General features: G+C 45.6%; 4 protein-coding genes and 1 long non-coding RNA gene across 8 annotated transcripts in view; 4 read left to right on the forward strand and 1 right to left on the reverse strand.

The window, feature by feature from the left end:
* Positions 1–65,300: 65,300 nt before the first annotated feature.
* On the forward strand, positions 65,301–190,160 carry Gnal (G protein subunit alpha L). Its single transcript, XM_028856207.2, is given in 13 exon segments — positions 65,301–65,735; positions 65,738–65,920; positions 100,941–101,013; positions 102,024–102,078; positions 102,234–102,353; positions 153,224–153,321; positions 177,529–177,583; positions 179,191–179,264; positions 180,073–180,131; positions 180,480–180,600; positions 183,174–183,304; positions 187,933–188,000; positions 189,301–190,160. Coding segments are annotated over 13 exon segments (1,350 nt in total). The 5' UTR covers positions 65,301–65,569; the 3' UTR covers positions 189,448–190,160.
* Chmp1b (charged multivesicular body protein 1B) lies at positions 171,888–173,868 on the forward strand. The gene has a single exon (XM_028856211.2). The coding sequence runs from the start codon at positions 172,036–172,038 to the stop codon at positions 172,624–172,626; it is 591 nt and encodes a 196-aa protein (XP_028712044.1). The 5' UTR covers positions 171,888–172,035; the 3' UTR covers positions 172,627–173,868.
* Positions 190,161–191,792: 1,632 nt separating the features above from the next.
* On the reverse strand, positions 191,793–223,645 carry Mppe1 (metallophosphoesterase 1). Of its 3 annotated transcripts, XM_037197183.1 has the most exons (12): positions 223,559–223,645; positions 222,565–222,705; positions 212,809–212,892; positions 208,328–208,700; positions 204,102–204,210; positions 198,133–198,236; positions 197,215–197,289; positions 195,395–195,503; positions 195,176–195,244; positions 194,972–195,094; positions 193,752–193,892; positions 191,793–192,655 (listed from the first exon to the last, which is right to left on the reverse strand). In XM_037197183.1, the coding sequence occupies exons 4-12, from the start codon at positions 208,594–208,596 to the stop codon at positions 192,473–192,475; spliced, it is 1,182 nt and encodes a 393-aa protein (XP_037053078.1). In that variant the 5' UTR covers positions 208,597–208,700; positions 212,809–212,892; positions 222,565–222,705; positions 223,559–223,645; the 3' UTR covers positions 191,793–192,472. The 3 variants fall into 3 exon arrangements, with proteins under 3 accessions (XP_037053078.1, XP_028712042.1, XP_028712041.1); XM_028856209.2 differs by lacking the exons at positions 222,565–222,705; positions 223,559–223,645 and adding an exon at positions 214,321–214,409 and having other exon boundaries at positions 195,176–195,241; XM_028856208.2 differs by lacking the exons at positions 222,565–222,705; positions 223,559–223,645 and adding an exon at positions 214,321–214,409.
* On the forward strand, positions 222,816–234,568 carry LOC119086286. 2 transcript variants are annotated; one of them, XR_005089538.1, is made up of 5 exons: positions 222,816–223,120; positions 223,449–223,652; positions 226,460–226,533; positions 231,379–231,477; positions 234,456–234,568. It is a non-coding gene; the product is annotated as an uncharacterized LOC119086286 (long non-coding RNA). The 2 variants fall into 2 exon arrangements; XR_005089537.1 differs by lacking the exon at positions 234,456–234,568 and adding an exon at positions 232,593–232,922.
* Positions 234,569–259,622: 25,054 nt separating this feature from the next.
* The window catches only part of Impa2 (inositol monophosphatase 2), a 30,938-nt gene continuing 2,202 nt past the window's right edge, over positions 259,623–288,358 (forward strand). Inside the window, exons 1-6 of the mRNA XM_028856192.2 lie at positions 259,623–259,929; positions 270,698–270,831; positions 277,649–277,753; positions 280,519–280,564; positions 282,341–282,449; positions 287,593–287,701. Coding sequence (XP_028712025.1) covers positions 259,825–259,929; positions 270,698–270,831; positions 277,649–277,753; positions 280,519–280,564; positions 282,341–282,449; positions 287,593–287,701 — 608 coding nt within the window. The 5' untranslated portion in view covers positions 259,623–259,824. The remainder of the gene's footprint in view (positions 259,930–270,697; positions 270,832–277,648; positions 277,754–280,518; positions 280,565–282,340; positions 282,450–287,592; positions 287,702–288,358) is intronic.

Genomic DNA, 288,358 nt, shown 5'->3' on the forward strand with positions numbered 1-288,358 from the left:
AAAACAAAAGTTGAAAGATCACAAATTATAAAGACCAGATACTGAGAGATAAGAGCTATTGCCTCTCTGTTCTATGTATTTAGAATATTCAGTTTCGTGGTATTGTTAAAAACAGCTTCTCAAAAATGAAAAGACATTCTCCCAGGAGAGACCAGGGACTTATGAAAACAGGTGAGGGAAAAGCTCATGAAGTAACCATATCAATGTGTCTTCTGAGTGTCTATTGACTTCCTGAATCCTCATGCTTTATAGCCTTAGCTATTCACTCTGACTTCACTTTCTTTCATTTAAACCCAGATATTCTTAAATTATATAGTAAAATGTCTAAGTCTGGCCTAACTTAAAGGAATAGCATAATTCTTATTATTTCATCATTGACTAAGCACCATGTGGATGGGTAAAGAATTGAAATTTGGAGGGGTTGGGGATTTAGCTCAGTGGCAGAGCGCTTGCCTAGCAAATGCAAGTCCCTGGGTTCAGTCCTCAGCTCTGTGAAAAAAAAAAAAGAAACCCCCCAAAAAAACAAATAAACAATACCCAAAACATCTATAAAAAAAGAATTGAAATTTGGGCACCATGGAAATATATAAAGAATTGAACACTTTTTTATATCTTCTAAGTTCATAGACTGTAAGCACCAAAGTATCAAAATAGATTTAAAAATATGGCAATTGTCACATTCTTAAATATTGAATAACATGTTGAAATTCAAGACTATTATATTCCAAAGAATATGTTACCAATTCTTTGGATGAATAAATTTCTGAATGTGGGTAAGGCACACAATCTTTCTCTGCTTCCTTTTCCTTATTTGGAAAATGATGCTACAATAGTACCTACATATGGTATAGATTTGAAGTTTTCCTTAACATGTATCTTCTCACTGGTTTACCAATAATAGCATGCAATTCTTCTTCATCCCTCTTTCTACTCAGCTATAGGAAGTGATGAAAGGAAGACATCCATATAGCTAAGACTGTCATATCCTTCTGCTCCATGAAGTCCTCCAAAGACCTCAGTTCCTTCTATTTTGTGGCTCTGCCATTCTTCACATCAGCACATTCTAATAAACCAAAATTTCTACCCCAGCATTCCACTTTTAGTGGTAGGCTAGCTTACCTTTTCTTCCTTTTCCCCTTATTCACTGATCTAGAGTATCAATTTAATGCTAGAGCTAACTCTGTAGATTCCCATTTCATAGTGATGCTGTAATTCGGTTCTATGCACCTAAAACTGAATTCACTTTTAAGACCTATGTCTATAAAAAGACATCACAACCATGTTACAATACAGTTCAAAGGTGGTGTGGCTTTCTCGTGCTTTAAGGAGAAACACCAAGCTCCCTCAGAAGCCCTTCCATCTACAGGATAATTTCTCCTTGGGGGTTTTCTAGGCTTCGCTACAGTCTGGTTTTCTTGTATTTTCTGAATTGGCATCTCAAGACCTCGTGCACTGAGTAAATTCTTCCTTAAACATTCTTCTGCTTCCTTGACCTCTGGTTATCAATCATAGTTCAGCTCACAGTTCAAACAAAGAGAGAGCATTAGCTCTCTGTGGGATGAACTTAATGACATTTTTCCTTAGGATCCTGTCCCATATCTCTATGAGGATCTGTGAATATATTGTCATTATAAATGCAATTTTTCTGTCAATTACTCCTTTATTTTCTAAGATGCACTTCTTCCAGGGAAGTACTGATTGTGTGTTCATACCTCCACTTTGGCATCCAGGCAGAATTCCTAACAAATGCAGTAGATTGTCAAATAAATAGTGCAAAAACGATGATTCTTTATAAGAAAATATAGAACACTTCAGAATAGTTGCCAAGACTGGTAAGGAAGTAATTATTGGATGGTATGATGTAACTTCAGCCTTCTAAGGTAGATGTTAGGGCAGCACTGTAGAAAATGGCCTCTAGGATCTACTGACTGGGAATGTAATCCTAGATCAGCCATGTGATCACTGGCAAGAGATAAGACCTCCCTGCAACTCAGGTTCTTCATTTATTGTAAGGGTCTAAGAGTTGCTGAAGAAAGACCGCAGACTCAAATAATATCCAAACACAAAGAACATTTATTCCGCAGAAATAGCCAGCATGCAGGGAGGGGTTGATCATCCACACAAAAATCGCAATAGTGACCTGGGACAAAGGCAGGAAGGCCCTTTTAACAAGGAACTTAGGGAATTTTAAGTGTGGTGAGCTAATCTTGTTCTAATGGTAGTCAAGGAGCAGTTACACAGGGTGTGTGTTGATTGGATGAGGCTAGGAATAGTTCTATCCATTGTGGGCATTTTAGTCATATATGCTTACTGACAGCCGTATCCTGTAACTTTGCACACACACACACCCCATCCCACCCCCAGCTTTATAAGGCCAGGTTTGAAACTGTTTAACTGACTGGCTAAACTAGGCTGGGGTGCTTTCTGGACCCAGGCTTAGGTCATTTTCTACAATGGAGTTGCTCTGTGTCTAAGATGGAGTCACAATCCAGCCCCATCACTATGGAGAAAGAAACTGAAACAATCAGTGTTTATGCAAAGGCTGGGAGTATGGCTCATAGAAGAGGGAGTATGATACACAATTCCCTACATAATTAGACTCAGACCCCATGTGACATTTCTGTGTGGCAAATACCACATCAAATCACATAGCCAAAATGTTTAATGCCTTCTTATGTAACAGCTCAGGGTAGGAGTCCATACCTTTCCTGTGACCTAGCTTGTGGTGGTTTGAAAGAAAATGACCCCCAAAAAGAGTGGCACTATTAGGAGATGTGGTCTTGTTGGAGTAGGTGTGGTCTTGTTGGAGGAAGTATCACTATGGAAGTGGGCTTTGAGGTCTCATATATGCTCAAGATACCACCCACAACATAGTAGAGCTAGCTGCTCCTGAAAGTGTAGATGTGGGAGAACCAACCCTGAGGACTGGAAGGTCAGAGAATCAGCCCGCCCCTTGCTCATCACTGCCAGGGGTGAACTGGCCAGGGCAATGCTGGAGAGCCCACTCTGGTGGCGAAGACAGGGGAGAGCCGGCAGGCTGACCAACCCTGCAACTACCCAGGCCCAGAACAAGGTTATATGTAGATGTAACCAACCATCTAATTAAATAAGAAACACAGAACCAATGCAAAGAAGAAAGCCAAGAGGTCAGAGTTAAGAGCTAAAACCTTACCCTTCCTCCTGCAGTGGTCCTACCTCTCTGAAAGAGAGCTACTTCCTATGTTAAAGTCTTTATAAAGACTTTCAGTTCTGCCTTCTCATTGGTTGTAAGCCCAACCACATGACCGCCTCGTCACTGCCTGTCTGTATAGACCTCCAGGTCTTCTATGGTTGGTATTGAGATTAAAGGCATGTGTCTCCAATGCTGGCTGTATCCCTGAACACACAGAGATCTACCTAGCTCTGCCTACCAAGTGCTGGGATTAAAGGCATGCACCACCACCACCCAGCTTTCCTATGGCTTGCTAATAGCTCTGACCCCCAGGCAACTTTATTTATTAACATACAAATAACATTTTAGTGCAAAATAAAGTATCACCATAGTTATGTGTTGTGTTTGGAAGTCTGGTGGAAGATCCACCTCTACTCCCCTCCTCTATCCCTCTCCCCAAACCTGCCCCTTCAAAGCCCGCCAAACACAGCTCCTCCCCTAGAGAGGCTCAAGACCACTCCCACAGGGTATTTAAGCTGCATCCCAGAAAACAGACATGTGGTTCTTCCAGTCTCTCGCCCCATCTCCTCAGTGAGGGGCCAGGAATCACCCGGGAACGCTTTACCCATTGAACCTGAGCTTTTCCATTTGATCTGATTCAGTCTAATTTGGATTGCTGTGTCAGTGGAGAGGCCTTCAGGGTGAAAAAGACTTACCATATTGACCCACCCCAACATCCACCCCACCTGTGATCGGCTGGAGCACGTGAAGAGGCAGATATATAACTAAAACACAAGTTCATTCTCCTTCACCATATTGAGTCATCTTTCTCAAGTATCATCTGGTGCTGTAGAGTCAAGTCTATGCAGCTGGCCTCTAGGCTCCCTCAGTCCTTATTCACAAGTACTTGATACACATTTCACAGTCCACACTGGCATCCTAGCAGTTCTCACCTCCTCCTCTGCCCTAAACTCCCTCCAGCCCATGAGTGTACCCCCCGCAACTACTCATCCTTCTAACCCAGCTACTCTCACCTCTCCCTCTCTCCCTCTCTCCCTCTCTCCCTCTCTCCCTCTCTCCCTCTCTCCCTCTCTCCCTCTCTCTCTCTCTCTCTCTCTCTCTCTCTCTCTCTCTCTCTGCTCTGATCTCTTCCAGATGCCTCTGGATGTTCTCTCATATCTACAATAAAAACCTTAACCATATCATGGAGCAGATACGTCTGCAGCTTCTTTACTGTCTCCCAGGCATACGGTATCCCATATCTGACACTGAAATTTTTACTTAATGACCTATGGCTCCGGCCAAGAGCATAATCTATTCATGCAGGATACCTTTATTCAAATTACTTTTTTTTTGTTTTTTCCTCAAATTACTTTTTTTAACTATGTTTTTAATATTATTTTTAAATTATCTAATCAAACTATATATATATATATATATTTATGGTGTGCAACATGATGTTTGGGTGCATGCACATTACAGGATGGCTAAATCAAGCCAAGCAACACACTCACTGCCTACCAGTTTATCTGTCTTGGTATGAAAATACTCCAGATGTGCAATACATTTTTTTTGTTTGTTTTTCGAGACAGGGTTTCTCTGTGTAGCTTTGAGCCTTTCCTGAAACTCACTCTATAGTCCAGGCTGGCCTTGAACTCACAGAGATCTGCCTGCCTCTGCCTCCCAAGTGCTGGGATTAAAGGCATGCGCCACCACTGCCCGGCATCTGGGTTTCTTACCACTTCTGTTTTATAAGGTTTTACTTTCATGGAGGTTTTCAGAGGCCACTCAACTCCTCGCATCCTGTTAGCCAGTTCCTCCAGTTGGCTCCCTGGAGATTCTAGCAGGCTGTGCTCACATGCCATCTGTCCCCTTCCCAAGGGCTCTCTTGGACAATCAATTTACTCTCTCAGAAACACACCAATTCATGAAGAGAAAAATCATCATTTAGAGCTGGGGGTAAGCTGAAATACATGGAAGAGTCTATATTATGTGCGGTTCTGAACACCAGAGTGACACATCTCTTAAACAAAGAATTTCACACAATGGGCCCCATAGTGGTTCTCAAAAGAATTAGGTCTCTGTAAACACAGCTCTCAAGGTGGGCCAAGTGCCCTTAAGGGGAAAATGTTATACCTAATCTCCACAATTTTTATTTATTTTTTATTAATTTTTAATGTTTTGACAAGATCTGGTGATGAACCAGCCTGCCTCCATCTTGGGCTTATAAGCTATCTTATAATACAAACTAGGCTAATTCCTGATTATGATTAAATCTCTGCTTCTCAAAGATTGAACTATGTTTCCCCTGGAACCTTAACTACAAATGATTCTGTACTGCCTGTTCTAAGAAATGGCAACCAAGTCTTTGTTTCAAAAAGTTGTGAGCACCTTGCACCCATGCCCTTTGTTTTGGGAGGTTGTTATAACAATCTTGCAACCTTACCTTTGTTTCAAAAGGTTATTATGACCACCTGTTATTATGACCACCTTGTTATGTTCTGCTTCTGTAACCCTGTTTCCCTGCCAAATTCCCCATTTGGAAAACCCCTACCCCTGAGCTATATAAACCCTTAGTCTTGCCTTTGTCCAAGGCTGACCTCTTGAACCCTACCTTAAGGAAAGGCAGCCCATTATATGGATAAAAAAGCTTGCTTTAATTGGCCGTGATGATTTGGGTCGGTAGTCTGTCTCCTCGTACCTTTGGGATTAATACCAGAAAATACAGAAATTATAAAACTAGGCAATTTGGTTCATATCCTAGGGAGTTCTGTGGATGAAGTGTGTTCTCTGGCTTGATTATTTTTAGATACTGCCTTGAAAACTGGCTACACAATTTGATTAGGATCTGTTTTGGCTAAAGAAACTCCATTTTTGTCTCTGACTCCAGTCCCTGAAAGATAAGTTCCCAGTAACCCTGATTCAGTGATCCCCACACACCCAAAAAAATATACAGCTGTGACTATCTACTTGTTATATGACTAACAGCTTTTTTTGCTTCTGTAACTTGCTTATGCAGATACCCAAAGATTGCTTTGAGTTGCCTTAATCACTTAAATTGACAGAACATAACAGTTTTTATTTGATTGCATAGATATGGAAAATCTTCATGTGGTTTTCCCCTTAAAAGTCCTTCCCATGACCCTCCTTCATGGCAATCCCAAATTTGGCTCAGAGATTGTTTGTCTTGCTAGCAGTTAAGCAACAAATCTTAATTATAATAGGATTGAGGCTGCAGTCTTTTCCCAGGGGTCACAAACTCTGTAACAGATACCTTTGTGTTTGCAAGCTTTGCAGTGTTCTAATATGTAAACCTATATTGGTTACTTTGCAGTTGCTCTGATAAAACATCATGGCCAGAAGCAACTTATTAAAAGTACAGTTTATTTGGGCTTACAGTTACAGAGGGATAAGTGTCCACTGTGGCCAGGCAGAGGCATGGTTGGGCTTACAGTTACAGAGGGATAAGTGTCTATCGTGTCAGGGCAGAGGCCTGGAGCAAGCAGCAAACCCAGTGACAGGAGCAGGAAGCCAAGAGTCCTTCTCTTCAAAGGCGAACATAAAACAGTGTGTGAACAGTGTATAAAAAGCAAATAAGGGCTGGAGAGATGGCTCAGAGGTTAAGAGCACTGCTTGCTCTTCCAAAGGTCCTGAGTTCAATTCCCAGCAACCACATGGTGGCTCACAACCACCTGTAATGAGATCTGGTGCCCTCTTCTGGCCTGCAGGAATATGTGCAGGTAGAACACTCTATACATAATAAACAAATAAACCTTTAAAAAAAAAAAAAAAGCAAATAAAAGGAGGACATGACTGCTCCTAAAGAGTTACAGTTTTTATTAGAGATATAAGGGAGAAAACAGACAGAGGCAGAGACATAGGCATCTGGCAGAGTCCAGAGTGGACATGACCAGTAGACTGAGCTGGGTCATGTGAAGAGAGGTGGGAGGTGAGAAGGGAGAGAGAGGGAGGGGAACCTGGAGTGATGGCCAAGAGGCTAAAAGGCCAAAAGCACCAGCAAAGTCAAACTGGTTGGGTTATACAGGAATTGGAGAAGCTGGGAGAAGAGCAGCCCAGCCCAGCCCAGCCCAGCCCCTAGACTGAAGAAGTTTAGGGTGGGGCAGGGTATGCCAGTCAGGAGAACCCTGTAACAGGTTGGGACTGAGGGATGCTGGGAGAGCCTGGTGGCCACCTTCAGCACTGGTATGTTAATAGGCACCTCAGTGAGCCAATTGTCTTGTGTTTGAGAACAAGCAGAAAGCAAGGAAATGGTGTGAGACTTAAGCTCTCAAAGGCTGACCCCACTGACATACTTCCTTCAGCAAGGCCCTCCACCTAAACCTCTCTCTCTCTCTCTCTCTCTCTCTCTCTCTCTCTCTCTCTCTCTCTCTCTCTCTCACACACACACACACACACACACACACACACACACACACACACACAAAAAAAAAAAAAAAAGCCACCAACTTAGTATCTGAACCTATGGGGTTTATTCTCACTCAAAATACTACGATACCCCACATCTTCTAAAACAGTGTTAGTTACCACCTCACCAAAAAAGGACAATTCAGGAAAAACTACCAAAAAATCTTGTGTGTGTTGAAACCCAAGCGACTTCCAATATAACTGATACATCCCAAAGATGGGAGGAGAAAGACCACCGACCCAAATCATCATGGCCAAATTAATTAAAGCAAGCTTTTTGTTTGTGCCCATGGGCTGCCTCCCCCAGGGCAGGGCTCAAGAGGTCAGCATTAGATGTGGAGAAGACAAGGCTTCTTTTTTTACAGCTCAGGTGTAGGGGGTTTCCAAATGGAGGATTTGTTGGCAAAACAGGCAGAGTGACAGGAGTGGAACATATAAGCATGACAAGTTAGTCCCTCCTGAAACAAAGACATGGTTGCTAGATGGGCAAAACAAGGGAGTCCCAACAGGTAGTCATGACAACAGGGAGTCATAACAAGGTAGTCATAGGGGGTCATATAACCTTTTGAAACAAAGGTAGGGCTGCAAGATGGTTATAATCAACTTTTTGAAACAAAGACATAATTGCCATCCCTGGGACAGGCAGTACATCACAATTTGTAGCTAAGGTTACAGGTGGGGCATAGCCCAGCCCTTGAGAAGCAAAGGTTTAGTCATAAACAGGAATAAACCTACTTTGCATTTACTATAAATGGCTTTTAAGCCTAAGGTGGAGGTGGGCTAGTTCTTTATTCCTCCCTTGTCTTAGGTGACCCTGTCAGATCCTTGATAGGGTCTTAGCACTCTTTATCTGGAGGGAGAAAAATATTGTAATGCATCAAAATATGCATTGCTCATTCATAAATTACATGGTTGGTTAGCACAAATAGAACAAATATTTTAAGGCCATATAATCTTGGTACTATAGGTAGTCATTTTGTCTCCTTTGCCAGAGAATATCCTTGGACTTAATATTCAAGCCCTTTGCTGAGGACAAGGAGTGATATACTCTCCTCTGTAACTACTTCCCGCTGAAATTGGGACACCATTGTCAGGACCCAGGAAAGCTGGAATATTAGTCAAAGGCTGGGAGGGGATAAGGGCAATGGGGTATTCATCAGGAGCATCTGATTTGTTGACCCAGCTGACGAGACAGGGAGTAATTACATCATCTGGACTGGTTCATATCTGCTTTCAGAAAGGCTTTATGGTTTTGTAGAACTACCTGGGACTGGCATGGTGTAGATCACCTTTGGAGTAGTTTGTGGTCGCAGTTGATTTCTAGATGGTGTCTACCAGCTGAGTGGAACTCTACCAAGACAGATATAGACCAGGGACAGAAGTTAAAGAATTTAAAGGAAACATTTGGAGCTTCCTCCTCAGGAATAGGCAATAGGCAGGGAAGTTTAAGCTATTGATTGGCAAGAGTGTTTATCTGGAGTCCATTTGACCTGTGAGAGGGGAATCTAAGTCTTATGGTTTTTCTAACTCCCTGAAGTTTACATTAAAATCTTGAGCTTGTGACTGAAAACAGTAGTCAGTGCTTTACCAGTTTATCAGAACTCCATTGATTAATGTCAAAACTTGGAATTTTTGAAATCTTAGTATAACAATACATAGAATAATTTGTATTTATTTACCTTAAGTCATTTTTAGATCTTCATAATTTAGACTTCTTATATCCTTAGATGTTTATAATTTAAATTTTTAGACCTTTGTAATTTATATAAACCTTAAAGTTTTTATCCAATTATTTACCATTAGACATACATAAGTTGTTGATTACTGAGAGCAGTCTTTCCAAAGCAAGTTCCTTTAAATGTAAAAGTTGTGATTTAAACCTGTTTATCTTTTAATATAAGCCTGTTAGTAGGCAAATCTGTCTATGAGATTGCCTTTTTTATCAGGTAAACTAATAACTCTAGAAAAGTAAGGCCTGGTTTTTATATGTGCAATGTTTTGACCAGGTTGCTGCTGCTAAATTGATGAAGTGACAATTAGCTGTCTACATCATCAGAGATCTGAGAAAGATAAATTATAGCAGGAAATATAATCCAAGTGGCCTATGAATCACATAAATGACAGAGACTTACCCATCACCGAGACTGTGGCCCTAGGCTCTGGTGGTCTTAATGGCATCATTGGGGGCAGTGGTTGTCTTTAGCTGTCATACAGGACAGCATCAGGCTTTGGCTGCCAGGCCCAGGTCTGAGAGATTTCCCTGTAGGGGAGGAACCTGGGGGACTGTCCTTACTTTGACAAGGCAGAGTAGGGAGGTCAACCCAAGCCTCTCTAATTTTCTCAGCCCCCAGTATCACCAGGGCATCCTCAGGGTCCCAAGGCAAGTCAAAAAAAAAACAAAGAACTGGTAGCTCTGGCTGAACTTCCAATTAACCAGAAATAACCAGCGGACCATGGGGACATCTCCTTTCACCCTGCACACAGAAATGACAGGCCTAATTTGAACTCCCACATCCCCAGATCAATTGGGATTCCACAGGACCAGAACAGAACCAGAAACCAGATGTCACAGAAAAATCAAAAAGTGTCCATAATTTACCAGAGGAGGCCTCCATAGAAGAGGGGGGGAAAGTGCTTGCTGTTTTCCCTTTTTCTTTTCTTTCTTTTTTTTTTTTTTAAAATGCCATTTTCTCAGGCAGTTGGAAGAACTGAAGGTGTGCCTAAGGGTCTTGGAATATCTCCCAAGGAGCACACCTACCAGGGAGTAGCTCTTCAGTCCTGGAGGGCCAGAAGGAAGGGCACCCCACACACACACACACACACACTTCTGAATTTCTGAACTTGGGTTGGGGTCTTGATCTCACTGGGGAATTCCAAAGGTTAACCCCAAAGACGGGAGGAGAAATAACCACAGAGCCTTTGGTCAGCAGTGCAAACCAGGAACCACCACCATACAGACTATTCTATAGTCTCAAGTACAACCTTCAGTTGAGGCTGAGAAGTAAGGCCACAACATGCCAAAGAAACTGTACAGAAACCACCCCTTGCCAAAGGTAGGAATGATGCAGACATCACACCTTCAAATGCAAACCCCTTAAGCTCAGACTATTTCAGCAGTGTCTAGCTTGGAGTGAGTTTTGTTTGGGATGTAAAAATATCCCATATGTGTTTGAACACCTGGTCCCCAGCTGCCAGTGCTGTTTGGGGGATGTTATAGAACCTTTAGGGGGTAAGGCCTAACTAGAAGCAGGCCACGGGGAGGGGCAGGAATTGAGGTTTATACCCCAATCCCACCCACTTTATCTCTTCTACTTTAGAAATGAGCAGCCTCTTACTCCTACCACAGCAACTAAAAGCTGCGCCTGAGCCCTGCGTTCACTACCTTGATAGCAAGCCACAAGTCAAAATAAACCGCACCTTGCTTAAATTGTATTTAAGTGGGTTACAGTGGGGACTGTAGTCAATAGAAATCATCCTAGAGAAACCCACCATTGACAGCTCCGACCCGAGGTCCGCTTCATAAACTACATCAGAGAGCTTCCCTGGTTTCTAAACTCCAAGCCCAGCCTCCCACCTAAAACCACCTTGCCAAACTAATCAAAAAAGAAAAACAAAGTTGCCTCAATATTTCAGCATCTGGGTTCCTAGTTGAGTGCCCCTCACTTGGCAATATTCTGATGAACCAACCATCTTGCTCTTCCAGATATCGAAGCCGATTTTTCTGTGGATCCTCTGACTACAGCCACCTAAGAGAAAGTGAATTACAGAGAGAGAGAGAGAGAGAGAGAGAGAGAGAGAGAGAGAGAGAGAGAGAGAGAGACTGCTTCCTGTCCCCTAGAATGTCTAGCACATGATAGACATGAATCCTGGACTGGAGAAAAATAAGACACAAATACTAAATGAGGTTTTACTGAGGCAAAAATGCCTGCCATTGACCATCCACACCCATGATTACAAATAGGTTAAAGCTCTAAACACAGGGAAACATGGATGAAGGATCTTCAATGGCTGCAATGGCTTCAATGCAGAGTCTTGAGTTCTTCTCATATAAGAAGTTTAGTGATATGGGTGATGTTTTTTCTCCTCAACCTCTCAAGTAAATTACCCATAGAAATTTTTCCTGATAAAGTGGTAATATAAAGAATTGAACGTCACTGATAATCCCACAGGCTCAAGGTTCTCTATGGGGCAGGACTGGCAAGGGCCAGGCTCTGGAAGGCCCTTTCCTAGCCCTCCGGTAGACTACCCTGTCTTCTGTGTGGGAAGAAGCCTGCTGCGATCGTCCGCTCTGAGGACGGTGCAGCTTTCCAATAGTCATCACCAGATGTGGGAGGGGCGACAGGAGTAAGACATTCCACATGCAGGGGAGCAGGGCCAGCCTCTCACCAGCCATAGTGGCAAAACACAAGTCTCGAGTGGGCGACCAGGAAGGGGTTTTGTCTGCCCTAGTGAAACTGCTCTCCACTCTGTTTCAGGAGGAAATGAAGCAGAGTGTGAGGAAGAATGCCTGCTTGGGCGGCAGCCACAACAGACTCAATGGAAGGAAGCCTTAGGGGAAAGAAGTAGTCTTCATGGGAACACTGAGTGGCCATTAAGCATAAAGAAAATGGCTTTAAATGAAGCCAATAGTCCAATGATGGAACATTATTCCAGCATGGACACATTTCTAATAAAAACCATCACATTTTTACCTCTGCTTCTAAAACATGAACTGAATCAATGCCTTCCTTAGCATTAGCACACCTAATTTGCGTCCTAGTTTTCCCTTCCCTACCATTCTACTCAAAAGAAATCATATTTGTTTGCATGATAACTAGCTGTGACTTGCATTTGCATTCTCCAGGTAATCTTTCCCATGTCTCCTAACTACCCCTGGACATAGGGAGTTTCTTCTGGGCATCTTTACCTTTTTTGGTTCCATTTTTTTAACTAGAGGAGTACTTACTCCATCAGTAGAAAAGACCTTCAAGGAAGATTCCTTGTGTTCTCCCAAAGACACAAAAGAGCTAAAGCCAAAGTTTAGGCATGCCTGAAGGATCCGGTGGCCAATGATAGCCACTAAGTAATTTACAAGTGTGATGTAATCTGTTCTCAGGTTGCATACCACCCATGACCACGGCACCAATGTTTTGACTAAGAACTCTGCACATGTGTGGCACTCTGAAGGCCTGGGCATCTCCTAGTAGAGAGTTTGAGATTTAATCAAAACCTGGAGACCTTGAATTCCTCAGCAAGCAAAAGGAGAACCTGGTCAATGGCTACAGCATTCCTACTTTATCATTCCAGGACAGTGTCCACCAGGGTGTATGCTGTGAGCTCTGTGAAGCAGGAGACCCGCCCACTCACTCTTACTTCTTCCTGGGTTCAGAAACACATGAAGGGATTTAAAGCCTATCATAGCGATTCAATTTTCTTGACTTCAGTCCTGTGATTAAACTAGGGCACCCTGACCAAGAGAGTTGGGAGCTACTTTCTCAGACCCAGGGACGATTTAGAACTGCTGCTCTCCCCCGAGGGGCTGACCAGCTGCTGTGTTATCGACAAAATGACATGTTTGAATATGCTGAAATGCATCCCTGGAGATGAGGGAGGAAGAGCCAGGGGAGGAGCAAAGAAAGACTATTCCCCAATCTAAGAAAATACACTTAAAGAGATTCAAACAAAAGCAATGAGCAGCTGTGACTGTGAAGCCACTGGAGAGAAGCACAAAGATGCTCCTGCCGCACATGCACCTGGAAGATGTCCTTTGACAAATAGAGAGCTTCAGGGGGTTCACGATTATTCAGATAAGGAAATCACAGTTCAAGCCAAAGCTTTACATTACATATTCCAGGCAGCTCTGCACCTGCCTCCACATCAAAAAACACTCTTTGCAAAGAGAGGGTTCTCTGATTTTCTCACCCTTTTGTGGTCCCTTCCTTGTTTGCTATTAAGATACAAGTACTGATAACTGCTTCAGCAGCTAGAGACATACTAAAAAAAATGGCATGGGCCATAATATAAAAGGCACATGTCAAATAAGGGAGACACATTAAAACTGGAAACTAGTTAACCCTAAAAACGACAAGCAAATATTTTGCTATCTTCTGGACAATACTGTAGATGGCATCTCTAGTTTTCTGCATCACTATATTGATTCAAAAATCACATAGCTATCAAAATTGGAGGTTTCAAAGCTAATTCCAAGATATAAACAGGGAAGACAAGGTACAAACCATAGGATATTGTGGCTTTGAAAATGAGTATTGTATAAAAAGCAAGTATAACAAGAACAAAAGCCAGAGTTTTTGTACTACACTTTGTTTTTACAATTTTATTCTAGGATTTTTGCAGAAATGGAGATATAGATCCCAGGGGGCTGACTGATGAGCTAAGCTGCCTGGGTCCAGTCAAGGCTCTTCCACTGACTGACTGACTGATTGTCAGTCTATTGTTTCACTTCTGCAAAGTTGTCCCCCACCCACCTGCCCGATATGTGACACAGAATAAAAACAGTTGTGCCCTGTAATGCTCAAACGGGGTTATTCATGTAAATGATTTAGCTCAGTATCTGGCACACGCTAAGTCAATGAGTGTAGCCAATGATATTGAAAGAAAGATGAAGTGACACTATTCTGTGTGAAATGAGCCATTCAAATCCAAGATTTTTCTAAGAAAAGGAAAGGGGACTAATTTGGAGAGCTCTCTTGCTACCTAAATAATGGTACAGTCTTCTTTGAATGTGGCTTCAATTAGTGAGGAATGCAAGTTGCAAACTCCAACTCTAGATTGTAAAGTATACTCGATACATCAAAAAATTAAAAATGGAATTATAGAAACTATGAAAAAGCTTACCTTAAGCCAAAGAAAGGAAGAAATGGCAGAAAGGAGAAATAAAGGACAGAGATAAATAAGTTAAAAGTAACAGAACAGTCTATTTTAATTGTTATATGACTAAATGCCAATGGTCTAAATATGCCAATTAAAAGACAGTAACTATCAAAGTGGATTTAAAAAAAAAAAAAAAAAAGGTTCAATGACCTGAAAAGGTCCACTTTAGGTGGCTCCCACTTTTGAGAAGCCCACACCCATGTCTTAACTGTGTATTATCCTATTCCTAAGTACCTCTCTCTCCCTTAACAACTATTCTTAAATCTATAATACAATACAGTCTTTTAATAAACTCTAACTTTGGTTCCAAAAAAAAAAAAAAAGATGCTGGGAAGATGGCTATGTCGGTAGAACACTCACTACATAAGTGTGAAGCCCCGAGTTGGGTCCCCAACAAAACACCTATGTAAAAAAGCCAAGCAAGATGGGCAGGCAGGCTTGTAACCCCAGCACCGGGAAGGCTGCGATCAAAGGATCACGGGCACTTGCTGGTACCAGTCTAATTGAATCAGTGCGCTCCAGTTTTAGTAAGAGACTGTCTTTAAAAAATAACTACAATAAGGTGGAAAGCAATTGAGAAAGACACCCAATGTCAACCTCTGGCCTCCACATGTGCGTGTGCACATGCACACACATACACACATACACTAAAGTCTACTTTAACAAGGACTAGAAATGTTAAAGCTAAAACAAAGAGATCTACCACAATTACACTGCTCAAGAGATGGCTGGAATAGCTAAATTAACTTCAGACAAAGCTGGCTTCAAAGCTAGGAAAGTTGTCAGGGACAAAGTGGAGCATTATATGATAATAAAAATCATAGTTCTCCAACAAGACATAAACAATCTTTATGTTGAACAGAATTTGCCTGCACAATATAATACAAAAATTCAGCCTAGTAGATAGCTGTTGGGCATTATGGTGCACACCTGTAATCCCAGCATGCAGGAAGGTAAGGGAGGAGGATCTTGAGTTTGAGGCCAGCCTGCGCTACATAGTGAGTTCCAGGTTAGCCTGGGCTACATAGCAAGACCCTGTCTCAAAAACTAAATAAAAAGTAGGTATACCAGAAGACATGGATGAACCCACTCTTACAGTGGGAAACATCAATAGTATTCACACTACTAAATGAACGTAACCATCAGAGAATGAGTAAAGATGCAGAGAAATTAAACTGCACTTTCAATCAACTGGATCCAATTGATATTACAGAAAGTTTTATCTATCAACAGGGGATGCAATGCTCTTAAACTCAGAAGGAACATTCACCAAGCTACTGAGCTAGGCCACTTTCTGAACTATAAAACATACCTTAATGAAGTTAAAAGTCAGAAATCATATGTCTGCCCACAGACTGTAGAGTTACTATAATGATCAAGAACAGAAATGTAGCTGGAAGACTCCAAAATATTTGAAGACAAGAGTCTGAATTCTGAATAATATATGGCACAGGGCTGAGATGTAGCTCAGTGGTAGATTGCCTGTCTAGCATGTGTAAGGCTCTGGGTCTGATCCCCAGTACTACACACGTGGAAATTATAATATGTGGGTTGAAATATAAGTCCCAAAAGAGTGTTTCATATTTTTCAACAAACTGAAAATACAATTATAAAATTATAGGCTACAGTGGCGCCATGCATACATTCAATGCATATGTTGTAAGGAAGAACAAAAATCAGCAGTTTCCTTCTTCCAAAACTAGCAGAGGAAATACAAGTCAGAGCAGAAATTAATGAAGTTGGATAGCATAAACCAGTACTCAAAAAGATGAACATAAAAACCTGAGTTTTTAATAATCAATTTTGAAATCAATAAACCTCTCTTGAGGTAACTTAAGATATAAATTGCTGATATCAGAAATGAATGAGTAGATATCACTACTGATCCTATCAACATTAAAAAGAAAATAAAGGACTAGAATTGTAACTCAAAAGCAGAGCACTCAATTTGGATGTGTGAGGCCCTGCTGGATTCAATCTCCAGCACTACAAAGAGAGAAAAAAAAAAAGGGTGAATAAAGGAATGAACAAGTCTATACCTACAAATTTGATGACCTAAGAGAAATAGACCAGTTCCTTGAAGAACACAATCTAGAGAGATCCATAAATGTAAAAGATATGTCCCTTATCAATTAAATAAGTAGAATCAATAATTAATAGGCCCTTTAAAGCAGAAAGTACCCATACCCACTGGTGAATTCTTCCAAAAATTTAAGGGAAAAAATGACACCAATTTTTCATAATTCCTTCAGTAAATAGAAGCAAAGGGACTCCTTATGAACTCAAAGTGGGAAACCATCATTACCTAATACCCAGACAGCCAAAGACATGGCAAGACAGGGAAAATAGAAGTATTTTGTATGAACAAAACATTGGCAGCAGAACAATCAAGCAGGAATCAAACAACATGAAACAGCCAACCACAAGTACAGAACAACAGACCACCTGAAAGAAGGTGAGGATGAGCCCTGGGGATGCAAATCCAGAGAAAGTAGCACTGAGTGGCAGGTCTGGCCATGGGAAGTAGCAATGTTTGCCAAGAAGCACAAGAAAACCATCACCCATACAAGAAAGCAGGATAAGTAGGAATGTCAGCAATGTCCATTGATTACATGCTGTATAAGAAGGTCAGAACTAAACACTGAAGAACTTCAGCCTTCTGAGCAACACCCTGTGCATAGGATATCCCAGAGACCTAGAACCATTGGCCTCAACTCCAGAGAAAGCTGACAGATGGCCGCAGGGTCACAAAACACCACACTAATAAGAGTACAAAAATAATTGCTCAAATAAAATCAACAGGCTGTGGAGAGAAAAAAAAAAGAAGAATGTGGGATCCCACAGAGGCTTCCTAGTGAGAACTTACTCAGGGTCAGAATTTCTGGGCTTGCTTTACCCAGCAGAGCTGCATAAGGAGATGATTTGGCCACAGGCGTGTTTACCAGGTGTTTGGAAGGATCTACACTTGGCTGCACAGTGTGCTTTGATCTTGTAAAGGGGAGGTCTTTTGCCTCTCCCCTTGACACATTATAAAAAGCCCTTTTCAATAAAGGGCAAGGCTGGTGGGTATTGACCCAGGCCCTCCCGAAGCTATCCCGTGTTTCTGTCTGTCTTCTCATTGGCTAGGTCTCTCTCTCTCTCTCTCTCTCTCTCTCTCTCTCTCTCTCTCTCTCTCTCTCTCTCTCTCTCCCTCTCTCTCTCCCTCTTTCTCTCTCTCATTTTTTAGTTCCTCTCTCCTCCACCTAAGAACCCTTCAAAAGGTGGGAACAGGTCATAGCTGGACTCCCACAGTCCACCACGATGGTACCCTGAACATGGGACCTAGGTACAGAGGACAAAGAGAAAGAACGCTGCAGAGCAGGGGCATGCCCAGTAATTAATCAAAGGCGGTGATGATATTCTAACCTTTGGGAATAAAATTGTAAATATAAAGCAAAGTAGTTAAAGTTGGACTGCAGCAAGTATTTTCTCTCCATTTAAAGTTGTAAAAAAAAAGTTTTGGTGAAGGTTTAACTTAGAGTAGTTTTTCCCCAAACACGGACAGGACCTGGGATGCAGAAACAGCATCCAGGATGGAATAGACACTGCTAACCTGGCCATCCAAGAACAAAAAGCTGCTTCAGAGACTGCCAGCTTCAGAAACCCCCACCACAAGCAGTAGCAGCTAGGCATTGGCAGCTGAGACAGGTGGGTTATCAAGTTCACAGGCAGCAGATTACGAGAGCCAACACAAACAGCAGGGTTCTGCACGCTTTCTGCCGTGGCTGAGCTGTGGTGAGGAGAATGCAGTCAGCTAGCCGGAGGACATGGCTTGAGGCTACATGCAACCTTGACAAGCTGAGATGCCTTGATGCGAGAGGGGTGAATGGCAGGCAGCGGTGGTGGCTTGGAGTGTAGCAGAAACTTCAGACCCCAGGGGCCAGAGCAGGTCTGTTGCCTGGAGCCAGAGTTCCTGGTGGCCAGAGGCCAGCAACGATGCTGTGGGAGAGAGGCTAACAGTGAGCAGCAGTGAAGAGCAGAAGCCCTGTGGAGAGACTGCTGCCTCAGGCAGGCCAGATGAGCAACTGAGACATGCCCCTGCATGGAAAGGCAGGTATGAGAACTGCTGAGGTAAGGCAGAGCTGTACTCCACACTGAACGGTGGAGATGAGACGTGCTGGAAGCCAGGAGCAGCCGAAGCTCCCAGCGGCAGGATGATGGAATTGCACTGGGGGCGGCATTGGGCTGTGCACGCAGGGCAGCAGGCAGAGAAGGACTCCCAGAGGAGCAGGTAATGGAGCTGGTATGAAGCAGCCACCACTGGTCTCAGCTGGATTTCCTCCCAGACCAGTGCTGCTGAATGAGAACCATAGCTCATAGCAATGGAGCAGCATTCAGCCATGCAGTGTGAGAATCAAGAGAGCCCCCTGGGCCTCAGGACACAGTTGTCCTGGGCAGATAGGCAGTTACAGGAGGCGTAGACAAACCGGGACTGTGGAAGCTGAGTGGAGCCAGCAACCAAAGCTGCACAGTTTGTTTGCTGGTGGTTCATCCTGGCTGTACAAAGAGGTCTTCCTCAGCCAGCTAACAGCTTTTGCCCTAAAGCAGTTTTCACCTAGGGGAAAGCTAACTGAAAGTGCCTCTGTAGCTGAGAGCGAGGCTTCAGAGATGCTTGTTTGAATTGGGTTGCAGGCAAGGGAACTGCAAAATTTTTTGGTTATGGGACTCCTCATATTTTCGGAGCTGTTTGCTTCAAACTCATTACGACTTAGACTGCTATACAGGGACTTCAGGGCAGCTGACAAGCCAGGCCCTAATTTCAAGTGCTCAGAGGAACTTTAAGACTGGTACTGGAACTGTCTTTTTGAACTTTTCAGACTTAAGAAATGGGATGGACAGGAGTGATTCAATTGCAAGGGACAATTTTGGCTTTATTTATACATATAGACTCTATCAATTGTGATGACTTATGAATTGTTTTGTGTATGCATATATGTTTTATTAACTGTGGTGATTTATGAACTATTTTGTATAAAAAAAATGAACTGTCTGTTTTGTGTACAAATGGAGAAATTTGTTTTTTCTACCCAGGCTCAAGATGTAGCTTTAAAAAAAATTATAAAGAAAAGGTGAAGTTAATATTCCTCAGTCCAAAAAAAATATTTCCTTGTCCTTTGAGTTGATTAATGTTAACTTGTGTTAACGTACCCTATGTTTTGTTACTAAAAAATGCAAAAAGTTATATTAAGAAATTGCATTTGGATATTTGCTAAAGTTTGTAAAGTGTAAGTAGTTCTATTGAGAGTTTGCTTTTAGATGTAAGTTTGTGAGAATTGTAATTGTGTATAGTAATATTCATTCTAGAATTATGTTAACCTGTTAATGTTAATGGTGATGCTAAGGAGTCTTTAGATTTGATGTGGCTGCATCAGGAGTTTATTGATTTAAAAAAGGGCTTGGTACAGCTAAGACTGCTATAGACATCTTAGACCCATTCAAAAAGGCCATTCTATCTTTACCATCCTCTACTCCTTTACTGGGAGGTGTGGTAGCCACAGGGAGCAGGAGCATTGCTGTAGTAATTCCAGCTATTCCAGCTACTTGCAAGCTCTTAGTGGAAAATCTGATTCAGAGCTGCATGAAGTTAAGCTTTGTACCCTCATTTGAGATTTATATTATTAAGAAGGGGGACCTGCAGGATCCCACAGAGGCTTCCTAGTGAGAACTTACTCAGGGTCAAAGAATCTGGGATTGCTTTACCCAGCAGGGCTGCATAAGGAGATGATTTAGGTCTACACTTGGCTGTACAGTGTGCTTTGATCTTACAAGTGGAGGTCCTTTGCCTCTCCCCTTGGCAAATTGTAAAAGTCCTTTTCAATAAAGGACAAGGCTGGTGGGTATTGGCTCAGGCCCTCCCAAAGCTATCCTGTGTTTCTGTCTTTCTTCTCATTGGCTAGATCTATCACTTCTTAATTCCTCTCTCCTCTACCTAAAAACCCTTCAAAAGGTGGGAGCAGGTCAGAGCTGGACTTACACAGTCTCCCACAGAAGAAGAAAGAAATCAGCTCCATCAAAACTGACACAACATGGCCAAGGGCCATTGACTCTACTAAGAATAGTGAGTGTGCACAGAAAAAAATGGTTAAATGACCCAGAAAAAAAAGTAGAAATCACAGGATTTCAAAATTTTACACACACATCCAAACCCAAAGATATTCTCAAGGGGATTAATCAAGAATAATCATTTATCTAGGTTTTAAACAAACAAACAAAAACAAAACACCAGACTCTACAAGAAAATGTGACAATACAAAATACTCAAAACTATAGTTCCAAATTTTGCAAGTTTTCTGGATGTCCAGACTATCAGTCCAAAGGAAGGAAAGGCCTCCTTTAAGTTATATATGTAAGTTCTCAAATATTTTACCTACTGTGGACCAATTATCACGAAACTATAAAACAGGATTTCCTTTGTACAATGGAGGAAGGACACTAAGAGAAAGATGGTTCAGGTCATCAGTGAACAGGGCATGAAAACATGAGACATGTAATAGAAATTCCAAGGCTAAGGATGAATATTGTCCAGCTGGCCTAGGAAACTGTTCATCTTGAACTAAGATGGGGGACATAACAGGTGTGGGGGAGCCATCTGATAGCCAGGTGTATTTGTCCCATACTGAGAAGTTTACAATTCTATACTAGCATTTCAAGGAAGAAAGTTATTGAAGATATGTTGAAATACAAATGGAAGTTGAGGCAATTTACTCTAAAAAATATATTGAAAAAAATAACAGCATAAAACAAAATCCTATAAGAGATGACAATGTTTCTAATCTTATCATAGCATTATAGACTCCATATTCTTTTTAAAAATAAAAAACATTTCTATTTATAGACTCCATATTCTTTTAAAAATAAAATAGAAAACATTTCAAAAGGAATATAAAATAAGTACCAAAAAAAGGAGTCAAAATATAAAGATGACTTGAACCCTGAAAGAAGCCAAACATGCAGGGTAAGATCCATATTTCCATGACTTGTTACCAGTGTGCACACAGGTCCATGCAACACAAAGAAGCTAAACCTCAAGCAAAAAGCCACAGTATCATGGGCTCCAAATCCTAGAAGATGAAGATTAATACTGTACACTAGTGGGAAAGGAAATCCATGAGGAAGACAAGCAATTCCAAAAGAAGAGTCCAAATAGCCCCCTTGACTGTCTTAGGGGGTTTGCCAAGCAAGCAAGAGCAGAGTGTGCACAGACAGGAAACCTGTAGCTTCCAAAAGGCAATGTTCAAGAGGCTGAGATAAGCTGCACAGGGACAGCATATGTGTGCAAAGAAAGCACCCAACTGCACATCGAAGGCAGAAAGATGAACTTGGATCCCTCTTTCATACAATATGCAAAAATCAACACCAACTGGGCATTAATCCTTCCCAAAGATCAACCTAAATGGAAGATCTAAACATGAGACACCCTGAAAAGCCAACAGAACAGCAAAACTCAGCAACTTCTGGTACAGTATCCAAAGCACACATGACTGGGGGGGGGGGAACAGACTGAATTTTATCAGTACACAAAAATCAAAGCTTAAAATGAAAAGTGTAGTCGAGGGGCAGAGACCGAACAAGCATTTATCTAACAAGGTGCTTGTGTCCAGAATAGTTTAAAGAATTTATACAACTTATTAACAGCCCCATTTTTAAATAGTCCAAGTGTCTGAATGAATGTATCTCCTAAGAAGATCTGCGAATGGCCAATGAGCACACCCAATGGTGTTCAGCACCATTAGCAACAGGAGACAAAGACAAAAACATAGTGTGGTGCCCTCTGCACACTTGATGGAATAGCTCCAATCAAATTAAGGTGAATGCCAAGCAAATTGTAGAAAATTGAAATCTATATACATTCATGGTGGGAATGCAACACAGAAACAGCTTGGTGCTTCCTCATAATGTGCAACCCAACTTCCATAGGGCCCAACACCTTCATTCTTAGAGAAGGACTCAGGAAAAGTGAAAACCTTTTATCCCCTTGAAAAAGTATGCATGGATGGCCCCAGTTTTGGCCTATGACACTTCCTCCCTGTTGCATCCTTTCCAAACCCCCATAACCTCAGTCTGGGTTATGAACACAGCCAAGAGTTAAAGGGCAGTCTACAGGAAGCCTGGGCCAGTGTTCCTCAAGACTGACAATGTCTTTAAAAATAAAATAAAAACTGAAAAGTGCCTACATTTACAGGGCCACAAGGGATGACAAGTAAATGTACTTTGGTGCCATGCATGGAATACTGAAACAGAAAAGGGACATTAATAGAACACCCTAGTAATAGCTAAACAAAGCCTATAATAGGCAGCAAGATATTCAGGTCAGAGTCTAAACTTTGGGAAATATGCCACAGGAATGTAAGACATTAACACATGAGACAATGGAATGAAGGATATATAGAAACTCTATAGGTTCTTTCAAACTTTTATGTAAGCCTAAGATTCTTCCAAAACTCAAGTTGTATTTTTTCCCCCTTTAAGCAAGGTAACTAAATATAACCCTTTCCACAATATTGACTGCTGGAAGTCAGTGGTAAAACCTGTCCAAAATTCTTATCCTTCCATCTTAGAATATTACTCCAAAATATACATGAATTCAACTATGAAAGCCTCAAGGTACTGTTTCATGTATTTTTTTTTTTTTTATAAAACTACTCGACTGTAAGATATGCTTCGGAGAAGTGAAGTAAACCAGGAAGAGACCTCTGCACAGTGCCATCACTTTTACTCTTGTGGCTTAGAGTAATTAAACTTAATTAGTAATTAGAGTGATTAGGCTTAATTCCAGGATTAGACTGGAAATGCCCATTTGGAGAGTTCAGCACAGTTTTTCCACCTAAGAAATGAAGAAGGAAGACAGAGCAGAGCGGAAAATAAGAGGGCGAGAAAGTAAACACTTCCATGTCACCCGACAGAGTGTGGGTAGCCATGGTAAAATCTCCTGAGAAAAGATCACTTCAGAGTACCTGGATTGTATCCTCCTGGCCCAGGAGAGTCAGTAAGACTTGCTATCTCTCAAGTTAAATTTCTGAGTCATATGTTCTAACTCAGGTATTTCAGTGGAGCAAGTCAATCGAATTCTTTGGCAAGTAGCCGAGTGCCCCTTTTTGCATGTGTACATTTTTGTTTTAAGACATATTCTTTGGGGATATTATGTGATGTGTCCCAGTTTCCCAATCTTTTTTTTTTTTTTTTAACAAACTCTAATACTTTTGTACCCCTCTTACACATCCCTCTAAGCCCCATCTGAGGGCTTCGGAACAACACCACAGTGACTGAGCAATTCACAACACCCACCCAGTCTGCCAAACAGATACCAGCTGGCCGCAACTCCCGGCTCCTACAACAGCGCTTCAGGAAACAGTCCCAACATGCCTCCTACCATAGGATAAACATCCAAAAGCTGTTGAAGTGAGCCCCAGGGAACATTGATGAGGTTGCTTCCATTTGTAAATGACTTAGTCTTTCCTCACCAGCCACTTTCCATACCTCCCCACCAGCGCTCAGCGCTGTCTACTTCTCTAGTCCATGCCAGCATTGGGAGTAAATAATTCTTTCTCCTTCACTCCAGTTCCTCTTATTACCATTAATCAGGAATTTTAATTATAAAAGTCAATCAGTAATTGACCAGGATTGAAGAAGAGGGTCCAAAAAATAACCCCACAAAAAAAAAATATTTTCAAAAGATTCATATGGAACTTCTATAGCTGAAAATTGATAATGTCTGAGGTTAAAACATCCTGGGTAGGAGATGGGGATGTAGCTCAGTTGGTAAAGTGTTTGGACAGCGTGTACAAAGCCCTAGGTTTGATTCCCAGTACCAGTACCAAGAAACAAGGCATGATGGTGCATGCCAGTAATCTCAGCACTTGGGAGGTAGAGGCAGAAGGATCGGAAGTTCAAGGTCATCCTCAGCCATATAGCAAGATTGAGGTCAGCCTTGAATACATGAGACCCTCTTTCAAAAGAAAACAAAAACAAAAAACACTGAGTTGCAATTATCTATCCCAGGAGAGTTTCCAGGCAGTTACACTGAGTGAAATGGGCAGTTCTCAAGTACCATGGTGTGAATGTGTTGGCTGCACAAGCAAACCATTCTGAAAGGACAGAATTCCAGAACAGTGGTTTCTAGGGCTTGGGACTGGGAGATCTGAAGCCACATAGTAAAAACAAACAGAGCATACGCAGCACTTGGGGGAGGCGTCTCTCAAGAACACCGGAGGCTATGTCCCTGCCAGTGTCCTAGTTGCGGTGCTAGACGATCACTCTACAAAGATGCTGCCCTTGGTGAGCACTGAACCAAGTATGGGAGTCATCAGCATTGATTCACAATATCATGTGGATCCGTGATCACCAATCACATTTTCAGCGCAAACAGAGACAGCCAATGCGGCATCACTACAAACAACATCAGTGGGCTTTAATAAATAACCGAAGCTGTGAAAGCCGCAGAAAGAAAGAGACTGAAAAGTTAAGCAAAGGGCCAGTTAAGTCAGTATCAGAATGCCTAAAAGAAGAATAGCATGGGAGTCTCATCCCACATGCACACACAAATTAAGGCTTCTGTGGGACACACACACACACACACACACACACACACACACACATCTGAGGAAATAATGGCCAAAATGTTTTCCAATTTTCCTGAAAACTACTCTTAACTCACAGAGCTAACAACTCAATGAACCCACATCCCCAGCACCACATCACATTCAAATTTCTCAAAGCCGGTGACAGACAGTTAGTTCTAAAAGCAGCCGGACTCATGAAGAGCTAAGTGCCAGGCCACTTCCCAGGACAGTCTAAAAGGCGGTTGGATCAAGGTAGAGGGAGAAGATGCAGGTGCAGTCCACCTCTCTCCAAGTGTCTTTCAAGAGCAAGGACAAAAATGAAGATGCTTTAAGACATCCAACAGCTTAAAGAGACAAAAAAAAAAAAAAAAAAAAAAAAACCCTGAAGGAATTGATCATCAGAGCAGTGTTATAGGAAAGACGATGCTCCAGTTGGAGGTGCAAATGGCATGGGGAACCGGCTCTAATAAAGACCGTAGTAAATTGTGAACTTGTAGCTTAACATGACATGATTCCTCAGATTTTTTTCTAGCTTCCTGGAAGATAACTGAGTTTTTAAGGTAAAAAAATAATAATAATACTCATTGTAAAGCTTATGGCATTTCTAAACACCAAATCTACCGTAACGGCACAAAAACTGAAGACAGAAAGTGTCAGTGTGGAGTCGTAAAGTGCCTGCCCCAGCTGTTCATACACCACAGTCAACAAGTACAGACAGGGTGAGTTCCAACAACAGTCTTGTCTGCTTAAAATTCTGGAGGCTAGAAATCTACAGTCAGAGCGCTGGGGGGTTGGACTCTGCTGAGGGCCCTTCCTGGCTTTCAGGCAGCCAACTTCTCCCTGTATGGTGATCCTGTGACTTCTCCTGGGTGTACATGTAAAGTGAGAGAGCAAGCAAACTTTCTGGAGTCTTCTTTCACAGGGACACTAACCCTATCCTGATGGCCCCACCCTCACGAGTTCCTCTATCTCAAAGTACTTCCCATCACGTTTGTGGTTAGTGCTTTTAACCGCATGGACCAGGAGACACCACGTCCATAAGAGCTGCTGTTGGATGCATGATGTTTTCACCTTGTGTGAGGGGGGAAGGGACCACAGCAAGAGCACTAACCAGAGTAAGGTTGATCAGACAGGACTGAAGATGGACGTTCTTTTATTGTTGTTGTTCTCTTTGGCTTTTTAATTCTCAGCTAAACTAAAGGAAGACCAAACGTGGAGAGAAGAGGAAATCTTAACTAGATGAGAAAAAAAGACAATGGTATGCTTAATCCTAAACACATCATCACATTAAACATAAGTAGTCTAAACATCCAATTGATTGCCAGCCGCTGTTGGAATAAGTAAGGGGAGAGTGGGCACAAAGGTAAGTTCTGTCAGTCTGATAGGATTTGAAATCACTATGGAAACAAACATCTGAGTATGGATGTCAACGGGTTTTCAGAGTTAGTTATCTGAGCCAACAACACATCCACAGGCTTGAAGCCAGAATGGGAGAAGAACGAACAAAAGAAAACTAGGTAAAATACTTGAACTTGCATTCCAAAAAAAAAAAAAAAAAAAAGAAAAGAAAGAGGGATAGACAAAAATAAATACATAAAAAAAGATCATCTCCTCACTAAAAAGCAAGAGTAAAAATTAAAGAAACTGTAAGATACCATGTTATATCTCTAAGGAAAAAAAATGACATTGAGCAACAAAAATTATTGTAAGTAGTAGGGAATATAAGTTTGTGTCCATCTTGAAAAATAATTTACATTTCTTTCTAAAACTGAAAACCTATATGCTCTGAGATTCAATATTTCTCTGCTATCATATTTCTTGCCAAGTTCACCAAAAAAAAGGGGGGGGGCATGTGTGATTTCCTGTTTGTCATAGTCAGGGGATTTGTAAGCAAAATATTGTCACAAAACATACATAGCAGTGACAAGGAGCAGTGGCCACTGGCATAAGTGTGAAGTCTCAAGAGTATTCATTAAAAAAATGCTAACACTCAAAACTAAGTAACATACTGTTGAGAGACACAAATACAAGCGGAAAAGCCAAGTGTGACATTAGCTACCTCTGGTGGCCTTGTCCCATCTGCTAGATTGGTGCCCATGTCATACCAGTTGTTAAATATTTTGAAGATTAACCCTCAAAACAAACAATCAAAAAACACACCAAAGGCTAAGGGAATATAACCACAAGATTCAATTCCTACCCATTTCAGGAATGAACAGCAAGCAAAAAGCTTAAACAGCTGAGGTTTTAGGTAATTTCCTGTTGTCATATGTGTTTGAGGCTATGTTTTTTCTTCCTGATGTGTGCACACCACACCATACACCCACAGGTTCCTGTGCTCTGCCATTCCTGTCACTGTGACATCCCATCCTGCAGTAAAGGATAGACCGTGGCTTTAGAAATGACAGTGTATGGTTTCCATGTGGAGCCAAGGTCATACAAGACAAAATCTCATTGCTGTGTTGTAAGGCACTCTGAGAAGCCCTGTGGAGAGATTCATGGCTCAGGGAGCTAAGGATTCCCAGAACAGCTAGGGCTGGCTGGTTTCCAGATGTGAGGCATCTAGAAAATAGAGCTATGTGTCCAACGTTGATGCCTTAAACTTCATGAAGTGTCCACAAACATACAGCACCAGACAGCCCAGAGTTCTCTAATTCCTGACCCACCTAGGACAAGGGAGATAGCACTGAACTTTGGGTAACTGTTGTCAAAATAAGAAACAAATTTCAGAACAAGGAAAACCTAGAGTGGGCGCTCCAGCGTGGTCCTTAAGAGTCTCCCTGTGCTGAGGGCTCAGTCACCAATGTCTTGCACTATTGGGAAACACAAGTGCAGCATCATGGAAGAAGTCAGATCACTGAGGAGCGTGCCACTGAAGGGGACATTGGAACTCAGACCTAACTCTTTCTCTTGCACCTCTTGGAGCAGCTCAACTCTGCCATGAGCACCTTGTTCACGATGTTTTCTGCATTGCCACAGGCCCACAAATGATGGAGCCAGCCAGCCACAGACTGGAGCTTCTGAAACTCGGAGCCAAAAGTATATCTCCCCACCTTGCAGATTTAATACCTCAGGTGTTTTGTCGCAGTGACAGAAAGCTGGCCACACCTACACCCTATGGATTGGACAGTGGGCGGAAGCTAGGCAGACCTCGAAGAGTAGCACTCACGGACTTTGAGGGAATTGTCAGCAAAACCTTAGTGACGAAAAGTCACCTGTAAGGGCACATGGGAGCTGAAGAGAGACTATTCAGGAGGCTGTGTCGTGGCAGAAAGCTTAACAACGATGCCATGTCCAGGATGAAGAAAGCACAAAACACACCTAATGAACTGGACAGCCAGATTTTGGCCTCAGAACCACTGATATCTAACTGGTGGGGCAGAGACCAGCTGAAGGAAGAGCTGCCAAAAGGATTCAGGGACAGTTATGTTTGAAAATCTCCACCCTCTCCAGATGTGCAAAGGAAATTGTGAAATGGTTTTTGAGCAAAGATCTTTCCGGGAGCCCACGGATAAGACTCAGCTCTGAAAAGTCACAGGTAGCACCTGCAAATCCCCTTCACCAGATCTCTGAGAACCTTGCAGCAAGCAGCAGGAAGCTCTGTGGATTGCAAAGGCGCTGCTAGCCTCCACCGCCTCATCAGCAGTCTGGGGTGAGGAGAGGCTTATTTTGAAGAACTCCTAAACATGACATTTGTCCCACAGAACTAGCCCGTTAAGCAGGAGATCCACAGGGCTGGGAGGGAATTTGACAGGAGTAGTCTGGAAAACCATGTGATGGACAAACAAAACCCACCAGTGAGAATCACGCAAAGATAAAGACCAGCGAGCGCAGTAAAAGAGACCGGAAGAGCTGCTTCTGTGTGACCCGGAGAGAAGTCTTCCTCAAGACACTATTTCAAATGTGGCCATGTGGACTTTGGAACTACCATAGCACATGGGCTTCGGGTGACACTAGAAAAAGCCTGTGGCAATTACCTGCTGCATGTCCTCCACAAACACTCAGATGCGAGGAACTGGAACCCAGTAGCCTTAATCACATCCTATCATCCTAGAGTTGCCTGAATGAGGATTTTAGTGAGATGAAATTCATGGAGGGGGAGAACTTGGGGTAGGGCGGGAGATACAAATTTGCCCATGGAAAGCACTAGGAGCTGGAAGGTGAGTTAAGGTACCAGTCCCCAATTTTCCTGGGTTCCTAGCATTCAGACCCTGTGGGCTTCTTCCACAGCATGGGGGTAGACAACAAACATTTCCACCTACTCTCATGCTTTCTTGAATTGCCCATTATTATTTATTCTCCTAAAAAAAAAAAAAAAAAAAGGAACTCGTCACCAATCTTCCAGTGACCCATGTTAGCAAGGAAGTAACAGCACAAGAGGCAAGGACTCTTGCCAATGGCTAGCTGGTTTCAACTTTCCAGGTACATGAGACATTCTGACACTGTTTTGAACATCCACCAAATATATAGGGTTAGTTGTGCCATAACAGATGTGTGATAGAGTTTAGAATGTGGAACTGGGATCACCAAAGAACAAAAGTCTAAAATTGGAGATTTGGCAATGGGCAGAAGCCAAGATGTCTCCCCTACATGCCCTACCCTCGGCCTTGGCCCTCAGCTCCACTCCCTCATTCGCACTGGTACAAAGCCTTCCTCACAGTAGTGGGACCTGGACACATTCATTCCATTACAAATCTTTTCCAGAAGGAGGCGTCGTAAGGCACAGGCTAGAAGGAAACCACTAAGGGATTTGTAACTGAGGGCACCTTAGGATTCTGAGCTAGCTGATTTTTTGACATAAGTGAAATCATAATGAATTCCTACTCAAAAAATCCTGTTTTAAACTTAAAAAGTATACAACTTCTCAGGGCAAGAGTAAGGGATCTGTCCTTTTCATGTTTTTTGTTTTGTTTTGTTTTTTTAAGATCATTTTTAAGGGTTGCTATGGAAATTTTCATGTGTGGTTCCCAAACAAAAACACTACTCTGGTGAGAGGAAAAATGTAAAGCAGATGTCAACACATGAAGGAAAAATGAAAATATTACTCCATTCCTAATCATATATACTGTAATAAAATGGATTTATTCATAATTCCATTTTAGTAACTGTATATAAAGTAAAAGGTTTTTTTAAATTTATTTTTAATTAAAATAAAATTACATCATTCTCCCCTTCTCTCTCCAAGCCTTCCCATGTTCCCTGCTCCCTCTCAAATTCATGACTTCTTTTTCTGTAATTATTTTATATATATGAATAAATATATATAAATACAACCTACTGAGTCCATTTAATGCTGTGTGTGTGTGTGTGTGTGTGTGTGTGTGTGTGTGTGTGTGTGTGTGTGTAGGGCTAACCACTTGGATTTCACAACCAATTAGGGGGTTATCCCTGAGGAAGACTAATTCTCCCTTTCCCAGCAGTTGTTAATGGTCTATCAGACAAAGCCCATTACAGAAAGCCACAACTGGTCAAAATGCAGAGAACAGCTGATCTTGGTCGCCCAGCCCCAGCTTCACCTCCAACACAATCCCTACACCTATGGCTTGGGAAGTCAAGGGAGATCAAGAAGAAAGATTGTAAGAGCCAGAGGACCAGGAAGGCTGTTGTGAGATTGTGTCTTTTAGATGTCACAGGGAAGTGGTGCCCATGGGATTTCAACAATAAGGTTGCCTAAACAAGGCCTAAACAATGACAGCACCAGCTGAAAAGGCTTGGTGTTTCCTCTACCCTTCTACCCACCACAGTGACACTAATAACTCTACTTCATGCCCTTTCCCAATCTTCACTTTTACATTTTATTCTTTGTTCATTTGCTATTACATATGACAGGATTTTGTTTTTTATGTCTCTATTACATATCATCCACAGTCTTTGAGGGTTTCTTAGATAATTTATAATCAGAAGGATAAAGAAAACAAGGGGTTCTATCGTCTATAGGTACTTGAACACTTTTTTTGAGCCTACCCCTCCCTGAGTAATGAGGGGATAAGGTCTGAATGTGACTTTTCACATTGCTACCACACTCAGTGAGTGAGATCTTTTGGATGAACTTATAGGAGTGAACATCTTCCAACTCCTCTGTTCTCCTTGGAGGGGCTGGGGGTGTGAGACCCTCATGGCACAAAAGACCAACTGACCTCTCCAATCTCCATGCCAGGGCAGATCCTGGGTGCACATGAGCTGATTCTCTTGATTAAGTGGTCTGGTCCCACCCCTACAAGTCTTCTCTAGGGGAGCCCAAAGGGCTCTGCCACCTACCCTTGCTGATATTGCTTCCTATCTCCTGTCTCCTTGTTATGGTCCAGCCCTCACCCCATCACTGATCCAAGGAACTAACATGGACACTTAGAAGCTTCTGGGACAAGCTCTCAAGAAGACACAAGGGTTCACCCTGCATCCCAGCACTGGTTCCAACACATACCCAATGATGCTCAGCATGATGTAAACTTGTGTTACATTTCCCTTCATCCCTGACCCTCTCATGGAAATTTCTAATGGCAAGGAGACCACCTCACCTACAGTGGAGAGGTTTTAGCCAGCCTGTATTGAGCGCGTGCGCGCGCATGCGCGCGCGCACACACACACACACACACACACACACACACACACACACACACACACACCATGGCCTTCTGTGTTGAGTTATATAGAACAAAACAGAAAGTTATCTGGGACAGAACCCAAGGGAGCAACTAAGGCAGAAGAATCCTTAATGCTGCACATAAATAATCAAAGGCAGCGGACATAGAGACCAGGAGGATTGGGAAAGGGGAAAGGACATGTGCACAGAAGGCATGAGCTTCCAACGGACCGTAGACCTCGGTCACATGCGGGTTGTGCGGAGCCTTGAATCGGGCCAGCTTCCAGAGTACACACAAGCTAGCCGTCCAGCTGCAGCACAGCATGGGGAGGGCCCTGTAGGGAAGGGAGGCTATGACACTGTTTTCAAGAAACTTGGCTGCCAAAGAGCACGGGTGAGGAAGAGATGAGATGCTGAGTGAGAATCGCAAATCCATCATTCAGAAAGAGGAGCTTGCCTTTGGGGCGAATACTTAAGAGACTCAGTCTCTTATGTGACCCACAGTCTGAGTACATCTGCTCCCCACCCCCATAGCCCTTGTCTCCCTCTGTTCAAGAGGAGGGAGGCAGAGTCACTAGCTCAGACTGTGGCAGCCACATTGATAGAAGTAGGTAGCAGACTGACCTGAGGGTCCAAGGAGATGCATGGCTTCTGGGCCGCGTGGCAGGCGGCACAGAACAGAACATACATGACAACCGCCAAGTAGTACCAGATGCCCAGGGTAACTTTGGCCAAGGCAAATTTAGGGGGACTGTAGCCTAGAAGGTGTGTGTGTGTCCGATGCATTTCTGAACAAACCCAGCCACCGGATCTTACTATAGAGGCAGCCTTCATATCTGGCAACTTGGTCTAACAGTCAGTCCTGGCTGCCTGTCTTTACCACATGAGCTCCAGCAGCTCAGGTAAAGATACCACCTGCATTCTAAGCCCCTGTGAGGCAGGATGGTGCTACCTGCAACAGACAGAGAGCTGGAAGTCCTTAGAAATCATCTAGTCAAACGCCTGATTTTCCCACAGAAAAATTGTGGTGCAGACAAAGAGCCTGAACTCAAAGACAGACTTCCTAAGCTTATCCCTCATGACTCCCCACTGGTAGTCTCAATGTGGTGAACACTACAGCCCTGGGCTTCAGGCTACCCCACCTGCTTCATTAAGCACCTGCCCTAGGTGAAGCTGTCAAGTAGAAATACCTGAATTTTTTAAAGCAACATGCCTCCCTACTTACTGACAAAACTCATAGCCTGGAGGTCACTCAAAAAACAATGACACCTTTGAGTTTTGAGGAAGCTGAATTTCTAGATTTGGGCAAAATAAGTTCTTCCCTAGTGTACAGTAGCAGCAGGATGCTGAACTAAACCAGCAGAGGGTGTGCTACATCACCCTATTTTCCCAGCACATCATGGGTTTAATGTGGTAAAAAACAGGCTTTAACCATCTCCCTAGCCTATAAATATCAACAGTTTCCAATGGTTTATGCGCTTAGCTCCCTTCTTCCTAATAAAGAGGTCAAAAGGAAAACTGGCCTGTCTAAGAAGCACAGCTCAGCACAATATATTTTTTTTTTCAAAAACTGAAGCCAAGCAGGTTGGAAAATATAATTCTGATGCCACAGCAAAAGAAAAAAATGTCCCAACTTTAAGGATGTGAATCGCTAACTCAATGACTAGTTTTGAAAACTAACAAATGCATTATCTGTTAAGTAAGGGATAATTGTGTTACAATTCAGACTCAGAGAAGCTAAGTAACAAGGAAGGCTAAAGGGGGGGGGCATGATCTCCCCGGAAAAGGGAAACAGATTTTGAGGGGTTTGCGGGTAGACTGGGGAATATGAAAAGTGAGGATGGGAATAGGAGGAAACAGGCAGGGGGTGGGAGGGATGGAGGGAGAGAGTACTGGGAGAGATGACTGGAATGGGATGGGGGGCACTTGGGGGGTAGTGCAGAAACCTAGAGCAATGGGAACTCTCTGGAATCTACAAGAGTGACCCTAGTGAAGTCTCCTAGAAATGGGGGATACAGAGCCCAAAGTAGCCATCTTCTATAACCAGGCAAGGCTCCTAGCTGTAGGACTGGGCCACCCACCAAGCCACAAAACCTTCAACCTACAATCTGCCCTGCCTGCAAGATGTGCTAGGGTAATGGTGGCACAGACCTGTGGGAGTGGCAAACTAATGACTGGTCCAACTTGAGGCCCATGCTGAGAGGGAGCCCATGCCTAACACTGCGTGGATAGCCAGGAACCAGAGGCTGGTCAGCCCAGAAACCCAGGATAGAACCAAATATGACTGGCAAAAAAAAAAAAAAGTCAATAAAGTGATTCCTAATGATATTCTGCCATGCTCATAGATCGGGCCTAGCATAATCATCATCAGAGAGGCTTCTTCCAGTAACGGATAGGAGCAAATGCAGAGACCCACAGCCAAATATTAGGCAGAGTTCAGGGAGTCCAGTGGAAGAGGAGGGCAGAAGGATTTAGGATCCAGAATGGTCGAGGACACCACAAGAACACAGCACACAGAATCAACTAAGCAGGGCTCACAGGGGGTCACAGAGGCTGACGCAACAGTCACAGAGCCTGTATTGGTCTGAGCTAGGTCCTCTGCATGTACATTATGGTTGTATAGCTTGGTGTTCTTATGGGACTCCCAACAGAGGGAGTAGGGGTGCCTCGGACTCTTTTGCCTGCTCTTGGGACCCTTTTCCTCCTACTGGGTTACTGCATCCAGCCTTGGTATGAGGGTTTGCGCCTAGTGTTATTGTAACTTATTAGGCCATGTTCAGTGGATATCCCTGGGAGGCCTGCTCTTATTTAAAGGCAAACAGGGGAGGAGTAGATCTGGGGGAGGAGGGATGGGAGAAGTGGAGGGAGGGGAAACTGCAGTGGGGACGTAATTATGAGACTTATAGAAAAAAAGAAGAAAATGAATAAATAATTTTAAAAAAAAAAAAAGAAACCTAACAAACATCAGAGACTACTGACTGTCACTGAAACACTGGGAATGTGGGACACAGGCCATCCCATCTTCCTCAGTGTGTGTGACTCTTTCTCTGAGTGTGGAGACCCAACAGTCCACAGCCACAGTGGTCTCACAGCCAGAGGGTGGAGAGCCAGAAAGCAAGAGAGGCTGGAAAACAACTCACTCCCTAGTCTGTAATCTGAACTTCGGGACGCAAGCCTAGACTTCCGAGGAAGTAATTCACCAAATCCTATGTCACTGACCTACATCTTAATGATCAACATTCTGTCCATCCACCTTGGCCTTCCCAGAAGACGCTCAGCAGGACACAAGAGAAAATTAAAGCAGAGTGGGGCAGCTCTTACTACAGATTCTAAAATCCCTTAAACTTCTTGGGCATTTAAGTATGATCCTAGTATGCAATGTCTGGCAGGCCTCCAGGTGGATTCCTGCAAAGCTGTTCTTTGATTCTACAGCTTAAAATGGCAATGCTAAGTACAAAGGACAGGCACCATTGTAACCTCCAACCTCAGGTATGCAGGGCTGTCTTGTGCCAATGAAATCTATGCCTCCCTATCACTCACCCTCCTTAGCCTCCCCCCTTTTTAACCCCCACCTCAGTCCACCAATACAAGGAACACAACCATGGGCGTGTACTGTGTCCTGATGGAGGTGAGTACTGACCCTTCAACTATGAGGTCACAGGTACTCCCTTCCTCACCATGACAGTTGCAAAAGGTCTTCTGTCCCCCAACCTCTAGCCTCTTCTGCTGCCTCATGGGCAGTACGGCCTCATCTGAAGTGTTTCAGAGAAAACAAGAAGCCAGGAGGCAGGGATTCCAGTCACATCCTGGCCTCACTCCATCCAAAAGTTCCCCCGGGAGTTCTCCCAGCTGCAGCAGCGCTGTTGAAGTGTCTCCTCTCCACTCAGCAGAGCAAGACCTATGGAGAGGCTTGTCATCCCAGCTCCACACTGCTTCTCAGGCATTCCCCACCCCCCAACACACACACACTTCCAGCCTTTTCTCTCTAACCCCAGCTTCTCCATCCAAGGGTTTACCTCAGCATTCACAAGCGCTCCCCACTCCCTCATAAGTTCTCCCAGGTGCCTGGTCACCTCTAGCTCTCTCCTCTTCCCATTCCAGAACCTCCTTTGAGCCATCTGCCCATTGGTCCACCCCCACCTCAGTCCACAAATACAAGAAACACAGCCATGGGCGTGTACTGTGTCCTGATGGAGGTGAGTACTGACCCTTCAACTATGAGGTCACAGGTACTCCCTTCCTCACCATGACAGTTGCAAAATGTCTTCTGTCCCCCAACCTCTAGCCTCTTCTGCTGCCTCATGGGCAGTACGGCCTCATCTGAAGTGTTTCAGAGAAAACAAGAAGCCAGGAGGCAGGGATTCCAGTCACATCCTGGCCTCACTCCATCCAAAAGGTCCCCCGGGGAGTTCTCCCAGCTGCAGCTCTGTTGAAGTGTCTCCTCTCCACTCAGCAGAGCAAGACCTATGGAGAGGCTTGTCATCCCAGCTCCACACTACTTCTCAGGCATTCCCCCCCACACACACACTCTTCCAGCCTTTTCTCTCTAACCCCAGCTTCTCCATCCAAGGGTTTACCTCAGCATTCACAAGCGCTCCTCCCTCCCTCATAAGTTCTCCCCCCCCATCGGCTCCACTCATTTCTCAACCCCTCCAAGTTGGTGCCCCCCCAAGAGGACTCCTCTCTACGTCCCCAGCCACCAGGCCAGTCACATGCCTGCTTGTCTCATTGTTTCCTTCTCTCATTTCAGAAGACTTGAACACTGTGAACTACTTCACCTTTTCTTCAGGATCCTATCCCTCATGGCCTGGGGATATCTCTGCTCACCTTCAGACCCTCCGGGCCAGCTCTCCTGAGCTCCCCTTTAGGGGGTCCCTACTCGAGCACCAGCCTTTACACAAAGGAACTGATCTAAATTCAAACTTCAGTTCGCTTTCATTTTCATACCAGAAACTCCCTTTCAAGGCCTTACCCACTACTATGGTGTGATTATGTTCCCCAGAGTACAGCTATGCTCAGAGTTCCTGTTCCGCTCCACGTCTCCGCAGAAAGGTTTCAGCAGCGCCCCATCTCAGCAGGACCAAGAACCAACCAGAATCTGCCTCTTCAAAGCACACAGCCCTCCTGATGCAGACCCCACCCACCCACCCTCCCCAAGCAGATCCTCCTTCCTGATGGTGTCCTCTTACAAAGTGGCATGTCAACAATGTCAACAAAGAAGTCTTTGGCACCAAAGACTTACCCCCTGCCTCCACCCAACCCAACAAGGGCTGAGTTCTGCCAAATCTGTTTCCTCGACATGCATAAACTCTACCTCCATCTCCACTCCCTCCATCCTAAGCCAAATTAACCACGACTTCGGTCATGTGGGCTCCCAAAAGCACCCTTAGATTTCCTGCATGCCCCACCCAGCAGCCAATCATGAGAACACTGCTGAAAACTCTTGTGTCACTTCACGTCATCCTTGGTGTGGCCCTGACCTCCGTTGGGGTCTCATTTACCTTGGGCCACCCTCTGGTGCCAGGGCATGGCACCCTGGGCTTCTTGGTACTGAGAATGGATTGCCTTGCTATAGGGGGCTTGGCATGATACATCAGGGCCACAACTTCGTGGAAACTTCCTGGAGGCAGGGCTGTTTCCAGAATCTTCAGCGAGAGTGAACATACTTCTGTTGAGGGGAACAGAGAGTCAACAGGGGTTCAGTGTGCTCAGCACTCAAACTGGTGCCAGCAAGGCTTGGGGGAATGGATACTAGATGGAGAAACTGAGGCAGAATCCCACGCAGGCAAGAACTGTCAATAAGAAAAGAAAAACAGACGACGAGTATCTCTACACCTTCAGCAGGTGCCCAGGTCCCTGTCACACCAAGTAGAAAGATCATAACTACAAATCTAGCCCAGGCCAGCTATAAACCGGGGCTGCTGTCAGTCATGGGCCCTAATGCTGATTTGCCAGGGAACAGAGTAGAAGGAAATACACAGAAACCACCAAGAGACCAGCGAACGTTGATAACTATGACACAGCTGAGCACTTTTACCTCCAGGCACAATTGGTATGCCCTTGAATTGCACCTTTTACTCATATGCCCATCTGCTATTCACAGAAAGTTCCTCAATTCACCCAGAAAGTCCAGCTCCCCAAGGGCCCTGAAGCCATCCTTCAGAACGGTGCCTGTCTGTCATCAGCTAGAGCTAATGACCATTCACCAAGCAGCGAGTCACCCTCTATGGGACCACATGGAAAGTATGCAATGTATCTAGGCCACTGCAGATTTGGACCCGTGCACAGCCCTCCTCTCTTCCAGCAGCATGTGTCTCTCAGATCCCTTCACACAAGAGCACTGTGTCGTGCCTTAACCAGTCCTACGCATAGCGAGCCCTCACCCAGACAGCTGGGCACCGCCCAGCATAGAACACCAACTCTCTCACTGCAGGCCCTTCTCTTTCCTACATTTCTCAGCTTCTCACTGAAGCTGCCAGTCCCTTGGGGTCACCCATGTCCCTTCCCGATGCTAGAAAGTTATGACGCTTCTTACAGCATTACCCTGGGCTCACACTGCTAATACACATTCACACCCATTAAAGAAGCCAAAATGGAAATAACACAATGCTGGTGCTAGCCCCAAAGGACCCAGGTCTAGAATCTAGAAGTGAGAGAGGACCCCAAACAGCCCTGGTCTACTTCTTGTGAGAAACAAGAATCGCACCTGTTGAGTGACTTGCTCATCTGGAGAGCACATAAAATATCGGTCCTAAGAGCCCACAGCTAGTTAGCTGCAGTGGAAGGAGAGGAATCCAAATCACAGCTCTCCCCATCACATACCCTCAAGTTTTATATGGCACATAAAAGAAGTTCCATCCCTGGCATGGCTCAGAAATAATTATTCCATGTGTCTTCCTTTCCAGTCACATTCAAACACTTGCCAACAGACATTCACCCAGTTCTCTCTACATACCAGGTACTTTAAAAACCGAACAAAAGTAACACTGAGCCAGCCAGCCACCTGGTGTTAGAGGGTGCACAATCCAGATCAAAAAGCAAGACATTTTATCCAAGGTATCATTCAACAACTACATGCTACACACCACTGTAGGTGTCAGTGAAATGGGAAGCTACGAAGACCAGCCCCAGTCATCGCTGGGCTACCACCCCAGCACGGAAAATAGCACCAAAACAGGCAGATAAACAAAGAAGAGCGCAGGCACAGATCGCCAAAGCCACTGAGACAAAAAGATAGGGTGGGCTGAACCCTGTCTTCTCAGAAGTGTCATCATTGAGCGGTGTCTCTGAAGAGATGACTCTGTAAAGACACGGGAAAAGAGCTTTCCTGGAGCAAGGAGTGGGGTGGCCCTTACACAGCTCTAGGGCCAAAGGAATAGGCAACCCAGGAGAGAAATAGTGTGGGATTGGGAGTTGTGCACCAGAATCATGCAGAGCCTTCTGGGGCCAGACAAGAAGTTTGCATTTTGATTTTTTTTTTTTTTTGGTTTTATGTAGATGAGAGGCATCACCGGGACTACAGTCCCAAAGCCAAGAAAATACAGATGCCATCTCTCTACAGTGACCAGTGAGAGTACCATGTTTATGGGAGGCACAAACGTGGCAAAGAGGGCAGAACAGGGCTGTAGGGACAGTGCCAACTGGTCTATCACTCCTGTGCCGGACATCTGCTGCGAGGTGGCATGAGCAGAGAGTTACCACAAGGGAAACGCCCGCTGATGCTACAAGCCTGTCCCCTTCGGAAGGAGGCTGGTCAGACATTTGCTTATCACTGTCCTTAAATGAAAGACGAATTTTATGTCCCAAGGTCACTTGCTTGTGTTTAATAGATAGGTGGGTTGGAGAATCTTAATGTTCCCGTTGGAGGCAGCAGCAACGTGAATGATCTGGCTCACCTGAGAGAAGCCAAAGTTCCCCCCCCCCCAAGACACAGGAAGAACGTATGTAACACCCCCTAGGGTAGAGGCCTGTGCTGTTCTGGGGAGGGAACCAGAGTTACAGAGCAAAAGGCCTGGCCTAACTCTGGAGAGCCAGAGCAGGAGTTTGTCAGGGGAGGGGCTGGGAGGCCTGGAGGCACAGCAGGGCACTGGGCTGGCTCCCAAGCAATATTCGAGTTCTCACTGTCTCTTGTGGATAAAGTGGATTTCCACTGGGAAGGAAGCTATGGTTGGGATTATAATCAAGGAGACGAGTCTCTGGCGCACCCCACATCATATGTGTGGGTCCCTTACAGAGCCATTCAAAGCAAAATAAGCATGCACTGGGGTACTCAGTGCTTCCTCGCTCAACATCCCCCGGCCTGCCCTGCATGGTAGGCAGATGCTGTCTTTACCTCCAGTTCACAGACACAAGAAAGAAGGCCAGAAGGCAGAGCTCTGCAGGGCAGAGTCTGCAAGACTGGCGCCTTGTTTGGGGTAACTTTACCAAGAGGTAGAGTGCATTCATGGCCCTCTCACCAAAAGATCCAGAGATATGCTGCCCTTTTAAAACAGGGGGCAAGAAGACTGGAAAGTAAATGGATCTCAGGATATCATGGGAAGGCACCAGCACCTTTAGCCAGAGCCTGCCCACTCCATTTAGCTCCCCTTTTCCAGGATCGTCACTAACCACTTTCCAGCTTTTTTATTTTTTCCCAATCCCTGAAAATCAGTAGGGACACTTAACAGTAACTAATGGAAGGCTGCTCTTGCCCATGAGGAGTGCTGCCCAATTGGGCTCTGAGAACCGGACCACACAGAAGCATCTTAAACCATCACCAAGCCCTGCTCCCTGAAAGCCAGGAGAAAATGAGGGTATTCCAGCATTTCTGTGAGTGTCCAATGACACTTTGTCATTCTCTCGGGCCTCCCACCCTGCTACCATCACCTCTATATCCTTGGAGCCATGGAAAATAAACTCTTCAAGTTTCCCTTCAAAAGTGAACGTACACAAAAGCCATTGGCGGACATGGGAACTTTCCAGGTTATGCTCTGGTGACATGGAATAGAGTGCCTGGTCCCCGTCGTAACAGGAAACCTGGGCATCCACGGCACTTCGTCCAAAGTTCCTCCTCACTGCTTTGTCTTTGGGAGAAGATCACCAGCCCACGCTTCTCCTCACCTTGCCTGTCCTCCAGCAACACCCTTTCTACCACCCCAAATTCAGAACAACTCAAGACTTCCCCTTCCTACACCATGTCCCCTTTTTAAAACCATGGGCAGGACCAGTCATTCTATCTTTCCATAGCAAATAGCTATACAGCTGTGTTCATACACGGCAAATGAGGTGCTTTTTCTTTAAGTAATGCTGCTTTTGTTTCTGATTATACCCAAAGCCAGGTTTGGGTTTTAAGTCTATCCCATTGGGTGTGTGTCCCAGAGAGAGAGAGAGACTTAAAAGTTTCAACGTCCAGTCACTCTAGGGCTTTTGTTGGTGAGAGCCAGTGATGAACATCATTTGACAAAATTTGTATCTGCCATTCCACAAGAATGTAGAAAAACTAGTGAGTTTGACCTAGAAGAGAGAAAAGTGACAAAAAGTTGAGGAGAAAGGGTCTGCCCTTCTCCATTCCCCATCAGAATTTCAGTGTGACTTTAGTCCTACAGAAATTCAGTACAGTACAAGGAGTTGTTGGAAGGAAACACACCAGGTCTGCCTGGAGAAAGGGCAGGCGGGCGGCTGTTGTGGTAGAAAAGAGCCAGATGGCTCCCCTCGCAGGGACTGGCCTGAGTGAAACGAAACAAGGCCGAAGGCCAGCTTTGCCTTCCTTCTGTAGTAACATGACCATGCGGAGTCCCCACTGACCGCCTGCTGAACCCAGTTTCAACCATTTAACCCACACAGTCATCCCCCAGCATCCTCCTGAACCTGAGCTGGGGGACTGTTCCCAGAACATAAGACACGCGGTTGCTGGATCAGACTGCCAATGCCTTCCCTTATGTGAGGTTTGGATCAGCCTCATTCCCATTTAAAAAAAAAAAAAAAAACAAAACTCTAAATTTTCCTATCAGAAAAAAAGGCCTTGTCTCCCATCTCCTCAGTTTTTACTTCCTCGGCGTTTTCTTGCTTTTATCTTCTCAGCTCCAGCCTCAACCAAGTGGCTTTTCTGACAAACCAAGAACAGAAACCAATTCTCTTCTTTTCACACAGCAAAGATGAGGGAGGGGCCCAGTGAGGGGATCTCAATCAGAAACAGTGTCAACACAGAGAGTCAAGATTTAGTTAAGAGTCTTGATCATATTCAAGCCCCTGGATCCTAATCAACTTTGAAGGTATAACATTTCAAGGCTTCTGAATTATCTGGTCAGATTCCTAGTTGTTGTTGTTTTTGTTTTTTGTTTTTGCTTTTTTTTTTTTTTTTTTTCTGAAGCAAATCTGACTTGGGTTTTTGTTTCTGGCAACCACAGATCTTGACAGAGATGAGCAGTACCCGAGTCGAAGCAACTGTGGGCTGCCGAGTGTATTGAATTTACTCGTAAAAACGTCACGGAGAAATGCGGACAGAGGCGTCTGAGAGCCTTTTACACGTTTCAGTCATTACTAATGACACTGATCATCAGTTATGGTTTTCTGAAAGAAACCTTTCACTGGTCAAAATTAGGGGGAAGGGCTAATGAGACAGCCTATCTCACGCTTCAAACCACTGGGCCAGCCAAACAGAAATTCCACTCTTGGACATTCTTCTAGCTCCTGAGAGGAAGGGAACAACCCAGGTAGAAGTGAGACATTTTTTTTTTCCATTTGAAATAACAGTGACTAACGGGGAAATCTGCTCTCCTGAATAGGAGACTTAAGGAGCGAAGATCTTGAGAGACGTTCCAGCCTGCTGGTGTATTCCAATAGTAAGGAGCAGTTAGTGCTCTCTAGACATGTGAGGCTTTCTCCTCAGACCCACCAGCATTGGCGGAGGAAATCCCTAGCTGGGGAAATGGCAGAATTCATTTGGACAACGTTTCTTAGGAGTTGGTGTGGGTTGGAGCAATTTTAGCCTTAGGCCCTTCCTAACCCCAGAGAAAAAGTCAGTAAACCAAAGAGGGGAGGGAGGATCACGTCAGGAATTTCTCTATTATTCAGGGATACAAAATTAAATCATGGGTTGCCAAAGCTGAAAGGGAGTCAAGGATCATCTATTTCAACCCTACTGCTCTATAAAAATGAGATTCGGAAATGTTCTAAGTATCTTTGGCAAGCATTTAGCCCAATGCTATGAAATTAATGGTGAAATTGTCACCATCTTAAAAACTAATTTAAGGTACCTTAACTCTTTCAGATTCCTGCCACCTGTTTTTAAAGATGGTTTTAACTATATGGATCATTCTTCACATCATCTCCCCCAAATCACTGGAGGCTAAATCTTTCTGTGCACTGTGATGGATCTCAAGGCCTAAGCTCTGGTCCTCAGCTCTGAAGGCCTCCATGCAACATAGCAAAGGTTAATTCATTTTTTTTTTTATCTGTGCATGATACTTGTAGATCTCTGAGGTTACACTGAAGTTTCTAATGCATTTTCTCACCACCCTCTGGTTGACATTACCTCACCAGGTCTTCTCCCACTTTATCATGGTGACCTTTAAGGAAACTTCTGTGATCAGGAAGTAAATCTCCCAGTATTAAAACTAGAAGAAACCTAACCAAACTCCGTTTATAGACAAGACAAGCCCTGGAGAAGTTCCTGGTCCCAAGTCACACCTCTGGTTAATAGCAGAAGCCAGGAACAAGCTCCTTCCTCTGTTCCTATGCTGTTGCTGTTGCAAATTAGTTTACTTAGATGCTACTCTGCCTCGGGACCATATTTGATGAACGAAAAACAAATAAGACATGACTGCTCCTAGGTATAGTGGAGGAAGAGGTTTATTGTAGCTATGAGGGAGAGCTCATGTAAAGGAAAAGACATGCAGAAGAGTCCAGAGTGGACATGACCAGCAGACTGAGCTAGGCCATGTGAGGAGAAGCGAGAACCAAGAGAGGGGAACCAAGAGCCAGATCATCAAGAGGGCGAGAGGCCAAAGGACCAGTGTAGCAGCAATGGCCGGGTTAAATAGGGAAGGGCAGCCCAGCCCAGTCCCTAGGCTGGAGAAGTTTAGGGTAAGAGGCTGAGTATGCCTGCCAGGGAGATCCTGTAACAGATAGGGACTGAGGAATGCTAAGAAAATGTCCTAGCCTGTGTTTGCTTCAATATGTTAATAGACACCTCAGTTAGCTGTTTGTCCTGGGTTTGAGACCTAACATCCCAGAAATGAAATGCTTGACTATGGTGTCAATCTTAATTTCTATAATCCAAATTATATTTTCCCATTGAGATCAGTGATGAAATGGCAAATCCATCCCATGCTGTTTTGTTATTACTGAAATATCTAAACATGCCATGGATTAATAAAGATTAGCTTATGTCTTAAAAAGATTCATCCATTCAATCTATATTAACATTCCAGGTATGAGCTCAAGGATTTAAGGACACAAGAGTAATCAAAATTGTCAAAAGCATGGCTACATGCAATCCCATGACCTTACATTCTAAGGAATCCACATACTTTACATCTCTTCACCTGCCACTTTAGTACAATTTTATTGAAGTTTTGTTTTGTTTATATTTTTACAAGGCACCGTGGAAAAGTACAAAACCCACAATGTTTACCCCTTGAAGAACATAGTGAGGAAAAAGAGACATGCACATAAAAATTAAAAAAAAAAATTTTTAAAACCACCTCAATTATCCATCAAGTGGAAAAAGCTTAATCCAAACTAAATAATCCTGCAAGTAACTTAGAGGAAGAAAATAGCAGTGGGCAATATTAGGGAGCAGCTGCCTTGTCACGAGGAGGGAGAGAGGTGTGTCCAATGTAGAGAAGGGAAAACCAAGAAACACTGTGTGTATTTTGAGAAACCACACGGGCAGCGTTGTAAAAGTTTCTCCGAGTCCCATAAAATCTGACTGAGAATCTGCAGCTTCAGGCTAGAAACATCGAAGCCGCTGACACTCCGATGGGATCTCCCTCCTGGCAGAAGACAGACTGAGTTGTAAAGGAGAGAAACTTGCAGTGTGCCTCCTGCATCGGCTCCATGTACACAAGTGTACAGCATAAGCTGTATGTCGTGCAGGGTGAAAGCTCTGCCACGTGAACCTGCCGTGGGGAAACCACGCCTCGCTAGAGAAATACTCGTCCTTGTGATAAAGACTATGAACAAAGTGACAGGAGGCATGGACTGTATGTGGCAGGGAAGGCCTGGGATCTTGGAAAACCTAGGAGATGGTACTTCCGTGGAGTCCTAGAGAAGCCCACAAGGGAGGTGAGGAAAACCTCAGCACGAGCTGACTGAGGTGCGGGAGGGTGACTCCGGGTAGCAACCCAGGGCTGGTGGAAGAGTCTCCGAGGACATCAAAGGGACCAACTCTAGATGCTTTGCAGTGTAGCTTGGAGTCAGGCAAACAACCAAGGAAGGCAGTGTGGCTGCTGCCCACTGGGGACAGCACGTGTTGGGAAGGTGGGGTCCTTCTCTAAGCATTTCAGTAAGCCTTTGGGAAACAGGAGCCACAATTATCGCCAAGTCCAACACACTTGGCCAAATGCTGCTCCCGTGCTAGGAACTGTTCTAGAAATGACTTGTCTTCCCCACTTTGCTTCTTGACCTGTTGGCAGCCCAGTGTGGGCATCCCCTGCCTGCAGCTGGTGACAACATGGCTCTAAATCCACAGCAGCAGCCTTGTCATTGGAGGCAACAGAAGGGCACACAGCTTGTCCTCTGAGGCCAGACCCTTCACCAGCCCCTCTCTGCCTCACCCCATTGCTCTCCCTTTGGGTTGGGCTCCTCCTTGCAGCTGTGCCTGCCTGTTCACAGGACTTGATCCCAAACTCATGGACAGATACTGTAAGAGCACCAAAGGGTGTGTGCCTCTTAACACCTTGGCAAGTGCTGTGACCCTTCCTCGGCCCCAGCCTGTGGCCCACAGCGCCTGCCAGACCATCCAAGTCCTAGTTGCTGGCATCATTCCCGGCTGTTGCATGGAACTACCTTCCCCAACTGCCTCGGGTTCTAACTGCTGCCCATCAACTGCCCCTTAGCAACTGCCACTCGGTGTCACTGTGGGGCCTCAGGTCACACAGTACCACATGCCTCCTCCCCTCCTCAGTGCTTCTTTTGGTCACTTCAGTGCTCACTTCAGAACTAGACACGCAGTGAGGTCTGAAACCCAGCACAAATAGCTAAGGTGCCTATTCACATACCAAAGTTGAAGGTGGACACCAGGTTCTCCCAGCATCCCTCAGTCCTACCTGTTACAGGGTCCTCCTAGCTAGTGAATGAGCCCCTTACCCCAAATTCCTCCCTAGGCTTCCCCCCAGCTCCACTGGCCCCTGTATAACCCAGCCATTTTGCCTACACCAATCTCTTGGCCAGTCTCAAAGCACAGGCCAATCCCTCTTCCTCTCCTCACGTGGCCTGGATCAATCTGACCATGTTCACTCTGGACCCTTCCAGATGTCTCTGCCTGTTTCTTCCCTTATATCTATAATAAAAACCCCAACCCCTTAGGAGATGTCATAACCTCCTTTTTATTTCTTTTTAATCATTTAAACACTATTTCCTATTTTCTCAATGGAGCTGGGGGCTAGTGATCATTAAAACCTAAGGGGTCGTGTGCTTTCTCAACATGACTTTTGAGGGCCTGCACAAGGACATTCATCTAAAGCAGCTGGAGATCGTATGAAATCTATTTCTGGAAAGAAAAAAAAAAAACCTAATACACACTCCTGCATCCACTCAACCACTCACAAGAAAGTCTCATCTTGATTCTGTCTGCCCTCCTTCCTCAACACCAAAGTGCTGTGAATCCAAAGAACGTTTGGATTCAAAGCCCAGAAATCTATCATTTCAAATTTTGCACAGTCAAAACTGAGCTGCTGTAGCCAAGCCCTGTCCCTGATACTACCAGAAAACATAAATGTTCTTCTCCTAGCCTGGGTCCTTCTGTCAAGCTACAGATTGTTTCAATGAGAGCATTGCATGTTTTTTTTTTTTCCTTTGCAACCAAGTTTCTTGAAAGTCTTACTCTCTTCCTCCTCCTCACCACTCTTTAGTACATGGTCATTCTAGTTTCTGCAGCCACTGTGCGGCCCAAATCAACTGCTGTGCAAGACACCAGTGAACTGCTGTTGTCGAAAGAGAGGACAGAGTTTTACTGTCCCTGAGGTTGTGTCCCAGAGCTGCTCATTCTGTTGAGCACTATGTCTTACAATGCTATTTGAGCTCCTGGCATTTTCAAGATCCGTAAGGCACAATGTGACTCTGGAGACAAATTTAGACACAGCTTTTTCCAAACATCTAACGTCTGAAGGAGATGAAGCTAACTCTTCTCCAGTAGACAGCAGAGGCCTCAGGCTAAAAGGAGCCAAGGAGGATGGACAAATAACAGAAAAGTCCAAAGGGATGGTCCATGTTGCCAAGATTGTGGTCTTGGTGCCTATACTACAAGGCTTCAAGGCCAAGATCACAGTTAAAAAGCCCCAGTGCTCCCCTCTGAACAGCCATTTCATTTTTTTTTCTGTCTGCAAAGTGATCCCCATTCTCCTGACTACCCTCTTGCCTGCCTTCCATGACATATATCCATACCCAGTTCATCAGGGCCAGCATGATGGTCCTACAGCACAGATGTGCCAGCCAGAGCACAGCCCCTTCAAGATGGGTATTGTGGCCCCCTGATCCAGCAGCCAGTGGACTGGGTTCCAACTGCAGAGGAAGAGGAGTCTGTTACTACCTTGTGTCGATTTGGAACTGGCCCTCATTGTTTATTCGCTATGACCTGTGTCCCATCTCTGCATGGATAGAAAGTCCCCACCCACTTAATCCCTCTTGTTCCTGATCATTTTTTGCCAACAGGTACTTCTGGGAAAGACTTGCACAAAAAAATGTTCTAAGTACCTGCCCTGTTCGCAGACTAGCCCAGCCTCCCTTCCCCGACTCTCTGATGTCTTGACTTCACACTTGGCCTTGCATAGCTGCTCATCCGGTGAGCTGTTGGCCCCACCACTTAAAGTTCATCCAAGCTCTTCCTAATACTGCTGGTTCCTGAAGTAACGGGCGCCACTACCATAAACAATGGCTGGGGTGCTGCCGGCCACAGCCATACCTGACTTCCACAGAGAGCACACACTGCCAAGGACTATTCCCGACAGAGGATGGAAACCCTACCCCTAAACAATGGCTTGTGTTCCTACGAAGCAGAAGCTGAGATTTGCTTCTCATCTCACAGACACACAGATGCTTTTCTAGAACCCCATCCTCTATCCCAGGACCCCGTGAGCGTTGTCAGTACACCTGTCACCTTGATTCACATCTATACATCACAGTAAGCATCCATCCTGACCCAAAAGAAACACTCAAGAAGGGTGAGGGAAATGAAGAAGTAAGAAAGCAAGATGGACTTCCTGTGGATCAATTACATTCTTATTTGGAGACTTCATCCAGATTCTTCAGCAAGTTACAGTTCTGTTGCCACTGGTGTGCTGATCAACAAGGACCTCTGAGAAGTGAAGAAAGGGGCCCTGATGTCCAACATTTGTTAACTTCCCTGATATAAATATTCCCACGACGGCTACTGCTGAGCAAAGTGTGTGATCAGGGAAATGTAGAGTGCGTGTGTCACTGGCTCTCACAAGCGGGGAAACCACCAATGGTATGCCCTCTTCATTACCAGCCCTTGCTATCGCAGCCTGTAAGACCAGCTTCCAGGCTGCTCTAGGGTTAATAAGGAAAATGTTACAGAGTAGCGAGGGCTTTAGGAACTTTTTTTCTTTATCTGGGGGCTTTAGGGGGGAAAAACAAACAAACAAAAACATCACATGAGTGTGCTGATGGTAACTCTTTTTCTCATTTCATTTCTCAACTCGGCTTCTCTCTTTTCTCGTGTAGGCTCCAGCTTTTCTTTGTTCTTACAACTGTATGTATTCAGTAGCCTCTTTCATGATGAATAGAGTTACATTTTAAGGTCACATTTCAGTAAACGATAAGAAACAGAGTCATCCCAATACACACAAGCAATAAATCTCTCGACTTCCTAATTGGCTGTAAAGCGCAAATTGGGCTGCAAAAATAAAGACTCAGTCATAATGTTATCTAACGTTTTGTGATGAGCAGAAATGCTGGGCTTTCTAAAAGTGTTTACAGAAAGAGAACTGGGTGTTAAATGCTTTGGTAGGAACTCAGGTTTGCCTTAATTTTCTTAATATGAGCTCACGAGGGCATTCTCCAATAGCACAGTGACAATAAAAGTGTTTCTAAATCTTGAAATATATTTCCCTATCCTGTGTGTAACTTCTGATTACCTAAGAACACCAGTAGCCCTCACTGGGGGCTAGAGTCAAGTTATTTTCTGCAGCCTTGATGAGTCAGAATATATTTTTACAAATTGAGGTCAGGAGCAGGTGCAAGGACTAAATCATTTGTCAGCTAGCAATAATTAGGCTTTTTTGTATTTATGACCTAGCCAGATAGCTCAGTATGTCCTTGTGAACTAAAATAGCCAGTGTTTATCTAAAAAAACATTAGCAAGGCACCTGGTCTAATGTAAAGTTACTTTGAAGCATTAAATCAGCTGTCTTAGAGCTGGGGGAGATACAACTGTTTTCTTGGGTCAGGCTGAGCTCTGAATTTAAACGTTTCTCGGGGACTATGACTCCTGGCTTGTGCAGTATTTCTTCGTATTCGTATTTGTCCACCAAACTTTGGGTAAGCTAACATTATAGATATCAAATGGACACTACAGTCCACAGAATAAATGCCCATGCAACTGAGATGTAATCATGAGACAGACACACTCCAGCACAGATGGTGGTGAGATTCCACAGCTGTTTTTGCCCATGTGAAATTACAGACAGAAGCAAACAGTTTTGTGCCATCATAAGCCTTGCTTGAAATGAGGTTCCTCCATCAGAGAATTATTCATCTGGTGGGTTGACATCTGAATTTTTGTCATCTGCTGTATTATGCCATGGACCGTGGCACCTTTTCTTGGGGTTTTATCCACATAACTGGGATATAAGTTGGGTAGCTTTCAATGTGGTGGCTATCCAGCCCCAAACCACCTCTTCAGAGATTTTTTTTTTAAACATGGACTGTTGTGTGGCTCTCTTGATCTGATGTCGCTAGCTCCCATTTTTCTGATGTGAGCTATTTGTGAGCCTACTTTCACATCCCTATCTTCACCTCCTCATTTTTACCTCCTCATTTTTACCTCTCGGTCTTACTGCACTGCTGACACCTCGCCCTGGAAGCAGGAAGCTCATTAGCTTAGTAGATTGAAGAATCTACTCTTAGCATGGGAAGTGATATGGGTATGGAGGAAGCACTCTCCATTCTCTGGTTGTCTTCCCCAACCTCTTCTTTCTTGGGGATACCATGTCTAAAAGGTCTTCCATTCATTCATTCATTCATTCATTCATTCATTCATTCATTCATTCATTTACTCAGCTAGAGACTACTGGGAAAACTACAGAGCTTGTATTTCCACAGAGCTTACACTGGAGTCTACTTCCTTGCTGCTAGCCCTTCACTGTGTTTGAAGCTCCTTGGCTTCCTTGGTCTGGAAGCTCCTTGAGAATGTTTCCCGGTCAAGGAAGGGACAGTTTCAAAGGCCCAAAGCCAGAAAGGAATCCAGTATCTGAGGACTAGAAGGAAAGTCTATGTGTGTGACCAACACGTGAGACGGGAGAGTGGCGGGAGCCAATGAGGGAAGCAGAATCTAGGTCATACAGGGGCATCTCACCAAGTCAAGGGGAGCTGATGTTTAACTTCCACTGCAAAAGGAAACACATCTAGATAAGCAACAGAATGGCCCGTCTGGGTTGCTCTTTATAAAAGGTCTATAATATAAGGTGAAACCACATTTGGTGAAACCACATTGCCATGGAAGCAGAGAAACCTTTTGATTGGACTCCTTCAAAGTGCAAGACGGTAATCATGTGAGTGACTACTAAGGTAGTGGAGACAAGAGTACTTGAAATACACACCACGAGCAAAGCGACCGCCTGAGGATGCTCAGCTGATGTGGAGCATGAAAAGGAGAAGGAGGGGAAACTGAAGTTGGGAGCTTGAGGCCCTGAGCATGCTGCTCTCCCCATCTGGCCGCTGAAGAGAGGGGGAGATGGTGTGCAAGGGGAGCGTGAATAGGACTCTGCATGTATGAAAATGAGGCGATCACTAGATGTCCAGGGGAGATGCCAGGGCATTAGTTATAGAAGTCGAGAACTCAGAGGAAGAGGCAAGGACTAGATGGGTAGGATTCCTAAAAGCTCCTAATTCAAACCACAGCTTGGAAACAGAGGGGAGCTCAGAGCTAAGCTGTGGGATTCACTCAGAGACGAAGTAACAAAAAAAAAAAAAAAAAAAAAAAAAAAAAAAACCAGAGACCATCCAGGTTACCAGGAAGGGCCACGAGAAGAAAAGGCTCAAGAGAGAGCATGCCTAAAGAACGTTACAAAGACAAATCCCAAGAATCGAGCAAGCATAGCTGAGCTTGATAATGCTCCAGACATATCCGCTGACTCTGACAGCCAGCAAGGCCTGATGATCATGACCTAAAACTACTTCTGACGATACCTTGAATTCCTGCTGGGAATGGTTCTGTATAAATCAAGGACTGTGTGATGATTGAAGAGGGTAAGAGGACAAAGACAAGTCCCCTGAACAAATGGAAACAGAAGTGCCTGCCACCTGCCAAGCGGAAGACAGACAACAGAGATGAAAAACAGACTGATACTTGGCTATGGCAAAATGACATTTCTGTTCTTGTGGATGCTATTTGCCCGAGGAGAGACAAAGCAAGGCCTTAGACTTAATAGTTTTCTTTGTTTTGTTTTGTTTTTTTTAACAAGGAAGGACAGTCTTGAGAGTATAAACTTTATTTATCCCACCCCTGTTGTTCTAGTTAGCTTTCTATTGCTGTGATAAAGACCATGACCAAAAGCAACTTAGAGAGGAGAGGGTCGGTGTCCTCTGACAGCTTACTTAGTCCATCATTGAGGGAAGCTGGGGCACAGAATCTCAGGGCAGGAACTGAAGAGAGGCTAGAGAGCAACTCTGCTTACTGGCTTGCTCTCCCTGCGGCTTGCTCAGCCCGCTTTCTTGCATACAGAACCAAGGACCACCACTCGCCCAGGCGAGTCACTGCTCACAGCAGAGATGGACCGTTAAAGAAAGCACCATAGACTTGCCTCCAGGCCAATCTGCTTAAGGCATTTTCTCAGTGGAGGTTCCCTTCTCCTTTGCAGTCTGAAAGAACAGCTTCCGGGCTGCTCCAGGGTTAGTAGAGAAAGTGCCACAAAGTAGCGAGGGCTTCAGGGATTTATTTTTTTTTTTTTAATCTGAGGGTCTTAGGAAAGGAACCACAAATTCTGATAGTAATCTTTTTTTATTCTCTCACTTGCTCTCTTTTCTCATCTCGGCTTATCTGTTTTCTCTGTTGGGCTCCAGCTCCTCTTTGTTCTTACAGCTATATATACTCCACAGAAACCTTCAGACAATATAAAAATTACATTTGGGGGTCACCTCACATTTCTTAAGTAAATGATAAGAAACCATGACTAAGTAAACATTCTGACTAACTCCCCACAATTGGAGGGTAGCTGGTGAGCACTGAGTCTTCAGGCAGGGAGTCCATAAATCTTTCAATTAAGGCTTAAGCCAGCATTCCTGAGAAACTGTTTCTCTTTTAGCTCAGGTCTGTATTCTTCAGGATACTATGGCAATATCATGCTTAAATCTCAAAGTGTACTTTTTGTCTTGTGTGTAACTTTTAATTATCTAAGAACAACTGCAGTCCTCATTAGCAGCTACAGAGTCAAGTTATTTACTGTAGCCTTGGCTAGTCAGGATATAGTGTCACAAATTGAGGTCAGGAATGGGTGCAAGGACTTAATCATTAGCCAGCTAGCAATAACTGGGCTTATTGGTATTTACAACCTAGCCAGATAGCTCAGGGTGTCCTTGTGAACTAAACTGCTATTTCTGGAAATGTATATCTTAAAATCTATTAGCAAAGCACCTGGTCTTAATCTAAAGTTATTTTGAAGCATTAAATCAGCTAATGGTATACAGTTGTCTTAGAGGTGGGGGGGGGATCAACTGTTTTCTTATGTCAGTCTGAGCTATGATATAAAGCAGCTTTTAGGTGTGACTCACAAGCCACGTGTGTAATAATAGGCCTAGCTATGAAACATTATTCTTATTCATCAAAATTATATATAGCTTAAGGAGGAGTCATCTTTAAGGAGACAGTCCACAGATATAAGTGCCCAAAGATGGAACATATTCATGAGATAAACACACAGGCAATGAAGGGAATTCCACAGTTGTTTCTGCACATGTGAAATTACAGACAGAAGCAAACAGTATTCAGAGTCTGGGCCTCATAAGCCTTGCTTGAACGAGGTTCCTCTGTCAGAGAATTATTCTTCTGGTGGGTTGACACCTGAATATAAATTAACATCTGCTATATAGTACCATGGCCCGAGATACTTCTCCCCCTCTCCCATGTCTTTAGCTTGCCCCAGTTTGAAAACAGAAAAACTTATGGCTCACTGCCCAGAGCACCGTTTATACTAGTAAACCCAGATCTGAATGCTCATCTCACAGGAAAAAAAAGATGTCCAAGAAAAACATGTTGAAGAGAAATGCTTTCCTTAGTGGCCAGGATGAGAAACAGAAGTATTAATCATTCTGCTAATTTCCATCACTGTGGCAAAATACATAAGAGAAACAATTAAGAGGGAGAAAATGTCTCCACAGTTGAAGCTTTTAATGGGGCAACCACTCCAGATAATACTTAAACTGAGTCACACTCTAATAGATTGAGAATTTAAAAATAAGAATTATATGTATGTCATCCAGGACAGATTTTCAGCTCATGGAAAACTAATGCATGTGTTAGAGATTTTGCCTTAAAAGGAATTCTGTGAATTCCATCCAGCTGGGACACAAAGTTCTGTTGAAAGCCCATGAAGCAGGATCACTGGAAGATGGGTAAGAAGCAGACAGACCCACGGGCAGTGCCTCTGGAGGCACCAACAGCAGCAAAGCTTGCTAGAGTTAAGCCTCACATGCTTGGCACTGGGGTAAAGAAGGTGTCTCAAAATCAGTGGATATCCAAATGGGATTTAAAGCTGACTCTACAAAGGCAAAGATGCTTGTGTTCTTATTAATATTTAGTCCTCTATTCTTCAGAGAGACAAATGTACCACTTAACAGAAATAAAAACAACTGGGTGTACTTGGCAAAAAGCATATTGCATCTTTCTGACTTCTGCCTGCCAGGGAGATGTATAATGAGCACACATTCACATCCCACCTTGAAGAGGTTTTGCTTTGTTTCTCCTCCAGCAGCTAGAAAGAACAACAGAAAGTATCTATAAATAGCCCTTGGAGAGCCTGCTCTGAGGCCACCCCCAAGTTATGTAAAAAAAAAAAAAAAAAAAAATCCATGAAGGTGGCGAGAGCTTAGGAAAACTTATCTGAGGGCTAGAGTTTTTCTATCTGAGGGTATTTAGAAATAAGTATCTAGCTATCTGAGGGGCAAAATAAGGAAACATACACGCTTTCTGGTGGTAATTTACTCTTTCATTTCATCTTAACAGATCTCTTTCTCTCAAAATCTCTGTCTCCACATGATACATTCCATATTGTGACATTTCCCATAAACCCAAGTTACATTACACATTGTTACATTCTCCATAAATTCTCAATGTAGCCATATACCTCTTATGTATAGTTACATCTCATTTTATGTAGCTCCATATCTCTCTCTCCTATACCCATTTCTTCTCTCTGTTACATTCCTGTGAGAGGAGTCAAAACCACCCCCCTTTTCCCCAGGGTACTCTTGAGCAGGAGCAGCAGGAAATATTAGGAGTATCAATGGGAGAGAACAGATAGGAAATACAGAATAGCCTCAAGAGGGCCTCAATCCTAATCCATCAGGCCCCAAATGTCTCTGCCAAAGAGCATTAAAAGGAATGCCAAGGGGTGGAGCATATAACACCTCCCCCCAGCACAGCCAAATGCAGACCATCTCGGACACCTGGTACTCAGGCCTGTGGTCCAATCATCCTCTTTATGCAGACCTGCTGGGTAAAACCATGAGGAAACTTAAATGGGCTCCAACAAGTCCCCGCTTCTTAATCTATTTAAAAAAAGAAAAACTCCCAATTAAGAGCTCACAGCAATTTCCATAGCTGTCACACCTCCCAGTGTAAGAGTAGAGGATGATAAAGATGACATTCCTATTTTTTGTGGGGGGAGAGGTGTGGGTCTAAGGTAACTACAGTAGTCTTAGCTGCATCAAGCCCTTTAAATAAAAAAAAAAAAAAAAAAAGCCGGGCGTTGGTGGCGCACACCTTTAAACCCAGCACTCGGGAGGCAGAGCCAGGAGGATCTCTGTGAATTCGAGGCCAGCCTGGGCTACCATGTGAGCTCCAGGAAAGGCGCAAAGCTACACAGAGAAACCCTGTCTCAAAAAACCAAAAAAAAAAAAAAAAAAAAAAAACCTCTTGATGCAACTACATCAAACTTAGACTTCTTAGCTTCATCATTAATATTAACAGGTTAACATAGTTCTAACATGAATATTACTATACATAATTACAATTCTCTCAAACTTACATCCAAAAGCAAACTCTTAATAGAACCATTTGAATTTCTAGCTAACAAAACACAGGATAAACTTCTAATGTATTCACATCAAACTTAAATACTCCCTTCACTTCACCAAACCAATTATAATTCCTACAAACCTACATTCAAAAGCAATTTTTAATAGAACTATACAAAACACAACATTAATTCACTCAAATAAGAAAATATTTTTTTAAATTAAATAGACTGAGGAATATTAACACACCCCCTTTTTATTTATAATTTTTTAAACTAAATCTTAAGCCTAGTTAGAAAACACCCAAACTTTTCTATTTAAACAGTTCCATTTTTACATAAACAGTTCCATAAATCAGAATCGATAGAGTCTATATGCATAAGTAAGTTCAAAATTGTCCCATTGCAATGAAATCACTCCTGTCCATTTCATTAAGTTCAAAAACCATTCCTAAAAGTTCCTCTGAGTGCTCGAAATCAGGGCCTGGCCTGTCAGCTGCCCTTAAGTCTTTGTATAGCTGTCAGAGTCATAATGACTCTGAAGCAAACAGCTCCAAATATGAAGAGTCCCATAACCAAAACTTTTTTTCAGTTCAAGCAAGCCTCTCTGAAACTTTAGCTCTCAGCTACCACTGTGCTTTGCAGTCTATAGCCTTCCATAACCAGGCCATTCTCAGGACTTCTGTGTCCTGAGGCTAGAGAGCTTTTAATCAACTCATGCCACAGTCCAGCTGCTATGAGCTGAGCCGTGGCTTTCCCATAGCAACCCTGACTTTGAGAGGAAACCCAACCACTACAAACTGCAGCTTCCTTGGGTCCCATTACCTGCTTCACCAGCGGTCCAGTGCTCAGCACCTCAGGTCCCAGAATCCTCCATGTGCTGTCCTGTTGCACTGCCAAATGTAGCCCCAGGGCAACTCCATGGTTCCAGCCACACCTTGCTGCTAGGAGCTTAGCTGTGCCTCAGCAGTTCCCAGAGAGCCCCTGGTCTGGCTGTTCAGCCTGGAGCACTCAGCAGTTCCCACAGAGCCCTGGTCTGGCTATTTAGCCTCAGGGCATAGCTCTCACCTCCACAGCTTCCTTGGCTCAGTGCATCTCAGCTGCTTGTCTGGCACTAACACCACTCTGTTCTCAGCCTCCTCCACAGTGCCTCTGATGAACAATCAGCTTGGCTCTCCAGCTCTCTCGTGGTCTCACAGGCTCTGGCCACAAGGGACTATAGTTCCAGGAGACAGACCTACTCCCGCAGCTGGGTTCAGGAGTCTTTGCTGCACACCACTGCTTGCCATTCACCTTTCTCTTGGCATGCCATCTCTGCTGGACTTTCCAAACTGCCCCCTGCCATTTGCCTCCCTTGCAGCTTAGCATGTCCACTTCTCACCATGGCTTCCTTTCAGTAGAAAGTTTGCACACCTCCATGCGTCTGCCACCTGCACTACACTGATGTTCCACAGGCCTCAGTTGTTCATGCTCTGCTGCTACTTTCTGAAGCTGGCAGTCTCTGAAGCTGTTTTTTGCGGTTGTTGGCAGCTTCTGGAACTGCCAAGTTTTGCAGTCTGCTAGGAACACTACTTCCTGTGTCCTGGATTAGGAAAACCTACTTTACTATAAATTACTTTTTTATTAAACCTTCACCATGTCCCTAGACCTAAAGTGTATATCCTACCTTAATATATTATACCTAAGTTTTAAGCCTACACAATATCTTTATGCCTAAAGCTTATTCTACTCTAAAATATAAACCTACATTTCTATGATTTGCTTTATTTACATTTCTTATTTAAACTTACATTTACAACTAGCATGGCCATTTACTACCTGTATTTACATTTCTTACCAGCATTTTCTAACCAACATTTAAAAGGGATTTCTTAATTGAACTATTATCCCTATACATATTTACATCTTTTTTTTTTGCTAGCTTACATAAGCTTTTAGACTCACATTCAATATTTATTTATACTTCTTGCATGCTTATATTCTTAAACTCTATAGGACTACCTTAGCAAATATACTTCTTATATTCATAAAGAAATTCTATAGCTCTATTTTACAAACTTATATTCATAAGAACTATTAAGCAAACTCTCTATAGGCCTACCATTAGCAAATATCTAACTCAGCAAACACCTAAAAGATTTCTTAACACCTAGAAGAGATTTAGAAAAGATTTCTTAACATTTAAGAGAGTTGTTACATTATCTTCCAACAAGACAGAGAGTAATTTTCTTTGGACTTCATTTAGAAAATAGAAATTGCCGGGCGGTGGCAGCACACGCCTTTAATCCCAGCACTCAGGAGGCAGAGCCAGGCAGATCTCTGTGAGTTTGAGGCCAGCCTGGGCTACCAAATGAGTGCCAGGAAAGGCACAAAGCTACACAGAGAAACCCTGTCTCTAAAAACCAAAAAACACAGAAATAAAAGTAAATTTAGTTATCAAAACCAAAAAAGACGTAAAGAGAATGAGAATAAAAATCTTCTAAGGGGCATAATGTATTTCTAAGTGACTTCACTGCCCATATAGGTAGCTCTTTGTTATCCAGCTGCCATTAAAAACACTCTGTAGCTATTAGGCAATATAAGGCACTTTCTCAAAGGAGCCTGCATAGCCAAAAGCGGCACAGCTCCAAGCTCCATTTCCTTACAGTTTTTCATTGGAGCTGACATTCAACAAACTCTCAATTTTTCCCTTGGTTTCTTAAGGTTTTCAAAGTGACTTGTTGACAAAAGGTACTAGCACTTTCATTATCTCTCTAGGGGCAAGTTGTTTGTTTTTAGTTATCAAGAGGTAAAGATTTCTAAGATTGCTTTGAAAAGAAACTTCACTTTCAGCTGAAAAAAAGTTTTTGCAGGCAGTACAGCCATTTTTAGCTGCAAAACTTCCCAGAAAGTCTTTCTCTACAGCATCATGCTATTACTACATTTCCAAACTACTTTTTTGAAACTACATTCCCATCATGCCTTTCAAGTATGCCAGCAAACCTCCTCTTCCCTTTACAGGGTTAATTTTCATGGTTTTGCTTTTACAATGGGAAATTTCTTTTTCTTCCCTAAGCTTGTTTTAGGATGCTGCACCACCGTTTAATAGGTGTACCTCTCCAGTTAGATCTTTCACCTGACCCAGTCCCTGAGGGGGTTGCCTCCATTTGCCTGCACTGTACCTGGGTAGGTACTTTTGTACCCAAAGCAAAATTCCCTCAGGGCTTGCTCTTCCACAGTACCAGGTCAGTGAGGGAAATGAAAGTACTTGAAACAAAGCTTTCTCAGAAACGTCCTCTCCCTGATAGAAAAGAGAGCTTTTCTCCCAGAATAGTTCTTTGTCTCATCCTTGTCTCCTCCCCAGACACAGAATCCCTGATGCCACAGCACAACTACAGCTGAGAGGCTCAGCTTTACTGCATCCTCCTCATCAGTAGCCCTTCCCCAGGTCCCGTACCACCTCTTTTTGGCTTCACCTTGGGAGAGGCTGTCCCTGTTTCAACTTTCTGCCTGCACTTTCTCTGGACAGGCTCTAACCATAAGGAACTTCTGGCTGCTGTTTGTCCTGGCTTGAAAGAAAGACAGAACTTAGCAGAGAGGTTTTGCCTTGTGCCAAGAGGTTTGCTCTTTTTTCCTAGAGCGAATCACAAGTGATTTCCCATACTAATATCTCCAGGTCAATCTTACTTTGTCCTTACAGAAAGAGAATCTGAGAAAGAAAACTCTGAAAGCTTTTTAGTTTTTTTAGAGAGATTTTACCAAGTTTTTTTTTTCCAAGAAAGATTTGTTTTTGAGAGAGGAAAACCACCAAGTTCCCCCAAAGCTTCTAAACTTTGGTTTATTTCACCTGCATTTTACCTCAGAGAAAATTATTTTCCTCCCGATTGAGACCAAAACCTTCCCACAGGAATCCACCCCACCCCCCAGTTTCTTTCTCTGATTTTTCCCAGTTTGCATTCATAGCCCCGTAGTTAGAAAATTAAGGACATAGTTCTCTGTCTAGTTGCTTGTCTTATCCTACTTTATGCTAAGTTTTTTCTTTACACTATATTCCTGCAGTCTACTTAAGTTTTTTCTACACGTATATTACTACACACTACCTTCCTTATTTTTCCTAGATAGAAATTAAGAGACAGAAAGAAACCTTGATAGAGAAGATTCTATGCTGCAGCCTTATGTTCAGACATCCTTAAAGTCCCTTTTTTCTTTTCTCCTGAGGATAAAACCCCCTGCCTCATTTTACTTTTTTTTTTTTTTCCTCACTACTAAGCAGACTGATCCCACTGCTTTCTGGCAGGGTCTAACTCCCACTTTTGCCAAGTACTCTGGGTTTTGTTTTGGTTGGTGGGTTTTTTTTTTTTTGTTTTGTTTTGTTTTTTTGTTTTTTTTGTCATTTTTGTTTTTGTCTTTGTCTTTGTCCCTGTTCGCTGGTGCCATCTGTGGGGGGCCATCCCACCCTCACTTTTCCCCCAGGGTACTCTTGAGCAGGAGCAGCAGGAAATATGAGAAGTATTGACAGGAGAGAAACAGATAGAAGATACAGGATAGCCTCAAGAGAGCCTGGATCCTTACCCATCGGGCCCCAACTGTCTCTGCCAAAGGGTTTTTAAAGGAATGCCAAGGGGTGGCACATCAGCCCTGCCCCCAGCACAGCCAAGTGCAGACCGTCTCAGACACCTGGTACTCAGGCCCAAGGTCTAATCATCCTCTTTATGCAGACCTCCTGGGTAAAGCCACGAGGAAATCTAAATGGGCCCCAACACATTCTTTCACAGCCAAATATATCACTCCATTTTCACCTATATGCCTGTCTTCCTCTTGGTGGATGGCAAGGCCCACAAAACCACAGCTTACTACGAAACGCCAATAAACCTGTGACCTATTCTGATGTCTGTAACTTGGGATACAATGTAGCTAGAAAAGAACATTTGCTGGAGGTAAGGGAAGAGGCACTAACACTGTGGACCACAGGGATCAGGTGGACTATCTGGCCAGAAGAACAAAACTGAATTCTGGAGTGGCTGACTGCCATGTGCCCTTTTGCTATGTAACCTGCTGTCTGACACGAGATGTCAGTTTTCTGGGGTGTTAACCTGCTGACTTCTTAGCTCACGAGCCTCAGAATAAGTACAGCTCTTCGGCTCCTGTCTCTGCTCACTGACATTTGTGATGACGGCATTACAAACTCCAGTATTCTGGTCACAGAAGGTGTTGTCAACAAAACCACAAAGAAACAACACATGGCCAGCTGTGTGCTCTCCAAAAGCAATGATTAAGTAAGAAAGAGCAGGCAGAACAGAGTCTTATTTAGTTTTTTTTTCATTCCAGTATCACCATTGGCAGGAAAACAATGAATTTCTACACTGTAGGGAAGCAAAGGATGAAGCCTAAAAACGAAAAAGAAAAAGAAAAAGAAAATTAATGCTTAACAGGATGGCTAGCATCATACCCACACCATGGCCTGCAGTATCAAATATCAATGCTTTGAAAGCAAGAAATGAGCCCATAAACAGAGACATATTCCATACAAAATCCAGTAGCAGTGAAAATTTCCAATGCACCAATAAAAGCTAAGTATGGGGCTAGGGAAATGACAGAGAGGCTAAGAGAGGGAACCATTCTTGGAAATGACCCAAGTTGGTTCCCAACATCCACAACAGGTAGCTGATAACTGCCTATGACTCCAGTTCCAGAGGATTTGATGCCCACAGGCACCTGTGCCCGAATGTACAAACCACACACAGATACATGCATACACAATTTTTTTTCAGTAAAATCTTTTTTAAAAACATTGATCTGTGTTCCTTTTGTGTGTATAAGTGTTTTGTCTGCATGTATGTCTGTGCACCACATGCACACCTGGTACCTGCAGAAGCCAGAAGAGGGGATCAGAACCCCTGGAACTAGAGTTACAAATGGTTGTTAGCTGCAGTGTGTGGGCTGGGAACCCAGATCCTCGACAAAAGCAGCAAGTGCTCTCAATTGCTGAGCCGTCTCTCTAGCCCTAAAAATAAAATGATTTTTTTAACAAAGAAAATGTCAGCTGACTATTTGAGTGTGGGGGTCTGCTCTGAAGTGTGGTTGATATACCAGATGTCACACTGTATTAGTTTTCTATTGCTATGATAAAACACCATGACCAACACAACTTTAGAAGAAAGAGTTTAATTGGGCTTACCGTTTCAACAGGTCAGAGTCCATGATAGTGGAGCAGAGTCATGCCAGCAGGAGCAGCTGGGGGCCTCTCATCTCAAACCACAAGCAGGAAGTAGAACTAGCTCAGATTTAGTCTTTTGAAACTTCACTGGGGGCAAGCTTGGGACTTGAAAAGCCTCCCGTCATCCCCAATGTACCTTCTGCCTCCTACTTGTGGATCAAGATGTGAGCGCTCAGCTGCCTGCTACAAAGCCTTCACTTGCCACCATAGACTTTAACCCTCTGGCAATGTAAAACCAATTAGTTCTAAGCTGCCTTGGTCACGGTGTTTTTAATCACATGGTGCTCTTATCACATAAAAGTGGCTTCTTCTAATAGAATAATTAGAATATTGTATAATAATAGACTATCATAATAATTAGAAATTAAATTAGTTGCATTCAAGTTCTTTGTAACTGACGATACATGGTTAAAGGTACAATGTAACATGCTGTATAATATTTTAAGTTGTGTTGCATTTGTTTATGCTGTGGAATATTTGTTTAATGATGCAAAGATGCAGGCAAAAGGTAGACAGGATCATCTAAATTGAGAAAAGCTGGCTAGAAATAAGCCAGGCTAAGGCTGGGCATTCATAAGAAAGAATAAGCCTGTGTGTGTGTGATTTATTTGAGAGCTGGGTGGCGGGCCCCCAAAGAGCAGAGCCAAAAAGTAAAAAAACAACCAACAATAGTAATGTTTGATGTATATTTATGCTGTATATGGGTTAAATAAAACATAGACATGGTCTCACGGCGTCTTTATGTTGAAGGCACTTAACATGTACTCCTTCCGGAATTTTGTGACATAAGATACAGTATGGTGGTTCCTAAAAATAAATAAATAAAATTAGAAACCACCATATGAGGATCAATGAGACGGCTCAAATGGGTAAAGGCACTTGCTGCCAAGTCTGATGGTCTGAGTGATCTCGGACATCACCTGGTGGAAGACCAGAACCAACTTCCAAAAATTGCACTCTGATTTTACACGCAAACCATGGCAAAGAGGTACATGCACATATACTCGTACATACAAAAGGCTTTTTAAAGTGTATTTACAAAGAACTACCATATGTTCCAGCAACCTGTTTTTGGGTGTCTACCCAGTAGGCTAAGAGAAAGCCTAGTCCTAGGAATGGGTTACTACTTTGGGGGTCATTAGTAAGTCCCAAAGGCACCCCAAACTTTGTAAACTATTGTCAGTGTCCTTGGCTCCCTCTCTCAACTTGAAGGGAAGACTCTATTGCTGATGACATTATACACTTGAATCATAGGACATGAAGTCGAGCGGATACTCAGCTGGAAGCTTCGCCTCTATTGGCTAGCTTTCATAGGAAGGTGCTGAGCATGATGCTGGAGGAGAAAAGTGTACTCTCCTGGGGAAGACGTACAAGCAACATTATACGGACTGAGGTGGTTATATTTTGGAGTGTGTGTGTGTGTGTGTGACAAAATGATGTCATGAATTTGAATGAGAGCAAGGGAGGGTTCATGGGGTGGGGTGGGAGGGAGGAAAGAGAAGGGAGGCACAACCATATTATAATCTCAAAAAATGAAATGAACCCTCCCTCTCTCCACATTAAAATAGTCTTTACCCATGACAACATCTCTAGCCTTCTAAATTTGACGTATGGCTCCAGGACTCAGAAGCCAGAGACTTGAGTTGCCCCTCTAGGGTCCAGCTGCTGCCGGCCTGGTACTGTGTGTCCAGTGAAGAAAGTCTCTGCTCTAAAGCAACTAGAAACAGCAACAGTTAGGGCCAGCTAGTACTAGGGCCTTCAAGCACTCGCTTCCATTGAGCCGCTCAGCTCTTGCCCTCCAGTGAGTGGAAAATTCGGATTCTAGCTCTCAAGCAGGCCCTGGGGATCAGGACCCTCAACCCCCCGAGGGGTGGGCATCCCCGGTGACCACAGCCCTGCAGAGCCCCGCTCGCTCTTCACGGCCTCCCTCCTTCCCATCCTGGCTTTCCCCCCCTGCCTTCTGCCGCTGCCCTTCCTCATCTCACGTGCCACTGTGCCCCAGGAGCCGCTGGTGGTCGCTCCCCTAACCCTGCACCTGTCTTCTTCAACCACAGCCGTCGCTGCCATTGTTGTTTCCAACTAAGCTGACTGGAGCCACGACCGGCACGAAAAGACCATTTGGGAGAATCCTTTTTATTAGGCCTCATGTTGCCACACCGCGGGGGCAACATGAAAACTAGCCGAACCATCTATTTGTGTAGCCCAGAGGAGGACACGGTAAGGGGGTGATGGTGATGTGCCCGCATCGCGAGACCCCCAAGGAAGACCACCACAGAGCCGATATCTGATGCAAAACACACAAGGGTTTATTTAGAACAAGTAAGCCCGGGCTTGGCGGTGTCCAACACTCTGACACAGCCCTGAGCTCTCAGAATGAGGGGTTATTAAAGGGAAAAACCACAAGCAGAGTGGTACAAGCCTTTTGTTTGCATCATATGATTGGGTGAGGGAATATAACCTTTGAATTTACTGGTTGGGGGTTACAGTTATCATTTTTTGGGCAGGCCTGGACAAGTTCCAGGCTCTGTCCTTGAGCTGCCATGGAGGCTGGCTGGCCTAGCATGTTCACACTGTCCCATGCACATAGCTTTAAGTTGGTGAGGGGTCCCAGACAGCAAACAATTGGCTGAACCTTGAGCGGTCAGAGAATGGGCAGAAAGGGAGCTACTGCAAGGACTATGTCTTTTGTTCACAGCCCTCCCAGAAACTGCTTGCTCAAGTCTCAGGAAACTGAAACTGAGGCCTGATCTCTTGAGAGAAGACTGAGCAGCCTGTTATGGCATCCGCTCGGTCCTTTCATCGTGTAAATGAATAATTGTATTTGCATCGATCACAACACAGCTTCCAGTTTCGTGGCACTAGCTAGCCTCTTACAGCTTCCCCTCCTGTCAGAAGAGCTTCCAGGTCACCTAATGGTCACCAGGGCCTATCTTGCTGGGGTACTGTCTTCCAAAGCAGGCACGGGTGGTCTGCAGTGGTCATGACTGAGCAAGACCTTCTGGAGCAGGAACCATGGCTTCAGTTGCCATTATCTGTTCAGTTGACGTGTGTCACGGGGCTTTCGAGTGTATACAGCAGGCTGGCTGTCCAAGAGGGGTTGCTCTTTAAAAGCTTCCCAGCTCCAAGCTGCCGGACTTAAGGGAAGGGTCTATCCAAAGGTCTCATCTACCCATTCTTGGGAGTTGCCTTAGGGTTTCTATTGCTACCCTCGAAACACCATGACCAAAAAGCAAGATTGAGGAAGAAAGGGTTTATTTGGCTTACACTTCCACCTTGCTGTTCATCACTGAAAGAAGTCAGGACAGGAACTCAAACAGGGCAGAAACTGATGAAGAGGCCATGGAGGGGTGCCGCTTACTGGCTTGCTCAGCCTGTTTTCTTATAGAACCCAGGACCACCAGCCCATGAATGGGGCACTACCCACCACGGGCTGACCCCTCCCCTGTTGATCACCAATTGAGAAAATGCCTTACAGCTGGATCTCAAGGAGGGATTTCCTCAGCTGAGACTCCTTCCTCTCTGATGATTCTAGCTTCTGTCAAGTTGACACACAACCAGTAGAGGAGTTTTGCTCGGTCATAAAAAAAAAAAAAAAAAAAAAAAAAAAAAAAAAAAAAAAAAAAAAAAAAAGTCCACCAAACCCAACATTTTAACAATGCTCCACCCTGCCCCAGCACCATGGATCGCTCACTCTCTGTCCCAGCTCCAGCTAGTGGTAACCTAATCGCCCCTGCAACAGGGCAAAGAGTTCTGTCTGGTACTTAAGGTAAGCAGCCAGGGTAGCATTAATACTTGCCATAGGAGGCGGTATTTACGGTAACGGGAGCAGACTGCGCGGCTGCATTTACGGTAACGGGGCCGGGCTGGCCAAGGCCGGGCAGCTGGGTCAGCTCCGCCAGCTCGCTGAGCTCTCAGGTGAGAGCACCCGCCCAGGACGTGCAGACGGTGCACAATGTCCCCTCGGGGCAGTGAGGGGCCGTGGCCCTCGGGTTGGACCCACCGCAGCCACGCCCCGCAACCGGCACCCCGGGGTCCGAGTGCAGCGCAGCCTCGCGCGTCCGCTGGAGCCACGGTCTGACCCGGGGGATCTGCCCGCGCCCCGCGCCCCGCGCCCCGCACCCGGTGCCCTGAGCCCCAATGGGCCTGTGCTATAGCCTGCGACCGCTGCTCTTCGGGAGCTCGGGGGATGCACCCTGCACCGCGGACGATCCGCGCGCGGAGGACGCGCAGTCCAGCGCCGCCCCAACCCCAGCCCCGGCCCCGGTGCCAGCCCCGGCTCCAGCGGAGACCCTGCTCCGGCGAGGCGGGGCCGGAACCCGGCGAGCGCTCGGCCGGTAGTAGAACTGCAGAGCCGGCGGCGACAGGAGCAGCTGCGCGCCGAGGAGCGGGAGGCCGCAAAGGAAGCCAGGAAAGTGAGCCGAGGCATCGACCGCATGCTGCGCGAGCAGAAGCGCGACCTGCAGCAGACGCACCGGCTCCTGCTGCTGGGTAAGTCCGCACCTCCGGCGCGGGAGCCGGGGATTCGAGCGAGGATTCGGGGATTCGCACCTGCCTTGGGGAATGTCAGGTGTGGACACTGCAAACAGAATGACTTTCACCCTGACATGTCAACGGCTCTGGCGCTCCTGGGTGGTTTCGCTCTCTTTTGTTGCCTTGCGACTCGGGGCCAGTGGCTCCCTGATTACTAATTAATGAGCCTCTCTGGGAAATTTCCGCCCTTGGTCCATTGATTTCCGTAGCGTGAACTCCACAGGGATGTCTTCATCCTAGTCCTCCATTTCCTGCCACAGTCCAGGCAGCTTAGTTTGTTCTAAGAACACCAATAAAAGGAGACTTAGAAAGCCTTTTAGCTAGACCACAAAGCATTTATCGTAAACAAATCTTAGAGCAGAGCTGGGATAGTTGTATGATGCTGGCTGATGAGAAACAGCACTGTCGTCCTTATCACACGGTGTTATACCCATACGGGTGCCATGCTGCTGTTCGCTCTTCTCAGAACCAGCATGAGAGGGGAAGGTCCTGCCTGTCTGTTCCCACCCTCTGCCCCGCCCCCCAGCCTCAATATTCCCTCACCAGCTGTAATAAAGTGGACATAAACCTGCAAGCATTTGGAGGTTCGCTGATATTTTTCAGAGTTGAGTTTTAGCAAGAATAAGTGTGCTCTTACTAACAACTGGAAAAGACTTTCTGTGCAGTCAACTGTGCAAGGAAAGGGGAACTAAGTCATGAATCCCTGCATGTCTCTGTGCATGGTGTCTCTGCACACGCAGAAACCAGAGGAGGACATTGGGAATCCTGCTCCATCACCCTCCTCCTTGATCCTTTGAGGCAAAGTCTCTCGTCGAACCTGGACCTAGATTTGTAGCCACCAAGCCTTGAGGTTGCATGGTTTCATGATGGTGGGATCCAAACTCAGCCCCTCGTACATGAGCATCAAGCACCATCTCTCCATCCCCTAAATCATCAAGTGTTTTGTTTTGTTTTACAATTTTATTACATGTATTTATTTGTGTGTGCGTTGGCACATACATGCCGCAGAATGCATGTGGAGGTCAGAGGACAACTTATGTCTCTTCTCTCCTACCAACTTGTGGGTCCCAGGGGGAGGGAACTCGGGTTATTCAGGCTTGGCAAGGCCTGGCCCTGAATCAGGGAGAAAACTAAGATGTCAGAATTTGATCCAACTTTGTGAGCTATCAGGAGGAATGGCTGGCGTCTGAACTCAGCTGTGTATACGGGTTACGCCATGAGAAGAAAAAAACTAGTTTACAAATCAATGCCATTCTTAAAAACTGGAGAACAAATAATGAGTTTGAACAGACCCACCCACTTTAAAAATGAATAGTTTAAAACAAAACTAGCTGCTATATCATCGTGAGATGTCTGAATTCTAAAAAAAGAGAACTTTCTCTTGAAACAAAAGACAAAATATAAGCATGAGACTCCTACATTTTCTTCAGGCGACACATTCCCAAACCTCTATGGGTAATGGAAATCATATATAGAAACCTCTCATAGTATGCTTTGCCCATGTATGCATACCTAGGATGAAGTTTAATATGTACATTGGGCACAGTAAGAGAGTAACAACAACTAATAGAATACTTTATGAATAATAACCTGTAATAAATGTCATATGAATGTGGTTTCTCATATTGTGCTCTACTTGCCCTTCTTATGACGCCATGAGGTAATACAGAGTCTCAGCAATGAAACAGAGGTGAATGAAACTGGAGTTGGCATGTGCCTGGAATACTGGGGCATCATATGTGTTATCTGTCTCCACAAAGGTGCATAAGCAGACACATGTACATTGCACTTCACTCAGAGGACCAGCGATCTGAAACAGTCACTGGCAGGTCAGCACCTGGTCAAACCCAGGCCGCAGTCGCTATAGAGAAGAAAACAGACAATTGTTCCTAGGTAGTCTTTAACATTCTTGGAATTAGTATGATAAGCATAACTCCCTTGTTATCACCCTTTCGCTTGTCTTCCATTATAATCTTTATGAACATCTGGGCTCACACTTCTTAAACCTCTAGGTCCGGTTAATGTCAGCTAGTGTCAACTCTCTGCACTCTTTAGAGCAAACAGGTCACTAATAGAGTATATCTGCAGATACCTTCCTATGCTGCAGGATACGGAAAGTACCCTAACCCATCCTCACACGCCCTATCAGTGACATATACTGTTATAAGAGTTACTTGAGGTACAGGTGAGCAACCCCATATGGCATTTGGTGTAATGAATGCTGTTGCATCATGGGAAAAAAAGAGTGAGTTGAAAACACCACCATGGATCAAAACCAGATAACTAAGTGACCAGCCAGCAAGTAGCATATACCGTGTGGATTCTCTCTACAAAGGGATGACATACCTCCTGGGCAGGATGGAGTGGTCAACACAAGGAAGGTTTCGTTGTGTTAATTAGAAGGACCATTGAAAACAGTTTATTTTTGAAATTTTTCATTTAATATTTTCTTTTTTAAAGATTGATTTATTCATGTATTTTATGTATATGAGTGCTCTGTCTTCATGTGCACCAGGAGAAGGAATCGGATCCCATTATAGATAGTTGTAAGCCACCATGAGGTTGCTGGGAATTGAACTCAGGACCTCTGGAAGAGCAGTCGAGTGCTCTTAACCACTGAGCCATCTCTCCAGCCCCCATTTAATATTTTCTAACCACTGTTAACCGTGGGTAACTTAAACTGTAGGCAAACACCAAATTGCAGATAGAGTTAACTACCATATACCAAAACCAAATATGATTGTTGCCTCAAAAGAGGAGACCAAAAAAGCTTCAGACTTCTGCTCTCCAGCTCTCCAGTGCCAACTTCTAAAATATGGCAAGCAAATGTTTCTAGAGTCCTGGGGATATGAAATTATATTTTTAGAATCTCATGCCTATTTTGAATCATAGTTGAGGGCATGGGCATTAAATACATTTTGAATGGCAAAATAAATATCAGCTGCTTCTAATGAATTTTGAAGGACTGTACTCTAAAAAACATTGTCTGATAGCCTAATACAGCTTGCTTATTACCTCATATTTGAAATAACAAGAGCTCAAAGTTCACACATATTTTCAGTTTGTTTAATGGATCAAATTTTAAAAGCTCAAAGTGGGGGAGAATTATGGTCTCAAGAAATAGGTCATGAGTTATGATTAACAAGTTTTTCCTCTTTTAATGTATTTTATCTGTATAGTGTTTTGTCTGCTTGTATGTCTATGCACCATGTGCATCCATTACCCTTGGAGGCAAGAAGATGGATGACATCAGATACTTTGGGACTGGATGACAGACAGCTATGAGCTCCCGTGTGGGTGCTGGGACTCAATCTCAGGTCCTCTAGAGGAACACCAAATTCCTTTAACCACTGAGCTATCTCTCCAGCCCCTAACAGAAGGTTTTTCAGTGTGACTGACTAGTCAAACTCCTAAAATAATAGAGGTGGGGCTTAGTATTTGCAAGGCTTTGGGTTCAGTCCCAGAAGCACCACCATCAGAAATATATGAAGCAGAAAAGGCTTGATTTGTGATTCTGTAAAGAAAAGTGGGAGATGGTCTCTGAACAATTCTGCTGGGCTCTAAAGCATAAATTTCTTTAGCACATTTTTATGATTATTTTCTTTAGAGACTACCTCATAGCCTAATATGGTTTTTATATCAACATCTAATCTGAGTGGCATTAGCTCAAATGACTCACTTTGTGGAGTACATTTCGTCTTCCACCCAATGTTATCAGCAAGAAAACCTGGGTCTAAGATTAGTTCAGTGGTAGCAGGCACTGGTCCTGGGTCCCCAGCACCATCTTGAAAAACTAACAAATCACAATAATAATAATTTTTTTAAAAAGCCTGTTACATCAGACTGAAATGTTTTATATGTTTTAGTACATTTGAGTTAAACACGGAAAGGTTCCTGGCGTTTGTTACCATGTAGAATGGGCTTGACTGGAAGTTTTGGCTCAGACTTGTAGGCCCTTGATCTCAGAGGTCTGCTTCCGTTACTCCTTCGTTTGCTAGTGAGTCTTTGCTCTTACTTGCCCACTGCTTCACTGATCCTAGACAGGTGCATTGAGAGCCCGGCATTGGGGACAGAGTGCACAGACTCAGGGCAGGCCTGCTTGCTCCAGTGCCCCTCTGTCCTGGTCCATTATGTTGAGGATGCTCTCATCCCCACCCACAATAACTGCTCAGGCCAGGATGTCATCCCAAGGTCCAGCTCCACCATAAGGTTGATCAGATTCCTTGACTCTCTTCCATACAGCCCTCAGCAAGGCTCCCCAGCAACAGCACAAACATCAAAGTATCCTTGGAACTGTGAGGACCTCTTGGTTGGAGGGGGTGTGGCCCTGTTTTTAACCTTAGGGGGCACATTTTTCAGGAATACATGGTATTACTGGGTTCAGGGATGGTATGTGGATGTGATGGAGTCAAATTTGTTTTGTTTTGTTTTTTCTTTAAGAAATTTTTTACTCATTTTACATACCAATCAATCCCCCTCTCGTCCCTTCCCTCCTAGTCTCCCCCCCTCCAACCTACCCCCATCCTCTCCTCCAAAAGGGTAAGGCCTGATGGAGTTCAATTTGAAGAGCAAGGTAGGAACTGGGAGGTGTGGCCCTGGAGAAGGGGTCGGTGACTGGATGTGGGACACAGACAGTGGAAAGGGGCCTGAGGTAGCTCAGCTTCATAAGCTGGAAGTCTGTGGTGGAGGCGTTGACAGGGCTGTTTTCCAGAGTGGGGTCCTGGGCTTGTAGACAGCGTCCTTCACATGGTGTTGGCTATTAAAGTCTTTGCTCTGGCCGGGCGGTGGTGGCGGCGGCGGGGCGGCGGCGGTGGCGGCGGCGCGGCGGCGGCGCATGCCTTTAATCCCAGCACTCAGGAGGCAGAGCCAGGCGGATCTCTGTGAGTTCAAAGCCGGCCTGGTCTACAGAGCGAGATCCAGGACAGGCACCAAAAACTACACAGAGAAATCCTGTCTCAGAAATAAAAAAAAAAAAAAAAAAAAAAAAAAAAAAAAAAAAAAAGTCTGCTCTGCATGTAGGTGAGGGGCCGTCTGCCGTCTCCCCTTCTGATGAGGACATCAGCTCTGTCAGATTAGAGTCTTGCCTTGTGACCTTAGTTACCTCCTTAGGCTCTGTGGCAAAATGACATTGAGGATTATAATTCAATATATGAATCTGGGGTAGAAAATACAAAATCGTGTCCCAACTAGCAATTAAAGCAGAGGGTCCATGTCCTGTCTTACCAGAGGCAGCTTCATTCCCCTGATGCGTGTGAGACATACGCTAGTCCCTCACAGTGGTCAGGTGTTATGAATTCCTAGAATAAGATGGAAACATCAGTTTTCCACGGATGACTAATTATTTGGAAGGTCTATTATGTAGCTCTGTCTATCCTCCAACTCAGAGATCCACCTGCCTCTGCTTCCCAAGTGCTGGGATTAAAGGCATGTGCTACCACACCCAGCAAGACTTTTTTTTTTTTTTAAGCATTAGCTCAATTTTTTGTGAGTCACAGTCTACATGACCAATCCATGGTTAGCTAACTCTTGCCTCTGGTTTCCCCCAGGCCACCCTAAGAAGGCCTATTGATGGCAAGCCTGGACCTATACCAGTTAAAAGCATAATTGACTTGACTAGGTGTATTAATGCACTTTGCAATGCTACAATTAAATAACTGAGGCCAAGTAACTTTATAGCAAAGAGAGGTTTACTATGACTTATCCTTCTGAAGATCAATAGCGAAGAGCTTGCATTTGGTGATTGTCTATTTGCTAACCTCTTGGTGGTCTCAAGGTGGTTCAGTCTTTTACATGGGTTCAGTCTTGATATGCTGTGGGGAGGGGGAGAGGGGAGAGGGGAGAGGGAGAGGGAAGGGGAGGGGAGCAGAGGAGAGGAGAGGGAGAGGAAAGGGGAGGAAAGGGGAGCAGAGCAGAGGAGAGGAGAGAAGAGAAGAGGAGAGGAAGAGATGCCCTGGTCTCTCTCCCTCCTCTTATAAAGCCCTTGGTCATGGAATTCCACCCTAATGACCTCATCTAGGTTCTCAACAGCTCCTACAGACCCCACCTCTAGACACCAGATTTGGATTAAGCGACGACTCCCTTAATACCTCAAATTTTCAATTAAATTCAACACATGAGGCTTAAAGTACGAATCAGAGATGTTCATGGTGGCACACACAATACCAGTCCTTGGGGAGGGTGAGGTAGGATTACCGAGAGTTTGAAGCCAGCCTGGGCAATAAAGTGAATTCCAGGCCAGCCAGAACTATGTAGCAAGACCTTGTCGAGAGAGAGAGAGAGAGAGAGAGAGAGAGAGAGAGAAGCAGGGGAGAGGGGAGGAAAACGAAAAGAAGGAAGAAGGAAGGGGGGGAAAGTAAAGAAAAATATGACATATTCAAACCATATCCAAGCCACAGCACTAGTTATGAAAATATTTCATCTACCTGAGCACACAGAGCAAGCAAAGCTGTGCTGGCTGCCAGTGTGTTCTCCTCCAGCGAGTCTGTGGCACTGTAAGAAAGCAGATATCCTGGGTCTTCTCCCTTGTCTTTCACTGATAGATGGACATTAATCAGGAAGAGACCTCGCGTCTCTTTCGATCCTCATTCTGTTTGAAGCAGTCGGCTGTGGATAAGACCCAGGTTTTTAATCTGGCCATTTCTATTACATTTTTTGAGTGCGATACACTCTTTCATGAAGAGCAATCTCTTTGGGACCGTCACTGGTGGTCTCTTACCTGACGTGACTTTAACTCATATCTTTAGCTACTCTAAAAGCACGGAGTGAAGACACACAAGAACTTTTCATCACTCTGTAGGGTTAGTCTACTCTTTTTCAAGTCTATCTTAGATTTGTGTGTTTGTGCTGGCTAGTTTCTATGTCAACTTGACAAGAGCTGGGGTCATCTGGGAAGAAGGGATCTTAATCGAGAAAATGCCTCTAGAGGATTGGCCTGTAGACAGGTCTTGGGGGTATTTTTGTGATTGGTGATTGATGTGGGAGGGCTCAGCTCACTGTGGAAGTGCCCCCCCCAAGGGAGGGGCAGGTAGTCCTGTGATATAAGAAAGGAGATTAGGCAAGCCAGGGCGGGAGTCAAGCCAGTAAGCAGCACTCCTCGGTGCCCTCTGCATCAGTTCCTGGCTCCAGGTTCCTGATCTGACTTCCCTGGATGATGGATTATAAACTTCAAGATAAAAATCCTTTCCTCCTCAAGCTGCTTTTGGTCATGGTGTTTTTATTTCAGCTAGTGCTGAAACCCCAAAACAGAAATTGGTACCAGGTCGTGTACTTGTGTTGTGACAGACCTGACCATGTGCTTAGGGGAGGATTGTGGGAGGGGCTTAGAACATTGGGCTAGAAAAGCCAATAAGCGCTCAGAGCTCAGTGGACTGTTTTCAGGGAGTTTCAAAAATAAGAGAATTGAGAGAAACACAGTCGGTGGAGACCTGGATTGGGAAACTTCAGAGGGAAGTTTGAGAGTCCTTTAAAGATAAGCCAAGCCGTTTGCTGTTTTAAGAATCTGTGGTTTTGGCCGGCTGTGATTAACAAGAGACCAGAACCACTAAAGTGAAACATTTGCTTTGCTGGGACAATCGATGCTGGTCAGCTGGAGCTGAGAATCGGCTGTAACTAAGAAGAGACCAGCATCACTGAGGTGAACTTTTCTGGGAAGCGTTTCCTCCGGGTCAGCACACAGCAGCTGTGGTCCAGAGGGGGCTGAGGCTGTACCTTGTGCTAGCAGCTGAACTTGGTAATGTGTAAGAGTTTTTCTAGCTGGTACTGCTTTTAAAAGCATGAAGGGATTATGGAGAACCACTGAGGCTTGGTACCATGTGCCTTGGTTGGCATTCCTGAAGAGAGGCTGGGAGGGGCCATCGGTGAAGGTATACCCTCAGTTCTGGTAGAAGGGGCCATGGATAGAGGTTGTAACTTGGTATCATGTGACAGGGTCAGAGTCCCTGGAGAGAGCTGAGGAGGGGGTATTGGTGAAGGTGCAGTCCAGTTGCAGAGACCCCAGCATTTTGGAAATGCCAGTACCATGAATGGCTGCCAAGGACAGCAGCAGGTGTGGAGTGGAGCCAGCCTGAGCCTAGAAGACAAGCTGTGTGTGCTGTGAATGGCAGACCTACAAAAATGGAGGCGTCAAAGCCCTTTGGAGCCCAGAAGGTTGTGAGTGAGTCCCAGGCACTGAAACTTTTGTACTGTTGAACTTCGACTTGGTTTAATCTGATTGTAGCTATGCCCTGATTCTTCCTTCTTAGAGTTAGAAAGTCTTTCATTTATTCTGACTTAACAGGTGCCCACAGTTGAGAGGCTTTGAAACTTTTAAAGAGATAGAATTTTAGAGAAACTTTGCAGTTTTAGAGAGACTCGGGAAATTTTAAAAAGACTAAACTTTAAAAATGTTAAAATGTTTAAAAACTGTGGGGCTTTTAAAAGTTGGGATGATTTATATTGTCATATTAACATAGCATCTTAGGGACAACAAAAAATATTCTGGGTTAATGTGGGGGACCTACCCATTTCTCTGTGGGAGGCCTGCTCCCACTTTTTCCCCAGGGTACTCTTGAGGAGGGAGGAGGGAGAAATATTTAGATAGAAGGATAGAGGGGAGAGAAACAAATAGAAACACAGGATAGCCTCGGGAAGGCCCGGATCATTATCCACCAGCCCCTCCTGTATCTTCTAAAGGGCCATTTATAGGAATGCTAAGTGGGGGAGCAAAAGACCTTTCCCAGCACAGCCAAATACAGACCCTTCCAATAACCTGGTAACTACACGCTTGGTCAAGCAATCCTCTAATGCAGCCCTGCTGGGTAAAGCAAGCTCAGATCTCACTAGGAAACCTTTGTGGGCCTCCACAGCTTAATAAGCAATGTGTTTATGTGTTGAGCTGACAGAGTCAAATGTGCTGGCTAGTTTTATATCAACTTGAGATAAGCTGGGATCATATGGAGGAAGGGACCTTAATCAAGAAAATGCTCCCATAGAATTGGCATGTATGCTAGTCTGAAGGCATTTTTCTTGACTGATGGTTGATGTGGGAGGGGCAGTGTCATTCCTGGGCATGTGGTCCAGAAATTGTATAAGAAAGCAGGCGGAGCAAGCCATGATGATCAAACCAGTAAACACCGATTCTCCATGGCCTCTGTCTGCATCAGTTCCTGGCTCCAAGTTCGTGCTCTGGCTTCCCTGGATGATGGACCACAAGCCGTAAAGTGAAATAAACTCTTTCCTCCTCAAGTTGCTTTTGATCATGGTGTTTTACCACAGCAATGGACACCCCAACTATGACCGTGTGTATCTGGTCTGGCTTTATTTGGTTTGGTTTAGTATGGATGATTAACCTTTGACGGGACCTGAACTTGAGTGAGCAGCATCACACACCCTAGAATACGCCATGTGGTCCCATGTTCATGCAGCCACCACGTGACAGAGCAAGGCGTGAAGCCAGGCTATATCTGTGCCACTATACAACCCTGGGAGGTCACAGCACAGCCAGCCGCTGGCCATAAATATGCTCCAACCGAGAGGATTGAGGTAAACAGAGAAGACTCGTGATTGACAGAGAGGAAGGACCAGTCCCTATTGTGAGTGATAGTAGAATGGACAGCTGTGTGGTTCCCTGCCACTCTGGAAAAAGAAAGAATTTGGGGAAGAAGAACCTTCAACAGCTGAGCAAGTTTAAGGACTGAAAAGAATCCCGTGGGGCTTGTGGGTTCCCAGGTGAGTAGACTTCTGGAAGCTTGGAAGGGACAGGAAAACATTTGCCCCAGAGGAGGCAGGAAAGCTCAGCGCCACCCCTCTCGTGCTGTGCTGTCATGGAGGCAGTTTGGAAGGATATGGATGAAACGGGCAGCAGCGGACCAGAGCTTGGGAGAACTCACCATCTTGCACCGGTGGCCTCCGGGTGACCTGTCCCCGCTTGGACGATGCCACTGAGTGAGGACCAAGGTGTGGACCCAGCCGCAGCCCCTCTACCACAGGTAACTCCCCCGCTGGCGCCATCCGACAGGTCAGCAATTTAGAGCAAAATGATTGAGCAAGACAGGACGACCAACCCTGTCTCGAAAAAACCAAAAACCAAAAAAAAAAAAAAAAAAAAAGACAGGACGACCACTCTCCGACCATCTATGAAAACTCTCTCCAAACACGTATGTCTTCCAAGACGAGACCTAAGTACTGAGGCCTGACATGGAAAATGATCATCAGAAGATGCACCCGCTGCAAGAGCTTGTGGTGTGGCTCCACAGTAGAGCATTGGCCTAGCATGCAGGAGGCCCTCATGTCAGTTTCCAGAGCTGGGGATGGTGTGGGGGGGGGGGAAGTTAAACTAGAACCAAAGTACCATGACAGAATCAAATGAGAATAAGAATAGATGTGGTTAAAAAAAAAAAAAAAGACTGGGGCTAGAGAGGTAGTCCAGTGGTTAGGAACACTTCCTCTTGCATAAGACCCAGGTCCAGTTCCCAGCACCCACATGGCTATTCTCAATCATACATAACTCTGGTTCCAGAGATCCGACACTCTTTCTGACCTCTGTGGCATGAATACGGTGTACATATATACATGCAAACAAGACACTCATACACTTAAATAATAAACGAATCTTTAAAAATGTTTAGCAAAGAAAAACCCACAAGGACTGTTATTTGCTTCACAGCACACTTAGCACTAACAGTTTCATGAGGGGAAGGGATGGTCTCAAACTGAAGTCAATTCTTTCTCTGACAAACATGGAAATGAGGTCCTGCCCACCGAGGCGGTGACTCCGTGTGTCCAAGGGCCAGCAAAACCATCCAGGGCTTCAGGTTCCCTGAGGAGGGCTGGGAGGAGCCAGGGCATCTTTAGGGCAGTGAGGCCGATCTGGGCAACGTGGCCAGGGAGGACATGTGTTGTTCCTTTGTCCACAACCACCGAATGACCAGGAAAACAGAGCACTCCGACTGCACGCTCAGAGTGATCTGTCTGGCTGCTTCATCCGTGATACCAGATGCCCCCCTCTGGGGAATGATGAGGAAGCAGGCTGTGTGTGTATGTGGAGGGCAAGGGGCAGATGGGAAAATCTCTGGACCTTCTGTTCCGCTTTGCTGTGAACCAGGACAGCTCTAAAAGGTTAAGTCTGCCAATAAGAAAACAATCTGCCCTCGGTTATGTCCTTAGATCGGGATCCAGAGCAAAGCAGCTAGTGAGAAGAAAGAGGAAACAGAGTGACTAGAGCAGGGAGGTGGGAGTTATTCTGAAAAACCCATCTCAGGGCCACAAGCACAAGTCGGTCCTCTTAAAGAGGCCCCATAAGTTCATTTAAACCAAGCCAGAAGTGACGGTGTCCTGCTGTTGAAGCTGCAGCTCGTAAATAGGAAAAGCATCATTTAAACAACTTTCCTGGGCTGGAGAGGTGGTTCAGTGGTTCAGATCACTGACTGCTCTTGCACAAGGACCCAGGTTTGATTCCCAGCACCCACCCGGCAGGTAACAGCCATGTGTAACTCCAGTTCCAGGGAATCTTATGCCCTCTTCTGGTCCCCATGGGTACTGCACATGACACACATACAGACATTTTTTAAAAAATCCTTGTATCCACAAATAGGTATAGGTATCACCCACCCCCACCAAATAAATGTCTTTGCAACAGACCATGACAAAGAAAACCACAACTGGTCAAAACTGCAGAGAACAAGCCACAAATAGATATAAAGAAAAGGATGAGTTTATCTTTTTTTTTGGGGGGGGGGACTATATATTAATTGCCATCTACTACAGAAATAAGCTCCTCTAATATGGGTTGAGAGGTGAGTAGTCTATGGTTATAAAGATAAGAACAGTCTATTATGTTCATTTAACAGAATAAAGTATTGGGTTTTCTCCTGTGGTCTACGACCTAGCCAGCCAAGGGTTATGTCCCCAGTAACACTGCTGGGAATGAGTTCTGCCTAATGGTGTTGTCTTTAAATACAATCAGAAGATGGCTGTTTACATAATATTTGCACAACTATTTCACTGGAGGCCATATTCTGGCAGGCTAGTCATTATTGTAGCTCATAGGATTCACAACTGCATAAGACTGATGGTTGTTCTTCTCCCCTAGCAGCATGCCCAGAACCTCCAGCACTATGAGAGCTCTCCATCAGAGATGAAGCTTCTGGGCTGTCTAGCTTGATTTCACCATGCCCTATGACCCAAGTGTGTGGTGTCTTCAGCAATAGGGTTTTTACCAAAAAGTTCTGGAGGGTAACCAAAGCAGCATCAATAGACTACAGTATTTGTGGAGGTTGATGGAACCCCACTGACCTGATGTAGAATATTATTTTAAGGTGCGTTGCTTTTGTTTATGTTGCATTTGTCAACTCTGTGAAGCTGTGTTACTGTGCCTGTCTAAAACACCTGATGGTCTAATAAAGAACTGAATGGCCAATAGCAAGGCAGGAGAGAGAGTAGGTGGGGCTGGCAGGCAGAGAGAATATATAGGAGAAATCTTGGGGGCGGGGAGAAAAAAGAAGTAGCCAGAGAAGGAAGAGGACTCCAGGGGCCAGCCACCCAGCTACACAGCAAACCTCGGAATAAGAAACAAAGAAAGGGGGCTGGAGAGATGGCTTAGTGGTTAAGAGCACTGGCTGCTATTCCAGAGGACCTGAGTTCAATTCCCAGCACCAACATGACAGCTCACAACTGTCTGTAACTCCAGTTCCAAGGGATCCAACACCTTCACACAGGCAGACATGCAGGCAAAACACCAATGCACAGTAGATAAATAAGTAAATAAATATTGAAAAGGAAAGAAAGGTATACAGTAATAGAAAAGGAAAAGCCCAGAGGCAAAAGATTGACAGGATAATTTAAGTTAAGGAAAGCTGGCTAGAAACAAGCCAAGCCAAGGCCAGGCATTTATAAGTAAGGATAAGCCTCCATGTGTGACTTATTTGGGAGCTGGGAGGTGGGCCCCCCAAAAGAGTAAAAAACAACCAACAACTCAAAAAGAAGTAACCTCTACCTAGCACAAGGCTTTTTAATTGAATAGCCTATCATTGTCTCAATTATAGGGTAAGTCCATTTAAACTCCTTTTAAATGTGTATGTATTTTACAAGGTGTCTACAGTAGCAATGTTTTCAAAGGTCCTTAGTGTTATCCCTCCCCAAACTTCCTCCACTATTCTGCCTTCAGATCCCTCAACCCATTTAACCCTACTTGTCCCATTATTTCCCCCTTCTCCTTCATCACCTGGGTTCTATTCCCCTTCCTTCAAAATCTCCCCTGTTGCCCCTGTATTAGTCAAGCTTCTCTAAAGGAATAGAAATAAAGGAATATATGATGTGTGTGTGTGTGTGTGTGTGTGTGTGTGTGTGGTTGCGCGCGCGCGCACACACACACACACACACACACACACACACACACACACACACGCACGGCATTATATAGAGACTCTGGTACCTGCCCAGCCCATGAGGCTGATCCCAACAGACCCAATCTGGTACTGAAGGCCTGGAGGACTTCCAGAGAGCTGCTGGTCTTCAGACTGTGTTGGAATCCCAGAGAATTGGTTCTAATGTCAGTGAAGGAATGCCATAGCAACAGGAAGGATGAACTGGCCAGCAGGAATGAAAGCAAGCAGACAGAGTGCAAAGCTTCCCTCTTCCATGTCCTTTGACCTGTGTGGCCATTGGGTGAATCTTCCCACTTCAAATAATCTGATGAAGAAAATCCCTGGAAAGCATGCCCAGAATTATGCATTTTAGTTGATTCCAGATCCAGTAAAGTTGACAAACCATATTAGTCACTACAGCCCCTTCCTAGTTTTCTAATTTCTATGGGTACTGAGTACCCATAGCATGTATTGGAGTATTTATTTCATCTATCAAATCATGATGTTTCTCAAAAGGAAAGAAATGCATTGAGGAATTCAGGAGCTGTTATTTGCCTTTGAAACCTCTGACATGCGTTGAGGGCATGGCTAGCTAATCTGGGGTGCAGGCAGCAGCTACTCTTCCCTGGGCAGCAGCACATATGACATCATCACAAGAGCTCTGATTAACTCTTGTGTGGTGCCTGGAAGGGAATCATTGTAAGAAAGGTGAGCAGGTGCTGTCCACAGTGTGGAAACCTGACTGCTGGAGTAGATGCATTTTATAGGCCCTTCTGGGAGCAGACAGTATGTCCGGAGTCTCCACAGAGAGGCAGCAAGAGAAGCATAGGTCAGAGCTCACATTTACCAAAAGCCCACTGTCCTTTCTCACCTGGCAAGAGAGGTCCCTGGAAGTAGGTGACCTGCAGAAATGTGTAAATGTCCATCTCACCAGCACAGGAGTGAAGCAATACAGCAGGACAGAGCAACCCAGCCAGGCCTGGGCAGGACCCACAGAGCAGATGCATTAAGCAGTGCTTACCCACCCCTGCACCTCCGAGGCCGGAGGAGACAAACCACAAGCTTCCAAGTAGGCTGGGAAGGAAGCCTGGGATGCAGCCAAAACCAGCATGGCCCTAAAGACTGAGTGGCTGTCATGAAGTGATCAGCCATTTGATGTGTGGGACAATGTGTGTGTGGAGACAGACACCTGTACTCACTGTTGACTCAGGCATTATTGGAATTCGTTAGTCCCATGTCCCAGATTCTGAGATCTGCTTACAGACTCGTCCTCGGGGCCTCATGGCCTTCAGCAGGAGACAAATGAAGTAGCCACCTGTGGCACTCAGCGGCTCTCTTTATCCCAGGAGGGACGAGTTCCAAGACTTTCCACAATGCCCAAAAGATAGAGCCACGCCCCATAGACACTATGCTTTACTCTATGCATATGTCGCTATGGCAAACTTTAATCCATATACTAAGTACAATAAGTGAGTAATATCAAGAACTGTAATAATAGTATAATAAAATAATAAAAATCTGGAGTTCTTCATTGAATATTTTCAGATCTCAGTTAACAATAGCTAGCTGAGTAGACAGGAAATGAGCTCGCTAGTGGAGGAGACTACTGTACAGTATAAACCAACACCTGGTGGACATAGAGGACCAGTGGTCAGGGGGTAGCAGAAGGGGCACTTTTAGAGAGATCAGCAGAGCCTGACACCCCTCAGGCATCTTTTGGAGAACTTACTAAAAAAATTAAAATGTAGACTATATTCATGTTCTTAAAGCAATAGCCATTTTGAGGTTCTTTTGGTTTTGGTTTTGGTTTCCTATCCTTGGAAAGTATCACATTAAGGTTTCATCTAGAACAAATACGAAATACCTTGTCCTCGGTTGCACCTAAATTCAACCGATAGGGATAAAGTTCATCTCATTGACTTCTGTGACAGGTAAGGGAGTTCCCCTGCTTTTCAAGAAGTGTAGAAAAATGCATTTGGTCACGATGAATTTTCATTCTACAAAGAACAAGTTGAACAGTGTGGGGTAACAGCCAGGTGATGATCCTTTCGTTCCCGTTGTTGTGGAGGGGGCGGCTACGTAGTTCTCCCCCCCCCCGACAGCATACTGAACATCAGCTGCCTCATGAGTGGCACACTCACATTGCTTACAGAGAGGCAATTCATCTAATCTGCCCTGCTATGCCTAATGGCCAGGCTTATTTAATATTCATGTCCATTTCCCTCTTTTTGCCTGATGATAGTTTCTCAGAAGTGAAGATACCCCACATGTGGTGGTTTGAATGAACACGGCCCCCATAGGCCCATAGGGAGTGATACTCTTAGGAGGTGCGGCCTTGTTAGAGTAGGTGTGGCCTTGTTGGAAGAAGAGGGTCACTGGGGGTGGGCTTTGAGGTTTCAGGGGCTCAAGCCAGGCCTAGTGTTACTCTTCTTGCTGCCTGATGATCCGATGAAGAACCTTCAGCTATTTCTCTAGCATCACGTCTCCCTGTGTGACACCATGCTACCCATCATGACAATAATGGATTAAACCTCTGAATTATAAGCCAACCCCAATTAAGTGTTTCCCTCTGTAAGAGTTGCTGTGGTCATGGTGTCTCTTCACAGCAATAGAACACTGACTAAGACACTGTGTTAGAGCTCCTATAAGGTAACAGCAAGGCCTGGAGGGCAAACTCAGTAATCTGACATGCAGGTGACAAATCATGGAGTTTCCTGTCCATGTAACCTCTGTCCCTTGGAGATCCTTTCCAGGGGTGGCTGCGGGGAGGCAGCCTCACCTGGGGCTGTAGCATCAGAGAAGATATCTTGATTCTGCTGATAGTAACCACCCTTGGCCTCTCTAACCCATCCCTACAAGTCATCCTAAGCGCAAACTTTCCAGACTTTATCCCAGTGTGGCCAAACTTTCCTTTAGGAAAACGGGCAGTGGATCTCCAGAGTAGTCTCGTAATTCTTGTATTCATTTCCTCTCTGCTGCTGTCAGAAAACACCATAGCCAAGGCTACTTAGAGAGGGAGGAGTCCATGATGCCAGGGACACAAGGTGGCACTCGGCAGACATGGTGGCAGGAGTGAGAAACTGAGAGCTCGCAGCCTGAGATGCAAGAGGGGAGCAGAGAGACCTGGAAATGATGCAAGGCTTTTAATGCCAAAGCCCGCCCCCTCCCCGGTGATGTACTACCTCCAACAAGACTGCACCACCCAAACCTGCCCAAACAGTGCTACCAACTGGGGACCAAGTATTCAAGTACCCGGGACTATGGGAAACACGTCTCCTTCAGACCACTGCAACTGAAGACGGACACCAGCTCAGAAAAGGCTAGACAGTGGTACTCCAAGCAAATGCAGCCAGTAAATAAGCAGGCTTAGCTATTCTAATATCTAACAAAGTAGACTTAAAACCCAACTAGACAGAAAAGATAAGAACGCTTCATACTCATCAAGGGAACAGTCCATCAAAATAATACTGTAATTCTAAATACATACACCAAACACAGGTGCATCTAATTTCATAAAGCAAGTACTAGTAGATGTTAAGTCACAGATTAGCCCCAACTCAGTAACAGTAGGTGACTTCGATACCCTACTCTCACCAATGGATAGCTTATCTAGGCAAAAAGTGAACAGAGAAAAATTGGCATTAGAGGACACCAAAGACCAAATGGGCTAACAGATACATAGACTGTTCCACCCAACACTAAAGAACACACATTGTTTACAGCAGTTTGTGGAACTTTCTCCAAATAGATCACATATTAAGACACAAATCAACTCTTAACAAATATGAGGTTAAAATAGCATATTGTAGTCTGTCTACCCAAATTAGAATAAAGCTTGATATTAACAAGAAAAGCTACAAAAAATACACAATTTCCTGGAAACTGAACAACACATTATTGAATGATGACTGAGTCACTGAGGAAATCAGGTAGGAAATTTTAGAAGTTTCTAGAATGGAACAGAAATGAAAACACACCATCCCAAACCTGTGGGGCACAAAAAGGCAACCCTAAGAGGAATGTTTATAGCTCTAAGTGCTTATGTCAAAAGAGCAAAGAGGGCAAGGGAGATGACTCAGCGGATAAAGCACCTGCCATGCAAGTTTGATGACTTGAACATGATCTCTGGAATACACATAAAAGGGGAAGGAGGCCCAGTAGTGATGGCGCACGCCTTTAATCCCAGCACTCGGGAGGCAGAGCCAGGCAGATCTCTGTAAGTTCAAGGCCAGCCTGGGCTACCAAGTGCGTCCCAGGAAAGGCACAAAGCTGCACAGAGAAACCTTGTCTTGAAAAAACAAAAACAAACAAACAAAAAAAAAATTTGTCTTCAACTTTACACATGAATGCCATAACACGTGTAGGCCCCCAAATACCCCCCACACACACACACACACTAATAATAATATTTTTAAATCAGCGAGAACTCAAATAAATAATGATGTAAATGGCATAATGACTTTGAGACTTTGGAAAACCAAGAGAAACAAAATCCAAAAGCAGTCTAAAGAGATAACTAAGATCAAAGTAGAAATTAATGAAATGGAAACAAAAATACAAAGAATCAGTGAAATATGTCAAAAAAAAAAAAAAAAGATCAATTAAATGAAGAGATGGTTCTTTGAAAAAACAAAGTTGGCAAACCCTTAGACAGATTAGCCAAAAAGAAAAGATCCAAATTAGTAAAATCAGAAATTAAAAAGAAGACATTATAACAGATAAGGAAATTCAAAGAGTCACATGAACATACCTTAAAAACCTGTATTTCACTAAATTGGAAAAATCTAAAAGACATGGATGAAATTCTAAATGCATATGACCTATAAAAATTAAAACAATGTGAAATATATAATTCAAAGAAATCTACAGCCATCAATGATACAGAAGCAGTAATCAAAAATCTAACAACAAAACAAAGCCACTGTAGCAGGATTCCAGCAGACTTTGAAAGAACTAATACCAAACTGTTCCATAAAATAGAAAATGAAAGGAAGCTCCCGAGTTCATTTTAATGAATCTAGCATCAGATAGACACAACAAAAAAGGAACAGTAGGCAGTACATGGTGCTGTCCATCTTTAATCCCAAGTACACATTAGGCAGAGGCGAGCAGACCTCTGTGAGTCTCAGGCCAGCCTAGTCTACATAGGAAGTTCCAGGCCAATCATAGCCACTGTCGTAAAAGACAAAAAAAAAAAAAAAAAAAAAAAAGCCTCATGACCATAGATACAAAATACTTTATTCATCAGGGTCAAGTTGACTTCATTCCAGAAATTTGGGATAATTAATCAGTAAATGTAATTTGTCACATAAATGGACTCAAAGACAAAAATCACATGGCCATGTCCACAGAAATAGAAAGATCATTGACCAAATCCAACATCCCTTCATGATGAAAGTCACAGAGAGGCTAGGCATAGAGGGAGCACACACCAACATAAAAGTGTTCTATATGACAAGCATATAGCAATATCATGTGTAATGGAGAAAAACTCACAACATTCCTATTAATATAAGCAAGAAGACAGTATCCGCTTTCCCTATTCCTGTTGAAGTCTTGGGAAGAGCATTAAGAAAAGAAAAGGAAATAAAAGGAATACAGATGGAAAAAGAAGTCCAATATCCCTTTGTGTGGATAATTTCATACGTAGGAGACTCTGAAGATGGCACTGAGGAACTCTTAGAGATGACAACCACTTTCGGCAAAGTGGCAAGATACAAAATCAACATACAAATAATCCATTACCTTCCTATAAACCACAGACAAACGTACTGAAAAAAGGAATCCAGGGAGAAGTCCCATTCACAAGGACCACAATAAAAATAATAATAATAATCAGCTATCTGGAGATACATGGAAGCAAGAAAGTGAAAGACCTCTATAGTGAAAACTTTGAGATACTGAAGAAAGAGAGGAGGATGGGGAGACCTCCTGTGCTCACAGATCAGAAGAATTAATACTGTGAAGATGCCCATCCTACCAAAAGCAATCCCAACCAAAGCTCCAGGACCGTTCTTCACAGACATAGAAAAGGCCATTTTAAATCTTATATGGGAACACAAATACTGATGATAGCCAAAGCAATCCCGAGCAAAAAGAATGCAGTAGAAGGGACCACCATACCTGATTTCAAGTCAAACTACAAAACCATAGTAACAGAAACAGTGTATGTCACAAGAACAAACAGATCAGTGGGACAGAGCAAAGGACATGGATGTAAGTCCATACACCTTCAGCTACCTCATTTTTTAATAAATATGCCAAAATATATGGCAGAGAAAAGTCAGTATCTTCAACATATGGTATGGGGGAGACTGGATATCAGTATGTACAAGAGCTAAACCAGATCTTTATCTCTCACGCTGTGTAAAACAGCCCCGAATGGATCAAGAACCTCAGATAAGACTTGATGCTCTAAAGTGCTAGAGGACAAAGTATGTGCTTCGACATAAAGGCACAGATCAGCACTTTGTGAACAGGACTCCAGTAGCACATTCAGCAAACTGGACCCCAAGAAGCTGAAAAGTTTCTGGACAACGTAGGAAACGGAATTGAGTGAAGAGGAGACCATGGAATAAGAAAAAATAATCTTTGTCAGCTGTACATCTGACAGAGAATTAGGGCTTAAACTATGAAAAGAACTTTTTAAAAATTTCAAGAGAAGGGTTAGAGAGATAGCTCCACAGTTAAGAGCACACTGACTGCTCTTCCAGAGGACCTGGGTTCAAGTCCCAGCACTCACATGGCAGCTCACAGCTGTCTGTAACCTTAGTTTCAGGGGACCTGACACCCTCACAAAGACATACATGCAGCCAAGACACCAATGCTCATAAAATAAAATGTTTAAGAAATAAAGTGATTTTTTTTTTATTTCAAGAGAGCAAACTGCCCTCTTGAAAATTGACTATGTAGTTAAACAGAATTCTCAAAAGAAGGAAGACAAATGGCTAGTGAACACTTCAATGTGTTCACAACATTCTTAGCTATTAGGGAAATGCAGATCAAAACCACCTCACCCCGGGCTGAATGGCCAAGAATACAGATGACAATAGATGCTGGCATGGATGTAGGAAAAGGACCACCCAGTAACTGCTGGTGGGATGTAAAGTAGTGCAACCACTTTGGAAATCAGTTTGGAGGTTTTTCACAAACCTAGAATGATCCAGCTACATTGCTCCTGGGTGTATGCTAAATCTCACTATAGAGACACTTGCTCATTCATCAGTGTTCATTGCTGCTCTACACCCAATGGAATTGGCTTATACGTCCATCAGCTGAAGCATAGATCATGAAAATGTATATTTACAGCACAGGATTTTATTCAGTGTAATGAAGAATGAACTTATAGAAGCTATAAGAAAATGGATGGAAGCCAGGCAGTGGTGGTGCATGCCTTTAATCCCAGCACTCAGGAGGCAGAGGCAGGTGGATCTCTGTGAGTTCAAGGCCAGCCTGGTCTATAGCATGAGTTCCAGGATGGCCAGGGCTGTTACACAGAGAAATCCTGTCTCCAAACCCCTCCCCAAAAAAAGAGAAATAAAGAAAGAGAAAGGAAGGAAGGAAGGAAGGAAGGAAGGAAGGAAGGAAGGAAGGAAGGAGAGAGAGAGAGAAAGAAAGAGAGAGAAGAAAGAAAGAAAGAAAGAAAGAAAGAAAGAAAGAAAGAAAGAAAGAAAGAAAGAAAGAAAGAAAGAAAGAAAGAAAGAAAGAAAGAAAGAAAGAAAAAGAGGAAGGAAGGAAGGAAGGAAGGAAGGAAAGAAGGAAAGAAGGAAAGAAGGAAAGAAGGAAGAAAAGGAAATGAGGAAATGGATGGAACTGGAAAATACCACACTGAATGAGCTAACCCATGCCCAGAAAATCAAATACCACAAGTTCTCTCTTATATGTGGATCATATTATATGTGGGTCATAGCTTCAATTTTTTTAGATTTGTTTGTTTAATTTGGAATGTAGCAACCTGGAAATAACAACAGGGACGTGGCAGTGGAAGAGACCTTAAATGGGGAGGGATGCTGAGGGTGGTACAGTTTAGAGAGGGTGGGTGAGTAACGGAGGGTAGAGTTTAATCAGTGAGATGTTGAAAGGATGAACAGCGCGGGTGGGTCGGCCGAAGAGTCACGGCCACAGCAGAACCCAAATATAGTTTATAGGGCTTTAATGGAGGGGGGGGGGGAGCCAGGCCTGGCGGAGGAAACAAAGCAAGAGAAGCACAGAGAGAGAGCATGGGGGTCCCTGCAGGGACACAGTCGCCCGCTGATGACGTAAGGCACCAGACACCCCCGAGCTGCGCATGTACAGAATCCTAACAGATGTAATCCAAACAAGGATGTACAAAGGAATCACATAGAAGCCCACAACTCCATAAGCTAATTTTAAAACATAACTTTAAAAAGACTTCAAATGGGGCTGGGCATGGTGGTGCACACCTTTAAGCCTAGCACCGGGGAGGCAGATGCAGGCAGATCTCTGAGTCTGAGGCCAGCCAGGGCTACATAGTGATTCCCTGTCTCAAAAAAAAGGGGGAAGAGGGTACTTTAAATAGAGCTATGCTGCATGGGTGAATAATGTCAATCTCAGAAGACATGGGTTATTGAAAATCCTAGTATCAGGCTTAGAACCCAGGAGTTGTCAAGAATGGACTCAGAACCACCACCACCACCACCACCACCACCACCACCACCACCACCACCACCACCACCCGGCCCCAACTATACAGGTTAGGGCCACTGCCTTTAGTTGCCTACCAGAACTGGATGGTAAGACCATATTGTCGAAAACATCAAATTCCTTGGTTGTAGAATAAAACACGACTGTGTTGAAACTGAGCTGGGAGTTGGAACTGATGCTGGTTAGTCTTCCTTATGTTGTAAGTTCATGGGGGGTGGGGGTGATGATCAGCAATGGTCTTTCCTGTCTTTGGACCTTGTAATGCTACAATACCAATTTGCCAGACAAGAGGCAAACCGTTGCAGGGGCAACCAACTGATTTTTTTATTTTTACTTTTTATTCTTTGTGGTTTCAAGGACACTTTATTTAAAACCAAGGGGACAGGTATTGGAGGAGGAACGAGGAGAACAACTTAACACAAAGCATGCAGTAGTCCCCCAAGTTAAAAACAAACGCAGTGAGAGAAGCTTTGTCTCACAAATACACAAACTGCTGGCCTCCACTGTTTACATCTAAACCTTACAAAGTAGCATGCCAAGTCAGCACTTAAGCTGGTGTTATTAGTATTTGTTACCAAAGGTTAAAGCTACAAACTTCACATTTGGAAATTGTACAGAAGCAATAGCATTTAAGATCCCCCCCCAACTCCTCCCCCATTGGCCTGAGTGCAGGCTGAAGGAAGAGCTCCTGCCCCAAACACAAGGAAAAAAATGGATTCCAAAGACAATGAATGTCATTCTAATGAAAAATACAATGTGCTTTTTTTTTAAAGGGTGAGGTGGGTGAGGGGCGTGGTGTGGGCAGGAACAATTTCCTCATAAGTAAAAGGCTGCAGTCATTAGAGTCCTGTGGTCTGCTGGGAGGGACAGTGAGTGTATAAGAATGAGGAATGAGATTCGAATCCAAGCACTGCCGCATTCTCCCGGCGTGACGTTGAGGAACAGACTTTACCCAGGCCTCCATTTCCCGCTCTGTAACGTGAAAAGAAACCTGTATCTCTCAGAGCCGTCAAGTTTGGGTAGAAAGGGGGCTGTTCAGATCAAGCACAGGAAAACAAAGTTTTTCCTGTGAATATTCTGCCGCTGTGAACCAACTGACTTTTAAAAATTGTATCTGAGGGTTGGGGATTTAGCTCAGTGGTAGAGCACTTGCCTGGCAAGTGCAAGGCCCTAGGTTCGGTCCTCAGCTCCGGTAAAGAAAAAAAAAGCATAAAAAAATAAAAAATAAACAATCAAATGGACTGGAGAGATGGCTCAGTGGTTAAGAGCACTGGCTGTTCTTCAGAGGTCCTGAGTTCAATTCCCAGCAACCGCATGGTGGCTCACAACCATCTGTAATGAGATCTGGTGCCCTCTTCTGGCCTGCATGTATCCATGCAGGCAGAACACTGTATATGTAATAAATAAATATTTTTTTAATTGGATCTGAGGTCTGCTCCATAGAAAGGACTTCAGGACTTGTACTGTGGACTTGGTCATGGGCTCATGACTTAGGAACTCATAAGCATGAGGGATGAACCTCTGGCTTTTGTTTTGTTAAAGTGGCATGTCAAACTGTCTCCTAAATGTTTATACTTATACCCACAGACTAGTACTGTCTTCAGTCTTGATCAAAGAAACTTCTCTTTGTAGCAAATGATGCAAATATAGAGGTTAATATAGAGACTCATGGCTGGTCAAGGTGCTAAGAAAAAGTGAATGTTGAATGCTCAGTCCTAAAAGTGACAGCTGGGTCACCTCCTCAGGGAACATTGCAGAAGAGAGCGCGGAAGGACCCGGAATGCTGTCTTACGGACATGGCATAGCTGTGGCACTCGTGAACTCACAAAAGCTGTGGTTTCCTTCGTACGACCTGCACAAAGCTGAGCCCACAAACATGCAGTCATAGATGAGGAGAGGTTTGTGGGTCATGCCAAAGGGTGCTAATGGTAGCCTAGGGCATGGCGGGAGAAGGGGGGTCTTTGTCTTTAAGGAAGTAGCCACTGGTGAGCTACTCATACACCTGTGGATATCTAAGAGGCGCTGGTTAAATCCAGTGTGTCATAAAGAAAAAAAAAAAAACCAATGAGATAGGATTCCCTGGGAGGAGAGGAATTGGTATCGATTGAAGGGGGATGATAAAGGATATGGGAAGAGTGTATTATAAACATACATGAGATTGTCAAGGAATAATTTGATTAATAATTAATTTCTTAGAAGAAAGTAGCAGGAAACAGAGGGAAAAGAGGGTCTGCTGAGGAGTCCTGAAGGGTTCCTGCTCTGCCTTCTGCTCTATCTTGCGTTCCCAGAGATGCTCGACGTCCGGGCTCACAAATGGGTTATCCCTCAAAGCATCCACAAGGTGGTGCTGTCGCACAGAGAAACAACCCTCCGCGCCAAACTTCACAATCTATCACACGCCCCTGGGCCTTTTGTGTGATCCAGAGGCTGCCCCATCCAAGTTCATGCTCGATCTGAGGGGATCATAGGTGCCTAGCACTGTGACAAATAACCTGAGAAAATCAACTTAAGGGACTAAGAGTTTATTTTGGTGGCTAAACAGGCTTTGGTCTGCGGTTAATTAGTTTTGTTTCTAGGCCTTTGATGGGAAAACTTAACGACAGAATCAGAGACCCTTAGCTCATGACAACCACCAGCAAAGACACAGGGAGACCCGAAGGGGCAGGGACAGGATACCCTTTGAGGACCTGCTCCTTGTGACCCACCCCTTCCAGCTGCCCCCGCATCCTAAAGTTCTACAGAAAAAAAAAAATGCCCTCAATGAGGGACTGAGTCTTCAAACACAGGAGTCTATAGGACATTTTGTAATCAAACCATAAGAAGGGTAAGCTAGCACTGTCACACCTTCTTCTGCGTGAAGGGAATTGCTTCACACCCCAAGTTCTCCCTGTGACGAATGCCAAGGCAGGTGGCAGGATTGCTCTGTGGGAGCCCAGCTAGACAGACGGGCCAAAGGCCTGAACTAGACATAACACACCAGCAGCTTCCCATCATCCCATGGCTGTGCTTTCTTTCTCTTGGAAATATGTTTTCTGAAAAAGAAAAAAAAAAAACACTCAAGATACGTGTCCACATGTTTCTGCACATTCCTGGACATTCTGGTCCACCCTACAAACGCCTCTGTCCTAGAAGAGCTTTTCAGCCCCACATACAAGGTGACCTCAGCATCCTCAAGGACTTGTCCAAAGGACATATATCTTTCTAGAAGCTCTGTGGTGACTTGGGGGAAAGAAGCAGTGTGTCTCTGCGTGAATGGGTCAGGTCACAGAGTGTGGGTTAAATCAGTCCAGTCACTCTGGAACTGGAAGCTCTGGTCCAAGTGAGTTCCTCTCAGGGAGCAGCGTGCTCTGGGAGAAGATAGAATAGCTTGCATTATGCATAGCACAGGTACTCTGTGGGCAGCTCAGGACCCTTGTGATCCCATGGCTCCTTCAATGGGTAACGTTTAGGTTCCAAGGGAAGCACACCTGACTCTGAATGGAAGGTGCTGGAGTTCTCTGGTTCACCTGGACTCATCAGGGGTCTGACAGGCTCCTAAGAGGCATATGGGAGAGGGGGGCTCATTCCAGGAGAAAGACCAGGCATTCGAAGTAACCATAGCAATAATGGAGGAAGTAAGAGGGTGCATGGGATGTAGACCAGTGTAGTCATTTAAAAAACTTTTCTTTTTAAGTCTTTAGTTTTGAAGGCTGAAAGTCCAAATACCACAATGTCATCTCTGAATGTGAGGGAAGAAAAAATTACAGGATGAGAAAGAGAGTTGTAAGGGACCAGAGAGAGTCAGGGCGGCTTTCTCTAATTCTCCAGTCTAGTGAAAACTAACTGGAGTCCCGTGAGAACTGCTTAATAATCCTTCAAAAGACTATGCCACCAATGACCCTCCACTAAATTCCACCTCTTAAAGGCCCTACCACCTCTCACAAACCCATACCAAGGAGAATGAGCCTTCCTGGGGGAGACATTCAGACCATGTCTATAAGTAGAGCATCCTTGACTAGCTTTGGACATAGACCAGATGAGAAAACAGAGTCCTGTGGCTACATACGAGACTCTTGTCCTTAGCGAGTGTGATATGGAGAGAGACAGAATGTCACAGCCTCCTCTCAAATAGTTCAGGGGGAATGTGTAATTATGAAAACAGACAAGTAGAGTGTTTCCAAATGCTAACCGTCAGAGCATGTGGATGTAGAGTGCAGAGGGAACCTTCCAGTCTTTTTGCAGCATCCCCATAAGCTGGGCATTATTTCACATTTAAAATGCATATGTGTTGGTTGCTGACTGGTCATCTGGGGGCTTCCATACATACTCACTGTGCGTGGTCTAACAGTCTCTACAGGTGAGAAAAACCGCTTTCTTCCAAACAGTCATGACGAATGCATGCTTTAAATTGGGTGTATTTGTTTGGAGTCAGTTTCTAATAGCCTTGAGTCGTCTGCCATCTCCTTCTCTCCTGACTTCTCAACACTGGGGTCTCGCAAACCAAACGTCTACCCCACCATTCTTCTCTTGGTTGTGTTCCCCTTACCACCGCACTGGCCTTGGGCTCTCTGCAATAGGCTCGGCCGCTTATCTGGCTTTGCATCTTTCCAGTCTACTGGTTCATGTCCCTTCTCGGGCCACCGAGGTTGAAAACGTGCCAGGACTATCTACAGTTGTACAGGTCTGCAGCTAGACAAAGGCATTGACGAATTAGGAGCTGGGGACTGAGAACCAGGTCCTTTCCACAAGCTGTGCCGTTAGCTCAGGAAGGTGCTGTTCGGTGGAGCCCCTGGAGGGAAATAACAAGCTATCTAGTGAAGAGTTATTTATAAAGGTGTGGGGAAGGCTCAGAAAACCACTGCGTGGTAGGGGTGTGTCAGGGGCAGCAGCAGCAGGGAGCCCTTCCGTGCCACATTGATCAGGGATAGTTTTGAGAAAGTGCCCAGGAGCTAGGACAGGGAGTCAGGGAAAGTTTCCTCGGAGACAGGGGCAGATCCCTGGAGATGGGGAGAAGGTAGAGCCTCCAGAACCTGCTGCAGCTCAGGACAGAGAAGCTAGCTGCCTCTGTCAGCCTGGAAGTTCAAATCTCCCAACTGTGCAGCCAAGTCATGCTGCAACCTGAGCATAGGTGCATGGGATGCCCCTTCTCCCTCCTTACCTGTGAGACCCTGCTCAAAAGGAAAGACACTCTCCTGAAACCACAAATCCGGGCTGTCACTCCAAAGAGGATCCTCTCTTCCACACAAGCATGCCTGCAACTACAAGGAAATCTTAACTTCCTGCCTTTCTCAGCAGACAATACACACAGAGGCACACAGGCTTGCAGAGGCCTGAGCCAACCGAGCCATGAGCATGGCCCCATCCTGTTCTATGATCCCCATCCATCCCTGTGTTTTGGTTTTGGTTTTGGTCCTCCCATCCCGTATTTGTCTGCTGTTTCTTCCTGTCAATCACAGGGTCACACACTTCTGCATTTGCTCATCCTATGGCTTACCTACCTTCGTTTAGGACTTTTCTGGAATGAGAGAATCCCTCTTGGATGTCAACCGTGGTTGGTTTATTTTTTCTCCTTTTATTCTCTTTCTCTTTGTTTTTTTTTTTCCAGTGCTGCGGCTTGAACTCCCAGCCTCATACAAGCAAGTCTTCTGTCTCTAAGCCACACCCCCAGCCCTCGTTCTGGTTTAAATTCTCAGAAAGAAGTGCAAAGCATGAAATGTAAAGCATCAATGAGGGAACTCTATAATGCACAGACGAGCATTAAGCTCTCTCCCGCTTGTTCTTTGCCAAGCGCCCCGCAAGTTTTAGGATACTGAGTTTTAGGACACTGAGTGCCCATAGTTGGCAGCTAGGATAAAATACATTTATCCTCTGTTTGATTTCATATTCTATCATGAGGAATATGGTGGCTTTAAACTCTGTAACTAAACCAAATTCTAAAAGAAACCAGTTGCTAAGGCAACTGGGCAGAGAGATAATTAATTCAACACTCATTATATGCAGATTAATCTCCCTAATGAGTGGGAAGGGAGGTAGGCTTATTCAATGTTCATTCTGTATCAGGGGGAAAAAAAATGGTATGGTTCTCTGCAGTCTGTAAGGATGGGGGTTCCAGGTCCTCCTGGGAGTGAGGCTCTCCCCCTTGCCCAGTCCCTCATGTTACTTTCAGAGGAACTGTGGGTGATGATGTGCATCTTGCGAGGCTCAAATAACGTGCGGGAAGTCAGCCCCCTTTTGCTGACTTTTTAAAACTTGAAGTGAACAGTGACTCACATAGGCTAGTGGAAGTTTCTCTAGGAAAGCAAGGACTTTGTTTTCTGTACTTTTAGAATTGACCACACATATCCCTATGTGTTCCCACTGGGATCTGGATAGAAATCATAGAAACTGATGCCAGGTCTAGTCTGCTTAACTAGACTATTATGGTATCGGAAGTCAGGGATATTATTTCACCCAATTTTATAATCTCAAGGCCCAGCCACGCACCAACTGTGTCTCAGTTTTCCTTTCACACAGCTGTGAATGGTTTAGGCCATCAATGTCTCGCTGCACTGAGGGCACCACACGACAACAATAAATCCACAACACACACACACACACACACACACACACACACACACACACACACAGCCAAGATGTGAAAGAGAAGGAAGCTAGAGTCTCACTATCCCCTTTGAGGGCACACCTTCAATGACCAGAAGACACATTCTTTTGCCCACTAGGCCCACTTTTCAATAGTGCCTGGGGCTAGAACAGTCTTTACTAACACACGAGCTTTCAGAAGACACTTATTCAGACGTGACAGAGCCTAGTTGAGTTTGGTGGCTTTCGCAGGATTTCTGGATTGAAAGCATTGATGTTTCCATTCTGTCTGCAAATTCCCTCTTATGGCACATAGGATATTTTTGTTGTATTGTTTGAGTTTGTTTTTTAATGTGTCTGGCGGTCTCCTGCCTCCTGCCTCCTGCCTCCTGCCTCCTGCCTCCTGCCTCCTGCCTCCTGCCATATACAGTTGTTAAACTCTGTGCCATGGCTAATATTTGAACAGGGACATTGAAATCCTGTGCTTTGGACACAAAGAGGAGTTGGTGACATTTAGCATCCTCTCCCTGCTTGATGGGCTGCTTTTTGGTTTTTAAAACCGTCAGTTTCTAATTCTTTGTGGATGGCACCTCTCACGGCTACTTCATGTTACTTTTGTTGCAGGAGTAAGAAAAAGGGGAAGACATGTGATTTCAATAAATTTGAAAATATTTGATCTCAGAGTATGTACAGAAAAGGAAACTTGAAGCTATTTCTCTGCTTTTCTGTTTAAAAAAAATGTTGAAATGTACCATAATACTTTCCATGTGTTATAATTAGGTCATAGTGATCTAATAATCTAGTCTGCTAAAAATGAGTGACAGCCTATTTCCACCAAGACACTGAGTGGTGGGATAAAACAGCAGACGATTGTGCCATTTGTCATGCAAGGACCCCTGCCTGTGACACCCTGTGCTACCACATGGCCCAGTTTGTGTGTGAGCTGCTCTCTGGCTGCAGCTGTGAGTGTCTCCAAACACGGTTCTTGCTCCTCGGCGCTCACAATTGCTCTGTGCTTCTTTTAGGACATTTGATGAACCCACACCAAAGGTCTTGCTGCAGTTTTAGTCTTGAACATCATCAAAAGTACCAACACAACAGAAGAACAAGCTAAATGTTTCCACTCACCTTTAGTGCCTGACATCTCTCGGGATGCGTCACTTGACTCATTTTTTTCAGATTTGTTCCCGTTTCCTGACTCTAGGGCTGCCGCTAATTGAAACAACCCGTCCTGAACGTTTTTCATCTCCTGGTTAATTAAATTTTTTTGAACTGCCTGATAATGGGAAGGTACGATCCCTTCTTGCTACCCTGGACTTCATTTCCAGCTCATGAGGAAGAAGCTGTCATTCTCTTCGGTGTTTGAAGCAAATGGAGACTTTCAAGTCATTATTTTAATTTCTCAAAACTAAAATGTAAGAGATTTAAATCAGAGTTTTGAAACCCTCTGCCTGTCTTTCTCCTCAGTAGTGAGGGAAACTGCCCTTTGTTACACCTTGTCTTCAGACCTCAAACGCCATGCTCTCTTGCTCTTTTCCCTGATCACATCTGCTGTTGCCCTCTGCCGGTGAGGCTCGTGGATCAGCCCTCAGACCCTGCTGGTTTAAGTGCTCTGCCCGGGCAGCCTCCTAGCGCTGCCTTGTTCAGGTTGCCTAGCAACAGATGCTTTCCTTGCCGGGGCTACATACATATCAGTTTTCTGAGTTACCCTACAGTTCTTCCCTGTAACTCCGGATAAGCCAATGAGTATTCTGGGTTCTAATTCAAAATTTGGAAACATGGATGAGGATCGGTTTTTCCAGGCTATAATAGCAAACCGCAGATTATTGATTTTAATTTTTTTGAAGTTTGGGAGCCAGGGATGTAACTCAGTAGTAGAACACTTGCATGTACAAGTCTCTGGGCTTGATTCCAAAGACAAAGAAGGGGGAGGGAGGGAGGGAAGGAGGGAGGAAGGGAGGAAGGAAGGAAGAAAGAAAAAGGAAAGGAGGAAAGAAAAGAGGGAGAGAGAGAGAGAGAGAGAAGAAAGAAAGAAAGAAAGAAAGAAAGAAAGAAAGAAAGAAAGAAAGAAAGAAAGAAAGAAAGAAAGAAAGAAAGAAAGAAAGAAAGAAAGAAAGAAAAGGAAGGAGAGGAACCTTTGAGTTCCTGCCTACTAACAGGCTGAGATGGACTTTGCATTTTTCACATTTTCACTGAAATCACCAAACAAAACAGACACTTTCCGGTTTAGACTATGGAGTCTGTAAATTAGCACAGTGTGCTGGCACACACACATGATAGGTTGTATTGGGCAGATTGTGAGCCAATCACTCACCCTTCTAAGTCGCCACTCTGAGCATGAAAAATGGTGGTGCTAATAATTCCTATATTTTGCACTAAAACTTTTTCCTAGCGACAGGACTTAGGCCAGTATCAGCCATCACTCAAAAGCCAGGAGCTACCTTTCCAATGGATGTGTGATCATTATATTGATCATCTACTAACTTTCTGGGTACAGTGTGGTTTTTCATTACATCAGTGTATTTAATCCTTAAATTTTATAATTCTAATTTATATATCTGATCAGAACCCCGCTTTTACTATATTTTCAGAGTAACTGAGTATTTCAGGGCTTTATAATCTAATTCCCCCTTTATAACTTTTTATGACGTCTGCTTTGTTCCCATCTCTTTTAGTAATGTATGGATATCTTGGCATTTTAGGATTGACAGATCCTTACACATCTACTCACCCTCCCTTTCTGCCTGCCCTAATAGTTGTAGTATCTCCTGGTTTGATACATGTGTTAGCACACTCACAAATGTGGTGACCGCGCTAGACAGTCTTCTGTAGACTCGGGACTTTTAATGGAGTTCAAAATGGAATATGTTTATGTCTACCTATGCAGGGAAGTTGTGGCTTTGGCTCTTTAGAAAAAAGTATTCTTCTTTTCAATAAGATGCTACACTAGAGAAATGTGTTATGAATTTAAAAGTTGGCCGTGAAATCCCTGTCACAGCAGCCCATGCTTTGACTAGGAATTGTCTCTGGTTTTGTCAATTCTTCTCACATTCAGCAGTATTCCCAGTCCTGGTGCAGGAGATACCCAGCTTGGCCCTCAAGGCGTCTACTATCTAATGGAGCTGCAGTGCAGCCGGAAACAAGCCACTGCATGCAGTGTGATAGAGGAGACCAAGGAGAAGCATTGGGCTCTGTGAGACGTGAAAGGGGGTTTCTAGGTGTGTGTGATGGCTAATTTTGGTTGTCAGCTTGACTGGATCTGGAATCACCTAAGACAGCAAGCCATTGGGCACTCCTGTGGGGGGGCTTTCTTGATCACATTGTTTGAAGCGGGAAGACCCACCCTAAATGTGGGCGGCTCCTGCAGGAGGCAGCTCAGATGAAAGGACTGGAAGAGGGGAGCTTCGCTCCCAGCCTGCTTGTCTTCACTCTCACTGACAAGTCTATTAATCCTGTTCCTGAAGCTTTCCTTCGCTGCTATTAGAACAAGCTTTGTCAACCTCCTAAAATAAACCGAAGACCGGCAGCGCTCCAGGAATCCTCCAGGTCTCCAGCACATGAGTGGGACTGCGGAGACCTCCAGTCTCATGGACTGAGCAGCTAATAGATTCTCGGCTTCTCACCATCAGACTACCCATTGTCACACTACCCAGACCATGTGGTGTGAACCATTCTAATAAACCTGCTGTAAAATATATTCACCGTGTCAGTTCTGTTCTTCCAGAGAACCCTTACTAATCCAGTGCAGCTACAAGAGAGACAGTGAGTCAGGCCTGGCCCCGAGAAGGAGCCACAGCTGCTCCCCAGAGCAAAGCAACAATGAACCTGAACCCACCCGGTTAGGAAGGAGGGGTGGGGTGAGGGAACATGGAGAAGTCGGAGGGTCTAGAAGAACCAGGGAAGGAGTTTGTGTGTTGTGGAGTGGGGGTGACTAAGAATAGCAATGTGAAGGTAACACTACTCAGGCAGTGTTGAATAAATAATTATTTGAATAAGACGAGAGACAATGGAAACTGGCCTGTACTGCTGAAACTGTGCTTGGAATGGGTGACCAGAGCCCACCGTGGTGGCGGAAGAGCGGTAGAGGATGGGACATATATTTAATAAACATCCAGCAGGACACAGCAACTTTTCGTGTTTTGCAAGAGAAAAACAAACCGGGGTCACTCCCATGCCTCGTGGTTTGGCAAACCCGTGGAAAGTACAGGGTTTGAAGGAGTAGGTTGGAGGTGTGGGTAGGCACAATGGGCAGTCGTGTTCTGGGGAGAAAGGGTGAGCTGAGATCCAACACTCAGAGGGTGGCGTGCTAAAGGCCAAGATTCAAGGAGAGCACCGGACTGGCTTTGCGAAGAGCACAGAGACCAGAAATGCCCAAATCTACTGGTGATCCTGATAGTCTCAGTGTAGGAGCGCAGGCCACTCACTGTCAGGCTACCTGGGGTTGAAAGTTTCAGGAGGAAGGAGAGACAAGCCCTGGAGGAAGGAAGATTGGTTGAACCAAGGAGAGGGAACAGAAGGTCTTAGTTTGCAATGGGCAGTGTGGGTGCGTGTTTGCATGCTTTAGGAAAACGGGCCCACCAGGAGAGAGGGAGGGAGAGAGAGAAAGAGAGAGAGAGATTGGAGCAAGTGGACAGAGCTGAGGAAACCAGAAGAGATGAGACAGGCCTAAGGGAAGGGGCCAGGAGGGCATGGTCTGACTGTGGGATAAAGTAACACAGTCTGTGTCTACTCTCTGGGACACAGGCCAGGTCACGCTGATAGCAGGGGAAATGTGGGGTCTGGAGACCCCTAAGCAAAGGTTTATGACTTCCTGCTCAGAACCTAGTTGTTGCCAAGTTGGGAACCATCAACTTCCCATTGTCTCTAGGACTCCTTTTCACCTCCGCGTCTTGGTGCTGGAATCCAATACCCGGGCTCGGTCACCTCTTTTGCCCTCCTCATCCCTACTCTTACACTGCGAACACAAAGTGCAGAGGTTAGCAGAGCTAAGTAAGGGCTCTCATTTTTAGTCACAATAAAGGACCAGCAGGTGTCAGTCTCCTGTCCTCATCCGTTCCTCTGCTCTAAGGTCAGATTCAAAACCACCACGGTGTGTTCTAGAAAAGCAGTGGAACTATTCGACAAAACTGCTGAGAAAAAACGGGGGCTGGAGGTGAAGATGGGCTGGAAAGGTGGTAGCGGGGGCGAGCTGGAATAGTCTAGAAGCTGAAGAGAGCAAAAGCGATCCTCCTCCCTGATAGAATATGCATGATCCCAAGTCCCCGCTCGCTTGGGAGCAGGGAGGCGTCGGGGGAGAGCGAGGAGCACGTGCCCAGATGCACTAGGGGGCGCGGGGTGCAAGGAAGTCACCCCGGCCAGCGTGTAAGCACCCCTTGTCCCTTCTCTGACTCACTGAGTTAGGGAAACGCTGCTCTGAGACCCCAAGCCAACTCCTACTGTTGTCCCTCCCCGACTTCCCCCCTTCTCCTCCTCCCCCCGCCCTCCTTCCAGGGGAGCAGGACCCGCAGGGGGCGCACACGTCAGACTTTGAAACAAGTCAGCCACGTGGGTGGCCACAGCCGCTCTGTGGGGACCCTTTGATGCGAGCTCTGGCCCTCCACGCTGCGCTTAGCCACTGCGCAGGCAGGACCCCGCTTTTCGGTTACGCGCCACCCCCTCGGCATCTCGGCGGGGCGGTGCTGAGGCAGGCGGAGGCGGGGCCCGGGCACAGCGCCACCCGGCTGCCTCCAGCAGAGTCCGGCGCCCCGGGCTCCACGCGCTGTTTCCCCAGCAGGTTCCTAAGACGACCTGCCTTTAAGGAGCGTTTCCCTGGGCGCGCCTGCCTCCCGGCGCGCCGTTAGCCGGGAGCGTGCGGTGGGCGCAGGGGAGGGAGAAGCCGGTGCGATCGCACATCCCCCGGAGACTAGGCTGTTTCTTTCAGCATCGGGGAGTGGAGAAGCGGTCGCGGGGAGTGCACATCTCGGGTTCTCGCTGGCTCTCGTGCGTCTTCCTACTTGCCTGACGGGAGTGCGAGCCAGCAGGCATGGGGTGTTTGGGCAACAGCAGCAAGACGGCGGAGGATCAGGGCGTGGATGAAAAAGAACGCCGCGAGGCCAACAAAAAGATCGAGAAGCAGCTGCAGAAGGAGCGCCTGGCTTACAAAGCGACTCACCGCCTGCTGCTTCTGGGTAAGGCCAGGGTGCGTGGTCGCTCTGACCCCCGACAGCTCCCTGTGTCCAGGAGCGCACGTTCTGGGGCTCACAGCCACCGGCCCAGCCAAACCCGGGCGCTGGAACTTAGCCAGGGCGAACTACTTACTGCGAGCCACATCTGGGGTGTACTCGAAAGACCCCATGTAAGGAAAGAACACATTGGGTAATGACAGGTATGGCCCGATAGGAGGACACGGATGACCACCTTCTTTCTGTTTGTTCCAGGGGCTGGTGAGTCAGGGAAAAGCACCATCGTCAAACAGATGAGGATTCTGCACGTCAACGGCTTCAACCCTGAGTAAGGATACCCAATTTGGATTCGGTTTCTAAATTCTATGTCAATCGCATCTTTTCTCAGAAGTACTTTCTCCACGCAGTTCTTTTGATAACGGAGTAGATTGGGGTGGCGGGGAGGTCGAAATCTAGCATAGAATTTCCTCCATTTAGGCAAACCCTTCCTTGGCGATGTCTAGTTTAAAAAGTAAACAGCTTGCCAAAATACAATTTGTTAGGAGTTCTTGGGAGAACTAGTCTCTAATATTGGTATGGCGCTGAATTTTCAGCCAATACATTGATCCTTTACCCATTAGTATCTGAAGGGGAGGTCTCTCAGGAGCCTAACATATTAGAATCTGTTGCATAAAATGGTGTAGTAGTTGCAAAATACCTATGAACATCTTTCAATTTACTTCATATCTCCTCTTCTCTGGATGATTCATAGTGCCTACTGCAACATGTTAATAAAAGCTGTGACTGTATCGTGTTGGATAGTTTAGGAAATAATCACAAGGAAAGAAAATGCCTGAACACATTCAGTGCGATACAGTTTTTTTCTGCCAAATGTTTTTTGATCCTCAGTTTATTGAATTCACCAATGTAGAATCGCCTATATGAAGCCTAACGATATCTTAGTACACCGTCTCTCTACCGTACAGCCCGCTTACATCTACTTCAGTTTATAACTATGAATATAAGTATATACAGTTATGAGTATAACTGTAGTTGTATTTGTGTGCCATATCCATAGTAATTGTGACTATGTGGCCTTGATGTTTGTTTGAGGGTGTAGATTTTAACGCAGGTGCATTCAATTTGTTTCAGGCACAGATTGGAAGGGGTGGGAGCTGGCTGTGTTCTCATTTGTGAGATAAAAGCTTAACAGATGCCTTGGAAGTCGATACTGACCTCTGGTGAACCCAGTCTACCTGACGTTACAGTCACTGGAAATTTAAAATCTCTTTTTTTTATTTAAAATCTTAATTGGGTTCTATCATGAATGAAATTAATAACAACTCTCTTTCAATGCAGGGAAAAGAAGCAGAAAATTCTGGACATCAGGAAAAATGTCAAAGATGCTATCGTGGTAAGCGCCCCCCCCCCATGTTAGTTCACCTGAAGTGTTGAGTAGGCTGGACTTAGATTGTGTAAACAAAGTATGTATTTCTGATTACCTTTCATGGGACCTTTACATGTTATATCTCTCTGTTGGTTTTTCTCCCCGCCTTCATCCAATTTTAGACAATCGTTTCAGCAATGAGTACTATAATACCTCCAGTTCCACTGGCCAACCCTGAAAACCAGTTTCGGTCTGATTATATCAAGAGCATAGCCCCTATCACCGACTTTGAATATTCCCAGGTAAGAACATTTTTCCTCAAACATTTTACATGAGAGGTGGACCCATTCAGTAGGAATGGGTCATTCCTTACTGAAAAGCAGCATGATTGTCTAAAATCTAGCCCTACAGATGCTTCTTTTGTGCTTGTTAAAAATAGTAAAGACAGTGGGATTGTTCGAAATGCCTTTATGGATGCCTGGGTGGCTGATCATCAGGGAGGCAGCTGGTCTTTTAGAAATGTTGGCGCTGCTTTTCCTGGTATGTTTTCAAAGCATTGCCACATATGACGGAAACATAAACTACATGAGCAGTGAGAAAAGCTTGTGGCACATAACTGCCTTTGTGGGAATAACAGAAGAAGAAAAAGAAAAACAGAATTCAGTTTTCTCTTAGACTCTGTGTCCATCTGAGCACAAGACAAGAGAGTGCATGTTGTAAGTAATGGATCGGCATTCTGTGTGTTGTGTCAAGCAAGATACAGTGTGGTTTACATCTGCCTCACTGACAGCTGCCACCCATCATTCCTGTACCAGCATTGCCCATGCTGGAGAGGGAGACCAACCAGTATGAGTTGTTTCTTGTTGGATCTTTAAAATAGGGTTTGGTAGTTTGATGTAGCAGATTTGAATAGAACTGGATACTGTTTCTGAGAAAGTCATGTTTGTCCCATTGTAGCAAAAGAGCATCTTTGTGTGTGTGCATGTGTACATGCATATACCGGTCAGTACTGTATTCCAGAGTTTTCACTGCCTGGCAGGTGGTTTGCAGATACCTCTCCTCCAAGTGCAGAATCCACTGTGTAAACAGAGGCCTTGCCCTGCCCTGGCTTAAAGGCCTGATGCACCTGCTGCTCCCTCTCTACTCCCCATAAAATGCCATCCCTTGGGCGCTGTTGCAGGGTAATGGATAACAATATTTTTGAGAAAGGGTCTTTTACATAGTCCTGGCTGTCCTGGAACTTACTATGTAGATCAGGCTGGCTTCGAACTCACAGAGCTCTGCCTGCCTCTGCCTCCCAAGTGCTAGGGTTAAAGGTGTGCACCACCATGCCTAGCTGACAGTGCCCTTTTAAAGAGCTTATATTTTCATCCTCTAGTATGTTTTTTGCTTCTAATAAGTGTAAGCATCCCAATAAAGCCAGAACTATCTTTACAATTTCTAAAAAAGGAGTTTAGAGTAACACCATAAGGAAAAGAAGTTTGGCATCTGGCACAAGGCATATTGGTTCTGAACTGTGTCTTTACTTATGGATGGCTAGAAATGGGATACGGAGATGGTAAAGTGGGTGAAAAGTAGCCAGATGCTTCTGCCACACCAGGAAGCCTCCTAGCTCCAACTGGAGCTGCGGGGCATCTGCTGTGTTCTCTGTGGTGTTGTGTGCATTAGAGATGTAACGTGAAGTGACAGTCCTGGTCGAAATGAAGAGTGGCATTCTCTCATCCAGCCTCAGATGTTGACGGTCCCGCCATGTTTTCCCAAAGTCATTATAAAAGACCTTATCTATTCCTCAACATTTTCCTTTAAAATGTCGTTGTTAGCCTATGAGAAGTTAAGATGGATCAATCCATTCTGCATCATTTTCTTTCTTCTCATGAACACTCACAGGTGATCTTTCCATCTGAAATTCAGAAACCCAGCTCTCTCCTGGGCTATCTCAGGCATTGTGAATGTGACTTTTGAGTTCAATCTTACCCATTTTAATAAAAACAAAACTTGGAATCATTCTCTACATATGCATGTATTTTCACAAAATTATTATCATAAGCCATATTTAGTTATCCATTAGGTAAAAGAGGATTTGATAGCAACTCAAATGCAGTGTGGAGGCAAACTCTTTTAGGAGCTGTTCTGTGGATTTTTTTTTTTTTTCTTTTTCGAGACAGGGTTTCTCTGTGTAGCTTCGGAACCTGTCCTGGAACTCGCTCTATAGACCAGGCTGGCCTCAAACTCACAGAGATTCACCTGCCTCTACCTCCCGAGTGCTGGGATTAAAGGTGTGTGCCACCACTGCCCAGCTGATTTTTTTTTTTCATTTTTCTCTCCTAGCACTCTGTGGTTTTGCATGTCTGAGCTTGTGTAAAATAACAGTTTTATTTATAAAGAATAATCTAGACTTATATAAATAAGAACTTAACACTAGTAGATAGCATTGTTTCTGAAAATGCTGTTTCTTATTTAATATACACTCTCTTCATAGACTTTATTCAATCGTGCCTGGAAACATCACACATCACACTACTTATATTTTGGCATGCAAGAATTCGAAGGGTGCTAAGTGGAGTTGTGTGTTATGCAGGATTCGAGCTAGCTGTGAAGAATGGATTGTAGGAGGCGGGAGTTGAGATTAGGTGGTCATTTTGGAGCTGACTGGAATTATCTAGACAGGGATGCGAGGGCGATTTGGTGTGGATTGCTGATGGTGGGGGGACAGTGAAAGGGTCCTGGACTGAAATGTATTTTGGAAATAGAGTCATTTGTATGGTCTGATCTTTGCATGTGGATATTGAGCCTGGATTTCTGCACAGAAAATAGAAACAGGTTGGGAAGAGGGAGGAACAAGGAGTCCTGTTTTCCCTGAGATGCTGGAAATCACCATTCAGACACCCTGGTGCGAGCTTGGAGGGCATGAGGTACAAGCTTGGAGTGAGCAGGGTGAGCAGGCATGGTGGGAGGGCTTGCGGTGCAGGCTTGAAGGGAGGAGGTGAACGCTGGAGGTCTCCTGCACAGGGATTGTGTGGTGGGGTGGACCATTAGGAAGACTCTAGGGAAACACTAAGTAGATTGCCAGGTTCCAAGTAGCCAAGAGGCTGTCTGAGATGCCATGGCAGGACACCATGAAGCCGGGGAAGTCAGAGCAGAGATGGGGGGCGGGTGCTTTAGAAGAGCCATTCAAGATTGAAAGAGACCTCCACCTCAGGGCAATGTGGAGAAAGTGAATCTAAGTAGGCATTCGAGGAACATGGCTTTTGTAGCCCGAAGGTCCACAGCAGCCTTGACGGAGATCAGCTGGTATGCTGAGAAGAGGATGTTGACAAGAGAAAATGGAGGCAGCAAGAGCATCCTGGGTCTTCTGTGGGCTCTGCTCTGAAGAAAAGCCAAGAAGCAGAAATGAAGGAGAATAGGAAAGGCCCAGAAGCATCCTGTGGGCTGCTTCTGTGGCTTGCTGTAGGCTCTGCCTCTAAGAAAATCCAGGAAGCTAGGATCCAAAAGGGCAGAAAAGGCTTAGAAAGGTTAAAAAAAAAAAAAAGCTTCATTTTATTTTAGAGAGAGAGAGAGAGAGAGAGAGAGAGAGAGAGAGAGAGAGAGAACAGGAGACAAAGAGAAAGAGATAGGGGAGAGAGTGTTCATACCATGGTGCACATGTAAAGGCCAGAGGGTGATTTTTGTGGAGTCAGTTTCCAGAGAGGTTGCTTTTTAGAATAAAAGATCCACAATCACGTGACCTGTATTCTTTGGCAAAGAAAGAAAAAACGAGAGTGCAAGGAAAAGAGGCTATTGGCAGACCCTCGTCTCTCAGGGAGCACAATGGATGGAAAACCCAGAGAGACTCCGGTGGCAGAGTGTGAGGGAGGGCAAAGGACAGGTGTGGACCATCGCCATCTGATAGTTCCTAAGACAGCAAGTTCATCATAGTTACAGTTACAGTTCCCCCTCCCCCAGTGAGAGCAGGTCAGTGAGGTCTCCGAGGCTAGTGTGCATTTGGTCAGGATATAGGTAGAGGGTGGCCCCGTGGACTGGACAAGGTGACAGGAGGTAGACTTTCCGCAGTATTTAAGCAAATGACCTTAACCAAGTGTCCCTGACTTGTACAGTTTCCCCACTGGGGCTCATGTGTGTGTCCAGATAAACGCTGGAGTGGAGCTGGGATCCTAAGCAGCATGTTGAGTATTAGCTGCACCTGCCTGTATAATTTGTCTTCTGCTTTTGAGACAGGGTCTCTGTGTGTAGCCCCGGCTAGCCCCCAATCACTGTGTAGTCCAGGCTGCCCTCAAACATGGGACTCTTCTGTTTCCTCCTCCTTGGTACAGAGATTACAGGCCCAGACCACTACATCAGGCTTAAACTACACTTTTTTTGTTTGTTTGTTTTGTTTTTTGAGATAGGGTTTCTCTGTGTAGCTTTGCGCCTTTCCTGGAACTCGCTTTGGAGACCAGGCTGGCCTTGAACTCACAGAGATCTGCCTGCCTCTACCTCCCGAGTGCTGGGATTAAAGGCGTGCGCCACCACTGCCCGGCTTAAACTACACTTTTTAAAAAGAGAAGGGCCGGGCTGTGGTAGCATACACCTTCAATCTCAGCACTTGGGAGGCAGAGCCAGATGGATCTCTGTGAGTTCGAGGCCAGCCTGGTCTACCGAGTCAGATCCAGAACTACACACAGAGAAACCCGGGCCCGAGGGGGCGGGGGGGGGGGGGGGAGACTAAGAATCCAACCTAGGACCTCCCAAATGCTAGCTGGGCACTTTCCCAATGAGCCACTCCCAGGCCCTTTTTGGGGGGAGGGGGGAGGAGGAGGGAGCTTGTGATCAAGCAGTCTAAAGCCTTCTATGTTAGCCAGTGACAGCGAGCTCTTCCATGGGAGCCCAAACCACAGTTGTACTGGGATCCCCAGCCCCTTTATCACAGCCTCAAGTCTCCCAACCCCAATCGGACATGGCTGCTTGAGCTCCTTGAAATACAGCTGAGGACAGGGCCTCCCTCCCACAGTGCTCTTCCCCGCCAGCTCACAGCAGCATTCTGCCGTGTGCTGTGTACACTGAAAACATCACAGAATATCTGTCCATCTATACTACGACAGAAGCCCCTGGATCGGCATCATTGGGGACAGTGAGTCTGCGGCGCCAGCGGACAGGCTGATTAGAACGCCACCTCACAGTAGGGAAACATTCTTGTGCATACAGCCGTGGAAATCCATTTTGGCAAGCAGCTCACCCATCCTTTCCTCTTTGAACTGGTGAAGCCAGCCGTGCGCCTGTTTTTAAAGAGACCGAAGAGGGGCAGGGGGTGTAGTTCCGTGGCAGAGCTTGCCTAGCATGCAGGAGTAACCGCGTGGCAAAACCTCTGGACTGGGGGAGCGAAGGGTGGAAAAACCCACTTTCCTCGGGGAACTGAGAGGCCGAAAGATTTTTGTGTATGGCATGGAAAGGAGCTTTCATCTCAGCTTTGGTCAGAGGTGAGGAATACATGGAAAACAGTCTGTGAGATACTCGTAGGGGCTGGCTGTTCCTGTGCTGGACGGGAGCGAGCCGTCGCCTTTACCGGAGCCACACCAGTGAGGGACTATGGGCCTGGGCTGTTTCTATGCTGTCCAGGAGATTGAGCATGATCAGCGAGGAGCATCTTCTGCGTTCTCGCTTGGAAAGAAGGAAGCAGTAGAGAGAGCAGGTTGGGGGGATGGGGAGCATCACACCTGGTCCACTATGCTCAAACCCCAGCCAGACCAAATGCTTGCCATATGACTCAGAGTGAGACCATTAGCCCATTAGCCCTGTAATTTCTCAACAGTGCAGCAGAGGGGACCATACCGGCTATTCCATGTGGCTGTGACAGGATTAAATACAGTGACACCTGGGAGGCAGCCAGCTCTCGAGAGGTACACCTTGAGGACGAGTGTCCTTGCTCCGTGAGAGAGAAGGGCTGGTGGAGTCAGGTGTACCAGGTCCTCCGATTCTAGCTCAGGCTGTGGCCCTCATCCTCGTCCCCTGTCGTCAGCCCAGAGGTCCTGGTGGCCACGTCCATACCAGTTCTCTGTCAACCCTTCCTCCAATCCACAGGGAACTAACAGACCCCAGAGCCGTCCCACCCTGCCTTAAGCAGCGTTCATGAGCAGTCTCTTTTGTCCCATGCCAAGAGCCCGGGTCCCCTAAACATAATTCACCTAAGGGAACTCACCTCCAAGTAGCACAGTGGAGACAAGCTAAGGAACTCCGCCCTCTGACCTCTGTGCCATCTCTGAAGACACATTTCATGGGGAGAGTGCTTCCGCTACCCTGGCTGACGGGCTTCATCTCTGTCTCTGTCGACAGCTGCCCTGAGTGAGACCTCAGGTCCACACCCCCCACTACATTGTTTTCACAGTTTTGTTTTCCGTTTTTTCTTTTCTTTTCTTTTTTTTTTTTTTTTTTTTTTTTTTTTTTTTTTTTTTTTTTTTGGTTTTTCGAGACAGGGTTTCTTTGTGTAGCTTTGCGCCTTTCCTGGAACTCACTTGGAAGCCCAGGCTGGCCTCGAACTCACAGAGATCCGCCTGGCTCTGCCTCCCGAGTGCTGGGATTAAAGGCGTGCGCCACCACTGCCCGGCCATTTTTCCTTAATGTCTTTGTTTGGGGAAGGGATTGTTTTATTTGAGATAAGAGTCTCATACAGCCCAGGCTGGTCTCAGACTCAATAGGTAGCCAAGGATGACCTTGAACTTCTGATTTCCTGTCTCCACCTGCTGAGTCTGGGGATTATAGGTGGTGCCACCAAGCAGATTATGGGATGCTGGGGCTCACACCCAGAAGCTCGTGCACACTAAACAAGCACCCTACAGACCGAGCTCTGTACCAGCCCCTTCACTTGGATTTTTCACAAACCGACCCTGTCGGTCCTTTTTACCTATTCCTGCCCACCTTCATCCTGCTGTCTGGACCTGTGGCTCCATGGAGCTGCTTGGAACTAACTAGGCCTTGATGGGTCTGCTGGGAATTTGTTACTGCTGTTGCTTAAATTTATTTTAATTAAAATAAGTTCAATATTTTAACTAAAATACGGTTCCATGAGACGAAAACACTTGTCCATGTTTTCACACAAGGTTTCACGAGGCCTAGCTTACTCATCCATGTGTCCAGTGAAAGGTGAGCATCTCCTGAACGATGGCCTGCGTAGGGGAGTTAACCCCAAGCACTTTACAGTTTGAGCAACAGGGTCTTTGTTAGTCAAGTGGTCAACATTTAGATTTTTATTTTTATTTATTTATTTATTTGGTTTTTTTTGGTTTTTTGAGACAAGGTTTCTCTGTGTAGTTTTGGTGCCTGTCCTGGATCTCACTTTGTAGACTAGGCTGGCCTCAAACTCACAGAGATCCGCCTGGCCCTGCCTCCCAAGTGCTGGGACTAAAGGTGTGCACCACTGCCGCCCAGCTAGAATTTTTGTAATAAAATATTTTATCTCTCCTAGGGTGTGTTCTCTAACTTTCTAAAAAGTTCTGGAAAAGTTCCTCCTAAAAGAGAATGGGACTCTGGAGGAGAGGCAAAGGGCTCTTGAGTTTGAGGCCAATCTGGATGCTATCACAAATAAAATAAAATAAATTAACAAATTTTCTCTAAATTTGCACCTCTGGATTTTTTTCCTCTTATTTCTGGGGTTTGAAGAAAGTGGCAAACACTTTATAGACCCGGGACAGCCATATTGATTCCATAGAGAATAATAGAAGTCATACTTTACAATGAAAACAGTGATGTGTATTGAGGGTGAGACCTCAGGGACATCTAACTGACAGCCGCAACTGAAAAAGAGCGAGCAGAGATAAAGAATATGGGGACTGAAGAGAGCCCCGACACCCTGGTGTCGTTTCTGTAGCCATCTGTGGAGCCTGTGGCATTTGGCCAGTGTGGAAGAAGTCTGTTTGGCCAGCATTGGGGAATAGTGCTGAGGTCCCATGCTTCCACCCTGGACAGTAGGAAGAAAGGTGAAGGAAGGGGTCACATGAGCCGAGCTTGCTTCTTTGCTGGTGTTTCAACAAGGTCTCGAAGTATCTGGGGGTACGGAGATGAACGGGGCCATGCTTTCCTGTTTCAGATGTTGGGATGAGAAAGCATGGGAGGTTCACAGGTATTAGGAACACGTGGAAAATGCCTTCCTCCTGTGATGAGGAGAAATCCCTGCCGCCTGAAATCTCTGCACTGGTGTGGACAGAGCAGAGGCCCAGAGGCAGAAAGTGGCTCCGTGTCACGGAGGCTGAGGGCATTCACCACATGTGGGAAGAGAGCAAGCACAGGCTAGTTGTGCCAGATACAGGGCTAGGTTTCCTCCTTGGGCTGTGGAGAGCTTCACAGATGTTCTCATCAGAAGGAAGTGTCGGTTCTTTCTGGAGAAATGATTCTGGAATTCAACACACTTCCAGGTCTGCTGTGGAATGGGGTTCTGAGGGGTTGGCATGGGGCAAAGGGCATGTCTCCTACCAGAAAACTTCTCCTGGGCCTCTTAGGACTTATGTCGAATCTAAGGAAGGATGAACCCATGTTCCCTTGGTAATTCAAAAGTAAGTTTTAGAAATGTCTTATAGGACTGCCTGTGTGTGTGTGTGCATGTGCAAGTCCCCGTCCTTATCAAATGTTCACTTGCCAGTTTTAGCACAATGGTACCCTTGAACCACAATAAATACTTAAGGAAGGCGGTTGCTGGAGTCTCTGGACTCTTATAAATCCTACAATGAGCGGCTGTTTATTGTGACTCAGATGGACTGGTGTCCTACAACTATTAGGAACATTTGTGTAAGAACATGACAGCTGGGCATGGTTGTGCACACCTCTAATCCAAGCACTGAGAATGCAGAGGTAGGCGTATCTCTGTGAGTTTGAGGCTAGCCTGGTCTACATAATGATTTCCAGGCCAACCACAGCTATATAGCAAGACTTTGTCTTGAAAAGGAAAGAAAAAAAGAAAAGAAAAGAAAAGAAAGGAAAAGAAAAGAAAAGAGATCAGGATATTTATGCATTTCCAGGAGCATCCTAGACTTAACATACCTACTACTAAGGGAATGAAGAACATTTTGGAAGCCGACTCCCATTTACCTTTCCTAAGTAACATGCCAGAATAAAAAATTTAAAAAATGTAATAATAATAATAAAACTAGGAGTTGAACTATGTGACTCTTATCTAGAGAGCTTCTGCTTAGAGAGATGAATTTTAAGCGACAAACTAAGGCAACGATTTTTTAATTCCTGGAGAGGACGTCATTGAAATCTCAAGTTCTATGAAAAGACTTCTGGTATCCAGCTCACCTCTGGTTAGCATGTCTTGGAAGCTAGCTGCGGGGCTTAGCAGAGGAGAAGCCAAGCCCCAGGAGCCAGCACCTGGGTGCCCATCGCAGTCCTTGTCATCGCTAGCTTTATGTAACTGAGAGGAAATATTTTGAACTTTTCAGCCGTCTCTTTGGGGAATGGCAGAAGGAACAGTAAGTAGGCTATTCTTATGCCAAATTAAGCCTTAAGTGAGTCAACACTTGTGGCTTGTGAGAAACGCACACCAGGGTTTCATGAGGCAGAATAATGGGGATGTTCCTAGGAGGATTCTTCAAGCACTGTGACTTTTTAAAAATTGCCGTTGGTTTTGCGTGGTGTTCTAGTTAGCTTCTCTGGCTGTGACCAAACACTGACCAAGAGCGGCTTGGGGAGGAAAGGAGTTATTTGGCTTCCAGGTTATAGTTCATCATCCGGGGAAGCCGAGGCAGGAACCTGGAGGCGGGAAGTGGAGCAAGATAACATGGAAGAACACTGCTTACTGGCTTATCCCCATGGCTTGCTCACCCTGCTCTCTTATAAAACCCAAGACCACCTTCCCATGGGTGGCACAGCCCACCATGGGCTTGGCCATCCCTCATCATTAATCAGAAAAATGGCTGACAGATCAGTGTGATTGAGGCAATTCCTCAATTGAAGTTCCCTTTTTCTCAAATGACTAAAGTTAGTGTCAAGTTGGCAAGTACTAACTGGTAGACATAGGAATGTTATCCATGAAGGTGTGGGTTTTTTTTTTTTCCTTCACCTCTTAAAATAATTTTGTACTTTTATTATGCTATGGCATGTGGGTTAAACTAGTGCAGTTTTCTGCATGATATTCTCTCTACACAAAACAGTTTCCTTTTTAAATTTTTGTTTGCTTGTTTAGGACATATTTGTGTATGAAATAAAATCTAAAAAATGTAAGAATTCCCTTATGTGGCTCCTCCCAGTTCCCCATCAGTATGCAGGATGTGACCTGTCAGTCAACACAGTGGTCAACACAGCACCAACTCTGAGTGTCTGAGGAGCAAGCCTCTTTACAGGCATTTTTTCCCCTCATGTTGGATCTAAACCAGGACTTTGAGCACAACACACTAAAAGTACTCTACCACTGAGCCACACCCTCAACTCATTTCTACCTCCTAGGACAACATGTTATAAACTATAGATACAAATTGCAATTAATTTTCTTAGTATAAAATTTGTCTAGCCTGAATTACTAAGTGAATGTTTTTCAATAAAATTTGATGCTGAACTGTATTGTATAGAAGCTTTCTGGGGGCTGAGACGAAATGCCAGAGCACTTAGTTACGAAAATATAGAACGATGTTATCCGCCACACATTCGCTGTTGCTATTTTAAATATATCTGCTGCAGCCTTCGTCACTCTGAGGGAAATCGTACATCAGACAGTTCCAGGGTGGACACTTGGAGGGCATGTGATCGTGAGGTCCCAGGCAGGTGGCTACCTGTGGAGGACAGCCCCTCAACGTGGTGTCGTCGTCGTCACCTAAAGTGATGCTAAAGCGCTGCAGACTCCTGCTTCCCACCTGAGTGACCCATTCCGTCTGTACCTGCCCTATGGTCTGTGTCGCTAGCTGTAAAACATGCCGTCTCTCCTGAGACGGTTTCTGTTTCACGGCCTAGTCTGACATCTCTGCCCAAGAACGAGTCCCTGCCACTCCCCATCTGCCACCCTTGCTTTCTTCTTGCCGCTGACACTTGACCCTCCTCCCCACGGGTCTTGTTATCCCTTCTTCAAAGTTTGACTCACCTGCTGGGTTTTTTGTTTTTTGTTTTTTTAATTTTTTTTTCTGAAAAAAACAAGGCTTCCACTAATGTCTTTGCATGCCACACAGTTGTCCTTATTCACTCACTGATTTACCAAAGGTCGGTCTTAATGACTTTGACCACTGACAAGTACTTAATGCCAAATGATCAAAAGTCTAAGAAAACAGATTGCCTCCCCCCACCTCCCCCACCATTTTAAATCCCTCCAATTAGCAAGGCTAGTCTTTCTTTCTTTCTTTTTTTTTTTTTTGTTTTGTTTTGTTTTGTTTTGTTTGTTTTATTTTGATTTGTTTTTCGAGACAGGGTTTCTCTGTGTAGCTTTGCGCCTTTCCTGGAACTTACTTGGTAGCCCAGGCTGGCCTCGAACTCACAGAGATTCGCCTGGCTCTGCCTCCCGAGTGCTGGGATTAAAGGCGTGCGCCACCACCGCCCGGCAAGGCTAGTCTTTCTTAGGAAACATATTTATTTGGTGTAATATAAAGTATTTTGTTTGTATACTACCCCTTAATTTTTTCAGGTCAGTCTTCACTGTACCTCCATTGAGGCGTGAGGTAGCTGTCTTTGTTGGGATGTGGTAGTTGGCATATGTTATGCTCAGTTACTAGCCTAAAGCTAAGTGTTTACTTACGCTCTGCTCTGTATCGTGCTTGGGACCAAGAGTTGACACAAGAAAGCATAAGCTTTCTGGAAATGCTTGGCTCAGTGAAGAAGCGCAAGTTGTTAGAAACATATAAGGTGTAACCTACAGTAATGAACAGTAATAATAGTGTGATTCTGTAGTAACGGCCTTACCAGAGACTCCAACTGTTAACGGGGACATGGCCTCAGAGCAAAGGCTTCATGACAGACAGCACCTGATGGAAAGCATTGCCTCGCTAAGAAAATTTCACCAGCAGAGCAGTGAAGAAGTCTGGGCCATGAAGGAAAGAACCCACTTCCACTGAAGTCAGAGATGGGTTATAAAAGCAAAACAAGAATCAGAGATAGGATGTGAACTGCTGAGCCCACCTCAGTTTTGGTTTTTTGTTGTTTGTTTTTTGTTTGGTTGATTTTGGGGATTTGGGGAGGTTTTTTTGGTTTGGTTTTTTTTTTTTTTTTTTTTTTTTTTTTTGTTTTTTGTTTGTTTGTTTGTTTGTTTGGTTGGTTGGTTGGTTGGTTTTGTTTTTTGGTTTGGTTTGATTTGTGTTTTTTTGAGATAGAGTTTCTGTATAACAGCCCTGGCTGTCCTGGAGCTTGCTTTTTAGACCAGGTTGGCCTTGAACTCACAGAGCCACCTACCTCTGCCTCTGCTGGGATTGAAGGCATGTACCACCATACCCAGCCCCACCTGGATTTATTTTTTAATTAAAAAATGGCATGGGCACACCTATAGGTTTGAGATGTGGTCATTTTTTGGGACAGAAAGGCAAAATAGGTTGAGAAAAAAAAAAACTATAGAGACCTGGAATCTCCAGGTCAAGACATTGTTCCTCATCACAAATTAAGACTGTGCCCAGTACAGCAGCTTCATCCTTTGGTCTTGGGGAACAGTGATCTTTGATGAGAACTCAGCCTGAGCCCGAGTCTAAGCACTTCTTCCACAGGGCTTCCATGGTATGTGACTGTCAATGTATTGCACACCATGTGATTACTCAGTGTTTAAAGAAATGTTAGCAAGGCCAGGCATGGTGGTACATGCCTTTAATCCCAGTACTTGGGGAGGCAGAGACAGGAAAATCTCTGTGAGTTCAAGGCCAGCCTGGTCTACAAAGCAAGTTCCAGGATAGCCAGGAATACCTAAGAGACTCTGTCTCAAAAAAAAAAAAAATTATTAGTGAAAAATACATGTTTCGACTCTGTAGAACCAACCCTGTGGCCTTAATCAAGTGAGAACATTTTGGCTAACATAGTCATAGAAAAAAAATGACAATTGTTACTTGAGTTTTTTGTCTTTATCACATGTCATCAACCTACAAAGTACCTCTTAGGGGACTAGAATAAGTCACTTCATTTGAGAACGTACCTGAAGGCTCCCCATCTGTCCTCCCCAAGCCTATACTCCTTACCTAGCCTCCTAAACATCATCTAAATGACCTGTTGCCTCACACACAATGCTGGAGATGGAACCAGGGCCCCGAGCATATTTAGAGGGCACTCTACCACTGAGCTACACCCCCAACCCACGGTATTTATTGTTTAAAACTTCTTATATTTTTTCAATGTTCCTAAATAGTGGATCTTTATTATTCTTATTAAACTACGTTTATATTAACTACCAAAGAAACTAAAATGGCGCTTACCTGGCATTCATAAGTGCCCAGGAGAACCAAGCCAGTAAAATTTATCATCAGTGTTTCGTATTTCTTCACTAAACCTTATACTTGCTGGGGTATACTGTATGGCAGAGTGCTTGCCTAGAGTGTGTGACGTGTGCCCAAGCCTCAACACAGAAAAGAAATAAAGTAATAAGTGGCATGTTACATCATATGTAGGTTTCTGTGAGTGGAGATGAACGTATTTCAGTGAATACCACCTGTGTTTTCTGGGTGGTCATTCAGTTCCATTTTTCAAGAGGATGATGGAATATGTGCTGGATGCTGTAAACCCTGGAAGCACACGCAGAGTTTGAATAATCCCCTTAATCCCAGCACACTGTGGCGGAGACTGAGCCTCTGTGGCGCATTCACTGTCGCTGCCCCAGGGAAAGGCGAGGCTGGCTCTTTGACAAAAGAAAACTCCTGGGGTGGGGGGACACGGGGAAGGGGAATCAGAAATGACAAAGTCAGGGGAGGAGGGGCAGCCAGCACACCTGCTAAGGGACACTTCCAAGGGGAACCTTCTCAGACCCTCTGTCCCAGAAGGAATCCCATGGGAGGTCTAGCCCTGCAGGATGGCCTAAGAATGCCGAGAAGCGTCTGTAGTTATAGCTCCCCTGAAGCGAATTTTCGTATTGTTCAACAGGAGACTCGCTGAGTGGGGAATCCTGCTGTGTGGACACAGTGCGATTATTACAGTAGGGATTTAAACAGAAAAGGTAGAAAAGTGTTACAAGAAATTCAGGGAATGTGTGTGTGCTTCCACTAAAAGGTTTCTTTAAATTGACCCTGTTGACGTTGAGAGCATATTTGAAATGCAGCCGTCATCTCTTACCCAAATAACTGCTCACTCTTACCTGTTTGCTTATCTCCGAATCCCAGGAGGCGAGGGCTTCACAGGGTTTCTCTGCTGGCAACTTCTCCATGGCCATCGGTTTGCCCCAGCACTGTCCTCTTGCTGTGGGCCACACTTAGCTTCTACAATGCATTTGACCAAGCCTCTCCAGCCATCCTTCTGCCGGGGCCTAGCCTTAAACCTGAGCACTCTGCTGGATTTCAGCGTTGACGCCACAATGTACTTTACAGATGAGCAAGGAGTGAGAGCAGGAGTGTGTGAGAGTCTGGGTGGGATCACCCAGCTGTGTTGGCCTTGCAGGTGTAGTCTGGGCTAGAGACAGTCATCTGGTCTACCATTCAGGTCTCTTGCTATCATCATCCTTACTATGTGATCCGGATCTCATCTGAATCCATTAGATTGGACCATAGAAAACTGCCACTATTTAATTATTTTTAGCTATGTTGTGACAGTTTCATATGACTTGACCTTATAAACTGCAGGCCTGTCACATGTCAGTCTTTTGTCATTGTCCCTTATGTCCCTTGATTCTGGAACGTGACCTTACCATGAGTGACAGGCCAAGGGACCATTGGGTAAGGGATACTCTGGTAAGGGCTTTTCCTTCTTATACCTCATCCCTGACCCGCCTTCCTGCTTCTTCAGAGCATCCAGTCACTCTCCTTCATCCTGATTCCCAAGCTTGTCCCTGCCGGAGTTTTATTATAGTCTACCTGTGAGGTAAGATGGGAAAATCTGCCCAAAGCCATATTGACTGCATAGACTTATCCTCCATTGCTAGCCAAGGTATCCCCTCACTGAGTCCTGCATGCCACATCTTCATTCCCCACCCCTAATTACTATTTTGGTGCTAAGCACATATTCATTTATCTACAATTGTAACAACTAGAACTTTTCTGGTCTGTTTAAGGGACTTTGGATAAAATGACCCTGACAGATCTTCAATATGTGCTGGGGCTCTCAGTAGACAAGGTGGTACCCTGGGGACCAGTCTCTGAAGTCATCCCTATAATTACTTTGCTCTTGCATCTTGAGCCTCTTTTAAATAGATAGATAGATGGATGGATGGATAGATAGATAGATAGATAGATAGATAGATAGATAGATAGATAGATAGACAGATAGATAAATATAAAAATATACCCCCAAACTAATAATACTTGTATTTAAAATTGTACCTGAGGTAATTTTGGTAGCTGGAACAGGGGCTTGCCAACATCAGTCAGGAGTACAGGCTTCACAGTTCATCCCATCTCTTAAAACCTGGTCACTGGAATCTCTTGACTCAGTATTCTCATCTGTAAAATGGAAATTCTAAAAATGCCTCTCACATGAAGCTTTTTGGGGATCAAATACAGTAATGTGTCTGAAGTACATGGCTGTGCCTGGCACAGGGTAGACATTCAGTGTGTGTCAGGTCTCTGTTAGCCAATATTGATGTACAATATTGATGCTGTGTATTGATTACAATATTGATGGTGTGTTTGTATACCTTTCAAGATGTTGCGAACGGCTAAGCTTTGAATACCTTATTAGGAGTTTTGCTTTCAAATGTGCTCTATCAGGAATGTGCAGAGAGCCTACCTGCTTCCTGGGGGCTTGTGGGCCTTCTCTCGCTAGAGAATTGAGAATGCTTTTATAGCCCACTAGATTTTCTAAAGCAAGAAGTGTGGTCTGCCATGAAGATTGGACAGCAGCCTGTAATTCCTGCATCAAATACCTCCACCAAGAGGTGGCTAGAAACCACACACAGGTACCCATTCTTCTTGGCACAGCCTGAGAGTAAGGTTTTCTCTGAATACATGTCAGTCTATGATGTTTCAGGGGACCTCTCTACCTTCTGTGGCCTTGCAAGGCTTGGTATGGCATAAAAGTAGTCAAAATGTTCTACATGGCAGAAACCAGTTCAGTCTGAAATAAATTATATAGTTTCAATAAGAATATAAAGAAAAACACAGTTGACTCCTCAGATTTTGTGTGCTTTAGTGATGTTGGTGGCGTGGCCTGATATTGACAGGAAGGGTGGGTACTCACATAGCACTGTATCCGGAGACCTGTCCTGAGTTATAGACTTACAGCAATCCTCACATGAGAAACCAAGGCAGAGGCGGCTGCTGACTACCCCAGGTCATGGAGCTGGGTAGGAGGAGGTTGTCCAGAACTTGAGCCCAGGCAGTCTGACCCCAGAACTTGCCTGGCACACTGCGATGTGGCCTCCCTGGGTCCGTGTGGCACCCTAGCCAAATGGAAGTTTGTTCAACGCACACCACTATCCCTTATTCTGATTTTATTTTCAGAGTTTAGGTTGGTGGGAATTCCTGACTTCTTGTGGTCACCTAGTCTATGAATGAATGCCGTCCTCCATCTCACCTCGGAGCAGGGTAGGTAGGGTGGGCGGGGCTCCCCTAGCCTTGCCCTCTTTCACATCTGCCCCTTCTGAAACACAGAGCTCCCTGCAGCTGGCGGGCCCAGCAGCCATGCCTCAGTGGAGCCCAGTTGACGCCCCCTTGACCAGCTGTGGCTGTTGATTTCAATTTACTCAAACAAGACAAATCTTGAAAGAATCACTGTGCGGCATTTCCCAACCTTTAATCAGAGATTCTAGGGGGATCTGATTAGAATCCTTTATTCTGGGCATTGATAACCCCCCCCAAAGAAATTCAATTTGCAGGATGGAGGGAGGGAAGAAACAGAAGGGTCGGCCCAACGAGTTAGACCTCAAGGCCCATGCCTTGCCTGTGCACATACACGCTTCCATTTATGAGGCTATTTTTAGACTACAGGTTTGAGTCGTCACTGAGTGGGTAGTACTTACTATTCTAAAGCCTTGCATGGGTTACCTAGTGTCACACACATATGTGAACATACACACGCCCCTGTGAAGTGGCCCGTGACAGTCCCTGTAAAACAGATGAGAAAGAGCAGGTAGACTGCCTGCCTTCATGTCATAGAGTTGGTGCCAGTGAGGCTGGCACCAAGGCCTATCTCTTGGCTATGATATCAAAGGCTATGACCACAGTCTCTCCCTGTGTCACGCTGGAAATGAAGAGCAGTGAAGGAAACCATAGTCATGCGTCACTTAAGGGGAGACATCCTTCAGAGGCATCATGCATTGCTAAACTGTTTTCTGGGTGTGCCAGCATCACGGAATGAACTTACAAAAACTGAGATGGTGAGGGCCAGCCACCAAGGTGAACTCTGTGTGAAAAAAAAAGGAACCAATAGCATCACCAACGACTATCCAAAGTGGCGCATACCTCTCTGCACTGTGGCTGGCAGCGCACTTGCTTGTCTGTAACAGCACCACCATGAACACAAGCAGCACATTGTGTTAGGTGGCTTGGTTGCTTCTAGGACATTATTCAGGTCCATTGTAATCATTTGTTTGATGGTTTGTCTTGGTTTGGTTTTGGCTTTTTAAGACAGGGTTTCTCTGTATCTTTGGCTGCCCTAGAACTCACTGTGTAGACCAGGCTGGCCCTTGCCTCAAACTCACAGGTCCTCCTGTCTCTGCCTCTTGGTGCTGGGACTAAAGGTGTATACCACCACGCCCAGCTTTGTTTTTGAGACAGGATCTCACGTAGCCCAGGCAGGCCTCAAACTCACTGTGCAGCCAAAGAAGACCTTGAACTTTTGGTCATTCTGCCTCCATCTTCCAAGTGCTAGGATTACAGATGTGTGCTGCTGCATCTAATTCAGGCTTTGCTGAGGATCAAACCCAGGGCTTTGGGCAAACTAGGTCAACACTCTGCCAGCTGAGCTCTACCCCCAGCACTCCATGGTAACCCCATGGGGCCACCATCATATGCATGGTCACTGTTGACTCAGTTGTCTTTATGCTGAACATGACTTTACCATATACAAGAAAGGTACATCAGAACTCAAAAAAAAAAAAAATCCTTGGAATCATTCAGCCTAGGGACACGTCCAGAAGTCAGAAGAGGACACTGGATCCTCTAGAACTGGAGTTATGGGTGGTTGCGAAGCCACCATGTGGATTCTGGGGATCCAATCTGGGTTCTCTTCAATCACTGAGCATCCTCTCCAGACCTTCACAGTTTTTTTAAGAACTGAAAAATGTATGAAATGCCGCAGAAAGATGGACACTCAAGGTCTGATGGGAAGGGCATTGGTGCCAGAGGGAAGTCCATAATAGTGTAGAAAGCTCTGCGCTGTGTTGGTCAGCTTGGTGGCCTCTCGGCCTCTGAGATGTCTACTGATCTGACAAAGACAATCCCCAGACAGAGGTCCCTTATAATTTGTTCATTCATCAAGTGTCATCAGTGTTATCTCCCACAGTCAGCAGCCTGGTCCTTCTGTAGTTTCTCCAGCTTCTTTTGATGTGGATTCTACATGAAATATAGAGCATTTTTGTAGGTAACAGCTAAATTCTCATTAGATAATTCAGAAAAGAAATCTGTGCTCTGTAAAAGAAACTTTTTGTAAAGAGCAGGTTAATGAAAAGAGAGTTGAAACTTCTGAGAGCATAACACCGGTATGTATAACTGGAGGTGACCATCATCCTAAGGATTTGAAACCAAGAAAGACTGCAAGGTTCTCTTCTTCCTTGACCTTAGTCATACTTGAAAACTTGCTTCTGTTCATGCCAAGATTGGTTACAGATAGTGGGCAATGTTTCCTTTTCTGCTGTCAGATTTCCCTGCCCTTCATACTGTGAGGCACTGTGCATACCAGATCATCCCCAGCATTTTCACTCCAACAGTAAAAATGCAACGAGTGCGTTGATGGAAGGCAAGCAGTTATAAGCAATCATCACAACAGAAGCAGCTTCCTGGGGTGCCAGATCTCTACCTTCCTAACCGTTTATCATCATGCCTAAAACTCCCCTTCTTAGATTCCTCCCCAGAGACTGCAAATATGTGTTGTGTGCATTATAATCCAGGACTACACATCGCTTGCTATCTTAATTAGGGTTTCTGTTGCTGTAGTAAAAACACCATGACCAAAAGCAATTTGGGGAGGAAAGGGTTTGTTTGGCTTATATATGCCAGGTCACAGAACACTGAAGGAAGCCGAGGCAGGAACTGAAGCAGAAATGCTGCTGACTGACTCGATTCCCCTGGCTCAATCATTTTGCTTTCTTAAGTACCGAAGGACCACCTACCCAGGGACATACTACTCATGGTGTGCTGGGCTCTTCCACATCAATCATTAATTGGGAAAATGCCCTACACACTTGTCTACTGGCAGTCTGGTGGGGGCATTTTCTCAGCTGAGGTTCCCTCTTCTCAGATGACCCTCACTTATGACAAGTTGACAAAAAAAAAAAAAAAAAAAAAAACTAGCTAGCACACACGTGTATGGTGACACTGATGGATGAAGCCAGTCAAAGTAATTCTTGTGATGACCTGCTGTGAGGTTGAAGGACAGACTTTCTTACAAACATGGGGCTTGCTGACAGGCACCTGGGTGGCAGGATGAGATATTGGTGAAATTATTAAGGCCCTTCCACGTAGTTAAAAGGGAGGTTTATTTTGTGGGGTAACTCACAAGTAAAGGGATAGTTTACAGAGTCTGGGAAAGGCGTGGAGCAGGTGTTCTCTGGAGAACTCTGCTCAATCTACCTCCAGCGTCCAGGGTCCAGGAACCAAGAGAGCCGGCCCATCTGGATCTGGGTCTTCAGGGTCCTCTCTCGGCCCTGCCTTGTAGGCGTGACAGTTACCAAAGCCTCAATGGGGGTTGGAACTTCCAGGTCAAAGCTGGAATGGCTACCCACTACAGTGAGACTTCACAGGGCAGCCTGAAGAGTGACAATACCCTGATGTAATGGCCTGGTATTCCTGTTTCTGGTGTTTTCAGTTCCAAGAGATTCTTCACTGTCCTGCTGTGTTAGCTCTGGGAGCCATCCTTAGAGGACAGCGAGGCTGCAAACAGATGAGAACAAAATTGTAGAAGTTACTAGATCGTTCATACAGTTGAGGTAGATTTCCTGAATGCCTCGTGCTGGTGGCCATCTGGGCTCTCGGCTGTCACAGCAACCAAGATCTAGTCCCTTCCTTGAAGAACACACCTTTTTTTTTTTTTTTTCAACCACATAGTGGAAGTCAGCCATTTTCCCTTGAGTACTTGGGATCCCGTAGATCCCGTTCATCCCCTTGCATCGTGCTACACAAAATGAAGCAATGCCATCGCTAACAAATACGGGGATGGAAAATAACAACCCCGCTTGGTTTTTCCACTCACCTGAAAAGATCCTTTAACAGTGTTGTTGCCACTGGGTTTGGATCAAGCAGTAGCACCACTGACTTTTATACACACTGCTTCTGCCACTGGCTCGCTGGGGGCTTGTGCCAGATTCCTCAGCTGTCACACAAAAATATCCGTCAGTCCTTTTTATATCTTTTTATTTCTTAACCTCTTTTTGTGTGCTGTGACCTGAAATGATTCCATAGGGACTTGAAACTAGGCTCTGGAGGAAAAGCTGTTTCCACGCAGTCACATCCATGCGCCCTTGCCCAGGAATTCATCCTGTGTGCTGGACTTCCAGGCTCCATTCCTAACGCATAGCCTTCCTTCAGAGCAATAGCTGGCATTTTAAAAATGATTTGTTATGCATTGGTGTTCTGCCTGCATGTATGCATGAGTGAGGATGTTGAATCCCCTGGAGCTAGAGTTAGCAGGCAGTTGTGAGCCACCATGTTGTTACTGGGAATCGAACCCGGGTCCTCTGGAAGAGCAGCCAGTGCTCTTAACCACTGAGCCGTCTCTTCAGCTCCAATATCTGGGTTTTTTTTTTTAATTAAGGATTTTTTTTTATTCATTTTACATACCAACCACAGGTCCCCCTCTCTTTCCTCCTCCCACAAATATCTGGTATTTTGATGATCCCTCTTTTTTTTTTTTTTCAAAGACAGATTTCTGTTTAATTTAAAGTATGCCAATTCTGGGCCTTATAGTTTGTCTTCAAAAAATAAATGTGTATAGTTTTGTAGTGAGAACCCCTTTGGTGCTTTAAATTAAAAACACTGGAGTCGTAAGTGGGATAGTCAGTCTTTGTGGAACCTGCCACGGTGAGATAAACCCAAGACTGGGAAGAATCAAGTCAGCTTAGGACCAATCTCAGCCTCCCACAGCCTGCCTTTGAGTCGTCGTCATCGTCCCTTCGACCGCCGCCATATGTGAGCTTGTGACTACCAGTGCCAAAAGGCTACAGTGAGTAATGATTGAACCCTGGCTTAATAAGCATCCGAAAAATTAAATGTGAATTCTTATTTTCACTGTTTTTTTGCCAACTTCAAATACTAGACCAGAAAGGGACAAGAATTATATTGGAAATTAGCCACAAACAGAGAGGGTTTTGAGACACACACTGCTGACAGTTCCATTCCTAGAAATCAATTTTAAGGCCTGGCCTACGTCACACTAAGGTATAAAATGAGTGACAAAATATTATGTAACCTGTTATTCTATCAGATGTATTTTTGATAAGAGCTTTTTTTTTGGTTTTTCAAGACAGAGTTTCTCTGTGTAGCTTTGCACCTTTCCTGGAACTCACTTGGTAGCCCAGGCTGGGCTCGAACTCACAAAGATCGGCTTGCCTCTGCCTCCCAAGTGCTGGGATTAAAGGCGTGCACCACCACGCCCGGCTTGATAAAAGCTTTTAATTAAAAGATATTCTATAAGAAAAAAAGGTCATCCAGCAAATGAGGGGAGTTATGACAAAAACATGTAGATGTTTTATGAACAGTTTGAAATTAAGACTGTAAGTGTAAGAAGTGTATGCTTCCTTTTTTTTCTTTCATACTTTAACTCTTCTGTGCATCTTTCAATATGCAGCAAGTGTGGTAACTGCCAATGTAGCATTCCTCAGATTATAAATAAAAAATTAATCAGAAGGATGCCTAGTTATTAATTTGTAAGTCTGAAGGACTCTGAATGGTTTTGGGGGGTTATTTAAGCTAGAAGAATAAACTCGGGTTGAGAAAACCTCAGTGTACACCTTTAGCAACGTGGGATTTCTGCATCTTATAATAGATGTGTAGATTTAATTGTGTTTGATTTCTCCTCCCATACACCCACACTCTGAAAAATCTATTATTAAAACAGTGCTGCATCAAGAATAGAGGAAATATAGCATTTTATAGAAAATTAAATACCATATTGCTTTTTTAAAAAAAAAACAGTTGTAGACATTTCCTTGGCTAATTGTATAATTGTTTTCTAAAAAGTCATTTGGTATGAGCTACAAATTAGCAAGCTACTGAAATCTCTGAAGGCGCCACCCCTTTGCTTTCGTGCGGAGTGTAAGCTGCAACAAGCATCTGGTGTGCGCTAAATGGTGCTCCACCTTACAACAGAGAGAAGAAGCTGTACATCTCTCAGGAGTCACCCACCCCACTGGCGAGGCTGCCTCTTCTGCCACTTTTCAGGAAAACTTAGGAGGCAGCTCTTCCGGGGAGGCCAGGGTTACAGTGGATTTCAAGAGCAAGTTTGTGTCCGTCAAGATTGTGGTGAAGAGTGTATCTCAGGAAATCTGTTCTAGAACATTCACAGAGGAGCTATTCATGAGGAGGGGGAAAAAGAAACAGAAACGTCTAAAATGCCTGGTAATGGGACCATGACCACATGATCTGTGGAAGGTACAGCCACCCATAAAAATGGATGAGCTGTCTGTCATAGTGGCAGTCTGGAGAATCTTCATGTCTTTTTCCTTTCCTTTACATAGCCGGACTGACCTCAAACTCAAGATTCCCCTGCCTCTATCTCTCAAGTACTGGGATTTACAGGCATGAGCCACTATGCCTAGCTGGACTAAGGTTCTATCATTATTATTATTATTATTATTATTATTATTATTATTTCTATTTTTGTGGTTACAATATAATTACATCATTTCTCTCCCCTCTTTTCCTAATCCTCCCATAGGATTTTCCACATCCTCCCACAGACCTCTCCTCACTCTTTTTCAGATGTGTGGCCTCTTTTTTTCATTGTGTGGCCTCTCTTTTTCACTAATTGTTACATACATGCATATTCCTAAATGCATAATCCAAGCTGCTCAGTCTATAGAATGTTACTTATATGTATGTTTTCAGGGCTGACGATTTGGTATTGGAAAAGCTGTTGGTGTGCTGTTCCCTGGGGAGGAATACTTCTTCTCTTGGCATTCCTGAGTTGCCTGTAGTTCTTTGTGTAGGGTTGAAGCCTCATAGGCTTTCCTCCATCCGTTTTAGCATATTTATTATTGTCCTTGTTCAGTTCATGTTTAGGCAGTCCTGTTGGTGGTATGTATGGGTGTAGCTTCTGATATTCCTAGAAGACACAATCTAACAGCAAGCTCCCTGCATGGATAGAAAAGATCATACTGAGTGAGGTAACCCAGACACAGAAAGACAAATGTCACAGGTTCTCTCCCATCTGAGTCTCCTAGCTGCAAATCTTCATATGTGAGTCTATAATCTGGAGTAACTGCAGAAGCCAGGGGCTATTGCTGAAGGGGGGGGGTGCAATAGAAGGGGCGGGAAGTCGGGTGCAGGTGATCTGATCAGGAAAATGGGAACGGGGACTCTAGTGAGGGAGGGGAAGAGACATAAATATGGGGGAAGGGTAAAATAACAGAAGGGATATCTGAAAAAAGTCATAAGGAGCCTTGAATCCCAATACTCAGAAGGCAGAGGTAGGCAGATCTCTGAGTTTGAGGCCATCCTGGTCTACAGAGTTCCAGAACAGCCAGAGCTACACAGAGAGACCCTGTCTCAAACAAACAAAAGTCATAAGGAGTCGTACTATTAGCTATCTACCTAAAAATATCAGTAAGACACATAAGCCAGTGTGTAAATATAAATACATAATTAAGAAATATTTGAGCCAGGTGATGGTGGCGCATGCCTTTAATCCCAGCACTCGGGAGGCAGAGCCAGGTGGATCTCTGTGAGTTCGAGGCCAGCCTGGTCTACCACGTGAGTTCCAGGAAAGGCGCAAAGCTACACAAAGAAACCCTGTCTTGAAAAAAAAAAGAAAAAGAAAAAGAAAGAAACCAGAATTTTCTTCCTTTTTCTCGTGTATTTCTTTTATTTCTCTTATCTTTATTTTTTAATTTTGCCCTGCATTGGGGACCAGAGCTTTGTGCATGCCAGACAAGCGCTGCACTGAGCTGTCCTCTAGGCTTTTTTCCAAGTTTGCCATGTGCGTGTTTGTGGAGTCTTAAAGGAAATTTTGAATTTTGCAGGAAATGTTGAACGGGCTATGTGAGCACAACATGCAATATGGATAATAAGGAGAATCCTGGATAGCACTCGAGGCTGGAAAGATAGCTCGTTTGGGAAGGTGTTTGCTGCACATTATAAGGACCTGAGTTCAGCACCCCAGGACCCGTGTAGTAAACTGGGTGCTGTGGAATGTGTCTGTAATCTCAGTGCTGGGGGCTGGGGGGACTTGCTAGCCAGCTGGTCTAGCCTAATCAGCAAGCTCCAGGATCTTTAGAAAGACACTGTTTCAAAAAATAAAGGGAAGAACAATTGAGCAGGACACTTGACTTCTACCTCTGCCCCCTACACACACACACACACACACACACACACACACACACACACACATTCACTTATGTACACATGTGCCCATGTACTCCCCACACATCAAAAAATACATAAACATACACACACAAAAAGTGAATTTGAAGTTTGTATTTATTGTAATGGGTTGGCAGTGCTTTAAGAATTGCTTTTGGGGGGGGGTGGAGAGATGGCTCAGCAGGTAAGAGCACTGGCTGTTCTTCCAAAGGACTCAGGTTCAATTCCCAACACCCACGTGGCAGCTCACAACTGTCCTGTAACTCCAGTTCCAGGGGATACAACACACTCACACAGACATACATGCAGGCAAAACATCAGTGCATATAAAATAAAAATTTAAAGAAAAAGAATCAGTATCACTGTTAATAAGGGAAATACCTCTGTAAGACAGACTCTGACATGCAAGAGGCATGCTAGAAAATCACCCAAGCCAGTTGTGTTAGTACACAAATGTGATCCTAGCACTCTGGAGCTGGAAGCAGGATTATGAGTTCAAGGCTAGCCTAGTGTTGTGAGTAGAGACTCTGTCTGGGGATGGAGGATCTGAGCCAACATTTGCAAAGGTTACTTGCTGTCATTCTGCAAATCTTGAGCAGCCGTTTCTGCAGTGAACCAGACTCTAACTCTAGACATGGTGCATCTCTCTTGGAGCACAGCACCTTGGGTGTCTCCATGCACTCCTCTGAGATGGGCAGCATTTGCCTTGCAGAGCTGCTGTGAGGACTAGAAGGTTAAGCTCACAGTTTGCATATAAATGATGTGTGTTCTCTATGAAGAACGTAGGTGTTTGCAAGCCTGCCAGGGTTGGCGACTATGCTCAGACTTGATCCCATGAATATGTTCCCTTCACTGGCTCTGATAAACACAAAAACCAGAAAACTAACATGGGACATAAGTGTAAACCACGTTTATAATTTTACATTTTCTAACAACCATGTTTTCAAAGTAAAAACAATATGAATATTAAAAAGAATGAATTTTACCTAACTCGATATGCCCAAATATTATTTTGACATTTGATTTTTAGAAATTACTAACGAGTGGTGTGATATTCTTTTTTGTGATATATCATTTAGCCTCATGTGTGCTTTACATATCCAACACGTCTCAATTTGAGCATCTCACATTGCAAGCACTCAGGGGCCAACTTGTTGCTAGAGGCTACAAGATCAGAGCAAGTCTAAAGCAGAGTGCTGGAGGGAGGAGGGAGCCTCTTTTGTCTCCTTGATCTTCACATCCTTGTGTTCAACCAAACACAAGATAGAAAACATTTGCAGAAAAGGCTCCTCCACTGACAAAGTACACTCTTTACCTTGTCATTATTCCCTAAGCAATACGACATCACATCTCTCCACACGGCACTTGACATGATATTGAGCATTATAAGTAATCAGGGCTGATTTAAAGCATACCGGAGAATACGTGAGGGTGCTCTGAAAACATGGTGCCTCATTTACATAAGGCACTCGAGCATGATCAAGTTCTGATACTTGGAAAGAGCCCTCAAACCAGTCCCCTCCAATACCAAGGGTGACCATGATGATTTCCTCTTTACCAACCTCAGCCGTCATGGTGTCGTCAGGAGAGGGGGAGCTCCATCCATGGTGCTCATTGTCCCGACACACTGGAGTGTGGCAGTCCCCACGGGACCCTGCAGCCTGGAAATGCATTCTCCTGCCCACAGGGCCCAGCAGAGGCTTGGCCCCTCTGCCTCTTGGATGGGGGCATTAACAGTGCGCACCACCATTTTCCAGCCACTCGTAGAGACCTTTATGTAACACTTCCTCGCATCCAGGTTAGTGAGTGAAGTGTACACTTGACTGATTGGTCATGGCATCCAAGCAGAGATTCTGTCTCCTACATCAACCACCAGGGCTTCACCATAGAGGCTGAATCTAGCCACACGGCCCTTTTCCATACCTACAGTGTATGGAAAACTGATCTTACTCTCAACCTATTGTCTGTGAGTTGCAGTTACAGTCCAACTGAGGTCGGAGGCCCACCCTAAATGTGGGGGCACCCTCCCCTGGCTAGGGTGCTGGACAGTATGGAAGGGGGAAAACATCAGCAATCATGCTGTCTACTTCCTGACTGTGGACACAGTATGACCAGCAGACTCCTGCTTCTACAGTTGTGGCTTCTCTGTCATGGTGAACTCCCCCCCCCAAAACTGTGAACCAAAATTGGCTCTTCCTTCCTTATGCTCCTTTGGTGAGGTGTTTTGCCATAGCAACAAGGAAAGAAACTGACACACTCATCCCCTCCACTTTGTCACACTTTTGTGACATCCCAGTTCTCTGCAAAGCTTAATGTTGTACCTTTTAATCTTTTCTTGAGTGGTGGAGCTCAAACCCAGGACCTAGAACAGACTGGGAAAATATGTTGCCCAAGCCATTCCCACAGTCTGTAAAAATACTCTTGATGCCTTTCCTGTAAGAGCCATTTGATGATGTGCCACTTGGGCAGGAGCAGATTGTGTGATCCTTGTTCTTTTAGTTTATGCATGCACTTTTTCGGGCGCTTAGTAATTCCCTCAAAATTCAAATTAACATTGCATTTCTGAGCCAAGAAGGCAGCTGTGGTCTGTCTGTGTTAAAAGAACACCGCGCTGTGACTCTGAGCAGGATGCATGAAGAGAGATTCTTGTAGCCTCAGTGGAATTTAGGGGGGCGGGGGACAAATTAGCAAGCCATACTGAGTTCTGTCTTGCAGGAATCTGCTTTGCATGGCCTGTTGGATTCTGGGAAATCTGTACAGACCTGGTTACACTCTACATAAGGAAGTCAGAAAAGTAGGAGGAGATATATGATTCATACTGTACAGAGAATTCAAGTTTAGGAAGAGGGGTATAAACAAGAGAAATTACTCAGTCACTACTATTTAAAACTGGAAAGACAATTAGCACATGGATGTTCAAAGAAAGTTCCAGATCATGTAATGTTTTGGTTTCTCCAGAGACTGGAGTTACTGATTCATGCTTTTATCAGTCCATACTGTGTCCGTCCATCCTTAGTAGCCCATGAAACCAAAGCTTTTCCTCCCTCGATGTAGTAAAGTCGCCCAAACAATTTTACACGAGACTTCACTCCAGTGGGATTTGATGATATGCCTAGGAAGCTCAAAGACCAGAAGGTATGGGAGAGTTGAGGGAGGTAAGAGTCGAGCTTATACTTGTTCTCATGAAGTCACCATTGGGGGAACCCCTACAAATATAGCATGGATGTCTATAGGGCAGAGAGATCAGGAATGTGCTGTAATAAGCCTGTGTACTGGAAGCCTCCAATGAGTAGGACCCCAGGAGGTGCCATTGTCCCTTGATGCCCACAGGAGGTTGTTTCAGTGAACCCCTGAAAATACCAAACTGAAATGTTCAAGTCCTTTATGTAAAATGGCATTATATTGCATAGAATCCATGTGCTCCCATCTTTATATTTTAATCATACCCACAAATACAGAGATGGTTCTGGATAAATATCAGAGACTGTAGCCGTGAGGAATAACCAGGATGCTGGGCAGTACTTGGCCTTGCCAACACTAGCATCCAGAGAGACAGTTCTCCCAGGTCCTGTGTGGTACCCACCACCATCTTCTGAGACCAGAGGCCCTAGAGAACATCCTATCCAATCAAGCAAGATATTTTTTTCTTTCTCTAGCATTTAGTGAAATGTCTTAGGCTAAAGGAATCAGTGAATCAGTGCCTTGCGTGTGTGTGTGTGTGTGTGTGTGTGTGTGTGTGTGTGTGTGTGTGTGTGTTTAGAACATACCTTTCATAATGTGGGTCCTGTTGGTGCATGAGAAGGCAGAAGGCAGCATTTTGATCTGACACCTATTTTTACTCTCCATCCCCTGCTGAGCGGGGCTCTGAAAGAGTTAAGCCAGATCCCAGCTCAGCTGGTGTCAAGCTGTTATTGAAGGTCTTTAAAGACTTCCACCCACTGCCTCCCACTCTCCTGGCAAGTGAAAGACATTTGAATTCCTCTAGCAAGGGAGGAAATTATTAAAATGAAAGAAAATGACTGTTCCCTGTTCTAAAAAGGAGAGCGAAGGGGAGCTGGGCCTGCTCCTCCTTCCTTACCTGTGAAGGGTGTTGTCAGAGGCAGGGAGAGGGATGCTGCCTCTAGAACCAGCAGCGGGAGAAATCATCCCTCCGCCGGTGGGAACCCATCCCTCAGTCTGCATGACTGCACTTGGTTCTAACATGGGACCGGCACATCCTGGGAGCCATGGTCAGTCGGATTGGCTCCTTACAAAGCAACTTTCTTCAAAGACCCTGAAAATTACTAGAACGTAAACAAGAACGGGAAGTGCCAATATTTGATTTCCTTGGAGCAGGGCTTGTATTGAAAATGAATCTATCCTGAGAGGGGGGGATCGGTGTTTGGCAACGATTATTTTTTCATGTGGCAAAAGAAGTGTGTCATGCGATGGACTTTCACAAATTTCCGTTTAAGTCTTTTCATAATTTAGGAGCATCGTTTCGTCATGGCTATTCATTTGAACCATCATCCACACCCCAAGAGATTGAGACTATTGTTTCAACCTGTGTTAACGTCCCATAGCACTGCCCTGGGCACTGGGGCAGACAGAGTTGGGGCTGGACCAGGGTGGGGATGAGTAAGGCTTGCTCAGTAAGCCCTGTGCTGAGGCTTCTTCTCTAACAAGGAAGGCAAGACCAGTACTCGTCAAAAGCTAAATAGATCATAGGACTTAGCCTGGGACACATACAAAGAAAAGCAAGGATCTGAGTGTAACCAAGGTCCGTCCTGTGCACATTTCAGGACAATGCCCTTGGCTTCTCTTTCTAATGTAAAGGTGTTAAAACTCTGATGTCTGCTAATAACACAACCCTTTTATGGCAGCCGCTATTGTAAGTCAATGTGATTGTGAGTGATGTGGGTCGATGCAGTACTCAACATTTGCATTATCACTTAGTGACTTCCTGTAGCTGTCATGTATCGATAAAGGACATTTCAGACTGTGAAATCAAATGATGTGCTGACAGCCATCACTGAGTCCATCGGATGCCTCCCAGGATTTGGGATCTCCCTGCTCTGTGACCTTAGCTGGGACAGTTCCATGAGCTTTGTGGACACTCTCTGTCCAGCAGGATCAGGAGTAGCCTGCACTAGATTGCAGCCTCTCAGGTTCCCTCCACACGCCTGTGTTCTTTCCTCCGAGAACAGCCAACATCATCAGGCTTTCGAGAACTTGAGCTCAGCTGTGGAACGTGTTTCAGTCCCAGGGTTGCCTGTGCATTAGACCACCCGAAGGTCCTTAAAAGCCCGTCCTCTGAGATTTTGGTTCAAGAATTCTTGGGTGAGATCTATTTTAAAATCTCCCCCAGAGGCTCCTAACCACCATCAAGGCTGACACTAATTGACAGTCACCAGTGCGGCTGCCGGCGTGAAGTGGAGTTCGGATGAGGTTAGAAACTTAGAACGAACTTTGCTGCTTCCTGGTTTCTCCATGAGGGGTTAGCAGTAAAGATGCCCCACGTGTTCGTGACCCCCTTGTTCCCTGCCTTCTCTGCACTCCACAGGCGTGCCCCAGGCTTCCTCTAGCCCTTTCTGTATTTCCAGTTGGAGCACATCTTAGGTTTATGAAATGATTTTCCTTAGAAGGAGAAGGTGTGTGACCAGTGCAAAACATGGGTCACAGTGAAGACAGCACCACAGGTGTCTCCTCTGGACCCTCCTTGGTTTGGGCATCTCCCCCAACTCTTACTGTTTCCCCCAGCTGTGCCGCAGCCTGTGGGCTTCAGCCAGCCATGTGCACTCCCAGCTTGCCACCACCACACACACACACAGACACATGACACACAGATACCACACACACACACAGACACCACACAGAGACACACAGATACCACACACACACAGACACACACACAACACACACACACAGACACCACACAGAGACACACAGACACCATACACACACATACACAGACACCACACACACACACAGACTCACAGACACCACACACCACACAGAGACACACAGACACCACACACCACACAGACAGACACCACACACCACACACACACACACAGAGAGACACCACACACCACACAGACACACACACACAGAGAGAGACACACAGACACACACACAGACTCACAGACACCACACACCACACAGACACAGATATACACACACACATACACACAGACTCAAAGACACCACACACCACACAGACACACACACAGACACCACAGACACACACACAGACACCACACAGAGACACACAGACACCACACACCACACACACACACACACACACACACACACACACACACACACAGACTCACAGACACTGTACACGCACATGCACACACACACACACCAACTCACAGGAAAACTGAGGCTCCAAACCACTCTCCTTAGTCACGTAGTGTTGCTTTGCTTCGGCTTGCCTGCAGGTTAGCCTGCTGAAAGCATCCCTCTTGTTTCTTGGTGACTTCCAAGTCCTTTGTATGTTAGCCTAAGTAAACATGGAGTGATAAAAGAAGCTCAGTAGGTTTTAAGCCTGGCCTGGTAGCACAAGCCTCTAATCCTGTCTACCCAGGATGCAAAAAGCCGAGGACCACAAATTCAAGACCTGCCTAGACTTCAAAACAAGTTCGTAACCAGCCTGTGAAACTCAGAGAGACCCTGTCTCAAAATAGAAAGTAAGAAGGCTGTAGACACAGCTGAGTGGTGGAACACTTGCTCACCATGTGTGAGGCCCAGGATTCAGTCCCCAGTACCAGACACAAGAAGTTGTTTTTTTTTTTTTTTTTTTCAATTTTGTAGATCTATGGGCTGAGTGATAGGCTCTTCTCATGTTAGTGCCAGTTGAAGGTGGTTAAAAGCCAGCTTGAAGCATTTTCTCCCAATTTCTTGGCTCTCAGGGTGACCGCACGCGTGTGCGTGCGTGCGTGCGTGCGTGCGTGCGTGCGTGCGTGCGTGCGTGTGTGTGTGTGTGTGTGTGTGTGTGTGTGTGTGTGTAACATGAGGTGGTAGCGTCTTTTGGTGGGCAAAGTTGTGCATAGTTAACCAGACTTCCCACAGACCAAATAATAAATCCATGCATTTTGTACATCGTAGACAAACAGAGCAGCCTTTTAAAATGGCTTGTTTTAATAAAGTACTCAGGGATCTCTTTTTAAATGGTCTCCTTGAGTTTTCCCCACCCCTTTCCTTGTCACTTATTGTCATAGTTTAGAAATGATCATTGGTCAACCCAGAACTTCACATGCTCCTCAGGCTTTCAGAGGGTGAACACATGGACCCAAAGGCTGTCACAGTCCATGTCACTGATGCTACTGCATCCAGACATAGCCCATAACACATCCATTGGCCTGTGCTTCAGAGAAGTCTCAGGCGCAAGCACAGTTTTGTTTTTTTTTTTTATTTTTTTTTTGAAGTAGAATAAATCAGAGATCTGATGCCTTGTAATATGGAACTACTTGAAGGGAAGATCATTAATGAGGAAGAGAAGGACATCCTCAGAAGCTTACAGACTAAGGCAGGAACTCTTTGCAGACTGAGAGCATTGGCAGTAGGAGGCTGGACTACTGCTATGGAGGTCAGTCACTCAAACCGTCCTTCCAAAGCAGAGTTAAAAACCATGTCCTTTGAGGCTATGGCCCTTGTGGGCTACAAGCTTCCCTGGGACCATACACATGAATGTTGCAACAGACACATTCTCCAAGGCCCTTGTCACCTAGTCAACTTGTCCCCAGTCTCCCAGCTATGATTGCTGGCCTCACTGAGTCCTCAGGGAAGGGTTGTTGATGGCAGGGCAGCATTCGCACTAAGATAGACAGTTTCCCGCCTGCATGTATGTTTCCTGCCAGCCACAGGAGCAGGATCCACTGGTGTTTTTCTGTAGCTACAGCAGAGCAGGTTCCCATGGGGCCACAGAGCCACGTAGGCCCACGGCTGAGGTCAGAGAAGCCATGAGGGACACTATTTGCCTTCTAAACAGAAGGTTGATTATCTAGAGATTATGCTTGTTTGTTTGAAACAAATGGGCTGATTTCTCTCCTGGGTGTTTTTCCCTGTAAAACATCATAAACACTTTCAGAAATAAAACAAAGACAGCCGTATAACCAACTCTGCAATAAATAATAATTCCATAATAAAAAGTCACCTCACATATAGTCTATTCGGGTAAGAATTAGTATTGGAGAGTAGTGGGGTTAGCCTGGGGCCATCACCTGAACTAGAGCGCTACAGCCATAAAACACTTGCCAGGATTTCTGCTCCCCTGGAAGCACCTGGCTTTTCCAAGAATACAGAGAAGTCTCAGGGCCTCCTTCCTGCCTGGTTCAGTCATCAATCAGCCCTCATGACTTAGGAGTATATATTTGCTCTGCCCTGGGAAGCTGGTCTTTTCAGTGGTGACTATCACCTTCATAATAACTGTTACAGTTTTCATTTCCTGCTTATTCTTTGGGGTCAAGTCATCTCCTCTGGAGACATCCCCAGTCTGTCCTGAATCCCTTTAATGTGGCTTCCTTTGGTTTTGTGAATGGCACCATGGCTTAGGTTGTCCTGACACTACTTGATACCATGTATCATTTCCTGCTTGTTTGCTCTGTCTTGGCCATGGACTCTATTCACTTAACTCCTTGAGAGCACAATTGTGATTTCTTCCCGTGTTCCATCTCCCCAGCACTCCGCCTAGTTGATGAACACATGCTCTGCAAAGTACAGACTCCTTGAAGATACAGTTCTCCTTTCTCATTCATCACAACATCCCCAGCTCTTCCAGAACTTGAGTTCAATGGGCACCTGGTGAATGATTAGCCAGTTATTAGGAAGAGTTGGGCACTGATAACACGATGGGAGAGAAAAGAAAATCCTTCTTTTCAAATGTCTTGACACATTGCTAGCCCAGGGACGTGGTGATAGAACTCTACTGTGGGATTCCTTGTATTCTGTTTGTAGAATGGGAGGTGGTCCAGAATTCCTAAATAGAATGTGTGTTCACAGACTTGAAAAATGTGTCAGTTTCCAATCTGTATGAATCTGAGAAATAACCTCGATTGAGTTGACTCTAAATTATGTATATAATGATACCCTACATAGTCAACTCAAAATCGATTACCTAAATACAAGAGCTAAAGCTGTAAAGCTCTTAGAAGAAACCACAGGAATAACTCCTTACAGCTTTAGATCTGGTTGTGCTTTCCCGGATATACACTTAAGGCTTGCCACAAGCAAGAACTGATAAGTCAAAGTTCATCTAAGTGTAAAATCCTCATGCATGGGTAACATGACCAAGAAAACAAAAGGACACTCCACAGAATGGGGGACTCTTCACAGAACGTGTGTCATATGGGTCTAATGTTCAGAATTATAAGGATTTACACCTCAACAAAAAGACAAGAAAGGTCTAGAATAAACATTTCCCCAAGAAGATACAGAGCTGGAGAGGAAATGCATGAGGAGATTCTCAGCATCACATGTTTTCTTAGGGAACCAATGTGACTTCATACCCAATAGGATTCCCATAGCAACAACAACAAAACACTGTTGGTGGGGCTCCAGAGAGACTGCCGCACTCTCATGCTGCTGATGGGCCAGGGTGTAAATGGTGCTGACACTAGGAACACTGTGGTGGTCCCTTCACAGGGACAGTGTGGCAGCAGTACCCTATCCGCTAGCAAGTCCAAAGTCTTTGAAAGCAGAAAATCAAATTATTCTTACATTACTCTTGCTAGCGACTCTCCACAGTATACTGTAGTCAGAAGTTTTCGCAGCAGACAAAGGATACAAAATAAAGCAAATGTCCATTAATGAATGAGAAGATAAACATGTAACATGCATACATAATGGGCTAGCACTAGCCATGAAAAAGGAATGATACGCACCTACAGGCCACAGTGTGAACAAACCTTCAAACTGTGTTCACTGAGGGAAGTGAGGTACAAAGGCCACATGTTGTGCGATTCTATTTATATGAAATATCAAGGTTGGGCAGATCCATGGAAACGGGAAGCCAGGCAATGATTGTCACCTGTTGGAAGGAAGAGGGAACCCAGAGACTGGGCACAGGTTTTCTTCTGGACTGATAAAACTGAATGAAAGAGAGACCATGACCATACCATGAACACACCAATGCCATGGAGCTGAATGCTTTCCACTGCTGGTTAATTTTGTGTTTTCTGAATCTCAACCTCATTTTAAAATACACGCAATTAAAAAAATAAAAATATTTCTAGAGGCATACATAAACAGGCATCCAACAATATTTGTTATTTTCACTGGGAAAAAACCGCTGGCCTAATTCTTTGTTTGATGAAACAAAACGAAGTTATTTGTAGAGGAATTTCACCAAGTTCTTCTGTTATAGGGTTCCAAACATGGCAAAAGGGCAGATGTAATAAAAGCTTTGTATTTGAAATAATATGGGCGCCACAATGAGAGTTTATCTCTGACCTCCTTACACATGTTTTTGTGAATCACAAGCCTGTTTGGAGCCTTGGTCATCATGTCAAGACCCTTGGCCACACCCTAGTGAGCAGCAGGATGGCAAATGAGGCTGATACTGGCTTGATCTCGTGTCTGCATCCTCGGCCATGGCGTGGAGAGATGCAAGATGACGATGGATTGTTGTGTTGAGTTTGGGCATATTTTGTTGTTGTTTGCAGTTGTTTCTGTTTTGTTCTGAGATAAGGTCCTACTATGCAGCCCTGGCTGGCCTGGAATCTGCTATATAGCACACACACACACTGGCCCGGAACTCTCAAAGGTCCTCCTCTTTCTACCTGAATGCTAGGCTTGTACCGCCATGCTTGGTTGTTATATGGTTTTTAGATTGACTCTTGGTGTTCAGGGGGGAAAAATTAATGTTTTATTTCTGGTACACAGTTTAAACCCTGGAATTCGAATCCTATGTCACTTGAGGGTGAAGATACGTTCCCAAGAAAGTGGTCATTAGGTGTTTTCTTTGTCACATGAACATCATAAAATATACTTAGACAAACCAAGATGTAACCACAATGTCACTAGCAATGTTAGCTTATGGGACCAGGGCAACCATCATCATATATCAGTTGCCATTGACAAACATGACCACACTTAATTACTTCAAATTCTTTTTTTGGGGGGGGGCAGTATTATCAAAGAAACATCTTCCTGTTGAGTTTCTGAGTGAACCTGGGGCTTCTTGGTGGAGCATGTCTGCAGCTGTGTGATGTTTGAGACCCTAGGTTTCATTTTCAGTACCACAAAAGGAGATGGAGGAGTCCACCAGAATCCATTATGGTTTCATTTTTTTTCACAGACCCATGGGGAGAAATACAAAACTAAGCATTCACAGTCATCCTAGAATGCCAGCGACCTGGGGTCATCTACAGTTGGGGAGAGCCTGGAATGGTAGCACACACCTTTAACCCCGGCACTCAGGGGTAGAAGCAAGGTGGATCTCTGTGAGTTCAAGGCTAGCCTGGTCTATATTTTAGGATAGTTTGGGACAGTTCAGGACAGTCTAAGCTATATTATAGAGAAACCCCGTCTCAAAAATCAAAACAACAGGGGAACCCGTGGCTGATATGTAGAACTGAATGGTATTGTAAAATAAAATAAAAGGGAAAAAATGTCAAAAAAAATCAAAACAAAACACTGTAATTATGGAGAAACAGAAGCTCTTCTCACACATCACACCAGACTGCCGTGAGCAAGCACTATAGTAAATGAGCCAACTGTCTCTTTACAGCAAACATATCCAAGCAAGCACTTCCCTGTGATAGAGATAACCAAACCTAGTCTCCTCCAGCTAGCAGCTAGCGTGACAAATACTCCCATAATATTCATGATCTTTGCTTAGTGTTGCAGTCTCTGAATCCCTAAAAGTCCTTCGCAGGATATAATGCCCTTCTCACTAAGCACATGAGGTAGAGGTTCCGTTTTGTGGTTGACGAAGACACAGACCAACATACTCTTAGCCAAACAGGATCTCTGCTCTATCCTGGTAATTCTCTTTCCTCCCTGTGCCTTTGAATGTTTTTACTTTTTTAATTTCAATTTTTCTATGTATGGGTGTTTTGCTGGCATGTGTATCTAAGCGCCACTTGTTTGCCCATGGAGGCCAGAAAAGGGCATTGGAGTCCCCTGGAACTGGAGTTACAGATGTTTGGGAGCCACCTTGTGGGAGCTGGAAACAAAACCCGTGTCTCTTGTAAAAGCAGCAAGTGCCCCTCACTGTGGAGCCATTGCTCCAGCGCCCTCCTCCCCATGCCTTTAGAGAAACTGCTATTGAACTGCTTCCTGTCTTCTTTTATCCTTAATGGGCTGGAGTGAGTGGCTCCCAGTAAAGAACTTACCTAATAAGCACGTGGCCCTGGGTAAAATCCACCCCCCATCCAGCCCCTGAACCATACAGGAATTGTGTTTATATTTACAGCATAAACATAGGTAATGGTGGACCGACATTTGTCACCTGCAGAACTACACACCTGAGATATCACTGTGATGGTTACTGAATGCCTTGGTGGATAGGAGAGACACTTTTCTCTTATTTATCAACGTCTTATAATATTTACAGCCAAATACAGATGGAGAATCATAAGCTTCCAGCATTTAAGTTGCTTAACTGTTTCAAAGGAATACACTTTCTTAACAACACCTTTGGAAATTAAGCCTCAAACTAATGAGTCCCAAGGTCCCACACCTGGTCCCCCAGACACAGAATTCATTTATTCCCACGAGGTTGCTTCATCTCCGTTTTTTTCCCCTCCAAGTACAGGGTTTTTGTTTTTTGTTTTCGAAGATTATAATGTAATCATATTTCTCCTTTACCCACTCCAAACCCTGCCATATCCCCCTCCTTGCTCCCTTCAGACTCATGGCCTCTTTTTTATTAATTGTTATTGCATGCATATATGTATACACAGTTATATTTCTAAACACAACCTGCTCAATCTGTATGATGTTATCTGTGTGTATGTTTGCAGGGATGTCCATTCGGTATTGGACAACCAATTGGTGTGCTCTTCTCTGGAGAAAGCTATTTCTCCTGCTCTTAGTACTCATTGCCTGTAGTTCTGTAGTGTAGGGTTCCAGACCCCGAGGCCATTTATCAGAGCAGACAACACTTCTAGCCTTAGCAGCACTCTTGCCCAAAATGGCCTGAAACTCATGATGTAGGTTGGTCTCAAACGCACGCTCCTGTCTCAGTGCCCTGAGCACCGGGCTTGCAAACATGGTCAATCTTAACCATGAGCCAGGCGGTGGTGGCGCACACCTTTAATCCCAGCACTCGGGAGGCAGAGCCAGGCGGATTTCTGTGAGTTCGAGGCCACCCTGGGCTACAGAGTGAGTTCCAGGAAAGGTGCAAAGCAACCCAGAGAAACCTTGTCTTGAAAACCAAAAAACAAAAACAAAAAAAAAAATCTTAAACGTGAATGCCATATTATTTCTACAGTGAGAAATTAGGTCGGTGTTTGGGTTTTTGCAATGGCACAGTGGTATAATAGGGTCACGGCTAGCCCCAAGCAGGTTTGCAACCTGTCCTATGTATCAGATAAATCACCCACACGTAGTTAGTACTATTTTCCATATAGTTTTATGGTGGGTTTTTTTTGGTTTGGTGATGGTGTTGGTTTGGTTTGGATTAGTTTGGTTTGGTTTGGTTTGGTTTGGTTTGGTTTGGGTTGGGTTGGGTTGGTTTGGTTTGGTTTGGGTTGAACTAGGATGAACATGTCTATAGATGTCAAACACAAAACATCTGCAGATCCAAACCAACTTCCCATCCGTTCACGGTTTTAACACGTAGTTTGTGTGGCATTTAAGCTTAATTGCACAGAGCTTTTGTGGGGAGGTTAAAGGGTACACGAAGTAGGACAGAGTTAGAGAAGGCACTTCCAACAAAGCCCTGTGCAAGAGGGTGGTCAGGGAATGTACACTGTAAAGGGGATAGTGTGTTAGTCAGGGCTCTCTAAAGGGAATGAACAAAAGGGAGAGAGAGAGAGAGAGAGAGAGAGCCATGTACATATGTGTATGCACTTAAGAACTTACTAAGTCGGTTCTAAAATACAAACACCAGCAGAATCACACCTGAGAGCTGAGCTGAGCCCTAAGTAGTTGCTCAGTCCTTGAAGCTGAATCTCTCGGCAGTTGGAGTAGTTCCACAATGGATTTCTGTCACTGTGGGGCAGCTCGACACCCAGGTGTGGCTCAGTCCACAGGGCTGGATGCCTCAGCAGTCCCAATCTAGCACCAGTAGCCCAAAAGATCCCCGGAGAGCTGTGAATTCTTGGAATGTGAATTCCTGGAAATGCTGGTCCTGCTGTCAACATCAGGATCAGTGGCAGCAGCAACAGGGCAGCTTAACTGGTCCACAGGAGGGAAGGGCCAAAGAGCAAACTTCGAAGTGAGCTTCGTTCTATCTATCACACGCTTTGTATCTGGATGGCTACCAGAAGGTGCTTCCCACAGCCAGAGTGGGCCTTTCCACGTCAGTCACAGTGATCAGGACACTATTTAAGTGGGGCTCCCTACTGAGGTGATGCTAATGTTTGGCAGGTTGACATTAAAACAACCATAATAGGTAGTGAAGGAGGGACCATGGTGAGCAAGTCAGGGGTCCGTGGGAAAGACAGTACTGCAACTCTGGGGCTCAGGGAACATAAGGTTAGTTGGCTAGAGCAGAGAATAATGATGATGGTATGGAAGAAGTGATGGAGCAGGTAGAAGGAGGGTCTTGCAGAGCATTGTGGGAACCCTAAATGAATAAGGCCCCTGTGAGAACTTGGAGGCGAAATGGCCTGAGCTGATCCATGCCTTAAAAGCCTCATCCTAGCTGCTGCTGCTGTCTCAGAGGATGCTCTCAACTGGCCAGAAGAGAAGTAAAGAGACCAAGAGGCAAATGTGGCCATCCAGGTAGGAGACACTGGTGGTTGGAACCAGTGAGAGACTCAAAACTGGATAGTTTCAGATGAGCCTTAGACAGATGGGTTCGGTGGAATGTGGAAGAAAAGGCCCAGGATGATGTCATGGTGTGAGCCCCTGGGAAGAAAATGAGACCTGAGATGCAGAGACCTCAGGCAAAGCAGGTGCATCCCATCAATTCAGCCCTGAGAACATGGAGTATGGTACCCATCAGATGTCCAAGTAAGGTTGTCATGACTGCCTCTCCCCCGATCTGTGAGAATCATATTCTCTGAGGAAGATGCTTTGGGATCAGAGAACTAAGTGATATTTCCCAAGTGAGGAACGGATACCCAAACCAGAATGGTCCCAGGCAATGATCAGTGCATTATGCAGCTGTCATACAGAGTTCTAGTTTTTTCAGATGTCAACTTGATCAACTGTTTCCCTGAATATTCAAGGACATTTTCCTTGTTATAAGAACACATAATTTCAGATAAGCATGACAAGATAAATAGTTCTGCTTCCTGTAACTTCTCAGATGCCTTCAATTATTTGTTCCTGGTAAACTGACAAGCAAGTAGCAGACAGCCATTCTATTTATGGGGCCTCTTCTGTTGTGGAGAGCCAGGGGATTCTTTTAGGTTGTTCTTATAATACCTGAACTGTATAAAAAAGAAGTTGTGTGTCTCACTCATTACCCATGGTGCTTTGCTTTATTCTTGATGATAAGGTTGAATTCCATCTTATACCCACTACCTTTGTGGTCTCTGCTGCAAAATTTGGGGAAGATAGGTTTATTTGGGTTCACAGTCACAGACAATTTAGCCCGTGGCTAGCTGGCTACATTGCTATGGGCCTGTCCCTGGGCATCTCACTTTCTCTTGCTGTGATAAACACCTTGAGCAAAAGCAACTTGAGGAAGAAAGGATTGATTGGGTTTGCATGCCCCAGTCACAGTCCATCACTGAGAGAAGTCAGGGAAGGAACCAAGCAAGAGCAGAGGCAGGCACCATGAAGCAAAGCTGTCTACTAGCTTATTCTCTGTGGCTTGCTCAGCTTGCCTCGTTATACAACCCGGAACTACCTGCCCAGGGGTGGCGCTGCCCACAGTGGGCTGGGTCCTCCACATCGATCATTAATCAAGAAAATACCCCCACAGCCTTGCCTAATCTGATGGAGGCATGTTCTCAATTGAGGTTCTCTCTCTCCAGATGACCCTAGCTCGTGTCAAGTGGACAAAAAAAAAAAAGTAACTAGTACAAGACCTGTAGTGAGGTAGAACATCTTGGTCGCAGGAGGGCCTAGCAGAACGAAGCTGTTCACTGTGCTTCCAGAAAACAAAGACGGGGGTAGAGGAAGAAGGAACAGGGAAGACTCTTCCGGGTCAGATCCACAGTGACCACCAACCAGGCCCACCTCTAATAGCACGCTCATATAAACTCATCAATGGGCCATTGATGAAGTTAGGGCTCTGATCCAACCACCTCTCAACGGCACTATCGGCACATGAGCCTGCAAGGGAAGCCATGCCATGTTCAAACTGTAACGCAGCTGGACATGTCCCTGCCCCGGCATGGTCTTGTCGCATTTCATTTCATTCTACATCAGCAGTTCTCAACCTGTGGGTCATGAACCCTTTGGGGTTCAAACAACCCTTTCACAGGGGTCAAATATCAGATATTATAGATATCAAATCAAATATAATTTGATTATAGAATCAAGTTATAGATATCAAATACCAGATATTATTATAGCATCACAAACTAGTAGGTGATTGCCTAAGAAGGATGTTCTTCTATATACTTGTAGTAATTTGAATCCCCCGATCCCTGCATTCAGAGCAATGTGTGGATTTTCTGAAACTCTTACCTTCTGGTTTCACAGAACCACAGGGTCATGCTTGACCCACAGAAACACAACATGATTTTGTCTTGTCCAGCTGAGAATATCATCGGGTAACTTTAGGGTACATGTGCACACAGCTGTTGACATGAAGTCACCCTAGGCCCACACCCACACTGTCACTCTCAGGTTCCGCCCATGCCTCTGCTAATCCTCTGGCCCTTCCCCATCAGCCATCTGGCAAGTATAAGCTGGTGGTCACAATGGAGCTGAGTATGACCACCTCAGAAGCATCAGCAGAGCCCGCAGAGTTGGGGCATATTGCCATGGACACTGTGATATCCTCCTTGGTAGAGGATATGGAGGTTCAGTGTATAATTCTTCATGAGCATCTCATGGTTCCCACATGTATTCTCTATAGCCTCCCTGCAGCAGACTCTTGGTCCATTTCTAGCCTCACTGCAGCAGACTCTTGGTCCATTTCTAGCCTCGCTGCAGCAGACTCTTGGTCCATTTCTAGCCTCCCTGCAGCAGACTTTTGGTCCATTTCTAGCCTCGCTGCAGCAGACTCTTGGTCCATTTCTAGCCTCCCTGCAGCAGACTCTTGGTCCATTTCTGCCGCTCCTTCAAGTCACCATCACTCCCTTCACAGCTCTCAGTGCCCAAGCCTTGGTTTGAGGACATTCCTGAAAGGTCAAGGGCCTCAGGTCATCCAAGAGGTTTCAAGTAAGATAGGGTAGATCACTGGAGGCTAAAACAATGCTTAAATGCCCCCATCCATCCTCATCCCAACTCCTTTTTACCTTAGCCAGGCTGGCAATACAAATACCACCCTCCTTCAAAGGCTCATGAGTCTGGGCCTCTCTCCTCCATCCTAGAACTCATGTGTCCTGTAGATATTTCTAGACTCAAGTCCTCAAACCCAGGTGGCCTCTCTTTCCCCATGTGCCGCTTCTCTGCTCATTAAAGTCTTGCCATCTTGCCAAATCTGTGTGGCCACATTCCTGGCACCCTCCTGCGCCCAGAGCCACTAAAGGATTCCTGTGGGTCATCCCTGTCCTCCCTCAGCCTTCCAGAGGTTCGCCCTCACAGTCACCCACATACTTCATCCTTTGCCTCTCCTTTCAACCTCTCACCCCACACACTCAAGACCTCCGGGCCTTCTCTGTATTTGAGCTGTGTACTGCTCAGTTCTGGCTACGGCACTGCCCTTGGCTCAGAAATACTATAACCACTGAGCTGTTGAGCTATAATCACTGGGACAGTGGAGGGAACTGAGGTTCAGTAGTCATAGCTAAGAATCCCCCATCTGGGAGAGGAGCTTGGTCCTGCCTCAACTTGATGTGCCATGCTTTGTTGACTCCCATGGGAGGCCTTACCCTTTCTGAAAGGAGATGGAGGAGGAGTGGATGGGGGTTGGGGGGGCAGGTGGGAGGTGGAAGAAGCAACAGGAGGAGAGGAGGGAGGGGAAAATGTGGTCCATATGTAAAATAAATAAAAATTTTTAATATAAATAAATAAGTAAATGAATAGAATCCACCCATCTGGGTTTGAATCCAAGAACTCAGATACTAAAATACCAGTGCACTCACTATGGATATTATCCGACAGGCCTTATTAGAACCCTTAGCATGTCTTACACTACAGTTTTCCCAAAGAAATGTGTATCTAATTCTACCATCCTTGTTAGCTGGAATATGGCAGACCTACCTTTAGACATTCGCTTTAAATTCAGCTTGATTCCTCCAAAGAAGGGGTCTCCTTTCTCTGTGCTGCCCCAGCAGACAGGAAGGCTTGGGTGACTCAGAAGGACAAGGACAAGAAGAATTACATAACTCCAGCTTGATTTTCCTGAGGAGAATTCTTGTCAAGTAACATTGTGCATTGTCTGAGAGAAAAGACTAAAGTCGTGATTCTTGGAGTCTCTCTTCCCCGGTGAAAATACTTAATTATTTTATTTCTGATCCCACACAAATAAGTTTCTGTTCTGAATTTCTCCGGCATGCTGCACTTGCGGTTTCTCAGAGAATTGGGGTTTACTGAGTCTCTTAGGTTTAGGAGTGGGAGTACTGTGAAAAATCTCAAGAGCTAAAAAAAACTATTTTTGTGTGAGGTGGAGGGTAGTTATCGAAAGTTGTGTCCCCGTCCCCAAAGGGTAGATTGAATTAATTCTCCACTACGGGCCATACAGCTGATTACTAGGCTGCTATGCTTAACACAGTTATTTGGTGAAGTGGTGATTTGGAAATAAGAATTAGAATTTTACATATCTTTAAAAATAATTAGAATTTCTGACCTCCTAAGAGCGTCCCAAACCATGAAGATTAACATGGAGGCTGTAGAGGTCTCATGGCTTAGTCCTCCTGTGTTTTCAATCTACACAAAAGTCCAGTTCTGTCCCAGTTAAAAAAAAATGTCTCCTGAGCTTATAAACTAATAGGTAAAGGTAGCAAGCTTATAAAAGACAAAACTAATATAGATACCAATTTGTATGCTACCCAAAATGTCCAAAAATGAAATATTTGACAAAGCTTTTGTGATGGAGAGAGAAGACAAATTAATAATACTAGAGAAGGATGGGAGAGATATCACAACAGACTCTGGAAAAATTCAGAAAATCATAAGGACACAATTTTAAAATCTGCCTTTTATTATAAAAGAAATTATATAAGGAAATTATAAAAGAAATGGATGAATTTCTAGATATATATATTTCTAGATCAATATATAAGCTAAATCAAGATGAAATAATTTCAATAGATTCATGATGTCCAGTGAGATAGAAATGGTGACTAAAAATACCCCAACTGATTCATTAAAGACAGATTCAGTGGAGAATTCTACCAGACCTTCTAAGAACTAACTTCAATACTCCTCAAATTGCTCCACAAAATAGAAAAATGAAGGGATATTTTAAGTTCTTTTTATAAAGCCAGTATTATTCTGATACCAAAACCAGACCCAAAAAACAAAAAATACCCCAACTGATTCATTGAAGACAGATTCAGTGAAGAATTCTACCAGATCTTCTAAGAACTAACATCAATACTCCTCAAATTACTCCACAAAATAGAAAGATGAAGGAATATTTTAAGTTATTTTTATAAAACCAGTATTATCCTGATACCAAAACCAGACCCAAAAAAAACAACCACAAAAAAGATAATACTAGGCCAATAGCTCTGAGGATCATGAACAAAAAAATTTCAATAAAAATACTTGCAAAGTGAATCCGAGAACACATTAAAAAGATCATCCTCCATAATCAAGTTGGCTCCCTAGCAGAGATGCAGAGGTGGTTCAACATATATAATTCAATAAATGTAATCCACCACATAATTAGACTCAAGGACAGAAACCATGTGACCATTTTGTTGACTGCAGAAGAGGCCTTTTGATAAAATACAACATCCCTTCATAATAAAAGTCCTAGACAAGCTAGGAGTAGAGAGGAATATCTCAGCATAATACACATAATATACATAATAGGCTGGGCGGTTGTGGTACACATCTTTAATCCCAGAGGCAGGTGGGTCTCTGTGAGTTTGAGGCCAGCCTGATCTACAGAGTGAGACCCAGGACAGGTGCCAAAGAGAATCCTGTCTTGAAAAAATTAAAAAAATAATAATAATAATAATAATATACAGCAATCCCACAGCCAACATCTTGCTAAATGGGAAAAACTCAAAGCATTTCCACTGAAATCAACAGGAGTGGCTTGTTCCTTTGTCTCTCTGGTCTTTCAGCATTTACCCCAACATCTGGCTCCAGGTTTTTATTATAAGACCAGTTAGGATTTGCGCAACAAAGGAATCACGGTAATTCAGCTGAGAAAGGGTAGTCTTCTCCACGTTGATATTCCGTGGAAAAGAGTGAGCACTGGCCCTTTCTTCATACCATCCCAAAATGAATTCACTGGGTTAAGATGCAAATGTATGAACTAAAACTATAACGTTTATAAGAAAACATGGGGGAAATTTAATCTTGAATTATCCAAAGACTTCTCTGATATATAGAGAGAGAGAGAGAGAGAGAGAGAGAGAGAGAGAGCCATAAAACCTTTATGAAAGATAATGAAACTGATTAATTGAACATCACCAAAAATTTTAAATTGTGGTCATCAACCGACACTTAAGAAATTGAAGTTCGCCGGGCGGTGGTGGCGCACGCCTTTAATCCCAGCACTCGGGAGGCAGAGCCAGGCGGATCTCTGTGAGTTCGAGGCCAGCCTGGGCTACCAAGTGAGTTCCAGGAAAGGCGCAAAGCTATGCAGAGAAACCCTGTCTCGAAAAACAAAAAAAAAAAAAAAAAAAAAAAAAGAAATTGAAGTTCAAGGGAAGATATAAATAAACCCCGTAGCCAAGAAAGGTTTTAACTTCAGACATTTTTTTGAAATCATTTACTCTTTTTTTAAAAAAAACTCAAAAATCAGAAGACAGAAAGACATACAAGAACCCAGGCGTGGCAGTGCGTATGTGCAATCCAAGCACTCTGAAGGCCGAGACAAGAGGATTATGGATTCAAGACCAGGTTGGGTTACATGGCAAATTCTAGGCCAGCCAAAGACTGAAACAGGGAGGGAGGGGGAGGAAGAAGGAGGAAATCGTCAAGACAGTGATCGCCCACATCATTATCCTCGAGGAAATGAAAGTTAAGACCACAGTGAGGTCTTAATTAAGAAGAAAACTGATCAAGTGGTATTGGCGAGGATGTGGAAGCTAGAAAGCCTGGACTTGGCCTCTGCGTGTGCAAGATGGAACCGCGGTATACCACTGTGCCGAGTGAGTCGGCAGTGTTTAACAGCGACACACCCATGACTGTGTAACCCAGCAAAGCTTCCCACCTAAGAGAAATGAAAGCCAAAGTCCATAGAAAAACTAACACAGCACTCTTTATAGCTGTTTAAAACTGGAAATATGGTACAGGCTTAGTGGACAAAGGTGCTTGCCGCACAAGCCCAATAACCTGAGTTCGATCCCCAGAACCCACAGTGGAGAGAACCAACCCCCAAAAGGTGTTCTCTGACTTCTACATACAGCACCCAGTATGCTCATGTCCACACTCACACACACAGTAATAATTAATAATAATAATAATAATAATAATAATAATAAATCAAGTTAAACTAGAAACAACCAAATAGCTATCAACTGGTGAGTGAATGAACAAAATATAGGGCACTTATAAAATGGGTTAGAGCTCTGCAATGTAAAAGAACAAAGGCAGAGGAGTAGCTCGTAGCTCAGTGGTAGACCAGTTTATTAACCTATGTAAGGCCTGGGTTCAGTCACAGCAAAAAGAAGAAAGAAAAAGAAAAAATTAATAAAACACACTAGTAATATGCATAACAAAGTGAGCGGATCTAAAATGTATTATGCTAAGTGAGAAAGAAGCTAAACACAAAACAGTATATGATTTCATTTCTATAAAATTTTCAGGAAAGGCAAAAGCACAGTGACAGCCGAAGTTGGCAGTCGTCTGGCCCTGGGGTAGCGGTGGGTCCCGACCCAGAAGGAAGGTGAATGTCTTCCGAGGTGATAGTGGCTTCATGACGGTATAGAAGGGTGAAGTTTGAGGCATACAAAATATGCCCCAAAAGTTGTTTTTAAATGAATAATGAGAATAATAAGCCTATAATATAGGCAAAAATAGACAGGTGTGTACACGATGTCCCCAATGCCCACACTGCTTTCCTGGGCCCAGGGAGCTGCTGTGGGCCAGAGGAAAGGATGAGAGGTGGACTCCCAGCAAGCTTGGAGTTCAGACTTGGCTTTTTTCCAGTTAGGTGGATGTGAAGAAAATGAAATATACTTGGTGGTTCTTGCTATAACATCTGGAATATGGAGCTGAATCACCTATTTCATACATTATTTGAGACACAGAAAAGACCTGGAGTCTGAGACCCCCAGAATGTTGTCTGGAGCACAAAGGGTATATGCTGAGATTACAGGCGTGTGCCACCATGCCGGGTTTATGCACTGCGCAGGACTGAATGCCAGGCTTCATGCACACTCCAGTGGGTATGAGGTGTGACCTCCTTTTACTGTGTTATTTTTGATACTGTCTTTGGTAGCCCTGGGACTGCTCAGTGGTTTAGATGTTTGGGTTGGTAGGATGTTTCCTAGCATAGATTCTGAAAGCTGTTTCTAAGTAGAATTTTAGATTAACTTACAATCAATAATTGTAAGTTAAGCAACCTACAATTGACTCTCCATATTGATAGATTCTATATCTAAGAAGCCAACCAATCAAGAATCATAAATATTTGAGGGGAATCTGGGAGGGTTCTAAACAGGCACAAACTTTCTTCTGTCCTTACTCCCTAAGGATACAGTATAGCAACTATTTACACAGTCCTACATGATATTAACATTATACATTACCTAGAGGCCAGTTGGGGGCTGTAGCTTAGTTGGTAGAATGTTTTGCCAGTGTGCATGAAGCCTGGCATTCAGTCCTGAGCAGTGCATAAACCTGGCAAGGTGGCGCATGCCTGTAATCCCAGCACTCAAGATTGGAGGCAGGAGGATTGAGAAACACAAGTCAAGGTCACCCCTTGCCACATAGTAAATTCAAGGCTACTGTGGGCTACATGAGATTGTGTCTCAAGAAGAGGAGGAGGAATCACCAGTGTCATCCAGTGAGGGTCTGTAAGATTGAAAATAATAATAGGCATAAGTACCTTGTTTTTGCAGGAGGGCTCCTGACACTAAAGCTAGAGGCATTTTCTGTTTGTCATCTTTGAAAGAATATCACGCAATGACCATAAGGAGTAATATTTTCTCACTACCCAGTGACGAGTTCCACAAGTGCAGGGAGCAGAGCTGGCTGGGAACCACTGCCACTAGGAAGAGCTGGCCAGCCACACCCTCCAGTGTGCAAGGGCCACCTGCACATCCCATGTCTCAGGAAATTAGAGAGATGACTTCAGTGTGCACTTCAAAATGGAAACTATGCCCCAAGTGTGTATAACCCAGAAGTGAGGTGTGTGTATGTTAGCATAGAAATTATATAGGAAATAGTATTCTTATGTTTCTTGTTGTCATCCATTTATTTTCTTTTTAAAAAGAGTTAGGGAGGATCTGATAGCAGAAACAAAAAATGGGTTATCATCTGAGAATTTCAAGCAATTTTTTAATATACTATCAATATCATGGGGGACAGTGGAAGAGAAAGGTTGTGAAAACATCGAGCAGTGGTCAGGTACTTCACTTTTTTTTTTTTTTTTACTTTAAATCTTACTTAAAGTTATGGTCCCTGGGGAGATGGCTCAGCAGATAAAGTGCTTACTTGGCAAGTGTGATAACCTGAGTTCAGATCCCCAGCACCCACATAAATGCCAGGTGGGTATGGCAGCTCTCAGCTCTCAGCCGTCACACCAGCACTCACAAGGCAGAGGACAGGGCTCCCAGATGGAGAAAGCTGGTTAGCCAAAGTATCCATTTCAGTGAGCTCTGGGTTCATTTGAAAGACCCTGCTTCAACAAATAAGGCCGGGAGCCACCAAGGAAGACCCCCAGCGTCAGCCTCAGATGTCTACATGCACTTGGATACATGAACACACACAGATGCCCACGTGTGCAAACATGAGTGCACACACACATGCACACACCACACATACATTTACATGCAAAGAATACAAAAGTATGCTTTCAAGACTTTAGAACCTTGTTTTGAAGAGTAGTTTTAAATGTGGTGCTATGTTTCCCTTACATAAAACAAATCAGCCCCTTTGAAGAGTCAGAAGTATCTGTGCATTTTGGTTGCTTAAATGCACAAAGATCTCAAGATGCTTCTCATTCAGTAATGTAAAAATAAAAACTAAGAAATGTCACAGTCACCTTTCTCCTTAGTTTTCCATTTCTGAATACTTTCCAATAGAGCTGGAGAGCTGGGACACAGATTGATGCAGGAGGGAGCCCTCGGGTGTATCCCACAGGCATCGTGAGGGCTGTGGGTCTGAATGATGCAAGCACCCATGACCCTGTCCTGCTACCCCCACCCCACCCAGCAGGCACCTGACCCGATGTCATTGACCAGACAGCAGTGAGTTCCAATCTGGGTGCCTACCTCTCCCCGCCACCTGGTAGAAGGTCCTGTAGGGCGCCACAGCACTTCTGTACTTCCTCTGGATCCAGTCCCTGTGACGAGTTTTCCATGGCCTGCTCTCCAGGGGGGCCTCATCTCTTCCTGTCCCCTAGCCTCATCCCAGTTAGTTCAGGGTCTGAACTGTGTGGGGTCTCTTCTGTCACCAGCTGCTGTGACCACCACATCGACCCACTCACTATACAGTATGGGAGTGGGGACAGCTCTCCTGACTCTGACATGGACTGGAGAAGCTTGAGAGAGCATCCCAGAGAGAGGAGGAGCCTGCACCTGCTGACGTTTTCCTCCCTGGTTTGTGTTGTCTATTCCTAACCCAAGAAACCAGCTAAAGGGTCTGCTGCCCTTCACACGTACTGACCGGGTTTAGACTTATCCTGGGTACTTCTTAAACCGCCAATGGAAACTATGTGGACTTTTATAGTGTCAACGGTTCCTATATTCAAACCCAGCCCAATCTGTTTGACGTTAAGTCACTCACCTGGAGAGGATCAAGTACCTCAGAGCTATGGTGTGACTGTAGGGTAAGGAAAGTTCTTCCAGTGGGTCCTGCCGCTATAATGGGCAAGTGTGGTAGCCTTATGACTCACAGTTCATATTTAACTCATGGTTTGCTTTAAACACACACACATGCAAATAAAACCCTTATAGTAAAGCTGTCCATCACTGAGCAGGCATGGTACTGAAGGCTGAAGCAGGAGGATCATATGTTCGAGGCTAGGCTGGGCTACCTGAGACCCTATGGAAGATTTTGTATGTTAATGAGTCAATTTAATCTATCTACTTTGGTATGTCCATTTTTTATGTGTATGGGTGTTTTGCCTCATGTGCGTCACATGTGTGTCTAGTGCCCAAGGAGGCCAAAAGAGGGCATTGGATCCCCTTGGATTAGAATTACAGATGGTTGTGAGCTCCCATTTGGATGCTGAGAATCAAACCCAGGATCCTCTGCAAAACACAGCAAATGCTCTTAACCACTGAACCATCTCTCCAGCCCTCCATTTGGATCTTACCTCACATTAAAAAATCAAAAGACGGGCTGGAGAGATGGCTTAGAAGTTAAGAGCACTGGCTGCTCTTCCAGAGGTCTGGAGTTCAATTCCTAGCAACCGCATGGTGGCTCACAACCATCTGTAATGGGATCTGGTGCCCTCTTCTGGCATTTAGGCATACGGGCAGGCAGACTACTGTATTCGTAATAAATAAATCTTTTTAAAAAAAAAAAAAATCAAAAGACAGCTGGTGAGATGAACCTTATACTCTCTGTGTCTTCCATGGTCAAGGCGGCTGCTTAGCTTCCAAACGTACTGAATGCTAAGAACTGCACAGTGGTGTCCTTGTTTTACAATTAATGACTGGCATTAATTTTCGACTTACAGGTTTCGTTCTGGTGAGCTTTGTGAACAGCAGGGAGGTTCTGTAGCTTGCATGGGTGCGGAGAGCCGAGTCGCCTGCCTTGCATCATGCTGAACCATTGGTGCACAGGGCAGACAGCCTAGAGCATGGTCTTCAGCACTAAAAGAATCCCCCCACCCCCACCCTCCTTGCAGCCTCTGCCTGGCAGTTTTCACTTTTCACTTTGTAAGGTATCCTGACAGTGTGCTTTCTTGTCACTCTCCCCAACCTCAGGAGTTCTTTGATCACGTGAAGAAGCTGTGGGACGATGAGGGGGTGAAGGCCTGCTTTGAGAGATCCAACGAGTACCAGCTGATTGACTGTGCACAATAGTAAGTTGCCCCCCTGAAGACAGGCCTCCCTGAAGCATGATTGCATTCTTGGCTGGGCTGCTCTCCCTGTGGCTCTGAGGTTTCCTAAAGCAGGGAACAAGTGTGGCTTTTGGCTCCAAAAGTTAACTTTGTAAAGGAGGTGTGTTCAGTAACATTGTTTCGTGGAAGAATCAGAACAGCTTTCACTCACTTGTCCTGACTTTTCTTTCTTCATTTTTCATTTCCACATAGACTTAAAGGCACATTTGTGAATTAGAATGTACCTAGATACTCATTATTATATTTTAATTTTGAAGCAAGACTTCCCAAATGAATTTTTTTAATATCAAAATTTGTAGTACTATAGAGATGGCTCAGTGCCTAAGAACACTGACTGCTCTTCCAGAAGACCTGAGTTCAGTTCCCAGTAAGCACATGGCAGCTCACAACTGCCTGTTAACTCCAGCTCCAGAGGATCTGATGCCATCTGCTGGCCTCCTCAAGCACCTGCATGCATATGCATGGAGATATACACACACATACGCCTAATTTAAAATAAAGTAAAGCCTGTTTCCTACTGGTTCCCTGAGCCTAGTGCACTTTGGAATTGGGCATAATGAAGCTAATATTGGTCTCAGGCAGGTTCTTTCTTCCTCCTTTTTCTGCTGTCTTGGAATGCTTCTGGGCTTAAACCAGCAGTGACTTCAATGTGTTCTGATTGGCAGATAGTGAAAATGAAAACAGACTGATTAGGTCACAAAAGTGAGAGCTGACCACATACCCCTGATCATACAACTGCCCTGTAATTAGGTACTGAGATTCAGCGATGACTTTCCTCAGTCTCCTGTTTCCTGTGGGATCGATAAATTTGTGTTCCAAGGAAATGACGTTTTCATGTTGTATGAGATCAAGCACAGACCAGTGTTGGCTCTCACCCATAGATTCCAGGTGGTTTGCCTCATGAAGAGGCTTAAACTATCTTCTCTGGAGCCTTTTGGAATAAATGAGTATGGTATGCATACCTTCAGTGATGGCTCTCAAGTAATAGGACAGCAGCCGTCAGTTTCCTTGCAAAGTAAAAAATCCCTGTGTCAAGACACACACACACACACACACACACACACACACACACACACACACACACACACACACACCGCTTTGCTCCCTGAGATACAGAAGCAAATGGTAACAGTAGCCTGGAGTTCAAACATACTGTCATTCTGTTTATTTCATGACCAATAATGACGTCAGTTACCTGTTTAAAAGCATTCTGGGATTTGGAATAACCCAGCTCCATGATGTCATATTTAAATATTTTAACGAGTTGATTCTAAGTACACTCGTCACTGGAATGTTCTCTGTGACGGTCAAGCTCACAATAAAGCTGTGGTTGTATGAGGAAAAATAAAATAAAATAATTGTTTTCAGAAGTGTGACCAAGGCCTGGCTGTTAAAACATGTGGTCATCCTTATGGTTATTACAAAGTTGAGGCAGGGGGATCATGAGTTTGAGGTCTACCTGCATTATATAACTTCTATTAACCTACATGCCAAAGCAGAAAATGGCAGCAGCTGGGATCTCTAGCATAGCTCGTGATTGCAGTGAAATTCACATCTGTTTGCACTGGAAGTTGGTGTGCAATATGTGTTTTGTCTTCCCATGTCAGTGTCCTTGGAGACATGGTATTGCCACGCATTGTTACATAAGGAATTTCTTCTTTCTCTTTTTTTAAATTTTTTTTTTGATTTTTTATTTTTGTTCAGGTTTTTTTGAGACAGGGTTTCTCTGTGTATCCCGACTATCCAGGAACTCACTCTGTAGACCAGGCTGGCCTCAAACTCACAGAGATCTGCCTGCCTCTGCCTCCCAAGTGCTGAGATTAAAGGCGTGCGCCACTACTGTTCACGCAGAATTTAAGATGGAAATCTAACTCTTGTGTCAGTGGAGTGGCGAAGTAATGATTTAGCTTCAAGTAGAATGTGCAAAAATAATTTTTTTTTGAGTGACTTGAGTTTGGCAGTGGGCAGCTGCATGAGACTTGGGGCAAAGTATTTCAGCGGAAAATAAAAAGCAAAACAGTGGCAGCCAGCCCCGTGGAGTTGCAGTCAGACAAATAAGTTAGATACCCAAAGCCCTCAGGATAGTGCCTGGCATACAGTTGGCTCCTTGATAAGTATTATTCTTGCTAGTATGTGACTGATACCCGCTGGCCCAAAGAGGTACACTGAGGCAGCCCAGAATCGATTTCCCACTAATAGACATGACCCCAGGAAGTGATCGCTGATTTCTTTCTTGACTTCTATCCTTGCAAACTACAGAAAGCCATGAGCAAAAAATGTGTCTCGTGAACAAGGCTTCTGGCCTCAGACTGAGTAAGACCCCCCTTTCAGCCTTGTTAGGAATAAAGCCCAACTTTTTAACCTCTGACCTGGACAAGTCACAGGAAGCTGCCATGTTGGAGACTTGTGGACCCAGCTCTTCATAACTCCCCCGCGTCGCTGTCGTATCTGTCTTAACGTGAGAATCATGTTGCTCAATTTTGTCTCCTTACAGTGATCTTGAGGGACTTCTGTTTTGTTTTGTTTTTCCGATACAGGGTTTCTCTGTGTAGTTCTAGCTGTCCTGGAACTCACTCTGTAGACCATGCTGGCTTCAAACTCACAGAGATCCACCTGCCTCTGACTCCCAAGTGCTGGAATTAAAGGCGTGTGCCACCACCACCTGGCCCTAAAAATGATCTTGTTTCACTTCTGTGCTCAGGTTCTAAGACTAAGGAAATAGAGGAGCAGTTCTCAACATGTGGGTCACAACCCTGGGGAGGGGTGATCAAATGACCCTTTTACAGGGTCACCTAAGACCATCAGAAAACACAGATCTTTACATTATGATTCATAATAGTAGCAAATTTACAGTTATGAAGTAGCAACGAAAATAATTTTATGGTTGGGGGTCACCACCACATGAGGAACTATATTAAAGGATTGCAGCATTAGGGACGTTGAGAACCATTGGAATAGAGTTTTCAGATAAAAAGTAGTATTTCCATAAATTTGTTAAACCAATATATAGCTGCCAGAGTTTTGGTGGGTTTTTTTGTTTTGTTTTGTTTTGTTTTTTTGAGACAATTTTCTCCGTGTAGTTTTGGTGCCTGTCCTGGATGTTGCTCTGTAGACCAGGCTGGCCTCAAACTCACAGAGATCTGCCTGTCTCTGCCTCCCAAGTGCTGAGATTGCATGCCACCACCACCACCACCACCACCACCACCACCACCACCTGGTGCTGCCAGAGTTTTTTAAGTTGCTCAGTAAATGTTAGAAAAATGTAAGGTGTAACCATCTCCCATCACTGTCACTTCCTAAAAGAAAGGACACACACACACACACACACACACACACACACACACACACACACACACACACACACACACGCCTCACATTGGCAGAGGGATGGGACCGTGATCCTGTGCTATTTGTCACTCATGAGACTTTGACCTTCAGGGAATGGGTCCTGTTCATATTCATGTGCCTATCTCTCAGTTTGGCCTTCCTGTGCGAAGGGAGCCTTTGGCAGTCTTTTATGTGACAGAGTCATATATTGCTGATGACATGGACATGCTCTGAGAAGTGTGTCCTTAGAGAAGATAGTTCCATCACTATGCACACATCACAGAGCATTCAGGCTATGCAGACCTGGATCGAATAGCTTGTGGACACCCAGGCTACCAGGCAGACAGATAAAGACACATAGAAATGTTTACTAGCCAGACAGATGGAGACACTTATAAATGTTTACTAGCTTACTCTTTCTAGAACTTGAATGAGTAAAACAACATACGATTAAGTCAAACACGAAAAAGAAAAAATGATGTGATCAAGAGACAAAGTAGGGACTGGAATTGGCTCTGAGGTTAAGAGTGCATCCTGCTCTTCCAGAGGACTGGAGTGCAGTTCCCGGCACCTGGGTAGCCCACAACCACCTGAAACTACGATCCAGGAGACCCAATGCCCTCTGTTGGCCTCAGCATGCACCCACACATGTATGGCATACACACGCACACACACACACACACACACACACACACACACACACACACACATTCACACATATACACACATAAAAAAAAATTATCTTATTTTAAAAAAGAGACAAGGTAAACACCAGATGTGTGAGGCAGCTGCTGTGAAAACCCAGCATACTAGTTCACGGTCCACTCTTCTTTCCACAAATAGAGGAACATGCTCTGAAATCACAACAGAAAGTCCAGCATGGTAAATATTTCATGATAACATCATCATTCCCTGACCTTATCAAGTATGGTGTGCTGCCTGTGACTCATGTGCTGTACTTTTATCTGGCCGACAGCCAAGTGTGTGGTACACACCAGCATCCCTACAAATGCTGAGAAATGTGCTGTGCTGCATTCCAACAGCTGCAAAGCCTGGGAAGCAGAATTGTTCTATTCCATATCCTCCTAGAGATCACCAAAGTATATTTCAGTCCAGCGAATATGGAGGTTTGATAGGCAGCACTGGATTGTAACTGAATTAATAAAGCAAGAGTCCCATATTCCCTGTGCTGCTGATTGGAGCTACTGACCCTTGACTCCTTCACAAGTCCATACCACACCCTAGATTCTCATACACTGCAGCTTCCTCTTGCAGGTCCCCAGGATCTTAATGTGGTTTCTTTTTTCCCTCATCTAGACTGCTAGAAGCTCTGACTAATGTCTTGGGTGACTCTGAGTCACTGTGCTGTGCTGCTCAGCAGTTCTGCACTTTGAGCCTTGGTGCTCACTTAGGAATCATCTTTCTGTGTGTAAGCTCTTAGAACCACCTGGGGAAGAGTCTCTCAGCGGCAACACTGAAATTCTCTTCAGGCCTCAGCAAAGAGTGAGTTGACCACTAAGATGTGAAAAGGGGCCCAGTGGTGCCAGCATGTAATCCCAGCTACTCAGGAGGTCGAGACAGGAAGATAGCAAGTTCAAGGCCTTTCCTGGGCTATAGAGTGAACTCAAGGACAGCTTAATGAGAACCTAGCTCAAAACAAAACTATAATGAGGGCTCTGGCTTTAGTTCAGTGATTGCCTAGCGTGCAGGAGACCCTAGGTTTAACTTTCAATACCCATGGGAAAAAGTGATATCATGGGAATCTAGCAGTGCATAAAAGACTCAGTCTATTGTCCCCAGCCATTCACTCTTAGATATATGCCCAAGAGAATTATAAACATGCATCCATACAAATAAGTGTTCATAGCACGCTAAGTGATGGAAGCCAAACCCAAAGGGTCACAGATAAATGGTCCACGCATGTAAAATGCCTATGAATGAGCTGGAGAGATAGTTGCTCTTCAGAGGTCCCAAGTTCAATTCCCAGCAACCACATGGTGGCTCACAACCATCTATAATGAGATCTGGTGCCCTCTTCATATATGCATGCAGGCATACATGCACCAACTCCATATACATGATAGATAGATAGATAGATAGATAGATAGATAGATAGATAGATAGATAGATAGATAGATAGATAGATCTTTTTTAAAAAGGCCTATGAATGACAAATCCGCAGAGACAGGGTAGGTTAATGGTACTGGGGATAGGGAGAGTAAAGAATGGAGTGAGACTACTCAGGGTGGTATCTCTCGGGGATGACGTGTAGATTGGTTACCTCTGTGTTGCTATGACAAAATCCCTGAAAGAAGCAGCTTAAAGAAGGAAGGGTTTGTTCTGGCTCACGGTTTGAGGGGGTCGAGTCATCATGGCCAGGAGGGCATGGCGGTGCAGCTTACTCGCTTCATGTCAGGCCAGGAGCTGGGGAGGAATACCAGGGTTCTATTGGTGTCTCCTCTTCCCATTCTATGCTGCACAGACCTCAGCCTGCGGGTTAATGTTTCCTACTTCTAGGGTGGGTCATCACCCCCTTCAGTTAATTCTCTCTAGAAACACCCAGAAATGTGCCTCACCAATCTCCTAGGTAATCCTGAATATAGTCAAGTTGACAAGGAAGATTAACCATCAGGATGAGCGTTCTGAAACTTGCTAGTGTGCTGGTCATACAACCTTGTGAATATATTAAGACCATTGGATTCTATACTTCAAAGTGGTAACATTTATGTTATATAAGTTATATACATATACATATATACATATGCAATTATATACATATATATTTATATGTCATCTTACAAAGAAAGGCGACAGGAGGATGGAAGAATGCAGGGTAGAAAAAAATGACAGGCACATGGTATTCAGGGCTGCCTGTGTGTGTGGGCAGTCATCAGGACAACAGAACTTCAGCCTGCTCCTTCAGCCCGCCATGAGTCATCAGCTCGGAATGACATAGTAGAGACATGCACCCCATACATGCAAGAGCTGCATCCTCATCCTCAGCCAGCTAACACCCTGGAACACCCTGGAAGCTGAAATCCATGTACAGAGGGAGGGACCTCTGAAGTGTACCACACGGATGTGGTAAACATTTGGAGGCTATGGAGATATGCACTATGCTGTTGACACACAAGGAGTAGAAACTTCCTCAGGCTACTTCTAGGAAAAGTAGGATTTCTCCAAAGCTGTCTGAGAGCTAGTTTGAACCAACAGCACTTGTCTAGGGAAGCCCTCGGGAGGTGGTTTCTCTTTGGGGTGATGGGTATATTGACTACTCTCGAGTAGCTTTCTTCCTGTTTTCGTCTCTTCCACCTTACCCTGTGCAGACCAGATTCCAGATGGAGTAGAGAGATAGGCAATGTCCACGCCAACTCACATCTGCCCTCTAGCCAATTACTGGAGCCCACTCATCCCAATCCATGGTCACGTCTGTGTCCCTGAGCAGCAACTACTGCTTCCAGCAACAAGGCTGGCATGACCTGGGGGAGTGGGAATCAGGATTGCCGCCGAGTTTGAAACTCCCTGCTCTGGTAGAAATATCTTTTCAGCATCAAGCAAACTGCAAATTACCAGAGATTATATTTCATTCCAAGTTCCCTAGTTCCTACAATGGAAATTTAAACACGGTCTACTGAATTATCCCCCCAAATGCATTTCCTCTAAGGCCTCATAATAAGTGATTAAGTAACCATGGAAACAGCTATTTTAGGAGAGAGAAAATTGGTCCTTTAAAGATCTCTATAAAGTCAGCCTTCACCTACTGTAACTTCCACCACTACCCAGTGTGGGCTCCTGCGCTTTGTATCAACACATAAGCTCTCGTAGAAGCATATCCGTTTCAAGAATGGCTTGGGAAGACTCTGAGAATATCAAAGAAAAAGAGTCAGGTACTTCTTGTCCTACAGTCCCAGGTCTGTCTTTCCTCGACTGCCAGGAGTTTCCCCAGCCCCATTTGCCATCTCTAACTCAGACTTCAACTGTATGGCTCGCTGCCAAGCCCTGGGGATGCTAAACTCTTAGAATAGTCTGGAAATTGTCGGCACCTATGTGATCTCAACTTCAAAGATGGCCTTTTGCAGATAATTTTAAAAGAAAGTAGAATTTAAAAGATATGCACTATGCCATTGAATTCATCAAAAATGTAACCGTCACCAAGAATAATCATTATTCTTAACTACTTGCTTCACCTTTATTGTTAGATAAATTTATTTTCAGGAACCACTGTTTATGGGCAGTGGTTGTCTTTTTTTCTTTCTTTCTCTTTTCCGCTGTGGAAGATGATAGAGGGGTGGAGATAATGCAGATGAATACACATCGAGCACATGTCTCTCCGCACCCCTCCCCCAGCCCTTCACTTCCTCCGTCATTGTTTGAAAATATCTGCCTTATCACATAAAGAAGCAATTTTTTTATTAATTGATTTTGTTTTAGCTGTGTGTGGGTGTCGTATGTGCAGTGTGTTCAAGTGTGTTCACATTCATACGTGTAAGTGTGGGCATGCTTGTGCCATGGCACACGTGTGTTCAGAAGACAGCCTTGGGGGTCGGTTCTTGCCTTGTTTTCCCCACTGTGGGTGCCGGGCTAGCAAGCCCTCAGAGCTTCCAAGTCTTCTCCTGTCTCTGCATGCAATCACCAGAATCACAGACAGGTGTGCACACTACAGTGCCTGGCTTGCTGTCAATTCTGAAGACGGAAACTGAACTTTTTGAGGTGTGTTACTACACAGGATTTTGGGTAGAAAGTGTTTTTAAATGTAATGACTCCCTTGCATGAAGAGCTCCAGCGGACTCTTGATTGTCATTCAATTTGATAGTCACTCTTTGTATAAAAAGCAGGATGACAGGACAGGGTGGGTCCCTTAGTCCTGACTCTTCCCAACATGTCACAAGTTTCTAATGCCCTTTGCCATTGGCTTTGCATTCCTGGAGTTTCTCGGTGAAGGCGCTAAATGTAGGAACTTCAAATTATACACAATACAATAAAACAATAGATTATCCCTTTGATCATTTGGAGTGGCATTGTTTAGTATTCATTAGAAATCAAATCCTTTGTCACACAGACCCAGGTGCAGAGTGCCAATAAAAATGTGACTGCTGGGGCTGGAGAGATAGCTCAGGGCTTTGGAGCACTGGTTGCTCTTCTAGAGGACCTGGGTTCAATTCCCAGCACCCACATGGCAGCTCACAACTCTCTGTAACTCCAGTTCCAGGGAATCTGACACCTTTGCACCAATGCACATAAAATAAAGTTAAATAAATTATTTTAAAAAATGTGACTGTTGCTGGGCAGCAGTGGCCTTTAATCCCAGCACTTGGCAGAGACAGGAGAATCTTTGTGAGTTCGAGGCCAGCCTGGTCTACAGAGTTCCAGAAAAGGCGCAAAGCTACACAGAGAAACCCTGTCTTGGGGGGAAAAATGTGACTGCTGTGATACGTACAGCTGGTGGCGAAGACCGAGGGTCCACCCTCCAGCACCCCTGCATGGCCTGGTGTCCCTCTGTTGGCTCCAGTTCATGATTTCAAAGGCAGCATTGGTTTTCAGGATCCATACCCGAGAAAGAACCCAGCTCACACCAGGTGCCAAAGCGAGGTGGTGACATTAGAACAAGTGGTCCTAAGTAATGTGGGGTTTCCTCAGAGCAGCATTGATTATAGATGTTTCCATTCACATCCTTTAATCATTGCAAGTAAGCCAGAAGGTCTCTGTGGCCTTGGGGGTAGGGAGGGTGACAAAGTGGAACCTCAGTGATTAAAGATGACTTGATCCATTCACTGGGTTCAGTACCCAATTCTTTCCTACATATCCTGGCATATGTCCAGGAAGGGTTACAAATGGGAGCAAATATAGTTTGCATTTGCCTTATAATCACATGAAATACTTTATGTAAAAGTATGCAGAAATATGGCACAGAAAACAGTCCAATGTTCTTCCAACTTTAATTCCAAATAGTCTGTAGCAACACTCCACACTCCTTAATATAAATAGAAAATCTGGAAAACAAAATTTCTGTCTCACTGAGCCCCACCCCTCTGTGAGGACATGACAACTGACCTCTAAGGGGAGCCTGGGCCCGAGCCTGACCTCCAGCTCATCTGCAGCTAATGGAGTGTGTTGTGCACAATCTGCTCCTCACCATGTGCTCACATGGGAGCTGACGCATCTTTTTTTTTTTTCTACTTAGGGGCTGAGGAGGAGGCTATTCAGTACTGAACAAGCATGAGGATCTAAGTTCAATCCCCTAAACCCATGCAAAAAGCTGAGTGCAGTGGCACACTCTTGTGATCCCAGCCCTGGGGTGGGAGCAGTGAAGGGAGGATTCTTAGGGTTCACAGGCAGCCAGGCAGCCTGCTTGGCAAGTTGCAGACCAGTGAGAGACTCTATCTTAAAAGGATCCAAGACAGACTGCTGTCCTGAGAATAACACTAGAAACTGACCTCTGGCCTCCACGTGCACACACACACACACACACACACACACACACACACACACACACATATGCGCGCACATGTGCACATAATGTGCACCAGCACAGACATGAACACATACACAGCACATATACACATACACACAAAAGAGCAGAAGATGACAGAATGGCTCTGTGGCTCAGTGGTAGGGTACTTTGTTGGTGACAGTGTGGCTCAGTGGTAGGATATTTAATTGGCGACAGTGTGGCTCAGTGGTAGCGGACTTTGTTGGCATTTGTAAAGATCTTGGTTTGATCTCCAACATGGAAAAAAAATAAAAATCAGATGTAAAGTTTACGCTGAAATGAAAAGCTGCGACTAAGATGGTTTCTAAACAATGATGCATAAGTTTTTAGGAGGAAGTGTGCCATTATCTTTGAGATGCATCCAGGTAAGATGGACTAGTAAATGAGCAGATGAACAGACAAGTGGATTTTAAGTATAATAAAAAACAATCCAGATGGTTGGGTGTGAGTTTGTAGTCCCAGCACTCAGGAGGCAGAGGCAGGTGGATTTCTGTGAGTTTGAGGCTGCCTGATTTATAGAGCGAGTTCCAGGACAGCCAGCCAGGGCTGCACAAAGAAACTCTGTCTCAATCAATCAATCATTACCAAAAGCCAGTTGGGAAGGAAAGGGTTTATTCAGCTTACACTTCCATTATCACTGCTCATCACTGAAGGAAGTCAGGACAGGAACCCAAACAGGGCAGGAACCTGGAGGCAGGAACTGATGCAGAGGCTATGGAGGGGTGATACTTACTGGCTTGCTCAGTTTGCTTTCTTATAGAACCCAGGACCACCAGCCCAGGGATGAACTACCCACAATGAACTGGGTCCTCCCCCACCAATCACATTTTAAAAATGCCCCACAGGCCTGCCTACAGCTTAATCTTATGGAGGCATTTTCTCAGTTGAGACTTCTTCCTCTCTGATGACAGTTCTGAAGAAAATTGATCATAGACCAGTAGCCCCAAATTTGCGTACATACCAAAGAGAACTGAAAGCGTACATCCACTTGGATTTTTCCATTAGTGATGTTCATAACAACCCAAATGCCCATTAGCTGATAAAGGGATCAGCAAATGTTATACAGCCACATGGTGCAAAGTTTAATAGACCTATATAAAAAAAATGAAGTCTCTTGGCATACTGAAACACAGATGAACCCTGAATTCATTCTGCTAATCCAAGGAAGTCAGACATGAAAGGCCACATATTGTATAATATCAGGTATATGAAATGTCCAGGACAGGTTTATCTTTTAAGACAAAATAAATCAGGCATGCATAAGGCTGAGGTGAGCTGGGAGTTAAGTAGCTTTAGTGGGCATATAGTTCTTTTATGAGTGATGAAAATGTTCTGAGTGATTGTGAAGGTGGTTATACAAATTCAAGCTATACAGAAAAGCCACTGAATTATGGGCTTTTAATGCACTTCAAAGTAAGACTCCCAGTCAGATGAGAGGGCATGCACCTAACATCCCAGCTAATCAGGAGGCTGAGGCAGAAGGATCACCTTACCCCAACAGTTGTAACCTGGGTAGTTCAGCAAGACCGTGTTTCAAAAGAAAAATAGGCAGGATGTGGTGGGGCGTGCCTTTATTCCCAGCAGAGGCAGGCAGATGTCTGTGAGCTCCAGACCAGCCTGGTCTACATAGAGTTCCAGGCCAGTTCCAGTTCTCAACATAGTGAGACCCTTTCTCAAAAAAAAAAAAAAAAGAAAAAGAAAAGAAAAAAGGAAGGAAGGAAGGCAGAGAGAGAGAGAGAGGAAGAAAAAAGAAAGAAAGGAAGGAAGAAAAAGAAATTAACATTTCCTATCGGACAGGCTTGTTAAGTTTTTAACTTGGAAATTACAGGCATTTGATCATTTGAGTCTGCCTGTTTGGGGGATCTTCCATTTAATATCAAGGAACACAAGACTCCACTCAAAGGTAGCAACAACCACTGAGTAGACACTAACGTAATTCTCACTCTCTGAACTGTTCCATATGTGAGACCTGTAACATGTCATGCTTGTCCCGTGTTTACTTTATCATTCTTTTATGCATTCCTGGTGGTTAGCTTTTTATCGGCTTAACACAAGCTAGAATCATTTGGAAAGAGAGAACATCAATTGGGAAATTGCCTCCATCAGACTGGCCTGTAGGAAAATCTGTGGGGCATTTTTTGAATGATGTTAAATGTGGGTCTCCAGGGTCTCTGCTTGATTTCCTGATTTCCCTTCCTGATGACCTGTAAGTTGTAAGATGAAATACACCCTTCCCATCCCTCCCCAAGTTGCTCTTGGTCGTGGTGTTTATCACAGCAACAGACAGGAAGCTCAGTCACCATTTAACACAAAAAAAGGAAAGAAATCACAGAAAAGCAAAACTGCAGATTCCAGACATAGTTCCCACGATGAAAATGTGTCTTAAAGTCTCTAAAAGATGTTTGTAGGTAATCCTTCATAACTTCTGTCCCTAAGATTGGCAACTGTTCTCACGCAGTGCCCAGCACAATCACCTCTTGTTAGCCAGAGCCGCTGTGGCTTACAGCTACTCCATCCCTTTTGTATAGTGAATCGATGGATGAATATATCTACATAAGTTCCATAAGCTTCTATCACACAGATGGACTATCGCCTAGGGGTTAGCTGCTCACTTGGAATTACTTTGGGGGAGGGGAGGTGACAATATTTTTTATTTATTCTTTAGAAATTTCATACATATATGCATTATATCATGATCCTATCTATTCCCCACTCCCCCTCACAGTCTCCCTGAACCACTCCCCCATCTCCCTCCCAATGTTTTGTTCTCCATTTTCATTTATTTTTTTTTTCACCCAGACTGAGTCCAAGTAGTGTGTGTAGTCCTGCTGCTTCACTGCGGCCTGGAACACGACTGAACACATTGTGGGCAGTCTGTCCATGTCAACTGAATGGCTGTTTGTATCATCGTCGTCGGGCTTTTCCTGCTTCCTTCAATGTCTTAGTCCACCATGTTCACGTCTACAAAAGTAAAGTTTCTATAAAGCTAACCTAGTTAGAGGCACCGTGTCTGCTTACAGCATCGTTCATAGTTCTTCAAAAAAAAAAAAAATAGAACAACCCCAGCCTTTATCAACTGGTAAATGATTAAACAAAATATGATATGTCCATAGAATGAAATGTTCCTCGGGAAGAAAGAGAATGAGGTCATCTGGGCTGTGGGAGGAGGGATGGCTAGTGTCGGTAAGGGGTAAGGGAGTGAACTCAGCATGGTAAGGCCAGGGTCTGATCCCTAGGACCACAACGTAAGAAAGAATGAGGTTATGCTCCATGGCCGTCTTTACAATAGAAGTATTTACTGCTGCAGGAACAATGGAGAGCTGCAATGATACCTTGTATAAGTACTTTCCCTCTTTTCAGCAATGTAGTTAGAGTTTTAAGAAAGGATTTTACAGTACAAGGAAGCTGCTCTTTGAGAATTTCACATTGAAGAAAGCAGTCTGAGAGAAGGGCTCCCTAGGCTGGCTACATGTACCAGTTATTAGGATGAAATAACTTTCTTATAGAAAATTCCATTGATCACATAATGAGGGTCTCTTATATCGGTGGTTACCATTTGAGAAATAGGTATTATCCTATTATGATAATAAAATGAGATAATGAAATCGAAACACAGCTTCCATTTGCTTGGGAACCACACTGTTCAAATGGGATGCCCTTATTCCACATTCTATTTGATATTAGTAAAAATTTAGTGCTTGGCATTCTCTCTGGGAATAATAAATATAAGATCCCTGAGCTGGCTGCCTTCCACAGGCAGTAATTGCTAAGGAAGAAACGGCTTTGCTGTGACTTTCTAGTAAGATGTGAGCAGCGGCTATATATATATCTTCTAAGATAGAAAAGACCTGAGAGATCATTTTGCCAAAAAAAAAGGTAGTTTTGTATTGTTTTCAACCGAACATATTTAATGGTGCTTCATATCTCTTAAGAAAGTAGTGTGAAGTTAACGTTGACACCAAGGTCAATTCCTTATCCTGGTTCTTTCTAAACTAGGATGTGACCTGAACAAATGACTGTGCGGCTGTCCTTTTGTGTCCTCGGGCAGCTGGTTCTGGGTCACACAGACGCCAGACTCTCTGGCTACTGAAGTTCCTTCTGTATTCATAAAATGACTGAAGTGTTTGCACAGACCATGTACACATCCTCCTACGTGCTAAAGCACGCCCAGGTGACTTGTGATGTCCATGCGAGTGTAAGTGCCACGTGAGTGGATGTGATACGGGCATGTCAGGGGAGGAAGACAAGGGAGAAACCTATGCAGGTTCACCACAAACTCGGTTCCTTTTTTATTGTTACTAAATAAAATAATAACCATCGCTCCACAGTTGACTAAAACACATGTGGAGAATAGAGCAGATGCCTATCTCCCACCAGGAGTACACACTTGATTCTCAGAGTATTCCTGGGACATCTTCCAGCAGATGGGAACTTCTGGGGAAGGAAACTGTAACAGCTACAGTCCTGGGCTGCTAAAGAAAAGAACAGAAACCTTCCAAGGAGCCAGAGCCAATGAAGCATGGCTGTGACTGTTTCCTTATTTTGGTTCATGTAAATGCATTGAAAATTTTGAAGTTTGGGTTAGTGTAGTAGAAATTCAATTGCTTTTCGGTTCTCTTTTTACCCCCCAATGGCTTCTGCAAATCTATTTCCTGTCCTGTGACTTACTGGTTAATGTTGCATTCCACACATTGGTGTAGGCTGGAGGAAGTGAGCTTGCTTTTTTTTCTGGGCCTTGCTCATGCTAGGCAGCACCACACTGAGCTCCACTTCCATTCCCAGCCGGGACCTGGGTTTTATTTATTCCTTCAGAACACTTCCCTGAGCTCCTTCTGCCTCCCTCACCAAGTTCATTGAGAATGCTTGGCCGGCACCCGTGGGCCTTTCCATGAAAAGACACTCCAGAGCAAATAAAATACTCTGCTTAATGAGATATTATAAATTGCTCAGGTTTGTCAACTATTCTTGTCTCTTGTACTGCTCATCTAGCCTGGAGCCCAATCAATATTTGTGGAATACAGGCCTAAAGATTCCAGCACACCTCTACCTATCACCATAGGAAGGTACTCGTTATCTTTTAAACACCCCCTGCCCAGCTGGATATACAGAAAAGAACACATGCCAGTCTAAAACAGACCCTGAAGATCACCTCCACCAGTGAATTTCTACTACACTAACCCAATGGGAATGGGAATGGAATGGAAAGAATGGGAAACGCTTTCAGATGTGTTGGATGCAGATGTAGATAAGAGCATACTTGGAAATAACTCCTGAGGCTCTGACTCGAACTACAGCTGGGAAGTGGCCCAGCTGTAGTTACTGAGTGCAGCTCCTTTAGTGCGTGTTTCACACTTTCCATCAACCTTGCAATTGCTACCACTCCTCAGTCTTCTCAAGGAAGCGACTGTTCAGTCAACTTACTTTTCTAGGATAAGTAACATCATTTGTTTTGTTACTGTTGCGTTTAGGTTTTTGAGACAGGTTCTCACTCAGTAGGCAGGGCTAGCTTGTTACTTTGTATCTTCCTGCCTCAGCCTTCCAGGTGGATGACACCACCACGCCTCGTTTTGTGCAGTGCTGGAGATCTAACCTACAGTCTATGGATGATAGGCAAGCATTGTAACATCCTCAGCCCTCAGATATCTTTGTTCTTCTTATCTGTATTGGATTAACTTGTTACCGCTCCTGGGGGTGTCATGGAATCTGATGTTAACGTTTAACCAGAGTTGTGGTTTCTGCTAAGTTTCTTAGCTCCATAGGCCTAGGTTTCCTCACCTGAAAACTGGAGCTATTAATAGTGTCTACCTACTTTTGTGTGACGATAAAATTAGTTTATTTATGGAAAGTGCGGAACAATCTTAGCAGTTAAGCATTTAATAAGTAGTGGTAGTCGTTAGCTCCGTCTGTCAGAGTGTCTCATGACTGTATTCCAAACCATCCCACCTAATTAGAATTTGTTATGAAGAAAGCTGTAGGGCTAGGATGTAGCTCAGTGGTTGTCTGGTATGTATGCATGGCGACCTAGATTCTATCCCTAGGTCCATGAAAAAAACAAAGAGGAAGGGACAGAGTGAAAGTGAAGAGGCAGGAGTTGGGGATCACTGACAAGGAACTTGTTTGTAAACTGCAAGAAACGCCAGGGATCTACATACAGGGGAGGTGAGTAAGCTGAGGGTGAGCAGGGAGCCTCAAAACGCCCTCCGTTCTCACTTGATACATTTATAGATGACGTTTCTAGAAAAGCTTCCTTGGAGGAAGAGCTTTGCTGAGGATGGGGGCGGGGAGTCCCAGTCCCTCAACCACATTCCCAGTCAATAAAGCTTTCTTAGACACGCCCCCTGTACCCACGGCACAGTGGGAAAGCAGAACAGTGCTCCCTACCGTGGGGTAGTTAATGTCACAACAGATGTGGACGAGGCATAGCTCCTATGCTATGGCAACCTTACAGAATTCAGCTGCACCTCCATGGAAGAGAGCCTGGGAAGGATGGATAGGGGAGGGGACCTCAGTAGGTGCAGGTACGAGGAAGGGGTCCCCTGTCCTGCATCTCTCCTTTGGTCCAGTGACACACCTCTTGAGCAATTTCCATTCTTCAGTCTGGTTTAACTGGCACAGGAACAAAACCTGCCCAGTAGAAGAGGGTAGCCTGTGTGTCCTGTTGCAGAGAACAATCATTTAAGAGAGAGCTGTGTTCTGGGAAACGCCCTTGGCACAGGCACACTTTGATTGACAAGTGATGTAGGACCCTGAGTGATGTAGGACCCTGGGTTAAAATATTCTTGCCGGGCGGTGGTGGCGGCACACGCCTTTAATCCCAGCACTCGGGAGGCAGAGGCAGGCGGATCTCTCTGAGTTCGAGGCCAGCCTGGTCTACAGAGCGAGATCCAGGAAAGGCGCAAAGCTACACAGAGAAACCCTGTCTCAAAAACAAAACAAAACAAAAAATTCTCTAAACAGAATTTGCTCACATATTCAGTATCTTCTAGCTCATGAGGGCAGTGGGCTTTCTGTGATCCTGTTATTGCTGTGTGGGAGGGACGTTTGTAAATGAAAGTTACGGCACACATTGCTGCCATGGAAAGCCTACTTTTTTTAAAGTACCTACTAGGCAGTGACAAGCTTGATGTATGCATGCCAGTGTGTGGGTCTCCACACCTCGCCATTCTCTCCTGTGTAGTCTCAAATGGCAGCTAACCTGTCAGAATCCAATGTGAGCGAAGCTCCTTGGGTATTTATAAAACACCAGGAAGACAAAATCGTACCAGCAAAAGACGGGTCTTCGTCACTGCTCAGAAACAGGAGGCTTTGGGGTGGCAATTGCCAGCAGCTCCCCTATAAACTGAGCTACCAGCCAGGGTGTGGAGTTCGGTGAGGAAGGAGGTGTTATGCCCAGATAGCAGGGACCCCAAAAAGACCACCACGGAGACTGAATCCCATATGTAAAAGCAAAGAGCCTTTATTTCAAGCTCCAAGCCTGATCTCTCTGTCTGTCTGATGAAGCAGTGTGAGCAGAGAGCCCCGAGCCCAGGCAGGGTAGGGTTTTATCATAGCAGAGGTTGGGGTGAGAGGATTTCTAGGGTTCAGGACCCTGATTGGCTGACAATTGTCTAGGGGTATCTGTAAAACAGAAATAGGTGAGTGCTAGACTCAGGGACTTTTGGCCATCCCTTATCTAAATGGTTGGAATGTTTAGAATGTCAGGTATTTCCCCTTAGATGCAGGCCCTCCCTGGGTGGAGTCAGGTATGGCTTTTTCTGGGTCTGGGTGTTACCTGCCAGTGAGCCTGTCACAGAAGCTGTGTGTCTGGGCCTCTAAACCTGTCATGGCAGCTGTGTGGACAAGCTGTTCTGGGCCCCCCACAGAGGCATATGAACTCCTGTGCAGATTCCTGGCAAAGGCCAAGTCACAGGCCCTGGACAGCTTTGATCTTCCAGGAATGGATTCGGGTTCCCTGAGAAAGTGGAGGTTCCCTTTGTGCATAAAGAGGAGAAGGGAGCCGGGCGGTGGTGGTGCACGCCTTAAATCCCAGCACTCGGGAGGCAGAGCCAGGCGGATTTCTGTGAGTTCGAGGCCAGCCTGGGCTACCAAGTGAGTTCCAGGAAAGGCGCAAAGCTACACAGAGAAACCCTGTCTCGAAAAACCAAAAAAAAAAAAAAAAAAAAAAAGAGAGGAGGGAAGGGGTCTTGCTACTTTACAGCATTTTAGCGCAGCGCCCAAACACTCCTCCCTTGCTGGAGCCTGGATTTTTTTGTTTGTTTGTTTTGTTTTGTTTTTCGAGACAGGGTTTCTCTGTGTAGCTTTGGCACCTTTCCTGGAATTCATTCTGTAGCCCAGGCTGGACTCGAACTCACAGAGATCCGCCTGGCTCTGCCTCCTGAGTGCTGGGATTAAAGGTGTGCGCCACCATCGCCCGGCGCCGGGATATTTTTTTTACATGCAGGTCTGGACACATCCCGTCTTCTTCTGTAGCTACACTCCCCCAAAAATAAAGCGCCTGTGAGCGCTGGCTTTATGAGTTTGCTCCTAGTTTTGCTGCTTTAGAAACTAAGCGGAACGTCGGGAAAGACACAGTCAGGTAAACTCCAGCAACGAAGGCACGGGAGCCTGGGTGGGCGGGGCCTGGCGCTGTCCGTCACTCGGGCACCGCCCCCCGGCTCCGCCCTCCCCTAGGCCCGGTCCTTCTCCAGCGGGCCCCACCCGGCGCCGAGTTTGACGTCACTGTCTGCGCCGCCGCGCCGTAGGTACAGGAAGTGGGATCAAAACAAAGGAGCGCCGGCTGGGAGCGGACCTCCTGGAGCCGGTGTCTCTGCTTGCTTCGCCCCGGCCCACTCCGCAGAAGCCGCACAACCTTGTCCAACATGGAGAAACACCTGTTCAACCTGAAGTTCGCGGCCAAAGAACTGAACAGGAGTGCCAAAAAATGCGACAAGGAGGAAAAGGCCGAAAAGGCCAAAATTAAAAAGGCCATTCAGAAGGGCAACATGGAAGTCGCGAGGATACACGCCGAAAACGCCATCCGCCAGAAGAACCAAGGGGTGAATTTCTTGAGAATGAGTGCGCGGGTGGATGCGGTGGCTGCCCGAGTCCAGACCGCGGTAACGATGGGCAAAGTGACCAAGTCCATGGCCGGTGTGGTTAAGTCGATGGATGCGACGTTGAAGACCATGAATCTGGAGAAGATCTCTGCCTTGATGGACAAATTCGAGCACCAGTTTGAGACCCTGGACGTCCAGACGCAGCAAATGGAAGACACGATGAGCAGTACGACGACGCTGACCACTCCCCAGAACCAGGTGGATATGCTGCTCCAGGAAATGGCTGATGAGGCGGGCCTCGACCTCAACATGGAGCTGCCGCAGGGCCAGACCGGTTCCGTGGGAATGAGCGTGGCTTCGGCTGAGCAGGATGAACTGTCCCAGAGACTGGCCCGCCTTCGGGATCAAGTCTGACTGCAGAAGCTGTCCGAGGTTTACTTTTGACGCGCTCTCCTGTGTTTTAGAGGGGTGCCCTAGAATTGTGCCAGAATACCGAACACTCTTCCTTCTAAAAACCTTTGGGTTTACAACCCTCTCCAGATAGGATAAGGAATTCCAGTTTTCCTCCACCTCTAACTGGATTTTAAAGTTCTTTATAGCTTATGATGATGTGTATTTTTTATAGCCGCCTTTTAACGAAACCGGTTAATTTGCTGTATATGAATCTAGAAAAATCGGCAGAACTCTAGTCCTCATGTATTCCGTTTTCACTTAGAATCATCAGATTGAAGTTTATTTTTAGTGTGGTTGATGATACATAGACTGACAAGTGGTACAAAAAATTCAGGAGGAATGGGTACTTAGAAATTTGTAAACACTTTGTTCAACTTATTCAGTGGGAAATACTCTTTCTGTATATCATTTGATTTTCTTTGTTTTTTGCTATCAAAGAAAGACTATAATTGACTATTAATTTATTCTCATAACTTATACTAAAGTTACCTTAGAAGATTTTTGAAAATACTCGTTTTAAATCCTGTTAGTTCATATAATAATGGTGTGTGTATAACTGGGAAAAAAATACCACATAGTTTATTACCAGGAAAAATTAAAATTTGTTCATTTATATTCTAATTTACCAAGAATTCTTAAGGCTTAACATTTATAATTTCTAGTTGTTTGCTAATGAAAGGCAATCTTTATTGACTTCTGATCAAAATAATGTTCATCACCATGGCAGTCCTATTACACGCCTAACATTGCCAAAGAACTGCCAATTTGGTCCAGGTAAATCCTGGAACTATGTCACTATAGGTTTTGTTTTTATTTAATAACCAAAAATATAAATAAAATTAGAACAGCCTTTTTAAGTTCTAGTTATTTGTATGTATTATTTTGTCTTAAAGCAGCAACTCTTTTAAAACCTCAAAAAGCATAAGTTAATGCTGTAGATCTGCAAAGCTTAAATGTACATTTAGCCAGCTTCAAGTCTAGGACCCAGGAGTGAGCTGGGATTAGAAGGAAAGAGAGAGAGACTGGAAGCCTCCACCACCCTCCCCTTCCTGTTTTCCTCTGGTGGAAGCAAAGCACCTCCCGTTTTCTCCCGGCCTCCAAACACAGAACAAGTGTTTGCTTGGCACATACTTAACCTCAGTTAAATGCTTACAAAGTTTGTTTTATTTCATTTCCCCTTTTCCTGGTTTTTTTTTTTCTATTAAGAGAATTCCAATATTTCAGACAAAAATAGAACCTCTACAGAACTCTTTGAAAAATCCATTATAGTGTGATTTCCCATGTGACTGAGTGTTAATGAAAACAAGTGCAAGCCTGCACAGATGAGTACTAAAGCTGTGTGTGTGTGTGTGTGTGTGTGTGTGTGTGTGTGTGTGTGTGTACATACTTAAACTTTTTTTTTGATAAGTGCTCTAAGGGACACCTTAACCGCCTAGTTTCCTCTCAAAGGACCTTTACCAGACATGTTTTCCTCATATACACAGTTGTGCTGAGTCAGGCGTGCGTCAATAAAACCTGTGCCTTCATCCTTTAGACTGGAAAAGCTTAGACTGGAAAACCTTGATTAATTACACAATTTTGAAAAAATAGCTTAGTATTGACTCCTTGGTAAATTGAAGACCCTTTTATACTGCAAATATTTCCATCAAAATATATTTTGTGAGATTGAACAATGCTATATATGCTTAAACTTTCTTAAAATATGTTCATTTCATACTTTATAAATGTACATTTTTATGAATCATAAACATTATTTTCAAACACTACAGGCCCATGAATTATTTCCTCACTTTTAAAATTGATTTTTAAATCATGGAAACTGGATGAATGTATTTTAAAGGATGTATCGTTACATGTGAGTATGGATCTCAGCATAGAGTGTATATGGAGCATCCTGGAGACCCTGGGCCAGATCCTCAGCACCACACGGGCTGGGGGACAGGAGAACTCAGAAGTAGATTTGGTTCAGAGAGCATGCTGTTTTTCAAAAGTTGTCCTCAAACCTAAATTTTTATCTTGGTAGCTTGGCAACTTCTTGAATATTCCTGGGAGCCTTGGTATTCTTACTCTGGATCTTTTCTAAGCTGGGTTTTAGAATTAATGGGGTGGGGGGAGTCTGATGTGCAAACTCAACTTTCCTCTATTAGTTCATTTTAGTGCAGGGCCCCAGATGTGTGTAATTGGAGAACATTCTAACCAGAACTGTTCTTTCTACTGCCTTTAATTGGGGCTACGGGGCGGGGGAACACTAGTCTGGTCTGGTGACCTTGTTAACCCAGTCTATATGTAATCACTAGTGAAGGATTTCTCTGCAATACATACAACATCCTCCTGGGGGCGTTTGCTGTCAAAAAATACCTCAAAACTCTCAGCAAAATCTACAAAGCAGGGGACATTAAGCAAACTGGTGATGGGCCTATTCCTTTCTTTTCTTTCCTCCTTCCACTTCCTGGTCTAATAAACTATCTGCCCAGTTTCCCCAAGTTCATTTTCTACAATAACATTCTGAGGCCAGTGGGGAGCAAACCAGACAGAATCTGGTCATACAGTAGGCTCCTGGGAATGTCTCAGATTCATAACATCGCTTGTAGGTGACAGTACTCAGAGTCCCCGGGTGACCACAGGCAGACTGTTTACGTCGGTACAATGAGCACAGGCCTAAGCCCTGGTACTATTTTTACCATGTGGATATTTTTATTCATCAGTACTTTTATCTTGGAGGTAAGTATGATTCAGAGGAGTATTTCTTACGTCCCTCAACAGTTATAGCTTGCTCTTTTTTTTTTCCACAAAAAAATTATTTCAAATGTGGATTGATGACAGGTAGTCGGTGGGTTTTCTCAGATGCAGCAGTATAATTACAAAAGATCCCCAACAACCTCTCCACGACTGTCCTTGTCCTAGCTTGATCCCACTTCTTGACCATCTTCATGGCCACCAACTTTTGAGTTACTGTAGTTAAAAACCCTCCCGCCACCATTCATAACTTAAGCTGTCGCTGGAAAAACTGAAAAATAACAAAGCCAGTTGGTGGGGCGGGGAGGCCTTGTTTGTTTTATGTGCTGGGGTTTAAACCCAGAGCCTCATACACACTACACGAACATTTACCACTGAGCTGTATCCCCAGTCTTTCCTCTCCCCCTTAACCCCCCACTTTTTAATTTGAGACAGAATCTCACTAAGTTTCCAAGCTGGCCTTGAACCCACTTTGTAGCTCAGGCAAGCCTTGATCTTGGAATGCCTCTGGCACAGCCTCCCTAGCAACTGAGATTACAAACAGCACCAGGCTCAGTCCTCCTTAACACAGTGGTTTTTTTTACAGTTGGAGTTTTCTGTGGTTGTACAGCTCTGTGTGGCCTTCTGAACTACAAAGGGACATTTGTAGGGGACATTCTTGGATGGCCCAGTGTTTTCTGCTTCACACGAAACATCCCCCTTAAGGAGGATGTCACAACTCTGGAAAAGCTTCCTAAGACATCTGTCCAGTTAGGTACAAGCCCCAGCTTGAAGAAGTACTTCTGCAGGCTGCTTGGATCGAGGCTAAGGGTCAGAGCTGGACAGGATTTTGGAAAGCACCTTGGAGAGGAGAGTGAGCAGGGGAGGACCGAGGTGGCTTTGCCTCTCTTCGTTGACACCTCAGTCTCACAGCCTGAAGAGGCTTCAGGAAGGTTCCCACCACTTCCCTCCCACCACTTCCTCTGGAAGGCAGTGTTTAATTACATCCCTCAAGAACCTCATATGTACTTTCTGTCAGCCATATTTCACTCTTGCTCCTTGGAATCATTATCATCCAAGTATATTCACCCACCTGCTCCACCCTGTGTGCACCGTTTTTAAATTGGTCGCTTCCTAAGCTAACTGGCTCCAGCCACCAGCCTCATATTTAATTTCTAGCTCCTTCCAGCCCTTCCCGTCAGGGACCTTACTCTCTCAGCTGAGGGAGGAGTTGGGTGTGTGTTCCTTCCATGGATGTTTCCTAAGGACTGGGCACTGCGCTGAGTGTTGGGGACCCCAGAGTCTCCGAGACAAAGACCTGCACTCTGGGTCCTACGCTTCTTGACAGAAAAGAAATAAATAATGTCAATGTGTGACAAGTGCTCCTGGGACCTGAAAAGCCAGGCCTCATGACAATGGGTGCTGTCTGAAACAGGGTCTTACCTCTGAGAGCAGGAGGAGCAGGTGACCTGCTACCTAGGAACAGGAAAGACTTAAAAGAAGGCCCATGTTGACTCACCTGCCACACCCCGCACAGGTCTGGTGGTCCTGTTCTTGAACTGACTTACACTGAGAGCTGCTGCTGGGCCTGTGCCGATGAAATCTGCACCTACTCTGTCTTGCCTGCACACACTCACGACCATCCTTCCACACCCTCACACCATTGTTCACACGGACATCTTCTCATTCACACACTCTTATTCTCACAAACATGCAAACATAAATACAATATATAGTCATACTCACGCACACTCAGACTTTCATGCACCTATTATATTTTTGTTCCTATTTAGGACAGTTGTTGCTTTCTGGTTTATATTAACATTTTGTCTTAACATGTATTACAATTCTTTTTCCTACCAGCTTGGCCATGGGAAGGGGCTTCATTCCCCCTCCCAGTTTCCAAGCAGCCACTTCTTCCAGCCTTCCAGGACTGGAGAAGAGGGAGAGGAGGAAGGAAAACAGAGACAAAAGAACAGAATGTCAAAGTCAAACCAAATGCAGGCCTTGGCCTCCCCTTGAGACAGACACACAGCAGCACCTGGGCCTGTCCTCACTGTCACTTTGCAAATGCCCCATTAACGCAGCCAGGGCCCTGGGATAAAGGACTGGAGAACTAGTCTGACCTTGTCCTGGCTTTCCTTGCAGCTTCCTGGAAAGGATTGACAGCGTCAGTCTGGTTGACTACACACCCACAGACCAGGTATGTGAAAGTAAAGCCATCGGAAGCTTCTGAGATAGTCTGCCAGGAGCGTCCCGTGGTAATTTAGAAGATTCAGGGAAAACCTACTCATAATCACTGTCTCTTGCACCTTGCCATGCTGCCCCTCACACTGGCCCGGCCACCAAGTTCTGAGTCCTCAGTCCCCTGTCTTGTGCTGTGGCGCCTAGTCAAGTCCTTGCCAGTATGGAAGGAAGATCCCATGCAGAGGAGGAGCATGGATTCCCAGGCTTCCTAGGACCATGAGTGAGAAAGCCAGGCTTTCACTTCCCTGTAGTACACTGAGTCCTTTCTGCTTTGGACTCCAGGCTTGAACCCCAGGTAACCATAGCACATCTCCAGGTGTGCCGCAAGTGTGTCCCTTAGATTGAGCCAGACAGAAAGAAGAAATGAATGGAAAGAAAGTAAAAGGAGAAAAAAGAGCCAGTAAACCCCCACCTAAGTTAGTTCATGCAAACTAGTCCTCCTAATGTACCCCGAGCACTTGCAACCCCTGGGGCCTGGGACTTGAACCACATGGAGGCTCCCTTTCCTCTGTGCCCCCTGGAGATGGAAGGTTCTCTTTATGGCTGACTCAGATAGCTTAAAAAAAATCATCCAGCATGAGGCTCAGGAGGTTTCTGGGGCAGTCAATGATTTCTGGGGAAGGTAGAGCCGTTTTTCTCTACTCCTATAAATAACCCTTCACGCATGCTCCTGCAAGCAACCCTGATTTAAAAAAAAAAAAAAAAAAACAGCTGGGCGGTGGTGGCGCACACCTTTAATCCCAGCACCCGGGAGGCAGAGGCAGGCGGATCTCTGTGAGTTCGAGGCCAGCTTGGTCTACAGAGTGAGTTCCAGGAAAGGCTCCAAAGCTACACAGAGAAACCTGTCTCGAAAAACCAAAAAAAAAAAAAAAAAAAAAACTAGAAGGGACCAGTTGGAGAGAGAAAGTGGCATTGGAAGGAGGGAAAGTAATAGGAGAAAAGGGAACAGGCTCAAAATAAATTCTATACATGTACAAACGTGTCATACTCTATAACTAATATATGCTAATAAAAATACTTCCTACGATGTAACCTGGGCCCTCTGACATTAAGAGAACTCCTCAAAGGTGACCTACGCAGGTGTGATGATGTGATTGTAAAACAGCAGAAACATCGATCATCTTCCAGAGTGGCTGATGGGTAAAGAGCATAATGCTCTCTCCACCTGGAGAGAGCAGAACTGTGCAAGGAAGAGACAACAAACCCACTGAAGTGAAGTGGCTTCCAGCCCTGAGATCCCTGACTTATGAAAGAGAGTTAAGCTTCCTACCGACCCTTCCCAGCAGAGACTTCCAGATGTAGCCACAAGGCACAGGCCAGGCTCTGTGCCTGAACACTGTGCAATGAGGTTTGGCTGCCATGTACCAGCAAGACATGGGCATGAATCACTTCCTAAAAGTCTCGAGAGGCATGCAGACACAGTTACTGTGTGAAGGGCCCAACTGATTAACTGGGGGGTTTCTACGTCTGCATTTTAATTGCTCCTCTTTGTTACAATAGACCTTGTCCTTTCTTGGTTACCACGCTTAGGTCAGGGCACACCTCACTTCTTTCTTCTTCCAGGACCTCCTCAGATGCAGAGTGCTGACTTCAGGAATTTTCGAGACACGATTCCAAGTTGACAAAGTGAACTTTCAGTGAGTACACTGCTAAGAGTGTGTCCCGTGACAGGAATAGTGGAGGGACGCCCAGCCTGGTGCCAGCCTCTGGACAGAATGGCAGCCACAAGGCCTTGAGGCTAAAGGGGTTGGAATGAGGATTCAGGACAGGCCGTGTGAGGCTGGACTCTAGCAAGGGCACTGAGAAGCTCACCCACAGGGAGACACAGCTCCAGGAAAGGGGAGCACTGAGCAGGGCAGAGTGAGAAGGGGGGGGGCCAGGGTCCACCCAATGAGCTGCAGAGAAACTCAGACAGAAAACTGTTTGGGTTCTTGAATCAGAAAATTGAAGAGCCTCACGGAGGGCTGTATCATCTGCCTGAATGCAGGTGACAGACCTCCTGCCTGGTACTGGACAGACGTACATGGTGACTAGAGGGCTGTGGATGTAGCTGGATCCGAAGGAAGCCCTCCCACTTCCCCAGGGGAGACAGTCTTCTAGTGCTGAGACAATTTATCAGAAGGACCTGCCCCAGCACAGACTTAGCATGCACTTTGGTACAAGATGTGGTATGAACTAGAAACCACTGCATTTATTAGACACCTACTATATGCCCCTAGACACCATGCCAGCTGTTAACTCCTACAACCACAGTGTAGCATGAAAGAGGAAGAGCTGAAGCTGGGAGAGGCTGCATAACTTGTAGCTCAAGGTCAAGGGCTAAGACACATGAGGTGCATCATGAGCAGCTGACCATTCTGACCGCAGAGGAGAAGGGTAAAAAACAACATGCGCCCTTTACCCCAGTTTCCCCGAATAATCGGCGTCCCTGTTTCTCTTCCACAGCATGTTTGATGTTGGTGGCCAGAGGGATGAGAGAAGAAAATGGATCCAGTGCTTTAATGGTGATTTGCATGCTCCGTAGAGGGCTGGGTGCTGGCTCCCACCACGGTCTAGCTGTGCTTTAGTCAAACTCTAATCGATATGCAAAGGATAACATGGTAAACATAACATGTAAAGTGAATAACCATGTTCCTTCCTTAAATATGAATCTCATAGAGAATTTAAGCATCCCACATTTCCAGGTACCTTTTAGGTAGACCCTTGGTCAAGTTGCAGCAATGCTCAGCTGTGCATATGACCTATATTCAAGTCATTCTAGATACAATCCCTGGGACCTGAGCCGTCATAATCCCAGAAAAACTGCCATTGTCCATCTAAGACGCTTCCCTTTCCCTCTGTGCCCAACCCAGATGTCACTGCCATCATTTATGTGGCAGCCTGCAGTAGCTACAACATGGTGATCCGAGAGGACAACAACACCAACAGACTGAGGGAATCACTGGACCTGTTCGAAAGCATCTGGAATAACAGGTGATAAGTCAATTCAGACTCGCCACTGGATCCCAGACCTTTTATCAAAAATACATTCAGAAGACTACAGATGTTTTGTTTTGTTGTTGTTACTGTTTTTGCTAAAAGTACCCACTTTAGCCAAGTGTGTCAGCACACATCTGTACACCTAACATTAGGAAGGTTAAATCAAGTGGATCGGAGTTCAAGGCCAGCCTGGGCTACATAGCCTGATATAAATAAAAGAGCTGTACGTCACAATGAGCACCTATAACCTAAAAATAGGGAGCTGGAGACATGCAGATCCCTGGGCCTCACTGGCCATCCAGCCTAGCCAAAACGACAAACTCCCGCTCAAAGGAGAGACCCTGTCTCAAATCTAAGCAGAAAATGTTGGTGGTTTTTTTCTTTTGGGGGCCCGCCACACAGCGCCCAAATAAATCACACATGGAGACTTATTCTTACTTATAAATGCCCAGCCTTAGATTGGCTTATTTCTAGCCAGCTTTTCTTAACTTAAATTATCCCAACTGTCTTTTGCATCTGGGCTTTTACCTTTCTCTATTTCTGTATATCTTTCTTTCTTTCTTACTCCATTGCTGAGTGGCTGGCCTCTGATCTCCTCCTCCTTCTCTGGCTACTTCTTTCTTCCTACATTTCTCTGCCTGCCAAGCCCTGCCTGTCTTTTCTCCTGCCTTGCTATTCATTCAGTTCTTTATTAGACCATCAGGTGTTTTAGACAGGCACAGTAACACAGCTTCACAGAGTTAAACAAATGCAACATGAACAAAAGTAACACATCTTAAAATAATATTCTACAACAGAGAATGATTTTGGAAAATATTTAGATATCATCCTCTGGCTTCCACTGGTTCCTGCTCACACATGTGCACAAACACACACACACACACACACACACACACACACACACACACACACACACACACATGTAAATCCTAAATTTTAATAAGCCTTTCATCCCATCTGATAGACATACTTAACATGGAAAATATTCTTTGGAGATCTTATAGGTGCTTGGTAAGGACTATTTAAATCTGTTATAAAAGTCTCAGGTTATATTTTGAATTCAAAATTTGTTTTATTTGCTTATCTTGGCCTGGTGTCTCCCTACATTACCCAGGCTGGCCTCAAACTCTCAATCCTCTATTCTCAGCCTCGTGAGGTACTTGAATTACAAATATATACCACCATGCCTAGTTGGTAAGAACCCAGTTTAGAATGTTCTCTGGTAACTAGATGGTCTCTTCAATCTGTACCACTCAAAGCTGTAGCACAGACACATGATACTCCCACAATCCCAAGGGAGCAGACGTGATTATGTCAGGAAGGAATGTTCAACACACACACTCTCCTGCAGACTCATGCTGTTAAAAAACCAGGTTCTCATTAATTATTAAGGAAAAAACACCACTAAGGAGTATAGAAAATAAAAGTTGACCTTGAAGATTATTTGTATGAGTCTGGAGAGATGGTTATGTGGTTAAAAGTACTAGCTGCTCTTCCAGGGGACCCTGGAAGATCCCAGTACTCTGTGCACAAATCCCTGGATCTAATCCCCAATACTGAAAAAAAAAAAGATTCTAATTTTGTCTTTATTTATAAATATGCATGAGTATAAAAAAATCTAGGCATAAAATTATAAAAACCTAATAGTAATTGTCATTTGATATAATGCATTTGATTATATGTATATTTTCTATAACTTAAGCTTGTTTGTATAGTATCTAGAAAGTCTACATAATTAAAAAAAAAAAAAAAAAGCAGCACCTGAGGGAGAGATGGGTGGCATTTACATTTGTAGTCAGAGTCCTGTGGGCTGATCCCTGGGACCTCCTAGGATTTCAGAGGGCTTTGTTTATTTGGCAGCTAAGTTCCTTTTGGCTAGACTTCAGCTTTTCTTACCTCACCACCCTATTCCTGGGCCTCATTCCTTTAGCTTCTCATATCACATGAGGGGAGTCTACTTCTGCCCTCCCTCCCCATCCTACCTCTTCCCCCCCCCAACCCCCGTGCTAAGAGGAGGTAAGACCAAGGAAGACTGGCTGCTAATTAAGCTCCTCCTGATTGGCTAATGAGTCATTTGGTGCTTGAGTAACATTTTAACTTCTCCCATTGGAGTTTTCTGGCCCATTAGACCCCAAAATTATATCACAAGAGTCCAAGTGTATTCATTACATGCCTAGATCTCTGCTTTATTACCATAAATGTGTACGTCCCCACAGAAGTTCATCAAGGAAAGAGTGAACTGCCGTGTTGGGGGGTGGGGTGGGGCTTTGTCACTGATGGTATAAGAGTGCAAATAATGGTGTATCAAATGATAGTGAGTCCACTTCCGGAAGATGCCGGTCTTGGCCCACTCCCCCCACACAACTTTTTTTTTTTTTTTTTTTTTTTTTTTTTTTTTGCCGGTCTTGCAGAGCTGAGGGTGGGGGTGAAAGCAGGGCCTCAGACTGGGCAAGCACCGGCCACTGAGCTGCATCCTCTGAGTTTCCCTTTCAGTCTGGCAGCGTGGTTGTGACGGTGCTTTCACACGCCGGCATTGTGAAATCAGCGTGGATTTTTGTTCTCTCTAGGTGGTTGCGGACCATTTCTATCATCCTGTTCTTGAACAAGCAAGATATGCTGGCAGAAAAGGTCTTGGCAGGGAAATCAAAAATTGAAGACTATTTCCCAGAGTATGCCAATTACACTGTCCCGGAAGATGGTAAGGTTTCAAAACACAGTCTCGCTTACGATTGAAAGAGTCAACTGTTCTTTTCCCATAGCCCTGTAACTGTAAGTCTAGTGAATCTAAGAAATGGCCTCAGATTAAACCATCCTCTCTGCCCCACCCCACCCCCAAAGTACTGGGGTACAGAGTGAGTAACCCTGTCCAAATTGCACAGGACCAAAAGTGTCAGGGAGCTTAGGGTTTTTTTGAATTTTGGAATGTTTGCTTATCTGGGAGATGTGACCCATATTTCATTCAAAACAAATCATTGAATGTTAGAATATATTTGTGTGCACCTGTCACGGGCCTGTGACATGAAGTCAGCTATAGAAGTTTCTGTCGGGGCTGGAGAGATGACTCAGTGGTTAAGAGCACTGGCTGCTCTTCCAAAGGACCTGGGTTCAACTCCCAGTATCCACATGGCAGCTCACAACTGTCTATAATTCCAGCTCCAGGGGGTCCAACACTGTCACACAGCCATATGCAGGCAAAACACCAATGCATATAAAATTAAAACTTAAAAAATTCAGACCAAGCATTGGTGGTGCACGCCTTTAATCCCAGCACTTGGAAGGCAGAGCCAAGTGGATCTCTGTGAGTTTCGAGGCCAGCCTGGGCTACAGAGTGAGTTGCAGGAAAGGCACAAAGCTACACAGAGAAACCCTGTCTCAAAAAACAAAAAAAAAAAAAAAAAAAAAAAAAGAAGAAGTTTCTGTCTGTGGTATAATGTCAGTATATAAGAGATTAGCAGATGTGGGATATTTGAGATGTTATGTGTTCAGAATAGGGATGCTTGGTCGGTATTCAAATGCCCTCCTTAGGATTCTACTTGTAAATGGTTCAGAGTTTGATTTTCTAGTAAAGACGGGCCACATAAAGAAGGGCTGTTTGAGTAAGTGACTGTGTCATACCAAGTAACTTCTCTCATACCACCAGCTGGGTCTGTTGTGACCAGCACATCATTCAAACCCCATACAGTAACCATAGGTGGTGGCTTCTATAATTTTTTTTATAGAACAGTGATTCTCAACCTGTGGGTCATGACCCCTTCAGGGTGCATATCAGATATTTATATTGAGAGTCATAACAGTAGCAAACTGACAGCTATGAAGTAGCAGTGAAATAATGTTATGGCTGGGGGTCACCACCGCATGAATGGAACTGTTGAGAACATGCTGAGGGTCACAGCGTGAGGAAGGTTGAGAACCACTGCCGTAGGACAAGAGGTGATGCAGCCTGCTCCAGGCCACATAGGTAGAGCTGGGAAGACAAGACAGGCCTCCATCCCCTGGTGTCCAAGCCTTGCTGTCAGCCACTCCTGTGGCTTACATGACCCTTGGTGGCAACACTGGTGGCCCCCACTGGTGGCCAGCTCCACCAGCCTCCTGAGATGGAGGGCCCAGTGCTAAGGTGAGGAAGGGAAACCGGAGCTTGTCATCCATGTCCGATTTGCCCTCAGTTTTCCGTGTGTGTTAAGCCACTGGGCATTTTTAGGAGCCATTTGCTAAAGGGGAAGTAAGATCACTTCTAAAAAATGTGAGGCCAGGAGCTAAACAAAGCCCAAACGAAAGGGATGCTTCTAGAAACTGGAGTCGGAGTTGGGCCCGCAGTTCTTACCGCTATGGAGGACAGAGAAACCTCAGACTTGTGTCCCCTTTTGTCTCCTCTACCTACCATCCCAAAGTCCTGGCTTTTGTGCACTCCTAGGAAAACCCTGAGCATCACGGGACCATTCCCTGTGAGAATCAGCAGGTGCCGGGAAAGGGCCTGGAGGACAGCTCCCCTGTTCTATGGAACAGCCTCTCCTTTGCTGTGAACTCGAGCGGCCTGGCGGCCAGAGCATGTGCTGTTACATTGTAACCAGCCCGGCCTGCCGCCACTTTGTTTCTGTTTTATGTGCCTGATTGGTTAGTTTGGAGGTTGGTTCTTGTTTTGTTTTTTGAAGACAGTGCCCTACCGTGTAACTTTGACTGACCTGAAATTCACTTTGTAGGCCTTGAACTCAAAGACAAACTCACACACACACATACACACACACACACACACACACACACACACGCACGCACGCACGCACGCACGCACGCACGAGCACACACACCTGCCTGCCCCTGTCTCCCCAGTACTGGGATTAAAGAAGTGCACCACCACACTCAGCTACAGGCTCTTTTGTGGTCAGAGCGTACTCAGATCTCACCTCCCGGTCTGCCTAGTTCCATCCCAGGCTGAGCCAGGGCTCTTGGAAAAGCTGAACAGGCCTGGCTGCAGTTGCCGTGGCTGGCTCTTCCATCTTCCCAGGATACTGCGTGTGTCTCACTGGCCCTAGTCCAGGCAACAGCTGAGTTCTGTGGAGCCTTCTCCAAGCATCACCTCTCCAGGTGTGGTCTTGACCTTACCCCCATCCTTTCAGTGACTCAGTTTCTGGCTTCGCCTCCATGGCGGTGTGTGTGTGTGTGTGTGTGTGTGTGTGTGTGTGTGTGTGTGTGTGTTTACTTGCCTTCCCTGAGCACTTCAGTTCTGGCACAGCCATCTTTCAAAGAGCACCAACCCCAATGGCACCTACCTCTGCATGAGGAGATGGAGCTTCCCAGCAAAGGAACACTGAAGTGATTCATCGAGACAGCTGAAGGGACCTTGGTTCTAGCCACAGTGCCAACTCAATGACTGGTACTCACCTGGTACCATGTGTCCAGTCTGTCTGTGACCCCAGGGCACCCATCCCTCCCTGGCATGGGTAATGACTGCTGGTAGCCTAGACTCACCATCCAGCTTGGTGATCCTCAAGTCTGACTTAGACAGCAAGAAAGTGTAGATCCATGCAGCATGGGTGCAATGCTCAGGAATTACACAGAACGAAAGAATCCAAGCCAAGAAGACTTCAGGTTGTGTAAAGTATAAGAAATGCAGAGACTGTAGTGCCAGAATCATACTTGTTCGATTGGGAATGGGAAGAATGGGGTGCAGAGGGAAATAGGGGCACTTCCGATGGTGTTGGATACATGGTTATTTTGATCACTCATTATTTTGTTGACAGTGATAATTTGATAATTATCAATAGCCAATCCATGTCAAAATGTATCAAAGCATACATTTGAAATATATATAGTTTAGTCTATAATTTATCCCTCAAAAAAACTAGTGCCCAGTTCCCAGCAGATGAATGACCAGAGTATGGCTAGAGGTGGAGACATCACCAGACCCTGAGGTTCCAGGGCATACTTGGGTTGATAGCCAAAGGGTCTGTCTGCTGCAGGGGACTTCCCAGAGCCCCCAACCAGAGTCTGCAGTAGCTAGAAGAGAGTCCTCCTACAAGACTGATGTTTAAAAAGCCGAGAGCATCCCAGTCAGCACAGCCTTCCTCTCTACCATAGCTTGGAAGAGGAAGTGGAAGATGGAGGGGGTCTCAGCTTCTCAGGATTCAGTTAGATGCTTTCTTGAGCAGGTATTACTTGCCCTAACCTGTTAGTGTTGGCTGAGTTTTCCTGTCCCACAGCTGCTCTCAAATAAACACACTGAGGCTTATACCAATTATAAATGCTCGGCCAATAGCTCAGGCTTATTCCTAACTAGCTCTTACATTTTAAGTTAACCCATATTCCTTATTTATGCTCTGCCATATGGCGGTACCTTTATTAACATGGCACGTTCATCTCCTGCTCCCTCTACATCTGACTGGGGACTCCTCACTCCGCCCTTCCTCTCCCAGTGTCAGGCTGTCTCTGCCCAGCTATTGGGCAATCAGCTTTTTATTGACGATGACAGCAATACATATTTACTGTGTACAAAGACTGCTCCACAGTATGTCTGTTTGGGTTGCTATAACAAAATTCCTTAGGCAGGGTGATTTATAAACAACGAAAGTGTTCTGGAGGCTGAGAAATCCAGAAGCAGGACACCAGATTTGGAGTCTGGTGGGGCTAACTCTCTCTTCACTGAGTTCTGTGTCCTTAACCGGTGGAAGACATGAACAATCTCTTTCAGGTTTCTTTTATATGAGTGCTGAATCCCACTTCTCATGGCAGAGCCCTGGTAACGGAGTCATATTGGTTTAAATATCAAGGCAACTCCATGTAGTTAAAAGGGAGGTTTATTTTGTGGGGTAACTTACAAGTGAAGGGATAGGTAACAGGGTCTGGGAAAGGTGAAGCGCAGTCGGGCAGTGTTCTCTGGAGGACTCTGTTCAGTCTACTTCCAGCGTCCAGGATCCAGGAACCAAGAGAGCTGGCCCATCTGGATTTTGGGTCTTCAGGGATCCTCTATTGGCTCTGCCTTGTAGGCTGTGACAGTTACCGAAGCCTCAATGGGGGTTGGAACTTCCAGATGAAAGCTGGACTGGCTACCCACTACAGAGTCATCCCACCTGTTGATGCTTCAATGAGGAAGACAATATGAGAATATACACACACTCAAACCAGAAGATTATGTATCTTTTCTCAGAACTCTATGAGAATTAAAATGCTTTGAGAGAAGGAAAGGAACATTACATTTAATTTTTGCCCTGTCATACATGTATGTTAATAGCATGAGCAGACACAGCCCTATGTAGTTGACTCCTTCTGCTCTGCCAGACTTCTGTATCTTTGCTTCCTGCCAGTTAAATGAAATTTCATTTTTAATTTCAACAGCAACACCAGATGCGGGAGAAGATCCCAAAGTCACCAGAGCCAAGTTCTTTATCCGAGATCTGTTTTTGGTAAGCAGTTCTGTTGCCCTTCTGTGTCCTACCACTGTATGGTTACCTTGCTCTCTGCGGTTTGCTAATTATCCCTTCGAGATTCCACTGTTTCCCCAAATCCTGAGCTGGAGCACACTGGCTTGAGAGAGGATAGCTCTCTCACCCAGTTAGTTCCAGAGAGCTTCCAGGACCCCTGGAAGGGAGTAGCCAGGTGACAGGGCTACACAATGTTTTCGTGTCTTCCAAACAGTAGCAAGTCCTCCTGCAGAGTCTAAAGTGCACACAGTCAAGCCTTGGTGTCTGTTTCCTCCATCCTAGAGCACCAGGAGGCTGACAGGAAAATGAACTTGCCCAAATTCTGCCTCTCCCCCTCCCTCAATTTGTCATGTTTGCCATACATTTTTTTTGTTGTTGTTTTTGTTTATTTAGGTTTTTTTCAGGACCTTATATATATTAGCCAAGCATTATACCACTGAGCTCTATCCCAGTCCTTGATTTTTTTTTTTTTTTTTGAGACAAGAGTATGTGTAGCTCAGGCTGGCCTCAAAATCACAGTGCAGCCCAGGCTGGCCACTAACTTACGTTCCTCCCACCTCTACTTCTGGGATCACAGGCCCATGGCATTAATCTTGTGCTTCCCACAGTTAACAGCAAAGAACTTTTCTCCAAGACACACCACACACATACACACACACACACACACACACACACACACACACACACACCAGGCAACATTCTACTGCCAGCCAAGGTCACCTGTGTGGGGAATGCAGAAGTATAACCAAGACACAGCCCCACCACATGTGGAGACTTAAATACATTAGTTGCTTCAAGTGGCCAGGAGTTGCATGGTGAGGCAGGGGGATGGCTATAGCTGTGGAGTTCAAGGTTGGTGTGGGCAATAGAGCAAGACCCTTGCACAAAACAGATATAAATGAATGAAAACTGAGTCAGAGGTCGGCTCCTGCCCCCCTCCCCCAATGGCCTGCACTTGTTGCAGTAGCTACCACACCTACAGGCAGAATGTATTTCCACTAGCAGAGTTCTGTCCACCAGGGCAACAGAGACATGCTGGAAATTTCCATTCTGCAACTCTTAGCCTGCCTTGCTCTCTCCAAAGCCCGTCTCAGCTCCGATTCGGTGCCCCGGAGCTGAGGGAAGTTTAACTCTCTCCAGGGACCTGCTCGGTACCCGAACAGTTTGTGAAAGCCGGTCAGCCCAAGCCCTCCCTGGTCCCTACATAGCGTGTCCCCTAGGCGGTCCTTCCGTTGGACTGCACTGGGCCCCGCCATCCTGAGCGCAGCCTTTCTTCTTACAGAGGATCAGCACTGCCACGGGCGACGGCAAACATTACTGCTACCCCCACTTCACCTGCGCCGTGGACACAGAGAACATCCGCAGAGTGTTCAACGACTGTCGGGACATCATCCAGAGGATGCACCTCAAGCAGTATGAACTCTTGTGAGGGCTGCCCACCCTCCCCGTCACCGCCGACTCTCCTCCCTCTTGGTCACCCCCAGAGGCGGTGTATCTCCCTAGCCTGCCTGTCTGTCCACCCCGAGCCATGGTAGGGCATAGTGTTTAGTGTCACCGGGCTGCCCTCTGTCCTGTCCTAGGTTATGCCTACGTGTGACCAACAAGCCTTTGGCTACCTCTGACCGCCCCCAGGTTTGGTCTCTGTAGCTTCTGTTTTTCACTGGACTAAAAACTGGCCTCCCACCACCAATGTGTATCACTGCAAAGCTACCAGCTCTCACGCAAGAGATAGATACTGCAGTGAAGTGTCTCTGAGTGGGAACCTATTTATTCTTTGGTAGCCGATGGGCCTAAAGGCAGCGTGGTGAATGGGGGAAAGGCATTGTTTTCAAGTTCTCAAGCATGATCGCAAAAACTGTCCATACAGTGCCATGCACTGCGGCTCTTCCTGGTTTTTCCCTTTATGAAAGGTCAAGGCTAGCAGGTAGCTGCCCCTTCTGACCTGCATTAGCCCAAGGCATAGAGTAGACCCACGCCAGCAACAGAGCAAGAGGAACTCTTTTCAGCCACCGCTGCTGTGAGCCTCGGGCATTTGGGGTAGTGTTTCTCGGAGCCTCTCACATTTAGGCAGAAACCCTGCCAATTGTAGTAGTGACTGCAAATCGTATCCTGTCTATAAACAAAGGTATCCTCTACACCTTCCTGATAGCGGGGCAGAGTCTTTCCTATCTTCCTTTTGTCGTTGCTCTCCTAGACTGTACAGACCACAAAATGTAATACTCTTTTGTATGACGACTCACGAAACCTCTGTGTAGAGTTCTGTGCCTTGGTGATGGCCACACCTGGAAGGAACTATGTCCCAGCTGCGCCAAGCAGCTTGCGGGCCACACAGCCTGCTGCGTGCTTTACAGCGGGGGAACGGGTGGAACCTGTTCATCCTAGGCTATTTTTATCAGGTTGGTGTTTATCGTTGACTTCAGAATCATCCACTTTACCAGCAATGCCATCCCAGCACCAGAACTGTCGCAGCTCCTGCTTCTACTGCTCTGAACCTCAGCTGCTGCTAACACTGGGATGACCCGATTCCAAGGCATAAGTTACCATCTGCTCTTTGAGGGTACCAAGGGTTTCTTCCCCCTGCTGCCCGCCCCCACCCTCTCCAAGATGAAATGTTTCTGATGACTCCTTCAGGTTCCCTAGGTAGGATCAGCAGGCCTACCATCCCTTAGTTAAGTTCTACACACAGTCCCATCGTACAAGAAACAGGTGGTCAGAGGGAAGCAAGGAGGTATCAATGTTAGAGCAGTGAGGACAATAAGGACAGCATCTTCTGAAGATGAAACACTACAAAGCTACTTACTTAGTATCTATCTGCATTGCTAGGGATGGGCCCAGCACCTAGTGCATGCTAGGCAAGCACTCTACTGCTAATCCTTATCTGCAGCCATTACTCCAGCCCCACAAAACCCTTTATTTTAAAGACAAAATATATGGCTGTTCCTCCCACATGCAAGATCTGCAGGTGCAGCCTCGAGTTACAGTAGGACACCTAGAAAATAACGGTTGCTGCATCAATGCACTGTTCTACCCACGGCCGAGGCTTTAGGAATAGTCAGTCCTCTTAGGCTTAGAGTTATCTGTAAAGATGTCCAAAGTTGAATTTTCATCAGTCCAAATGCAGAGGAGTGACAGCCTGCATCACGTGTTCATCTCCTCATTGTTTGGAGTTTATTCCTGAAGTCGGCACTGTGTAACGCTTCATAAATTCATCCTGGTTGAGATGCTCTTCCACGGAAGGATGGCAGCCTTAGTCAGTTCAGCACATTTCCCGGCTTATTGTCACTGCTTCCCCATGCCATTCTCCACCATTGCACAAAACTTCTGAGCCCCCACGTGAAATGAAAGTGACTTTCATAGCCGGGCGGTGGTGGCGCACGCCTTTAATCCCAGCACTCGGGAGGCAGAGCCAGGTGGATCTCCGTGAGTCGAGCAGCCTGGCTACAAGTGAGTTCCAGAAAGCGCAAAGCTACACAAGAGAAACCCTGTCTCGAAAAACCAAAAAAAAAAAAAAGAAAGTGACTTTCAGTTCCCCCTGCACTTTCAAAGCAAAGAAGAAAAACTTGCACGCACACACACACACACACAAGTGAAATTTTCCACTACTCCCTGCATTATTACTCAACAGTTCCCTGTTACTAAAGAACTATTTAAAAGTTTTGTAGGGGCTGAATATATAGCTCTGATAGAGTACATGCTTAGCATGCATAAACCCTGACTCAATCAAAATAAAACATATAAATAAATAAAATGGGATCATTGAAAAAGATCGACTCCTTTAGGAAAAAAGAATATGCTTTAATCTGACAAAATTATTTACACCATTTATTTTTAAATTCAAGCATCCATGTCCTCCTCCATTTTTTCAAGTTTTAGTCATCAACAGGCACTGAATTCAGATGTGACAACATGGTCTTCGAGAGAGAAAATTAAACTAAAAGTCTGGTTCCATTAGCACGGAAACACAAGAGCCTATAACACACATGTTCCTGCACATTGAGTCTGTACTTTTGAGCATACAGCTTCACGATCTATAAGAAACTGAGACCCACTTCATAGAGGGACAGGGAAAATCCAACTTTTAGGTACACACATAGCCTCAAGTGTGCGCCAGAGCTGCTGGGCCCTTCCCTGGGGAAGCAAGGACTGGGTGTTGTGCATGCAAGTGACCAGTGTCCATAACATTTATATACTGTACAGATGCAACCTTTGATGACACATATATTTGATAAAACAAAAGACAAATTTGTTGTAGAGCACATGTTCCATTTTTATAGCATGAGAACAGTACAGTCAACTGTTTATTCTGCAGTCACTGGCACTGATGATTCGGAATTCCCATGATGTGTGTAAGGACAACCAACATTTGCTCTCCTCCGCGGCTCACAGGAGCCCCACCGGAAGTCCTAAGTCTCTGGCTTTGATTTATATTACCATATGCAACAGTCACCGGCTCTTCATCTTCTCGTGTGCATTCTGCACAGTTTCCAACCAAACAGGAAAGATGAAGGCAGGCGTTCAAAGTGCACTAAGATGAGGATCATCAGGAAGCCACCCGCTGCGCCATACGTGATCAGCACCCTGTCCTCAAGTGGGAGGTAGCACTTGGAGAGAGCAAAGTCTCTGGATGTCAGACTGCCCTGGGGAAGAAATCGAGAAAGTTTAAGCTTCAGGGTGAGTCCCAGGCACAGCAGTCTCACTTAGAAGCTGTCTTCTAGGTTCTCTCTGGTGGGACCAGGAGGGAAGAGCCCTCTCCACCCAGAACTAAGGGGCTTCGAGCATAACAAGTCACCACCGGCCACACAGGTGCTGACGGAAGGAAGGCGCCAAAGCTCTGCTGGTTCGGGAAGAAGGTCTGATATGCTGGCCCCTCCATTAAAATGTATCCCTCACACAGTAAGGCAGCCCTGGAGGGAGACCAAGAGGCATCAGTCCCAGAGGAACAAGAGGACAAGAGTTTCCCTGCCACCTGATAGCAGAGCAGTTACTGTCTGTCACCCAGAAGTGCCCCTGCAACTCCATATGCTTCCCATTGTAAGAAGTTTGCAATGCAGAATCAAGGTAGCAAATGTTTTCACTTACTTGAACTTGAAAACACAAGGGGCCCCCACCTTTTTATAGATAGAACCATACATAGAAGAGTAGCATAAGACTGGGCACAAGGACCCATGGTTACAAAGGAGGTGTTTCACTGAGTCAACACCTTTCACCAACTTGGAAATTCTGTAGTACCACGTGCCTGGCACACTTAGAAAATGAGAGATGAAGCCGGGCGGCGGTGGCGCACGCCTTTAATCCCAGCACCCGGGGGGCAGAGCCAGGTGGATCTCTGTGAGTTCAAGGCCAGCCTGGTCTACAGAGTGAGATCCAGGACAGGCACCAAAACTACACAGAGAAACAAAAAGAAAAAAGAAAGAAAATGAGAGATGACCAAGTCTGTTAATGCATTGACAACTCTTTCTTTGTAAACAAACCGGCACTTGCTGGACTCTGCCTCTGCTCTCGAGATAAAGATCTGGCAGATGCTCCTCAGAGTCCCTCTGAAGCCGTGTTCTGCCTATTTGTCCCCAGACAGGTGACTACAGACGGGTGGTGTATACAACTCCAAAGTGCAAAGCGGGCGGTTTATTTCTGGCTTTTGTATGTTTTTACAGATTGCAGCCATTAAATAGTTGATTACTGTGTTGATTTCAATACTCCAGGAAGCTTTCAGATAAAAATAAAGGTTTACGTTACCATGATGAAGCTGGGGTTGTTTCTGTTCCTCCAACTGAAGGATGGGACGCTCACCTCGGGGGCTCCTCCGGGATGGAGCACCTGACAGGCGCTGTGGGTGTGGCCGCTCAGAACCAGGCGAGGCTGGAGCCACCACAGCAACTGGCAGCCAAGGAGATGAAGATGGGCAATTAGTGCTCAGACTAGCAATGACAGCCCCATGGCTTTGCCAGGGCCACTCACTCCACTCAAATAAATGATAATCCTTAATAGGTAGGGCAGGCTTATTTTTCCTCAGATTCCCTATTCCTAGTAAACCTTTCGGACCACTCCTCTACCACAGACTTGTATATATTCCTTGATTTTTATACATTTGTCTCATAAACATTTTCCACAAATACATTTATATTTAAAATGTAAATTTGTATTTACATTTCATATTTATATGTTTTTGCATTTTAATATATTTCTATCAGTATAATACACGGATGCTATCATTTATATGTACTTTTCTTAAATATACATATTTGAGAAAGTGCATTGCTAGTTAAATCCCCCCAAACTGGACTCTAAATTTAATTTACACTCAATTCATTTAAGTCGATTTAAAAGCATTTAATGTAAAGATGAGTGGAGCGGGGGCTGGCCATTAAGAGATTAGGGGAGATGGCTCAGCAGTTAAGAACACACTGACAGCTTCGTCAGAGGACCCGGATTTAATTCCCAGCACGCACATAGCAGCTCACAACTGTCTATATAACTCTAGTTCCAGAGGATCCAATATCCTCACTCAGAAACACATGTAGGCAAAACATCAGTGCACATAAAATCTCTTAATAATAATAACAATAATAATAATAATAATAATAGTAATAAGGGGCCAGATGGTGGTGGCACACGCCTTTAATCCCAGCACTCGGGAGGCCGAGCCAGGAAGATCTCTGTGAGTTCGAGGCCAGCCTGGTCTACAGAGCGAGATCCAGGACAGGCACCAATACTACACAGAGAAACCCTGTCTCGGAGAAAAAAAAAAAAAAAAAAAAAAACTAGCCAAGAATGTAATTTTAATTGAGACTAGGAAATAGTGGATCTACCAAAGAAGAAAAAAGGAACAAAGCGATTGAGCTGAAATCTGAGGGTGTCAAAGCCCTCCCCTCCCTGCAGCTAGTGACCACAAAGGCCCTGGGTGTTCACTCCGCTGTCCCCACGTGACCCTGGCATGAGGTCATGTCACCACACACCTTTTGTGAGGCCTCCCGAGAAAGAACATCATATTTCTCCCTGAAGGGGACGTTCTTCTCCTCTGGGGGTGCCGCATCGTCCCCAGAACAATTAGCATCGCTGGCACGATAGAGCGGGTAGTGCTGTCCAGGATAAAAGTGGCATCAGTGATATTGTCAGAGGCGTGGCTGGCTGGCTGGACAGGGCTTCCTCCCCCAACTCACCTGCAGCAGCACGGGGGCGGAAAAGGGGAGCCGCTGCTCACCTTCACACCGGCTGGATCCCTGCACCTGCTGGTCAGAAGTCACCCTGTTAACCCAGCAAACCCCAGTGCTTACCCACCGGCCAGGGAAGGGGAGCTGGGTGACTAACAGCCAGGGCGCGACTGGGGCACCTTGGGAAGACATGAGCGCAGAGGCCTATGCTGTTCCAAGGTCTCCTACCTCTCGCGAGCAATTCAGTTTCCGAGAAATCTCTCTGAGCTCGGCTTCCGCTTCAGAGCAGATGCTACAGCCATCCCCTTCCATCGCGACGCTGTTGACCATCACAAAACTGAGGCAGACAGGAGCAGGCAGAAGGTCAGGCCACCGGACACACGCGTGAGCCTCTCTTCCCATTGTCCCCATGGAAACAACATTACGCGTCCGTGGGGTGATGAAACAAGCCCCAAGAGCAGCTTAATCCCAGCTAAACTAGTTATGAGTTAATATTGACAAAACAAAAACAGCATTAGATCCCAGATACGATGAAGCTGGGCTGGCTTCTCTTGCCCCACATCAAAGGAAGGACCAATCTGTAACTTGCGGGAAATCCTACATGACAGAAGCCGTGGGGTCTGACTACCCCTCAATCGAGCATCCAGTGGGAAGTGTGTCCTGGGGCAAGCTCCTGAGCCTGTGTCTCACGTGTGCAGGTGGGGGGAAGACCAGGAAGCCTATGGTGAAGGGTTAGTGGAACACAATGGAGCAAGTGCTCGAAACAACAAACTTACTAAAGTGGACCGGGAAGCTCACAGACGCACCCGCAGCAAGGGATGCTCAGGGCCAAGTGCGCATGGGTGCTAAAGTGGGCTTCAATAACCCCTAACCGGGAGAGTAAGGTCAAGGTTGGCTAGCCTCTACCTCTGTCACATTTTTATGGACTCCCATGAAAATACGCTTTTATTTCCTGTACACATAGCACCTGGGCATGGGAAAGGTGCTTGTCAGCAAACTGCTTAAAATATAAACTGTTTTTGGTACAGGGAGCTAAGGTGGCCTGAAATCTGGTGAGTATGCATAAATTCTGAAGCGCTACGGTTAGGCAGACGTCACTCAGTGACATCAGTCCATGGCTATACAGAAGAGGACGGTGTTGCTGGAGAGACCGCCCTCTACCTCCCCCCACCCCCACCCCGCAGGGTTATGAAAGAGGAGTTCTGATGGAAAACCCAAGATACTCCCATTGCCAGCTCCTTACAGTGATGGTCTCACTGCATCACCATCAGCAGAGTTCTGGGGCCACAGAGGGACAGAACTAAAAAAGAAGAGGTTCCCTCCACTGTGTGGACTCACTCGGGCAGGGCACACAGTCTCGGAGGTTGTACTACCAACAACATAGAAAAGGTTCAGAGTGGCCCTGCTTATGGCCTCGTGGGGGTGGGGAGTATCCAATGACCAGACTAAGGCTAGGCTGCTCTTTTAAAGGTCAAGGCTGATGAACTTGGGAGGCAGATAGAGCTACAGAAAGTGGACACACTTGGCACCAAATGCCAGGACATCATCCCTATCAGAGTGGCCCTTGTCAAATGGTACAAATACATTTGGGCCAAACGAGAAAGTGCTTCACAATGTACACAGTGGCGTGCGCCTACAGTCCCAGCTCAGGAGTTTGCCACAGCATGGACAACATAGCAAATCCCTGTCTGCAAAAGCAAAACAAAAAGAGCCACAGAAGCATCTCGACAAAGTGGGCTGCTGGGTGCCTAACACTTGGGACAGTGCAGACAGAATGCCACGCCCACCATAAATAGGCGGAGTCATAGACTGATATGTTCTTTGTGGGTGGGTCCAAGTTTCCCATCTGTCAATTCCCACAGTGACCATCAGCAGGCACCAGGTAACACAGGACATGGGTCTGACCGTATGGCAACCACCTTTGAATAACAATGGATTTGAGCTGGGGGCACAGTTCAGTGGAAGGGTCTCAGGCTCTGGGCTTCACCCCCAGCACCTCATTTAAAAAAAAAAAAAAAGTTCCATAAGAATTCATAGCTAATACTCACTTAACTCCTTTCCAAGAAAACAGCCTTTCCGAGCCGAACACTTTCTCAAATCGTTTTATTCTGTATTTACTCATCCTGTATCCAATTGTAAAAAGAAACACTTTTCAGGTCAAGCTGTCTTAGCACCGTGGAGTTATCGTGAACATGAAAAGTAACTTTGACAATCTGGCATTAGTGGTCTCAGGCAATTGAGGCTCAAAGGTCAGGTCCACTGCTTGTCGTGAGGGGAGGGTGAGCTACTTAATTCCCTGGCACCTCAGTGGAGCAGTAAACAACAGGACATGAAAAAGAGAGACCTTAGTACATAGAAAGTTCTTAAATGACTAGCACATAAGCATCAGAGCACACTACAATGTAAGCTAGTAAGGGTATGTGGACTTATAGTCTGACTTCCAAGACTGACGTTAAGTGTACATTTTCATCTAGAGCTTGAATGCAGAAGGAATACAAGTTTGAGGGCCCCCTGAACTATATAGTAAGACTGAGTCTCAAAACACAGAAACAAAAATAGCCAGGCGTGGTGATGTCTTTAATCCCATCACTTGGAAGCAGAGGCAGGTAGAGTTTGGGGTCAGCCTGGTCTACATAGTGAGTTCCAGGGCAGCCTGAGCTACACAGTGAAACCCTGTCTCAAAAAAATAATAAATAAAATGAATTAATTAATTACATTTTAAGTTAGATTCTTGTCATGGCACATACAACTCATTCATGCCAGATATTTGTGGAGGGTGTAAATATGCCAAGATTTTTTTTTTTTAATATCTTAAGGAGCCTCTATTTCAGAACTCCCATCTTTGAAGGAAAACGAATTTCTTCAGTAAAACACAAATACAGCTTTCCCCAAAGTTTTAGCAACTTTAAAATAACTAATGACTGAGCAAACTTTCTGGGGGCGAGATTCTTCCACACACTACTTACTGATAGTGGAAGCCAATGTCATGATTGCCAATGATCACCTTCAGCTGCACATGGCTGTCATGCCTGAACATCTTCTGAAACCGCTGCACATCGTCTGCCCAGGCCTGAGGAACAAGAGCCACAGCTGAGAGCCTCGACCCCTCTTCCCTCTGACAAAATCAGGATCCTCTTTTGGCTGGAGAAGGCAGCCCCTCCTCCACACCGAGACAAAGTTTTTTTGTTTGGTTTGGTCTTTACAGGCAGGGTGTCTCTGTGTAGCCCTGGCTGTCCTGGAACTTGCTCTGTAGACCAGGCTGATCTTGAAGCCAGAGATCCATCTGCCTCTGCCTCCCAAGTGCTGGCATTAAAGGTGTGCAGTACCACTGAGAGGCCAAGTTTTAATTCTTTTTACAAGACATCTGTTAGCAGCTGTGGTAAATGCAGTAGAATTTGCTACAATTAGCTGAGGAATTTTCCACTTAGAGACTCCACACTCAGGGAAGCCAGGATCGTGACTTATGACACAGAAAAGAATTTTGGGAAGAGTCATGGGAAGCAGAGTTAAGTTTTGTTTTGTTTTCTGATTTTTTTTTCTTTCTTTTGAGATAGGGTTTCTCTGTATAACATTCCTGGCTGTCCTGAAACTTTGCTTTGTAGACCAGGCTGGCCTTGAACTCACTGAGACCCACCTGCCTCTGCCTCCCAAATGCTGGAATTAAAGGCGTGCACCACCATCACCCCCTTGCAGTGTTAGATTTATTAAGTGTCCACATTTTAGATTTCAGAGAAAGCATTGAGGGGACGATTTCCAAGTTCAAGTTCCTGACAGCTTTATGTATGGTTTTGTAACTTTTTTTTTTTTTTTTTTTTGAAGTTTCTCTGTGTACTTTGCGTTTTTGAATATTGTAGTCCAGCTGACTCAACTCACAGAGATCCACATGCCTCTGCCTCCCGAGTGCTGAGATTAAAGGCGTGCGCCACCACCACCCGGCTGGTTTTGTAACTTTTGAAGTCACGTTGCTCAAAAGATGTAATTTGCAACAAGGCTCAAAGATTAAGTTTTAAAATTAGATGTGATAAACACGAGCTAGCTTATGTATTTCGTCATCTTGAAGAATTTCCAGCATCAGGCATGGTGGCCCATGCTTGTAATTCCAACATTCCAGAGGCAGACGCAGGAGGATCACCTGTTAGTTGAAGTTTTAAGCCAACCTGGTCTATAGAGTGAGTTTCAGGCTAGACCCTGTCTCAAAAACAAAAATTAAAAAAAAAAAAAAAAAAAAACAGATTTCCTTTTGTGAGTGAAGTTATATGGTAGTTTATGAGGTCTACTATTCAAAAGTTTCGTGATGATAGGACAGTGTTGGTGGGTGTCCAGGTTTGCTTTGGCTATAAGAAAACACTCACCAAAAGCAACCTGGGAAGGAATGGGCTTATTTTAATTTACAGGGCACAGTCATTCACCAGGGGAAGCTGAAAGAGGAACTCACAGCGGGAAGCTGGAGGCAGACACTGAAGAGAGACCACAGAGGAACAATGATGACTGGCTTGTCCCCAGGCTCAACTACCTTTTCCTTAGACAACCCGGATGGCCTGCCTGATGGGGTGGTACTGCCCACAGCAAACTAGACATTCCTCCCTGGATTAGCAATCAAGAAAATGCTCCCAGGGCCAGTTTCTCAACGGAGGTCCCCTCTTCCCACGCGTCTCTATAGTGTGTGGCAAGTTGACAAACCTAACCAGCACAACAGGATTCATTGCAAAGGTCAAGTGCGTCCTGAACATAAGCAAGGATGATCCGCTCACCGCTTTAACGCTCACATTTGAAAGCTCCGAGGGGTATAAGTCTTATGTCAATTTTCCCTGATTTTGTCAGTTTTAAATGTCTGACAAAGGTTACTGTGTTGTACCCAGGGTCCCCCAAAGACCACTGGGAGACCAAATCTGAGGCAAAAGCAAAGAGTCTTTTTACTGCCAATTAACTTGGGCCCCCGTCTGACGCAGCAGCAGAGCAGGAGAGACCCTGAGGAAGCAAGGGGGCAGAGTTATTTATAGGGAGTAAAGCAAGTGGGGGTCTTGGGGTTTGCAGACTACATAGCAACAGACTCGGGATTGGTTTATGCGAGTGGCAATCATGTTAGTAACTTTTAATTGGCTAGGGTTAGTTGGGGTTGTCAGGCTACAGTTATCCATTCTTGGGCAGGCCTGGACAAGTCCCAGGCTTTGTCCTTGAGCTGCCGTGGAGGCTGCTGGCCTAGCACCTACTGACTGTGGGGGCTGACTCCGTGGCCCAGGCTCTGTCCTTGACCCATGCACATAGCTCTAAGTTGGTGAGGGGTCCCAGACAGCAAACAATTGGCTGAACCTTGAGCGGTCAGAGTACGTGCAGAAAGGAAGCTACTACAAGGACTATGTGTTTTGTTCACAGCCCTCCCAGAAACTGCTTGCTCAAGTTTCAGGGAACTGAAACTGAGGCCTGATCTCTGAGAGAAGACTGAGCAGCCTGTTATGACGTCTGCTGGTCCTTTCAACTGGAGGGATGACTCTGCTGCTCTTGCAGAGGTCCTGGGTTTGATTCCCAGCACCCACATAGCAGCTTAAGATGGCCTGCAGCTGCAGCTCCAGAGGATCTAACGCCCTCTCCTGGCCTCCAAAGGCACTGCATACACATTAAAAAGAAAGAAAAGAAATATACAATAAATACAGTGGGGTTCCCTTCACAGCTCCCCTTAATTCACCTGCCTTTCTTTTTTCATATTTATTTATTCAGTGTGTGAGTGAGAGAGAGAGAGACAGAGAGAGAGACAGAGAGAGAGACACACACATGCCATGGCACACATGTAGTGGTCAGGAACAACTCCCAAGAGTCAGTTTTTTTCCTTCCACCATGTATTTCAGGGATCCATTTCCGGCCCCCCCCTCTTTATAAATTTTTTAAAAATTTATTTATTTTTTATATACATTGGGGGTTTGCCTGCATGTATGTCTGTGTGAGGATGCCAGATCCCCTGGAACTGGAGTTTACAAACATTCATGCACTGCCATGGAGGTGCTAGGAATTGAACCCGGATCCTTTGAAAGAGTGGCCAGTGCTCTTAACCTCTGAGCCATCAGCCCAGCCCTCCCCTCTCCTTCTATTCTGCCCCACTTCAATACTTCTCATGTGGTACTGTCATCCCCCAAATATTTTCTTTCACGACCCCTGGAGATCATGAAGGACCCAGTTTGGGAACTGTCTTTGATCTGGACTGTTACGAGAACAGAGTCAGGCCCAGTGGGAAATTTAAATGAACAGGGCAATAAAGTCAGCCTTCATGACATATTGCCATGCCGTAGCTCAAGCACCACTCAGCCCCCAGCAGAGAAGCTGCTTCTTGCAGTAAGTGGGGATTAACAGAGACACACCACGGGACAGTGTGCAGAAAAAGGTGGGGGGGCGTTGGAAGACTCGGCCCTCAACGGATGTCTTCATCCCACCCCTCCCCTCAAGGTTCACCATGGAAGGAGAGACGGAAAGACTGTAAGAGGCAGGGGTGGTGGACAGATCTCAGGGGAAAGCTCTTTCCAGAGACAACGGGACACATGCGCCTTTGCACTCACAGAGACTGTGACAGTGTAAACACGACTTGCACCAACTGAAGCCAGACAAAACTCCCAGCTCCAAGGAGGGGAAGTCCCACTACTAGCCAAGGCGTCCGTCACAATTGACAGCTGCTAAGAGAGGAAAAATCACTTTTCTTCAATGGAGGGACTGGGAATACCAACCACACTCCAGGGCAGGCCCCACGCTCAGGAGCAGTTGGCCAACACAAACTGGACTCCATGTTTTTTAGTGGCTTTTTCTTTTGGTTTTGTTTTTTGAGAAAACGTGAACTTGGGTCGGGAGGAGTTGGGAGCTGGGAAAGACTGTGATGAAAGTATAATGTATGAAATTCTCAAAATTAAATTTAAAAATAACTTAAAATGTAAATATAGCATTACCTAACGAAATAAGCAGATAGAGTCCATCAATATAGTTATAAAGGTTCATTTAAAAAGATGTTTAAAGTTAGAATGACATAAAATCGGAATAAAAAACTTAAAAATCTTGAGTTATTGCTATTAATGTACAACAGCAACACAAAGCTAAACTCTTGTGTAGCTAGCTGCTTTTGCATATAGCATTTCCACTGGTCCTCAACCCATGGGTCTCAACCCCCTTGGCAACCTTCTATCTCCAAAAAATATTTACACTGCAATTCACAACAGTAGCAAAATTACAGTTATGAAGTAGCAACGAAAATAATTTTATGTTGGGGTCACCACAGCATGAGAACTGTAATCAAGGTCGCAGCGTTAGAAAGGTTGAGAACCATGGCATTTCTGTTCCCTCATGTTTAATTAGAGGTTACCTTATAAGAAACATTACAGCAGTTTAGACAATAGGTTTGTAGCCAATCCAGGACCCCTTTAAAGTTATTTTTCATTTCAGTTATGTGCTTATTTGTGTCAGAGTCATTCTTTGTACCCTGTGGTCGGCAGGCTCGGCAGCAAAGTGCCTTTACTCGCTGAGATCTCTCCAGCCCTTAAGATTTTAACAGTTTTTGGGCTGTTTCGGCAGATGTCAATGCATTTGTGACTACTTCCCAAGAAAACCCCTTCTAAACTGCTGGAGCATGTGAAGGGGCTGGACCTGCAGATCCAAAGCTGCAGGATCTCCATGACACAGGACAACAGGATATCCAAGTGGAGTCCCAGTGAGGGCCCAGCAGAAGCCAGAGGCCTCAAACCAGACCAAAGACTCATTGCAATGAACACTTGCAAGTAAAAAGGGTACACTGTGTGACTGACACAGTCTCCACAACGAGACTTTTTTTTTTCCTTGTATGTTAGTTTAGTTGTTTTTGCTTTGGGGTTTTTGTTTTCAATTTTATTTTACTTGGGGGGGGGGTTGCAGAGGGTGGATATGAAGGGAGGAGGAGATGAATGGGATTGGGATGCATGATGTGAAAGTCACAGAGAATCAAAAAAAAAAAACCCCTCCTCAAAAAATATTAGTAGCTTGCCGGGCGGTGGTGGCGCACGCCTTTAATCCCAGCACTCGGGAGGCAGAGCCAGGCGGATCTCTGTGAGTTCGAGGCCAGCCTGGGCTACCAAGTGAGTTCCGGAAAGAGGCACAAAGCTACACAGAGAAACCCTGTCTCGAAAAACCAAAAAAAAAAAAAAAAAAATGTGTATAAAAAAAAATATTAGTAGCTGAATATTTTTTAATCAACATCGAGAACACTCCTTCTCATTTGTTCTGAGAATCTCATTTAATAAGGAGAGTATTCTGACGGCCACCTGGCAGTGGTCTCGGACCCTGGGTGCCGGGAACCTCACACCAGGTCCCTGTGGCCTCCTTCTGCAACTCTCACTCAGGAGAAAGGCGAGCAGAGGACAATGGTGAGTAACTAATTCCCATGATGTACAGTGACGGGGGATAAAGTTAGGGTCTGGACTATAGCTCAGGGGCAGAGTGCCTGCCTAGCACACACAAGACCCTGGGTTTGACCCCCCATGCCACCAAAGGAAGAAAGGAGTATGAAGGTAAATGTGCATCTCTGCGTGTATCCTGTAATTCCAGCAAAGGGGAAGTAGCATCATCTTGCCTATTTGTACTTTTCTCCAGAAGGTAATAAGACTATGTTCCAACTATATAAATGATGGCAACCTAACCACACATTTCCTACATAGATAAGAAAAAATTAGATGATCTAATGCAGAACCAGCATTGGGCAAAAACCCTGAGCATCTTCAAGATAGACTATATTTGGGGACTAGGGACCAAACTAAGGACGCCACACATGTTAAGCACCCACTCCACTGGTGAGCAACATCCCTGGCCATAGGACCATGCATTCCCATCATCAGAATGAAGAAAAGCTCCCAGCCCCAAGCCACTAGAACTTCATGGACTGTCTGGGCTGCCAAAGTGAATCCTTGAAGCAGAATTAGAACCCAGATCCTACCTGGGCGGTGCTCCACTTCCCTTCATCAAAGATGTCCCCCAAAATGAAGACGACTTCTGGTTGCAGCAACCACAGAGCTGTCTGAAAGGCTCTCTCCATTTGCCACTCCCTTGAGAAAAATTAAAGCATCAGTCCGTGTCTTGGGTGAAGGAAGCTACCTGGGCCTTCTCAGTCATTGAGAAGGTGAGTTAGCCTGGTGTGGCAGTGCCTATCTTTAATCCCAGCACTCGGGGAAACAGGAAAGCAGATCCCTGTGAGTTTAGGGTCAGCCTAGTCTACATAGCAAGTTCCAGACTAGCCATGGCTACATAGTGAGAGAGCCTGCTACAAAATAAGTAAGTTAATTAAATAAATCGCAAAAGCAAATAAAGAGAATGAAATGATCCCGTTGTCTGTCTCCCGTGGCTCTAATCTTGATTTCCAACCCTCAGCTTTGGAACAACCAATTGATGAGCATCTGATCGAATTTAGGGAATTTTAGGCTGCCCTTCCCCCCACCCCCAAATGCCCCGAAGCCACCAGTCCACCAAGAGAACTCCAAAGATTGAAAGGATTTAACATAGCTTGCAGAGAGGCCCGGAAGGTTTACACCATACTTGCAGCCTAAGACTCTTTCTGGTTTTTGTGGTGTTAGGCAATCGGGCTCTACAGAGCTTCAAGCTCAACTCAGGCTTCCCTTCTCAAAACAGACCTCAATCTCAGAGTTCCAGGGAAACAAAGAAAGAGCAACAGTAAATCCAGTCCATCCCGGACATCGGTGATCACCCTCCAGGTGAGTTCGCCGGCACCAGGAACGGCATCTAGGGTGTGCGATCGACAGGCAATGACTTAAAAGCCCGACTCCTAGGGCTGGAGAGATGGCTCAGTGATGAAGAGCACTGGCTGCTGTTCCAGAGGACCTGGGTTCAATTTCCAGCACCCACATGGCAGCTCACAACTGTCTGTAACTCCAGTTCCAGGGGTTCCTGAAGGGACTCTGGCCAACCTGGGTATAGCAGACATAGCCAACATGGCCCTGGCAGGCCTTGCTAAAAACCTTAGATCACATCACCAAGCTCATCACCAAGGTCATTCCTTTATCTGGCCACTGCCTCCTCCTGGGGCTGACTACCAAGGTCCAGCCATCAAAGTACTGAAGTCCAGCAATCAAAAGCCCCTCGGCTCACCTAATTAACATGCCCAATTAAAATTAAACACCTCGCCTGGGCAGTGGTGGTGCATGCCTTTAATCCCTGCACTCGGGAGGCAGAGGCAGGCAGATCTCTGTGAGTTCGAGGCCAGCCTGGTCTACAAATCGAGTTTTAGGACAACTAGGACTGTTTGCACAGAGAAACCCTGTCTCGAAAAATTAGAGAGAGAAAGAGGGGGGGGAAGAATATTCCCACTCGAATTCCCAATTTCTTCCTTAGTAATGTTAAAAAAAAAAAAAAAAAAAAAAAGCATTGCCAGCATGGTAGTGCGCTCTTGTCATCCTGGCACTGGGAGGAAGAGGCAGGAAGATCACAGGTTCAAGGCTAATGTGGACCACATAGAAAGACTGTCTCAAAAAAAATTTTAATTTCTTTATTTAAAATGGAAAGAACCCTTGGGGCTGGAGAGATGGCTCAGTGGTTAAGAGCACGGGCTGCTCTTCCAGAGGACCTGGGTTCGATTCCCAGCATCCACACGGTGGCTCCCAACCATCTACAGTAGGATCTGATGCCCTCTTCTGGAAGAAAGGAGCACATGCAGATAGAGCGCTCATACACATTAAATAAATAAATAAAATCTTTAAAAAAAAAAAATGGAAAGACCCACTCTCCAGGGTCCGTGACAGGATTGACTTAGATGGCACTGGACAGTGACAGTACAGTGCAGACCCTCAGGAAGCGCCAGGCTCCTCGGTCAGCTCCCCCCTTTCCCTCACCAACTCCAGCTCCTGTAGGGACCTCCTAAGTAAGGATTTCCCCACCTTCCCTCATCCTCCTGGCTTGCTCCAGGGTGCTTCCCCCTCCAAAGAGAAACGTTGCGTCCTGCCATACAGAAATAAAAGTTCTGTTTTGTTTTTTTAATCGGAGTAGTTTTTTTAGACCCAAAATTGAGTATGCATCACTCCTCAGAGATTTGTCATTCCAGAGCCAGAGGCAGCTCTGTGGGAGAAGAACATCAGCACAACCGCAGAGGAACGGGAAACTGCCCAGCGGGACTGACCTTTGGAAGCCCCAGACAAAGCCTGGGCACTCTAGCCTCCCTCTGCCTGCTCTAGCTCATGCCTCCATTGGCCAGAGCCCTTCATAGGAAGACCTGGCAGCCCCTCACTCTTCTTCTTTCCTCCTGCCTTTTCACCCTGGCTGGGAACATCACACATCCTGCCCACTCTGCTAACTCCAGGTCACCCACACCTGCAGCCTTCTGAGAATACCGCCTCTTGAAAGAATGCTCCCACTTTAGAAGACAACTAAGCTGTGGTGAGGAGAGTCACAGTTGGGTCTGTAATGTCCCCTGAGGGCTCCCATGTGCCGGGCTTGGTTGCCCATTGACGGGCTTTGGAAGTGACTGGACCCTAAGGGTTTTAACATCACCAATGCACCAAGTCCAGAGTGGATTCACAGTATGACGGCATTATTGGGAGTCGTGACCTAGCTGGAAGAAACAGGTCAGTGAGGACCTTGTTCTTGGCCCCTTCCTGTCTCTCTTTCTGCTTTCTGTCCACAGTGAGCTGAGCAGTTCTGCTCTCTATCTCCACCAGGACACTCTGCCTCACTTCATGGCCAGGAACAGGAGAGAAAAGCACTGCTGAACTGAGCGCCTGCAGCCATTAACCAAATCAAACACTTTCTCCTTTTAACGTGTGCCCGGTATTTGTCTCAGCGAAAGAGCACTAAGATAAGGAACAGCGGCAGGGTCACCAGTGGCCTGCTGGTAAGAGCCCCATCAATGCCCCTGTTGCAGTAGCCAGCTCCATTGTCTGCCCACTGAACGACTTTTTAAAATGTGGTCCAAGCTGAACCTGTAATCCCAACCCTTAAAAGACGGATATGCCCCAAAGACAAGGCCAACCTGGGCTTCATAGTGAGTTTAAGGCCAGCCTGGGCTACGGAGTAAGTCTCTGTCTCAAATAGCAAACAAAAGTATGAGGTCCAAACAAGGGAATATGGTTTGTTTTCTAAAGGAATGAAATCCTGGCAAGTGTTACAACATGGGTACACCCTGAAGGACATTCCGCTAAGTGAAGTAAGCTAGTCAAAGAATGAAATGCCGCGTGGCTCCTCTTTGTATGTGATGTCTGCTGAAGCGAGGTTCACAGGGACAGGAAGCACAATGACGGCTTCCAGAGACAAGAGAAGAGAGGAAAGTGAGGAGTTGGTGCTTCGTGGGTACAGCTGCAGTACAAGGAAAACATCTGGAGGTGGATATCAGGGACGACTGCACAGCAGTCTGAAAGTCAAAAAGCCACTGTGGGCGGGGCAGCGGTGGCACACACCTTTAACCCCAGCACTCGGGAGGCAGAGCCAGGCGGATCTCTGTGAGTTCGAGGCCAGCCTGGTCTACAGAGTGAGATCCAGGACAGGCACCAAAGCTACACAGAGAAACCCTGTCTCGGAAAAAAAAAGAAAAGAAAAAAAGCCACTGTGAGTCTGTGTAAAAGCAGATAGATGTTAGTATGTATTGTGTATTTTACCTCCCTTCAAAATAGAAAACAAGAAAAGCTTACTGGTGGAAAAAAAAAAAAAAAACAGATGAAGCTGGAGCAGGTCAGAGTTGAAGAGGCAAGACCTCACCCATCCTCGGGAAGACAGGCACATACCTGCCTTGTGCCTATGGCTACCCAGAGGAGCCAAAAACCCAATGCTCAGACTCACACACCACCAAGATGAAAGGGAACCCGATGCAGATCTGCACCCTCATGCCCAGGGTCCACTCTCACATCCTGGAGCCTGTGTGGGTGCCTTCTCCACACAGCTGCGAGATTTCCGGTACTACGACCCAGTGATTGACAAGGAGGCAGGACTTAGATAGAGTCTTGCCAAACTCCCAGAACTAGTCAGCAGCCCAGACCACACCCTAATTACAGGGCTCTGCGTATAATACGTGCTTAATAATTAGTAGAAGAAAATTCAAAATCCCCTGTGTGACCTTAGAAGGAAATGCAGCTATCACCAGAAGCTTCCTGGCTGACCCGTGGGGTCAGGGCCATGCCTTTCTGTCTACAGAATTCCAGAAGGATTTCCCCCTTCACCTCTTACCTCCGTAATCTGTCCAGCCAGTGGCCTCGTATTTCCCCAAGCAAATGAGTGTCAGCCAGAAACATGGCCTTCAGCACCGGCTCCTGCCTATCACCATGAGCTAACGTCTTCACCTCAGGCCATCGGCACCGAAAGATGACTATGTAATAGATGATATATTCACAAAACAGAAGCACGGAGATGATAATGACTGTGAGTTTCAGCAGCAATGCTCTGCTCAGTGGGTGGAAGTTCTGTCTTCTCCGTCCCCATCTGATGTCCAGAGCCATGTCTCCTGCCCAGGAGTTGCTGGCAGAAGACGACCAAGTTCATCAAGAACCCACTGTAGAAGCCTGAGGAGGGTGGTGGAGACGGGCCCAGCCCTTCGTTATACCTACAAGGAAGAAGGAAAGAAAAATCCCGGAGACATGATTGGCATGTTTCCACAAAGATGTTTTGCCCTACAAATTAGTCTTCAAAGTCCAGATGTCCTTCTTTCACATGACCCCAATGTGCCAGGGATTTTCTGAAGGACATTTAGAACGTTTCTGTGCTCATCCTGACTCTTGGGTAACCTTGCATCCTGTATAGGAAGCAGGTTTTTGAGACATCCAAGTTGGTGAAAAGATATCCTGAGATATGATTTGAGCTTCATTCTAGATACTTCAGAATTCCTCAGCATGTGCTCATGATTGGGTGAGAAAGACAATGGCCTGCAGGCCACAGAGAGCCTGGGCATCAGAGAAGCCACCATAGGAAGTGAGTCCATGGACAACAGTGACCAGGGATCCCAACTGAACTAACAGAGAAAGGTAACAACAACATGTCTGTGCGGTTGGCTTTTAGACATGAACCCAGGACTGTATTGGTTTGTAGGCACAGAATCATGAACACACACAGTGCTAGAGGAGGATCAACAATTGTCTCTGTGAACTCCAGGCTTTAGGACTACTCACATCCACAGCACAGAAATCAAAGTGCCTGGCTCATTTCACAGTGCACTGAGCCATAATGCAGAGGATGAAGGACTTTGAAAACCTTATCCAGACGGGCGGCGGTGGTGGTGGTGGTGGTGGTGGTGGTGGTGGTGGTGGTGGTGGTGGTGGTGCACACCTTTAATCCCAGCACTCAGGAGGCAAAGCCAGGCAGATCTCTGTGAGTTCAAGGCCAGCCTGGTCTGCTGAGTGAGATCTGGGACAGGAACCAAAACTACACAGAGAAAATCCTGTCTTGAAAAACAAAAATAAATAAATAGATAGATAGATAAAAAAACACTTTATCCAAAGAAAAATAAAGAGAGGCCAGGTGTGGTGGTGCACACCTTTAATCCAAACATTCAGAAGGCAGAAGCAGGTGGATCTCTGTGAGTTTGAGGCCAACCTGGTCTACATAGTATGTTCCAGGCCAGCTGGGGCTACAAAGTGAAATCCTGTCTAAATACAAAAAAGAAAAAGAAAACAAGCGAGCGAATACATACTTGGAACCATTGTCCAAAGTTAACAAATGGTTGCAGAATTGAAAAATGGAGAAATGAGAAGCTTCTGCTATAATCCTTTGTGACTGTTAAAAAAAAAAAAAAAAGGATGGGGAATAAAAAGAGAAGATAAAATGGGTGACCCTGGGGACTTTCTTACTTCTGTTAGGCTTTGTTTGGGTTTTGGTGGTGAGAATTGAACTCAAAAATCTCCCACCTGCTCTATTCATCAAGCACCCAACCACAGAGCCACACCAGGCCCCTCATTCCTCTGTCTTCGTACTTTATATTAAGCACTTGATTGAAGAGGTTATAGCAGGCATGATAAATATTAAGTACATCCTTCCCCCAAAGAATATCTAAGGCAGTCTTGCCTGCAAAGTGGAATCAACTTCTCCTGGAACCTTTCTCAGAAAATCCACAGTATGCCAGGTGGTAGTGGCACAGGCCCTTTGATCCCAGTTCTCAGGAGACAGAGGCAGGTGGATCTCTGTGAATTTGTAGCCAGCCTGGTCTACAGAGCAAGTTCCAGGACAGCCAGGGCTACACAGAGAAACTCAGTCTTGAAAAACCACAAAAAAAAAAAAAAAAAGAAAGAAGAGAGAGAGAACCCACAGCATCGTTATCACCAGGTCGCAGGCCACAGTGGAAGCCTGCTCCTTAACTTGTTTACTGATAACCCTTCACTACTCAGTTTTCTCTACCAAACCACAAGTGCCAAGGGACCAGAATCTCCATAGACTGCCTCTCAACTAGGGACACCTTTAAGTGTCAAACAATGGCATGAATAATAATATAAACTAGGCCAGGGCATGGATGGTGCAAAAAACACAACTGTCACATCAAAAGGAATAAGAGATAGGTCATTCTAGAGCCAAATATGTGTGAGCCCAGCCCAGGAGCTCCACATAGCACACTCCAATATGGTAACAGTTTCACAGAAACACAACAAAGAAATTATAAGTCAAGACACTTTCAAACACATTGGTGGAACCTCAGGGGGTAGGTGGGTTACTAAAAAGACAGGAAACCCCAGCGGCAACATCAGGTGCAGATGTTATCTGATGACATTCTCGGATTTGGGGTTAGCGGAAATCAGGTTGTCTGTTCTTATACTCTGTCTTAGTTACTGTTCTATTGATGTGAAGAGACTCCATGACCAAGGCTACTCTTATAAAAGAAAAAGAAAGCATTTAATTGGAGACTTGCTTATAGTTTTAGAGGATTAATCCTTGATCACCATGGAGGAAATAGACAGGCATGGCACTAGAGCAGTAGCTGAGAGTTTAACATACTGATCAGCAGGGGAGCAGCAGCTGAGAGTTTTACATCCTGATCAGCAGGCAGAGACTGGACCTGGCCTGGGCTTTCAAAACCTCAAATCCTAATCCCAATGACTCACCTCCTCCAATAAGGTCACATCTACTCCAACAAGGCCATCATCTCTGATCCTTCCCAAATGGTTCCACTAACCGGGGACCAAGCATTCAAATGTGGGGGCCGGGCCATTCTCATTCAAACCACCATATACTCCAAAGGGATCTACCTAAGAGTCACTGGGATATTAGGTCAAACATGGAGTTAGGTAAATGTCTATTTAGGGGACTAAGATAATTTGCCTCTAGGTCTGCAATATTCCAACTCTCCACAATTATTAATGAGACTTATAGGATGTTTAATGTAGGGATGGCTTCCCCACCCCCACCCCCAGGAACTTTAACAACGTAAGCCAGGGCTGGCCTAAACAACAGGATGAGGAACCACCCTACTCCCACCTCCTCCCTGTAAAGCCAGTGCTGAGCCGATGCCAACGCCGAGAAAGTATCAGTCTCCATCTGGACATCCCTCTGGCCTGTTTCAGACTCAAGACCAAGGATGCTGATGTAACAGCACCTGTGTGGCCTTGCTGTGGAGTCCCACCTGGCTGACACTCATCAAAAGCTTGCTTTCCGGTGTTTCCCAAGATGATGAAATTCCAGAATGGTAACTAGATCTCTGCTCTCCTACACACACACACTTCCTCTCACCAGAGAACCCTGTTTGAGCAGTTGTGACTCAGGAGCTAATGGGTGTGACCAAGCAAGGAGGAAGAAGGCTGGAGCGCTGGAGGGCAGGTGTCAGGCACAAAGGTGCAGACCTCTAGCTTCCCGGCACCAAAATCAGGGCAAAGGCTCAGACACAGCTCAGCCAATCCTGTGAGCCCACTCAGCAGGTGTGTGTGTGTAGAATATATATCCTCCCTCCCTCTCTCCCTTGCAAAATTACCTGATACTAAAGCCTTAAAAACAAAACTACACAAGCCGGGTGGTGGTGGCGGCGGCAGGCGGACTGGCGGCGCGCGGCGGCGGCGGGCGGCCAGGCGGGCGGCGGCGGGGGCGGGGGGGGGGGGGGGGGGGGGGGGGGGGGCGGCCGGGCGGCGGGCACACGCCTTTAATCCCAGCACTCGGGAGGCAAAGGCAGGCGGATCTCTGTGAGTTCGAGGCCAGCCTGGGCTACCAAGTGAGTTCCAGGAAAGGCGCAAAGCTACACAAAGAAACCCTGTCTCGAAAAAACCAAAAAAAAAAAAAAAAAAAAAAAAAAAACACTACAATCACAGCAACAAGGCAACAAGTGGAGATTTAGAAGTTACTCCTGCTTGGCTTTGACAAAAAGGTTTAAAGGTTAAGTAGGTACACAGAATGACTTTTCATCCATCCCATATGGAACTCTGCAGAGGAAAACCCAGGCTCACTCAGCCTTAGGAGGGAGTAATGGCGTTCCTCCCTTGAGGCTCTCTGGGGGAAGTTTTCAGAGAGAAACAAGCAGAAAACTGAAGTAACTTCTTGGTTGCTCCACTCAGGCGATCCAAGCCTGTGGGAAGTCATCACTCTAACTAAAAAGATCTGAGGATTTGGATTTAAACCGAGAGAGAGAGCGAGAGAGAGCGAGAGAGCGAGAGAGAGAGAGAGAGAGAGAGAGAGAGAGAGAGAGAGAGAGAGAGAGAGAGAGAGCTTGCCCTGTTTGCCCGGAGAGTCAATAAACCCCTCACCTTCTATAGACCGCTGCTCCTAGGCTGAGTTGGGTACCAAGGCCCCAAGTTGGCATCTGCATTCCAAAATCAGACCACAGTCATCTGAAATAAAACAGAAAATGTGTTTTGATGCTGAACTAGATTTTATTTAGTGAACTATCAACAAGTTACCTGACTGTGAAAATAACAAGAAAGCGGAAATATTTTTTATTAATGACTGGCATTATGGATTCCAAGACCTGTTTTTTTTTTTTTTCCTAGGGCTAGGAATATAGTTCAATGGAGAATACTTTTGATTCCCCACACCACAATCAACTTGTCTTAGTTTGCTTTCTATATAAACACTATAACCATAAGCAACTTCGGGGGGAACAGGCTTATTTGGTTTACATTCCCCAGGTTATTGTCCATTGAGGGAAAACAAGACAAGAACTCCAGGCAACCTAGAGGCGACCGAAGCAGAGACCATGGAGGAGTGCTGACTTTCTCACCCTGGCTTGTTCACTTTCTGCCCAGGGGTGCCTCAATGGGCCCTCCCACATCAATCATTAGCCAAGAAAACGCCCCACAAACTTTCCTGCAGACCAATCTGATGGGGGCAATTTCTCCTCCGAGATTTCCTCCTCCCAAATATGTCTAGGTTTGTACCAGGCTGACAAAAAACCACTCACCACACACAGGGTTTGTTTTGTTTTGTTTTGTTTGAATAATGGTATAAAAATGCTTATATAAAACAAATGGAGGTATTGTTATATAAAACAAATAGAGGTATTGTTCTATGCTACCCAACACGCACGAATCATCACAATCTACAACTGAAAGCAAAAGATTTTTTCTTCCCTGACTGATTCATAATTTCAAAACTATCATTAAATATTTAAAACTTCCTCCAAAACAACACAAAAAGTAATACTTAAATGCACCTCTCCTGACTGCTTATAATCTTAACTATATTATTAACACAATCTCATCAATCGCTATTGACTTGTGAATATTTACATCTTAAGTAATCTTTTTAAATGATGATTTGCTTTGTTGTTTTGTTTTGTTTTTCAGTTTGGGGAGTAGCTGAGATAGCCCTACAAGAAGACAGCTTTCTCGGTGAATAATGTTCCCAGAAAGCTGGGTTTTTGTTTTTTTTTTTTTTTTTTTTCCTTCAGATTTAACTTGCTGTAGTACAAGGACCATGAAGTTTCAAACATTTAATAAGAAACGGCAGTTGACCTTGAAGTATAAATGTGGCGGGGCACAGGACCCACTCTTTCACCTTACTTTACCCCTGAGTTCTGCAGGGCGCAAAGCCATGGAAGCAAAGCCACGGGGAAGACCCTGGATCCTAGGACCCTCCCTGGGACCTCGGTCGCAGCCCTGGGGGACCCCGGCTGGCGCTGCAGCCCCAGCGTTGGGCAGTGGAGTCCAGATGTCAATCATCTCAGAAACCCGGAGCCCTCCAATGCCGGCGCCCAGATTGTGGAACGCCGGCTGCGGGAGGCCTCGGAAGAGCCGAGGGAGATAAAGATGGAAACCTACGCGGAGCTGCGGCGGCCTCAGCTCTCCGGTGCCATCCTCCGGGGCCCGGCTGCGCCCTTCCTCCAGCCGGGGGATCGTGGCGCCTCCGGGAAGTCGCTGCACAGGGCGGCGGCAGGAAGAACGCGCCAGACGCTGGTGGTGATGCACGAATGGAGGATGGACCCGTTGGGGACCGAGCCGCTCGCCCGGAGACCTCAAGGCCTGCGCGCTGCACAGTGGTTGCAGTGGAGCCGCCACCCCACGCCCTGCGGTCAAAGTCCCAGTCGGTGGCACCGTCTCGGGAATCAACGCAGGAAGCCGCCAGAGTCCTTCCGGCCGCCCGTCTGGAGCGATTGTTTCTTCGGTCTTCTGTCATCTCCCAAGCCCCGCAAGGGCCTTTTGGAAAAATATTCAAGTGTAAAATACTCATGTGTATATGAGCCGGCCAAAGGTTTGTTGTGGGGTCCCATTTCTTTTCAGCGACAAGAATACTAGCTTGTTCAACTTTGGATACTCGCACATCCACTATTTTAAATAATTCTTAGGTTAAGCCTGTAAAACAGCACCAGGGTCACTTAACCTATGCTTGCGAAACTATGTGCTGGCTTCCAGCCAGCGAATGCCGGTCCAGTTCTGCAAATCTGAGTGTGGTTTGTAGAATAAGCCACAGAGTGACAAACCAGAACAACGTCTGGGGTGCCTTAAGCATGCAGTAAATGCTCGCTATCTACTAAAAAACACTATAAGCCTATAGTCATTTCGACTCTATCCGGGTGAACAACTTTTTTTTTTTTTTTTTTTTTTTTTTTTTTTTTTTTGGACAGGGTTTCTCCGTGTAGTTTAGGTGCCTGTCCTGAATCTTGCACTGTAGAGCAGGCTGGCCTCGATCCACCCGGCTCTGCCTCCAAGTGCACCACCACCACCACCACCACCACCACCACCACCACCACCACCACCACCACCACCACCACCACTGGGCCCAGATGAGCAACTCTTAACATCGCCAAAGTAAGGCATTTCCATACTGATGTAATGGAGGTCGGGAGTGGGGTAGGGGGACTAAATCAGTCAACAAAGAGTTTAAGAAATAACGGAGCCAAAAGAGCATGCTGGGTAGATAACACACCAGGAAGCCATCAGCCAGAGCCAGAAAGCCGAGCTCCTGAAGACTATAAACAATCTTGACTCAAAAGTAGCTGTGGCGGCAGTGGTGGCACGTTTTTCAGACGGAGCAGAGGGGGATCCTGTGAGTCGAGCAGCTGTCTACAGAGCGAGAAGGAAGGAAAAAAAAGAAAAGTCGAAAAAAAAAAAAAAAAGTAGCTGTGGCGGCGCGGGGCCGGGTGGAACACTCTAAAAGTCCTAGCTCTCAGGAGGAGGCTGAGGCAGGAGATCCCCGGTCCAGCACCAACCTGAGTCATATAGCATCCCTGTCTCAAAAAGGTTTTTCCTTAATTTAAATGAAAATGTTAAATAGCTGGCGGCAGGGCAGGGCGGGGTGTGTCAGAGGGAGAGCAGTCAGAGAAGACTGGAGATACAAGTTAGCAAAATGCCGTCTGTGGGCCTTGTTTGATGGTTCAATCTGATACAAAGAACTCTGTTACATTTTATCCCCCCCCCACCCAGTGCACCTGGGCACACCAGTGCTCACTGTTGGTGCAAAAGGGATCAGAGGACACCTTACCAGTGGGTCCCTTCTTCCACCATGTGGTGACCAGGGATCAAACTTCGGGCATCACACTTGGCTACAAGTGCCTTTATCCACAGAGCAATCCCCAGGTCCCCAATCAACCTTTTTTTTTTTTTTAAAAGACATTTGTGAACACATTGGGAAATATAATATAGGCTGGATGTTAAATGACATTGGAGAAATACTAATTAATAAGTAATTAATTATTATTAATTATCTTGCTAGATAATGCTTTTTTTTTTTTTATCATGGGTTTTGTTTTGTTTTTGTTTTTGAGACAATGCCTTGCTTTTTCCAGGCTGGCTTTGAACTGACAATCCTCAGCCTCAGGAAGGGTAGAATCACAGGTGTGTACCACTGTCCTCCGTTTTCAGTCATGTTTACCTAAGGTCCCTATCAGAGTACTTACATGCAAATGGTAGAATTTCTGAGGGTTGGTTTCACAGCAGATTTTAGAATTTGTCTTTAGGGGAGAAAGTTAGAGAAGTAGACACACAGGTGTCACGCTTCACACTGAAGCAAGAAGGCTGGGTGGACATTGTGTAGCAGAATCAAGACCCCAAAAAGATGCCCTGATTCCAGATTCTATGGATTTGCTACCCTTCATGGCAAAGAGACCAGTAAGATGGTCAAGATGAAGGCTGGGGGATGTGGAAATCATTTGTATTAGCTAAGTGGACACAATCTCATCCTTTGGGGCCAATCACGAGTCAAGAACCATCTCCAGCCCTATGTGTGTGGGGTGGGGGGCAGAAGGAGGGCAGAACATCACCAGTGGAAGGAGGGAAGGGAGGTTTGGACTGACCATATTTACTGAAGATGGAAGTAAAAGCTGTATCTAAGTTTCCGTCTAAAACTGGGTCCTTTTTCTCCTTGGAATTATGGAACCAGTAACAAGACCCAGCCCCAACTGCAAAGGACACTCTTTACTCTTGGCCAAGAATAAGGGAAAGGGTCTAGGGAGATGCTCAGTGGATAGCAGTGCTTGCGTGCAAGCATGAAGTAAGTTCAAATGCCCGGCACAGCAGAAAAAGCCAGGCATGGCTGTTGGTACTTATAACCCCAGCACTGGGGGGGCAAGGATAGGCAGATCACAATAGCTCTCTGGCAAGCTGAAATGAGACGTCCTGCCTGTGGAAGAGACACTGCCCAAAAGAACAAGGAGAGTGATAAAGACGCTGGACGTCTTGCTCTGGCTTCTGAATGCACATGCACCTGCACACTCTGCTACATGCACCACACACAACAGAGCAAGAAAAGTGGGCTGTGTGTGTGGCTGTGCACACCTGTAATCCCAGCTCTTGGGAGGTGGCGGCAGGAGGATCAGGAATTCAGGGTCATCTGTGTTAGCTATGACCATGCCATCAGGCAAAGCACCTCCATTTTGATTACAAAACGACAGCTGAAGAAATTTGGTTCTCCGAAGTAAAGGAACTTGTTTCTCTATTATCGATTTCCCCACCCTGCAGACCTCCAGGAATGGCCACCACAAAAGATGTTTATCTGTCACCTGACAGTCTTTAACTGCCGCTCACTGGCTACCACTAGCAACGGCAGGCCAAAAGAGGAAACATTTCTATCTCCTTCCCTCCTTTAAAACCTGTAAGAAGGGCTGGAGAGATGGCTCCGGGGTTCAATTTCCAGCACCCACATGGCAGCTCACAACTGTCTATAACTCCAGTTCTAGATCATCCTACACCCTCACATATAAAATAAATAATTAAAAAAAAACTGTAAGAAGGGACGGACGGGGGGACACACACCCCGTGCCCAAACTCTCCTCAGAGTCCCACCATGCTGCTGTCTGCCTGTCTATGGAGAACAGGAGTGGGAAGCAGGCTGATAAGTCAGCTTCCTAAGCCCCACACACGGGCAGGTTACAATAGAAAGGAAGACCAACTCGGGGTGGAATAGGCTAATAGCGGGAAGGAACATTGTATCTTATCTTTTCTGAGGATGGGCTGAGATACCTTTCTGGGACTCATCACATGTCTGCAGTTTTCTCAGGCTACTGTAATGACAGTTGTCAACCTCCAGGACACTGGCGGGATGTCATTTAGCATACCGATGGAAATACGATAACATCAGAGGTGACCTGATGTCACTCTGGCAACTGGCCCAACTGGTCTCTGTCAACCACCAGAGGAGAGACTTCAGGTCTTCCTACATCATGGCATCAAATGCGGGCAAGTCTAGGGTGAGGTACGAATTTGGCCAGTGAAGATTAGGGCAGGGTAAGAACCGTAGGGTTTGAATGAGATGCACCCCACCGGCTCACATATTTGAATACTTAGTTCCCAGCTGGTGCTGCTGTTTCTGAAGGTCATGGAACTTTTAGGAGGTGGAGCCTTGATGGAGGAAATATATCGCTAGGGGAGGGTTTGGAGGTGTAGTTGTTTTTTTACTATTTTTGGGGGGGCCCACCACCCAGTTCCCAAATAAATTCTCACACAGAGGTTTATTCTTAATTATAAATGCCCGGCCTTAACTTGGCTTAGTTTCTAGCCAGCTTTTCTCAAATTATCCCCTCTATATTTTGCCTCTGGGCTTTTCCCATTCTCTTACTTCCATAAATCTAATTCTTACTCTGTGGCTTACTGTGTAGCTGGGTGTCTGGCCTCTGGAGTCCTTCTTCCTCTCTTGTTCCTAGCTCCCCTTCTCCCAGTTTTCTCCATATATATTATGTCTCTCTTCCTGCTAGCCCCGCCTATCCTTTCTCCTGCCTTGCTATTGGCCGTTCAGTTCTTTATTAGACCACCAGGTGTTTTAGACAGGCACGGTAACACAGCTTCACAGAGTTAAACAAATGCAACACAAACAAAAGTAACACAACTTAAAATAATATTTACTACAGGAGGTTTTATAAGCCTGTCTCTACTTCCTGTTTTCTCTCTGTGTTTCCTGTATGCTGATAAGATGTGATCACTCTGCTTCCTGACTGCCCGGCCAGCCTCATGACCCTGCCTCCATGCCTTCCCCACCATGATGGGCAGGACCCATAAGTCCCTCCCCCTGCCCCCCCCCCAAATTCTCCCCTAAGTTCCTTTTAGTCAGAGTCTTCTATCACAGCAACAGAAAAGTAACTAATACAAGCCGAGAGCCTGGGAGTACAAGCTATATTGTTTCAAGTCACTGCATTGGCAGTTGTGCTAGTTGGCTTTCTGCTACTGTGATTAAAAACCAAAAACACGACCAAGACAATTTATGGAAGCAAAGGTTTATTCTGGTCATGATTCAAGAGGGCTGAGAGTCCAATACAGTGGGCAGGAATGGCTGAGGAGGAGGAGGAAGCTGAGAGATCATATCCTCAACAGCAAGCAAGAGACAGAGAGAGAACAGGAAGTAGAATGAGCACTCAAGCCCGCCCCTAGTGACACACTTCCTCCAGCAAGACCTCACTTCCTAAACAGTGTGCCAACTGGGAACAGAGGCCTAGAGGGGACATTTCTTATTCAAACTGTTGGTTTTAAAGGTTAAGAGCACCAACTGCACTTCCAGAGGTCCTGAGTTCAATTCCCAGCAACCACATGGTGGCTCACAACCATCTGTAATCAGATCTGGCGTCCTCTTCTGTATACATGATAAATAAATAAATCTTTAAAAAAAAAAAACTGTTGGTTTTAAATGCGGCGCTTTTACTCTGCAAGGAAAAGTCATGAGGCACAACAAAACCTATTGTCAGAGCAGAGTTTAATTAGAAGGGAGAGGGAGGGACAAAAGAGAGCATGGCCAGGCCTGTTGGAAAGACACTGAGGAGGAAGGAGAGATGGGGGAGGAAGAGGAGGGAGCAGAAGAGAGGGGAGGAGTCTGTGACCGGCTTTTTAAGGATTCCCCTGCATATGCACATGTGGACTTACAGAGCTGCACCACGCATGTGCACAGGACATAAGACCCCTTACTTAGCTACTGAACTGCGCATGTGCGGTCATATAGCTGGAGGAGTGGCCGGAATCCTAACACAAACCACCTCAGTAAAAGAAGATGGGTACAGCCAGGCATTGGTGGCAAACGCCCTTAATCCCAGCACTCAGAAGGCAGAGGCAGGTGGATCTCTGTGAGTTCAAGGCCAGCCTGGTCTACAAAGCAAGTTCCAGGAAAGGCACAAAGCTACACAGAGAAATCCTGTCAAGAAGGAGGAGGAGGAGGAGGAGAAGGAGGAGGAGGAGGAGGAGGAGGAGGAAGAAGAAGAAGAAGAAGAAGAAGAAGAAGAAGAAGAAGAAGAAGAAGGGTACAAGTATTTGCTGTATTTCTACCTTCACATATGTTTAAGGTGTTCTGTTTTGTTTGTAATAACCTAAGAAATATGCTTGTTGTTGTTGTTGTTTGTTTGTTTTTCAAGGCAGGGTTTCTTTGTTCTTGGCTGTCCTGGAACTAGCTCTGTAGACCAGGCTGGTCTCAAGCTCACAGAAATCTGCCTGCCTCTGCCTCCCGAGTGCTGGAATTAAAGGTGTGCAGAAGAAATACATTTGTCAAAATACTTCATTCTTACCTAAAGTGTATGCCCACCTAGCAGAGGGTATGATATATTTAACTTGAAAGGGAATTTTATGTCATGATATTTTTGTAAAAGAAACCTTAAGTAATAAAGTAACATTTATTTTCAAAGTTGCAAACATTAAAAAACAGAGTGCCTGCTCTGTTAGAGATAGCTTGTCTAGGCCAGTTTCTTTCAAAAATCTTCATACTATACCTTCAAGAATGCTAACAGGAGGCTGGGGAGATGACTTAGTGGTTCAGAGTACTTATTGTTGCAAATGATCCAGGATCAAATACCAACACCCTCAAAAGCAGCTGGGACTCCAGTTCCAGGGAATCCAATGCCCTCCTCTGGCTTCTGTGGCCATATACATACATGCAAGCAAGATATCCATATACATAATAAAAATTAAAAATTTAATTTTAAAAAAAAGCATACGACCATGAGAAGGCATAATCCCCAAAGTCACATGTAGGAACAATTGACTCTAGTCAGTGGTTGTGACCCCTCTGGGGGGAGTCGAATGATCCTTTCACAAGGGTGGCCTAAAACCATTGAAAAACACAAATATTTACATTATAATTTATAACAGTAGCAAAATTACACTTATGAAGTAGCACCAAAAATAATTTTATGGTTGGAGGATCACCACTACATGAGGAACTGTATTAAAAGATCACAGAAAGGTTGAGAACCATTACTCAAGTAAATACATAACTGTAAATAATAATAATGATAATAGTCAATTCTTAAAATACTGCCAGCATTTACAAAAATATGCTTTCTACCAGCATATATAAATGTAAAGAAACAGATTAGACAAGTAAATAAAATGTATAGGAATTTTTAAAGAGAATTATCTCCATGCTTCAGCTAGAGCTCTCTTGGTAGAGTACTTGTCCAGCATCCACCCTGGATTCGACCCCCAGCATCACATAAAGCCAGTTGTGTTTGCTGGAAGTCTACAATCCAGCACTTCTGTAATCCCAAAAGATGGAGGCAGGAAGGTCAGAAGTTCCAGGCCATTCTCAGCTACATAGTAAATTCAAGGCCAGCCTGGGTGCCCTGTAAAAATAATTCTAAAAAGTTTTAAGTCTACCAAACTATGCAAAGGTAGAATAGTTTAAATGGTTCGCAGGGGCTGAGAGCACACCTCAATTGTTAATGGACTAGACATTGTTAATGTAATTCTTGACTGTATATGTTGTATATCCTTGTTGGATATAGTTTTTCTTATATTAGTTATAAGCATTTTTTAATTTTAGACAAAAAGGGGGAAATGTGGTGATATTGTGTGTCCCCCAATATATTGTGCACCCTAATAAACTTATCTGGGGGTCAGAGAACAGAACAGCCTATATTAAACATAGGTTTAGACAGTGGTAGACATGCCTTTAATCCTAGCATTCTGGAGGCAGAAATCAGTCTGGATCTCTTTGAGTTCAAAGCCACACTGAAACAGCCAAGCATGGTGACACACGTCTTTAATCCCAGGAAGTGATGGCAGGAAGCAGAAAGGTATATAAGGCGTGAGGACCAGGAACTAGAGTCCTTTTAAGCTTTGAGGCTTTTAGCAGCAGTTCAGCTGAGATCCATTCAGATGAGGATTCGGCGGCTTCCAGTCTCAGGAAACGAGATCAGCTGAGAAATTGGCAAGGTGAAGTTGGATGTGGCTTGTTCTTTTTCTCTGATCTTTCAGCGTTCACCCCAATACCTGGCTCCGGGTTTGTTTTTTTATTAATAAGAGCTTTTAAGATTCATGCTACACTCAATGGTAGAGCATTATTAACCTAGCATGTTCCAGACCTCAGATCTCATCCCCTGCAACACACACACACACACACACACACACACACACACACACACACACACACACACTATACATTTTGTAGAGTAGCCAATATTTTCAACAGGGGAGTTGACCCAGTTGGTACAATGTTTGATTTCCAAGCATGAGAACCTGAATTTAAACCCTTCAACCCACATCAAAAAGCTCAACACTGGGGCACACACACACACACACACACACTTGTAAACCCAGAGCTGGGGAGAGAGAAATAGAAGGGTTCCTATAACTTGCTGGCCAGCCAGCTTAGCTTACCTGTCAAGTTTCATGCCAGTGAGACCCTACCTCAAACTATCCCACCAGCTCAGGTTTGCCTTCTCAGGTTAGTGCTGTGCCCAGTCTCCATCAGAGGAGGTTTTGACTTCTTCAGGCAGTAGGTAATGCAGAAATCTGTAACTGGCCAAAGAGTGGAGAGTAAGTGATGGTTACGTGTCCAGCCCCAAAAGGAACAGCTGTATCACTGCCTCCTTGGCTCAGGGAACATCCCAGAAGAGGGGGCGGGGAGACTGTAAGAGTGTAACAAAAAAGTATCTGTTTGATACTGCAGCCTTTGTGCTCGGGAACTGACTGCAGCTGTGGTTTCTGAATCTGATTCCCGCAACAAGTCTGGGCGCTCACACTTCCCGGTGGATGAAGGAGGAGCCCTTGAGACTACTGGCAATTAACATTTGCTGAGGGAGAGGAGGGTCATTTTCCTCTGCGGTATAGTCACAGATGAGCTGCCCCTGCGCCCTTGAATAACCCCCACACCCACACTCAGGCAAGTGACTAATTAAACTCAGTGGGCCACGTGCAAAAAGAAGAAACGGAGGTAGGAGGGAGTTGTGGAGAAGTGGAGGAGCCGGGGAGGAAGCGGGCGTGAGAGGGGGTGGGGGAGGTGTGAAATAACTAAAATTCATTTTTAAAAAGTGAGAGCAGAGAGCCCCGAGCCCAAGCAAGGTGAGGTTGTTTGTTTGTTTGTTTGTTTGTTTGTTTGTTTTATCATAGCCGAGGTTGGGGCAAGGGGATTTCCAGGGTTCAGGACCCTGATTGGCCAACATTTGTCTAGGGGTATAGGGAATGTTTGGAATGTCAGGTACTTCCCCTTAGATGCTGGCCCTCCCTAGGTGATGTCAGTTTATGGCTTTTCCTGGGTCCAGGTGTTACCTGCCAGAAGCTGTGTCTGGATCTCTAAGCCTGCGTGGCCAAGCTGTTCTCCCTCCCCCGCCCCCTCCCATCCCCAGTGGCCTTTATCTGCTGAACAACTCACCAGTCCATCTGTGTACATCACTCTTGGCTTTCCTGTCTTCCAAGCTCTCAACAGAATGCCTGTTAAGCTCAATCTCTGCATTCTAGAAGCTTCGGTAAGTGGCAGCTCCAAGCCCTCCCATGTTTCTCTCTCAAACTAGTCTTAAAGGCCTACAAAACTTTATGGTGCTGTTCGTCACAGCGACAGCCCCACTTTTTGGTCCTGATTTTCTTAGTTACTTCTTCTGTTACTGTGATAAACAAGGGGTGGGGGGGGGGCGTGCTCTTTGGTTTGAAATGATACAGTCCATCCTGGCAGGGACCGCATGGTGGCAGGAGAGTCTTGCAGTGTTGCTGTGTGAGTGTGAGGTAGCTGGCTACCTCCTGTCAGCAGTTAGGAAACAGAGCTGTGGCTGATGTTGACCATTGTCTGAGCAAGGAGCTGCTAAATGCTGTGTGCTTCCTTTTCTGGCCAGTGTTTTCTGTAACTGTGTCAATGTCTCGACAGAGGGCCAATTGTCAGACGTTCCCCCAGAGCACTAGAACTTAGTAGAAGAATAAGATTCTAAGAATTCAGCGACATAGCGTTTCCACACAGCACAGAAGGCCGGGCCAGTAAGTGGGCAATAAAGTTAGGTCAGCAACAGCCTCAACTGAGCCTGAGAGTGGATAAACCCTGGGAAGAGACAGCCTGCTTTGGGTTTCAAGGTCAACTGGGGAAGACTTGAAACTGCCCAAGGTTAAAATATAAATAAGGCAGCTCTTCTGCCCAGGTGCCATAGAACAAGCCTTCACACGAGAAACAGTGATCTGATGTCTGCCACCCACTCACTGGCTTCCCAAGCCTTAAGCCTAAGTGTGATGTTCAAATACTCTGCCTCCACATAGGCCAGTGTTCAAACCCCTCTCTGTGCAGTCTTTGTTTCTGGCTAAGAGCATGCATATTCTGTGATGGTCTCTCTGGCCTCTGAGTCCTTCACCCTACTAAAGATCAGGTCATTGGTGAATTCTGGAAAGTGATGGAGAGAATAAATTTTGAAGTAAGCAAATGTGTGCTCCCGATTCATTAAGGAAATTACAGATTTACCAATCATTGTACATGCACGACCACCTGGAAAATGCTCATGAAATTATAACACATAAAATTACACTCCTTAGTACAGTGGACCAAAAGTCACTCTCATTTTACAAGTTACATATATCTGTCCCACTGAAAGACTTTAAAGACTTAATAAGCCTGGCAAACTTCCACTGGAAAGAAAAGACCTCACTGAACTTGAGACCTGTCAGCTTGAAGGTGATGATGTAGAACGTCCTCCTTTCATTTCCTCCTTGCAATCATCTTTTTCCTCCTAACTGTGGTGCTCACTCTAAAGTGAAGACCCTATGAATATGGTCATGAATGGCTTGTTCTAAGTTACCAGGACACCAGCAGCAAAGCGATTCCTCAGCAAAAGAGAACTCATTAAAAAATGAAATTCTGACCCAGGTGGTGGTGGTGGTGGTGGTGGTGGTGGTGGTGGTGGTGGTGGTACACGCCTTTAATCCCAGCACTCAGTGGGCAGAGTTAATCGGATCTCTCCGAGTTCAAGGCCACACTGGTCTACAAAGGGAGTTCCAGGACAATCGGGGCTACACAGAGAAACCCTGTCTCAAACAGGAAAAAAAAGAAATTCTGCAGCCAGGGCTTGTTGCACAAATCCTAAATGGTCTTATAATAAAAACCCCGGAAACAGATATTGGGGTAAATGCTGAAAAATCAGAGAGACAAAGGAGCAAGCCACAGCCACTCCTCACCTCGCCAACAAATCCTCAGCCTGAATACCCCCGAGTCCTCAGCCAACCTAGTTCCCGCCTCCTCACACCTTATATGCCTTTCTCTGCCCAGCCATATCATTTCCTGTTTCAACCTTCCTAGTGCTGGGATTAAAGGAGTGTGCCACCACTGCCTGGCTCTGTTTCTTTTTTAGACTGGATTAATCTCGTGTAGCCCAGTGTGGCCTTGAACTCACAGAAATCCAGACTGATCTCTGCCTCTGCTTCCTGAGTGCTAGGATTAAAGGTGTGTGCCGCCACTGCCTGCCCTCTGTGGCTGGCTCTTTTCTCTGATCTTCAGGCAAGCTTTATTTCCTAGATTACAAATATATTACCACAAGGGCTACTCAGAGAAACCCTGTCTCGAGAACAATAAACAAATAGAAAAAGAAAGAAAGAGAGAGACATTCTGGGGCTGATGGTGAGTTGTTGGATAAAGGGTTGGCTGTGCAAGCACGAAGACCAGAGTTCAGATCTTGAACATCCACACAAAAGCTGGGCAGGGGTGGGGAGGAGGAGGACTCTTATATCCCCAGGGCTGGGAGGGCAGAGACAGAAGGAGCCTAGTGCTTTGCTGGCCGGCCAGCCTAGTGAACAACAGGCTTCTGGTTCAATGAAGAAACCCAGTTTCAAAAAGTAAGGTTAACAGAGAGGAAGACATCCCTACGTCAATCTCTAACTTCCACAGGTGCATGCAGGGGCACACACCCACACATACACACAACATGCACACACATTACACACACACAACACACACACACACACACACATTCATACACACACATTACACACACAACACACACATTCAACACACACAACATACACACATTACATATACACATACAACACACACACATATACACACATATTCACCAAAGCACAAAGAAACGCTGATATTATTAGACATTCTAGCTTAGGAATTGGAAACCTTGACCTGAGGTCCTAGTCAGCTGTGTGACACAGGACAATTCATTTACCTTCCTGAGAGCTTTGGGCCCTGCTCCTTTAAAATGAGAGAGGAAAATAAAGGAAATCAGAGAAATGGACCTTGTGCCCACTAACACACTTTGTAACTTTCCCAATTGTATGTTCTTAATTGTCTTTGCAGATACCCATAAACACGATTTCTCCTCCAGAGTTTAACATTCAAGTCTTGGTTCCTTTTTTCTCAGGGCAATGGGGGTGAGTATGTGTGGAGGCCAGATGCTGATGTCTGGTGTCTTCACTTTCCACTGTCCACCTCAGTTTCAGGAGATGGGGTCTTTCAGTGAACTTGGAGATCTCTGACAGGCAGCAGCCCCAGGATCCAAATTTGTTCACTTCCCTATCACCAGGCCTATGGTTACAGAGATGACTGGTCATGTCTGTCTTTTACTTGTGTGCCAGAGATCCCAATATTTTGTGTGGGAGGTAGTTTACTGACTGAGCTATCACCCCGCTCAAGACCTGGTTTCTGTAGCCAGAAGCTCCAAACAGGCCAGAGATACAGAACTAGAATCATCAACATGGCTAAGTTGAAGGGGTATTAATGGCAGGCATTGAGACTGAATGCAGCTCCATGATGAGGATTGTGGTTTTGACACAGGCACAGAGGCCAGAGAGACCACATGCCTGGTGATTCTCCAAAGGGGGAAAACTGGGTCTGGTAGTGCATATCTATAATCCCAACACTCAGGAGACTGAGTCAGGAACATCAACAAGATCAAGGCCTGTGTGGCTACCAGAGAGCCTGTCTCAAAAAAGTTAAAATAATATCTGGCAATCTAGAGTAATCCAAACGATATAGGTCATGCCATGGTCCGGCTGATTTCCATGTGTATACCCCGTCAGAGTTTCAGAAAAGAATGTATTTCAACCCCAGTTCAGGAGGCAATAGGGACCAGTGGTGAGGGTGGTGAAAGAATTCACCTGTTGTAGATTATTATTTTAAGATGTGTTACATTTATGCGGTGGAACTTTTTTTAAAAAAAGATGTATTTATTATGTATACAGTGTTCTGCCTGCATATATGCCTGGGCACCAGAAGAGGACATTAGATCCCATGATAGATGGTTGTGAGCCACCATGCGGTTGCTGGGAATTGAACTCAGGACCTCTGGAAGAACAGCTAATGCTCTTAACTTCTGCGCCATCTCTCCAGCCCCAGAACATTTGTTTTAATGATGCAAAGATGTGTTGCATTCTTTTATGTTGCATTTGTTCAACTGTGAAGCTGTGTTACTTTGCCTGTCTAAAACACCTGATGATCTAATAAAGAGCTGAACAGCCAATAGTGAGGAGAAAGGATAGGCGGGGCTGGCAGCAGAGAGAATAGATAGAAGGAGAAATCTGGGAGGGAAAGAAGAAAGCAAGAGAACAAGGAGAGGAGGACTCCAGGGGCCAGCCACCCAGCAACCCAGCCACCCAGACACCCAGCCACCCAGCCATACACGGAGTAAGAGCAAAAGTAAGATACACAGAAGTAAGAAAAGGAAAAAGCCCAGAGGCAAAAGGTAGAAAGGATGACTGAAAGTTAAGCTGGCCAGCAACAAGCCAAGCTAAGCCCAGGCATTTATGATTAAGAATAAGCTTCTGGGCCAGGCAGTGGTGGCGCACGCCTTTAGTCCCAGCACTCAGGAGGCAGAGCCAGGAGGATCTCTGTGAGTTCGAGGCCAGCCTGGTCTACAGAGCGACATCCAGGACAGGCACCAAAACTACACAGAGAAACCCTGTCTCAAAAAAACCAAAAAAAAAAAAAAAAAAAAAAAAAAAAATAAGCCTCCGTGTGTGATTTATATGAGAACTGGGTGGTGCTCCCAACAAAGAACAGAGAGCCAAAACAGTAAACAACCAACAACATTCACCCGATCAGGAAAGGGCGGAGATAGAAGGCTTATTAAACACCGCTGGCAGAACAGAGAAACTACATTCTAAAGGACTGCACTTCAGGAAGTGTTTCTAAATGGACAGTCAGGCCATGTTTTAATGCCACAGTGCCCTCAAGCCATTTCAATTAGGGCTCATTACGGTTACCAACAGCCTGGCCTTGAGGCAATGAGACTCAACCATGACCACAGTCCTAGACAGTCATCCACATCAACCCACTAAAGGATTCAGCAGAAAAATGACTAGTTCCAGTATTGAAATACTCTTGTTATGTGTCTATTTTGTGGGTATATGTGTTTGAGTGTGGTGCAGGTGAGTGAGGTGTATATGGGGGAGGGGATCCTGCCCATGTGGCATACGGAGGCCACAAGAGGACACTGGATTTCTACTGTCACTCTTTAACCTAGTTTGAGACCCGGTTTTTCATTTTCCTGTTCCTTTATTGATAATCTCCTTCTGAGCATATTCCTATCTGGACCCCCATCACTAGGAAAGACAATGCTCCTTAAAAGTATGTTTAAAAAAGGGGGGCAGGAGGGGGGAGAACAAGGGAATCCGTGGCTGATATGTAAAATTAAATTAAATTATAAAATAAAATAAAAAATAAAAAAATTTAAAAAAAAAAAAAAAAGCCAGGTGGTGGCACACCTTTAATCCCAGCACTCTGGAGGCCAAGGCAGGCTTGTCTCTGAGTTTGAGGCCAGACTACATACAGAGAGTTCCAGAACAGCCAGAGCCACACAGAGAAACCCTGCGTCAAAAACAAAATAAAACAAAAGGTAAAGAGTGGAGATGGCCTTGGAGCCGTAAGGATGGCTCAGTGGAAAAGAATATCAGGAGCTGGCCACACAGGGCTGGACTCGGGACTCAGGGAACTATGTGGAAGAAGAGGTAGAAAGATTCTAACAGCCAATAAAGACTCCAAGGAAACAGTGCCTTCCAGACCCAGCAGGACTGATGTTCATCTGACCTCACAGAGACTGTGGCAGCATGCGCAGGGCCTGCACAGGTTCAAGCCAGAGTGGGGGTCCCAACACTGCAGGGGGACTGGATACGAACCCCCATCCCTAACTCAGAAGCTATCTCCAGTGGCAACCACTGGCAAAGGAAAAATTAGTTTTCTCCAATGGCGTTGAGTTTACAGACCATCCTAGGGGAGGCTCCATGGCCAGCAGTAAATGTTTTGGGGGATGTTTTGTCCTATAACGCTTTATTTGGGCTTTTTAAACCTTCCTTGTTTTTTGCTTATCTATTATGGTTTCTAATTTTGTGTTTTCTTGGGTTTTGTGCACGTACATGTGTATGTGTCTGAGTGTGCATGTGTTTCTTGTGCTTTTTCTGTGGGTTTTGTTTTGACTTTTTTTTTCTGTTTGCTTGCTTTGTTTTATTCTGTTTTTGGGGGGGTGGGGGACTGGTTTTTTGTTTGTTTGTTTGTTTGTTGCCTGTTGTTTTCTAAAGAGAAAGAAGGCTTGAAATTGGATGGGTGGAGAGGTGGAGAGGGTCTGGGAGATGAGGAAAAGAAAAACTGTGATCAGAATATATTTTATCAAAAAATATTTTCAGACCGGGTGGTGGTGGCACATGCCTTTAATCCCAACATTCAGGAGGCAGAGGCAGGCAGATCTCTGCAAGTTCGAGGCTAGCCTGGGCTACAGAGTGAGTTCCAGGACAGGCTCCAAGCTACACAGAGAAACCCTGTCTCAAAATCAAAAAAAAAAAAAAAAAAAATCAATTAAGAAAGATTCTTATTGCTCTTGCAGAAGACCTGAGTTAGGTTCCCAGCATCCACATTGGGCAGCTCACAATCACCCATAACTCCAACCCCAGAGGGATCTGCCACCTCTGACTTCCACAGTTACCTGTACTCACATGCATGCACACACACACACACACACACACACACACACACACACACACAAAACACACACACATTTTAAAAACTATTAATAATAAATATTTTTCCTAAAAGAGTGAAGATAGCCAGATTGGTTGCAGGCCAAGCCCTGTGGAGTGTGTCACAGGCACTGACCTGGCTCGGTGGGCTTTGATGGTATCTTCTTCCCAAGCAGGCATATCAACCAATATTTATATAAGACTGGGGGGAGGGTGCTGGTCTTCAAGTAAACATTATCACCTTGGCCCTGGCTGGACTATTAGAAATGGGTCTGAGGTCTCAAGAAAAAGACCACACAATCCCAAGTCATTTCAGCAGACAAGAAGTTACTTCTACAGAACAGTGTGCAGCCATGCTCAAGCAAGCAAGCACACCTTCCCATGCCAAACACTGGGTCTGTCTTCCTAAAGGAAGGGGGTTCTGTAAGGTGGTCAGAGCTCAGTTTCACGTTCTGATGTGACTGGTAATACATAGAGGAGCAGAGTCTAGAGGAAAGTGAAACTTGAGTCTACATTTTGATTTCAAGAAGTGCTGACCCTGGGGGCAACAGAGATGGTTAGGTGGTTAGAAGTGCTCACTGCCCTCCCAGAGGATTCAGGCCTGATTCTCAGTCCTCATGTCTGGTGACTCACAATCTCCTGTAACTCCAGCTCCAGGGGAACCTGATGCCCTCTTCTGGACTCCTTGGCACCTGTACACATGTGCACAGACCCACACATACACACATTCAATTTAAGAATATATTAAAGCTGGGGCAGTGGTAGTGCAGGCCTTTAATTCCAGCAGAGGCAGGCAAAGCTCTGAGTTCGAGGCCAGCCTGGTCTGCAGAGAGAGTTCCAGGACAGCCAGAGCTACAAAGAGAAACCCTGTCTTGAAACAACAACAAAAGAATAAAATAAATCCTCTTATACATATGGTTAGCTCAAAGATCAAGTAAAAAAAACAAAACAAAACAAAACCTCAACACATAAACACATTTCTTAGGAATGGAAGGTGCTGTGCGTGGGGAGCTAATTGCCAGGCTCAATCCCTAGCTGCAGCCACACACAGGGACAAAAGGAGAGAGGGATTCCAGCTGGATAAAGATAGCAAACGGCCTCTTGTGGTTTCCCAGATAGACTACAAATGTGCCTACATCTGCCATACCAAGTGTTTGCTCCCTGCAGTGTTGACCGACCTGAAGAGCAGATGGATGAGCCTAATAAAACTAGTTCAGCCAGTTGGCACAACTAATTCAAAGCTGCTGCCTTAAACACTCTCCCCAACAGACAATTCATGGAATCAGCCTCAGCGTCCAAACAACAGAGGATTGGGTCAGGATAAAGAGGAGAGCTGTGTCACCTACAGGAAAATGAATACAGTGAGAGGTGCGTATGGAGTGTATTAACCCAATCTCAAACAAACATCACGTTTTCCCGCCTTTGTGGTTCCTAGATTTCTTTATAGACATACATAAAATCTCATATGAGGGCTGGAGAGATGGCTCAGCGGTTAAGAGCACTGGCTGCTCTTCCAAAGGTCCTGAGTTCAATTCCCAGCAACCACATGGTGGCTCACAACGGTCTATAGTGAGATCTGGTGTCCTCTTCTGGCCTGCAGGCAGACATGCAGGCAGAACACTGTATACATAATAAATAAATCTTTAAAAAAAATCTCATATGAATATATGTCATAAAAGTGAAAGTAAAATCATCTAGGGAAACAAGGGTACTAGTTTCCTTAATTCTAGGAGGCAGAGGGGGAGAGGGGGCAGAAAACTTGAGGGAGTGTGCCCAACATATTATACTTGTAAAAAAAAAAAAAAAAAAAACTTCAAAATCAATACATTTCTCAAACTCTGCTTGGTGTTAACTTTGTAGCTTGTTTTTTAGTCTGTAATTGAAACCTACCCTAGCCAAGCCAGGCCTGGTGGTACCCACCTACAACCCCAGCACTTCAGAGGCAGAAGCCAGAGGCTAACATGTTCAAAGCCAGCCCTGTATCACAGTGAGATTCTGTGTAGAGAGTCCGGGAGAGAAAGAAGGACAAACATAATATGTTGTCTCTGTTTGTTGGAGGTTTTTGTTGGTGGTGGTGGTGGTTGGTTAGTTTCTGTTTGTTTTGTTTTGTTGTCTGTTTTGGTGTGTGTGTGTGTGTGTGTGTGTGTTGTGGTACTGAATTGAATTATGTAACCTAGACAGGCCTTGAATTCTGGAAGCTCCTGCCTCCTCCCCACCCCAGGTGCTGGAATCTAAGAAGTGTATCACCATGCCTAGCAATATTAAATTCTTGATTTACCACTACAGCTGAAATGCGCAGTAAAGTGCCTTAAACAGAACATAACTGATCAACAGGTGACTGGACTTGGATTCATTAAAAAAACAAAAGGTCGGCAGTTTATTTTGATGGGGATTTGAGGGTGTGTTTCTGCGTGTCGAGGAGAACAGGGCATATGGTTCCTGCAGCTGTTCTCACTTAAGAACTTGTGATTTCACTTCTGCAGACAGCTCCACAGTCCGTGTTCCTGACCAAGGAATGTTCTCTGTAAGGCAGAGACGTGACTCCTCAGCCTTGCTCTGCGCCATCCAGAAGGAAATTGTTAAAACACCTCCAGCTTTGTCTTTCTGAATGAGCTGAGGCCCGAACCCAGGGCCTTCTGCTTGCTAGGCAAGCGTTCAACCACTGAGCTAAATCCCCAACCCCATCTTTCTGAATTCTTGACTCTCATCTGTATACGTGTCTTCACTGCAGAGATTTGTAAGTGGGTAGCCATTCCAGCTTTGATCTGGAAGTCCCAACCCCCATTGAGGCTTCGGTAACTGTCACGCCTACAAGGCGGGGCCGAGAGAGGACTCTGAAGACCCGAGATCTGGATGTGCAGGCTCTCTCGGTTCCTGGACCCTGGACGCTGGAGGTAGACTGAGCAGAGTTCTCCAGAGAACACTGCCGGACTGCGCTACACCTTTCCCAGACCTTGCAACCTACCCATCCCTTCATTTGTAAGTTACCCCACAAAATAAACCTCCCTTTTAACTACGTGGAGTTGCCTTAATAATTTCACCAGTAGAGATTAACAAAATGCTTTTGGCATAAGCATATATAGTGGAAATATGATTCAAGACTACAAGAAAAAGCGTAAGATTTCTGCTGTTTTTCCATGAGGAGGTTGAATCCAAGGCCTCATGAATGCTAGGTAAGCCCTCTACCACTGACCTGTACTCCCAACCTTGATTTGATTTTTGAGACAAGGTCTCACTATGTGGTCACGGCTGACCTGGAACTCACTAGATCAGGATGGCCTTGAACTCACAGAGATCCACCTGCCTCTGCCCCTGGAGTGCTTGGATTAAAGAAGTGCAAAATCATACCCAACTGATATTTCTATTATTAAGCTTGTTTGGGTCGAGGATATAGGCCAGCATTAAAATATTTGCCTAGCTGTGTGAGGCTCTCAGTTCAGTTCCCAGGACTGCAAAAATAAAACAAAGAAACACGAGAAGAAGCAGGGTAGAGAGGGAGAGAGAGAAAGGAAGAGAGGAAGAGAGAGGAAGGAAGGAAGGAAGGAAGGAAGGAAGGAAGGAAGGAAGGAAGGAAGGAAGGAAGGAAGGACAGAAGGATGGAAGAAGGGAAAGGAAAGGAAAACAGGACCTAGAAACTCCCATGCACACCTAGTTCCTGCAGAGGTCAGAAGAGGGTGTTGGATCCCCTGAAACTGGAATTACAGATGGTTGCATCATGTAAGTGCTGGGAGCCTAACCCAGGCCACAGAGAGCAGCATGTACTCTTAACCACTGAGCCATCTTCCAAGCCCCATGCATCTTTTTTATTGTATGAATGCGGGGATTTGTATTTCCCTTGAACATTTTAAGAATATAGATGTAACTGCTTAGTTATAAAAGGATTTTTTTTTTTTTTTTTTTTGGACTGGCCTGGAACTCACTATGCAGACAAAGCTCGCCTTAAACTCTTGATTCTCGTACCTCTGGCTTCCAAGGGCTGGAATTACACATAGGCACCACCACAACTGGCTTGCCTGTTTAATTTCAATGTGCTAATAGTTATAATAATAATAATAATAATAATAATATAATAATAATAAATAATAATAATAGTTATAATGCACTCACCATTAAAGCCACCATAACTATGTAAACTTAGGAAGAACAATTTAGAGACGACTTGCAGTGAGTGAGGGCTACAAAGGATTGTTGTTTGTAGGACCAGAGGTCAAACCAAGGTCCTTCCGAATGCTAAGCGCACATTCTTGCACCGAGGCCAGCTCCAGCTCAGATATGTGGTTTGCGAAGCATTCCTTTCAAGTTATTTAAGATTACCAAGCTTGCAATCTTCATCAGAGAACTTGCAGCGATGGGAATTAACCAAGAAATCCACAACTAGACAACGCGCAGAAAGTGAGAGACTTCGGAGCACTCTGGCCTAAATGGGATGTTTTCATCAAAGTCCTTTTCTCAGGGCTCAGGGATCCATAACGGAGAGGAGACAGAAAGGCTGTAAGAGCCAGAGGTGGTAAATGACTCCAAGAAAACAGTGTCTTCTAGACTGATTCACATATGAACTCACAGAGACTGCGACAGCATCAACAACAGGACCTGCACAGGATCAAAACAGACAAAAATGCCAGCACTGAGAAGGAGAGGTGGACACAAAGTCCCACCCTTAACCAGAAGCTGTTTGCAACTGATAGCGGCTGGGAGAGAGAAAATCAGTTTCTTTCAATGGAGTGTCCCGGGTCTATCAGCCACACTCCAGGGCAGGCGCCATGCCCAGGCGTAGTTGGCCAACACAGAATAGACGCTGTTGGTGGGTGCTTTTTGTTTTGTTTTGGTATTTTTCTCTCACTGATTTTCTGTTTGTTTGGTTGTCTGATTTGATTTTCATTTTGTGGGATTTTCACTTGTGGGAGTTACGTTGTTTTTCCCTGTTTTTGTTTTGTGTTTTGTGTTTCTTTTTCTTTTCTTTTTTTTTTTTTTTTTTGTTTTTTGTTTGTTTTTGAGAAAGAACATGAAGTTGGGTGAGTAGGAAGTAGGGAGAATCTGGGAGGAGTTGGGAAAGGGGAAAGAATATGATTAAAATGCATTGTATGAAAACAATTTTAATATTTTTTTTCAAGATTACTGAGCTTGATGAGGAGAAACCCTCTTTTCATCCAAATTAAGGAACTTGAGCACCTGGTTTTTTAGCACAGACAGAGTCTAATTTTATTCATGCACAGCTGTCAGGAGCCACATGGTTGCCAGGGAAACGACACATACCTGGAAGCATTCCACTCAGTGTCAGAGGAACCAGAACTGGAAGGTCATTGACACAGGGCGAAATAAAGTCATTCCAGACCGTGTAAGCCGCAGAACACTAGCCGCCTAACTTTAAGTTATGTTCCCCTAGTTCCCTCTCTTTCCTTCAGCATTGTGGATCAAACCTAGGGCCTCAGACTAGCAATGAGGTTCTCTTTTTAAAAAATATTGTTACATCTATTGAGAGAGAGAGAGACAGACAGAGAGAGAGAGAGAGAGAGAGAGAGAGAGAGAGAGAACACCATTGTCACAGCAGGAATGCATAGGTCAGCCTACCGGTGGGAATCAATTCTCTCCTTTCACCTGTAGGTTCAGGGGATCAAAATCCACTTCCATCACGTGGTTCTCCAAGTCAAACATAGGTCATCAGACTTGCTGACAAGGGCTTTTACCAAATACGCCGTCTCAGTGGCCCTAAGCTCTTTTTTCTTTTTGGTTTTTCGAGACGGGTTTTTCCATGTAGCTTTGGTGCCTGTCTGAAGACCAGGCTGGCCTCGAACTCACAGAGATCCGCCTGGCTCTGCCTCCCCAGTGCTGGGATCAAAGGCGTATGCCACCGCTGCCCGGCCCGGCCCTAAGCTCTTAAGTGAGTCTCACTAAGTTGCCCAAAACCCTCAAACTTATCACCCTGCCTCAGCTCCAAGTAAGAATTACAGGCCTGTATAACCCTGCTGCCTTCTACTCCATGATTAATCAGGAAAAAATTATTAAGTACGCTCTATGTGCCAATAATGTGCTAGCTTGTATTAAGAAATACAAAATTTTAGTTCTATCCTGGGTTTTGACACAAAAATAAGTATTAAAATAAAAAGAAAAATGAAGTTGGTGGGTAGAGGTGAGGTAGAAAGACTGGATCTGAACTGGAACAGTGAATATGATCCAAATACATTATGAAACTCTCAAAAATATCAATTTTTTTTTTAAAAGCATACAAAAAACATGTCCAGCATCTTCATGTCAGGACACTTGCATTAAAACACATGACTTCACCAGGAGATACAGCTATCCTATATGTCTCGGACCACATTTTATCAGCCATCATACAAACCTTGTTTGCCATGCATTTCTTTTAATGATCTAATTAATCAGATAGTGATTCTTTTTCAATTTCTATAAAAATATGCCAGGAGTGGGCACACTTTTAATCATACTCGGAGCAGAGACAGGATCTCTGTGAGTCGAGCCAGTCTGGTCTCAGAGCGAGATCGGACAGGACCAGAACTCTGTCTCAAAAAGAAAAAAAAACTTACATAGGACATGAACCCCCCCCCCCCCCCCCCCCCCCCCCCCCCACCCACGTTCTCCCATCCCCTCCTCTCAAAAAAAAAAAAAAAAAAAAAAAAAAAAAAATTAAAATCATGCTGGGGAGTGCCAAGTGGTATGGACATATAGAAATCAGTGTGGAGGTTCCTCCAAAATCTGAAAACCAATTTACCTCAAGATGCAGATGGCCCGCTCTTGGGCATACACCCAAAGGACTCTCCATCCCACTACAGAGACACTTGCTCATCCATGTTCACTGCTGCTCTATTCCTAACAACCAGAAATCGGAAACAGACTAGATGTCCATCAACTGATGAATGGGTAATGAAAATGTGGTACATTTACACAATGGAACATTATTCAGCCGTTCCTGGAAAATGAAATGATAAGGTTTGCAGATAAATGGATGGAGCTAGAAAAAAAAAATAATGATAAAAAAAAAAAAATTTTTTTTCTACATGTGATGTTAGCTTTTTTTTTTTTTTTTTTTTTTGAGTAACCTAGACCCCCAAAAGACAAATATTGTATGTTTTTGTCTCACATGTGGATGTTAGCTTTTAAGCTTTCAATATGTGTACTACAGTCAGAACAACCACGGAGGTTAGGTGTCTAGTAAAAGATCAGGGAAGGGAGGGAATCTTCCAAGGAAAGGGAAATCAAACATAGTAAGAAATAAAGAGGACTCTGGACTAGATGGATTAACTAGGGAGGGGGATCAGAGAAAAGAGTAAAGGAGGAAATACGGGGAGGGACAACTAACAGAGGCCTTTTGAAAAACATTATGGAAACCTACTGCTTAAAGGTGTCCTCAAATACATACACATATGACAGAAATCCAAATGGAGTCACGACACAATGGGTGATCCAGTGCCCCAGCTAGACATCTTATGCCACCAAGTAAAAATTCCAGTGCCAGGCATGGGTTGTATCTAATTGAGTTGTTGCCAGAGGGGTCCCATAAACCACCGCAAACACCGTAAGCTATCACCAATGCTATTGGTTACTCTCCACAACCTCACAGTAAGGCCTATTGCTGAAGACACGGCTTTCTTAGAACACAGAGAAACAAGTCGGTGCTCGGCTAGACGTTTCACCTCTACTGACTAGACAGAGTTCAGGATGGAGAAGGCACTTTGCATACTACCAGAGGAAAAAAGCCATCACTGCTATCACCCGGCTACAAACACTGAGACCTAGAACAGGGATCATCAGCCTACGAGACATACCAGTGCAATCATGGCACACATGTTATGAGAGTAACCAACTACTGGTTTTTGTTGTTGTTGTTGTTTTGTTTTGGTTTTTTGAGACACGGTTTCTCTGTGTAGCTTTGCGCCTTTCCTGGTACTCACTCTGTAGACCAGGCAGGCCTAGAACTCACAGAGATCTGCCTGCCTCTGCCTCCTGAGTGCTGGAATTAAAGGTGTGCACCACCACCGCCCACCCAACTACTGTTTAATTGGAACTTAAGACCCACTCCATGAAACCCATATCTAACATTATTAAAGTGGCCCAAACCCTAAAACTAGATAGGTCATGGGTCCTAGTTGAAAATCTACCACTATTATTCTGCTAAAGGAAGATAGCAGCAAAATGACTCCTCATGAAATAATTCTGTACTCATAGACCAGTGCATCACTCAACCCTGACCAGGGAATCTTCTTCTTGCAATATAGATGTGATTTCTTAACATTGACCAACATCCTCCAGTAGTGAAAGCCTTGCCTCAGGGAAACCTGTCTGACACACCTGTTCTCTCCATCAGGCACACGGCAGCCCTCCTGCACTGCAGCTCTGTGCTTAGGACCTTTCAAGATAAGGGATGCAGCAATCACCCAAAAAGTCTGAATAGCACTATTCAAACAGCCTGTAACAAAGGTCACATGTTAACCATCGGCACTGAAGCTGAGTTACAGTCTCCTCGGCTAGATGAATGTGGGTAACTCAGTCTGTTGTGACTTGCAGATATCTGAATTATCTCCAAGGCGTTATAAGGGTGGATTCTGGGGCTACATATGAGCTTTTGTGAGCAAGCTAATTCAGAAATACCAAATCCACAAATAATGAAATTCACTGGGAATACATGTACGTACAAGACATGTTCATTCTAACTAGAAAGCAAAGAACAAAATGCATACAACAATGTAGTGTTCAGGTAAGTAGATAGGGTTTGGGATATGGTAAGGAGGATGGGGAGTTGGGGATTTAGCTCAGTGGTAGAGCGCTTGCCTAGCAAGCACAAGGCCCTGGGTTCGGTCCTCAACTCCTGGGGTGGGGGTGGGGGTGTTTTAAGGAGGATGGGGGATGGGCATTGTTTGACAAGAATAAGACCAATGGGGTGTGGATGCAGCTCTATGATAGAGTAATTTCTTGCTATGTGCAGGGTACATGGAATGAATCTCCAACACCAAAAATAAACAAGTGGGTAAGAAGGAGATTAAAATGGGATCCTTGTTAGTTTCCACTGCTGCTATATCCGGTTACCATGCAGATGGTATTCTAAAAAACAGATGTCAGACGCCCTGCACGGTCTCACTGGGCTAGAAATAAAAGGCCCCCTAGGTATGGGTTCCTTCTGGAGGCTCAAGGAGGATTTTCTTGCCTGCAGTCTGCTCAGTCCTCAGCTCACATTCTATCCAATCATCCATCTCCAACACACACACACACACACACACACACACACACACACACACACACAGAGAAGAAAGAAAGAAAAAAAAAAAAAGCAGACAGACAGACAGACAGACAGAGATAGAGAGCCAGAAAGAGACACACACAGAGAAAGACAGAGACACAGAGAGAGACAGACAGGCAGAGACAGTGACAGAGAGAGACTACGAGAAGAACATGACATCCTGGGATGGCTGGCTGTGCTTACAGCCTCAGAACAAGATTGCTATTGACTCAGGGCAGACTCAGAGTAAGGCCACCATTGGAAAAGTAATCAGAACAAGTCCCAGCTATCCTCAGTGTCCCAGGGTATGGAGGGCTGAAACACCACCTGGCTGTTCATAGAGGACCTCCCCAGCTGTAAAAGCAGCCACTAAGAATGCTTCTGTGCCCAGAGTTTCTCTCTCCTGCCTTTCCCTTCTGTACCAAAAGGATCTAAAACCTCTCCATGCTTGCCTTGCTCTACCATGGAAAATTATTTTATAACATTGGCCTATCCCTGCTGTCTCACACAGTGAGAGAGAGGGAAGGAGGAAGAGAGGGGAGGAGAAGGGGAAATAACAGTTATGGATAAACACGGATCTTGTGCTTTTCTGCTGGACCATGCCCTACAGCTAATACGCTAATTCTCCAGTATCCCTAGAGAAGCATTATGAGCACATTCACGACCTGCGTCAATCCCACAGAAACACACAGTCTAATTCTAGACAGCCAAGTTTCCCCACCTGCCAAAGTGACTTTCTGTTACCATGGAGACACCCAAAGCTCCTCATCCTTATTCCTTTCCTCCTCCCCTCTCACCTCATAGTACTCCTGACACTGGCTGACAGGTGTGTGGGAGGTGGGAGGGGACAGAGACACAGACATTCTCCCAACCCCAACCTGATCCTGTGATTTAAATAGCCCAGCTATCAGGGGATGTATAAACTTCAAGAATAAAGTCCCCATCTCCCAGGTGACTTTGAAGAAACAGCTTTTGTCTGGGAAAACTAACTAGAGAGTGCCAGGGTTTCCCGTAGGCCAGGATCATCTTGAACATACTTTGTGGCTGATGGTGACCTTAATCTTCTGATCCTCTTACCTTCAAGTGTTATGTTTATAAGTATGTACCAACACACACACACACACACATATATATATACATATATAATATATATGTGTGTGTGTATGTGTGTGTATATATATGTATATGTATATATATGTGTGTGTAATTTTACATCCATTGGTGTTTGTGCCTGCATTCATGTCTGTGTGAGAGTGTAACTCCTGGAGCTGGAGTTACAGACAGTTGTGAGCCACCATATGGGTGCTGGGAATTGAACCCAGGTCCCCTGGAGGAGCAGCCAGTGCTCTTAACCACTGAGCCATTATCCCCAGCCCCCAAACTCAGGCTTGGTGACCAGCACCTCTTACCAGCTATACCATCTCACCAGCCAGTGTCTAGCTCTCTAACTCCACCAATCTGCTCAAACACAAATATTTATATTACAGCCTTCTGAGTGGTTGGCCCTGCTAAAGCACTCTCAACATCTTTTATTATTGTATGTGTGCGGGTATTTTGCCTGTATGTCTGGCTGTGCGCCCTGAGTGCGTGCAGTGCCCATGGAGGCCAGTTACATATTTTTAGTAGCTTCAGCACTCCTGGGCTACAATATGAACTCCTGTCAAGAAAGAAAAGAGAGGGAGGGAGGGAAGGAGGGAGGGAGGGGGGAGGGAGGGAGGAAGGGAGGGAGGAAGGAAGGAAGGAAGGGGGGTGGCTTGAATGACAATGGCCCCATAGGCCCACAAAGAGTGGCACTATTAGGAGGTGTGGCCTTGTTGGAGTAAGTGTGTCTTCATTGGAGGAAGTGTGTCACTAGGGTGTGTTGCTGGAGGGCTTCTCTCCAGCTTCCACCAAGCCCCGCAGTCCCACAATCCACGTATAAAATAATCACTCAGACGCTTATATTACTTATAAACTGTATGGCCGTGGCAGGCTTCTTGCTAACTGTTCTTTCATCTTAAATTAACCCATTTCTATAAATCTATACCTTGCCACGTGGCTGGTGGCTTACCGGCATCTTTACATGCTGCTTGTCCTGGCGGTGGCTGCAGTGTCTCCCCTCCTTCTTCCTGTTTCCCCCATTCTCCTCTCTCCTTGTCCCGCCTATACTTCCTGCCTGGTCACTGGCCATCAGTGTTTTATTTATACAGAGTGATATCCACAGCAAGGGTGGGCTTTGACATCTCAGATGCTCAAGCCAGGCCCAGTGTCTCACTGTCTCTGCCTGCTGCCTGCTGATCCTGATGTAGAACTCTCAGCTGCCTCTCCAGCACCATGTCTGCCTGTGTGCTGCCATGCTTCCCACCATGATGATAATGGACTAATCCCCTAAACCTGTGAGCCAGCCCCAATTAAATGCCTTCCTTTATAGGAGTTTCTGCGGTCATAGTCTCTTCACAGCAGTAGAAACCCTAAGACAGACAGGAAGGAAGGAAGGAAGGAAGGAAGGAAGGAAGGAAGGAAGGAAGGAAGGAAGGAAGGAAGGAAGGAAGGAGGAAGGAAGGACAATTAGATAGTTAAGTGAGACACAACCAATGGAATGAACCTACTACCCTCAGTACTTTACAATAAAATGAAGAAACTAAAGTTGAGAAGGGCATGTCACTTTCCCAAGGTCACACAGCTGGTAAGAGTGACAGCTGGGACTCCTTATGTTTCACTTAAGTGCTATCTATTCGAGCTTTGCTTCAGTGTATATTAATGTAAAATGCCATCCTCTGAAATCCTTAAAGAGAGACCTGTAAGCATCTAGAAGTCTTTGTTCTCTTCACCACGCCCATCACTTCCTTCACCACGCCCATCACTTCCTTAACCACGCCCATCACTTCCTTCGCCATGCCCGCCTTTCCTTCACCAGGCCCATCCCCGGCTCATGAGAAAGCTGTCTGTGTTCTAACTCTCTGACGCTGCGGATTGAGCTCAGAGTCTTTCACCCACTAAGCACAAACTCGACCACTGAGCGACTCTCCCCCTCCCCTGTCCTGTCATTCACTTTGTTAGGGTGATTACAATTTTTTTAGAATATAGAGTAATAGCCTACGGTCTTGGATCGTCTGCATCTTGGATAAGGAAATGCACACACACACACTAACACACACATTCATACACGCATATATACATGCTCTCACACGCACAAGCGAACGTGGAGGCTGCAACACTTGGCTCACACCACAGTAGGTGTGAGGAATGAAGCCAGAGCCTCTGAGAACGAACGAACAATTTCTTTTGCAGAGAGAACTGTCTCAGTTGAAACCATTTCAAGTTGTCATAACTTGATGAAAGAACACGTTAAGACAAACACTACTTTTTATACCGTGGAGATGTCCAAATACGAATGACCCTCCTCCAGCTCTCCCGTCAGGCATAGGGCACATCCAGCCCCACCCCCCACGTGGCTAACACCAGGAAACTGAACAGAGCTTCCAGGCTGCTCAGCAACACACAACGACGGGTGTCCTTCCCCTGCCTCAACTCACTCTCCTCATTTCCAACAGATCATTAGACGTCATTCCCACGGAAAAGCAGGCTTAAGGAATTAGGTCCTTGCCTTTCCAGTTTGTATCAAACCAAGCAATTTCCTCAAGTCTCTGCAAGAGAAGTTCACTGGAGTCGTAAATACAAACTGTTGTGACATCCAAAAGAAAAGCAGGAGTCTATCTATGCAAGCTGGCTCCGGTCGCAATCCAGCAGAGGCAGCTAAGGATCAGGGACTCAACTCATAGGAAGCCCTGCCCCAGGAGGTCACAGCTGAGTGTTCATCCAAACCTGGGACCCAAGGAATCCCAAACCAGGAACCCCAACAGGGGATACAGCGCCTCAGGCCGTGGAGGCCCACACAGCTGAAAGCAGGAGATCAGTAATGTCGCCACTAGGTGGCGCAAACTGCCTTCCGTTGTGAGAAGACACTAACAGCACGGAGAATTTTATATTTTTTTAGGTTGTTTTTTTATTTTCATATTAAAATCAGCTTCTCGAATGTGAGTTGAACAAGGTATTGATCTATGGGTATAGCAGTGCGTCATTAGGAGTCATTTTGTTGCTATGTTCCTTTGGTAGAATAATAGTAGTCGGTTTCCCCCAGCCTGTGAGCTATTTAGTCTCAGGTTACTGACCACTTTGGCAGTGGCAGGTATGGGCTCCATTTCATGGAGCAGGCTTTAAGTCTAATCAAAAAGTGGGTGGTGACTCTCATGATGATGGTGCCACACTCTTGGACCGGAATCTCTTGTAGGCAGGTCAGTGTTGTGTAGCTGGGTGATGTTGGTGGTATTACCTTCCTCCTTTGGTAGTGTGCACAGCACCTTCCAACACCATGACCCACTAGTCAGTGGGGTGAAGCTTCTAGTTAGTCACTGGCTTAATATCTCTGTGTTGGATGCCATTAAATCTTATTTTCTTTCTTTTTTCTCGTTTTTCTTTTATTAAAATTAAATTTAATGGATAAAAACCGGTACCTTAAAAGGAACCTTGTCACATTTCAACATGTGTACATTTGTAGTGTTTAACTATCAGGTGACAACGATCTTTTCACACATTTGTCTCCCTTTCTGGTGACAACTTCCCAAATGCTTTCCTGCGGCTTTTTGAAACAGAAAGTCCATTATCACGGTCTGTAATCACCCCACTTTGCAAACAGACAAGGTACTTTGTGTTTGCTCTCACTGTAACTTGGTGTCATGTAGTAGTCCCTTTCTCTCCCCTGTTCACTTCTCTGTCAAGAACCAATGTGAGGGCCTGAGATGGCTCCCCAGGTAAAAGGGCTGGCCATGCAACTGTTACCTAAACACCAAATGCAATCCTGGGACATATGATGAAGAAGAGAAGTGTCTCCTGACCCCCACGCCCTCAATCTGTCGATGTCTGTCGTAAACGTTATTTTCAAAAAGACAAAAAGGCCTTACTGTTAGGTTGTAGAGAGTAACCAATAGTCTTGGGAACAGCCTGTGATGTAGGGTTGAGGATCCAGCTCAGTGCTAGAGTGCTTGCCTAGCAAGCCAAGGCCCTGGGTTCGGTCCTCAGCTCTGGGGGAAAAAAAGAAAGAAAAAAAAAAAAAAAAAAAAAAAAAAAAAAAAAAAAAAAGAAAGAAAAAAAAAAAAAAAGCCTGTGATGTTTGGAGTTTCTATAAGGCCCCTTTGGATAATGATTCAACAAGATGTGAACCCATCCCAGGTGTGAAGGTTTTGCTTGGTAGCATTGTCTCCCTGATTATTTTTATTGTCTCCCCACATTTTTATTACCCATTCATCAGTTGATGGACATCTAGTCTGTTTCCGATTTCCAGGTGTTAGAGCAGCAGTGAACATGGATGAGCAAGTGTCTCTGTAGTAGGATGGAGAGTCCTCTGGGTGTGTGCCCAAGAGTGGACCATCTACATCTTGAGGCAGATTGGTTTTCAGATTTTGGAGGCACCTCCACACTGATTTCTATATGTCCATACCAGTTGGCACTCCCCCCAGCAATGAGAATGTTCCCTTCCCCACATCTTCGCCAGCATGAGCTGCCGCTTGCTTCTTTGATCATGGCCCTTCTGGCTGGGGTAAGATGAAATCTAAAAGTAGGTTTAATTTGCTTTTCTCTGATGGTTAAGGATGTTGAACATTTAAGTGTTTCTCAGCTGGGTGGTGGTGGTAGACACCTTTAATCCCAACACTTAGGAAGCAGAGGCTGGCAGGTCTCCTGAGTTCGAGGCCAGCCTGGTGTACACAGTGAGTTCCAGGACAGCCAGGGTTGTTACACAGAGAAACCTTGTCTTCGGTTGTTTACTTGATGTTCAGGGTTTGTTTGTTTGTTTGTTTGTTCTGTGTATAACTGTGTATGTATATTAGATGTTAACCCTCTATCAGATATGTAACTGGTAAAATTCCTTTCTCATTCTGTAGGCTACTGTTTTGTTCAAATGATGGTGTCCTTTGCCATGCAGAAGCTTTTTCATTTCATGAGGTCTATTTTTTTTTTTTTTTTTTTTTTTTTTTTTTAGGTTTTTCAAGACAGGATTTCTCTGTGTAGCCCTGGCTGTCCTGGCACTTGCTTTGTAGACCAGGCTGGCCTTGAACTCACAGAAATCTGCCTGCCTCTGCCTTCCAACTTCTGGGATTAAAGGCGTGTGCCACTACAGCCTGGCTAGTTTTAAAACCATAACAAAGAAATGGAGATAACATAGGACACAGAAATTCACAACTTAGACCATGGACTTCTGCCAGACATGCTCAATTGTAAAAGCTTGCCATGTCAAGGTTAGCATGTAGAGATCAGGAAGGAGCTCAGTGGCCTTTGGTGGGGTCTAATGGGTATAGCCACTCTGGAAAACCACGAGACATGGCCCACAACAGTCGAATACATACCCCTGCACTGTGACACAGAATTCCTCTCCAAAGACGCACCTACAAATGTACACATCTTGGAATCAAAATTCATGTGCAAAGTCCTGGAAGCAGCATGGTATGCAATAGCCAAAGTCTACCACAGCGTCTTAGGATTTTTACTGATGAAATGAAACACCAAGATCAAAACATAATTTGGGGAGGAAAGGGTTTATTTGGCTTACACTTCCATATTGCTGTTCATTATTAAAGGAAGTCAGGACAGGAACTCAAACAGACCAGGATCCTAGATGCAGAGGCCATGGAGAAGTGGTTCTTTCTTTTTTTTTTAATTTTTATTTTTTTTAATTTATTTTTAAAATTACACTCATGATATTTATTACTTACACTCATGATATTAATCACATTTGTGGTATTTATAGATTACATTCGCAGTATTCATTCAAATATATATATATATATATATATTAATTTTAAATGTCAAATGTCATTTCTTGAAAGGGGTAGGAGGTCTTAAATACAGGCTTACAGCACAATGGGAGGACCCCGGAGGGCAGAAGTTTGCTACTGATGTTTTACAATCTTGCATCTAAGCTGTTAACGCCCATTATGCAGGATACACAGACAAGGAACTTCCCTTAAGCATTCAGGAGGGTGGAACCTGGCAGGGAATTAGCATAGGGAGGATATCAAGGTCAAGGTCCCCAAGTGAGAAGTGGTTCTTACTGGCTGACTCCCCATGGCTTGCTCAGCCTGCTTTCTTCTAGAACCCAGGACCACCACCCAGGGATGGCACCGCCCACCACGGACTGGGCCCTCCCCCAATGATCACTAATTGAGAAAAAGCCTTACAGCTGGATCTCAAGGAGGCATTTCTTCAGCCAAGGCTCCTTCCTCTCTGATGACTCTAGCTTGTGTCAAGTTGACACACACAACCAGCCAGTGCAGTAAGTAGGTAAAGAGTGCTTACACAGTGGAGTACAATACAGTCAGGAAGATTAATGAAACTATAGCTATCGAAAGTGTATCACTGAGTCTCATTAAGTGAATCAAAGACGCCGAATTTTTTAAGAAGAATTAATATCAATTGTTTCTATAGTCAAGGTCCATAGAAAGGATAGAAACCCCTCCTGGTATCCCAGTGCAGAGTGTAATATGAGCAATCGTTAAGTAGACATATCTTAACAAAATGACTTTAAATTTTTTTTTCAAGATTTATTTATTATGTATACAGCATGTATGACTGCAGGCCAGAAGAGGGCACCAGATTTCATTACATGGTTGTGAAATGTAATGGCTGTGAGCCACCATGTGGTTGCTGGGAATTGAACTCAGGACTTCTGGAAGAGCAGCCAGTGCTCTTAACCTCTGAGCCATCTCTCCAGCCCCAGCCATCTCTCCAGCCCTTAAAAAAATTTTTTTAAAGATAGTACCTACAGGGTCCTGCTATACTGCCTCATGAGGAATGAAAGAAAACAGTTGGGATTACTAAAACGTCATGCAAGCGTGAAGACGAGGCCACGGTCTTGGTACACTGAGGCGGGTTCTGCTAGTTTTGGAAAAACCACCCAGGAAACTTCAATTGTTGGGACAAGAAGAGGTTGCCCTGCAGGGGGCAGCCGAATGCGTTGGGTGGAAAGGGGGAAGCTTGCCTTCTTCTGCGGCTTCTGGAACTGCTGTTCCCCACCATAGACACCTGGTGGCGCCGAGGACGGGGAATGGGCTGGTGCATGCCGAGAAAGAAGTGTGTGTGTGGCGATAGCCTGATAGCTAGCGCAGGTTGTTTATGTGATGCTCAAATGAAAGCGGATGGCTGGTGTCACTGCGGGGATAAAGGATACGTGGGCAAAGGGCGAAGGGAGAGCCTGCGGCGGGAGCCAGGTGTCGGTGATCGCTTATGAGCGACGGCGGAGGATGTGCGAACGCAGCCTTGAGTTAACAGCTCGCCTTCTGGGGTCTGCTCTGCTGACTGACCCAGCTAGCACACAGGGACCCTTCACTAAGCATCGGGGGCAGGCCTTTCTGGTGCTCGTCCCAGATTATGTCCTCCCTCCCTCTCCTCCCTCCCGAGGCTTAGACAGAAGCCCCCCCCAGTGGACGTCGAACTAGTTCTACCAATAAGGCTTTGGCACAGGGTTCTCTCAGACCCCCCAAAGTAGCGTAGCTGGAGGCTGGCACCTGATGGTATCGGTGAATATGTTATCTGATGGCGAGCTTCAGGCGGGAGTTAACTAGCCTTTCCCCCTCCCCACAAACCACCGCCACCAGATAACCAGGAACTTGGGAGAAAGAGCGCCCTTGGGGCTATTGCTTGGAGGGAGGCCGGAGGATGACGCAGGGCAGATCACCTGATTGTAAATCCAGCGGCTGAGATCTCTAGGAAAACCCTTGGTGGACACTGAAGTGGAGCCTGGAGCGGAGCTGCCAAGGCCCAGCACTCCGTGAGATCTTTGCCCTACTTGTCCTGACCTGATTGGCAGCCTATGTAGACCGGGCCATTCGGGGACCTGTTCGCTCAGTTTTCACGCTTGAACTTGAACACGCACTCATCACTCACCAAATGGCCCTTTCTAGAGCTCCTCAACGCTTCCGCCAGACTGTTTTAAACCGCTCCTGGAAGTTCCCAAACTGAAGCCCCGAGGTCTCCGCCACCCTCTCAGACCCGCCGGTCTCCCCCAGGCTCTGAGAAGCCGCTCCCACAAGGGGCGCGGGGCTCCAGACTGCAGCGGGCGCCTGCCCAGGACAGAGAGATGGCTCAACTGGTTTGTCACCAAGTCTGCTGACCAGAGTTCCATGTCCAGGACCTAAGTTATGGTTAAAAAAAAAACCTGACACCTAACATTTATTCTCTGACCTACCCCCCACCCCAAACATTCTAAATGAATAATGCAGTAAAAATTATCATAGTATTTTTATTAATTCTTTGACAACTTCATACATGCATAAAATGTATTTTTATCAGATTCACCCCCTTATGGAACTTTATAAATCCCTTAATTAACTATACGGAATATTAACTCCAATCAAAGGCCTATGACCCTATAACTATCAGAAGAAAATAAAGCACAAAACTTTCATAACACTGGATGCATCAATGATTTTTTTAAACATTCTTTTTTGTTTGTTTGTTTTGTTTTTTTATACTTTTTTTCATCAATGATTCTTCTAACACTAGTAACAGGAAACAAAAGAAACATGAGAATTTAAATATCTAGAGCCAGGAAAATGGTTCGGTGAACGAAGGTACTTGGAACGCAAGCATGACACCTGAGTATAATCCTCAGGATCTGAATAAAGATGGAGGAAGAGTCTGCAAGGTTGCCCTGTGACCTCCAGTTTCATAAGTACTGTGCCGTTTAGCCCAGTGTCAGTGTTGGACACCTACTGGCATCCAGCTGGCGTCCCTTTTAGGGAAGTGTAAGGGAAGATGTAAGTCAGACCTTTGACCTTTGGTTATTGATGGTTCTGGGCGTTGACCCCAGGTCCTCATCTGTGCTAAGCAGATCAACTGTTGAGTGGCATCTCCAGGCCAGCCCTTGTTTTTAAACACACCCAGACTCAAGGCTCTGTGCTGCCGCGTTGGTGACATGGACAGCGCTATAGGATTTCCCAAAGGCATCGTCCAGCAGTTGGCAGCACACCGGTGACAAGGGATCTACACTATAAATACAGCCCTTTGGGTTCTCCCTTGTCTCAGAGTAGTTAGGAATCTTGTCACCCGACTTGCTTTGTGCCGGCTCTGGTTCTTGGTGCTATGCCTTGTCAGGAGGCCTGAGCTAGTGTCTGTCACATCTGCCTCTGTGCAGGTAACAGCTTAGTGAATGTGTCGTGAAGCCTCCTGCTCCGTGAGAGAGGTTGCGTCATGGTAGCTGGTGACATTAGATGGTACTTGTAGGTCACTGGGAAGATAGCAAAGTGACAGAAGAGAGGGAAGTGTCCATGACTGCATTGATTCATTTGGACTGTCTTTACAGAGGGGCAGGTCTTTGCGGAGGAGGGCTTAAGTAACAAACTGGTCACCTCGAGTTCTGAGGCCACCACACCTGGTTTATGTGGTGCTGGGGGCTGAATCTTCGGTTTTGTGCACACTAAGCCAACACTGCCATCTGAGTTACATCCCCAGCCCTGCACACACTTTTTAACTTTGAACATACCCCTCTTTGTTCACACATGTCTCATGGCAACAAATTACCCAACAAGTTACTTAAGCAGGGGTTTCCTCCTCAAATGGATGTAATAGTAGCAATCTAATGGGGTTTGGGGTTACTCTGTATATTTCCTGAGGTCATCGTAGGCAGGTGCTTTGGAGCCTCTTAGCTGCTGCCTCTGTGTGTTAATGTCTTTCTTTGTAGTGTTTTATGCAGTAACTGATCCATCGGCCAGTCAGTCGTCTCCTTAGGTCTTTAGTCCCGTGTGGAGCTGACAGTGTGCCGTGGTGCATGCTGGACATGCTGCTCTCTGTTTATGACAGACACATAATCAACAGGGCCTGTAGCTCCAGTTCCAGGGGGCTCTGACGCCCTCTTCTGGCCTCATTGAGCACTGCATGTGTGTGATAGATACAAGAGCGGACGGAACACCCATACACTTAAAATAAAAGTAATTAAATCTTTTTAAAATTTTAGCCTGATGATGGTGGTACACACCTTTAATCTCAGCATTCGGGAGGCAGAAGCAAGCAGATCTCTGCAAGTTTGAAGGTAGCCTGGTCTACAGAGGTCACACGGTGAAACCCTGTTTCAAAAAACAAACAAAAAACTAAAAAATATGTTTCACTTGACTTTTTAAAATTCATTTAGATCAGATTGGACTTGAACTCACAGAAATCTACTTGTCTCTTGCCTCTGCCTTATGACTGTTGGGACTGAAGACATGCACCACCATACCCACCTTGATTACGTTCCTTAACTTTAAATGCAAGGCTGGAGATGTAGCCCAGAGAAAGAGTGCTCACCTAGCATGGAAGGGAACTCTAGTAGTGCAAAAGGGCTAGGATTTCAGCGCTGGTCTGTCTGTAAGAAGCTTCAGTGTGCTGGCTTCTACCAACTGCGCACAGATAACTCCTTCCCTAGGAGCTGTGCGCAGTATGAGTTTTTCTTCCGTATTTTTTTTTTTTTTTTTTTTTTTTTTTTTGGTTTTTCGAGACAGGGTTTCTCTTGTGTAGCTTTGCGCCTTTCCTGGGACTCACTTGGTAGCCCAGGCTGGCCTCGAACTCACAGAGATCCACCTGGCTCTGCCTCCCGAGTGCTGGGATTAAAGGCGTGCGCCACCACCGCCCGGCTTCCGTATTTTTTTTTTAAGGCAGAACTTGCAGGAGGGCAGTGCCTGACACAGGCTTGCTCTACCACTGAGCTGCATCCACCAGAAAGTGAGGTTCCTGCCCCCTGCCTTTGAATATAGGATTCTGCCTTATTCTTGTACTCTGTTGCCTCTCACGGACATGATGGAGCCCACCCCCAGCGACACACTTCCTTCTAATCCTTCTCAAATAGCGCCACTCTCTGGTGAGTTAGCATTCAAATACAAGATCCTATGGGGGGGGGCGGTTTTATTCAAACCACCGCAGATGCACGCCCACACCTTGGGGCTGCCTTGTCCAATCTTGTTAAAGTCAAGGGCTCAGTCAGATGTCTGCAGAGCAGACCAGGCCCTCTTCCTCTCAGATGCTAATTGCTTTGAAGCACTTTTGTGTGGACCCACACAAACTTTCCAGGGCTAATGAAGATCATTTCCTCCTCTTCCCCCTCCCCCTCTTCTTCGGTTTTTTTCGAGACAGAGTTTCTCTTTGTAACTGGCTGTCCCCGCAACCTGCTTTGTAGACCAGGCTGGCTTCAAACTCACAGAGATCCTCCTATCTCTGCCTCCCAAGTGCTGGGATTAAAGGCATGCACCACCACTACCCGGCTCATTTTCTATTTTCTCCTCTTACCTGTAGAAAAATATACCCAAATTGAATAGAGTCCCGTAACAGTCTTTTTGCTGTTGTTGTTGTTGTTAAAAAAAAAAAAAAAAAAAAAAAAAAAAAAAAACTTTCATGCATACAAATGGAACATAATCTTTCAGTTAAAAAAAATTAAAAGAAAAAAATCAGATAAGTATTGCCCAAGAGCAATCTAGTTTTAAAATGCAGACATACCGAAGAATTTGTGAGTACACTGGTTGGAAACCAGCGGCTTCAGCAACTCAGCTCCAGCCGTGACGTCATCACCAGCCGCCAAATGTAGCATGTCTACCCTTGAAAAGGTTCCTGCCTTCGCAGACCGCTCTCCCTCCGTCTGTCTGTCTCAGTCTCTCTCTTGTCCCGGCTCCGAGACAGCCTCTCGCTCCCCGCCCCCCATAAATCTCTGAGCTATTCCTTGGCTCCGATCTGCCAAGGTACCCTGTCGCCTAAACCCTAACATTCCATCCCTGTTCATTCTCATCCCTGACGCCAGTCTTTCCCATGTGGGCAGAAATCGGAGGGTTCTCTAGAGTTCGAGAACACGGAAAAACCACCCGGACTCTATCAAGATTTTAATCAGCCCTTGGTTGGATTTGGGACTGCTGCCCCTGGCTGGAGCCAAGTGTGGGGGCAAGTGTTAAAAGCAAAAGTCACAATTCATCGCTGGGGACGCGCACTTCTGCAGACGCAATTCCTGGGGACATGCACCCTGGCTCTTTTGCATTCCTGGAATTCCTGAACGTTCTAACTGACTCAAGTTGCTGACCAGCCAGTCTCAGACCTCTAGAATGCTTGCTTTAGTCAAAAATGGAGTCACTGTAGCTGCTACTATATATTATATTAAAAGGGGATTTATTAGAGCGGCTTACAGGCTGTGGTCCAGCTAGTCCAACAATGGCTGTCTACCAACAACGGAAGGTCCAAGAAACCAGTTGTTCAGTCCACAGAACTAGATGTCTTAGCTGTTCTTCAGTATATGTTAACATCCCAAAGAAGTAGGCTCTAATACCAGGAAAGGAATGCTTCAGCAGTGGGATAGATGAGCTTACCAGCAAGAGTGAGGGCAAGCAGGCAAACAACAAAAACTTCCTTCTTCCCTGTCCTTTTGTGAGGCTGCCACCAGAAGGTGTAGCCCCAATTTAGGGTGGGTCTTCCGACCTCAAACATCCAATCAAGAAAATTCCTCACAGTCACGCCCAGCTGCTTAAGTTTTGGTTGATTGCAGATGTGGTCAAGTTGACAACCAGGATTAACCCACCATCTTACCTACCCTGCAAGGATGGGGCTGGCATTGGTTGGAGGAAAAACTCAAAGCAAAACCGTGCCCTATAGTATAATGTTGATAAAGAAAATAAAACAATTTGACTAAGATAAGAGGCTGTGTGGGAAAGTAGATGGGAGCTCTCTGAACCTTCCTCTTCAGTTTGCTGTAAACCTGAAGCTGCTCTTTAAAAAACAACAACAACAACAAAATATGGGCTGGAGAGATGGCTCAGAGGTTAAGAGCAGATGTACCTTTACAAGAAAAAAAAAAATAGTGCTGGGCGGCAGTGGTGCACACCTTTAATCCCTGCACTCAGGAACAGAGCCAGACAGATCTCTGAGAGTTCGAGGCCAGCCTGGTCTACAGAGCAAGATCCAGGATAGACATCAAAACCACACAGAGAAATCCTCTCTCAAAAAATCTAATAATAATAATAACAATAACAACAATAATAAAGTAATTTTAAAAAAACAGTGGGAAAGCATCTGCCTTGCACACATGGGATCCTGGCTTTGGTTCCCAGCACCACAGGAAATTAAAACATATCTTATAGTAAAGACAAACTAGGCTCATTCCTATTCATGATTAAACCTCTGTTTCTCCAGGATTGGGCTATGCCCACCTGTAACCTTAACTACAAATGGTCCTGCACTGACTGTGCCAAGAATGGCAATCATGTCTTCGTTTCAAAAGCTAACAACTGTCTTGCAAACCTACTTTTGTTTCCAAAGGGTTGTTATGACTATGAGTTCTTATGCCCACCTTGCAACCATGTCTTTGTTTCAGAAGGTCATTGGGACTAACGTGTTATGATGTTCTGCTTCTGTAACCCTGCCTCTTTTGCCCCCAAATCCCCCATCTGGAGACCCCTTAACCCCTGAGCTATAAAAGCCTTGTTTTCCTCACATCCAGTGCTGACCTCTCAAAGTCCGCCTTAGGGGGAGGCAGTCTGTGTACACGAATTTTAAAAAAGCCCGCTTTAATCAATTGCTTGCTTTCATTAATTTGGCCATGATGATTTGGGTCAGTGGTCTTTCTCCACCCATCTTTGGGGTTAACAGAGGAAGATGTACTGATACAGTCCATCCTCTCCTCCAGTGGACCAGAGTCAGGAGAGGTAGCCACAGGGCCACCATGACGCCAGAGAGGCTGAAGACAATGTGCCCTTACAAGAGGTGAAGGGTGATTGAACTGCAGGATAACTTTTCTGGAAATATTTAGGTCTTGGGAGTCTGTTTATGATACCATGGAAGCAAGCTTCTGGTTTCCTTTAACAGGATACCAACATGAGAAGGGTGCACAGCAATATGGAACATCCCACCCAAGGAGTGTGGCAGGTATCCCAGGCACTTGAAGGGTGGGTCAAGGGACCAGATTCACAAAGATCAGTGGTTCTCAACCTTCCTAATGCTGCAACCCTTTAGTACAATTCCTCATGTTGTGGCGACCCCCAACTACAAAATTATTTCCGTTACAACTTCATAACTGTAATTTTGCTACTGTCATGAATCATAACGTATATATCTGTTTTCCAACGGTCTTAGGTGACCTCCATGAAAGGGCCATTCATCGAGACTCATAGGTCGATAACTACTGCTCTAGAGAACCTTGACTAATACACACATCCATCATCAATCAAGAAAACACCTCACAGATTTGCCTGCAGGCCAATCACATTGGGGGCATTTTCCAACTGAGGTTCTATCCTACTGGAAGACTCTAGGTATGTCAAGCTGACAAAAAAAACTAACCAGCCTACCAGGGTAGCTTGAATCTGTGTTCCTGTGTCAAGTCATTCATATTTAGCCAGAATTAACTGCTTTCTATTTTTTCTTTAAAACAGAGTCCTTGCGTTCTATTAACAAGATTGAGTTGTCTGAGAGCAAACAGTTTGTTTTCATTCTACCAGGAGGAAGGCAGGCAAGAAAGTGAACTTCAGCTTTGGGAAATAGAGCTACATGTCATACAGCATGGAGTGCAGAATGCAATATGCTGTGAGAGCGTTGTTAATTTCCATTAACGTTATCACGAACAATTCCAGGTGTACAGGACTGAAAATTGCAGAGGAATAAGGCCTTGTAGTTCACTTTAATAGAATGCAGTAGTGACAATAATTGAAGGGCCATTTCAGAGTATCCAGGATCTACAAACTTAGGAGACAGAGGAGTGACTACAGAGCAAAGCAAACACACAAGACAAGTCCAGGAAAGGTCTGCACTGAGTTCTCAGGGAGAATCTGGAACAACGTTACACTCAGCAGGAAGGAGGCTGAAAGCTGTGTTAACCCCTCTTCCACAAGGGGGGAAAGTGCTAAGGGAAATTTTCCCAGAAGAAGATAAATATCTCTAGTTTTCTAGTGGAGATAAGTGAGAAAAGGGCTAACCATCGGGAGAATTCTTTAACAAATGACTCTTCTAGAGGAGAGATGCAAAGGGACTCCAAGAACTGTTCCTGTTGCAGATCCGCACACAGTGTGAGTGGTATGCTCCTACACAGCATTTCTTGGCAACCGTCTGACTTAATTTAGTAAAACCTCAGGAGCCGATTAGTTCAAATGACCAAGTGACTTGGGGCTCTTGGGCCAGGTGATGGTAGGCAGGGGTCTGGCTCTCCATTGCAAGACTTGTCAGGGGGAAAGAATTCCTTATAACCTGTCATGTGGGTGCCCAGGGCACACCGTCTTGATTCCATATGTCAGTCACTTTGGGCTGCCATAACAAAGTGCCATAGCCTGGGAGGCTTGCGCATTTGGGATAATAGGGTGGAAGCCAGAACCTAGTGCAGGCACTCTACCACTGAGCTACATCCCCAACCCATCTAGGAGGCTTAGAACCACAAATACTATTTTCTTGATCTTCTAGAGGCTGCTTGTCCATGATCAAGGTGTGGACAGAGTTAATTTTTCCTGAAGTGTCTCTACTTGGATTATGGGTGGCTGCCTTTCTCGATATACAAATTCCCACGTCTTATAAGAACTTCAAGCAGTCCCTGGCCAGCTCCAGTCCAACTTAACTACTTCTTTAAAGCACTGTCTCCAAACAGTCACATTCTTAGGTTAAGATTTCAGCAAATGAATTTATTTATTTGTTTGTTTGTTTGTTTTTGATGGGCAGGTTGGGGTACACAATCAACATACAATTCAGCCCCAAAGAGCTTTTTACATATAAAGTTACAAATGGTCAGACAGTATCAGGAGTTCACTTCGAGGGATGTAATAATAAGATGAGTTCAGCCAGGCTGTGCTGGCACACGCCTTTAATCTCAGCACTCAGGAGGCAGAGGCAAGCAGATCTCTGAGTATGAGGCCACCCTGGTCTACAGAGCGAGTTCCAGGACAGCCAGAGCTACACAGAGAAACCCTGTCTCAAACAAACAAACAAACAAACAAATAAATGAGACCAACCAAGAAGTGGATATAATGTCCAGGCCAATTTCTTGGACTTCTTTGGCCCTGGAGGATAATATCTAATTTCAAAGCATCCTGTCGGAGAAGTAGATAGAGGAAACCTTTGCCTGGCATTTTGTTTCTTTAGCCTTTGCTCTCCTCCAGGAAGGACAGAAGGACAGTCCTTACACACTGCCCCTCCTGGCCTTTGGGCTCCATGCCCACACACTTTGCATGAGGCCTCCTGGTGACCAAGGCACACATGGAGGGGGTGCCCTGGGGACATCAAAGGAAGGGGAAGTTGAGAAAGAGTTTTTAAGGCAGAGCACATGGTGGCTTGCTGGTTAGCATGGCTTCCAGCCTCCGAATGTGGTAACACGTGGACCGGAGGCAGGCTGGGTGAAGAGCTGTCTCACATGTCCACTGAGACTTGCCATTTACACACGGAAGGGGCGTGTTATCCATCATAAAAGGCCGATTTCAGTATTCAGTGAGTAACAGATCTATTAATTTATTTAATTTTTGTAATGTCAGGGACTGAATTTAGGGCTTCAAGCACTCAAGGCAAGTAACTTAGGCTTATTTAATAAGTCTATATCAGTTATATGGTATATTAATCTCTTGAGGCTATGTTGGTGCATGAGTGAACAGATTTTGTTTGTTTTGGTGCTGAGGACAGGACTCGGGACACAGGTTAAGCCTGAGTTCTGCTACTAAGCTACTGGTTATAGGGTATGGCTGTCCTCTACCCTGAACTCTCCAGCCCAGGGGCTGGGCTGCAAATGCATGCGCGTCAAGCACAGAAATATTAACTCATTAAATAGTCACAAAGACCATTCTGTACTTGAATGGCGGTAAGACAAAAGAGAAACTTGGCTGGCTTCAGTCTTCATACCTGTCAAAAAACACACTATTCCGCATTAAGGGATTTGTCGGTTAGACAAGGAAGTTATCAATATTTCCCTCGGATGGGTTCAGATCTGTAATAAAAGTTTTATGCCATGTTATAACTGAGCTTCCAGATTAGATCACAGAAGGGGAGGTGAGGGGGGTGGATATGTTCAGAAAGGGCGAGAAAGGGCCAAAGTTAAGTCTTTTTTTTTTTTCCTCCCAAGTCGGGGTTTCTCTGTGTATCCCTGCCTGTTCTGGAACTCACTCTGTAGACCAGGCTGGGCTCGAATTCAGAAATCCACCTGCCTCTGCATCTCGAGTGCTGGGATTAAAGGTGTGCGCCACCACCAGCCTGCCAAAGTCAAATCCTATCCTAACATTAATCACTAATGAAAATCAGCAACAAAACACAGGCCACTTCTTTTTTTTTTTTTTTAAAGACTAATACTTTAAAAAAAAATTATCTTATGTACATTAGTGGTTTTGCCTGCATGTTTCTGTGTGAGGGTATCAGATCTTGGAGTTACAGACAGTTGTGTAAGCTGCCATGTGGGTGGTGGGAATTGAACCCGGATCCTCTGGAAGAGCAGTTAGTGCTCTTAACCGCTGAGCCATCTCTCCAGCCCCCTTATAGGCCACTTTTTAATTTTTCTGTCAGGTCTCAAAGAAACCCTGGACAAGTCGCAGCACCTGTGACTCCTCTCAGTACTCTCCCCCTCCCCCTACCAAAATGTCTCCTTCCAAGGGGCTGGGCTTCGGCTCCCCCCGCCCCTAGTTTCTCTTCCATATGCAACAGCCATTTTGGATACATACTCTCTTTGGTTCTCTTGGCTCCTGGCTGGCCCGGCTCCTGGATCGCTCTTGGTCTGCTTGCCCTCATCTCTCGCCACCCCCACCCCCACTCCGTGGCCTGGGTCAGTCTGCTAGCCATGTTCAGTCCGGGCTCTTCAGATGTCTGACTGTGCGCTCCCTCGATCCTACAGTAAACCTCCTCAACTATGTCTTGGAGTGGTCATGTCCTCATTTTTCATCCATTTTAAACATCACGTGTACTTATTTCTGCACACACCTGTGTACGTGCGCGCGTGCGCATGTGGTCAGAGGCCAGTTTTCGGGAGGGGGTTCTCTCCTTCCACCATGTAGGGGTTTCAGGGATCCAGCTCAGTTTGGAGACACCTGCTGAGCCGTCTTTGCCTGGCTCACATTTCATTTGTAAAAGAAGCATTCAGAGCAGTTCCAGGCGGTTTTTTTTTTTGTTTGTTTGTTTTGTTTTGTTTGTTTGTTTGGTTTTTTTTTTTTTTTGAAGCCCTACAAGCAATCTTGAAGTGAAAAAACATGAACAAAGATGGAGTATAGCGGCTCCATGCTGACCTGGGCAACCCTTGGTCCCTTTTCTGTGCCATGGGATGAGCTAGGTGAGTCAGAGTCCTTAGAGTTGACCCTAGCTAAAAAGGTTTACTGCCATCTTTAGGTTAACTTAAAAAAAAAAAAAAAAAAAAAAAAAAAAAGTTCCGTCAGTGTTTTTACACAAACTCCCATTCTCCCAGACTGAGAAGTGGCACTCCATAATTTCATGTGGGTCGTTTTTTTGGTTTTTGGTTTTGTGGTTTTTCGAAACAGGGTTTCTCTGCTTAGCTTTGGCGCCTTTCCAGGCTGGCCTCGAACTCACAGAGATCCGCCTGCCTCTGCCTCCCGAGTGCTGGGATTAAAGGCGTGCGCCACCACGGCCCGGCGATGGGTCGATTTTTATATAAGTTGTGGGTAGAGGGACTCAGGAAGTTAAACTCTTGGACACTCAGGAAATGCCTTCCTAGTATTTGTATTTTCCTAATAGGCGTGGACTAGCTTTCATCAGCGTCCAAGGTTAAAACGGTCACTCCTCGCTATAGAAATTCTAATCACAGTCACAGCTAGGGCTCCACACAAGTTTTGAGTTTAAACAGTTTACGATCCGGAGTGACAGTCTCGTGTTTGGCTTGCGGCTCCCCCACCCCAGCCCCCACCTGGGAACCCCGTGGCTCTACGCGCCCTCGGGAATGAGTTCCAGAGACTCAGCAGCAGCAGGCAAATTTACAGAGGCCGCCCACCAGCAGCTGCCAGGGGCTGGAAGTGCCCACCTTGCAGTCCCCCGGAGCTGCCTGGCCGGGACAGGATGAGAAGTGGGCCCGGCTGGGCGCGTGGCTGGGCGGGGCGAGCACCCGGTGGAGAGCGAGGTGGGGGCGGGGAGAGGGCGGAGCGAGCTCTGCACGGGGCGGGGCTAAGGCGAGGGGGTGGGGCGCAGAGTAGGGGGCGGGGTCTGTTGTGGGGAGGCGGGGCTAATGATGAGACGCCGGGCCTGGGATGGGAAGGCGGGGCAAGGCCTTGAATTGGGAGGCGTGGGCGTGGGCGGGGCAAATGAGGCGGGGCGGACGGGGCGGGGCAAATGGGACGGGGGTAAATGGGGCGGGGCTACCAGGCGCTGCTACTTGGGCTGCAACTCCTGGCCGGCCTTCCTGCTGCACGGCGCGCGGGCGGAGGCACGGCTTGGCGGGAAGGCGAGAAGAGCGTGCGGAGCCTCCGGTGCTGGCGGCGGCAACGAGTGGGAGCCCGGGTCCGGCCGCAGCACGCGGAACTGAGCTGAAGGTGGCGGGGCCCGGCGGAGCCGCGATGAAGCCGAGCAGCGAGGAGGAGGAGGAGGAGGCGGTCCGGGGCGTGGGCCCCTGGGACGAGTGCTTCGAAGTGGCGGTGCAGTTGGCGCTGCGAGCGGGACAGGTGAGCACGGTGGCCGCGTCCAGCCCCGAGGCACACCCGAGATGGACAGCGTGGGCGCGCTGCGGGCGCGTGGGCGGGAGCGGCGCGCGTTGCAAGGACAGGGCCTGTGTTGTTTCTGGGGCGCACCTTTCTCTGGCCCTTCACCCCCTGCAGCCGGGGGAGGCGAGCATGGGGAGCAGGGGGTCACCACCGTGGGGAAAAGAAGGGCGCAGCCTTCAGGAAAGCGTGAGGGACGCGCTCCTCTTTTGGCGATGGAATGGCCAACTGCTGGGTACTTGACCTTGGCGTTTGAGTCACCTGGAAAGCAAACCTCCCCCCACCCCAGGCTAGAATACCGCAGTTATTTCTTTTTAAGGACCAATCCTGCAGCCAGGTTGTCGGTGCCCCCTGTTTCGACCCCAGGCGCGTGGAGCTCTGGCTGGGTTGCAGATGATTGTCCTTCTCCGGGCATCCTGAGCCCAGGCAGCCTAGGCTCACAGCCTGAGAGCGCCTCCAGGGAGTGACTGGCACAGACCCGAGTTCAGGAGGAACTCGTTAGACTGCCGGAAGGATGGAAACCAGCGCAAAGCTGAAGAAAACCAGACTGGGTTTGAAAACTAACTGTGGCGCCTCTGTTTTTCATTTTCGTGTTCTCACCCTAACTGTTTCTCAGTCTCTTCAGCAGCGCCGAACTTATAATATTGGTGGAATGAATATGCAATGGCTCCCTAGGACGTCAGAGCAGGCCTTGTTTGATGCTCCATGCTCTCTGCTCCTTAAAACGTGGTTGCACACCGCCGACACGGGAGACAGGAGTTAACGAAGTGCTGTTCACAGAAAGGCTTATGTCCAAAAAAAAAAAAAAAAAAGCATTATTTTCAGGTGTATCTGAAAATACTCTAAAGGGGGTGTCTGTATTTAAAAGTGTTGCCATGGTGCTGGGGAATGCAGCCCAGTGGTACAGTGCATGCGCAAAGCCATCCCAACATAGCAACAACCGGAAGAGCAAATACTTTGAAACTACCCTTTGCAATTATGCAGTAACAAGGAGAATCCGGCCCTTCCCAGACAACTGATAAAGCTTGTAGCTCAGAGCAAACCCTCTTCCTAGAAAATAGATTCTCTATGAGCAGGAACTAGCAGCTCTCTCTCTCCCGTCTCCTCGCTTCTGTTCCAACAAGAGCATCCTTCCAGAGAGAGCATGTCAGCGTATGTAGGAACCTTAAGACTCCTTTTTTTCCCTGATGACTTTGAAAATCAACTTTAGGACTCAGGCACTGCTGTGTAAAAGCTGGTGAGTGGGAGCTGTAGGTTCTGTGGCCTTTCAGGTTTAAATCTTTCAAGAATAGAGGCTTAAGTAATTTTTAATATTCAACAGTGCTCATCAGAAGTTTGCAGTACCACAGGCACAGTTCTTAAAGGTTCTGTAAATTTTAACGTAAAGAGATTGGTGGTTTTGCAATTTCCCAACAGCAAAAAAAAAAAGAAGAAGAAGCTTTAAAAAAAAAAAAAAGCCGTGAAATAAAGATTCTGACATTAGGAGTCTGGTCAGGGAGCCCAGGACTCTGGGCTTCCTCTTGGGAATTATGCAGCTTCCTGCCTGCCTGGCATTGAGTGAGGGAAAGGCTGAGAGAAACAGAAGGCTCGCAAGGTCGCGGTAGCTAACCTGTGAAAAGAGGGAACGATTCTCTAAATGATCTGTAGTAATCGGGTACTGACAGACAGCCCGTGGCACGGCAGCCCAGTGAGACAGGAAAGACATCTTTGAGGTCCCCTTAGCCACCTGTGCCAATGCTCTATTTTGTCATGGGCTCCTCTCACCAATGCTCTATTTTATCGTGGGCTCCTCTCCGTTACCAGCTGAGGGGCTGGGTGCTGTATGCTACAAGGCCAGGGCCTCAAAGGGAGGGAGCTCCCAATATATATGTCCAGTGTCCCCAGATTACACTAACTGCTCCCAAGTTCCTTTGCTCCATCCTGAGAGAACTTCCTGCCCAGAGATGCCCCCTCACCTTGCCTCCTCTCCCCTCACCTCCTTTGAGCTACACCTGTTTATCTTAGCCTACTGGAGTCATTCCTGCCTTCCCCAAGGTCCCAGCCACTCACTTGCTAAAGGGGCCTCAAGTGCATGTGTGTCTGTGGTTTTCAGGGGACCCCAGCCAGGGCCTCTAGCAGCACATGCTCTACCACTGAGCCACACCCCCAGCCCTTCCAGTATTTTCTCTCTCTTTCCTTCTGTTCTTTCCTTTCCTCCCTCCTGACAGAGTCTCCATATTTAGCCCAGGTTAGCCTCATGATCCCCCTAGCTCTGCCTCCCAAGTACTGGGGCTGTAGGTGTGCACTATAATGACATCTTTGTAGTTTTCTGTGAGGGACTAGAAAGATAAACAGCTTTTCCCGTTGCAAAATTGAATCTATTATGGATAGTTTAGAAAAAGTATGATAGTACAATTTAAAATTGTACAGCTATCATCGGCTGAGAACTTAACTTTTTTCTTTAGTGCCGCCATGTTTCATGTATTACTTGTACTATGGAGAAGAGTGTCGGACAGGCCTGATCCCAGCTGCAAGCATTCAAAACCTCCCTATCCAGCCAGCACCTCTCTGATGCCCGGCTGCCCCATACAGGTCTACTCCTCTCTCTGAACACAGAAACAGTGACAGCAGACCCGGCCAGTTGGTTTGGCCAACAGGAAGAGCATTTCTGAAAGCCGTCCCTTTATTGGCTGGCTAACAATAACTTACAGACAGATAATGCCTGCACATCCCACAGACAGGTCTCATCAAACCTAAGTACGTCTACTTAGACCTCCTGCTTGTCTGAACTGACCACACCCTCTTCAGTACCAGCCGATGCCAGGTCTAAAAGGGAGTTGGTGATGGATGAAAGGGACGGTCCGAATCTAGCCAAAATAGCTGACTTCTGCCCCTTGCAAAAAGTGATCTGGGGAGGTGAGACTATGTTTCTTTATTGCTCTAAATGTCTTTTGCATGTTTATTTACTTCTTTGATACTATGTTTTAAAACCGTGGCACTAAAACCTCGGAGTTCATTCACCAGGCAACATGTGTTGAGCAACTCCGGAACTTCAGCCTCTGTTGGGTATGTGATGTGAGGTGTTGTGAGAGTCCTGTGTCAGACTCAACATCCGGAGCCCACCTGGAGCCCACATGACTATGACGGAGCTGTGTAAAGAGGGATGAAAAATGATTTGATTTTGGAAGGCTGAGGTGACAGTTTGGATTGGGCATAGGTCGTGAGGGAAAGAGGTGCTAGGATGACGGCAGGGATTTGGGCCTGAAAAGCAGGTTGCATGATGGATTTGCGATGTCCTGAGACAGGGAGCTGCAGGTGGAGCAGGTGTGGGGGTGTCCCGAGCTTGTGGCACATGGTTGCTCAGTGGATTTCTCAGCTGAGAGACTGACTGGATCCAGATTGCAGGAGAGAAGGGAGATGTGACTGTGGGGAGGTTGGGCAGCTGGCTGCCCACAGGGTGCCATCACCCCAGGCTGGGCTCCTGTGTTCTCTTTGGGAGAGTCCCAAGTGCCCCTGTATGAAGTCGTCCCTCTGATGGCTCCTTTCTCCTGCCTGGGCTGAGACATCTGTCACTGAAGGAAGTGAGGAGAAAGAGGGTGGTGACGTCAATCTCCACAGTCTCCCTGTCTGCTTCGTCCCTGCCTCACATGCCCCTGTTCCCCAGGGTGAGCCAGTCTCGGGATCCCAGTCAGTTTTGCTGTCTCTGCTTGCTCCCAGCCACTGGTGTGTACTGCCAGATGTTTCTTTGCACTGGATGGAGGCTAGTCATAGAAGCATGCCAAAGGACCACAGAGGGGGTCATAACAGGACCGGAGAGGTAGGGACAGCTTCCTGAAAGATGTCACAGTTAATTTGTGTCTTCAAGAAGACTAGGTGATGGGCTCCGGAGGTTGGAGGGGAAGACAAAGGATCAAGGCAAACGTGCATATGAAGATGGCGTGGCTGAAATGGAGTACAGAATCCAGGAGCTGTGAGAGCCTCGGCCTGAGCCTGAGATGAGACCTGGAGGATCAACCACTGGGCATGAGAAAGAGAGATGCACACTTAACTAGCAGAGGCACTTGGCTTAGGTTGTCTGGTATTAAAGGAGATGCATACCTTTCTTTTTTGAGTTTGGGATTCAGGCTCCAGTGCCTTACGTCCACATTTTATATGTTAAACATTAACGGAGGGCTCTTCGGAGAGGGCAGGAAGTCATGCCAGGAGGTCTGGAAAGAACATGCCGTAGATAGTAACTGTAACAATTTTGTTTAAAGCACACACTCACTGGTAGAATTAGAATCTCTTAAGAATGAAGGGAAAAGAGTCATGGAAAAGGGCTTAAAAAATAACAGTCCACATTAACTTGTTGGTAGAATGATTAGAACCCCTAAGATTAAGGGGAAGGAGTCACGGGAAAGGGCTTTCGCTGGTACTCGGAATACACTCCCATCTCCCACTGCAGCTTAGCCACGCTACAGAGCAGGGTGGCAGGATTTCGAATCTTAGCACTTGTTGGAAAACATTCTATCACCTTCCCTCTCTGCGTGGGAAGACTTAGGAGTGAAAGTTTCTTTTGCATGCTTCCTTTTTGTGTTTTGTTTTTGTTTTTGTTTTTTAACATACAGAGCTAGCCCCAGAAACCAAACTTTTCTTTCTTTTATTTTTTAAATTTATTTATTATGTATACAGCATGTATGATTGCTGGCCAGAAGAGGGCACCAGATCTCATTACAGATGGCTGTGAGCCACCATGTGGTTGCTGGGAATTGAACTCAGGACCTCTGGAAGAGCAGTCAGTGCTCTTAACCGCTGAGCCATCTCTCCAGCCCCCAAACTTTTCTCAACCTCAGATATTTTTAGGCTCCTGTTCTACATTTGCATGTGATATGTGTGAAATAGGTTTCTGGCCTGGTTAGAAGCCATTACCTCTTGTCAGGTCTGTGTTCTTACAAACACCAGAGTGGTGGGAGTCTGGGAGTGTGTCGGTCAGCATGGGCACCTGGCCTGCCCTCTTAAAACAACTCTGTGGCTCAGATGCCACTGTTGCTGCAGACAAGGATGCTGTGGCTCAGGATCCCAAGTAGCTGGGGAACTCAGGCTCAGGTGTTAAAAGTAGCTTGTCCTCTCTACTCCATCAGTGAGAGGAGAATGGTACCAGCAAGATGGATGAGGTAAGTGCGTTTGTGGAGCTTCCCCATGTGTGGGTCCCCTGGGCAGATGCCATCCCGGACATGCTGCCTGAGGAGGCTGAGCTTGTCCTGAAGCTGCTCAGGGGAAAGGCTTGCTGCCTTGAGAAGCACACAGTCCAGGGAAGCGACAGTCAGTGCCCCGCCCCCAGTAGCCAAATGCTATGGCTACCAACCACTGGCCCACATAGCAAGACCCTGACTCCAAAAACAAGGGTGGGGCAGGGAAAGACATACACAAGGCTTAGTATGAGACCAGGACCTGACGGAGGGCATGAGCTGGGTCAGGGGAACACACCTGTCCCACTGTTGGAGGACACAGATGCATTCTGTCCCTGTGGCAGCTACAATAAAGCAAAGAAAAATGAACAGTTTGTTTAAAAGACCACGATACATGTCACCCCCCCAGTCTACGCTGCTCCCCTGTTATATAATCTGTAGTGAGGTGAGGCCTGGTGTGGATGGAAGCTTTTGGGTGGGTCTTAGTAACCAGCCCCAAGTTGCCCTCAGAGCCCCTGAGCTCCACACTCAGCTGTAGGCCTTTTGGGAGGAGAAAACCAAGCTTGTAAGTGTCCCTGAGGTTAGACATGGTGTCACAAGAGCACTTACTAAAGTTTTCCAGTGTGGTTAGAAGGCAGCTCAGTATACAACAGCAAGACGTCTTTATCTGCTCCGTCAACAAGTGTTCACGGCGGCCCTTCAGGTGTGGCAACCCATGCAGAGGCTCACACTGGCTCGTAGGAGGTGGACACAGAAGGGAGGGGGCCTCTGAGTGCCCTGGGGAGCCTGCAGGTTGCATTGTGTGCTGCAGTCCTGTGGAATGAATGCTGGTCTCTGTAGGAGGCCTCTTGTGGAAGGGGTGACTTTCTGGCTGCGTCAGAGGGAAGAGGTCTCAGTCACTGTTCTGTTGCTGTGAATGTAATTGGCCATCATAATCCCATAGGCACTGTTAGGAGGTGTGGCCTTGTGGAGTAGGTGTGGTCTTGTTGGAGGAAGTGTGTCACTGTGGAGGCGGGCTTTGAGGTCTCATGTGTTCAAGGTACCGCCCAGTGTTACAGTCTACTTCCTGTTGCCTGTGTATCATGTAGCAGCTCCTTCTCCAGCACCATGTCTGCCTGATGATAATGGACTAAACCTCTGAACATGTAAATTTTTTTTATAAGAATTGCCGCTGTCATGTGGGGCAGTGGTGGTGCACGCAGGTGGATCTCTGTGAGTTTGAGGTCAGCCTGATCTACAGAGCAAGTTCCAAGACAGCCAGAGCTGTTACATAGAAAAACCCTGTCTCAAAAAAAAAAAAAAAATCAATAAAATAAGAGTTGCTGTGGTCCTGGTGTCTCTGTCACAGCAATAGAAACCCTAACTAAGACGGACACCATGGCCAAGGCAACTCTTCTGAAAGAAAGCATTTCACTGGCAGCTTGCTTACAGGTTCAGAGGCTTAGTCCATTATCATGGTGTAAGCATGGCAGCATGCGTGGCCCTGGAGCAGTAGTTGAGAGCTACATCCTGATCCAGAGGCAGAGAGAGAGACAGAGAGACAGCCTGGCAGGGCTTTTCAAAACCCACCTACTCCAACAAGGCCACGCCTCCTAATCCCTGGAATCCTTTCAAACATTTCTACTCCTTGGTGACCAAGCATTCAAGTGTAGCAGCCTATGGGGCCATTCTCATTCAAACCACCACAAACCGAAAGCCTCACAGAAGGATGCCACCCTTAGAGCGGGAGCACGGGAAGGAGGCCGATGGACATGAGAGACAGGGCCCTACAGGCCTTTGCGAAGTGCAGTTAGTGTATGGCCCGGAGAGGGGCCCTGCTTGTGGGACCCCCGGGAGTCGAGGTTCTCTTCTTATGACTGCCCTTGCTGTCTTTAGCGAGGGTCACAAAAACTCCTGAAAGGGAGAAACACACTGAAGGGAGGCACAGTGTCTTTTTGAGGCTATGGCTCTGAAGGTGCAGGGGCGTCTCCATCCACACCCTCTACGCAGAGCTTACCAAGTCAGCAGCACAAGAGGGAAGTCAGGGGAATCTTTGAAGGCAGCTCTTCCTGAAACATGGGGGTCTGTTCCTAAGAGAAAAAGAGGAGATAGAAGTCGAGGCCAAGTCCAGAAAGCTGCCACACTCCTCCCTCGGGACCTTGGGCATCCAGGGTAGTGAGAGCCGTCTGCACTTTGTGGGGAGATGCGTGGCTAAGGAGGTACAGCTGGCTGGTTATGGTGGGGGCGGGTACCTAAGGCAGACCGAGTTTGGCTCTGAAAGCAGGACAGTAGACGAGGCCATGTTTTAGGAAGGCCCAGAGCATAGCCGGCCCCAGGCACATTGGAACCTTTATTAGCACAACCAGAGAAAGAGCCAAGAGGACAGATGCTGGGGTGGCCAGTGTTTGCACAGACATCAGTGGTTCTGTTGGAAGGAACGTGGTAGGAACCTCTCCAGGAGTCCATGTGCCTTTCTTCCATTCCCACGGCTCCATACTGGAGGGGAAAACAAGCAGCTAGATAAACATGTCAGGGAACCTCTGCTGTCATGGAGCTCATGTTGCAAAGAGAAGAACGTAGCAAACTCTACCTACGAGAGACAGCCACAGGTGGGGAGGAGGGCCAGCTAGAGGACCGGACTGTAAAGGCCCTGGGTAGGAGCATTGTGCTACGATCAGCAGGGAGACAGATGGAGGAGAGCAACTTGGTATGGTAGCCTGTGGAAGGTGAGGTGACAGGCTGGCCAGGGTCTGGCCGTGTAGCATTTGAGGGCCCTCTGGCAGCAGTGGGAAGCCACTGGGGAGTTTTCAGATCTTTGTCTTAAATCCTCCATCCAGCTTCTACATGGAGGCCACATGGGCGTGTAATTGGGCTGACTGGTCTCATGGCTGCTTCCTCTTTAAGCAGGTCCCAGGAGGCACTGGTTCAAAATGGACATATCTTTTTGCACACACACACACACACACACACACACACACACACACACACACACACCACTGCCCAGGGAGACTGTCCCAACCTCCTGGTGATCCTCCTTGCTCCGAGGTATGAAAACTGCCCCCACTCCTTACCATGATGGATCTTTCCAGAACTGTTGATCTCAGACCCCAACCCTGACCAAGCAACCAACAAGATCCCAGAAGCTCTGGTGCTGTGTGGCCTGTTAGATTCTTGAGAGGGTCTCTCTCCCCTGATTTTACTTTCTCCTGTCTCCCCCCACCACAGCAGACACATTACCCAGATACCTTTGCTGCACCCACACACTGAACCTCCCTCCCTGTGTAAAGTATACACACAGTGCCGAGTGGCCTGCCTGGACTGGCCCAGAGTTTGGGATTCCTGGACAATGTCAGGTTCTGTGTGAGCTAGACATGGAAGAGGGTTGAATTTATGAGTACCCGGGGAGGAGATTGGTTTGGCGAGAGATGCTGTGTGTAAATTGGTGTTGTAAGTGAATTAGCCTGGTGGTAATAGGCAGGATATTGCAAATTCGAAACAGGAAGCCCTGCATGCAGGATGTGAACGGTGGGAGCTGACATTAATGGACTTCAAATCTTTCATCATGCATATCTGTTATTTTTGCAGCCCAGATTAAAAAACAGCATCACTAAATAAAAAGCTGATTGACAGTAGCAGCAGGAAGTATAGTATAGGCAGGACAAAGAGAGAGAGACTAAGAAAAAGTGAGAGTGCTAGAGACAAGAGAAGCAAGATGTAAAGTACTGTAACATGAGCACGTGCAATATAGATTTATAGAAATGGTTAGTTAATGTAAATCTAGCTAGCAAGAAGCTGAGCCATTAGCAAACATTTAATTAATATAAGCTTCTGTGTGTTTATTTGGTCGAGTGCTTTGTGCTGGCGGACTGGAGAAAGTTCCAGCTACAGCAGTGCTAAGCTTTCAGAGCACAGTCAATTTCATCAGGTACCCCAAGTTGTCATGGAGTTGTAGCTTTTGTTTGTCTTCTGTTTTGTATTGCTTTGGTCTGATTTTTCTTTGCTTTATTTTCATTCTGGACATATGTTTATTTTTGCAACTATATGATAGAAGTTTTTATGTTTTTATTGCATATGAGCTCATGTTAAGAGCTTACCTTGAGTCTCAGATGAGATATGGACTTTGATTTTAATTAATTGTTAACAGCATCACCTCGGTAGGCTCATTATGGGATGGGTCAATTATGGGAAGGACAGTGAGGCAGAGAATAGGGACCGCTGGATGTCATGTTTCTGTTGGTTCTTTAAAATTCCATTTGTGGGCCAGATAGATGAGTCAGCGGGTAAAGGTACCTGCCACCAAGCCTGAGGACCTGAGTTTGATATCTGGGCCATGCCAGCTCCTGTAGATTTTCCTCTGACCTCCCTACGTACACTGTGGCTCATGCCCACACAGATGGCCAGACACACACAAAACGCCGAAGGGAAATGTAATTTAAAAGATTCTATTTACGACCCTCCTCCCCACGGAAGACCTCTCCACCTTGGCATCATTAGTACATAGTAGTATGGGCTCCACGTTGGCATCATTAGTACATAGTGTGGGCCAGGTAGTGCTTGTCAGATGCTACAGGCTAAGTGTCACATTGGGCACAGGGTGTCAAGTCTGAGTAGACAATCTGAGTAGTACTTTTTTTTTATTAATTTATTATATATGTGGGGGGGGAAGGATGTGTGTGTGTGTGTGTGTGTGTGTGTGTGTGTGTGTATTCATTCCATGATGCACATGTGGAGACCAATGGACAGCTTGGTGCCTGACTTCCCTCCTTCCACCTTTACAAAGATCCTGAAGATTGGACTCAAGTCATCAGGCCTGCATGGCAAGCACATTACCCCTTGAGCCAACTTGCCAGTCCTTGATGACACTTTCAAGAGAAATAAGTGGTTCGGGAAGGTAGCTAGTTGTGGAGAGAATAGGTCAGATTTCTTTGGGTTTCCTGATTTCACCACTTTTAGACAGACTTGGAGAAAACAGCCCCAGCTAGAACTGGAGGTGGCATTTTCTTCCACAAGCTGGAACTGATCCTCCTGAAGCATTCCGCGATGGACCGACTGCTCTGATTTCCTGTTTGGGTCTCTAGGGGTTCCTGGGACGACCCCAGGCCAGCAGAAATGGCCTTATAGTGGGTTCAATCCAGATGTGCTGGCGGCTTGCCCAGCTGTGGAGCCTGCGTCTGTGGTCCCTTAGCAGCCTCCAGTATCTTTGACGTGCCCCTAGGGGCGGCTGGTACTGTTCTGCACACAGCGGCAAGAGCCGTCCTTGGTTCCTGTGATACAGATCGGCTCTCGTGGGGATGTTTGTAGCCTGCCTTCACAGGCACGCCACATGTTCGTGTGATTCATAGAGTGAATCAGAGAAAGTTTTTACACACACATCTTGCAAATTTGAAATGTAGAATTGCAGGTCTGTCTTGGGAACAGAGTAAGGGCCCGTGGTTAAGGTTCCTCGAGGCCCTGGGAGCCAGGCGTGATATATTGAGTCAAGTGACGGGAGAGGGCAGCTGCAGGCCCTGGCCATAGCCAGCCAGTCCCCAAAGAGCAGAGGGCTGGGTGGGGGCTGGGGAGGAGGAGGCCCACGGTCCTCACTGCCTCCTGTGCTCTTCTTTCAGATCATCAGAAAAGCCCTCACTGAGGAAAAGCAGGTCTCGACAAAAACCTCCGCGGCAGACCTTGTGACGGAGACAGATCACCGTGTAGAAGACTTAATAGTTTCCGAGTTGCGAAAGCGGTTTCCTTCACACAGGTAAGGGCTCTCTTCAGGAGGTACGGACGCCCCAGTTACTCTACCATGGTCCAGCTGAGAGGGGCTGCCGCTTGTCACCGAGGGGCACATGGGAAACCCCAAGTTGCCAAGTCCAGGCCCTGATCCCTCATTTTTAGGGAAGAAAACTGATTGCTTCTGTTCTCTTTACGGTTTTCTTGACAACAATCCAGTCCTTATGGCTCCTTAGGAATATGGAAGAGCCTCTGCTTTTTTACATGTACATTAAAAATAATTTATTAGACTATTTTGTAGGTTTCCTTTCCAGGAATACTTAACATGTACAATCAATAAGTATGAGACTTTTGAACTAGTCATTTATTTTACATTGTACTTTATCTGTTGGCTCTAAAATATATTATAGTTCCTTTTCCAGACATAAGAGAACTTTTGGATTTTGAGTTTTTGGTTTTTGGTTGGTTTGTGTTAGTTTTTCATTAGCATATCTATAGCAGTGGGTTTCATTATATCATATTTATACATGTTTGTAATATATTTTGATCATATTCACTCCTCATTACCCTCTCTTACCCCCTTCCACCTCCTGGTGCTTCTCTTCCAGCTAGTGTCCTGGCCCTCCTCCTTGCATGTCTGTCTGTCTGTCCATCCCCCCTTCCCTCTCTCTCTGAACCAGTGAGTTTTACCAGACAGTTATTATAGAGTGAGGGGCTGTGGACCAGAGCCTGGGCAACTCTCCAGTGGTTACATCTGATGACAATGCCTCTCCTTCCTTAGCAACCATTAACTACCCATAGATCTTCAGGAAGGGGCTGGGTCTCAGGAGCTCCTCCCCATTCTGATCTATGGACTTAAACATCAGTGTTTAAAAGGCAATTCGACAGGCACAGCGTGTCCGTTTAGCAAAACAAAAGTAACTTCTCTGCTAGGATCTATGCCGTCCCCAGCCTCAATCAATTCCATGATACTGTACACAGTACCCTTCCTTCCTATAAAATGGGCCTCAAATCCAGTCAGAAAGTGGGCAGGCATGCTTTGCCTGGCACTTGATAATACACACACACACACACACACACACACACACACACACACCGCACACACACGCACACGCACGCACACACGCGCACACAGTGTCCACATACAACCATCAACAGTGTGATAGCCAGTACTGTTTGGGGGCCTTCAGGGACCTCCCTGGCTAACAACACCTGGAAAAGAGGTAGCCCACCCTGGCACTGGGTTTTCACTTAATAAACTTAGAGCTTTGGGGAAAACTTTATCTCAAACTTAATTTTTTTTTTTTTTTTTAGTTTTTTTTTAGAACTTTGTGCGAGTATATATGTGTATGTATGTTGGAGGTTCTAGTTCCAACCATACATGCTCAGAAACACTCCCTGACTCTGACTCCAGCGGGTTCTGTAAAAGTATGTCCTACTTCTGGAACTCAGACAGTGGTGACTCCCTGGCCACCCAGGGACGTCTCTTTAGGGCACAGGGTAAAATGTCAGCTGTGTAAGACTCTGTCTGCTGCCAGCGTTCGGTAGCACAGACACCCCTTGCTGGGGACAATGTCCATGGTGAGACCCAGGCCTTCACAAGGATGCCCTCCAAAGGCCGGAGTTCTTCATCTTCTTGGGCCATCCTCTTTTCCTTAGAATAGTTAAAGTATTTACTCAGCATTTGCACATAGCTCTAGCAGAGCCATGGGCTCTAGAGTAAGAAGACTATAGAACAGCCCCTTCCTGGCCCCTGGTTTCTGCAGGAAGGATCTTCAGGGCCTCCCTTTTCTTTCTCCTGTGACATCTCATAAAGATGCTGAACTTGTAAAATGGGATCTGCTGCGGGCCGCAGGAAGATATCATAAGAACTCAGCTGGTTATGGCAAAGTCACTACCTGGAGGGATCAGGGAATTCCTCCAGAGGAAGCCAAATCCCAAGGAGTTTTTGGTGTTATTTGGCTTGTTACATATCAGCTGTATTCTGTTATGAAAATCATGTGTGACTTCATAGTTTTCCCAATTGACTTTTTCCTAAGAAGAGCTAACAGTGTGGACTGATAACTCTCTGGACATACGCATTCCAGGTATTTGGAGAACAGCCTCAGGAAAGCTTTCTCTGGAATCAGATGTCTCCCTTAGCCACTTTCAAGGACTAGCAGTGATATGCTAACCGGTCATTAGCACTCAATTGACCTTCTCTTTTACCACTCCCATTTTGGGTTGTTAAAGAAAGCCTGGTGGGGGCTGGAGAGATGGCTCAGAGGTTAAGAGCACTGACTGCTCTTCCAGAGGTCCTGAGTTCAATTCCCAGCACCCATGTGGTGGCTCACAACCATCTGTAATGAGATCTGCACCTCTTCTGTGTACATAATAAATAAATAAATCTTTAAAAAAAAAAAAAAGAAAGAAAGCCTGGTGGTCACTGCCGGAGGAAAATTCTTACCTGCCTCTATGACCCTGTAGAATTCAAGCCTGGTGACCTTGCTCAACCAGGGGCTTGATATAACTGGATTCTGGGGAGAACAGAGAAGAGAAGAGAATGGAAAAACTAGATGGGTAAGAACTTGAGAGGAACAAACTGAGATGGGGAAGAACTAGATTGAAGGGCTAGAAGAGAGTACTAGAGGAACGAGATGGAAGATGAGGAAGAGTCAGATGGGAAAGTCCTAGCTGGGTAAGAACAAGGTGAAAAGGACCTAGATGAGGCAGAATTAAGACGAGAGAGTTAAGATAAGTTAGATAAGTTAAGATAAGTTAGAGGGAGCAGTAGATAAACAGAGAGAAATCAGGCAAGAAAGGAGCTAGGCACGAGAACAGAACTGAAGCTGTGTATAAAGGATGTTATGCCAGAGGAATTAAAGCAAGTGGACTATAGAGCTCGGTGTGCTGAGATTCTATTTCCCGAAAATAGTCCTCGCCATTAATAGTTCTCTCTCCTGAGTCCCTGGGATGTATAATATTAAGGCTGCTCCTGCTACTATTATACAAGAGGGATCGTGGCTCCTGGAGTTCTGGGTGTTGATTATTCAGGTCTGGCTGTGTATCTGTGCAGCCATGGGTGACAAAAATACATATGGTAGCCTCCTCGGAGTCTGTTTGGGACATGATAGGCGTCACCCGTTTTCCCCCTGTGGATAAATGAATGAATTAAAGAACAAGTTTTGGTTCAAATACATACATTCTTTCACTGATTTTTAGTGTTCTCTTTGGGGAGGTGCATCACATTGAGCCCATGGCCTGAGCATGCTACACAAGTTTCCAGCCACTGAGCTAAACCCCCAGGCCCCAGTTTGAGCTTCTTAAAGTCTACTTGTAATTCAAGAACGTGAAAAGAATTTATCACTAGTTTGCTTTACTTCCTGAGAAGAAAAAGTGCTACAACAATCAATCAGCTGTGAAGAGACACCGTGACCACTGGCAACTCTTATAAAAGAAAACATTTAATTGGGGCTGGCTTACCGTTTCAGGGGTTTAGTCCATCATTCTGGCAGGGAGCGTGGCAACATGTTGTCAGCAAAGTGCTGGAGAAGGAGCTGAGAGTTCTACATAGGGATCCGTAGGCAACAGGAAGAGAGACACTAGGCCTGGCTTGAGCTTTTGAAACCCCAAAGCCTACCCCAGTGACACACTTCCTCCAGCAAGGCCACACCCACTCCAGCAAGGCCACACCCACTAATCCTTCTAAGTAGTGCCACTCCCTGATGACTAAGCATGGCCCATAGGGACCATTCTCATTCAGACCACCACAGAGTTTATTGGCTCCAGAGCTTCTCTGGTGGAGTTCATAGGATCTTTTCTGCATAGAATCACATCATCTACAGATAGAGCTACCTTGATTTTTTTCATTCCCGTTTTTTAACCTTTGTATCTTTCTCTTGTCTTACTGCTCGACCTATGACTGAACACTTCATCGAGTAAGAATGGAGAGAGCGGTGGCTCCTTCCTTGACGTGTTCCAGGATTTAGAGGAAAAGCTCAGTTTTCAGTATTGAGCGTAACTCTGCATATAGGTTTGTCATGCATACTTTTCGTTTTTGAGGTTTATGTCATCCATTCCTAGTTTCTTCAGGACTTTATCGTGAACTTTGTCAAATGTCTTTTTTGTATCTACCAAGCTGGTTTCCCTCCCTAAGTCTGTCTGTATGATGTCTTCTATCCTGAAGTCTGGTCATATGGAGTCTTACATGACTTGCAGTGTTGAACCAGCTTTGTGTCCTAAGAAGAAGGCAGCTGAGCTGTGATGTAGAATCTTCTTAGTGTGTTCTTGACTCATTTGCAAGTACTTTGTGGTGTGTTTTTGCATCTCGTTGTCCTTGTTTTTTCTGTCTTTATCCAGTTTGGGTATTATTTAGATAAAACTGTTGAATTGTTTAGGCAATACTGACTTGGTAGATTGGTGCTGTTCTCTCCCTGCTTATAGAACAGTTGAGAAGTGTCGTCATTAGCTCTTCCTTAAAGGTGTAGTACAGTCAGTCGGATCCATTGCTTGGATGTCAAGAAAGTCTCAGTGTAGTGGGCTGGAACTCATGTAACAGCTGTCGAACTCACAGATCGCTGCTCTGCTGAGTGCTGGATTAAAGCGTGCGACTTTTATTTGTGGGAGACTTTAAGTTTCTGCTTCAGTTCCATTGCTTGTGATGGCCTGTGCACCTTGTTTGTGTCTTCTGGTTTTAATTTCGGTGGATTTATACTTAGAAATGTGTGCGTTTCTTTTAGATCTAAGCTGGAGTGTTCTGTGATCTGGATTTCACTGGAGTCTGTTCAACAGCTCCTTTTTCATCATCTCTAATTTTATTAATTTGCATTTCCTGTGTGTTCGGATAGGGACGTGTCAGTTTGTTAATGTCTTAAAGGAATGAGCTGTTTGTTTGATTCCGTGTTTTGGTCTCTTCATCTCTCATTCATGGTGGTGACCTGTCCCTGATACAAACCCTGTAGTCATCCGTAGCCTCTTGAGTGACGCATCCAAGATAGTGAGGTTCTCTCGAGCTGGAGGAGAGGACGGTGGCTTGGACAGCTGCTCAGTGTCCCTACTGCCTTCTGCCCCCTCGAGGTCATTGTAACCTGGTGCCCTGTGGTGTACCCAGCACACAGCAATAGCTGCTGAATGCATCAGTCAACCAGAACATAAGCAGGGTCCTTGACAGAGGAAAAGCACATTCCCGCCACCAAAGCTGGACATTGGTGCCCAGTCATCTTCCCAGTGTGCTTTCCCCTGGACTCCCCTCTGAGCCAGCTGGTGGACACGGGGCTGCAGGTCGGGGAGACAGGACCAAAGAGCATCAGTCAGCTCCTTTGTGGGCTGAAGAGACAGTCCTGGAAAAGAAGAAAGTCTCAGAAGCAGACGGCTGTCAGAATGATAATGGAGAGCTGGTTACAGCTCTGGACTCAGGCATGTCTTTTTACCACTTGTGACTACCTGGTGCTGGTGCTGCATTCATAGGCTTGGGCACCTGTTCCTTGGATGTGTTTTTAAGAGTATGCTATGTTTTCTGGGGACTGGAGAGATGGCCCAATGGTTAAGAGCACTGACTGCTCTTCCAGGGAGCCCAGGTTCAATTCTCAGAACCCTCATGGAGCTCACAACTGTCTGTAACTCCAGTTCCAGGGGATCCAATACCTTCACACAGACATACATGCAGGCAAAATACCAATGCACATAAAATAAAATTTAAAAAAAAAAAAAACCAACAAATTTTATATATATACATAAAGAATACAGGATGTTTTCTTTAGAAACGTAACTCTAAGACACTTTAGATAAAGTCAGGTAACTACAGAGGACAGTTCCAAAAATGATGTGACTCCTTAATTCTTTGACCAAGAAAAGTGGCAGAGAGAATGCCACATTCAATGTCACCTCAGTGGGCCGGTTCTGTCCAAGCCCATGTGTGGGTAGAAAAGAAGGCGTAGCTGCTTCCCTGCCTTTGGCCCAAGCAGCTAGGGCTTGCTGGCCCCCATTTCTTTTAAAGTCTGGCATTCCCTTCCGCACAGGTTCAGCTTGAGATGTTGATTCTGGCTCCTAGTAGGACAGAGAGCACACTTGTGGCTGGGCAGTGGTGGCCCACACCTTTAAACCCAGCACTCGGGAGGCAAAGGCAGGCGATCTCTGTGAGTTCGAGGCCAGCCCGGTCTACAGAGCAGATGCTAGGACTGTGTTACACAGAGAAACCCTGTCTGGAAAAGCCGCAAAAAAAGAAAAAAGAAAAGAGAAGGAGCACACTTGTGAGGGTAGTTACGGGAGCCTTATTTACAGAGGGCCGTGTTACAAAGGGGCCATCCCAGAACCCCCTGCCAAGAACCTCTCAGCTGAAGGAAGACAAGCCAGTGTGGCCCTGAAGGAGCATGTCAAAGAGGCCACCACGAGGACAGGAACCTGCTTCAAGCCTCAGGACAGGAAGGACATGAAGCATCCTGATAACCACACTGCTCCCTACTTTGTCCCTTATTTTCTCCCAAAGGGAGGCAGAGACCAGGGAGGGAAGGGTAGAGGGTCACCTGTGGTGACGGGAAATGTAGGCGACAGTTACTCTTCCATGGCCCGGGTTCTGCTCTGTCCGCCAGCATGACCTCTCTAGGCCACTGCTGCAGAATTGGGAACCAAGTTTTGCTTGCCAATCTGCGCTCTTTCAGGTGCTCTGTTCTCCTCCATCTCTGCCCGGCCTGCTCTGCTTCCCTGTGTGCCTCCAAAGCTGTCACAGAGAAAGTCACTCTGGTTTGGGGGGGGGAGGCAGAGGGGGGTGTTTTGGGACTGGGACTGGAACCCAGAGCCTTGTGCCTGCTACAGGCACACTCTTGCTGAATGTTGGACATTGACTCAGGCTGAGCCCCCTGCCCCAGCAGGTTCATAGCAGAAGAGGCCACAGCCTCAGGGGCCAAGTGTGTGCTCACCCACAGCCCAACCTGGATCATCGACCCCATCGACGGCACCTGCAACTTCGTCCACAGGTAAGGAGGGGCTGGGCACTTGCCAGCTCGGGGCTCCATGGGCCTCTCAGTTTCCTTTTCAATAACCTAAGTTCTGAAGACATATATGTATAGTAGGTGTCTGGTCTTGTGAAAGAGAATCAAATCTTGACATTTTAAAAAGGTTTTCTACTAGGCGATGGTGGCACACACCTTTGATCCCAGCATTCAGGGAGGCAGAGGCAGGTGGATCTCTGAGTTCAGGACCAACCTGGTCTTACAGTGTAAGTTCCAGAACAGACAGGGCTGCACATAAATACCCTGTTTTGGTGGTGGTGATAGAGGTTCCATTTGTGACTCTAAAGAATACAGAAGAAATTTTCCTTTTAAAAATATTTTTTGCCAAGCATGTAAATAGGTACATCTCTGTGAGTTCTGGTCCAGCCAGGGCCATATAGTAAGACCCTATCTCGTGTGTGTGTGTGTGTGTGTGTGTGTGTGTGTGTGTGTGTGTGTGTAGGTATGGTAGCATATAACTGTAATCCCAACACTTGAGAGGTAGAGACAGAGGAGAGTCAGAAGTTCAAAGCCAGCCTGAGCTACATTGAACCTCCCTCCCCCTTTTAAGTATTTATTTATTTTTTTTTTGCTAGTACAAGCCTATAATCCAAAGGTCAGGATGGGATCACAAGTTTGAGAGCTGCTTTTCCCTATACTTAAATATTAATTGCCTATAGATGAAGCTAATTTAGAAGATTATTTACAGTTATAAGACATTGACTTGGGTTGAAGAACAGCTGCTTTGAGAAGGTGCCCCTAGAAAAGAGGTGGAGTTAGGAAAGGAAGCCTAGGGCTACTGAGGGACGGAGCCAGGATGTGCCAATGAGATTGGAGAGTCACTCTGGGCGGGGCCAAGCCTGTGACTGCAGCAGACAGGGCTTGTGGGAGTGAAGGCTGAAGAGCGACCTGGAGGTCACTGGCAGTGACGGGTATGGGAGCTGTGTATCCTTGTCCAGAGCCGTGTAGGAGGAGCCAAAGACCCAGAGGTACTTTCAAAGGTGGCGTGGCTTCCAAAGAGGGCAGGTATTTTAACTTACCATTCCCTGGAGACACTCCTGTGTGGCCAACGCTTCCCCACTCCCAGGCCCGCACTCAAAGGTTATGCACACACTCTGTTGAGTAGGAAAGGCGAGCAGAGCCGGGTGCCTAGCTCTCTGGCCCTTGTCAGCTAGCCTCCATGCCGTGCTTACATGCAAAGTAGTTCCAAGTGCAGGTGAAGTATGACCGCTGTGTGGTGACTGTTACCTTGAAAACTCAGTCACGCATCAACAAGGGGACCCTTTCAATGCTGGGGAGCAGCGTCATCTGCTGCCACCAGGCTGGCACTCCACTGAAGCCTAACCCCCCCCCCAGTCTGTTTTGCTGGGGGGGGGCACCTCTCACTTCTGGTTTGTCATCCAAGGGACTCAATCCCAGGGATGCAGCAGCGTCTATAGCACGGTCCAGCTGAAGGCCACGTGTTCATGTTAAGGCCTTCCGTGGCTCTGGTGCCCTTGGGGTCTCGAGTACTTCCTAATCTGCAGCCCTCAGGGGGAATCGGGCTGGAAAGAGGGTCCTCTGAGAAATAGGCTCTGATATTGACCCGGAAGTCCTGGTATGTGACGGCCACAGCTGCAGCCTGTGACCTGAGCCATCAGAAAGCTTGCGGCGCTGGGCCCATTGCCAACCTGACTGAGGGAAAGCTCTGAGGAGCCTGCCTAGGGAGCAAGCAGCCTTGGCCTTGCCTTTCGGGGTTCCTGCACAGGATTCTGCTCGCGGTCGGTCTGGGTTGGTGTTTTTTTTTTCCCTGTGAGTTAACAGTGCTTGGTTCTGTTTCCTTGCCTCCTTCCTCTTTGTCAGCTCCTGTGATCTTTACAGAAAGGAGAGATTATTTTGAGACCCAGGGACAAGCTGACAGAACTAAAGCCACAGTCCTATAAACCATCCCTCTACCACTGGCTCACCCTGCTGTTGTCTGCCGGGAGCTCAAGCAGGAGACCGGATGGGGGTGGGGGGTGTTAGTACTGCTGAAAGGTTGTGTCTGTGTGGCAGCTGTGGTCAGGGAAGGTGGGGGTCTGTGACGTCATCTACTGGGTCCTCCACATACATCCTCAAACAGGGATTGGCCATCATCAAAGTCTCTACCTGCTTAGGTTGCCGAGAGCCAGGAGTGTGGTTGTTAAAATCATCCCTAATTAGTAGTACGTGGTTATTGTTACATTGTATCAGTCTTACCAGGGCTTTCCAGTGGTCATTGTTACATTGTATCAGTCTTACCAGGGCTTCCAGTGGTCATTGTTACATTGTATCAGTCTTACCAGGGCTTTCCAGTGATCATTGTTACATTGTATCAGTCTTACCAGGGCTCCAGTGGTCATTGTTACATTGTATCAGTCTTACCAGGGCTTTCCAGTGATCATTGTTACATTGTATCAGTCTTACCAGGGCTCCAGTGGTCATTGTTACATTGTATCAGTCTTACCAGGGCTTTCCAGTGATCATTGTTACATTGTATCAGTCTTACCACTGGCTTCCAGAGCCCTGCTGTTGCTTCAAGTTAGCAGTCTTACAAGCGTGGCTAGCTAAGTCTGTTTATACTGGAAGCTGTGAGTGAAACTGGAAGGTCATTTTGAAAGTCAAACCCAACCAGAGTGCAGAAAGGTCCCTGTGTCCTGGAGGGGAGCCTTCACACAACCACACACACGGCTTCTGAGAACTGGTATCCCTACGTCATGTGTAACCCGAATTCCGTCCGTCTTCCCTTGCAGATTCCCAACTGTGGCAGTCAGCATCGGATTTGCTGTTCACCAGGAGGTAATGTGACCCTGCTCACTTGGTTTCAGCCTCTGCATTGCCCTTTACGTGTGCCTTAACCATGACTAGTACATTCAAGTATGTGTTTCTCAAATCCAAGGATGTAAAGAACCACAGGCAGATTTTTGTAGGGGTGTGGGTTGCGGGGCTTATCTCCCAGGCTGGGCTGCCTCTTGTTTTTTACTGGGGTCTAGTCATAGCTGCTATGGAAAGTGATGTTCTGAGCAGATGGTCAGAATGAGTCTCCATCTGACCCCGAGAGCGTGTGATCTAGTCACAAACAAGGGAGCTCCTATTTTGGGATGACATTTTTTAATCTCAATATTCTATTCTTCTTTCCCTCCTGGCTATTAGTATGAGAACGTGGCCCCGTCAGGATTCCCAGAGACTTTCTGAACTAAGCCATAGCATAAGACCTGAAGGAAAGGCAGGGGGTGGAGGCTTATGTAGGAAGATGGCCAGAGCCTTAATTTCTTGTAATAGTATGAGCAGAGTTGGGGCTCCATGTCTTCTGTAACTGGCCCCCTTCAGAACAGCATAGCATTGCCATCCTCAGTATCAATATACATTCCCCGCATGGGAACAAGAGTTTGCACACACCTCAAAATTTAATATTGCCAGTTGGGTAAGGAATTGATGAGCCATTGGTTTCTCTGTTCGATGTTGTCACGGAGACCAGCGAGCATGGATTTTCTCCCGATCACCAGCTTATTGTAATAAGAGTCAGGGTTGCCAGGAAAGAAGATTGGGGGCCACAAAGGTCAGCCAGGTCCTCGGCACGGCTGAGCCCTAGTGTTATGTCCTGTATGTGTTTCTAGTTACAAAGCACAAGAATACTTCCTTTAGTCGTGGGCCAACCTAGGAAGCAACTCTCACTTCCCACCGGCCCACAGGACATTTCCCTTGAGCTGGGGCCTCATCACAGGTGGCCAAGACCCACACAGTTCTGATAGCTAGATGTGGGTATCATCTTGTAGCCAGAGTCCTGGGGGTGGAGGTGGGGGCGGCGGCAAGTAAGTCTTGCGAGAGAGCCACACACTGTTGGGAAGTCGCCTCTGGAAATAAAGCCTGTTCTATGGGCTGGGTATCCATTTCTGGGTGGCTAAGCTTACCTCAGGGCTACCTAAGACTCTGCTGAGGCATCCTGACGTCCCTAAAGATGGGCACGTGGCACCTGATACCACGCATGGGGGGTATTAACTCCAGGTGGTGAAAAGCAAGCGGAAGAGGAAACCGCAGTGCTGGGCGGGAGGCTTGTCCCTTCCATGGTGGCCTCTACTTGTTAAGAGGCTTTGTCTATTGTCGCTGGTGATTCTGCTGCACAGGGACCCTCTCTGGGCAGTAGCCACACTCCGTAGGGCTGTTCATGGGTTCCTGGGTCTGTTGGCTCTATGAGTGTATGCTCAGCTCTTCTCACACCAGCAACCTGGAAAAAGCTTAAGGTGTTTTTTCAGTCAGTTAGTCTTTTTGCCAGAGCGAGCTGGGAGAGAAAGCAGCCATTCTAAAGAATGAAACTTTCACTACTTTATTATGATAACTTTAATATAGTTTTATTGGTGTTAATGCAGTTTTAATATGTTCACCTAAGAAACGGCTGGCTTTCATATCCAGGTGTAGTTTGAAGTTGGCTTTTCTCCATTCCCTTTTGGAAGGCAGTTTCTGTCCCCTTGTCAGGGGACTGGTTCCAGCTCTAAGAGGAGCCTTCACCGTGTTTAGATCGCTGTTACTTCTGGGTCGAGGAGTGACGTGCGTTCGCTTTCTTCCTGCCCCTTATAGCTGGAATTCGGAGTGATTCACCACTGCACAGAGGAACGGCTGTACACCGGCAGGCGGGGCCAGGGCGCCTTTTGCAATGGCCAGCGGCTCCAGGTCTCCAGGGAGACAGGTGGGGTTCATTCAGCTCATCTCAGGTTGATTCAGATAGAGACAGGTGAATGGGAAGTGTCACAGACTGGGGCAGCGATCGAGAGGTCTAGCTCTTTTTAGGGGATGCCACGTCCCTAGGGGAAATGGACACAACTTATTCTGTGTAGTGGCAATGCCCGAGTGGTCAGGAGCTTTGAATGCGTTATTATGTCCTCTTGTATCTGTCTTTAAAGTGGCAGTTAGTGGTTACAGTTTGGTCCTGGTGGGACTAAGAGAGCAGCCAAGGCCGAGGGCCTGCAGAGCATCCCAGCACAGCTCCGCGGTACCCATGGCCACAGCCATTCGAATTTGGTCTCTGACCTGGGTGTTAGAAGGGTAAGCGTGGTGGGGATGAACTAGGTAGAGAAGCAGTGTTTGCACGTGCTCGGTCCTACCACCAAGATTATGGCTGTCAGTGTACGGGTTCAAGGACATTCGTTGACTTGTGGGAGCTACCCTGTGGAGCTGCCCGCCACTAACAGTGTGCCAGCTGGGGGTTCTCCCGCCTCCCTTTGTCCCACGGTGACTAAACTCATATCATTTGTGTGCGTATAGGACAGGTAGGGCGAGCAACAGAGAGATGCCAGGATTTTTGTGTATGTTGGCGAGGTGGAGACATGGCAGTGTGCAGATTTGGAGGAGAAGAGAAAGGAGGGAATCTGGAAGAGAGGCAGCTGTGGGAGAGGAAGACTTTAAAAGACCCTGCGCTGTGGCCATGGCCACGGCCACGTAGTTGAGTTTGGAAGGGTAGTGAGAGCTGGGAATGGAACTGGGGATGGAGTGCCTGCCCCACGTGCCTCCCTCGCTCCGCAGCACTGGGCAGGACATGGGTGACAATCCTCTGCTCTCAGCTCACTTGGTGTCAGAGGCTGCTTGCCATAAAGTGTCCCAGAGTCAGTCCTTGCTTGCTGTTTACTGATCCTGGCATCCGTGCCCAGGTGACAGCACTTGGCTCCCGGCCTGTCTGCCGCCTTTGAGAGCCTCTTCTCTGTGCCCACCGCGGGTTTATCTTTTCACAGTTCCTTCCCATGCACCCCTTCCGCCCTGTGTCCCACTGTTCCATCCTCCCTAGTTAACGCTGGTGTCCCTCGCCAGCCTCGTCACCATCAAGGGCAGCACGAGCCCACTGCCCTCCTGGGTGAAGGCACTGCGTGTGGATGTGCTCATAGGCCTTTGGAGAGCAGTTGTGAGAGTCAGACGTGGACCCAGAACAGAGGGAGGGGAACTCACGGGGACCCTGTGAGGCACCCCCACAGGACGATTGGCCAGTCAGTTCTCTGACCCGAGAGTGGCCAGGAAAGAGTCCCTGCCCCATGTCTCCCTCTGCCCCGGTTTAGTTTGGCTGTGGAGTGGTTTTAATGCCAGCCATGCTGGCAGATGGCACCGGGCCAAGCCTCGCTGGGAAAGGCAGGGCGAGGAAGCCAGCCATTAAACATGCTCGGGTGAACTTTGCTCCAGATTTCATTTGATATAACCCGAACTATTCACACACCCGCTTCCTGGTTGGCTGCCTTCACAGTTCATCCGGTGGTGACTGCAGGCTCGGGTAGATCCACCCACCTCTGCTCTGGCACCTCCTAACCGCACAAGGGTGAGACTTAGTCAGACTTTCACATTACCGGGCCCCAGAAAGTACTGGGGACCGGGTACAAAGAAACCACTGCCCCTAAAGGCCTCCCACCTTCCTTCTGCACACTGCCACACTGTCCTCACCTGGCCACAGCACGCTTGTGACTCTTCAGTCCGATGTGCCGTTCTCCGCTCTGGTCACAGGCGTCAGTGTTCTGGGCAGGATGCAGATGAGCATCCTGACTCCTGAGGTGCCACCCCGAGCAAGTCAGGTGACCTCTCAGAACTCAAGCTGGCATGCTCAAAAGCAGCTTCAGGTGGAAGAGTGAGTGAGTTGTGGAAGCCGGGTGTGAGCTTGGAGGACTTTAATTCCAGGCCTTTCAGGGCAGAAGCAGGTGGATCTGTGTGAGTTCAAGACCATCCTGGTCTGCATGGCGAATTACAGGACTACCAGAGCCACATAATAGGGAGAGAACCCATCTTTAAAATGATAAAATAAAATAAAGCTGTGATTGTAGGTAGCAGGGGTGTGGTGGTGCGTGCCTGTGATCCAGCACTTGGGAGGTACAGCAGGTCTGAAGTCTTTAACTGTTGGGAAAGATACAAGTTTTCCAAAGTTCTCTTCTTTTGTTTTGATGTTTGAAACCAGCTCTCAGTGATGTAGACCAGACCTGCCTTAAATTCGCCTCCAGCTCTGGCTGCTCAGTGCTGGATCACAGGCATACACTACCACCCCAGCACAAGTGCTCCCAAATTCCAAGCCCTACTTGAATTTATATCTGCTGATGTTGGTAATTTGTGGGCTCACTTTTTCTCTTCCAAATACTCAAGTCATAATAGTTTTAGTTTATCAAAATCCTCTGGCAGCTGGGTGTGGAGGTGTACACCTTTAATCCCAGCACTCCGGAGGCAGAGCCAGGCAGATCTCGGAGTTTGAGACCAGCCTAATCTACAGAGTGAGTTCCAGGACAGCCAGGACTACACAGAGAAAACAAAACAGAGCAAAAACTCTATTCTTATGGGGGCTGGAGAGATGGCTCAGTGGTTAAGAGCACTGAGTGCTTTTCCAAAGTCAGGTTCAATTCCCAGCACCCACGTGGCAGCTCACAACTGTCTGTAGCTCCAGTTCTAGGGAACCTGATTCCCTCATATGACATACATACAGGCAAAACACCAATGCAAGTGAAATAATATTTTCTTTAAATCTTAAAAAAAAAAAAAAATTCCACCGGGCGGCCTTTAATCCCAGCACTCAGGAGGCAGAGCCAGGGGATCTCTGTGAGTTCGAGGCCAGCCTGGTCTACAGAGCGAGTTCCAGGACAGGCACCAAAGCTATACAGAGAAACCCTGTCTCAAAATAATAATAATAATAATAATAATAATAATAATAATAATAATAATAATCCTCTGGCTGCTTGCCTCCTTACTGTAAAGGTTATTTCCAAAGAAAAATCTACATATAGTTCAAGATCTGATGCATTTGATAATATGCTCCATAGTTATGAAGGACACCTGCCGTTTTCCTGCTGTGTGTGACAGGAGAACTTCGTGTCTATTCCCGCCAGCTGGGATGGTGAGGCCACGGACCACTTTGGTGGGGACCCCCACGTCCCATGCTTGCCGTTGTCCGCTGAGCGCGCAGGGCAGCGTAGTGAGGAGGACACCCGCATCCCGATGTGATGGGGGAGATGCTGACGGAGCAGCCATTGGAGAGTGATGAGAACCAGGCTCTAGAGTAACGTCCTAGTTGACCCCTCGGGACGGGTTCATGAGAACAGTGTCGCCTGACTTCCTTGTGTTCATTGCAACTTATCATTGGCCTTTTGCTTGTAAGTTTGTTTTTCTGGCCATAAAATCCAAGGCTCGCCTCTTCTGTGTCGAATGTCTGACATGTCCCCATGGGGCACTGGCAGATAGTGTTGGTGAAAGTGAACAGTTCAAAACTGAATTTCTTTTTAAGACGGGTCAGTCGCACTGCGTAACGCAGACTGGGAACTCGGCCTTCCTGCCTCTCCCTTCTGAATGCCGGGGTTACAGAAGTGCCACCATGCCTGGTGACAGCTTCATTTTCTTCCGCTTGTAAAGGATGTTGGTGTTTCTTCCTGGATGCACCTTTTGGTGTTTGGTGGTTTTAGAGGGGTTTGTGGGGTGTTTTCTGTGTTTTGTCTCTAGACTGCCCTAGTTTTCTTGAGGTAGACTTCAGAGCCCAGTCAGCTCTCCTGGGGATGTGGTTCTCTGATTGTTTCAGATCTCTTTTTACATCAAACGTATTCTTGAATTATAATTGCCAGTATTTGTGTTTCTTAACTCTACCGTTTGTGCTCTGTCTTGGGGGACATCGATTATAGGATGTCCTTTCCTTACAAATCTGTTACATGCAGATGTCTTCATGGTCCAGAAGAGGTCATCTAGTCTCCTGAAGCTACAGCGGTTTCCAGCCATCCAGTGTGGGTGCTGGGAACCAAACTGTGGTCCTCTGGAAGAGAAAGAAGTTTAATCACCGAGCTAGCCTCTAGCGCCTAGTTTATGTTCTTTTTATTCGCTATCCAAAATATTTTCAATTTTTCCCCCTAAGCTCTGTGCCCTCTAATTTTGAATTTTGCTGTTTCTCAGGCTATTTCTACTTTATGGGCTGGTTTTCAAGTGTTCTCTTTGGGACTGTTGAGATGGTATCCTGTTCTTGTTTTCCCTTTCATAGTTGTGTGTGGGATTCACCGTGGTTTATTGTAGTAGTAACAAGAGCTTGACTGTATAGAAGAGGAGCGAGGGGGTCTGGGATGTGGAAGACTGTTTTGGATGTGTTACATACCCAGACAGAATAAGGCCTGCCAAGGAAAATAACAAGGTCGAGGCGGTTTGCCGCTAGTCATGGGGTAGCTGAGGTTTCCACCAGAACATCTCTAGTGTGCTTCTATCCTGTCTGCCGTGGGGCCTGCTGAGGTAGGACCAGCTTGGCATAAAAGGACAGATTGCCCCTGACTTCCTCCCCAGTGAGTCTCAGTCATGTTCCTGACCCACAAGCCAGGCTCTCAGCTCAGGTACGGTCACCCCATCGCATATCTGGGCCCTGGGTGTGAGCACTTCTATGGCCCTAGAGTGAAAGCGGCCATGAGTTTCCAGGTGCCAACCCCTCTGTGTCCAGATCACACCACGGATCCATAGGAAGAGATCCGCTCCTGTGATCAGAGCAGAGAAAGGTCTGAAACCCTCATAGAATGATGTGTTTGGTGAGATGCTCTTTCATCCTCAGACACAGACGTGTGGGATCATTTGACAGTGGCCATCTTTATAAGCCACTGGGTTCTCCTGAGGTCCATGTGCTCCTCCATGCAATGGTGGGGTGTCCCTGAGAGGAGACTGGGGAGCGCTCCTCAGCGTCAGTACCAAACAGCTCTGCAAGGCAGTGGCGACTCGAATTAGAACAGCTTAGTCTCACCTTCTGCCCGTCACAGTGGAGAGACACATGGAATCAGCCACTCCTGAGGGAGCCCCGATGACTCTGTCAGAACCTGGACTGGGGTGTGTGTGTGTTGATGGGAAATTCTTTCTTGCAGATCTCGCAAAGGCCTTGGTTCTGACAGAAATTGGGCCCAAACGTGACCCCGATACTCTGAAAGTTTTCCTGAGCAACATGGAGCGGCTGCTGCACGCCAAGGCTCATGGGTACAGGTCCTCAGTCCCGTAGCCAGTGGGTTGAAAACCAAAGGTGCTCTTGACTAAACACTCCCAAGGGATGTGAAGAGGAGGCGCCGTGAGAGGTAGGGCAGGAGGCTGAGGACACCAGGCTAGAGAGGCACACCATGCGCCATCATCCACGGAACACTGGCTGCCAGGTGTTAGGGAACAGAGGGGCCCCGTGTCCTGTAACCTGTGCTTGAAAGCCAAGTAACTAAGCTTGGGGTCCCTCAACCTATGAGTCTTAAGTGTCTTTGGAGTTTCTCAGCGGCCTAGCTTTGGACCAGGGGTGTCCAAAGTTACTTTTCTGTTGCTGTGATCAGATGCTATGACCAAGGCAACTGATAGAAGAGTTTATTTGGGGGCTTGCAGTTTCAGAGGGCGAGTCTGTGGCCATCAGGGTGGGGAGCGTGGCAGCAGGCAGGCACGGTGCTGGAGCAACAGCTGAGAAATCACATCTTGAGACAACAGCCACAAGGCAAAGGGAGAGAACTGGGAAATGGTGGGGGGGAGCTCTTGAAACCTCGCCCCTAGTGAGAACACTTCCTCCAACAAGGCTACACCTCCCAATCTTTTCCAAACAGTTCCACCAGCTGGGGACCAGTTACTGAAATATATGTGCCGTATGCACCTGGGGGGGGGGGC

Source organism: Peromyscus leucopus, chromosome 19, assembly GCF_004664715.2.
Source record: "Peromyscus leucopus breed LL Stock chromosome 19, UCI_PerLeu_2.1, whole genome shotgun sequence".
NCBI lineage: Eukaryota > Metazoa > Chordata > Mammalia > Rodentia > Cricetidae > Peromyscus > Peromyscus leucopus.

What these genes read in the sequence shown, in the direction of transcription:
- Chmp1b (XM_028856211.2), top strand. Translation starts at nt 172,036, where the DNA reads ATGGAGAAACACCTGTTCAACCTGAAGTTCGCGGCCAAAGAACTGAAC.
- Mppe1 (XM_037197183.1), bottom strand. Translation starts at nt 208,596, where the DNA reads ATGGCTCTGGACATCAGATGGGGACGGAGAAGACAGAACTTCCACCCA. An exon ending in GGAAGTGGAGCACCGCCCAG is followed by an intron (nt 198,237 to 204,101) that starts GTAGGATCTGGG and finishes CTTGTTCCTCAG; the next exon opens with GCCTGGGCAGACGATGTGCA. An exon ending in GACATTGGCTTCCACTATCA is followed by an intron (nt 197,290 to 198,132) that starts GTAAGTAGTGTG and finishes AATTGGATACAG; the next exon opens with GATGAGTAAATACAGAATAA.